This window comes from Trachurus japonicus, chromosome 6, assembly GCF_045865225.1.
Source record: "Trachurus japonicus isolate A0001 chromosome 6, Traja_1.0".
Classification (NCBI taxonomy): Eukaryota; Metazoa; Chordata; class Actinopteri; order Carangiformes; family Carangidae; genus Trachurus; species Trachurus japonicus.
The window spans coordinates 21,313,769-21,520,515 of NC_140912.1; the positions used below are offsets into that span (position 1 = coordinate 21,313,769).

The 206,747-nt window shown below is 40.6% G+C and overlaps 11 protein-coding genes across 24 annotated transcripts; 8 read left to right on the plus strand and 3 right to left on the minus strand.

The window, feature by feature from the left end:
• Positions 1-1,059: 1,059 nt before the first annotated feature.
• On the plus strand, positions 1,060-7,762 carry LOC146986121 (troponin I, fast skeletal muscle-like). The gene is made up of 7 exons (XM_085779744.1): positions 1,060-1,121; positions 2,313-2,348; positions 2,939-2,975; positions 3,891-4,019; positions 5,087-5,176; positions 7,137-7,310; positions 7,406-7,762. Exons 2-7 carry the CDS (start codon positions 2,338-2,340, stop codon positions 7,481-7,483), a joined length of 519 nt encoding a protein of 172 aa, XP_085635870.1. The 5' UTR covers positions 1,060-1,121; positions 2,313-2,337; the 3' UTR covers positions 7,484-7,762.
• A 2,502-nt stretch (positions 7,763-10,264) lies between these two features.
• LOC146986122 (troponin I, fast skeletal muscle-like) lies at positions 10,265-14,952 on the plus strand. The gene is made up of 7 exons (XM_085779756.1): positions 10,265-10,555; positions 11,923-11,955; positions 12,395-12,434; positions 12,668-12,796; positions 13,116-13,205; positions 14,486-14,659; positions 14,742-14,952. Exons 2-7 carry the CDS (start codon positions 11,948-11,950, stop codon positions 14,817-14,819), a joined length of 519 nt encoding a protein of 172 aa, XP_085635882.1. The 5' UTR covers positions 10,265-10,555; positions 11,923-11,947; the 3' UTR covers positions 14,820-14,952.
• A 2,453-nt stretch (positions 14,953-17,405) lies between these two features.
• Positions 17,406-21,776, plus strand: LOC146986123 (troponin I, fast skeletal muscle-like). Of its 4 annotated transcripts, none has more exons than XM_085779750.1 (7): positions 17,406-17,586; positions 18,435-18,474; positions 20,022-20,051; positions 20,157-20,285; positions 20,899-20,988; positions 21,134-21,307; positions 21,569-21,776. In XM_085779750.1, exons 3-7 carry the CDS (start codon positions 20,022-20,024, stop codon positions 21,641-21,643), a joined length of 498 nt encoding a protein of 165 aa, XP_085635876.1. In that variant the 5' UTR covers positions 17,406-17,586; positions 18,435-18,474; the 3' UTR covers positions 21,644-21,776. The 4 variants fall into 4 exon arrangements, with proteins under 4 accessions (XP_085635876.1, XP_085635874.1, XP_085635875.1 ...); XM_085779748.1 differs by having other exon boundaries at positions 17,409-17,586; positions 18,435-18,470; positions 20,015-20,051; XM_085779749.1 differs by having other exon boundaries at positions 17,459-17,631; positions 18,435-18,470; positions 20,015-20,051.
• A 1,531-nt stretch (positions 21,777-23,307) lies between these two features.
• On the plus strand, positions 23,308-31,711 carry LOC146986124 (troponin I, fast skeletal muscle-like). Of its 2 annotated transcripts, none has more exons than XM_085779745.1 (8): positions 23,308-23,498; positions 24,407-24,439; positions 25,930-25,966; positions 26,070-26,198; positions 27,336-27,425; positions 27,572-27,745; positions 27,828-29,690; positions 31,679-31,711. In XM_085779745.1, exons 2-7 carry the CDS (start codon positions 24,432-24,434, stop codon positions 27,903-27,905), a joined length of 516 nt encoding a protein of 171 aa, XP_085635871.1. In that variant the 5' UTR covers positions 23,308-23,498; positions 24,407-24,431; the 3' UTR covers positions 27,906-29,690; positions 31,679-31,711. The 2 variants fall into 2 exon arrangements, with proteins under 2 accessions (XP_085635871.1, XP_085635872.1); XM_085779746.1 differs by having other exon boundaries at positions 23,420-23,543.
• On the plus strand, positions 29,676-37,352 carry LOC146986125 (troponin I, fast skeletal muscle-like). 3 transcript variants are annotated; one of them, XM_085779755.1, is made up of 7 exons: positions 29,676-29,690; positions 31,679-31,711; positions 33,707-33,743; positions 33,839-33,967; positions 34,530-34,619; positions 35,398-35,571; positions 36,991-37,352. In XM_085779755.1, the coding sequence occupies exons 2-7, from the start codon at positions 31,704-31,706 to the stop codon at positions 37,063-37,065; spliced, it is 513 nt and encodes a 170-aa protein (XP_085635881.1). In that variant the 5' UTR covers positions 29,676-29,690; positions 31,679-31,703; the 3' UTR covers positions 37,066-37,352. The 3 variants fall into 3 exon arrangements, with proteins under 3 accessions (XP_085635881.1, XP_085635879.1, XP_085635880.1); XM_085779753.1 differs by lacking the exon at positions 29,676-29,690 and adding an exon at positions 30,071-30,215; XM_085779754.1 differs by lacking the exon at positions 29,676-29,690 and adding an exon at positions 30,156-30,258.
• A 1,316-nt stretch (positions 37,353-38,668) lies between these two features.
• On the plus strand, positions 38,669-43,308 carry LOC146986126 (troponin I, fast skeletal muscle-like). Its single transcript, XM_085779752.1, has 7 exons — positions 38,669-38,739; positions 39,987-40,019; positions 40,272-40,308; positions 40,423-40,551; positions 41,804-41,893; positions 41,976-42,149; positions 42,846-43,308. The coding sequence occupies exons 2-7, from the start codon at positions 40,012-40,014 to the stop codon at positions 42,921-42,923; spliced, it is 516 nt and encodes a 171-aa protein (XP_085635878.1). The 5' UTR covers positions 38,669-38,739; positions 39,987-40,011; the 3' UTR covers positions 42,924-43,308.
• An 18,155-nt stretch (positions 43,309-61,463) lies between these two features.
• On the plus strand, positions 61,464-104,292 carry lsp1a (lymphocyte specific protein 1 a). 2 transcript variants are annotated; one of them, XM_085779776.1, is made up of 13 exons: positions 61,464-61,540; positions 78,598-78,744; positions 82,898-83,291; positions 84,407-84,537; positions 84,877-85,117; positions 86,066-86,203; positions 87,818-87,861; positions 91,912-91,993; positions 93,296-93,436; positions 96,140-96,235; positions 96,780-96,866; positions 97,096-97,204; positions 103,580-104,292. In XM_085779776.1, exons 1-13 carry the CDS (start codon positions 61,482-61,484, stop codon positions 103,600-103,602), a joined length of 1,692 nt encoding a protein of 563 aa, XP_085635902.1. In that variant the 5' UTR covers positions 61,464-61,481; the 3' UTR covers positions 103,603-104,292. The 2 variants fall into 2 exon arrangements, with proteins under 2 accessions (XP_085635902.1, XP_085635903.1); XM_085779777.1 differs by having other exon boundaries at positions 84,880-85,117.
• Positions 98,769-106,939, minus strand: prr33 (proline rich 33). 5 transcript variants are annotated; one of them, XM_085779775.1, is made up of 4 exons: positions 106,875-106,939; positions 106,386-106,433; positions 101,999-103,168; positions 98,769-101,782 (listed from the first exon to the last, which is right to left on the minus strand). In XM_085779775.1, exons 3-4 carry the CDS (start codon positions 103,151-103,153, stop codon positions 99,821-99,823), a joined length of 3,117 nt encoding a protein of 1,038 aa, XP_085635901.1. In that variant the 5' UTR covers positions 103,154-103,168; positions 106,386-106,433; positions 106,875-106,939; the 3' UTR covers positions 98,769-99,820. The 5 variants fall into 5 exon arrangements, with proteins under 5 accessions (XP_085635901.1, XP_085635899.1, XP_085635900.1 ...); XM_085779773.1 differs by having other exon boundaries at positions 99,540-101,922; positions 102,031-103,168; XM_085779774.1 differs by having other exon boundaries at positions 99,540-101,787; positions 101,977-103,168.
• A 3,250-nt stretch (positions 106,940-110,189) lies between these two features.
• On the plus strand, positions 110,190-122,022 carry LOC146986129 (troponin T, fast skeletal muscle isoforms-like). 3 transcript variants are annotated; one of them, XM_085779787.1, is made up of 12 exons: positions 110,190-110,237; positions 112,145-112,185; positions 112,288-112,298; positions 116,235-116,253; positions 116,386-116,431; positions 116,534-116,650; positions 117,195-117,272; positions 117,411-117,524; positions 117,618-117,730; positions 118,318-118,408; positions 119,172-119,212; positions 121,652-122,022. In XM_085779787.1, the coding sequence occupies exons 2-12, from the start codon at positions 112,166-112,168 to the stop codon at positions 121,686-121,688; spliced, it is 687 nt and encodes a 228-aa protein (XP_085635913.1). In that variant the 5' UTR covers positions 110,190-110,237; positions 112,145-112,165; the 3' UTR covers positions 121,689-122,022. The 3 variants fall into 3 exon arrangements, with proteins under 3 accessions (XP_085635913.1, XP_085635911.1, XP_085635912.1); XM_085779785.1 differs by lacking the exons at positions 110,190-110,237; positions 112,145-112,185; positions 112,288-112,298 and adding an exon at positions 112,921-113,008; XM_085779786.1 differs by lacking the exons at positions 110,190-110,237; positions 112,145-112,185; positions 112,288-112,298; positions 119,172-119,212 and adding exons at positions 112,921-113,008; positions 120,039-120,079.
• A 3,537-nt stretch (positions 122,023-125,559) lies between these two features.
• Positions 125,560-128,647, minus strand: myod1 (myogenic differentiation 1). Its single transcript, XM_085779782.1, has 3 exons — positions 127,825-128,647; positions 126,915-126,993; positions 125,560-126,087 (listed from the first exon to the last, which is right to left on the minus strand). Exons 1-3 carry the CDS (start codon positions 128,446-128,448, stop codon positions 125,843-125,845), a joined length of 948 nt encoding a protein of 315 aa, XP_085635908.1. The 5' UTR covers positions 128,449-128,647; the 3' UTR covers positions 125,560-125,842.
• A 3,569-nt stretch (positions 128,648-132,216) lies between these two features.
• On the minus strand, positions 132,217-137,440 carry LOC146986131 (ferritin light chain). The gene is made up of 3 exons (XM_085779783.1): positions 137,082-137,440; positions 135,847-135,993; positions 132,217-132,739 (listed from the first exon to the last, which is right to left on the minus strand). The coding sequence occupies exons 1-3, from the start codon at positions 137,250-137,252 to the stop codon at positions 132,449-132,451; spliced, it is 609 nt and encodes a 202-aa protein (XP_085635909.1). The 5' UTR covers positions 137,253-137,440; the 3' UTR covers positions 132,217-132,448.
• Positions 137,441-206,747: the final 69,307 nt, after the last annotated feature.

The following is a 206,747-nucleotide window of genomic DNA, read 5'->3' on the forward strand; positions in this document are numbered from 1 at the left end:
ACACTAAGACCTGATGCACAAACAAGGCTGTAAAGAAGGTTCAAGAGTTTCTTCTCATATATGTGTTGGGCAGTTTGAACTCTCTCCTGGTGGTTATCAGTCTGAAAACCTCACCACAGTTCAGCAGTGTCAAGCAGCTGTGGAGAATGAGACTCTGCTGTTTATTTCCTCCAGGAAAACAACCTGAGCTTAAACTCCACAGCTGAGCTATGCAAGTGCAGGTGGTGGCGATGGCGAGGAGACGCTGAGACCTGAGTTCCTGCCAGCTTTGAAGGACGCGTCCTTTGTGAGAAATCTGCCCCTATAATTACCTGTGAGATGTTCGTGTTTCTGACCTAAGCTGCGATTCGGCTCATTATAGGTCACACGGAGGTTTACTGTCCCATACATTCTTGAAAGGGACGCCAAAAAAAAAAAAGCTTGCAGATCATGAAATTTGATGCTAATGAGTGCCAAGAATGATGCAAAGCCTTAGCTGGTGTCTGGTTTGTGGACTTAAATTAGATCTGTTGGAAACAAAGATGATGAGCAAATCTGAGACTTTTTGACCAAATCAAGACCTAAATCTCTGTTTTTTATTACATAAAAAACAGAGATTTAGGTCTTGATTTATCTCTTGAAATCTTGTTTGTCTGTGCAAACTAAAATTTAGTGCAGACAAGATGTTGTTGTTGTTGATGTTGTTTACAAACAAGATTTCAAGAGATAAAAACAACAAATAATCCACCATTATTTCCTTCAAGATGCCTTCAACTCCTGCAGTGTAGACTTATATCCATCACTTTCAGCACTAGAACAAACCAGAAACAATGTGAAGCATCATCAAACTTTCCTCCCTTTTATAGCTGCCTGCATGGTGGCACCGATCAGAGACTGAAAACGATCTCAGGCTCCTCCTCGGCGATGCCAGATTTACAGAGTGAAGCTGGCAGCACTCGATGATATTTCAGGATCTTGCCGGCCGATTGGTCTGAGGATCCTGTATTTCCATAAACAGGAGCTCCATATCCATATCTGAGGCCCCTCGTATATATACACCCACAGGGCTGATTTCCTCCCAGTGCCCCTGGCCACCGTCGCTGCCACCCTCCTCCTCCTCTGGACTTTTCATCTCATCGTAGGTGAGACCAGTTACCTTTCCCTCCTCCCCCCTTCTGCACCTCATCCTCCTTTCTGCATCTCTGGACGGAGCTGGTAAAGAGACAGGAAGCGGCCGCGTGGAGTCTGGTATAGAGTCTTTTTGAGGAGAGGAGACCTGTTGGTTAAGTGCTAAGGTGATGAAAGTCCTGACCTCTGGGGTTTGTTAATAAGTGAAGAGAAACATGATCCAGGACGAAGGAGATGGCTGAACACCGATGTTTACAATTCGTAGTTGACCATTCATAATTGTTAGATTTTGGTTTTGAAGCATCTGGAGTCTGGAAAAGTTTGGAAATTTGACTCTTTCCCTAAAACCTTTTGAAATGTTGCGTTGTGCTGAGTTTAGACAAATGATTTCACCGCTTTGGGACTATTTTCTCTTGGATGCTTCTTTGGATTTGACAGAGGATGGACTGATTGCATTGCTTTTTGAAAATGCACTGTAAAAAATCTTTTGATGCTAGAATCAAATTATTTTTACAAAGCAAGACCAAAATCTGGCCTGGATGTTGACGTATTTCCTATCTTGTTAGATTGTGTTTAACTCTGCTGTGAGTTTTAAAGTTTTTAAAGTTTTTGTTAAAATTTTAGAGATGTGACTACTGTACTGGCAGGTTTGGTCGTGTCTCTCATTTTCATTGATTTTCTAAAGGTTTGACCATGATCCCTTCTCTTCTCTCTCTATTCTCTGTTGTATTTCAAGCTCCTTACGTTCCTTACCTCGTTAGACTCATTAGAAAGGATGGAAGCAAGTATTTCTAGTAAAAATAACTCCTGAAATTGGATTCTACAGCTTAGCGACTTGTTTGGACGGGTTTGTTTTTGCAGCATGTGATGGTTTGCATGTGTGTTAGCGTTGGCAGCTAACGTGCTGTCGCTGCACATTCTGCCGCAGGGATTCTTCTCCGCGAAAGGAATTGAAGTGTTAACTCCCGGGGGATATTTGGTGTTGAACACCTGTAACGGAGCTTATCGCAGGCGTCAGTGGCGACACTTGACCCAAAGTCCAAACTTAGCTCTGTCACTATTCAGCCACTCATCAACTGTTTGAATCGCAGATCGCGTTTCATACCAAGGAGAGCCGCTGTCTGAGATTTAAGCAGAGAGCAGATGATAACTTCTTTTATTCTCAATGAGTTTCTCATCTTCTCTGTTTGTTTCTCCTCCAACAGGCTGTGAAGAAAAGAAGCTGCCATCATGTCGCACGAGTAAGTTCTCTCTCCATTATCATTTAGAAAAACTCAGAAACTTAAGTGGAGGGAAATTTGTTTTCATTGTGTTTATAGATAATAAATAGATACAATAAAAGGGTCAAGATTAGATAGAGAGAGAGAAAGAAAGACAAGTGCATTAAGGGAGGATGGATGGAAGGATGACGACAAGGAGAGTAAAATGAGAGACAGAAGAAATGAGGAAAGGATGAAGACATGAAAAGAGAAAAGAAAGTCAGAAAGAGAGAACAGCAGCTCTTTAGCTTTGCAATATGAAAAGATGGAAAGAAAGGTAGGAGAAAAAAGGAAATAATGATTTAAATGAAAGAAAGACAAGAATACAGAACTGGAAAACAGGAGATGAAGAAAAAAGAGAAAGAAAGAGAAAGGTTAAAGAAAGAGAGTCCTGCCTTCCTCATAGCTTCACAAAGACAAAAAAAACAGAAAAAACCCAAAGAAGGCTGGAAAGAAATGAAAATGACAGAAAGATGAGATGGAAGAAAAGAAATAAGGATGAAGAAAGATCTGAAATAAAAGAGAGAGAACAACAGACAACAGACTGAGGATGTGTTTTTAACTCTTCACAGTAAGAAGATGACATCGAGCCGCAAGCATCACCTGAAGGTACGACAGCGTCTCAGCTGCAGTTGGTCACTTTTTCAACCAGACGAATTTCATATTTGTTAATTATTCATGATGTAGAGTACAACAACAGTAGACAGCTGCATTTGTATTTTTTCTTTCGTCTAAGAGTATATGGGCATGAGTTTGGATGATGTGTGTGTTTGCAAAACAGTTTGAAAACAGTGGTTGATACAAAATGTTTGAGTGTTGGTTGGATAAATACAGTAGCCTATTTACTGTAGTTGAAGTGTTTGTTCTTGTTGTTTCTTTGAGTAATGATGTAGACTGACTGACGGCTGGTCTCAGTATAGTTTCCCTATTTGTCTGAGCAGACACAAACTGTGGGTCAGTTGAAGGCTCTGAGGCGCCACCTGCTGGTTACATCTGTCGAACACACACAAAGTGTTGCTGCTTTGGATTACATTTAAATCTGTTGAATAAAATAGAAACTGTAACAAAAGACAACAAACAACAAACGGAACAGATATTAAAATATGATTTAACCTTCACTTAAACAAGAATGTGTCATGTTAATTCAATAAAAAAGATAAATAATCCATAATTATGATATGAAGAAATCAAAATTTTAAACAGAGCAGAAATAGCAAGAGAGTTTATGTGATGCAGGCTTGTCTGATGTGCATCATCTGTGTAACTATGGTAACTGATGTGGGCACAGATTATGTGTTTGCTGCTAATTCAAGTTTGTTTCCAAATGTTTTATTAATGGTCCGTGTTTAAAGCTCAAATGCAGCATAACAATCATGATGAGGAGATGAACATGAACCCTGTTTGTTTGGACTTTTTTTTAAGTTAATCAAATTAAACCCACACATTTGATTCAATTGTGAGTTAAATCACATGAAAGCAACAACGCTGCTGGTAGTGACTGGTGACTTTGTTTCCCTCCTGCAGAGTGTGATGCTGGCGATCGCGGCCGGCTGGCTCGCGCAGGAGAAGAAGGACATCGCAGCAGCCAAGCAGGCCTACATGGCCGAGAGCTGTCCCGCACCCAGCCTGGGCGGAGACCAAGCTACACTCATGGTGAGAAACTTTTCATCTTAGACGCTTCACGCTTGAGGTTTTTCACATTTTTGTAAGGTCAGGGCTCCAGACTAACTTTTTTTTACTACTTTACTTTATTTGTTTATTTGAATGGGACAGTGCACATTAATGGACAAAAAAACATGTAAATGTGCTGGATTATAGCAAGGTGCTAATTTCCATCCGGAGTCCCATAAACATAAAAACAGTTCAATAACAGTGCACATAATAATGTAGACAATACAAAAAGACAAAAAGGCAACTATAACAATGAAGAACATATTATATTGATGAACACATTCCACAGGTAGGGGGACCATAAGAGTTTTGTGCATAAGTGCTGGGTTAAAGTGATACGTAAGTGCTAAAGTGCAGGAACGCATAGGTACCAGGTTGTATTGCACGATGCCCTAGTATAAGTGCTAGACAGTCTTGCACAAGGCCCTATAGTGCACATCAGTTTAAAGTGCCAGGTTGTATTGCACAGTGGCCTAAAAATGTTAGGAGTACACACCCTAAATCGACTTGCAAAGCAAATATTCACCTTTTCATTCTTGATACTCGCACACATTGGCCTGCCACCTGTAATCACAGATTCCAGATTTTTTTAAGTCACCCTTTCCACGTATAACCAGTTAAAACCAGTGAAATTAAAAACAAACAAACATACGGTACCAGTTGCACATGTGCCAGTAGATGTATTTATTGTTTTTCTGATCAAATGCAGTGTAATTTGTGTTTTTCAGTGTTTAACTTGTTTTTTTTTTACTGTCACTGCACTACATTGTCAACAATATTGTAATTATATATTAAAAAACATCTGAAACCCGATACTAATACAACATTATAATCAATATGTTAACAAGGGGAGGTAAAGTAGCTGGATCAGGGTTCTGATTTTGTTTCTGTATCAAACTTTATGCTGATGATGTTATGCTTTGCATCATTATCAGAAACTTGAATATTAGCCGCCTGTTGTTATATTGTTGTCAGATCTTTAAAGTGTGTGGTTGTTGTGATGGTTGTGGACATTACAAAGACATGTTGTCTGTCTTGCCTTTCCCCAGGAAACCTGCAAAAAGCTGCACGCCCTCATCGACAAAGTGGATGAGTCGAGGTACGATCTGCAGATCAAGATTGGAAAAGGGGACAAAGAGGTACGGGTCCTGAGCTGTGTCCACATGACTGTGACTGAGGAAATGAGAGGTTGTGTAAACAGAAACAGGAAGCTTTATAACTCATTTTTATAATTATTACTTTCCAAATTATGATGTTAAAGCATAAATTACTTGGCTGTTACCATAAAAGTCCTGTGCGGTTTGCAGTTTGCTGGTACATCATTTTAACACTGTCAATTTGATGATTATGAACATGTCTGTATTTACACCAAACTGTACACAATGAAACACTGTGGATTGAAAGAAAGTAAAAACTCAATGATGAAAATGAGAGATCAAATGTTGAATCCAGTGATTAACAGATTAATAATGTAAGTGAGCGACAAGTTTTCATTTTAAGTTGTTGGTATCTCCTGATTTCATGTCTTCTGAAGTCGTACCTGTCCAGCTGTTAAGCTATTTAAGCAGACTTGAGCCTGTTTTATGCATCTGCGTCAAGTCGACGGTTTGTTGAGGAAACGCAGACTGCAAGGCCTGTGATTGGTCCGCTCAGTCAGAATGTAATTTCTAGCATTTAACTTTCCCGGTTTCTCCTTCATGCTATCCCGGCATTTTGTGTTCATAGCGTTTGTTGTTCCATATCTCCAACGCCAAAAACAGCTCTTTCCACTTCGGTTGCCATTGAAAGAACGAAGCAGGAAGATAAACATAATTTGAAAGAACACAGGAAGTGTTGAGTTTGTAGTGACGCTGGTGCAGTGAATTTAAAAAGACAAACAAGAGTGAATCAAAACATCAAAATGTGGCTTCTTATTCAAATAGCCTATTACCAATTTTCCATTGAAACATATGGGATTGGGGAAAACATGCCAATTAGCTTAGCTTTGGCAGTTTAAGTCAATAATGATGATGATGGCTCCAATCACTATTTTAGTAAAATGATAAATGTCTGTAAAGGTCACGCGATTAAATGTAATTTTATCCGTTTTATTACCCCTTGCAATTACACAAAGTGCCACTAAGGGTCCGAGTGCCCCGGGTTGAGAAACACTGTTATGAACTATTGCTAGTTAACTTATTTATTCTGCACAAGGAAAGAAAGTAAGTATCAGTTTCTACAGTCATTACGAACCTGCACTTGTTATGTAAAGTTTTGGTAACACTTTACTTGAATACGTGTTCATAAGACTGACATTACACTGTCATAAGGCAAGGCAAGGCAATTTTATTTGTATAGCCCGTTTTTACAAACAGTTTGTCTCAAAGGGCTTTACATGGCATCACAACAACATCCTCTGCCCTTAGACCCTCACATCGACTGAGGAAAAACTCCATGGAAAACCCTTTTAACAGAGAAAAATTGGAGAAACCTCAGGGTGAGCAACAGAGGAGAGATCCCTCACCCAGGACGGGCAGATGTGCAATAGATTTTGTTACAGACAAGAAAACAGTTTATAGTTTATGACACAGAATGTGGGAAAGGGGGCGATGCAGGCGGCTGCTGGTAACCATGGCATGACACCTGTAATAAACATCAATGAATACTTATTACAGCTGTCGTTAAGTGTCATTCAGTAAGTTATGTCACTTTTAATGCAAAGTTGACATTGTTTAAAATGTCTTTGTTATGACAACTTGACATAATTTTTGATGTTTGGCAATTAGGTCTGCTATGACAGGTTATGTTGTCTTTATATCAAGCTGTCATAACAAGGACATCTCAAACAATGTCAACTTTGCATCAAAAGTGACACTTAACTTGTCATAAGTATTCATTGATGTTTATGATAGGTGTCATGTCATGGTTATGACATTGTTATGTCAGTCTTATGTACACGTATTCAAGTAAAGTGTTACCAAAGTTTTTAACGCACTTTGATTGATCAGTGTCTTTGTAGTAAGTGTTTGGGTGATAATGGAGCTCTCAGTTCACTTACATGGACAGTACTTTAGGGTTTTTCATGTAATTTATCAAAGCAACAATCTCGTTCTCTCTCAGATCGAGGACCTGAGGATCAAAGTGGTCGACCTGGCTGGAGTGAAGAAACCCGCCCTGAAGAAGGTGCGTATGTCGGCCGACGCCATGCTGAAGGCTCTGCTGGGCTCCAAACACACGGTCAACATGGACCTGAGGTCCAACCTGAAGCAGGTGAAGAAGGAGGTGAAGGAGGAGGTGAGTGTTGATGAGACGCCCGTCACACAGGTAATGAGAGTGAGGTCACACCTGTGGTGGACAGCTGCTGACTGGGAACTGTTTGTGTCCTGCAGCCCGCCGAGGCCGTTGGCGACTGGCGTAAGAACATTGAGGACAAGGCCGACAGGAAGAAGATGTTCGAGACCTCCTAAAGAAGTTCAACTCCGCTCTCTTAGTTGCTCCGAGGCTGTTTAGCACTTTTCATGGAATTTTATGGAAGTTTTTCATTCAAGTGAAATTTGTTTCATTAAATCTGTAAGTTTCAGCTTTGGTCTGTTGTTTTAAGTGAGTCAAGAAGGGAAACGGCTCTTTTTTTACAAGTATCGGGCTTTTAAGTTGTAGTATGACTTCCTGTTTGGCTCTGTACTAATGTTCACTCTTGACAACCTCCTGCTCTTAGTGTTTTTGTAATAAATGTGTTGTGTTTCCTACGTCTGCTCTCATGAGGTATTCTGTCTTTGACTCTGTGATGCACAACACTGCAGAGGAAGCACACCACACAAACAAAAGGTCAAAACAAGGACGCTGCTGTTGAGCTCAGTCATTTGTGTCATTTCTGTGTTTTTTTTTTTTGTTTGTTTTTTTATGTCAAACGTTAAAGCGAAATCTTCCTTTAAACAGAATTCATGCTCAGAGTTCATGATTAAAAATAGTCTCAGATGAATCTGTCTTTGGCAGATCATTGAGACTGAACTTTGTGCTGAGATCAGTTCTGTTTGAGGGCGGGTTGGAGCTTTAACGAGGTCGTGTTGTGCTCTTTCTTTGTAGTGCTGTGCATGTCAGTGACGGACAAGACACAATATCCATGTTTGCTGCTTTTGTCAAACCCCAGAAATTATGTTTATATATGTGTTTATTTATAAGATGCATTCACTGTACATGTGCTTTGTAGAAACTGTAACGCTGACTGGATTCTGTTCTCTACTAACATTAAGAGAAAATGTTAATTTATTCTTAATTAATACATCCGAAACGTTACAAAAAATGTAGATAATTTACATTTCATTTGTTTTCTGACTGAATAATCTGATCCTGCAGGACAAAATCCACTTGTTTGAATCCAACTTTATCAAACTGAACATGAAACAAAACATCAATATTAACGTTCAACTAAAAACACATCATGTCTCTCTAACCTGAACCTGTTGAAGCCTAAACCACTAGACCACTAACATGATGTCAGTTTGTCCTTAATTGACTAAAAGTTGCATGTGAACATAATCCAGCCAGCTATTACGTTGCCACGACAACACAATTTAAAAAAACGTTATCTATATTTATATACTGTATATAAACATAATTTGTAGGAGACCGTTTTCTATGTTCAGACAGCTGTGAAAAGTGAATGTTTGCAGAAATACTGAATTCCAAAAAAACATGTTGACATCTGGACAAGGTTAAAAGTTTGAAAGCGCTGAAACAATAGTAAGTGAACATTGAGTTCAGATTATTGGATTTGCCATGTTTGCCATTTTCTTTTTAAGAGCCTGTTTTATCAGTTCACATGGACAGAACCTCTGTCGGAGGTTTCCGCTCCGTCAGAACAACCGGGTCACGTGATGGTGTCCAGAACGTCAGGGACACGGTGCAGCAGACTCACAGCGACCACACGGGGTCAGCAGAGGTCTTCATGTCCTTGTCCTGTTCTCAGTCTCCAGGAGACACCTTCCAGGAGACTACGTTTAATCTTTGTTTCCAAACAAAGTGTTTGTTTGTTTTTAATTTGGTAAAAAAAAACAAAAAAAAAACTTCCAACTTTAATCAATTTTTAATTAACGGTTTAATAGAAATATTTGATTATTGCTAATGGGCGAGAGGACAAGCATGTTGGAGATCTCTGCTGACTGTGGTCACTGAAGAGTCTCTGCTGTATGTTCTCTTTCTTTTTCTTTTTTTTTACCTGTGATCATTTTCAAATGGACCAGTCAGACATGGAAACTGTCGGTCACACACAAGGTGAGTGTGATGTTTCAGTTTGTTTGTGTTCTTACAAGGCTGAAATGAAAGGTCCTTTATTGTGTTGGTGTTGTTTTTCTGAATTTGTCTTTCTTGTCTTTCAGTTGCTGCGTCTAAATCCAGGATGAACGGCAGCAGCAACATATAAGGTTTGTCTTTAAAGCTCCTTTAAAGCCCTCAGAGTAGTGCTGCTAATGATTTATAACCATTACTGAGAAAACTGGGGCAGTTTAGAAATATGTTCTTAAACCTTTTAATTTACAATGATATTAAATGTGTCTTATTTTTACTAGGTATTTGGTTTCCTGATTATTTTTGGTTAATTTTTGTGATCTCAGCCTCGTTAAAATAAAGAGCTGCCCTTCATTGTTTTTACAAGAAATGTGTAAACGTTGATGATGACGCCACATCAGCTACACTGCAAAAACTCAAACTCTTACCAATAATATTTGTCTTATTTCTAGTCAAAACAATCTCATTATTCTTAAAATAAGACTCTTCACATAAATAGTAGCTTATTTTTAGACACTTCTTACTTCTTTCAAGCATATTTGAAAAAAGAAGAAACATCTGATAGTGGAGCAAGTTTTTCTTTCTTATTACAAGCTCAAAAAACTTGCTTTCACTGGCAGATTTTTCTACTTATTTCAAGTGAAAATTTGTTTGAAACAAGTGAAAATGATCTAAAAACAAGATCATTTTTAGGTGATGAGTATTATTTAAAGTGGAAAGAGATTAGTTTTGAGTAGAAATTAGACATTTTGACAAGAAATATTCTTGGGAAGATTTTGAGTTTTTGCAGTGTGCAGTCCATGGTTTAAATGAATTAAATGCTTATATTCATTAACAAGACATAACTGTTAACATCTAATGGAGGGAGGACTTTGACCAAAAGATGTTGCTCTTCCTTTTGCTTATCAATCCATTGAAAGTTTGTGTATGAAACAAATCTTTGTTACTTGTCATTTGCAGATCTGCTCATCCCCCGTTCGATCCTGTCTCCACTGAGGACTGCTGACCACCTCGGACCGGCCAGACATCAATCCTGAAGGATTTATGGCCTGAGCAGGTCAGAGGATGAAGGTATTTCGGGAGCTCATTGGCCTGGTTAGGCTCAGAGTTCCTCATGGCCATAAAGAGGAAGCACCAAACCCCCGTCCAAGCCCATATATACCCCCCAAAAAGAAGCCATGTTTTAGTCTGTGACTCCCTCACTGTGTCCCAGTGCTTCAGTCCGTCTCTGCTGCCTCCTCATCGTCACTTTGTAGGTGAGAAACCTTGTTTTGTTTTGTGGGTTTAGAGGATAAAAGAGAAAAGTGATGCTCAGTAGCAAACATAGTGATGGATCTGGACCAATCAGTATTTTCTGTTTAGATAAATGTATTTACAAGTGTATGAACAGGGGCTCAGTTGTTGGATATTTTTCCATTTTTTTTAAACATACCACAAAAAAGTTAAATTATTTGATATTAATCAAAACATTTCAGGTCCTTTTTTTTGATCGTTTCAGCACAATGATCTTCTCAGTAGTTTACAGAAACAGAAGAAAAAAGTTCATAGGAAGATTTCCAAACTATTCCCATGTGAATTTGCATTGGAAATGAAAACGTTGAAAATTGCTTTAGTTCTTATTCTTGGTCTTTATAACACAGAGTTTTTTTAACCAAATACTTCCCTCGAAGTCTTGGAAGACAACTTGTAGAAAAACAAAAACTTTTGGGTTTGTACAAAGTGTCTCCACTGTGTCATTTAACTCTTCATGTATCCAATTACGTTTGAGTGGAAAATAACCCAAATATCAGATTACTGCTGACTGACCTGACCTGTGAAGTCAGAGGGAAAACAGTGATGTCATTGCAGATAAAGATTTGGAGATGAAGCAAGAGTTAAAAAAAAATAAAAATGAAAATTAGTCAAAATATTAAGGAAATTTGTTTTTAAAATTATGAAATTTACTTTATTTCTTTTCCCATGTTGCATCTCATCATTGACCTTTGACCCCGATCTTGGGCAATAACCTAATTTGATGGGTTAGGGTTACATATTGAATAAAAGTTTTAACATGCTGTTCTTGATTTCACTTTAACATTTTTACAGTTTGTTGAATGCAATAATTAGTTTTTTAAATCACTATCTTTACTTTAAGGAGAACATTTACTAATTTATCTTCGTTGATACAACAAACCAAAAAATCATTTGGCTAGCAGATATTAGTAAAACAAAGTTTAGAAATAACAAAAAGTAAATTTCAATATTGTCTAACCCCAACACTATTGAATAATATGAGTATTGATAATTAAAAAAATAGAGACTGAATATTTCTCCATACCTTTACAGTGTGTGTGTTGTATTTCAGTCAATTCAGTTAATTTATCAGCCAAACATTTAAGGCTGTTTAAAACATGAAAGTGCTGAGTCGGTGAATGGCGCTAAAAAAAAAAAAAAAACAGGTGCACTTTTCCTCCCGTCAATCAAAGAGTCAGGTTTGTGACTGAGGGGTGAAAGGTTAAATGTCTGGTTGAGTGTCACAAAGTGTAAAACTTGTTGTTCAGTGTCAAACTGACTTAATCACTTGAGATCAGCTCAGTTTTTTCTGTTCATTTCCTAATTGTCTTTTAATTGTGTTTTTTTATAGAGTCTGAAACCAACAAAAAGCCAAGATGTCTGAGTAAGTCTGAGTTATCAGTTCTTTAAATCACAGTGAAAACATCAAATTCGAAGTTAATTTGCTACAAGACAAACTTAAACTGTTTAACAATTGAATTAAGGTTGAAAACTGATAAATTAATCAACAGACCAATAATAAATTGGTCGTCTTTAAAGCATAGTGTGTTTTATAGTCTGTATTCAAAGTCATATTAAATAATGTTATTACTGTGCATAATCCATTCAGTATTTTGTATGTATTTTTATATCATATTTTATTACTTTGGAATTATCCGTGGATTTTTTTTACTCTGTATTCAAATTTCTAAATTCTTCTGTTGTAGCTTCTCATGAGGCAAAATTCACGACCAAATAATTTCTCAGATAATAACTGACTTTATATTTATTGATACTGAAAATACTGTTTGTTGTTGTTTATATCATGTTTTCATTAATTGCAGAGGAAAGAAGATGACATCGAGCCGCAGGCATCACCTCAAGGTAAGACTTAATATCAATAAAACTTTTTTATTATCCACAGCAAAACAAATTAGATTTAGTTTGATTAAGAGCTATGCTAACCAGTTAGCTTAAATAGGTTAATTAGCTAGATAATAGGCTACATCAGAAAAATGAGATACCGCAACTTAAAAGACATTAAAACTCAAATATAAGGACAACAACAAAAAATACCAACGTCAGAATGTCTGTGTCTGTTTGTCGTCATCCTGCAGAGTCTGATGCTGCAGATCGCCGCCAACTGGCTCGAGCAGGAAGCTAAAGATATCACTGCTGCCAAAGAAGCTTATATGGAGGAGAATTGCCCCGCCCCCGACCTGAGCGGAGACCAGGCCGCTATGCAGGCATGTGCACACTTTTATTTTGCACTTGCACACACATGATTTTTTTCTGCAAGCCATGTTAATGTGCACCCAATACCATATTAGCCTTAGCCTACCAGTTCAGAAGTCATTTCAGGAAGTTGGGAAATTGGTCCAGCATGTTGACTGCAGTCCTGATTGTACATACTGTCCTTTTCTGATGTTGAGCCCCTGCCCTCATGTGCATGTCCCTGCCACTGTGATGGTAACAACCCCGTTAAACCAGAGGAGGAACTGAACCTGAAGCTCATTTGGTGAGAAAGAAAGAAAAAACAAACACTTCCTCTTTTTTTACTGACAGGAAATCTGCAAGAAGCTGCAACAAGCCATCGACAAGATCGATGAGGACAGATACGATGCCGAGGCCAAAGTGACAAAGATCGACAAAGAGGTAGAGACGTTGTTCTTTTCATTTCCTTTGGGGTCCAACTTTCTTCAGTGTCTTCAGCTGTTGTTCAGCTTGAGCTGAAGTGCACCAGAAGCTGGAATAGTCTCCAGCCTTTAACGATAAGCAGCATGGAGAATCAATGGTTCTATGTAATTAGATGGACATTATCCATGAAGATGGAGCACTGTAGACCTCAACATCTTAAATACCTACATTTGGTTCTGTCTAGGTCCTAGACAGAACCAAAGCCATGTTAGGCATTTTTCGTAGAAACAGTCCATCAGCTGCTGGTCTGGTTAGTCTCCTCATCTTCAGGTTCACTCTTACCCGTCTTCCAACGAGTTGGTCTCGAGCCAAGAACCGATCACGTCTCGCCTCACAAATAGGCCGTAAGACCATCTATAGAATTACTGAATACATAGATGTTATCAAATATCTTCTTACGTATGTTTGCTTAATCGATGCAAGCATCCATGTTTTTTTCTAACTGTTCTTTTTCTACTGCCCATCCTGGATGAGGGATCCCTCCTCTGTTGCTCACCTTGAGGTTTCTCCAACTTTTTCCCTGTTAAAAGGGTTTTCTTGGGAGTTTTTCCTCAGTCGATGTGAGGGTGTAAGGGCAGAGGATGTTGCTTTTCCTAAGTAGCCGAGCTACAGGCTGTGGTTAACAACAACGGCTAATGTTCATCAAAGAATCAAAACGTCTTTGATAATGACGTCTCTCCTCAAACGCAGTTGAGATTTGCTGTGATTCCGACCAAGTAATAGGCTACTTGGTTTTTCCAGCTCTGGATCGGGATGTAGGCCTCAAAGAGCCCATCCACACGGATACGGGTTTCAGTTTCAGTTTTTTATCGTTTCAGCGTTCGGCAGGCAGATGGAAACAGTGTTTTGTGGGGGTCAAAATTGTATTTTTTAGAAACGGGTCCCTGGATCTTTTGTGAAACGATGATGTCATACCCGCCACCACTCTAACCTGTAACTGAGCCACACCGTTAGACGTTACAGTCTATGGTGTAAGGTAACAACAACAGTTGGGTCCCTCGGACACTGCGGATGAATCACGCCCGTTAAATCATCACTGATCGTCATATTTCAAAAGGGATAAGAAGGGATGAAGCTTTGTTTCCGTGTGGACAAGGGCAAAGACAGGAGCAGCACCTTCATGGGGCATCGGCTCCTTCCCAGTGGAAGAGCAGACCGGTTGTTTGGAGGCAGGCCAGTGGAACCAGCCTAAGACTTTGCACCAGCATCAGGTTCTTTTTGATCTTCTGTGTTTCCAGATCGAGGACCTGAAGCTGAGGGTGGTGGAGCTGGCCGGAGTGAAGAAGCCCGCCCTGAAGAAGGTGCGCATGTCTGCCGACGCCATGTTGCAGGCCCTGCTGGGAGGCAAGCACAAGGTGACCATGGACCTGAGGTCCAACCTGAAGCAGGTCAAGAAGGAAGTCAAGGAGGAGGTGAGGAGTTGCTTTCTTATTCATTTCAATCTTTCTCCTTCATCGTCACGTCGGTTCTTTAACGCCTCCATTCGTCCTTCAGGCTACAGAGGGCGTTGGCGACTGGCGTAAGAACATTGAGGACAAAGCCGACAGGAAGAAGATGTTCGAGACCTCCTAAAGACTTTCAAACTCAACTCTGCCCCTTTCACTTCCTGTGGGCTGCCACATCTCACCCCTCTGTCACATCTGGCCTTTTTCATGGAATTGGAAAAACTCGTGCAATTAAATTTCTTTTTTTTGGAATAAGGCAATGCTGTCGCACTCCATTTTTATTTAATCCCTACACACATTTTAAAGACTTACTTCATTTTAATCTTCATATTGTTTTATTTACTTTAAACCAGATCTGTATCTAAGATAAAGACAGAAATAGAAACTTCCCAATCTGGAGCCGTTTACATTAAGAATAACTCTTTAAATGTGCAGTATAATGATCTCCAGGTGAACTGAGTGCTGTGTTGGTCCTGAGCCACCAGAGGTCAGCAGAGAGCCTTCTGCCCTCTCTGCTTTCTGCTGGTTTTTCCTCCTGCACATCGTCTCTCTGTAGTTTCAGACACAAATCAAAATAACAAATATTTTGATAAAATCACATTGGTAATCCTTGGGTTCATGTTGTCATCACATTTAATGAATCATGTCGCCAACAAAAGCTGCAGCGACATGAAGTTCAACAAACGGGTGAGTAACAACTTTCTCGCCTTTTTTGTGTTTGTTTCGTTTTCAGTTTCCTCAACGTCATTAAATCTTAACTGTATATTGAGTTTTTCTTCTAAAAGTAACTTGTGAATGATTTTCATGACGTTAAATCATTTTAGAAGCCTTCCTCCTTAAAATTGAAATTGCACTCATTATCTACTCACCCTCATGTCAACTAAGGGCTGGGAGAAGTTTCAGAGTCCTCCGTGGCTTCTCTGAGTTACAGGGGGTCTCAGCGTAGCAGTGCATGTATGGATACCAACTGTCTTCGTAACAAAAAGACACACCAAAAAACATCCAAATACCTCCATGCTGCTCGTATGTAATGTCCGTCTTGTATTGAAGCCCCGAAATGCGAAATTGTTCCGAAAAAAATTAAAGAAGTCTATTTTTCAAGCTTGTTTGTAGCGGAAGCTTCTTGAAGCTCCTCTTCCCGGTTCGTCAAATTTGGACGAACTAGGGTCTGTCCTCTTCCCGAGTTTGTCCAAATTTGACGAACTGGGAAGAGGAGCTTCCGCTACAAAACAAGCTTGAAATATAGACTTATTTAATTTTTAAATGGAGGTATTTGGATGTCTTTTGGTGTGTCTTTTTGGGGGGGCGACCCCCATTCCGAAGGACCGCCATTCCGACGGTCTGCCAGTCCGAAAGTTCCTTTTGAGGGGCCGCTGTTCCGAATGTGTTTTATTTTGAAAATTGACCGGATTCTCTCGTGATTTGACGATCGCGCCGCGGGGGACAGCCCCCCACCCCCCTCCAAAGTTTCACCCAGGTGCGAGTCTGATGCAGCCGCAGCGCTCCTGCTGAAAAATAAATGTCCTTGCTCTGTGCTTTGGTTGGGTTTAGGCAATGTAGAAAGGAGTTGGTTAAGTTTAGTAAAAAGATCAGGTAGAGGCCAAGAAAGTCTCTGCTAATATGCAGCTCCTTCGGGAGTCAAACCCTGATCTCCTGCGTCGGAGGCGGATGCTCTAACCACTGTGCTACGAAAGCACTCGCTGCAATGTGTGTACCCAGTGCCTTAAACATTTTAATGGCTGACTTTTTTCAGGTTCGGAAAGGCACCCCTTTTCCATAAATAATTAAGGGCCGGCACTCCGACACATTAAAGTAAACGTTCGGAATGGCAGCCCTTGGCACCCATGGCACCTCAGGTGGTAGAGTGGATTGTCCAATGATCACAGGGTTGGCGGTTCGAATCCCGCTCTGTCCCGGTTGCTGCCGTAGTGTCCTTGGGCAAGACACCTTACCCACCTTGCTCCTGATGGGTCGTGGTTCGCGCCTTGCATGGCAGCTTCTGCCATCAGTGTGTGAATGTGTGTGTGAATGGGTGAATGTGGTATCGTTTCAGGTAGAAAAGCGCTATATAAATACAGACCAGTTACCATTGATTTGAAGGTGCGCACCGTTAATCAATTAAACACATGACTGAATAGAGAGAAGATCAGAAAAGATAAATATTTCCCTCCAGGTTTAATGTCCGTCTTCATCTCCACAAAACCATGAAGTCAGTTTACCAAACCCAAGACCTAAAGGCTCTATACAGTATAAAGGTAGATCAGAGCATCTTTTCTTCTCATTGGCTCATTGACCTGACAAAAATAGATGGTTTTTGCCTCTTAATATCACAAATATATGGTCTTACAGATCAGCACATGAAATAAAACACAGAAGAGTAAGATATTGAACCTTAAAACAGCTTGTTGAAACGAAATGTACTCGTCAGCTCTAATCTTTCCTCCTGTCTCACTTTTTTCCCTCAGCCTCTAGAAGTGATGGAGGATGAAATCCACTCCTGGGTTTGAAAGTTCGGGGTCAACTGAGGCTGAGCCAGGTAAGTGAGTCTGCAGTGAGGAAATGTTAACGTGCAAATGTCCAGTTTGATTTGTTTGACTGTGGCTGCTGCAGCGTCATCTTTCTGAAACCAGAGCTGCACTTAATTTTAAATAAAACCTTGTTTGTGGGCGTGACCGACGGCTTCAGCTTCATCACCACACACTTTGGCCCATTGGTCTGAAGTGGCTCTGCTACCATAAAAAGGGCGGGCTTTTCTGCTGAGCAAGCACTTCACACTCTATATACCCTGTTTAATCTTTTCTGTTAGGGACTTTGCTGTGTCTCCCCCCCTTCCTCGCTCGTCAGGTTCAGTGTGCGAGTCTCTTTCTTCCTACAGCTCGGCTTCTTTCACTCTGGTAGGAAAAACAATGCACTGAGCCACACTCAGGTCTGGTTAGCAGGTGGGAATTTGGTTTACAGTATATCCACCCACATACACTCACAGAGGTGATTTTTCAGTGTTTGGGACAGAGGCTTGCTGCAGGTGTGAATAAGCTGATATAGTGATTGGTGAATTGTTGTTTAAATTTGGAGGTTTGATATTCAAAAAGATTCAAAAAAATACATTTGGCAAATATTTGGGGATATTTTACCTCAAAATCTCAAATGCAATTTCTGAACACATTAAAAAAAAAAAAATTATAATATTAACATTTTATATTAGGTCCACAACATAGTTCAGCTAATTATCACAACAATGGAAAGAAAATCCTCATGAAAACATTCAGATATTTGTTATTCCAAATGTATTTGTTCATATATTTTTGAAATAATCAGGCGAATTTCATGTTTTGCATGTTAAGGCTCATCAATTATCTGTTTGGAAACTATTAATTAACACTTGGTTTTTCCTTTGATTGATCCCCAACTTCAATTCTTTAGGAGTGAGAATTGATTTTTCTCTCATTATCTTGTTCTGTTTGTGGTTTTAGTTGGATATTTTTGTGGACACTAGTGTTAATTAGCCGTCTTGGGGCAACTGTTTGAGCTTGACCATCCAACCCGACCCGTCCCAAATTAGCTGATTTGTGATCGCTGGCGTCCTTTTCCATGATAATAAAAAGTGTCGTGTTTCAGGTCAAAGGGGCGCAGGTTGATAATGTCGGGGGGAGGGACAGTCAAGCTGCTGGACAGAGTCGGTGTGTTTTATATAAAACCTGTCCTGTCTCAGGTTTGACTCAAAAGTGTTTTCTGTCTCGAACAGGGTGTGAAGATCCAAAACAGCCAACATGTCTCACGAGTGAGTACCTTCTTCTTTTTCTTCTTCTTCATCCTAGAAGCATCCAAAATTTTACCTGACTATTTGTTTCATCGCGCTGCTTTAAAATAACTTCATTCTTAAAAAGATATTTTAGTTAAATCTGGTGTCTCTACTTCCAAGATGAGTGATTGATTGATCAGGAAAGAGTTCAGCATCATTGACCTTGTGGGTCTGAATTAAAATCCAATAACAACCATCTTATAGATTTAGTAAGTTTAAGAAACTAACAATTGTTTTGGAGGATTAGACAACATCAGTTTGTCAGAAACATCAATTTAATTTGATTTACTTGCAGTGGGAAGTGTGAGATTTCTTGCTTTTATGTAAACTTGTTGGTTTCCAGAGTAACTTCCTGCTTATGTCTCTCAAATTAATCTTCACTTAATATTTGAAACCTTTTGTTGCCAGATCTGCTTAAAAAAAATATGTGTTTAGTGGTAGCCTAATTGGCTTAAATTTATGACCATGAGCATCAACGCCTTTGATCCTTTAAATACTGTCGTTGCAACTTGAAGCCATGAGGAAACTATGAGTCTCTTAAAATAAACTGTTAGAAAACTTGGAACACAGGTTTAATCATTTTAATGTTGTAAATCCATCCTTATCAACTTCAACCAACACAACGCCAACATGCATTCAAGTGTAAGACGTAAAAAACTATTCAAACAATAAAGCGCTCTCTCTATATATTCATTTATTAGAGGCACCAAGTATCACATGAAAAGACATAAAAAGTGTTAAAAGCATAGAAAATGATGGAATAAAAATGAAATAAAAGCAACTGAAGAGTAAACAATTCATCAGCTGATTAACTAGCATGTTAGCATTAATGTTTGAGTTTGACAGAAGTCCATCTCTATTTTCTGACTGTATAAATGTAAGACTAAAGAGTGGGACACTCAATGATTCATCCTGGAGGAAACGTTGTTGTTGTTGTTATTGTCTGTTCAAGACAAAGAGTTGAGGAGGTGATGAGATGTTTCTCTCTGGGTCTTTGAGCTGAATTTAAACTGATGTGAACACATGCGAGCTCAGAGGATGACCGACAGTTTAAAGGTCGACCTTTAGCCTCAGATGTCGACTTGGCCGAAGTTAATGAAATAATAACGTATCAGTGATTTCAGTCTCCTGGAGTCAGATCTTTTACCGGCAGCTTGTGAGTTTAGCTTAGCTTATCTTAACTTAGCTTAGCTTAGTTTAGCATAAAGAATGAAAACAGAGGGAAACACAGCAAAACACATCATATATTGTTTATTTAATCTGCACAAAATCAAAGCGTGAAAAACATTTGTTTTTCACTTTTGGGAAATGTCTCCGGACGGAGCTCGGCTCCTCCTGTTTCCAGTCCTTATGCTAAGATAAGCTAACAAACTGCTGCTTTAGTAGCTATATTCGACATAAAAATCTGTAGATTCAATACAAAAAAAAGTATTTTCAAAACTGTTCCTTTAAGAAAACAATGATTTTCTCTGATGAATCGTCTTCATCCGCCCTGATATGAACTTTAAATATTTGTGTCACAGTAAGAAGATGACATCCAGCCGCAAGCATCATCTGAAGGTGAGTGCTTCTCGTCAGAGCCTTCGTTGGCAAAGTCAACGTGAAAGTGTTGGAGAAATGTTTATTTTACATGGAATTTTTTTTTCCTTCTTCGCCTCGCTGCAGAGTTTGATGCTGCAGATCGCGGCCGGCTGGATTGAGCAGGAGAAGAAGGACATCGCAGCCGCCAAGGTGGCCTACCTGGCCGAGACCTGCCCCAAGCCCACAATCAGCGGAGACCAGGCCGCCCTCATGGTGAGAGAAGGGACATTAGCTGTTAGCCATTAGCTGTTAGCTTCTATTTTGTGCTAAATCTCAGCTAAAAATTGACAATTTTTAATCCAAGAAAGTGAAATATATTTTATCTCACTGTGGTGTAGAAGGTGTTTTACATCTGAGGGTCAGGGCTTCATTAAAATCAGGGAAATCAGCTTCTCATGGTGGAATGAGAATTGGTCTGCAATAAAAGTGGGAATAGATTAAGTTAAAATGAAGAAGTGGATCTGTCAACTCTGACTCATAAAATAGGTGTCAATAAAACAGACAAACCAGGCATAAGTTAGCCTATTGAAATCTGTTCGTAAAAGAACTCATAATGACGAAAAGTTCAAAAATGAAAAGTAGCTACTGGCAGCTAAATGTATTTTAAGTATAGCTAACAACTAAAAATATCTAATGTTATATGCAAACAACAATTTTCAAGTGTAAATAAAATCATCTCAAAAGTGCAATAGAAAATACAAACTCCTCCGAAACGAAGTGGAATTGCAGAGTTTACATGAGTCACATGTGAAATGTAGCAGCTGAGGGAGTGTGTTAAACATGTTTACACCCTTGTTTGTTTGTTTGTCTGTTTGTTTGTCAACAGGACATCTGCAAGAAGATCCATGCTTCCCTCGACAAGATTGATGAGGCGAGGTACGACGCCGAGGTCAAGGTTAAGAAGGCCGACAAAGAGGTGAGACACAGGAGGGGAGGTGTTTGTTACAGCTTTGTAGTTCATCATGACGCATGCTGGGAAAATGAATTAAAAGTATCCAGACTTGTTGTGTATAAATACATAACACAACAAATTTGTTTTGGACTGATTCTCCTCCTTCCAGATCGATGACCTGAAGATGAAGGTGGTGGAGCTGGCCGGAGTGAAGAAGCCCGCCCTGAAGAGGGTGCGCATGTCGGCCGACGCCATGTTGCACGCCCTGCTGGGAGGCAAGCACAAGGTGACCATGGACCTGAGGTCCAACCTGAAGCAGGTCAAGAAGGAGGTCAAGGAGGAGGTGAGGAGTTGCTTTCTTATTCATTTCAATCTTTCTCCTTCATCGTCACGTCGGTTCTTTAATGCCTTCATTCGTCCTTCAGCCTACAGAGGCCAACAATAGTGAAATAAAAGACTGTGGTTTAAATGTACATGACTTTATACTGAAGTGAAATGAATGGCAACAGAAAGAAAACAATAGAAAAGAGTCGATACAAAGACATATTGTTGCAGCACTGTTTGTGTGTTGTGTTAATGTGTGTTTGTGTCCTTGTGTCTTCAGGCTACAGAGGCCGGTGACTGGCGTAAGAACATTGAGGACAAAGCCGACAGGAAGAAGATGTTCGAGACCTCCTAAAGACTTTCAAACTCAACTCTGCCCCTTTCACTTCCTGTGGGCTGCCACATCTCACCCCTCTGTCACATCTGGCCTTTTTCATGGAATTGGAAAAACTTGTGCAATTAAATTTATTTTTTTTGGAATAAGGCAATGCTGTCACACTCCATTTTTATTTAATCCGTACACACATTTTAAAGACTTACTTCATTTTAATATTTTAGTTTTATTTACTTTAAACCAGATCTGTATCTAAAAGATAAAAATCTTTGACAGAAATAGACATAACTTCCGAATCAGGAGCCGTTTACATTAAGAATAACTCTTTAAACGTGCAGTATAATGATCTCCAGGTGAACTGAGTGCTGTGTTGGCCCTGAGCCACCAGAGGTCAGCAGAGAGCCTTCTACCCTCTCTGCTTTCTGCTGGTTTTTCCTCCTGCACATCGTCTCTCTGTAGTTTCAGACACAAATCAAAATAACAAACATTTTGATAAAATCAATCAATCGGTAATCCTTGGGTTCATGTTGTCATCACATTTAATGATTGTCCCCAACAAAAGCTGCAGCAACATGAAGTTCAACAAACAGGTGAGTAACGACTTCCTCTTTTTGTCTTTTTTGTGTCTTTTTTCAGTTTCCTCAACGTCATGAAATCTTTACTGTATATTTTAGTTTTTCATCATTCAAGTTGTGAATGATTTTCATGAAGTTAAATCATTTTAGACGCCTTCCTCCTTAAACCCAAGGTGACATATTTGGTATCTTTTGAAAACTGAAAATCGCATTTATGAAGATTTGCAAGTGAGAGATTCAGAATTTACTTTTTTCTGTGATATGCACCATTAATCAATTAAATAATGACTGAATAGAAAGAGAAAAAGAGATAAATATTTCCCTCCAGGTTTAATGTCCGTCTTCATCTTCACAAAACCATGAAGTCAGTTTACCAAACCCAAAACCTAAAAGCTCCATACAGAATAAAGGTAGATGTTTGTATTGAAGTAGAGTAGAGTAGAGTAGAGTAGAGAACTTTATTCATCCCTAGGAGGGAAATTCAAATTAGTCCAGTAGCTCACACGACAATGACACAAAAAATAAAGAAAAATGGAGCAGGGCCGCCGGATGGAGCAAGGCCACCGGATGGAGCAGGGCCGCCGGATGGAGCAAGGCCACTGGATGGAGCAGGGCTGCTGGATGGAGCAGGGCCGCCGGGTGGAGCAGGACCTCTGGATGGAGCAGGGCCACCGGATGGAGCAGGGCCACCGGACTACTTTTTTGCCTCTTAATATCACAAATATATGGTCTTACAGATCAGCACATGGAATAAAACACAGAAGAAGAGTAAGATATTGAACCTTAAAACAGCTTGTTGAAACTAAATGTTCTCGTCAGCTCTAATCTTTCCTCCTGTCTCACTTTTTTCCCCCAGCCTCTAGAAGTGATGGAGGATGAAATCCACTCCTGGCTTTGAAAGTTCGGGGTCAACTGAGGCTGCAGCCGCCTGAGCCAGGTAAGTGAGTCTGCAGTGAGGAAATGTTAACGTGCAATGTCCAGTTTGATTTGTTTGACTGTGGCTGCTGCAGCGTCATCTTTCTGAAACCAGAGCTGCATTTAATTTTAAATGACACCTTGTTTGTGGGTGTGACCAACGGCTTCAGCTTCATCACCACACACTTTGGCCCATTGGTCTGAAGTGGCTCTGCTACCATAAAAAGGGCGGGCTTTTCTGCTGAGCAAGCACTTCACACTCTATATACCCTGTTTAATCTTTTCTGTTAGGGACTTTGCTGTGTCTCCCCCCCCTTCCTCGCTCATCTCCGTCAGGTTCAGTGTGCGAGTCTCTTTCTTCCTGCAGCTCGGCTTCTTTCACTCTGGTAGGAAAAACGATGCACTGAGCCACACTCAGGGCTGGTTAGCAGGTGGGAATTTGGTTTGGCAGGTGTGACCTCTGACCCCTTAAGTTTAGAGGTAGGACCAGGGGAGCAGCTGAACCGTGAAATCAATGCTGGACGTTCGTGTTTGTTCATGATTTGGAAGTAAATTTGTCGTTTTGGTCTTTTATTTTGATGGGGTTCTCAGGAAGTGTCATTAAGCTGATATAGGGATTGGTGAATTGTTGTTGGAATTTGGAGGTTTGATATTCAAAAAGATAAAAAAAAAAATTTGGGGATATTTTACCTCTAAATCTCACATTCAAAAAAATATTATAATATTAAAAAGCTAACACTTTATATAAGACCCACAACATAATTCAGCTAATTATCACAACAATGGAAAGAAAATCCTCCTGAAAACATTCAGATATTTGTTATTCCAAATGTATTTGTTCATACTGTATATTTTTGAAATAATCAGGCGAATTTCATGTTTTGCATGTTCAGACTCATCAATTATCTGTTTGGAAACTATTAATTAACACTTGGTTTTTCCTTTGAAATTTGATTCTCTAGTGAGAATTGATTTTTCTGTCATTATTTTGTTCTGTTTGTGGCTTTAGTTGGATATTTTTGTGGACACTAGTGTTAATTAGCTGTCTTGGGGCAACTGTTTGAGCTTGACCATCCAACCCCACTCGTCCCAAATTAGCTGGTTTGTGATCGCTGGCGTCCTTTTCCATGATAATAAAAAGTGTCGTGTTTCGGGTCAAAGGGGCGCAGGTTGATAACGTTGGTGGGGGGGGGGGGGGGGGGAGGCAGTCGAGCTGCTGGACAGAGTCGGTGTGTTTTATATAAAACCTGTCCTGTCTCAGGTTTGACTCACAAGTGTTTTCTGTCTCGAACAGGGTGTGAAGATCCAAAACAGCCAACATGTCTGAGTGAGTACCTTCTTCTTTTTCCTCTTCTTCATCCTAGAAGCATCCAAGATTTAATCTTATCATAACCTGACTATTTGTTTCATCGCGCTGCTTTAAAATAACTTCATTCTTAACAAGATATTTTAGTTAAATCTGGTGTCTCTACTTCCAGGATGAGTGATTGATTGATCAGGAAAGAGTTCAGCATCATTGACCTTGTGGGTCTGAATTAAAATCCAATCACAACCATTTTATAGATTTAGTAAGTTTAAGAAGCTAACAATTGTTTTGGAGGATTAGAAACCATCGGTTTGTCAGAAACATCAATTTAATTTGATTTAATTACAGTGGCAAGTGTGAGATTTCTTGCTTTTATGCACACTTGTTGGTTTCCAGAGTAACTTCCTGCTTATATCTCTCAAATTAATCTTCACTTAATATTTGAAACCTACGTTTGTTGCCAGATCTCCTATCCTATAAATACTGTCGTTGCAACTCGAAGCCATGAGGAAACTATGAGTCTCTTAAAATAAACTGTTAGAAAACTTGGATCAAAGGTTTAATCATTTTAATGTTGTAAATCCATCCTTATCAACTTCAACCAACACAACGCCAACATGCATTCAGGTGTAGTGTTTTAAGGCGTAAAAAAACTATTCAAACAATAAAGCGCTCTCTCTCTCTATTCATTTATTAGAGGCACCAAGTATCACATGAAAAGACATAAAAAGTGTTAAAAGCATAGAAAATGATGGAATAAAAATGAAATAAAAGCAACTGAAGAGTAAACAATTCATCAGCTGATTAACAATTAGCATGTTAGCATTAATGTTTGAGTTTGACAGAAGTCCATCTCTATTTTCTGACTGTATAAATGTAAAACTAAAGAGTGGGACACTCAATGATTCATCCTGGAGGAAACATTGTTGTTGTTGTTATTGTCTGTTCAAGACAAAGAGTTGAGGAGATGATGAGATGTTTCTCTCTGGGTCTTTGAGCTGAAGTTAAACTGATGTGAACACATGCGAGCTCAGAGGATGACCGACAGTTTAAAGGTCGACCTTTAGCCTCAGATGTCGACTTGGCCGAAGTTAATGAAATAATAACGTATCAGTGATTTCAGTCTCCTGGAGTCAGATCTTTTACTGGCAGCTTGTGAGTTAAGCTTAGCTTAGCTTATTTTAGCTTAGCATAAAGAATGAAAACAGAGGGAAACACAGCAAAACACATCATATATTGTTTATTTAATCTGCACAAAATCAAAGCGTGAAAAACATTTGTTTTTCACTTTTGGGAAATGTCTCCGGACGGAGCTCGGCTCCCCCTGTTTCCAGTCCTTATGCTAAGCTAAGCTAACAAACTGCTGCTTTAGTATATTCGACATAAAAATCTGTAGATGTTTTAAAAACAAAAAAAGTATTTTCAAAACTTTTCCTTTAAGAAAACAAAGATTTTCTCTGATGAATCATCTTCATCCGTCCTGATATGAACTTTAAATATTTGTGTCACAGTAAGAAGATGACATCCAGCCGCAAGCATCATCTGAAGGTGAGTGCTTCTCGTCAGAGCCTTTGTTGGCAAAGTCACCGTCAAAGAGTTGGAGAAATGTTTATTTTACATGGAAATGTTTGTTTTCTTCTTCTCGCTGCAGAGTTTGATGCTGCAGATCGCGGCCGGCTGGATCGAGCAGGAGAAGAAGGACATCGCAGCCGCCAAGGTGGCCTACCTGGCCGAGACCTGCCCCAAGCCCACAATCAGCGGAGACCAGGCCGCCCTCATGGTGAGACAGGGACATTAGCTGTTAGCCATTAGCTGTTAGCTTCTATTTTGTGCTAAATCTCAGCTAAAAATTTGCAATTTTTAATCCCAGAAAGTGAAATCTATTTTATCTCACTGGGGTGTAGAAGGTGTTTTACATCTGAGGGTCAGGGCTTCATTAAAAAAAGGGAAATCAGCTTCTCATGGTGGAATGAGAATTGGTCTGCAATAAAAGTGGGAATAGATTAAGTTAAAATGAAGAAGTGGATCTGTCAACTCTGACTCATAAAATAGGTGTCAATAAAACAGACAAACCAGACAGAAGTATTGAAATCTGTTCGTAAAAACACTCATAACGAGGAAAAGTTCAAAAATGACAAGTACTGGCAGCAAAATGTATTTTAAGTATAGCTAACAACTAAAAGTATAGCTGCTGCGCAGCGATGGGTCGGGTCCGGGCTATCTGTTGGCAAATTTAGGCAAATTCTGAGCAACAAACAGGAGAATAGGAAGACAGGACAGTTGACCTTATAATGTTCAATTTGCATCAGTTCAGGATTGAACCCGCAACTTCTAGAACCAAAGACCATTGTCTATCGCACTGAACTAATTGGCAAGTAGCAGTTCAACAGTGGCTTCACAAATTGTGTAAGCCATTCACTGTCGTGCAGGCAGATTTGAAGCCACTGTAAAAAGAAAATTCAGTTTTTGAGGTAAGATTCTATTCTATATATTTTGTACATTTGTTTCACAAAGACCATCTGGTATTTTAATGTGTTATCATCAACTCCTTGGGTTTTGAACCCACATCCTCTGACACCAAGAACCAGCTCCTAACTCACTGAGCTAATTGTCTGGAAGTGCATTGAGGTGTGTGTCTTCTCAAATAGACTCAGGGTCTCAGAGACGAGGCAGCAGTTGTCAAGGCAGATTTCAAAAATTGTCAGAATGTCAGAAACAGCAGCCAGGACCCTAAATATCTAATGCTGATATATGCAAACAACAATTTTCAATTGTAAATAAAATCATCTCAAAAGTGCAATAGAAAATACAAACTCCTCCGAAACAAATGAAACGATGACTCCCATGTGAAATATAACAGCTGAGGGAGTGTGTTAAACATGTTTACACCCTTGTTTGTTTGTTTGTTTGGCAACAGGAAATCTGCAAGAAGATCCATGCTTCCCTCGACAAGATCGATGAGGCGAGGTACGACGCCGAGTCCAAGGTGACGAAGGCCGACAAAGAGGTGAGACACAGGAGGGGAGGTGTTTGTTACAGCTTTGTAGTTCATCATGACGCATGCTGGGAAAATTAATTAAAAGTATCCAGACTTGTTGTGTATAAATACATTAACACAACAAATTTGTTTTGGACTGATTCTCCTCCTTCCAGATCGATGACCTGAAGATGAAGGTGGTGGAGCTGGCCGGAGTGAAGAAGCCCGCCCTGAAGAAGGTGCGCATGTCTGCCGACGCCATGTTGCAGGCCCTGCTGGGAGGCAAGCACAAGGTGACCATGGACCTGAGGTCCAACCTGAAGCAGGTCAAGAAGGAGGTCAAGGAGGAGGTGAGGAGTTGCTTTCTTATTCATTTCAATCTTTCTCCTTCATCGTCACGTCGGTGCTTTGACGCCTTCATTCGTCCTTCAGCCTACAGAGGCCGTTGGCGACTGGCGTAAGAACATTGAGGACAAAGCCGACAGGAAGAAGATGTTCGAGACCTCCTAAAGACTTTCAAACTCAACCCGCCCCTTTCACTTCCTGTGGGCTGCCACATCTCACCCCTCTGTCACATCTGGCCCTTTTTCATGGAATTGGAAAAACTTGTGCAATTAAATTTCTTTTTTTTGGAATAAGGCAATGCTGTCACACTCCATTTTTATTTAATCCGTACACACATTTTAAAGACTTCATTTTAAAGCAGAAGTAAGCGATCCGGTCGTTTTGGCTAATGCTGCGTTCCAGGTAGGCTTCTGAAACCGTAAATTATAGCTTCAAGTCACAACTTACGACTTTGTAGCGTTTCAGGCAACCCACTCGTGTTTTTCCGACCTGTTTTACCTGTGAAAGTGCACTATAACGGCCACTCGTATCTTCCGACCCATGAACTCGTACCAGATCGAACTGGTACGACTTCACAGGTCGGAAAAACACGAGTTACGAGTTTCCTTGAACGCACCATAACAGTCCTCGTCCCTACGTCGCCACATTCACGGCGTCCCTTGGCTGCACACACAGCCCTGCATGCCGTTCTCTCTCCTCATTGGATAAAAACTGTAGGATACGATAAATGTTTTCTCCTCGGCTCAGAGCAGAGCAGAGTGACTGACAGACCCGTGTTTCGGTCCAAACACTCTATGTAAGTGATTGCTGTCGGAAGATATAACTATTTAAGTCTTATATTAACACAAATATATCACTTACTTCTGCTTTAATCTTTTAGTTTTATTTACTTTAAACCAGATCTTTATCTAAGATAAAATCTTTGACAGAAATAGAAACTTCCCAATCTGGAGCTGTTTACATTAAGAATAACTCTTTAAACGTGCAGTATATTGATCTCCAGGTGAACTGAGTGCTGTGTTGGCCCTGAGCCACCAGAGGTCAGCAGAGAGCCTTCTGCCCTCTCTACTTTCTGCTGGTTTTTCCTCCTGCACATCGTCTCTCTGTAGTTTCAGACACAAATCAAAATAACAAATATTTTGATAAAATCACATTGGTAATCCTTGGGTTCATGTTGTCATCACATTTAATGATTGTCGCAGCAACATGAAGTTCAACAAACGGGTGAGTAACGACTTCCTCTTTTTGTCTTTGTCTTCTGTTTTGTTTTGTTTTCAGTTTCAGTTTTCAGTTTTAAAATCTTTACTGTATACTGAGTTTTTCATCATTCAAGTTGTGAAGTTTCATGACGTTAAATCATTTTAGACGCCTTCCTCTCTAAACCCAAGGTGACATATTTGGTATCTTTTGAAAACTGAAAATTAAATTTATGAAGATTTACAAGTGAGAGATTCAGAATTTTCTTTTTTCCAGTGAGTTCTGCTGATTGACTAAAGGTGTGCACCGTTAATCAATTAAATATGACTGAATAGAAAGAGAAAAAGAGATAATATTTCCCTCCAGGTTTAGTGTCAGTTTGGGCGTCTTCATCTCCACAAAACCAGGTTTGTGTTAAAGCTCCTTCAAAATAAAGGTAGATGTTTGTGTTGAAGCTCCATACTGTATAAAGGTAGATCAGAGCATCGTCTCTTCTGATTGGCTCATTGACCTGATGAAAACAGACAGTTTTTGCCTCTTAATATCACAAATATATGGTCTTACAGATCAGCACATGAAGCAAAACACAGAAGAGTAAGATATTGAACCTTAAAACAGCTTGTTGAAACGAAATGTTCTCGTCAGCTCTAATCTTTCCTCCTGTCTCACTTTTTCCCCCCAGCCTCTAGAAGTGATGGAGGATGAAATCCACTCCTGGGTTTGAAAGTTCGGGGTCAACTGAGGCTGAGCCAGGTAAGTGAGTCTGCAGTGAGGAAATGTTAACGTGCAAATGTCCAGTTTGATTTGTTTGACTGTGGCTTCTGCAGCGTCATCTTTCTGAAACCAGAGCTGCACTTAATTTTAAATGACACCTTGTTTGTGGGCGTGACCGACGGTTTCAGCTTCATCACCACACACTCTGCTTGCTGGGCCCTGATAAGCCACTTGTGTAAAGAGACACTTGTGAGTGTGTGTGAGCGTTAATCATGTCGCACAATCGCTTCAACCGTGAGGGAGGGAACGCGGTTACGTACCCGTCCAAGGAGGCGACTTCGACTTTGACTTCCTGTGGCAGAAATTTACGATGTTCCTCGGAGAGCCGTGGTATTTCTGGAGCCTGCCGGCCCATTGGTCTGAAGTGGCTCTGCTACCATAAAGAGGGCGGGCTTTTCTGCTGAGTGAGCACTTCACACTCTATATACCCTGTTTAATCTTTTCTGTTAGGGACTTGGCAGTGTCTCCCCCCCCTTCCTCGCTCGTCTCCGTCAGGTTCAGTAGGTGCGAGTCTCTTTCTTCCTGCAGCTCGGCTTCTTTCTCTCTGGTAGGAAAAACAATGCACTGAGCCACACTCAGGTCTGGTTAGCAGGTGGGAATTTGGTTTATATCCACCCACATACACTCACAGAGGTGATTTTTTTTTCAGTGTTTGTTACAGAGGCTTGCTGCAGGTGTGACCTCTGACCCCTTAAGTTTAGAGGTAGGACCAGGGGAGCAGCTGAACCGTGAAATCAATGCTGGACGTTCATGTTTGTTCACGATTTGGAGGCTAATTTGTCGTTTTGGTCTTTTATTTTGACGGGGTTCTCAGGAAGTGTCATTAAGCTGATATAGTGATTGGTGAATTGTTGTTGGAATTTGGAGGTTTGATATTCAAAAAAGATTCAAAAAAATACATTTGGCAAATATTTGGGGATATTTTACCTCTAAATCTCACGTGTAATTTCTGAACACATTCAAGAAATATTATAATATTAAAAAGCTACCACTTTATATTAGACCCGCAACATAATTCAGCTAATTATCACAACAATGGAAAGAAAATCCTCGAGAAAACATCCAGATATTTGTTATTCCAAATGTATTTGTTCATATATTTTTAAACTAATAAGGCGAATTTCATGTTTTGCATGTTCATACTCATCAATTATCTTTTTGGAAACTATTAATTAACATTTTACATGAAAATGACCTGTAAAATCAAAGACTGTGTCAGAGCTTTGGTTCTTTCGGAGTGAGAATTGATTTCTCTGTCATTATCTTGTTCTGTTTGTGGCTTTAGCTGGACATTTTGTGGACAGGACACTAGTGTTAATTAGCCATCTTGTTATCCAGGGATGAATTTATAGTTATGTTAATAATCCCACACGAGGAGCTTGTAGTTTTCCACTTGTCATTCTTCTTTTAAACGTTTTTATTTGCCTCTGTTTTTAAAGTGTGAGGATGTTTTTTTAGAGTGTGAGATTCTGTATATTGTGTTATGGTGCTGGGGGGGGGGGGTTGTGGACACCCCCGCCGTCCGTTTGCATGCCTGCAGGATGTCAGATTTGCTGTTAACGCCTCTCGCTGCGTGCTTTGAGCCACATTTGGTTCCTCAGCTGGAGACGTGTTCGTGCTCAGATCTTTGCTTTGCTCCAGGACATTAAATACTAGGCACAATGTCTTGGGGGGGGGGGGGTCAGAGGAGGAGGAGGAGGGGTGGGGGGGTGAGTTGGGGCAACTGTTTGAGCTTGAGCATCCGACCCCACCCGTCCCAAATTAGCTGGTTTGTGATCGCTGGCGTCCTTTTCCATGATAGTAAAAAGTGTCGTGTTTCGGGTCAATGGGGCGCAGGTTGATAACGTTGGTGGAGGGGGGGGGGGGGGGGGGGGGGGGCAGTCGAGCTGCTGGACAGAGTCGGTGTGTTTTATGTAAAACCTGTCCAGTCTCAGGTTTGACTCACAAGTGTTTTCTGTCTCGAACAGGGTGTGAAGATCCAAAGCAGCCAACATGTCTGAGTGAGTACCTTCTTCTTTTTCCTTATCCTAGAAGCATCCAAGATTTAATCTGGTCATAACCTGACTATTTGTTTTATTGTGCTGCTTTAAAACAGCTTTAGGCTATTCTTAACAAGATATTTTATTTAGACACAATCTGGTGTCTCTACTTCCAGGATGAGTGATTGACAGATCAGGAAAGAGTTCAGCATCATTGACCTTGTGGGTCTGAATTAAAATCAAATCACAACCATCCTATAGATTTAGTAAGTGTAAGAAGCTTGTTTTGGAGGATTAGACACCATCAGTTTTTTAATTTTAATTTGATTTAATTAGCCTACAGTAGGAAGTGTGAGATTTCTTGCTTTTGTGTAAACTTGTTGGTTTCCAGAGTAACTTCCTGCTTTAATCTCTCAAATTAATCTTCACTTGATATTTGAAACCTACTTTTGTTGCCAGATCTGCTTTAAAAAAAAAAAAAGTGTTTACTGTGGTAATTATCTTAAATTTATGACCATGAGCATCAACGCCTTTGATCCTATAAATACTGTCGTTGCAACTCGAAGCCATGAGGAAACTATGAGTCTCTTAAAATAAACTGTTAGAAAACTTGGATCAAAGGTTTAATCATTTTAATGTTGTAAATCCATCCTTGTCAACTTCAACCAACACAACGCCAACATGCATTCAGGTGTAGTGTTTTAAGATGTAAAAAACTATACAAACGTAGCGCTCTCTCTCTATATTCATTTATTAGAGGCACCAAGTATCACATGATAAAAAGTGTTAAAAGCATAGAAAATGATGGAATAAAAGCAACCGAAGAGTAAACATTCATCAGCTGATTAACAATTAGCATGTTAGCATTAATGTTTGAGTCTGACAGAAGTCCATCTCTATTTTCTGACTGAATAAATGTAAAACTAAAGAGTGGGACACTCAATGATTTACCTAGAGGAAACGTTGTTGTTATTGTCTGTTCAAGACAAAGAGTTGAGGGGGTGATGAGATATTTCTCTCGGGATCATCCCTATGTATTTTTTAGAAAAAGGGTCCTATGTTCCCCACTTTTTTCCAAAAGGACCCGGGGAACATGCAATTTTTGGTCCCATACCTGGAAGTGCAGTTGTGACTTTGCAGATTTTTGCCTATTTCTGAATGAGAGTTGAGTTGTGACTTTGAGCGAGAAGTGGAATTGTCCCATTGGTTGGGTTTAGGCAATGAAGAAAGGAGTTGGTTAAGTTTAGTATAGAGGCTAAACAGGCCAGATAGATAGAGAGAGTCCAGATAAGTAGGGAGAGCCCATCGACCAGCAACAGCAGGGAACATAGGACCCCTTCTCTGGGTCTTTGAGCTGAAGTTAAACTGATGTGAACACATGCGAGCTCAGAGGATGACCGACAGTTTAAAGGTCGACCTTTAGCCTCAGATGACAGCGGCGTGGGAGGTGTCGCTGGCAGGTGTGGGGGGGGGGGGGCACGTTAACGCAGACAGACGGGAAGCATGTAGCATATAGCATACCTCCATCAATCTGCCTCGACTTGGCCGAAGTTAATGACATAATAAGGTATCAGTGATTTCAGTCTCCTGGAGTCAGATTAGTCTCTTAAGTGTTGATAGATCTTTTACCAGCAGCTTGTGAGTTTAGCTTAGCTTAGCTTATCTTAGCTTAGCTTAGCATAAAGAATGAAAACAGAGGGAAACACAGCAAAACACATCATACATTGTTGATTTAATCTGCACAAAATCAAAGCGTGAAAAACATTTGTTTTTCACTTTTAGGAAATGTCTCCGGACGGAGCTGGGCTAACTGTTTCCCCCTGTTTCCAGTACTTATGCTAAGCTAAGCTAACAAACTGCTGCTTTAGTATATAAGACATGAAAAATCTGTAGATTCAGTGTTTTAAATACAAAAAAAGTATTTTCAAAACTATTCCTTTAAGAAAACAATGATCTTCTCTGATGAATCGTCTTCATCCGTCCTGATATGAAATTTAAATATTTGTTTTTACACAGAAAGAAGATGACATCCAGCCGCAGGCATCATCTGAAGGTGAGTGCTTCTCCTTCGTTGGCAGCACCAAAGTGTCGGAGACATGTTTATTTTACATGGAAATGTTTATTTTCTCCTTCTTCTCCTCGCTGCAGAGTTTGATGCTGCAGATCGCGGCCGGCTGGATCGAGCAGGAGAAGAAGGACATCATAGCAGCCAAGGAGGCCTACATGGCCGAAACCTGCCCCAAGCCCGACGCCAGCGGAGACCAGGCCGCCCTCATGGTGAGAGAAGGGTCATTTGCCGTTAGCTTCTATTTTGTGCTAAATCTCAGCTAAAAATTGACAATTTTTAATCCCAGAAAGTGAAATATATTTTATCTCACTGTGGTGTAGAAGGTGTTTTACATCTGAGGGTCAGGGCTTCAGCTTCTCATGGTGGAATGAGAATTGGTCTGCAATAAAAGTGGGAATAGATTAAGTTAAAATGAAGAAGTGGATCTGTCAACTCTGACTCATAAAATAGGTGTTAATAAAACAGACAAACCAGACAGAAGTATTGAAATCTGTTCATAAAAACACTCATAACGAGGAAAAGTAAAAAAAAAAAAGAAAAGTACTGGCAGCAAAATGTATTTTAAGTATAACAACTAAAAATATATAATGTTGATATATGCAAACAACAATTTTCAGTTGTGAATAAAATCATCTCAAAAGTGCAATAGAAAATACAAACTCCTCCGAAACGAGGTGGAATTGCAGAGTTTACATGAGTCAGATGTGAAATGTAGCAGCTGAGGGAGTGTGTTAAACATGTTTACACCTTTGTTTGTTTGTTTGTCAACAGGAATTCTGCAAGAAGCTCCATGCTGCCATCGACAAGCTCGATGAGGCGAGGTACGACGCCGAGTCCAAGGTGACGAAGGCCGACAAAGAGGTGAGACACAGGAGGGGAGGAGGTGTTTGTTACAGCTTTGTGATTCATCATGACGTCAGAGATTGAGACTTAAAGCGATAGTAGCATTTTTTTAAAGTGGGGTTCTACTAATAGCCCCTAAGTACTTTAATTGCAGTGGAAGACTCTCTGCACTCCCGTTAGCAACGCCAGACCATAGCCCTGCCCAGAGATTTACAACATACAGTGTTGTGAACAGACCCAAAGAAACGGCCTATTTTCGCGGCCTAAAAGAGGTTTTACCTGAAAAAAAAATACACAGTTCCATTGTTCGCTATAATATAATTTTTTCCAGCCCCTCAAAGTGCAGGAAAAACGCAGTTTTTATTTGGACCAAACCAACTGCTGATTGGCTGGTTAGGTCCAAATAAAAACTGCGTTTTTCCTGCACTTTGAAGGGCTGGAAAAAATTATATATATTATTTCAAGTAAAACCTCTTTTAGGCAGTGAAAATAGGCCGTTTCTTTGGGTCTGTTCACAACACTGTATGTTGTAAATCTCTGGGCAGGGCTATGGGCTGGCGTTGCTAACGGGAGGAGTGTAGAGAGTCTTCTACTGCAATTAAAGTACTTAGGGGCTATTTGTAGATCATACAACCCCACTTAAAAAAAATGCTACTACCCTTTAAATTATCTCAATGCATGCTGGGAAAATAAATTAAAAGTATCCAGACTTGTTTTCCTGCATGTTTTTCTCTTGTGTATTAACACAACAACATTAACACAACAAATTTGTTTTGGACTGATTCTCGTCCTGCAGATCGAGGACCTGAAGATGAAGGTGGTGGAGCTGGCCGGAGTGAAGAAGCCCGCCCTGAAGAAGGTGCGCATGTCGGCCGACGCCATGCTGCAGGCCCTGCTGGGAGGCAAGCACAAGGTGACCATGGACCTGAGGTCCAACCTGAAGCAGGTCAAGAAGGAGGTCAAGGAGGAGGTGAGTGTCCGGCTTTGTTTCTTTTTTGTATTGTATTATTTGAACTAAGATGAAGTGTGATGATGATGATTTAAATTGACATGCCCGAAATAAACAAATTGATTGATTGATTGATTGATTGATTGATTGATTGATTGATTGATTGATTGATTGATTGATTGATTGATTGATTGATTGATTGATTGATCGGTTTAATATTGTTGTTTTCCTGATCAAACAGAAACATCTGTGAAGTGTCCTGATGTTAAACTCTAATCAACACATTTGTTTTCAGATCTGTGGAAGATTATAATCTGTGAGGAATAGAAAAATAGATCTAATATAAAGTACATTAGTGTTTTATAATAATGATAATGATGATATTCATCGCTCAGGATAACAAGTGCTTCACACAAGGAAGCAAAGTATAAAATCACATATAATCTCAACAAATGGAGAACTGATCAGTCAGAGTCAAGTCATTTTTAAAACAACTAAGCTAATATTAAAAAGGAAATAAAGAAACAATTCATAAAATGTCCCAAAAAAGTAAACGGACCAGAATACAATGGAAAGATAATGATGAGAAAAAATAGAAAAAGAGGAAAATGAAATGGATAAACACGTTATTTTCTTGATTTGATTCTGATAATTCACACTAATTAATCTCTAGATCAGTCAGAATTTCACATGAGCACACGAACGCACCAGACACACATGAAATTAAAAAAGGCCATAAAGTCATAATGATTTTTTTTTCCTAATCTCTGCTGCTGCATAAACAAAACTTGAATCTGTGGAATTTGATAAAGATTTTTTTTTTTTTTTTTTAAGTTTGAATCCAGAAATCATTCAGAGGAAGTTGAAATAAATTCACTTCACTGGTGATTTTCAAACTTGTCTTTGTATTTACACTATTAACTCTCATTTAGAGCAGCTTTATGGGCTCTTTGCACAGCTCCACTACTTCCTGAACTTAATGCTGCTCCTTTGTTTCCTGTCTTACATTATTGGACAAACTGATAAATCCAGGTGTGTCTGAGTGGTCACAATGGTCAGACACACCTGGATTCATCAGTTTGTCCAATAATGTAAGACGGGAAACAAAGGAGCAGCATTAAGTTCAGGAAGTAGTGGAGTTGTGCAAAGAGCCCATTTGCCCTCAGACGCAAAGACAAAACATAGAAAGACGTAGTGTGGACCAAAATCTGCAATATCCTGTAAAATAATGATGGGAGTAGCATTAATAGAGCAAAAAAAAGAACTGTAGGTCAACAATAGTGAAATAAAAGACTGTGGTTTAAATGTACATGACTTTATACTGAAGTGAAATGAATGGAAACAGAAAGAAAACAATAGAAAAGAGTCGATACAAAGACATATTGTTGCAGCACTGTTTGTGTGTTGTGTTAATGTGTGTTTGTGTCCTTGTGTCTTCAGGCTACAGAGGCCGGTGACTGGCGTAAGAACATTGAGGACAAAGCTGACAGGAAGAAGATGTTCGAGACTTCCTAAACCTCCTGGACCGACGAGGAAGACCGTGGGGAGACGTCTCCGTCCGAGGTCTGAGTGACTGAATGTGTCTCTGAGTCCCAGCGGGACCAACAGGGACGAGGGTTTAGACACTTTTCCTTTTCTTTTCCTTTCTTTTGTTATTTTTTTTTCTTCTTTTTTTTTTTTTTGATCCCGTCGGCCTGAGACTGAACTGAAACAAACAGTAGAAACCATCTGACAGAGAAACACAAGCTCGACATGTGCAGAGTTTCATGGAGTCATTAGAAATAAATGTTTTGAAATAAGGATTAATTTGTTTGCCACTTTTATCTGTGTTTTTAATCATTCTTGATTTTTTGCTTTTCCCAGATCACACGACATCAAACTGACACTAAAAAAAAACAACAACAACATGACACACACTGAGATGATCAGTCTTTACACGTTAAACCAGTTACTGTATTTAAGACAAACTCTGATCTGTTTAATTTGAATTAACTAGAAAATAGAACAGAGAAGTCATCAGAAAACCTTTAGATGGAGTTGAAAGCTTCACAAGAACCTGATAAGAAAAGCTTGAGTTTAGTCAAACTGACTTTAAATAATCATAAGTTTTATCTTTAAAGTGAAATTATGAAAAATAATGTTAATAGAGAAAGACAATTCAATATGAAAGATCCAAATATCAGTGTCACTGAGCCTCAAACTTCCTGTTTTCTTAAAAGAAATGAAAAAATATAATTATATTTTAAATGGTTTTGTTGTTGGCACCAATATCCTGAAAGGAGATGTTAATTTGACGGAAAATATTCAGTGATAAAACAACAAAATGGAAATAAAAACTGTAAAATATCAATAAATAATATTTCAAAGGGGGAGATAAATGATAAATAATAATATGACATGTACAATTAGATGCTTAAATGTGACAAAAGTAGCAGAAATGTTAATTTTAGTAGTTAGCTTAGCTTAGCTTAGTTTATTTTAGCTTAGCTTAGCATAAAGACTGGAAGCAGGGGGCCACAACATGATGTCACCATTTATCTACCGGTATGTGTCCGTAAACACTGAACTGTCTTTAACTTCAGAAAGTTCATGGTGAAACAGCTGCTTTGTGTTTTTATCTCTTAAAAACTGGAAAAGAAAATAAGAAAAGGTTGTTTGAACAAGTGTAACTGAGACGACATGTAGGTCAAACTCACAACTTTATTTTTGTCTAGTAATGTATAAAATGGATCAAACTGAGACGGTGCAGAGCGTAAATTCACTGTATTTGGTTTTTATTGATGATATTTCTTTTAAAAACCTAAATCAAAGCTGCTTTACTGTACTTGGACAATCAGAGAGTGTGTGTGTGTGTGTGTCTTTCAGCTTCTGAGCTTCCTTTACATCCTGTTAAACTCCCCCCATATACAGTGAATCTGCATTTTTAAGCCTTCAGATGATCAGCGTGAGGTGGTCTCACCAGGGAGGGCGGTTAGCAGAGCGGGGCTGGGCCGGGTGTATTTCAGGAGCTCGCCGGCCCATTGGTCTGTCCGAGAATCCACTTCCATAAAGAGGATCTGGGCATTTTGCTGAGGCATCACTGCCCACCATATATACCCTATTTCATTTTTCACTGTCTGTGGCTTTGGCAGTGTCTCCTTTTCTTCCACCCAGTGTGTCTTGTCCTCTTCTTCATCCTCCTCTCAATAGGTGAGACCTTTTCCTTATTTTATTTATTGTTTTTTTTTTTTTTCCATCTCCTCTCTGAGAGCAGCATCTTCTTTTTATTTACTGACCACATCAATCAATCCTACCAACAAGAATCTACATTTAAAAACAGCAACAACAGATCACAGTCGTTTCGGTTCCTTCACATTTGACCCGTCCTGACATCTTGATCTCAGTTCGTCCACGTTTTGTCGCTCACATTTGACCTTTTCCTTGTCAGACTGAATTTACGACGTTGAAGTTCAGCTCCTGCTCCGTTGTGTTTTATGGTCCTAAGATGTTCGGTGGTTAGGATCTGTTTGTAAAACCTGGCAAGTGGAGGAAAAGTCTTAAACCTGTCTCAGCTCTCAGCTGCTGAATTATTGATCTGAAATGTCGTAATGTTTTTTTTTTCTCTGAGCAGCTGTTTTAATAAGAGTGAGACACAGTGGTTAGTGGGTTTGATTTAACATCTTTTTGTTGTATTGGAATCTGAAATCCTTTAGAATTTGTGCATTTTTGAGGATGTTTTTTTTTAGCTTATTGGCTGGAATATTTTACTTTTCAACACATAATGGACAAACTCTATGACTCTGCAGTGCTTAATTAACCTTTTGATTAACATGAATTTCAGTTTTATGGTGTTATTTATGGATTAATAAGTCTTTAAGTTAATTTAGCTGCATCTATTTGCACATTTGAAATATTTTCTTGGCTATTGTTCATTATAATACAGTGTCCCTGGGTTTAAAATGTGAATACAGGTCAAGTCAGAATGAAAAATTGAAAAATTGAAATTGAAAAATGTTCTTCTAAAATCCAGAATAACTCAAGTTTAAACATTTTACTCTTGACTTTATTAAAAAAAGAAGAAGAACTTTGATTCGGTTTTGCCATTTAAAGTCATTTCCAGACGTCCAGGATGGACTTGACTTGATGATGATATTTCACCGAGGAATTTTTTCTTCCAAATTAACCCTTCACGCTCGAAACTGTGGAGGTGCGACAGCGACACTCGATCCCCGAGCCTCCCAGTTTAGTTCAGTCGACGTCGCTGCTCTTCAGCTGTGGCCTCAGATCACGTTACGGCACAAATAAATTTCTCCCCCGTCCATCCATCCATCAGAGCGGCAGAACATGCTGATCTCAGAGAATCCACACCGATACCGAGTGACTGCAGCATTCAGCAGAGGTCACAAATCACTCAGTCTGCTCTCGTCTGTTTCTTCTGCTTCTTCTTCTTCTCGCAGGTGGTGAACCACAAAAGCCGCGAAGATGTCTGAGTAAGTCTGAGCAGCGGCAGCATGATCCCATCCACTGCACATGGAGAATTTCTCTGTTTACAAGCACAAAGTCATTATTTACTCTTAAGATATTTTTCTGCACACAACAAGTTTGCGTTTTCTTATAATCCTAAAACTAGAGCATAGAAATCTGCTTTATTCCATCACACTGATTCAACACTGCTTTTTTCTTGGAGACAAATGTTTAATTTCACAATGAATGATTTGTATAAAAAACTTCCTCCCAAACAGGAAAAAGATGACCTCCAGCCGCAGGCATCACCTCAAGGTAAACAGCCTTGTCATCAAATCCCACAAAGATTTGCTGAGCTCCATATAAAAGCTTTGTATGTTGAAGTAAACAACACTGACCTGGTGTTTGTTGTTGCTGCTGCTGCTGCAGAGTGTGATCCTGCAGATCGCTCTGAGCTGGCTGGAGCAGGAGAAGAAGGATCTGGTCGTAGCCAAGCAGAACTACATGGCCGAGCACTGTCCCTCCCCAGACGCCTCTGGAGACCAGGCTGCTCTCATGGTGAGAGGAGAAAAGGAGCATCAGTGTTTGTTTCCCTGGAGAACAGAGAGAGAGAGAGCAGCAGCCATTTTTGGAGGAACTTTGATTTTCTTTTTGATTTGTAGGTTTATGAAGTGAAACACAGGCTGAGACTGATTCAATGAGACTTACAAAACAACTTGACCCAGTTCCACAACGCTGATCTGACCCATATATAATAAATAATATATAGTTGTAAGATGTGACCTCCTCATCTGGATAGTATGTCCAGATGTGGAAGGCTCAGGTCGAGGATGCAGACAGACATTAGGCCAGAAGTTTCATTTTGCTACCGTCACAGCTCAACCTGCAAAATCCAGGCTAATTATATTTTCAGTGGTGATATTCAGTATTCAATATAATCATCAATATGTAAATTCAATTCAACAAAAAAGTCATTTATACTTTATTAAACTAATATTTAAAACTTAGCAGCACTATTGGAAACTGATTCAGTTCAAAAAGACTTATGAAAGGTACATTTTTATCATTCTGCATTGATTAAAAATTTATATTTAAATGGATGGTCATATATTGATTTTAGCTAGAATCAACACAGAAGTAGGTCCAATATGTGTTTGGCCAAGCTTAGTGAAAAATGTGGAAGCACCTGAAAACTGGAAGCTACCGTGGTTTCAATTAAAAACAAAAAACAGATCCAGACCATTAAATAAGGCAAAGTAAGGCAGCTTTATTTATATAGCGCATTTCATACCAAGGGGCAACTCAATGTGCTTTAGATAAAAAGAAAAAAATGTAACTGTGAGAATTGGAAAAAAAAACAAACATGAAAACATACAATTTAAAAAAAATTTAAATAAAACCGAAAATAGTAAAAACTGGATACATTAAACATACATTTAAAAGCAAGAAAAAAAATAATAAAAGAAAGTACAGGTAAAAGAGAGAAAAATATATAATAAAATAAAACTAGACTAAAATAGAGCATAAAATATGAGTTGAAAGTAACCATCTTTGATAAATTAGACTTGAAGCTAGTTAGCTAACTAGTTAGCCTGAACTTGAGGCTGCTGCTTGCGTATCTTAGCTAACCACAGACAGGATATGTGGAGCATTGAAGTAGCATTTAAACTAGCTCACGAGGTTAGCATTGTTAGCACAGAGGTTTGGCAACATTAACGTCATGCATTTCTTCACATATCAGTAGAACATTTTGTGTATTTGTATCTTTATACATCACAGCAACATGACATCTGTGTTTGTTTGTCAACAGGAACTCTGCAAGAAGATCCACGGTATCATCGACAAGATCGATGAGGAGAGGTACGACGCTGAGTCCAAGGTGCAGAAGGCCGACAAAGAGGTAACTGATGTCGTCTAAAATAAACTTCTCATCACCGACTGAGGGACGGAGAGCTGAGACTAAAACCCTGTCCCCGTCCCAGATTGAAGACCTGAAGATCAAGGTGGTGGACCTGATTGGAGTGAAGAAACCAGCCCTGAAGAAGGTCCGTATGTCGGCCGACACCATGCTGCAGGCCCTGCTCGGCTCCAAACACAAGGTGACCATGGACCTGAGGTCCAACCTGAAGCAGGTGAAGAAGGAGGTCAAGGAGGAGGTGAGTGTCCGGCTTTGTTTCTTCTTTTTTTTACCTACATATTTTTAGCTGGAGGCTTCTTCCTTATAAGAAAAGTAGGTTGAAGGTCAAGTCACGATCTCTGGATCTCCGGTTTGAATTTCATCTGTAGATACAGTTGACTGGATTTTGATCAGTCCAGTAGTAGTTTGAAGATGTCATTGTTTTCTTTCCTAATAATAATTTCAAAATCATCCACATAAAAAGAAACTTCTTATCAGATGGACATCTGTGGTCTAATGTCATCTTGTCACATTGATTCTGCTGAATGCTATTAATATATTAAATTTTATATAGTCCAATCAATCACATGTTAACGATGACAAAACAAAAAAACAATGATAATAATATATATTTTTAAATGCATTATTAATATAATATATAATAATATTAATATAATATTAATATTCTAAAACAATTAATATTATGATGCATGACAAATGTAATGTTTACCATGCATCAAACTATGTAATACTAATACACAGTCTAAATGCTAATAATAATGATTATTTTATCTGTTTATTTATATTTTGTTTGTTCAACATTGATTTGTGTAAATACTATTTGAATTCCAAAAATGCTGGAACCAGCTCATAAGATATGTGTATTTTCTTTTTATCTGGTTAAAAAATGAAATGAGGCTTTAACAACAACTGACCGATGTTGTCTCCTCTGCAGCCGACAGAAGCCGTTGGCGACTGGCGTAAGAACATTGAGGATAAGGCTGACAGGAAGAAGATGTTCGAGACCTCCTAAACGTTGCCGCTGCTGTTTGTTTCTTTTCTGTTTCTATGAACTCCACGTGTCTTATATATTCTGTATGTTGGTGGAACCAGGCGGTCGGTTTATGGTTGAACAGCAGGTTAGCAACAGTGTCTGTCTGAGAGGAGTCGCGCTGCAGGAGAGTCGAGGTATCTGAAGGTTGTTTTGGTTTTTTTTCTTCTCCTTCGTCTTCTTCTTCTTCTTCTCTCTTTTGCACTTTGTTCTGTACGGAGGGAAGAGGAGGAGTGTGGAGAGGTTCTGCAGGTTCACACACCAACACACAACAGCTTCAAGTCTTAAACTCCACACATCCAGGAAAACATCCACACAAACTGAACCATGTCAAATAAAACCAATAAAGTCAACTGTGGAAGAAAAAGTGTTTGTTTGTTTTTTTGTCTATTTTCCTCTATATGAGCTTATACAGAAATATTATTATAAAGGTAGATGTTTATATTAAAGCTCCATACAGTATAAAGGTAGATGTTTGTGTTAAAGCGCCATACAGTATAAAGGTAGATGTTTGTGTTAAAGCTCCATACTGTATAAAAGTAGATGTTTGTGTTAAAGCTCCATACTGTATAAAAGTAGATGTTTGTGTTAAAGCTCCATACAGTATAAAGGTAGATGTCCATGTGTAGTGTGATTATAAAGCAGCTCTAAGTTCTATATTAATACTGTGAAAGTATCAAAGCCTCAGTCCACAGAGAAATGCACACAGCCTGTATTCAGAAACTGAGCCTTAAAACCAGCCGTCAGGACTTCCTGTCACTTTGTGATGTCACAACGAAGCCCCACCCCATCACCGCCTGGACCCATCATCCGACACAATGTAGGAATTGGTTTCTCTAGGTGTTCTATTCTGAAATCTGCTCTATTTTTATTGGATCAACTAAAAAAAAAAAGTCAGTAAAGAGTCTAAAAAATATTGACATATACCTGTGTAATGTGTCCTCAATGTTAAACATCCTTGTATATTTATAGTAGCTACTAAGAGCTGTAAACTGAAATTAGTGTAATCAATTAAGAGCACTTTACTTAGACTTAAGGAAATTAGTTTCAAAACCCATTTTATTATTTGTATTTTATTATTAGGGTTTTGTACATTATGTCAGGAAACCCACCAACCCTAACCCTATTACAATATCCCACCTCAGTGTCTTAATTATTTTTATATTGATGCAAGTACATGAAAAACATAGTTTGTGGGTATGATGCTAACATCAATAGCATCAATATTTTGTATATTTAATGGGAAATTTAAACTTAAAACTTTATAATTTCTACATGCTGCTGTCTGATTGATCTAATTATTGATCATAGGGACGTTATTAGTTTCTCTCTGTTAAAACAGTGTGTCCTCACTTTATATAGAGGTTTCAGCTGTCAGTGGTTTGGTTGACTCATGCACCAGGAGTTACATGTATTAATGTTACATCAATGTACAATGTTTCTCTTAAAAATAAATAAATACCTTATGATGTAAATAATAAATTAAACACGTCACCACTGTCAAAAAAAAAAAACGGTTTTAATCTTTGGTCTTGATTTAAAGACTTGAGTGAAAAATGTGATGACTTTTTCATCCCTTTTCTTGTCTGTGCTCTGTGTTTGTCCACGGCAGCTGATTCAGAATAACTCTGACATAGTTGTTGTAGCTCGAGCTAACAGGTGCTAACTGCTAAATCTGGGAGCAGTTGTTAAGTTCCCCTATCTTCAGATGCAGGAGACGTGTGATTGGCTGAAAGCTGAGACCACGGCCATGAAAATGATGTCATGACATAAAAAATGGGATTTTGAAATAAAATTGTTTATAATTTAAGAATATAATAGAATTGTTAGTATGAAAACGACATTGAATAACTTACATACCAGGCAACATAATATATTTAATATTGAAAAGTTTGGTTCTCTACAATATCCTGAAATGGTTCAGGAGTCAAACTTTAAAGTTTTTATTTAAATTGTAAAATTAAATATTAGAAATTGGCATTTTGTGTGTGAACACAACACACAAACAAAAGAGAGAATTGTTTATTATATCATTATTGTTTCTGTTTCATAATCTGTACCGTAATGAATGTAAGTACTCTTATTTTGGCCGTTAAACATGCGGGAATTGACATTGAGGAGGACGACTGATTCCAAAAAGCTCAATGTTGGTAATAAGTTGACTGGTATTTGTATGTAGTTGGTGATGAAATATGTAATATCGTAATAAGGTTAGATAAGATTTATTAGTCACATACACAATTATACATTGCACAATGCACAGTGAAATGTGTGTTTGTGTCTTCTTGCAGAAATAATAAAGTAAAAAGACACAGCATAAGACATAAGAATATAATATATTTACATATATAGATTATTTAAAAAATAGCAGCTATAGTCTTGTACTACGTATAATATATACTGTATGTGCATAAAGTAAGAGTGCTTAAGTTTAAAAACATATTAATATATGATAGAAATGTATATATGTAAGAATAATTTAAAATTCATGGTCCCATTTTTTGCAAAATAAAAACACAGACACAAAAAAATACTCATGAAATACTTGAAATTGTAATCTTTTCTTAATATTGACAAACACTTTATATCTCACTAATATATGTATGAATATTGATGTATGTAGTGTTATATTTTTCACATATTATATAAATATATACTCTCCCCTAAATCAATATATGTTGATATTCGTAGGATACAAATGTAAAACATTTAACATCTAATTAAAACCAATATTGCTTTAATGAACTTACCTATGTAAGTTATGTAATTATGTAACATATTTGTATGGACACCAGCTTTACTTTATATATTTTATATTATTGATCCTGCAGTATGTTAAATTATGCGTCATGTGACCTGTCGCTGTGTTTTTCAACCTTAGATTCTTGTGCATAATTCATCTTTTTGTCTTGATGTCAGTGTTGAAGCAAAGGTGAAAGGTCACCTCATTGTTTTGTGAAACTATAAATTAAAACTGTGTTTTCTCTGTGAATTTCAGAGGCACTTAGCGAAGGACGGTGATTAATGATCCAGAGTCCCATTAAGATGCTGAGGCTCTTTAATGATTTAACTCACGACTGGTTTCAAATTAGCCTCGCCCTCCTCACACACACACGCACACACACACACACACACACACACACACACACACACATGTACGCACACACACACACACACACACACACAAACACACACACAAACACACACACGCACAGGTGCCCTCACACTCCTTGTATGGTGCTCTGAGCCTCCCTCCGGGGCCCCGAGCCTCAGGGGCCTCTAGAGTTTCCTCAGGAGCTAACTTTATCCCGTCAGCCTCGGGGGGAATGTGAGGAGACGCCTCAGAGTTATATTTGTATCATGTGACTTCACAAGACGACTCCCTTTAAAAAACGCTGCGTTTTCTCTCTGCTCCAGTTCAGTTGCCTCGCTCTGCTACAGACTCTCTGTGAGCTAACGAAAAGATTTATTGATTTTATATATTTTTTATGTGTTTTTAGAGTGAAGAAAAAAAGATATATTGTTTCATTCCATTTTATGTTAAAAAACAAAAACAAAATATTATTAATACTTGTTATATTAGCTGAAACATATATGTGCATTTATACAAAGCACAATAATGGTAGTAGAATAATAATAATGATGTATAAAGATAATAACTAAACTATAATATATAATAATAAAAAAGAGGCAGAAAAGGAAGCAGTGGAAATCAATTTTGCCCCTAAATGAAGAATATAATCAAAGTTATCTGACTGATTTGATTATTAATCAATATAAAGTACTGTAGGATACATAGCAGGTAAACAACACACAGGTGTAACCCAGCAGGATGACGGCACGAGAACGAGACAGGAAGTAAAGCAGCAGTGGACACACAAAAAGAGCCACTTCAAAATAAAACAGGAAATCAACCAAACAATTTCTATTCAAAGTCCCAAGAAAGAGCTCATGACAGAAGATTGATTAATTGATTGATATTAATGTTATTATAATACAAATGCATCACCTAACTTATCTTAATTTGTTGTTCATTATTATTATTTGTGTTCATTGTATTTTTTCCCTGTTTCATTTCATTATTCTGTTGTATACTTCGTCTTTATCTTCAGTTTTTAACTGCTTTTAATTTCTGGTTTTACCCACTTGCAATCATCTCTTCTGTTTTAGTTTTTTTTTTTTTAAATTTTTATCACCACTAATCTTTGTCCTTTGTTCCTGTGCTTGTTATTTCCTACATGTAAATGTATTATTGTTTCATGAGTTCCTGTCATGTTTAATTTGCTGACAAAGACTGAAACAAAGAAACATTTACTCTGATGTGTTAATTCACCATGATTTACAACTCCCACCAGGTCCACATTTACACCAACGTTGGCTCTTTGAGGGGTCAAAGATTAAAGATCAGAGGGGGGTGTCCTCTCCGACCAATATGGTTCTCTAAAAATTGACCCTGGTAATTTTGGACTGATGCTGCTGAGAGGTATTTTCTGCTGGTCACTTAGAAGTAAGTTTATTTTACACTGAGTTTTTATTCTGTTCAAGGCTGCAACATCAAAGATGCATCGAGCAGGTCAATGGTCAGAGGTCAAACACATGAGAGACTAACGGTAAGGGGGGGGGGGTGCTCCTAAAAACACAAAGAGCAGAAATTAAAGTATGAGTCTTTTATCTCCTGGAGGGCGAGGAACAAAATTTTCTCCTGCTCAGTGATGAAGTCGATCAGGTTCAGTCTGTCCCGTCTGTGTTGATGTGAGTGAAGGCAGCGACCAGTAGGGAGCGCTTTTGTTCTGTTTTTCTGCTCTGAGCGGCAGCACAGAGGACTGAGAAACACGAACCTTACAAGACTCAGGTGTGAACAGGATCCAAAGCTGTTCATAAAAAAATTAGGCTTTTATATAGATTTATATTAATCTGAAATATGCAAATGTTAAAATCAACTCAAACCTCCATACAGTACTGTATAAAGGTAGATGTTTGTGTTAAAGCTCTATACAGTATAAAGGTAGATGTTTGTATTAAAGCTCCATACGGTATAAAGGTAGATGTTTGTGTTAAAGCTCCATACAGTATAAAGGTAGATGTTTGTATTAAAGCTCCATACAGTATAAAGGTAGATGTTTGTGTTAAAGCTCCATACAGTATAAAGGTAGATGTCCATGTGTAGTGTGATTATAAAGCAGCTCTAGGTTCTATATTAATACTGTGAAAGTATCAAAGCCTCAGTCCACAGAGAAATGAACACAGCCTGTATTCAGAAACTGAGCCTTAAAACCAGCCGTCAGGACTTCCTGTCACTTTGTGATGTCACAACCAAGCCCCGCCCCCTCACCACCTGGACCCACCATCCAACCAACAACTTGCAGGATTTGGTTTCTCTGAGTGTTTTATTCTGAAATGTGCTTTATTTTTTATTGGATCAACTCAGAAAACAGTCAGCCAATCAGAAGAGAGGCTCAGAGCCTCCTCTCTTTATGTAATATTTCTCTCCTCTGATTGGCTGACACCGACCTGTTGTTACTAGAGCTCCAGAGAGAAGCTGAGAGAGGAGATGGAAAACTAGACTGAGATGGTTTTTGGGTTCATATAAAGCCACAAATATTAAATGTTCACATAAAACACATGAGAATGAAACATGGGGCCTTTTAACGGCGTCTGTGTTTCCTGCATGATGAAAATCACTCAGGTCGTTTTCCACCTCCTCACTCCTCCGCTGCTGCTGCTGCCGAATCAGATCTCCATCGCTCGGCACAGCTTCGTCTCCGTCCCCTGGAGACCTCATGACTGTAACCCAAGCGCAGCCTAATAACTGACCCAGGCTGTAAAGTCATTTAGGGTTATTATGTGCAGCCTGTTGGAGGTCATCGTAAAAGTTCAAGGAGCGCCGTTATATTTAGTGCCTGCTCAAAATCTCATTAACTTTCCCCCGTTTGCCCCGAGTCCCATATGGTTTCACTCTGAGAGCTGCAGCAGACGACGGAGGCCCAGGTTCTGTTTCTCTTTCTGTTTCTGTTTCCTCTGCTGAACCTCGACAGTCACACTTCGCGCTCTGGATGGACGGTGATTTATTTATCTTTGAATTCAGCCTTCTGCACTCAAGAGCAGGTTGTTGTTGTTACAGCGAATCTTGAACGCGGCCCAGCTGAGACACCCGAGTCGGACGGCCGACGGGACCGCGTCGATCTGATTTCAAACAGAGAGCTGCAGCTGCAGATACAAGACAAGACATTTGTAAAACACACGACACAGAGCGGGATCAAACCCGCGACAAGGCCTTGGAGCCAAACCGAGCCTCGGTTCAGTTCGTTTGGATCTGTTGCACAAAAATGAATAAATAAATAAAGCTTTAAAAAGTAGACGGAGCCCTGCAGTCGGGACATAAAGCAGGAATCGACCATAAGAACCTTTATCATCATATCATAACACACACAATCTCTTAGATTTATTTTAATAACAGAAAATTATCTGCATAAAAACAAAACAAAACAAAAACAGAATCAGCAAAGATGCCAGTAATGAAGCTTTGGTGCTTAACGATGTCTGATACTGTTTCCTGCAAAAAAGTGATGAGATGTGACAGAGCTTCATCTGTAAAGTAAAGATGCAACTCTCTGACCCCGAGCAGGAAGAAAAAAAAGGTTCAATCAGAAGGAGTTTCCTGCTGCCAAGACAAATGTTTGAATCTATAAATAAATGGAAGTGGATGTGAAGAGGAGAACAAATATTTGGAGGAATTTTTTCGAATCAGAATGTGAAATCTGTGAGGGGAGGGGGAGCCGGTGAGTGTGTGTGTGTGTGTGTGTGTGTGTGTTGTATCATATTTGAACCCTTTGCACAATCCCTTCTTATCATCTTCTGCTTTATTGACTTTCATTTGACCCAGTTTTGTTTTATTTTTTCACAGTAGTCATGAGGTCACATGTGTGGATGGATGCTGCAGAAGTTCATGCTGCTCAGACAATTGACTTTCGATGACTTTTCCTCTGGGGCATCACCAGTAGGCCTTCCACTTCCCCATGAGCTGTCCTCCTGACAGCTTTGTTGTGGTTCAGCTTCTCCAGCTATGCTTTCAGATTACCTTCTTCTCTGTCACTGCTATCTATCAACCAGATTTGAATCAAATTAAATAAATATAATTATTAAAGGGACAACGAGGAGTTTTGAAAGTGTTTTCACACTACATTTACCATGAGCCTCTGCGCGCATGGTGAAATTCTTGGACCGGCGCAAGACGGACGTCTTGCCAAGAATGTTTTCATTCATCAAGAATGAAAGTCAGAGGTTCGAAGACGATCAGATACCGTCGTAGTTCCGACCATAAACGGCGATTTGCGGACGCTGCCCGGCGGGTCATGAGAATAACGCCGCCGGGCAGCGTCCGCGAAACCGAAAGTAGGGAAACACTGGTCGGCTCGCCCAGCGTTTCCACCACCACTAATAATAACAAAATAACGATCGAGACAAAACGATATATTTATCGAAAATGGAGCTATTAACAAGTGTGGGTAACGTAGATTCATCCACATTAACATGAGACTTTTTTATAAGTATTTATGATGTTTTATGCTGGAGGAGAGACTGAAGCAGAATAATTAATTTAATTTAATTTGTTTTTTCTATTTGGTTAAATAGAAACTCCTCGTTGTCCCTTTAATGCATGCTATATCAGTGTCCTGAAGAACAAACTGAATGAGCTCCCTGACTCCTCTGCAGCCTCTCCTTCCTCTGTGGTTGTCTGAGTCCTGACCCAGGCTGTTTAACCTCCGTGACTAATGCAGACATTTCATTGGGAGATGTGCGGTTGGCTCTGTATAAATGATCCCTCACGTTTTCCTGCCATTTGTGTTTCTTTTCCCGTTCTTTTCTACACTTCCGCAATCATTGTTTTTTTTTTTTGCCACTGCACTTGTCTGGGGTAGCGTAGTGCATCAGCCACATCTCTGAAAGCGGCTTCGCAGGCGTATCCTGGCAACACTTCAGCGACCCAGCAACATACCGGTGTCTCATTGGTCACTGAGAGGCTCATTCCAGACAGACAGAGTCAGCAGCCGCAGTCACAACTGCACTGGGTCATGAGGTAATAAAAATCGCGCGACATGGATTTTCAAAAATACGGGACAAAGTGCGTCTTTTAGTCTCCAAACACGGGACGATTCCGTATTTCAAGGGACGGTTGGCAACCCTATATCAAACTCCCAGATCTTTTGCTTCTGACATCACTTCAGTTATCATCATTGTTGCCAGGTTCTCACTGTGTAGGACTTTAACATTTTTTGAGCGTTAATCATAGCCTATACATGCTATATTTTTCCCCAGGTGTGTTGGTCTCCTCCACAGTGTGTTTTATTCGGAGTTACCTCACTCAGCAGAAATGCATCGCTCCTGCTTTAATGAGGCTGCATTCCTCCACCTGGATGTGGAACCGCTGCCGTGTTACTCCGTCACTGCCCTCCACACGTCTCCTGCACACTGTAAAGCTCCTGCTGGGGGCTGTAGAGTTACTACGCCGCCATAAAAACCATCCTGACTGGAGCTCATAAAGAGCTGGAGGAGGCTCAGAGCACAGGGACAAACCACCGAGCGGAGAACGATACAGCACAAACACAAGGCTCTTACTGGAGTGAGTCACTTCTTCATGGAAGGTGGATGGATGCTCCTCTGAATCTGTCAAGAGGATTAAATATGAAAAAAAAAAACAAAGTTCAGAACAACAGAACCAGACATGACTGAGGAACAACATCAAAGAATAAACTTTACAGTTTCACATTAACACCTAATTAGATTAGAAAATATTTTACATTTGAGTATCTGAAGTTAAAGAATAATGTATGATGTTTGTATCAAAGCTCCATACAGTATAAAGGTAGATGTTTGTGTTAAAGCTCCATACAGTATAAAGGCAGATGTTTGTGTTAAAGCTCCATACAGTATAAAGGTAGATGTTTGTGTTAAAGCTCCATACAGTATAAAGGCAGATGTTTGTGTTAAAGCTCCATACAGTATAAAGGTAGATGTTTGTGTTAAAGCTCCATACAGTATGTCCATGTGTAGTGTGATTATAAAGCAGCTCTAGGTTCTATATTAATACTGTGAAAGTATCAAAGCCTCAGTCCACAGAGAAATGCACACAGCCTGTATTCAGAAACTGAGCCTTAAAACCAGCCGTCAGGACTTCCTGTCACTTGACCCACCATCCAATACTTTGTTTCTCTCTTTTTAGTGTTTTATTCTGAAATCTGCTCTATTTTTATTGGGTCACTTAGAAAACAGTTTCATTTTGATGCACTTTATGATACACAAATATATCAACAGATTCCAGCTGTTATTTGGTGAAAGTAGCATCTAGCATCATCATGTAGGCTATATGGGCCGGATGTGGACCGTGAGCTCAGGTGCATACTGTGGGTGCACCATGGCAGCATGTGAACTCATCATTAGTGGTTTCTAGAGGGCACAGGGCATCTTGAATCCATTGTGTCGCTGCATATTGAGCAGCACAAACTGACTTTTACTGTAAGAGAAATAAAAGGGTTTCATTATGAGCCGGTGTCAGCAGATCTGTGCTGGCATGGAAACGTCTTTATTTACCCCCACAAGCTGGAAAAACAAGGCGATCATGTTCTCAACTAAAAGCCTTCCAGGGCAACAGAGGCATAAAATACAAGTTTACGCCACACACACACACACACACACACACACACACACACACAAACACACATACACACACACTGTTTACTGTAGACGGCGGGCGTCATCCAGCAGCAGATATTCACTCTGTCATCTGCAGCCACAGGTCTTTGTCTCTGGATCAACTTTCCCCGTCATCAGCTTCTCTCAGATTTGTTTTGAACATCTGAAGAGTCTGAAACTGAATCTCACGGCGACACAATGAGGCTCTGTGGCTGTTTCACGTGTCACTCAGTCGACCTCGGGTTTGATTACCACTGCACAGTTGTAACAGAAAACATCAATTACATAACTTAACGTCAAACATTCAGTCACAGTGATGAACTTGAATGTAACTGGAGACAATGCGTTTTTTTCTTTTCTTTTCTTTTTTTTAGTCCTTTAAATTTGAGGTGAAAGATAAAAATATGCTCCAATAGTTCACTTTTTCTCTTTCAAAAACTTGACACAACAGTTTCACCTTCTCCGTCAAACCAGTTTTTGTTATTAAATGGGCTACAATGACTCCAATTCCAAAATTTCGAAATTGGCAAGCTCTGTGAACTTTGACCTTTGAACCAAATGTCTCAAAAGCTTAGCCTAACTTGTATAGGTGTATATGTAGTACATATATGTAGGTCTACATTTACTTTAATATTATGGTAATGTAAGTGATATAAAATTGTGACAGGAGTTGGGAAAAGCATTTTGAGGTCTGAAAATGATTTCAAATGGACGACTAATAGGCTATAATGAAGCGTAAATATAACAAATTCATACATGTAAATGTTTTGATTTCAGTGTTGACAATTTTTAATGTTTTCATAAAGCCATAGCCTACCAACTTAGAACAAAAAAATGTAACGTGCACCAAAACAAAAGTGCTGTTAGCCATTAGCCACTGCTAGCCATCGTTAGCAATACTGTTTTAACAACAACACACAAGAAAGTCAACAGTGATGGAAAATGTCTTTACTGATTTAGTGTGAAATAAAATAAACAGTAAGATTGCGATGTCCACTGTTATTAACGCAAGTAGTGGCCATCTTGAATTCTGATGTTTGGACTTGTGGGATTCCTTGTGGGATTAATTCAAGATTAAAATTAACACCTGGACCTTGGAAATTCTGACTTCTAAGTACAATTTGAACGCACCATGTGAGCTTGAATTGAGTATGATTCGGGCTAACAGTGTCATGACAAACCAGCGAGGATCCCGTACATTTTGCTGTTTAACTTGCACCGATTGTTCAAAAGTGTTTGAGACAAAAACCTTTTGGAAACCTTCAAACTCGACTAAATCAACACGTTCTTCAAAAGTTCAACAAGTTCAAAGTTTCACTCTTTAAAGACATGACAAACGTGATATCTCTCTAGTTTCTGTGGCAGAGCTCCTGCTGACTGGTTACTTCCTATTTCCAGTGAACTTGTGACTGAGCGTAAATTCATCCGTCACGGAGCTCGGTGCTGCTGAGCCCCCGGTGTCAGGAGAGGAGATCTCTGGGCTGGGAGGAGGAGGCGCTCTGAGTGGGAGGTGATGAGAGCAGCTCTGGCATCAGACAGAGGAGAGGCAGGAACACATTCTGGGTCGCAGGTCAGCAGCACTCCCCGAGCTGGCAGGGGAGGATCAACAGTGTGTGTCTGTGTGTGTGTGTGTGTGTGTGTGTGTGTGTGTGTGTGTGTGTGTGTGCTGGTATGACCTCCTCCTTCGCCCTGAGAGAGCGAGCAGGGAGGAGACATGCAGGAATGGAGCTGTAGTTTTAATCCTGCTTCAGCCAAAAAAACAAAACAGACCTGGCGCAGCTTAAATTTAGAGCATTCACACCACTGGATTACACAAGAAGGAGAAGAGAGACTTTAACCCTCACTCCTGGCAGATCATAGTTTTTATTATTTGCTGAGACACAAAATAAACGTTTCAGTTTAAATGTGCAATAAGTGCTTGTCGGCTTCTGGACAATTTCTGTCCAACTTCAGATCCACCATTGTCTTCTCGTCTGAGGGTTACAACTAATATATATATTTAAATATATATATTAGTTATATATTAATAGTTATATATTAGTTAAATTATATATATCATTTAAATATATAAGGCTAAGGCCAGGGTTAGGGTAAGGGGGCTATTTGCAATCTACTTCCTGATATTTAATCTGCATAGCTCTGCCTAAAAAGTGGGCATCCACATGGGACCTGGTTTGGGTGGTCGCTTATGGTATTGTGGTTTGAGTTTGAAAACTTTTTAAAAAATTGGAAGCTGCAGGACCTTCTCCTTGGTTTGGCTGCCTATTTAGACCCCAACCCCATTCATTAGCATTGGTTAATTGACTTTTAACCACACACTTCCTGAATTTGAATTGGCATCACTTCCCCTACAAGGTGGCCGTCCATAAGGGCCCTGGTGTGTGTGCTAGCATAGGGTTTGGTTCCCCTGGTGGTCTCCCATGGTATCATAGTTTAGGTGTGTAAACTCTGAAAACCTTTGGTAGCAATAGCTCCTTCTCCTTGGTTCGGTTGCCTCAGACCCCCATTCAGTTGCATACCGTTAAAAGGCTATTTACCACCCACTTTCTGCCCATTGGAGGGTTTGATGGCCTCAACCCCTCGGACAGGACTCCCATGTTTGGAGCCTCCCAAATTTGGAGGGGATACATAGTATGTGTTGGTCCTTCATATATGTGCCAAGTCTGGTGGCTCTATCACCTTCCCATAGTGTAGATGCCATAGAGTCTCATTCAAGTTGGACCTGACAGATATTTGGGATGTGTAGGACAAGGTAGCTTCTAAAAAAGGGGTAAGGTCAAGTGGTTATTGCTTAGTTAGACTTTAGGACCCAATCCTAGTAGCCCCCAACCCTGACTGAGCAAAACAGTCTGAGCTGCTGTGTTTGGTTTCCTGCAGGTGATGTCAAGCATCAGTGGAAAACCACCATCAGTCTGTGGATAAGGTGTAAGATTTAAGAGGTCAAGTGTCTTTTTTTAATCTACTTTGGTATCAGAGCCACTTTCCACAGCTGTGTTTACACAACTAACAAAGGCCTCAATCACCTGGAGCCATAGATCTACATATACTCCAGAGTTTAGGACCTTAGACATCAACCCTGACTGAACCAAGGCCCCAGACCCCTTTAGGGCACTGGATATGGAAATTTGGAGTATGAAATCTGGGGGGAATGCTTATATGTTATATGTAAAACAGTCAAATGTATCAATTTGATTGATCTTTGATTTCCCTTTCACACCAACTCAGGTGGAACAGTATCTGAGCTTTTAGAATCTGTCCCACTTGTTATGAAGTTGAATTTTGGATTAATGGGATGACGTTCACAGGGCTTACTTGTTATATCCATACATGTCAAAGGCTTGCATTTGTCTGATCTATGACTTTACTTGTGTACTTTTCATATTATTTCCATTGGGAACCACTGTGTAATCTTTAAAGTAATTCCAGCTCTAATATAAATGATTCAGAGTTACACTGGACCAAGATGTATGGGCTCCAGGTGAGTGAGGCCCTTGTTAGCAGTGTAAACACAGCTGTGGAAAGTGGCTCTGATACAAAGTAAATTAAAAAGAGACACTTGACCTCTTAAATCTGAAACCTTCTGCACAGACTGACGGTGGTTTTGCATCGATGCCTGACACCAGCAGATAACCTGCAGCTCAGGCTGTTTGTTCTGACTGAACCAACACATGGAGGCAGTGTGTTGTTGGGTGGTGTTGGTGTTGTGTCTCTGTGATGGATGGAGGTGTTTGTTCTCAGCAGGGAAGGTGGAGATAAAACTCTTTGTCTCTGAAAACAGCTTCACACTGTTGCCTCTGATGTGTGAGGGTGGTCGCTTCATCTTGTGGTACCGAAAACAAAATGTAAAATGAAGCATTTACACAGAAAATATTGTTGAAAATTAACTTTGAAAGGAAAAATACCACTGAAAAAACACAGAGAAGGAAAATATGATAAAATATAATAAAGCATCAATATACTTTGATATTCATACAGACTATTTTTTGTATTAAAAGTAAAATATTGAAGGAAATATTTATAGTGAAAAATAGAAAAAAATAAAGAATTAATAATGAACATTTTTATTTGTTCATTACTTTATGTTTTTATTATTGACATATTTTCGTAATTGAAATATAAACATTTCATTTGCTGATTTAAAAAGTATATTGTAAACCTAATATACACAATATATAATAATATAATATACACTAATGACATTTGTGTATTTTATTTTAAAGGGGGAAAAAAACAGTGAATCGTTCAGACGTGCAGCTTTTACAAGCCTCAGCAGTGAGACGAGTCACGTTCGGCCTCTTTTCTCAGCCAAGAAGTTTGGAAGATTAAAAAATGATCCGACATGTTTCTCCACCACAGACAGAGTTAATCTGTGACCACAGCTCTCCAACACCAACACACCAGAGCACGAGAGGACTGAACCGAAGGTGGAAATCCACTGTGTCGTGGTGGGAAACACTTGGATGGGGCAGTGAACGCATCACTGCAGTCAGCGAGTGCTTCATGTTCTCCTGCTAATCTCTGCTGTAATCCAGCACTGCCGAGCAAAGAGCTGGACTCTCAACAGCAGGAGTTGGACAAACAGTGGCAGATTTGTGATAATAATATATGAATGTTTTCTAGAGACATATTTGATTTTTTTTTTTTTTTTTAATTTTGCAAGTGAGAAGGGTTAAGGAAAAAATTTAAATTGAAGATTTGTATTTGGACAATTTACAATCTCTTCACTGTATTGAAAGAACATCACTCATGCTGCACTTAAGTTAAATATAATGTAGTATGTACAGTAGTATGTAATGTCAGACATTAATATTACTGTCCAATGTTATTTTATTTTTATTTATTTTATAAAAACAGGGATTGTTTTCTTTGAATCTAAAATTCATTTTGCATTTTCTTTAAATAAGTGTTTTGTTTTCTCTTTGTTGGGTTTTTTAATCAAATGAATTCAACATTTTTCAATGTAGGAGTTCAGTCTTGTTCTTGCTGCTTCTTTAGATCTCTACACACATGCAACATATTCGAAGTAAATGAGTTTAGAGTCTTAATGAGTGATTTTATTGTTTTTAAAGTGTTTACTGAACAATCATATAAATGCAAAACATCTTGTTCCAATTTTGCAATTTAAATTTTGCAAGTGAGAAGGGTTAATATAAAATTTAAAATTGAATATTTGTATTTGGACAATTTACAATCTCTATTGTAAGATATAACATCACTCATGCTGCACTTAAGTTAAATCTAATATAATGTCAGACATTAATATTATTGTCCAATGTTATTTTATTTTGTTATAATAAGAACTGAAAAACGGGGATTGTTTTCTTTGCATCTAAAATTCATTTCGCATTTTCTTTAAATAAATGTTTTGTTTTATCTTTGTTGGGTTTTTTAATCAAATGAATTCAACATTTTTCAATGTGGGAGTTCAGTCTTGATTGAAATATTGTTCTTGCTGCTTCTTTAGATCTCACCACACATGCAACACATTCAAAGTAAACGAGTTTAGAGTTTTAATGAGTGATTTTATTGTTTTTAAGTGTTTACTTAACAATCATATAAATGCAAAACATCTTGTTCCAATTTTGCTAAGATCTAAAGCCTCTTTCTCTGAAATCTGGTTCATGAACATGTTTAAATCTGTGTTAGTGACAATTCACCATCCACCTGATTACACAGCAGGCGAGTCCTGAAAAAGACTTTGAAATGCGCTGGTTTATTTTGAAAGGAGACTTTTATTTGTTACATTGTTTTGACTGCATTTGTTAATTTGTTTAGTTGTTCATTTTATGTTTTGTAGCTCTTGGCCTAAAGTGTTTCAGTTGTGTTTATTTAAGAGCATCTGAGTGTCCGTGTTGTGTTCAGGTCAGCCTGTGTGCGTTGGAAACGGCAGCTCTGTTTTATGAGCTCTGAGGAAAATAAGGAGAATGAGGAGGAGGGAGGAGGAGGAGGAGAGCAAGGGTGGGGGGACTTACATCCACGCTACGAATTCACTTCCCAGAATGCCCTTTTGTCTGACATGCCACCGGGCGAGACTTACTGGAGTGTGTTACCGTAGCAACGGCTGTGTGTTGAATATGCCAGCGCGAGGGCTTCAGGAGGGGCGTGCGAAGACAAAGACGCACAGTTTGTTTGTCGACGAGGTTTCATGACCTGCAGCCGCTCAGCAAACAGTCGACAGAGAGCGAGGACGACGACGTCACGGGAGGTGACCAAGAGGATCCAAAAAACAAAAGCAAACCCTCAAATTAAAAAAAAAAACTTCACCTCTTTTTTGCAAGTTTTTTTCTTACCACTTGTTTTCGATCTTTTACACTTGAAATGGCATCAAAACCAAAATCTGATAAAGACAGATCGAATAAAAGATGATGTGTGATAAACAAGCAGAAATAGTTTTCCATTATTTCTTGCTGTTCTTTTGGTTCAATCATGTTTTACTGGACCCGGACCCGGAATCTACGAGACCTCTGAATGTCTCATGTGGCATCTCACACCAGGACGTTAAAGTCCATCAGTTGTCAGCTGAGGACTGGACTCGTTCCAAGCACAATCTTCAACACCCTGTCACCACGTCATGGTTTGACCTTGACCTTCCTCAGACCGTCCATGTCCCTCATGTCCAACACCTTGACTACAAGAGCTGATCGATCTTTATGTCCCTGTGATGTTTTGTATAGTATTTGTATTGTATTGTATTTGTATATCTGCTTGTAACAACTTAACTTTCTAACTGTCCAGTCATGGTTACAATGACAACCACATGGAGGTTACGGAGCAGTCATGGTTGAAAAGAGACTGATGCCAATTGTTATTAGGAAACAGGAAACACTTACACTCTGTTGACCTTATTTTCCATCTGCTCCAGGTCTTTGTCTTTGAGCTGGAGAAACTTCCTGAAACTGAACTTCCTGACGTCCAGTTTTAGTTTTTAAAATTCCTTGTTGGTGCTACGTTTACTGAGGCCTATGCAAAATCTACTAGACCTGTTTCATTTGAAAATTTGAGGTGTTTATTGATGGACAGAACACTAACCCTAGACCCATTTGCTTCCTGATTGGCAGCCCAGCAACAAATGTGGATGATTGTTTGTTTTTTTCATAATTTGTTTATTGATTTTCCATTTTAGTGAACCAATGTGGAAAATTGTTACAGGGGTTGTTGTCTTTGTTACCAGCTGGTGTTAATGTTATCATGGTATTTTAGAGACTGTGACATCTAGTGGCCGTAGTGATTAGGAGCAGATGAAGAAGTTACAAATGAATAAAGTCCATGTTAGGAGGTGATCAGAGTATGGATCAATCAATCAAATGTAACGGCTGTCTGTGTTGTGTTGTTGCCCCAGGTGAGTTTCGAACCACGGTATCCCATACCGCGGGTGACGATGCAAAACGTTTCGCCAAGAGGTCAATGACCACTTGGCGATTGGGTTTGCACGTCTTTTAAGGGTGGGTGACCTCACCTCACTTCACTGGTCCCTCGTGACTGTTAGTGGCTATACCCGCGGACCTCTTTTACACAAACACAAGACTTTCATGCAGAGGTTATCCTATATGAAACTAGCAATGTAATCATGTCAATAGTAGGCTAATGTAACCATGACAACAAAGTTGGTCAAATGGGTAGAAGGAAGTAGCCTACTACCCAAATAATGATCTTTTTCCAATTAGGGTAAGTAACATAGTTAAGATAAGCGTGTATGTCGCCTGAATTATTGGCTATATTTGCTGTTCCCCCCTTTCTTCTAGTAGCCTATTTATGCTAAGCTAAGTGTGGCTGTAGCCTGTGTACCCCTGTCTTCATGCTAAGCTAAACTAAGCCAAATAACCTTTATTTATGTCTTGGCTGTTTCATTGCTTCCAGTCTTTATGCTAAGCTAAACTAAACTAAGTGTGGGTGTAGCCAGTATTTTTGCACTTGCTGTTTCCGCCTGCTTTCAGAAAGCTAAGCTAACTAGATGCTAATTCCAGATTGGTTCTTATCATCACTAGACCCTCTAGTTTAGATATGTAAACATCTGCTACTGTTACCTTCAGTAAACTTTTACTCGTATCAGATCATTTTTTGTTTACTTTACTGAGGAGCTTCTGTTCTTCTTTATCAGTCAGAGATAAACAAACAAACCAACACGCTCCATCTCTTTGTTTCTCCTCCCTCGTGTTATTCTCTGCTAATCTGCTGCTGCTTTGGCAAATCACAGGGAGATTGAATTGTTGGGGAGGGGATTGAGATGGTTCGGTAGTAGTGGATTTTTCAGTGTGTGTATGGGGGGGGTCGGGTAGGCTATCGTCTTTCATTCCCCCTCGAGGAAGACCACATGACCCGGTATAACAGAGAGAGGCAGCAAAGAAAGACGGGATAAAAAAAAGAGAAAGAGAGAGAAAGATGTTGGGCCCCGCTGTTCTGAGCTCTTCAATGAAAACCACATGTAGGACAGAGGGAGGAGGGAGAGGTGTGTGTGTGTCAGTGTGTGAGGAGGGGCCGGGTGATGGGAGGGAGGTGTGTGTGTGTGTGTATCAGTGTGTGTGTGTGTGGTGGGGGGGTGTAATGACTAAAAACCCAACCTCCCAGAGACAGAGGAGGGAGTCACTCCGAGCTCCGCTGACATTCCCAACGAGCATTGCAGGAGAGAAAACTGTGTGTGTGATACAGTGAAAAGAAAGTGTGTGTGTGTGTGTGTGAAACCATTAGAAGAGGCTTTAACAGCGCAACACACACACTGACTCCGCTCTCCGGGCTTCGGTGCAGCTGCAGGACAGAAAGGCTGCCTTCAAGTGACGCGGTGGAAACTTCACAACTACAGGAGAAAAAGAAGTTGTGATCAATTTTTTTTCTGTCAGAAGAGAAGAGGTCAACATGTCCAACGCTCTGCTGAGGAGAAACTCCAGCAAACAGGGTTTACAGAACCTGCTGAAGTGAGTGATCGATGTGTTTCTGTCTCTGCTGCAGGTTTATGTTTGTTTCTGCTGCACACACACACACACACACACAACTGAGGTTAATGTTTAAACACAATACACGCTTTAAAACACACACATTCACTGACAAAATTGTGTTTTCTCGAAACCTTATCCCTGAAATTTGGGGGAAACCTGGGGATAAGGAGGATTGTTTTTTATGTGTGTGTGGTAAACACGTCTGTGTTAATGGGAACAGTGGGATTATACTGGTGTTTTGGGTCACGCAGGGTTTTGGGAGGATTTGGGGGTTTTGGAAAGGAACTCACCTCCTCTCACGTTAATTAACCAGAACAAAGAAACAAAATATCAGAAAAATCAGGTTTTCATTAATTATCTCTATCGTTTTCCCTAAAAAAAACAAAAAAAAAACAACAACACACAATTGTTGTGGGTATAAAAAAGAAAAGAAAATCTATGCAGGAAGCTGTGGAAGTCGGACGCCCGAGGCTTCTCCGTTTTACTGAGAGGGGAAGCGGTGTCGTCGACCTGTGCCAGAGGTTAAAGGTCGTCTGAGTCACTCTTTTGTTTTGCGGGTGCTCGCGGGCGGCGGCGCGTCCTGTCCTCCGGGAAGATGTGGTGATGGTGGCGGTTCACAGTCGGACTCAGTGTGAAGAATATCAATGAGCTTCAGCTGTGACAGTCTGTTGTTGGATCCGTCCACTCTGGCCGCTCTTATTTTGAAAATCAGTTCGCATTCCTTAGGGTTTTTTTTTTTTTTTTAACACATTGTTTTCAGATTCAGGTCCAAAAAAGTTCTGGACTCATGATGGAGACTCTTCATCATCTTCACCTGCTGCATAGTTTTACACTCACCTCTCCAACATCTGTTCCGTCTCACACCAGACCACTCTGATGGAGCTTCAACTGTTTTATTGATAACTGAGAGTTTCTTCACCTCCAATAAGACGGCCTCTTCTGGCTCAGATCTAACATCAACACCTCCAGAGGCCACGTTTCCATTTACCTGCTCGATGCAAAGTCTTAAAAACGAGCAGTTGAAACAGGCAAATTTAGAAATTATGGACAATTTGACTAAAAAGTATTTAGCAAAAGTGAAATTGAAATATTTCCTCACATTTACGTTTACATTTACTGTGACTTACAGGTGAGGAAGCACAAGTAGCTTCAGTGTTGTAGGAATCTTAGTGCAAATATTAGAGCTATTTAATAAGTAAATAAGGAGATTATATGAGGAAAGTGCAGAATAAATGCTGTTAAACACTTATTCATTATCCCCCCTCAAAAAAGGCCAGACGTGTTTGTCACCTTCAGCAGCTACTGTGATGGATGCAATAATATTCAGGATCTGGAAATCTGCTGCCATATTGTGCAATGAGAGAAAACTGCTTTGATATCACAATATCACTCAATGTGTTTCACAACTTTCACAAGCTGGGTCAAGGGAAATACACCAGATGAGTCAAAAATGACTTCATCTGTCATAATGTCGACTTTGATTCACTTGTATTGTCGTTATACTTGTGCACAGCAAAACACAAACAATCCAACCTGCTAAAAGTGACTCAACTGTGCGAGATTTCACAATTCAGTCATACAACGTTTGCTATTTCATTCACTTGACGGACCCTTGTGAGTCAAAGTAGGCGACATAAATCTTTCCCTCTTCTTGTAAGCGGTGAGTCAGGAGGCTGAGACATGTGTTGTTGTTGTTATGTTGGAGTCTCTACAGGTGTTACGGTGTGTGAGCTCGGTGTAAAAAAACTCTTGAGTCACCGTGAGCAATGAGCATAATGTTTATGAAGCAGAGAAACAGCTGGAGGAGGCGACGTCGTCCCCGCTCTGATTCAGTCCACTCAGCAGATGGCGTTAGTCTGGGAGGAGCTGACAGGACAAAAACACTGGCACCGTGGCGACAGACAGACAGAACTGTGATGCATTCAAGTGCTCAGACTTTTCCAGTTTTTTTTCCTTATAGTCTGAAATCTGCTTTATAATCAGTCTGCTGGTTTACATGTTAGCCTTGGTTTAAAAACAATGAAACTTCAAGGGCTTCGGCTCCTCAGATGTGAGGATGTGATGCTCCTCCAGTCCAGATGTTTTGGGGGCAGAGGGGAGTCGGTTCCGCCTCACGAGCACAGCTGGTACCGGGTCTGCATGCAGGACCGGGCTCCGGCGTCCTCGCCCAGATGGCAGGAAACTGAAAATCCACCTGCTCTGTTGGTTAGTGGATGTTGTAAAGGAGGAAAAAAGAGGCAGCAGTCAGAGAAGGGTCAGTTGTGTTAGCTCTTATGTTAGGACGTGCTTTTATTTTGAAAATATTTGTACATGTGCTGATCATTCCAGGCGTGAACGCACTGCAAAAACCCCAAAACTTTCCAAGAATATTTGTCTTATTTCTTGTCGAAATGTCTCATTTCTAGTCTCTTTCCACTTAAAATAAGACTCATCACCTAAAAATGAACTTGTTTTTAGATCATTTTCTCTTGAAATAAGTACAAAAATCTGCCAGTAAAAGAAGTTTTTTGTGCTCGTAATAAGGAAGAAAAACTTGCTCCACTATCAGATTTTTTTTTACTTATTCAAGTGAACATTTGTTTGAAACAAGTGAAAATGATCTAAAAACAAGTTAATTTTTGGGTGATGAGTCTTATTTTAAGTATAATGAGTTTGTTTTGGCTAGAAATGACATTTTCACTAGAAATAAGACAAATATTCTTGGTAAGATATTTGAGTTTTTGCAGTGCGTGCCTGTTTTTAATCAGCTCTCTCCATGAGTCCAATACGACCCCCCCCCCCCCAGACGCCTCCTTGCCGTGGCAGTGGTGATGTCATCCAGGAGGCATACCTGCTTCAAAACAAACTGACCTCTGACCCCTGAGCCCCACACACGGGGGTGGGGGTTCCCTCTGTGTTTACGATACGGGGAGATAAGACACTGAGGAATGTTTTTTGAGGGGAGAGTGGAGTAAGCTGATGAGTGACGGGGTCAGTAAACCCACCACCACCCTAAATCCTCCCTCCCTCCCTCCCTCCACCAGGTTTTCTGCATTAAGAGAACAGAGGGAGAGTAAACAGAGAGTGGGTTTCCTGTTTCCAGGGGGTCGTATCTGTGTGAACAGACGACAAGTTTTTATCTGTTTTCGACCTCTGTCAACATCGACTGCAGCGTGATGACGTGATGGTAAAACTGACGAGGACCAGAACCAGACTGGGTCCAATAACCAGGTCTAATGTGGAGGCTGTGTTATTCAGTTATTTCTGAGCCTCTCTCTTCTGATTGGCTGTCTGTTTTCTGAGTTGATCCAATAAAAAATAGAGCAGATTTCAGATTAAAACACTCAGAGAGACCATATCAAGCCAAGTTGTTGGATGTTGGGTCCAGGTGGTGGGGGGGCGGGGCTTTGGGTGACTGCTTTGTTGTGACATCACAAAGTGACAGGAAGTCCTGACGGCTGGTTTTAAGGCTCAGTTTCTGAATACAGGCTGTGTGCATTTCTCTGTGGACTGAGGCTTTGATACTTTCACAGTATTAATATAGAACCTAGAGCTGCTTTATAATCACACTACACATGAACATCTACCTTTATACTGTATGGAGCTTTAACACAAACATCTACCTTTATACTGTATGGAGCTTTAATACAAACATCTACCTTTATACTGTATGGAGCTTTAACACAAACATCTACCTTTATACTGTATGGAGCTTTAATACAAACATCTACCTTTATACTGTATGGAGCTTTAATACAAACATCTACCTTTATACTGTGTGGAGCTTTAATACAAACATCTACCTTTATACTGTATGGAGCTTTAACGCAAACATCTACCTTTATACTGTGTGGAGCTTTAATACAAACATCTACCTTTATACTGTATGGAGCTTTAACACAAACATCTGCCTTGCTTTAATTAGAAGAAATTGTGAATAATTACTTTAGAAATAATAAAAATACAGCATATTTCCTTCCAGTTTGGAGCTTGCACTGATTTTCTATGCAGCTGTTCAGTGGATATAAATGTGATTTTGCAAGAAGCCCCCAGGAAAACTGACTGCAGTTATAATTGAAGTCAAGTAAACTCTTAGTCTGTTGAGATTCCCATGATCCCATGAAAAAGACTCAGTGTCTGTGTCTCAATGTCTCAATGAAGTGTGTGTGTGTGTGTGTGTGTGTGTGTGTGTGTGTGTGTGTGTGTGTCAGAGCCTGATGTATGGGTTCCCTCTGAGCTATAGACTTGTTATTAAAAACACATCAGTGAGTCACGCTGTTGCACTGATTGCTCCTATGGACAATAGAGGGAAATGATTGTTCTTTAATTAACCCAGAGATTAATTACAATGAGGTTTAAAGTCTAAACACTGGTGGTGGTGGTGGTGGTGGTGGTGGTGTGAAGCAGCTGGGCCGGGGGATGGAAACCTTCAGCTGATTCCCTCTGATCATCCCGGAGGTGACAGTTGGTTGTGCAACAGCTGAATGACAGTTGACAATGTCATCATGGTCGTGACTGTCGAGACTCAGTCACATGAAATCATCTCAGAGGGAAAATATGTGATGGAGAACTGAACTTTGAGACCGAGTCGGATTCTTCTGTTTTGTTTGTTTGTTTTCTTATTTGCCGTTCTCATGGATGGATCTTTGAGCTGGTCCACGGGGCTCTGGCACCCTGACCCGAGAGGTCCAACAGGCCCTAAAGAAACGTAAAAACACTGGGGTGGGGAGGGTGGGGAGGGACACGTGGGCAGGAATGCTCAGAGCGGATTGTTATTCATGTCATTCCCATGGTCTCTATCCACACATTTCCTGTCTCTCTGCGCTGTCCTGTCTTGTAGAAATGTAGCATAACTTAACTTAATGGTTTCTAGACACGTTTTACACTGTGTAAAATGTATTTGCTTTGATTAATACTTTCTTTAATTTGGTTTTTCTATATAAACAAAAAGTGTTGGGAAGATGATCTACTCTTAACTTCCTGATTGGGTCATTTGGATCAGACCTAGAACGGTTAGAGCAGTTTGCATCTTTTCACAAGTTTCTCAGAATTGTTAGCACACAGTTATCAATTCGTAGTTAGCATCTTTTCTAAACAATTTGCATAGTTAACATCTTACCATAATGGTTTGTGAAGTTTTTCAAACTAGTTAGTTGGCATGTTTTATTTGTTGTCTTTGTTAGCTTGTAAGTGGTAGGGTCTAACAGTCTTAACGGTTGAGCTAAAGCTAAAGGCTCTCACAGAGTCGGCCATACTGTGAGCGGCGCAGACTCCGTGCGCACTGTTCGTGTCCGCGGACGTTTGAGGTTTCATCGTCGAGCGCACGGTGTCTCATTTAAAACAGGTCGATGTGAAGATTTCCCGCCGAGAAGTCTATTGTGTGACACGTACATACGCGGAGTCCGCACGGTCCTGAAAATTGAGCACTTTTTCCTTGTTGTGATGATTTCTTTACAAAAATAAACGGTCGAGCAGTGCAGTAGTAATGTATCTCCGACCGTTTATTTTTGTAAAGAAATCATCACAACAAGGAAAAAGTGTTTGTTTCTGTGGCGGGGAGAACAGGCACTCTGTGATCGGATAGTAATGTCTTTCCAGGATGTTTCAGAGTTCGGCTGTCTGAGGTGAATGATTACATACAAAAACACAGAGTTTATACTGTTTATACTGTACACTATATGAGTTCAGTGGTGTCTCGTAAGGATTCGAGTCATATAGGTACCATAGATATTCGATTGTTTTTTGAGTGTTTGTTGTGGTTGAAAGAATTGCCCCCATGCGAGCGCCGGGTAGCCATGGTGTAACTCCGGTTTTAGTCACGTTTTTTGCTCCCCCCAACACTGGATGACCATCAGGAAAACGATTTAGGGGTCAGAAATGACCAGAATTCTCCTTTAACAGGATTGATTCCTTTCTTAGGTTTTTGACATATAAAACTCTGGCTGTGTGGATGTGCTCTTACGTCTTGTAATAGCCTAATACTATGCTACTTATGCAGTGTTGGGTATAGTTACTTTTGAAAGTAGTTAATTAAGTTACAACGTTACCATCAGTTAAAAGTAATCAGTTACGTTACTGCGTTACCTATGAATGAAAGTAACGCGTTAGAGTACTCATGCGTTACCAAAAATTAAAAGCCTTTTGCAGCGCCTCGCACATGCTGCAACTTAACAGACAGACACACAGCCTCTTTTAAATGCACTGAGTCCTGACGAATAGTCATCCAACCAAATTAACTCTACAGGATAACAATAACAGGAAAGACAGTCAGAAATATGCAACATAGCGTGTTTTTTTGTTTGTTTTTTTTTTATCGCAGAACTGATCAAAATTCAGGAGTTGCCGTGAATCCCTCTCAGCGGCTTCACTGCTCGATCTGTCTGTCAGTTTGAATGGAGGACTCACGTGTGGAGAGGAGGGAGGCTGGCGAGACGTGAACGTCCTGCCTTGTGTGTAATAAAAGTTTTTTTAAAATGCGGTTAAATGTACTGGTATCACACTGCTGCTACGGCAGCTATGGAGTAGAGATCCGGGGGAGAACTGAGCTGCCGCTCGCCAAGAGGGAGCTGCTGAAAGCAGCAAGCACTGAGAGCCGGCCCGGGCTGCTTGTTGCTGCTGGAGAAGCAGCTCCGTACGTGGAGCTGATTCATGTAAATGGGCCCTTAAATTGGATGTGGATTTTTTTTGCGGTCGATAGAAGCTTATCACCAACGCAGAGTGTTTTTACCGTTATGTTCTTGTCCTTTTCGCCGGCGAATTGAAACGCACACACACAGGCAACGTAGGTCGGCAGGACACAGACGCATCACAGCGCTGCGCCTCGGCTGACACATCCGCAGGTTGCACAGTAGTCTGTCTGACAAAAAGCAGGCTGCAGTCGGGATTTTCCTTTCCTTATCCGGCGAAAAGTAACGGATTACTTTTTTTTTAAAAATAACTAAGTTACTGATTGCTCAACTCACGAAACTAACGCGTTACGTTACACGTTACTCGAAAAAAGTAATTAAAGTACTCTAACGCGTTACTTTGTAACGCGTTACTTTGTAACGCGTTACTTTGTAACGCGTTACCCACAACACTGTACTTATGTGGGCTAACTGCTAACTGATGCCTCCCACGAGTGCAGCGTAGATGATGCATGATTTCATAGTGATGTAATTGTGAATTAGTGAGATTAAATGAAGTCATCTGAGGACATGATTTGTTGATGTGGGAACGACATCAGACTGAATACTTTCCCAGCTCAGAGAAACTTTCTGGGGTTCCGACCTCTTCACCTTTCGCTCTCTCGTTTTCTGCTGTTTGTCATTTTTGGCCTTTTTAAAGTCAGAGTAGAGCTTCAGATGCAGTTGCACAGTGAGTTTATTTTCTTTGATATCAGAAGAAGATGCCCTTGCTGAATGTTTTTGGACGTCAGGTTTGTTTGGGTTCACACTGGACAAATACAAGAGTCTGATCCTGTGTTCATTTGGGCTTCGTCGTGGTCTTTTAAACTCCTATCGGACGTGTTTGTCGTCCTGTGGGAGGAGGTTCTTTTTACTGCAGATTCTGGCTGTGGGTTTCTTTCTCCGGTCCGTCCAGTAAAATCCTCACAGCAAACAAGCCACTCAAACCTCAGGGATCAGGGGTCCATTTGTGCTCTTTGGGGGGACACAGACACCCAGACATGCAGCCATAACATGGTGATCGCCGTCTGCTGCAGGTCTCAGGGGGGGTTTGTTGTTGGACTTCTGGCCCTGACAACTGGTGTCTGACATCATGCTGGTCCCTGACGTGTCCCGGACTCAGCACTTCCTGCTTCCTCTGAGTTCCTTCTTCTGTCTCTGATTAATTTGCATGGTCCAGCTCCAGGCCTGAGCGCCTCCAAAACACCCAGTCTCAGAGGTGCCGTATTACACAAATATCATTATTGTGGACATTTACATTTGGATTCAGATGTTTGATAATAAAACAAGCTGTCAGGTACGTGGCCTTGTGCCGGCTCTGCTCTGGCCTCAGACAATGAAATGGGAGCCAGATCTGGTCCACATATGGCTGCCAGACTTGGCCCGGTAGTCCGGCTGCAAACTGAGTCTGAGGCCGCGGAGGCTTTTGACAAATGGCGCCATGAATTAGCTCATCGTGCGTAAAAAGGAATCCACAAAGCTGAATCATTCAGAAAGTCCCAGATATCATTGTTATATTAATAAACATGTATAATGTAATTTGACACATTCATTTGACCTTACTGTTTTTTATTTAGCTACTAAACACATCGTTCCTCTGACGGTGGCTATGAAGCATCTCGTGAGCCCATTTAACTGAGTTCCTTTGACAGCTGCCCACAACACCTTGAACTTTCTACTGAATCATGACGCTTTAGGTTGATTTTCTCCTTCGCTGAGACAGTTCCTTGCAGACGCGACTCTATGCAACACCCTCAAGAGTTCAGGCATTCGAGGCAGCTGAAGAGATTTTACAGATGTGAGATCCTGCTGTTTCTAAGATAAGATAAGACTTTACTCATCCCTCAGTGGGGAAATTTCCACAGACATCATGGATTTGCTGATGATAGCGATGTACCTGACTGGAAAGAACATGTGGCATTTAAACCCGTAGAGCTTCAGAGAACCATAAAGAGCGGAAAGTCGAGGGATCCAACTCGAGACAAGTCATAAACTGACTCTAATGTCAAATCAATTCCTCGTCATTGAGGATGCATTCGTTTAATTCATCTATTACTTCACCATGTTGTGGTCAAGACAGAGTCAGAGGTACCTTTAGTTTTTTTCCTTATTTTACTTACTAAGGCCTTTTGAGCAGTGATTTAAGTATACGCCTTTTTAAAGGGATGTTTTGACTTTAATTCAGATTATCTTAACGTGATGCACCACTGTTTAAAACTAATGCATGAAAGTTCATGTTCATGTTCAGGCTTCTGTGAATCAGTCGTATTAAAACGAGATAAGCAGCAGTGAGTTGGTGCAGGTTAAAGCCCCCGGCTTCTTCTTGACAACTCGTTTGGTGACTTCAGTGAGTTTAGCCCTTTTTATCTCTTCTTTTTTCCTGGGAAGTTGCGTCTTTGAGTCGTCATGTCAGTGATTCAGTGCCCTCCGCCGCCTCGACTTGTCTCAACACAACAGTGACTTCATCTCACAAACGTCTTCCCACCGTCCTCGTCTGTCCCGCGGAGCCTGGCTGGCTTTCAGGCTGAAAGGAAACCGTGTTATTATTGTGTCATTCAGCCGACTCATCCAGCCGCTGACAGCATGTGTGCTTACAAAAGAGCAGATGAGGGTTTAATGCTTTCAGCCGTTTCTTCCCTCTCTCGCCCTCGTTCCGGTGAAATGTTTGCCGGACAATAAAGTTAAAGCCGGGACAAGTGCAGGCAGATAGAGACCAACACTCTGTGGCTTAGCGGCTGCGCTGGCAGGTGCTGCAGCTTTCAACTGGTTTGTGGGTTTGTTTGCTGTGTTTCCTCTGTTGCTTCTAATTTTGGTGATCACAGAACTCAAGGCTTCTATTTTTTTCATTAAATCTTCTGCCACTAATCTGTTAGCAACCAGCTGTGTCTCCAAAACACTGGAGAACCGTGCGTTGCTTAAAGTGACAGTCTGACCTTGTGGGATATCATTTTCGACGTGCTCATCCAGAGTCAGATGAGAAGATGGATATTAGTTTCTTCTCTGTATGGAGACGACGTGGCCAAAAGCTTCACAAAAACTCAAAGTGGCGTCTTCCAACGACCAGAAGATACTGAGTTTATTCTCAGAAAGCAGCAAATCATTTCATTTGAGAAGATGAAATTAACAGTTGTTAAGAAACAGTTCCTCCATTACAAGAGAGAAAATTCACCAAATAAATACTAGAAAACAAAATAAAAGATTTTGCACATTGTTCAGTCCAAACTTGGAGGATAACTTTACTCTTTTTTAAGGACATTTTTTTTTACTTATTCAGGGTTGTGACATTTTTCTTTTTTCCGTTTGATCAACTTTTTTTTCCCTTTTCAAGTAAATCTTTCCCTTTGACAGTATCGTCACATGGATTTTGTTGCCATTGTCTACTTCATAAACTTTTGTTTTTCTTTTTCTGTTTTCCATTGGATCAACTTTTTCCCTTTTCCATTAAATTTTCTCATTACATTCTTTCACGTCTTCTACCAATTTACTTTTTACAGTTTTGTCTTATGGATTTTGTTGCCGTTGTCTACTCCATTAATCTTTCTTTTTCTTTTTCTGTTTTCCGTTGATCACTTTTCCCCTTCTTGTTTCTATTGAGCTTCACTAATAATGCAAAGCCTCCTTACAAAAAATATCCAGTGAAATCACTTTTGGGAGGGTTCATTTAAGAAAACAAAGACATTTAACATTTTTTCTGTTTCCGTTTTCTATGTACTGTAATAACCTCCCTGACTTTTACTTGTACTCAGTGTTGATTCATGGGCTGAGGGATCAGGTGTTAGACCTCCGGGGCTGACGGACTGTGTGTCAGCAGCTTATCTGGGGAAGTGTTCGGGGCAGCAGCGTGCTCAGTCTTGTCTCTGGTGTCAGTTTACAGAGAAACAACAAAACTCAGGACAATAGAAAACCTGCTCGACACCCGACCGCTGAGGAAGAGAAAGTGGTTCTTTGCACGTTGTAGTAATTGTCTGGAGAGGTAACGTTACCCCGACACAGTCCAGACTATAGGATCTGTGTGGTGGAGGTGGGGGGGGGGGGGGGTGGATTTCTGATTTCTGTCCTGCTGTGATGATTAGATGACACAAGGATGAGAAAAAAAGTCTTAGTTTTGATAAAACACAGGATGAGAAGGAGGAAGTCGAGCTGCTGGTAATCCCAGCACTTTAGAATCACTCAGAGAGAGGATTAATCATTCGGTCCGAATCAGATGTTTGAGCCGGTGCCAGGTATGACTGAATCCCAGAGTGCTGATTACAGAAAGGAGGCGTAATGAGAGGGCAGGGGAGGAGGTCTGAGTTTAGATCGAGCACATTTCAACACCCAGACTCCCAACAACTCAGAATAAACTGAGAAAACGAGAAGAAGAGGGAAAAAAAGCCAGTTCTCATACACCATGCACCTACGCTGCACTGTCAAGACCTGCACATGCTCACTGCTGCTCTTTAGGTCACAAATCATCATCAGTTTGAATCAATAACAATAGATATGAATGGTCATTTATTTATAACTTATGTCTGAATATTTCCAGATGTTCCCTCAGTTATTCAAATGTCTTTGAAACAGTAAGTGGATGCAAAATGTGGAGTCTGAAGCTCTTTAAAGACGCAGAATGAAAGATTCTGCTGCTCTGTCTCTTGAAGAATAAGGCTAAGGATCATGGGAATAGTCAATTTAGCAGTTTTACACTCAGAGGGGCTGTGGGATTGCTCAGAGGTTCTCTCTGATAACTCAAGATCCAGATGTGTGATGACCAAAATCATTAATCTGGTTAAAATATACAGTTGAAAACGACCTGGGAATGAAAAGTCCATCATAAAAACGTGGCCTAAATCTAAGCGAGGTTCATGTGTGGTGAATTGCACAACCTCTGGATTGGCTGATCTGACTGTAGTTTTACTCAGACCTGAGGGAAAACTTTTATTTTGAAATCCAATTGTTTGTGTATCTATCCACACACCAACACTCCAACACACACACTTCTGTCTCCTCTCGGCCACTATCGGAGTTTTCTGGGTCACCTTGGTGAAACGCCCAGCCGACCCACATCCAGATGTGCTCCGGCCTCTCCACCTCTGCAACCTCCACTCGTTTCCTCCCCACTCGTCCTTGTCTGCCAACAGGAAGGAGGAAAAGGGAAGTGAATCTGATGCTGACGAGTGTAGAGCTTATCACCTCTGTAGTTAAAGGCCTGAAGCTACGGAGGACCAGAGATGTCTCTGTAAAAGTAATCAAGTATTTCCTAGATTTCAAACCTGAATAGAGACTGAAATTGGAATTAATATTAAAAAAAAACTAATTGTATGAACAATTACAGATGTATTACTCTCCTATTGTTGTATTTGCTCTCACTGACATTGTAAATATATGCACCTCTATGTATGTGTGTGCGTGGGAGTTTGTACAGCTCTTGGTGGACTGCTGAACAAGAATTGCCCATTGGTATTAATAAAATTGATCAAATCAAATCAAATCAAATTAATCCATAAATAAATAAATACTCTATCATTAATAATACTAAAATGTATAGATAAAAAGCTGATTAAATCATTACATAATGAATTTAGAAATACATGTATTCGTTCATAAATAAACAGTATATATAGTAAGTGTAACATTTACATTGGTTAACTCTTCAACCAATCAGAGAGCTTGTTACATCCCATGGCTGATTGATTTGTTTGTTGGCTTATTGGTCCTGTTACATTATGAAATGCAGGAAATGCTTTATTATTAGGGTCCGGGCAGCTAAGCTGCCGGGACACTATTGTATTCCTAGGAATTCTTCTTCTTCTTCTTTCTTCTTCTTCTTCCAAGGAAGTCGTACTTCCCATGGGTGAAAACTCACCAAACTTCACAGAAACATCCGACCCCATGCCAGATTCACTCAACTCCAAGGACATGTGCCCCCCCCTCCTAGGGGGGGCACAATAAGCGTTTAAATTTAAAAACTTTAAAAATTCCTACCAAACCAACGGTAGATGCTACAGTGTTGAATCTTCACCACAATGTAGCCTCAATACTGCTGAAACTTTTGTCCACTTAAACTCATTACAAATTATGAAGTCCATCACTCAGTTTTTTTCAATAACTGTAAAACTTTTAAAATGTATCTCCTCCCACAATTTTTGCTCAATTGACACCAAACTTGCTACAGAGCATCTCCAGACCGTCCTCCACAAAACTTGTTTCTCGGATTTTTGATTAAGCAAAAATTGAGCCTACAGTGCATGAAAACGTTTGACTGTAAACACTACTGTAAACATATACCATCAAATTCTTGATAAATACATTTTCAATCTTCCTGAAAAAAAATGACAATATTCTGGAGTCATGGTTGATGAAATTTGGCAAATATCAGAATTTTATCTCAAAAACTGAATTTTCTAGAACATTTTGAATTCTGGTCTCATGGGAACAACTGCAGTCAATGTGAGAGTGGAATTTATAAACATCATATTTTCTCTTATGAAGCAAAACACTTATCATTAAAAACAAATCACCAACATTTCCATGCTATCAAGATGCAATTTATGTATTATCAGATTTTTGTTTAGATGACTGAATTTCTGAAATTTTGACCATTTCATCACAACAGCTGCCCGGGCACTGGCTCACCTGAGTGGATAAATGAAGCTACACAGCAGGTCTCGCTACAAGCTAATTAGCTCAGCGAGTTAAGAGCTGGTTCTTGGTGTCAGAGATTGTGAGTTCGAGACCCAGCGAGGGTGATGATGGTGATTACGGATCAAAATGTCACATGTCCACAAGCTGTTTTGCTGTCTAGATGCAATTTATGTGTTAACTGATTTTTGTTTAATAGAATTTCTGACTTTCTTAAATCTGCCTTGACAACAGCTGCCCGGGCACTGACTCACCTGAGTGGATAAATGAAGCTACACAGCAGGTCTCACTACCAGCCAATTAGCTCAGCGAGTTAGGAGCTGGTTCTTGGTGTCAGAGGTTGTGAGTTCGAGACCCAGCAAGGGTGATGATGATGATGATGACAGATCAAAATGTCAGTTGTCCTCAACACGAAATACAAGACAATTGTCCTAATGGTGCCATCACAGGAAGCCTCTAAGTTTAAAAATCCAAATAGCTTGGACTGGACCATGTGCGAAGGCTCCTAACATCTTAGAGTCACAGTAGATGTTTAACAAATACATATCATTATTTTACCTCAAAACGTATTTTTCTTTTTACTGTGGTTTCAAATCTGCCTGCGCGACAGTGAATGGCTTACTCAATTTGTGAAGCCACTGTTAAATGCCACTTGGCAATTAGCTCAGTGTGATAAACAACGGTCTTTGGTTCTTGAGGTTGTGGGTTCAATCCTCAAATGATGCAAATTGGACATTATAAGGTCAACTGTCTTGTCTTCCTATTCTCCTGTTTGTTGCTCAGAATTGCCTAAATTTGCCCAAAAGTAGCCCGGACCCGACCCATTGCTGCGCAGCAGCTATAATTTTTACTTTGACATCCTTGGTCTTCCATATCACCATCCACGTGTCAGATTCTGTCAGTGAATCTAGTATGTTTGTTAAATGGCTGCGCTCCATCTGACTGTTTGGCTATATGGCGGAAAATGTTGGTTTTATGTGGTTTTAACCAGCTGGTGTTCAAACAGGAGCTGGTGATGTAGACACTGTGGTGAACTCTGAGATATGTGAATCTGAGGAGATGATGTCAGTGATGGAGGAGGGTGAGAAGATTCAGGAGAGGATGACGACTTTCATTTCATTCCTGAACAGTTCTTTTGTTTCCTGAATCTCCCAGAGAGTAAAAACCAAACCAGAGCTGCATGGGAACAAAGACGAGCCTGAGTTTGTTTCTTGTTGTAGTTGCTGACGTGAATCTCTGATGGAAACACAGGAAGGACGGGGCGGAGTCAGAGAGGAGGTGAGGCTGCCTGAAAACTTCATCTGTGATGATGCTGAGGACGGGCCAGAGGTCACAGCCGTCTGTCAGTCTGTTAGAGAGGGAGCAGATGTAGGCCGGGAGCCATTAGGAGTCTATTAGTGACCCAGGAGCCAAATGTGAGTTTAGTAACTCGATACCTGAGCGACCACATGGACTTTATTGACCTGATGACACAAACGATCACATGACCCGAGAGAGAAGCTGCAGAAACACTTTCCAACAACTTTCCAGGCTGAGCACATAAATAAGTCACTATAATCAGTGAATTATAGGCAATTATAAACATGTGACGCACATAAAGAAGTTAAATTAATGACTGTGTGCAGAGATGAAGGAGAAAAACAGCACATTTCTGATGATATCTGTGACTGAAATAATCATTTATAATCATGGGAAAATATTTAACAGTGCGTGGATGATGTTCCTAATAAAAAGGCATCAGTTCCCTCTTTGTGCAGCAATAATTACGTATTTATTTACTGTGGTCAACTCTCCCTCTGTTTGTTGGTGTGGAGAATCTGAACTCCACAGATGTTTTAACAAATATCTGGTCTTTGTTGTTTATTGTAAACGAAGCGATCCGATTGGTCGGTGGCTCCGTGTTTTCAGTCTTCTTCACTCTTGTTGACGATTAATCATGCGAGCAAAATACGGAAACATTTCTCCGGATGAGACTGGAAACAGTTTTGTGGAATTAGCTGAATTCAAACCAGAGTTAGGAAACATAAATAAATAAAAGTCTTTTAGATAAAGTTACAAAACATTTTCACCAGTGAACAGATGTTGTTACAGGTCTTTGATCTGAGAGCTCTGACTGGACAACATAAGATGTTGTTCCTCCCATATACTATGTACATATATAAATATTAAATTCCTGTATATAAAATATCTGTTCATGCGAAAATTATCTATGAAATCTACAAAATGTGTTGGAATTGGAGCAATTTCACATAGAGAGATGTTATGTATGTCTAGCTACTTAATATGTTTATGGATGTATGCATGTAGACATGACATAAATACATATTCATTCCAAAGTCCTAGTCAAGAAAAACTACACATAATTTGAAGATCCATTGGAAAATTACACAAGGGGGAAAAAAAGTAATATTTGAAATTCTTATATGTATGTTCCTTGAAGCAACTTACATATCCAATTAAATATATATATATATATATATATATACTATGAACACATATAGTTGCAATATGTTATATCTTATAGACTTTTGTCATATGATGTTTATACAGATTAAACTATGAGTCAACAAAGCTGTTGACCATATAGCCTACAGTACACCATATGTGTTTAATTTATATAACTATATAAAATGAATACATAAAAAAATGTTTCTTTCAATAAATTTAAGTACAATAAATTATTCCAATTAGTCGAATTTCTAATCCCATTTGATTATTGCAGCCCACCATCAGGGTGGAAACCGTCCAAACCGTTAATAGCCTTCTGAAAAATGTTTAAACCAACCTAAGAATATAGATTATATTACAGATTATAGATCCAGATGTGGTCTTCATATTTCCATGTGTCCTTTATTCAGAGGACTATCTGTCCAGAATATTATGTGCAATACGAAACACAGTGTTGTAGGTCTCCATGTCATGAAAAGCTTCCAGTGTTAGTGTAAAGCAGGGCGTTTCCGTGTTTGGCTCGGCATCTGTGGATAAAGAAAAGCTTAACGCTGTTTGTAATAAATACAGTGATGTAATGGCGACACGAGGTGAAGCGCTTGTGTGTTTATCCTGCAGATAAACAACCTTCTGTCACTTCTCTTCCGAGGCTCAGCAGATGTTTCAGTCTGGCCAGAGATCTGCCTCCTCACAACTTCACCGAGGCCTGAGAGCCGGCAGTGAGTCAGGGATCAGCGTTGTCTGTTACAGGACAAATGTTTCTCATTTAAAGCTTTTATTGTTTCCGAACCACCAGTGACGAAGGAAGTCGTCTGTGCCGGAGCAGATTCACAGTGGAAAAGTCAGAGTTGAAGTGATTAGTGTCGTCAGTTTTCAGCAGTGTGGGGGATTTTCTTTTGATTTTGCATTAACAGCTCTGAAGACTCTTCACTGAGAATCACCGATATGATAGTTTTATATTTTATTGGATGGCTGCAACAAAAGTCGATCCATAGAAGTGAATTCAAGACAGACTGTGTAGATGGATGAATAGCTGGTTTCTGAAGAGCAGTTTTTAAGCTCAGAGTGAGCTGCTGCACCGTCATCAACTTGGCAAAGCCTGACTCCGCCCCCTAATTCCCATGAATGACCAAAAAGAGGCGGGGCTTCTTGAACTGAGACTTCATTCAATAGGATTTGCGAGAAGCATACACTTACCTCCCTTTCCCTGTTGTTTCTGATTGGTTGTTTTGTTTCCAGTCTGATCAGTAGCAAAGACCTGAAATAAACAGTTTTCGTCACTTGCTCATTTCATTAACCTTTTATCATCCGTCTTCTCGTGTCCAGGCTGACGGCTCAGAGGAGCATCGAAGACGCTGAGGAGGTGGAGAGGGAGCGTCGTCGAAGAGCTCGAGAGGCGTCACGCCGGAGAAACAGCGGCTCGACCCCCGGGGAGTTGTCACTGGAGAACGAGACGCCGACCGAGGAGAATGTGTAAGTTCAGACCTTCTCTTTCAACCTGTTCAGTGTGGTTTGTTGGTTTGGTTCAGGAACCAGACCACCTGAAAAGGCCAATCTTGGTCCAGTACCAGCTGACCCACATTAAATGATTAGATCATGAAAAGATTTTTGCTGTTAGAGTTTTAAAACCCATGACCAAGATAGTCTTTGGACCTCCTTCAAGGGCTATTGGTGTCCACGGATCTAGATGACCTCATGTGTCCTGATATCTTTAAACTCTAACAAAGTAAAATCAATGAAAAACAACAACCTTGACATGATTTCACTGGGCATTATTAATTAAAGTTAAGTGGCTTGAAGAATCTTGGTCCTGGTCCTGGTCCTGGTTTCATGCTAAAAGATTAAAAGATGCAAATACAACATCAGTGTGGTTGAATTCCTCATCCATGTGATCATGGGAACTGAGGAAGTTATTAAGTGCTGAACATTATTCACTCACTCACCTCGTGTCCAACGACTTCCTGTACGAGCTGCTAACTGTGCGGCTGGATTTTGGTCCTGTTGATAATTTTTAACGTTTGTCATCACGCCCCCCCCACTCCCTCACCCCCAAGCTGTGAAACCAGAGGCTCGATGTGCTGCTGCTGTGCCCTCGCTGGTTTTACAGCTCTTCACGGACGTCTGGTTACTTAAAGCAAATGTTTCCATTGGGAAAAGCTGCAAACAACCTCTTGGCTCCCCCGTCGTGTTGACGTGAAGACGAACACACAGCTGCCTTTTCATTACACAACCTCAGAGGAATGTTTACTACAAAGCGTCTCGAGGGAAAACCACCGCCGTGTCAAAGCTTGTGGCGTTTCGGCCGACTTATAATCTCACAAACTTAATTACAGGTTGCGCCTCTGACACCTTCACCTCGCCATCACATCACAGCCTCAGCTGGTCGGAGGCGCGAAGCCGCTGAGCTCTGTAATTGACAAAAGGTTTTCTCTGTTTGAGACGCAGCGGTGATGTAATGCTGTTTTGAAATCCTCTTCTGGTAAACTTGTTGCATAGTTTCCTGCCTCGAGGATGGTCAGAGGTCAAGTCTGGATATACAGATGTTGGTTGACACGACATCAGTCCTTGCTAGAGGCCCGAGGGGTTTTGAAAAGGGTTTAATTAAAACCAAACACGGATGTTTCTAGGTTTTGTCATCGATGGACCAACAGTTTGTCAGTAATACCATTTTTCTGTCTGTTCAACTCCAAACTCATTCACTACCTACAAGATATGTGAAGCTTCAGAAACAGCTCGCAAATGTGTTTAAATTTCTTTTAGAAATAATGAAGATCCATGGCATAGAGGAACAAGACATATAAGTGATTTTAATGCTGACTGTATCACTGTTGGTGTTTTGGTCTTTTAATGGCTTTGAAGCTCAGAGTGAGCTGCTTCACTGTTGTCACCTTGGCAGTGCTTGACTCCGCCCCCTAGCTCATGGCTAATCCATAAATGATCCAACAGTCTGGGGTCGAAACTTGGTCCATGATGGTTTCCAATAAACAGTTGACCAGTTTGGGAAATATCCTTTTACTCAAACTGGCCACAAATAATGTACAAGTTTAAGAGGTGGGCTACGTAAACAGTTGTTATTAAAGGGACAATGAGGAGTTTCTATTTGGTTATAAAAAAAGTATCACGTTAATGTGGATGAATCTACGCTACCCACACTTGTTAATGGCTCCATTTTCAATAAATATATCGTTTTGTCTCGTTATTTTGTTATTTTAATTAATGGTGGAAATGCTGGGCGAGCCGACCAGCGTCTGACTTTAATTCTTGATGAATGAAAACATGAGTCTGTCTTGCGCCGGTCAAAGAATTCTACGGTGCGTGCGGAGGCTCATAAATGTAGTGTGAAAACGCTTCGCTTTTCCAAAACTCCTCGTTGTCCCTTCAAGCAGGAAATAAGCCATAGAGAAAAAAACAGTTGTGCAAGGTTGCAAATGTGTTTCTTTCTACTGTGAAGTTGGACATTTTAACATGGGAGTCTATGGAGAGTGACTCACTGCTCGAGACTCACTCTAAAGAACTGCAGTTTTTTGGTACTCGATAGTTCAGCCTTGGAGGTTGCCATGCGATGCTGAATCAGTTATTTTCTAACTGTTGCACATGAAACTGAAGCATGTTATTGTTTGATCTGGAAAAAAGTTCATTTCTTCCCAAAACTCATCATCAAACACATCAGAGCTTCGACTGAACAGGTGTCGACTTTACTGGTCAAACACAAGAAGCAGAAACACGACGGCTCGTTAGGGTTGATTAGCTGCTGAGAGACCAGGCACAGAGACTCCCATCATGCAGCAGGGCGGGGGAACTCTGCCCACCGGCCAGGCGTCTTAATCATGTGGGGAATGCTGAGTGAATTCCTTTCTGCCAGCTCCTGGAAACACAAAACACACTTTGATTACTTAAATCGGCAGGGGGGGAACAGAGGCAGACACTGTGCTAATGGCAGGAAAGCTGTCTAATGATAAATTAAATTAATCAACAGCTTAACTCAGTTAAATTTATATTTATCACTGGAATGGAAGCTGAAGGATTTAGATGAGGCGGCGTGCTATTTCCTCTCAGCTGTTTGGTGACGACTGCAGACGGAGGCAGCTGGAAAACGGAATCACTCAACACGTCGTCTGTTCAGACCACAACAACGTCAACACACTGACCCGACCCGAGCTTCACTGTAAACTTCTGATGTGTCACACTGGAACAAATGAACACAATGAGGAGCAGGTTTCAGGTTCAATCTCAGGTCATTTCATCATCATGTGGTGAAACTTTGACTTCTGGTCCGGCTCAGGTTTGGGGAAGACTTTGTCATCCAATTTAATTAATGAGGACATTTTGCCCTTTTCCACCAGTCCAATGTAAAGAAAAAATTAAAGACTTGAGGTATTTGTGCCTTTATTTGTGTTGCAGACACAAGCAGTAGGATGCAGTAGTGTGGTAAACTAATGGAATTCCAGGAAATGCCCAAAGCTTCCACTGTGGCAGATTAATTACAACTGTTGGGAGTAATGGAGGAAATGGGAACGTTAATGTACCGTTACAAAATCCAGGATCTGGATGGATGGACAAGTCAACACAACATGACACATACAACAACATTTTCCTTTGTACAGCACTTTGGTGGACTGTGGTACGTTAAAGTGCTTTATAAATAAAGTTTGAGTGGTATGGTATGGTATGGTATGATAACATGAGACTCAATGGACAACAATCCATTTCCAACCAACATTGGTTTTAGGAAGAGGTGACATTAACTGATCCATGATCTTTTCCCAAACTATTTTCTTCCTCCAAGACTAGATTGCAAAGATCCAGCCCCTAAAACAAACCCTTCACTGTGTCGATGGAAGACTTAGGCAATGTTATCTAACTCAAATGTCTCATTGATAATCAAGCATAAAGGTTACCTCTCAAATTTGGCAGGACGAGTGATGCACTCAGGTCCAATAGGGTTGGGTTTTACAGATCCATGTCCATACCAGGTTTGAAATCAGGGTATTGTTACCAGCAGGGTGCTAAAGGTGCTGTATGTCGTCATCTGAGTGGAAAAGTTCTGTACAAGACCAGTTTTATTATGGTTTTCTCAGCCAACATTCTGTAATCTTGTATTTGACTTCATACAAAAACAAAACTGTGATTATTACTCCTGTTATAAATAAATCTGCAAACCAAACATGCAGAAGAATCCCAGACACATTACCGCATGTGTTTCTGGACAGTTTTCCACTTCCTGTTAGCACTGTCTGGTTGTTATTTCAGCTGAACCAGACTCCAATCGTCCATCAGCACGGCACTCGACTCTAAATAGAGTGCATGCACAAACCTTCAGCTCGATAATGGACTATTTTAGAGTATCCTTCGACTGTGATGCTTGGCCACGAGTCGAGATTATTTTAATAAAGTCTGTCCCCGACACTGACTCCCCCAACTTCTGTTGCCAGTCTAAGCCTCTGTTTATTGAGGCGCTGAAGGCCTTGTTATAAAAATCTCTTAATGCCTTTTGACGGACAGAAGCTGAAACAATCACTTCTGGTTATTATGTGAAAGCTGCTGCTGCTGAGTCACATCACTGAAACTCTGTCAATGAGTCGTCCTGATTGTCCTGACTGTCGTGTCCCGTCTGGTCTTTCCTCAGGTACAACAGCGACCTGAAGCCGAGCAGCTACCCGTCTCTGGAGGAGGACGAAGGCTTCAGCGACTGGACTCAACGCAGAGAGAGACGGAGGCAGCAGCGTCTGCAGGAGCTCAGCCAGGGAGGCGAGGAGGACGAAGACGAAGAGGAGGACGCCATAAATAAAGCTGCGCCCACCGCCAAGACCGTCCAGGCCGTCCAGGCCTCCGTCACATCCTCCAGCCGACTCCAGAGACTGGAGACGGAGGAGAGGGACCGGGCCAGGGTGGAGGTGGAGAGGAGGAAGGAGCGGGAGGAGGCGGCGAGGAAGGAGAGAGAGCGGGAGGAAGAGGAGAAGAGGAAGAGGGAGGAGGTGATGACCCGGAGGAGGGAGGAGACTCAAAGGCCAAAAACAGAGGTGAGGCTCCTTCACCAAACAGCTGAGATAAGTCTCAACTTATTTAAGGCAAATAATGTTTATTTATCATCATTGGAGACAAATCTGAGTCAAGTTCAGAGGAATTTGAAACCATGGCAACAATTTACAATCAAATAAACTCTTGTGTCATTTCAAACTGTTTAATGTTACTCAAGAGAAGTCTAAAGGGTAAACAATGAAAGACAAATCTGAGGCAAGTCCCAAATCTTTCTGATGAGTCATTGTCTTGAGTTAAGTACAGTAATGATGAGTCAGACAGTCTCAAGTCATCAAGGACAAGATCTAAGCAACTGGGAAATGTCTGTGTCCAGTCCCAAGTTATTAGAGACAAGACACAGTTTAGTTTCCACAGAGAAGCCCTGAGTCGTTCAAGACAAATTTAAGTTGGGTGTATAAGTTAAGGCTAAAGGATGAGGACGAAGACACGGACAAGTCATGGGTCAGGTGATATGACAAATCTAGGTCAAGACTCAAGTTATCGAAAATAACCAGACTTCTTTTTGGTTCTTGAACATCTTCTGAAAGGCTTCTCCAGAGGCCTTTTGGAGACGTTTTCACCTCCCTTTCAAAAAGGCCCGTTCAAGTACCAAAAAGAAGCTGAAAGTTGACCAAAGGCTTCTTCCTTTGGACACTGTACATGTAGAGCGAGACCACGATGACCTAGATGACTGAGATCCTTCACAGAGTCACTTACTGAATCGTTTGAGTCAAAAAGAGTCAAGTCTTGAATAATCCAAGACCAAGATCAGCCCAGGCCGAGTCTTAAAGCTTTTGAAATGAGTCTCAGTTTATTCAAAACAAGTCTCAAGCCAGGTCCATCAGGGAGGGATCAAGAAACCAGATGGTCTTGGTTCAGGGTCATCCAACAATCTGAAGGTTGTTGGTTCAATCTCAACCCCTGAAGTTTCCTTGGGCAAGATACTGAACCCCAAACTTCCCCTGATGGCTTTTCCTTTGTAAAGTACCAATAAGTACCAATAAGAATGAACCAATCAGACCAAAATCAGGCTTCAAGTAGAACAGGAGACCAGCAGCTCAACACCCTTCAAACACTCATGATGATCTTTATGTCTCTTTAATTTTTCTTTGTCCAGGTGGAGAAGGTCAAAGTCTCCTACACATCAAAGGTTTTTCTTCACCAGGAGCCGAAACACAACAACACCAACGGAGACACAACAAATGAAGAGGTGACATCATACATCAGCAAGACAAAGAGATCCACCAGGTGTGCAGAGTCTTTTATTCAATTGGTATCTTTGTTAAAATTGTTTAAATCAATCAATCAATCAATCAGACTTTATTTATAGAGCACTTTTCATACAAAAGTGTGAAATATGATTGTTTACTCACCCAGATAACTTTGGTGTCATTACGAGTGTATGATAAATGATCGTATTTTATGCTAGAAATAAGGTCCAGATTGTAAAAAATGGCAATTCCCCTTTAACTGTATTAGTTGGTACAGGAGCAGATAATACTTTTAGAAGGACCTTGATCACAGCTCCTTTAGTCCAGATCCTGGTCATGAATCAAACTTTACCTTCACCTCCTGTGGTGTACGCAGCAGATCCACGGAGCCCGAGGAGGCGGAGGCCATCCTGGAGACGGAGCAGCGTCTGGAGAAGATCCGACGGAGCCTCCAGGTGAAGGAAAACCAGGAGATGGAGCAGCTGAGGCACCGACAGGCCGAGGCCGAGCAGGAGCTGGAGGAGCTGAAGAGGAGGAGGGAGGAGAGACGCCGAGTCCGGGAGGAAGAGGAGCGCCGGAGGGAGGAGGAGGATCAGCAGAGGCTGGCTAAAGAGGAGGTGTGGGAAAAACAAGATGAGGAGTCGCTTAGATATTTACAGACGGGATGATTTTAACTGAAATACAACAGATTGTTACTTAAAGGGATAGTTCACCCAAAATTCAAATTTCACTCATTATCTACTCACCCTCATGTCAACTAAGAGCTGTGAGAATTTTCAGAGTCCTCCGTTCCTTCTCTGAGTTACGGGGGGGTCCGCGCAGCAGTATTTGTCCATATAATGGTTGTCAATGGATACCAACATTCTTCGTCCAAAAAGACACACCAAAAAACATCCAAATACCTCCATACTGCTTGTCTGTAATGTCCCTCTTGTATTGAAGCCCCGACATGAGAAATTCTTCTGAAAAAAATTTAATAAGTATATATTTTAAGCTTGTCTGTAGCGGAAGCTCCCAGTGTCTCGGTTCACTGCTCTTCCTGTGTCAGTGCAAATCTCGCGTGATTTGCACTGACCGACGGAACAATTTCTCATGTCGGGGCTTCAATACAAGAGGGGCATTACAGACGAGCAGCATGGAGGTATTTGGATGTTTTTTGGTGTGTCTTTTTGGACGAAGAAAGTTGGTATCCATTGACAACCATTATATGGACAAATACTGCTGCGCGGACCGGAGGACTCATTCTCACAGCTCTTAGTCGACATGAGGGTGAGAAGATAATGAGTGAAATTTTAATTTTGTGTGAACTATCCCTTTAAAGTAGTTTCATGAACCACTGTTGTCTGTTCCAAACAACCTCAATGACTTTGTTAAAGCTCAATAAAATTATCAAATGATGCATAAAAAACATTCAAGGTGTTTTCAAAAGATCTTAGGTTAGTCAGGATTGACACTTATTAAACATCTGGCATCTTCTGCCTTGTGGATTCAGTTTTATGATGCATGGGACAATGAAACATTAGGAGTTTGTCTGGATCTGAACAGTGTTTGTGATGCGACTGCAGGAGGAGAGGAGGCGGATGAAGGAGGACATCGAGAGGAGGAGGATGGAGGCAGCAGAGAGGATGAAGAGCCTGAGCACGTCCAGCGTGGACGGAGACGAGATGTTCAGTCCCATCAGCCCCAAAACTCCCACACACAAGGTGAGACACACCTGCAGAGACCGAGACGTCAACAAGTTATACACATGTTAAAACTGTGAGCATCACACAGCTGCTTCATCATCATCATCATTTGAATCTTTGGACCTGGTGCTGCTCGGACCGTTTACACAGTGAGATCATTGGTTGAGCAGCAGTGGACCAATAAATCTCCAAACTCCATTTTAATTATTATTATGATTCCAGATTAAAGGACTTTTTTCTTTCTTTCTTTCTTTCTCTGGACATGAGACATGAATTAAGTTTTTGAACCAGAGAGAAAAGCAAAACCACAGAGACCATGAAGTATTATTTTGCTCACGTAGTGTGGAGAATTATAACCGTCAGCAGCAGCTACAGCGACGACGTCATATGCTCCCTGTCGGTCACATTTTCTGCTGTTTCTCAACTTTATTTTACAATTTAGAAACAAAGAAAACAAAATTACATATTCACATTTTGACGTCTTTAGATGTCCATATTTTTCAAAAGACTGAAAGAAAACAGACTCTTTTGTCCGGCTGAGCTGTCGAGCATGTGGACGTACTGAGCTCTGAGCAGCAGGTCACAGGTTTGACTCCAGGTTCTTGTCTATGGAGGACTAGGGATGTCCAAAGTAATAGGGAAGTATTTTCTTATTTTCGTAATTTAACATTCAGTACAAACAGGAATTGTGAAAATTGTATTCTTTAGTTGAAAGATTAATCCATCAATAAATGTTTTAACAGTGAAAATTGGTTTACACTAGGAATACATGCATTCATTCACTCGCTGCCTGGGCCTTTAATGCTGGTGAAACCCGACTGGTTAGTTCTCCAACCAATTAGAGAGTTTGTTACATCCCATGGTTGATTGTGATTGTGCTCTGAAAACAAAAAAACAATATGGGGGTGATGAGGTTTGTGATGTATTTTCTCTGTAACTTCCTCTGATTTGAAATTTCAGAAGGTCAACAGTTCAACTTTAGCTCAAGGGCTTTCCTCAGTGTGTGTGTGTGTGTGTGTGTGTGTGTGTGTGTGTGTGTGTGTGTGTGTGTGTGTGTGATGTTTGACCTTTGAGGTCAGAGAAAACACTGATCCTGAGCCTCAGGCTGCTAACAGAGAAGATTAAATTAAAGTTTGACTAACATGTGACAGTGTCTGTTATGGCAAAGAGCTGCTGAGGGTAAACAACAACAATACTGTATGCATATACATTTATACTGTATACATCAAGACTGGAGTGTCCAGGTGTTCCCTGAACACAACACTAAACACAATGAAAAGGAACCCGAGACGCAAAAATCAGTTTCAAAGACTTACTAAGTAGAAGAAATGGGGCTAAATTGACATTAAACAAGCCGGTCTGTTGTTATTCAGGGAATTATGGTTTTAAAAAGCACATTCCCATCATGCTCCGCTCGTGCCTTCAGAGCTGAGCTGAGGGTACGGCTTGATGAAGGCCAGCAGACCCGGCTCTGTTTGTCTTGGATCGGGTCGTGGTGGTCTGTGGCCCGACGCAGAGCCGAGCTGCAATTAGAGCTTTTCTGAAGCGAAGCAGCGACACGGAGGAAAACTTCCTGTGTTCATCAGAGAAATGACCTCACACTTCTTCTTTTTATTTTTATTCTTCTTTCAGATCACAGAGAGGACGGAGTCCCTGAACCGCTCGCTGAAGAAAAGGTGAATATTCTGATCAATATATAGCAGATCATTCAGTCATTTTAGTGACATTTCCCTGAAACATTCATTGAATCAAGAAACAAGTCCAACTTTTGAACAAACATTAAATCTTTTACAGCTAAGGACACTGAGGATAAATTTGAGAAAGGGACAAAAACGTGTAGAAAGCAGTGTTAAATCAAATGTAAACAGGAAGTTACAGGATGTTTCCAGTTTATTTTCTACATGACATTTATTGTGCACTGATGTTGCACCAATGCAGACTTCAATTAAAATAAAAACAACTTTATCGGGTTAGCAACATAAAAACTGATTCATACCTGAAGTAAACATATAGAAATGGCTGACCGCATGTGGATCTACACCTCAAATAAAAGAAGTCAAGATAAAAGTCAAGATCCAGTTTCCATTAATTAATTAATTATCCAAAATAACTTTAATTTCCTGAACTCCAAAGTGTTGCTGTCCACATAAAAAGGTTAAAGGAGGCGCAGCTACTGTCATGTTCAAACAGTTCACTTTCTGTAGATTGCTATTGTGGTTGGACTGTCCTTGCAGGCCACCGTACTCTCCAAACCACAATGTAAAGATTGAGAATGCGGAAAAAAGACCAATTATTGTTTGTAAATGAAGCGTTTAAATGACATCAGTCAGATTTCCTTTTGCAGTTATGAGGCAAATTATTGAGGAAATTACAAATGGTTTGTGTTTCCATTGAGTGGTGTTATCTAAGAGCCAGAACTTTGTTTGAGCAACAGTCCAAAACCTGCAAGACTCAGTTTACAATGATTTCAAAATTGACTTATTCCACAAGAGTTTCTCTGGTCAGATCTTCAGCCTTCGTCAGTCTGAGGGTAAAGAAGGTCAGAGGTCACCACCTCTTCACCTCTCCCACTGCTTCGCCCTCCTCTGAGATTTACAGCTCTTCTTAACCGTGTCCAGATGCAGCAGCGTTTCTGTGCTGTCTCTGGTGGTTGCTGAGGTCCGGCGGCTCCAGGCAGTCTGCTGCAGGTAGTTATCAGCTCCACGGCGCTCCCAGCTGGAGCCCAGCCTCTGTTTGCTGTGCTGCTGTTATTGTAGCGGGAACAGAGGCCGTGTTCAGAAGAGGCGTGAGGCCAGCAGACAAAACCTTTGACTCCAGCAGCGTTAATGCCTCCGAGCAGCAGTCAGCAGCTTTTTTTTATCTTAAACCTGCAGTAACTCATTGCATGTTGTTATTATAGATATTTTTTAGTCAATACATCTCAAGTTTGTTCAGAGCAACATGATCGCTCTCAGTCCGGCTTCCTTTTGGTCTTTTAGCTCAGTGTTTGGTCTCCACCACCTCCTGAGGGAAACTCCTGGTTCTTAAGCTGCTTAATGTTCCCCAGCTGTTCTCTGACTGAGTCTACGATTGGACCTGCAGAAGATTTATCGGGAACTACAGTCACAGCCTTTTTGTTGTCGGCCTTCTGCCACTCAAACTAGTTTCAGGTGACACCTTGTTTATCCAGAGCGATGTAAGATATTCCCCATTTGTGTGAAATTTTGGCTCAGGCTGACCTTAATCTTTGATGTTGGACCAACAAAATCTAATGAGATCATCTTCAAAACCAAATTAATGGTTTTGCCAATTTTGAAGAAGCTCCATGAAGGTGTTTCTGAGATATCAGGTCCACTTCAATCAGACAGATGGATAGATGGGAAAAAAATATGGCTCCAGCTCTGGTTGTCAGGGATGAAATGTTATTTATCTTTTCATCAAAGTTTCTGTTTTCAGTATAGACTGTAAATTGAGATGGATGGAGTCCAGGAGGTTCAGTGAAGAGTGAGCTGCTGTACTGTCGCCATCTTGGCAATGTTTTAACTCCGCCTCCTAACCCCCAGCTCATTAAACAATGGTCAAAAAGGAGCTCCATATCTGGAGCTGAGACTTCAGTTAATGATGGTCTGTGAGAAGAATGAAAGAATTTAGCCAAATAGAGATCAAAGCTGTTTCTGTATCAGGCTGTAAACACATGTTTATTTAACATGGGAGTCTATGGAGACTGACTCACTCTAGTGGTCAGGAGAGGAACTGCAGCTTTTATCACTCCTGTCTTAGAGGCTGGCGTTTGGTTTTACCTTTGTTTCTCAGCAGACTATGCAAAAAGACTATGCAATTGCTTTTTTTCCGATGGAGTCAACCTTCCCAGATTTCTTGCTAATGGACTGATGGAAGGTTTCCCCCTTTAACTTTAATTGTATTGCTGCAGGTAAAACTCAGAGCAGACTGAGTCACACCTTCCTAACAGTGAGAGGAAACAGCTCATAAACTCTGTAGATCCAAACGTGTCATTCCTCCATCAGTCATCATGACACCATTAGTTATCAACCTCCTCTAAAAAGAGCGATGGAGAGAGATATCAGACATGTTGAAACGAGTGATTTTAAGATGATGGATGATGTTTCCTACACCCGGTGTGAGGTGGATGACCTCATCCGGTGGCACGGCTCCTATCTGGAGCTGTAAAAATCAAAACAATAAAAATGTGCGGGAGGAGAGTTTTGGTGTTCAGAGAACGATGATGATGGTGGAGAGGTTTTAGTTTGGACAGCTGGGTGGAAGAATGAAAACTCTCATGGATCTGCAGAGACCCAAGACAGAAACACTTCAGACTTCAAAACCTCCATTTATTTAGACTCAAACCCCTGGGTCTGAGTCAGAGTCTGGACTCCTCCTGGAGCCCACATGCGCCGGTCTGACCCGAAAGCTTCCTGGTTCTGAACGAGGCGTGAACAAGTGAAACCGAGGAAACAAAGAGAAACACATGAAAACACTTATTCACTGTAGCATTATATCACTTCACTTAGAGGATGTTGGTCGACTCGGTCTAATTTACTGCAGCAGTTAAGGGTGATTAAATTAAATCTAATTATAATGGAATTTGATTGATTTTCTGTAAATGAATCAAAACTGTAGACACAATATCTCAGCAACAACTTGACTAAACTTCTCCACATTTGGCTCAAACATTCCCACGGACTTAATGATAAACTCATTTGAATTTTGTGGTCAAAGGTCACGCCCACTGTGACATCATACTGCAGAAAAAACACCTATTTGCAGCCATACTGAATGAATTAAAACACAGATAATGACACAACTAAACTCAAACGCACATTTAAGTGATAGACATTTTATATTCAACTGGTTAAAGATCAAATTCACTAATATCACATTTATCTCAATGCTGTAACACGTACAGTAAGAGGAGATTGTGACGGTACAGTCATGTAAAATAGTAAGTCGTCACCTCAAAGCCCCTACAAAGAACTTTTTACTGGATTTGCAAAAGTCTCTCGTTTCTGCTGATGTGTCTGTGTGACCTACAACAGTAAATGAGGCCATCGATGGGAAGATGAGCTATTTCTTAATAGTGTAACTTTATAACTTCGGGAGGCAGTGGTCGGGTCGGTCCACCGTACGGAACGATGTACGGCACTCAGACCGGAGACGGGACGCATTAGCCATATAAGCGTCTTTACAGCAATACATGCTAGAGCTCATGGGAAATTCAGTCTTCGTTCCAGGAAAACACTACCACTTTTGTCCACAGGGGTCGCCAAAATCAACACAAAATGAAAGTTCTTTGTAGGGCCTGTATATATTCAGTTTTTACATTATCTGTCATCTAAAGATAAATTGATTGATCAGATTTTCAAAAACAACAACAAATTTAAAAAATGTATTTAACAACAGAATCAAACAAAATGCCAAATGCCATCCCAAACACTTAAAATGCCTACATCTGGATTCACCTGCAAATAATTAGAAACATTTAGTTTGGGTTCTCCTTGAGTGGTATCATAGTGACATCCAAAGAGCGGCAGAGAGAAGACTCTAGATGCATATGCAGATATATTTAATGACTCCTGCAGTGTGGCATGTTTTTGGTTGTTGGAGGTTGAACTGAAGGTGTTTTATCTCTTCAGGAGGAATTTAAGGGAGAAATCAGGGTTTGTGAGGGTGACAAAATTCAATATCACACTGAACTGACTCCAGATCTGTTGTTGCTTTGTGTGAAACAGTAACAGCTTCAAGAAGATGCAGCCACTCGTCCTGACGTCCAAGATCGACGACAAGCTGGAGCAGTACACCCACGCCGTGGAGGTCAGCCCACACACACACACACACACACACACACACACACATATATATACATGCTGTTAGCTTTCCTGCTAATCCCTGGTAGCCTTTTGAAGAGTGATGTGCTAACTCCAGTTCGCAGGTGGAGAAGACGATTAGCTGCTATTTTAGCAACATGCTAATGTAGCTGTAAATATTACAGGGTCCACAGTATTAATATAGAACCTAATATATTTGAAATGTACTTTTATACACTATGGGACCTTAAAATCACTGACTTCAATGTGATATATTTCCCAAAATGTGGCTTGTGTCCTTACCGTGTTTCCTGCTCGGTCAGTAGCTGCTGATGTTCACTTGACTTTTTGACCCTACATTGTTTTTGAGCCGGTTGCAGATGGTTTGACCTTTTTTTGTGTGTGTGCTGGAATCACAAATCTCTGCAGCACCTGGGCGGTGACTTCACAGCTCTGGTGTTTTTATCTCTGTAATGTTTGTGCGGTGGTGCAGATCCACGATGGGAAAACCCGTCGTTCAGAGTCTTTTATTCTCGTATTTCCGTTCCCTGTTGTCACTTGTCGCCTCAGGCTGATTAACAGCAACAGTGAACATGACCTCAGGTTAACTCCAGGCGCTTTTATGAGTGAAGCCGTTTAAAAAAACAAAAAACAGGTTTGACATCAAGTGCAATAAAGACACTGAATTACATTCATGAAGAAGAAAGAACAGTCCCACCATAAATCTTAGGGGTGAGATGATATATTGATGTACAGTATGTCTTTATACAAAGCACTGCAAACTTTGTATGGAAGTCCAGGTTGCCAATATTGAATCAAACTTGTGCACATCTGTGTGCTCAGGGTGTGGTATGTTCAAATGTTATCTTCATAATTAAGCTACACACCATTAATATAAAAAAGAATTCAGATCTTTATATTTTGCAAATGCAATGATTGATGGCAATGTGCAATATAAACCTAAAAATTAAATAAATAGAAATAATACTTTTTTTGTTTTTATTACAGCTTAATGATTTATGTTAACAAAATACAACTGTGTTTAGAGTGAGAGTTAAAAACAATTCATGGAGAAAAAGATGAAAAATTATCAACAAGAATAAATGGAATAAAAATCAAATATCACAGTTAGTCCAAAAAAATAAAATAAAAAAATAAACTGAGGTTCATGAATTTAAATGAAGCAAAGATTTATTTGGAGAAAATCCAAACTAAAGAAACCAGCATCTTCTTAAACAACATTTTGTAACGTTACATTACCTGAACATAAGACGAATCCAGTCTCATTGTTGTTGTTGTTGTTGTGCAGAACGCTCAGGAGGCCAGGGCAGCGAAGGCATCGCTGACCGACCTGCCCAGCTCACCTGAGGTCGTCGCCCACAAGAAGAACCTGTTTGAGGCCGGAGAGGCCTGGAGTCAGAGTCCAGGCAAAGGAGGAGCAACCTGCAAGGTGAGAGAACCTGTCAGGGACCAGACTACTTCCTGCACCAACACAACATACAACAGACCCACACGGAAAGAACCTATAGGTTTTAATATAGGTTTAAATATATGTGGCATACATAAAATTGGCCGTTTTCATATGCTAATATATATGGTGCATATATGCAGCATTATGCACAGATAAACTGCATATAGGTTTCATATACAGTATGCGCATATATCCTCATGAGGATATATATATGCGCACATTAGAGATGCGCGGATAGGCAATTATTTCATCCGCAACCGCATCACAAAAGTCGTCATCCACCCGCCAGTGGCGTCCCTAGGCTAAAACATTCGGGGCTAAAGCCCCGGATGTTTTTTAATTAGCCCCGAATATAAATTTTCAAAAAAAAAAAAAAAAAAAAAAATTTTTTTATTTTTTTTAATTTTTTTTTTAAGATCACATCCTCAAACTACGGTTATCTTATGTTGATGCTTCGATAAAACAGTGTTTTTGGACAGGTTTGAGTAACAATTACTTATATTTTTAAAAAGCCACTACTTTGGCTTTGGCACACAAGTGGTTAACACCTCCAGGTCGCACTTGACGTCATTCACCCAAAACAGCGGCGCATTTAACTTGACAACAAATACCTGACAGCAGGCAGGTTTGACAACAGCAAGCTGCAGCTGTCTTTTGGTAGCTAGTAGCAGCTAAGGTGTATCAAGATGCCACAAAAAAGATTTCCATGTTTTCCCCCAAAGGTGGTCAGCAATCAAAAAGGTAATGGGAATAGAAATTATGTAAAAATGTATAATTTCGAAAAGAGTGTTGCATACCCAGGGGGCAAAATCCCAGTTTTTTGAAAAACGGACACGGAGCGTTGTAAAAGGTTTGACACCAGAAATGATATCTAGGAACTTCAAAGATTAAAACCTGGGTGGACAACCCGGTCAACTAGCTGCTGGAAAGCTACAGGGGGCCAAAACCCCTTTCTGGGGTAATTTTGCTGGCGAAATGATGTAAATGCAAATATTCAGGTACTACAATGGCATAAATAGTCATACAACTATAAAATTTGGCAGAGAGTATCTTGACACATAGGGGGAGGCATGAAAAAAAGATTCTGGGGTTTGTTGCAACTCGATTTTAAGATATCACCCTCAACATCCCAAAAAAGACCAAAAAAAGTACTGTTCGCCTGACAAATTCTCATGAAAATTATTATTTTTCAGCACTTTATGGAGAATATCTATGCTTAGCATGTATATAGAAAATTTCCTTAATTCATAAGCTTCCATTTGAGTCCAAGATAGCCTTTCTACTAGCTACTGGAAAGCTACAGGCTACCTCCAAACAATGCAACACCTATTGTGAAAAACTCCATGTTAACTGGCATGATCAGAAACCATTCTATTTCTGGTCTCCCCAAAATGAACAGATAGATAGAGAAGACCGTTGGCCACAGCAAGTGGGGCTTTTGAGATAGAAAGGCTATCATGGACTCAAATGGAAGCTTACGAATTAAGGAAATTTTCTATATACATGTTAAGCATAGATATTCTCCATAAAGTGCTGAAAAATAATAATTTTCATGAGAATTTGTCAGGCGAACAGTACTTTTTTTGGTCTTTTTTGGGATGTTGAGGGTTATATCTTAAAATTGAGTTGCAACAAACCCCAGAATCTTTTTTTCATGCCTCCCCCTATGTGTCAAGATACTCTCTGCCAAATTTTATAGTTGTATGACTATTTGTGCCATTGTAGTACCTAAATATTTGCATTTACATCATTTCGCCAGCAAAATGACCCCAGAAAGGGGTTTTGGCCCCCTGTAGCTTTCCAGCAGCTAGTTGACCGGGTTGTCCACCCAGGTTTTAATCCTTCAAGTTCCTAGATATCATTTCTGGTGTCAAACCTTTTACAACGCTCCGTGTCCGTTTTTTTGCTTTGCCCCCTGGGTAGCAGCTGGAACTACAAGAGGGTAGTAGCTAATGTTAGCTAGCTAGCAGCTAGTTGATATTGCTCTGGTTGATATTACATGAGAAAAAAAGCAATCTGTAATTATTGGCATCTGTAAATGCAATTGTAGGGTGTGAGAATTGTGTACCTAGAAATAACTAAGTTTGGGCTTCTTCTAGAGGGGAAAGTTGCTGAAGTTAATGTGCTATAACATCGAACCATCTTGTTTATTTTCTTTTTCATGCATGATAGCAGCTAGTTAGCAGACAGGGATCCCGCACAGCCTGCCTCTTTTACTGTAGCTGCTAATGTGTTAAATGGAAACACAATGTGTTGTTACGTAGCTAGCTAATGTCAGTACATAGAACTAAATTCAAAATGGGTCATTCATTTGATGATCTGTGGATTGCATCGTTTTCACCTTTTTCACCAATGATGGAGAATGTCTCTATGCCTAAAAAGTTCGGCGCGCGCTCTGCGCGCGCATATATTGCATGTGTCACTCTTCCGGGCTAAGCCCCGGATGTGTCAAAATCCTAGAGACGCCCCTGCCACCCGCCATCCACCCGAACCAACGTTTTTTCAAAACCACACCCGCCCGCCATCCGCCCGTTGTTGTAGGCCAATATCTAATATGGATGAGGGGGGTCGGGCCGTATGAGTTTAACTTCTTCCGCACGCACCCACTGGTCCAGGTGGGTGGGCGGGGCTTAGTGACATCACAAAGTGACAGGAAGTCCTGACGTTTTATTTCTGTCTCAGGACACTGATGGTCTGAAGGTGGGCGTGGCCAGTCTGATCACCCAGTGGGTCAAAGGCCCCAATGATGGCAGCAGACAGTCGCCCTGCAAACCAGCAGTAAGTTATTAACCTTTCCACCTTTCAGTTATTTTTCTTTTATCACATGGAAACAACATTTGTGCACTTTTGTGAAAGGTTTAAATCTGAACCATAGACAACGTTTTTCAGGTGAACAAGGTTTCTAAAATCCTGAGCGAGCTGTGGTGTGATGTGTTCAGGTGCAGCTTTCTTTGTAAGTTTGTGATGTGAGGTTTCCTCCTTGTGGAGAAACAAGGTACAACAGCTGATAAATCAGCTTCTTCTATTGCTGTACTTGGTGGTTTAACCTGCTTAACTGCACTCAGTGAAAATATAAACACAAAACATTTTAGGTTTTACTTCAATTTTTCACTTCAGTTTAAATAAAATATTTACGATATTTAAGTTTTTTTTCTTTTGAGTTTCTGACCATGTTAGTGACACCACTGTCACAATGAAACAACAGTGTTATATTCATAATACTTTTGTTCAGTGTGTTTCAAATTAATCACAGGGATGTTTAGAGGCAGTGTGGGAAATTTTTGTGCTGCTTGTTTGGATTGATTATTGATCTATTTATCAGGATGTGAAGCCTGGAGATGTGATGCAGAAGAAGAACATGTGGGAGATCATCGGAGACTCGTCAGGGAGGCCGGGACAGAAAGCAAAGGTGAAGGGAAACACATCAAACTTCTTATTTCAGTCATTCTTAGCATCACCTTCATCCTGACATGTTATTTAAATATGATGACTCCTCTTACATTCTGCAGGACTAAAGTGAGAGTATATAAAATGGCAGTGGGACAGTTTATTGATCTTATAAGATGATCCTTTATAACAGATGGTTTTAGGTCTCAGATCATCAAACTGAACATTTTCTCTGTGTTTTCTCTGCTCAGAACTCAGCAGCTGGTAAAAAGTACAAGTTTGTCGTCACTGGTCACGGCAAATACGAGAAAATCCCTGTGGACGACGAAGACGGAGCGGAATTCACCAATGGGAAGTCCGGTAAGACGACAGTCACACGATGGTCGATTTATAGTATACAATTACAATAGTTTTGTTTTTATTCCAAAGGGATGAAGATGAATCTTTAGTGTTTGGTACATTTGATTTCCCAATTCTCGGTTAAAATATCAAGTGTAAAGAGTTTTTTATTTTACTTTAATCTTCAAACCAAACTCTGGCTCAACTTTATATCCAGCGATAAATATGACAAATAAATAATAAAAAAAATTTACCTACTTTGTCAACAGCAGACAATATTGTTTGATAAAAAAGGGGCCGTTGACTATTTCATTACATTTTGCTTTATTCCTTAAATAAAGGACAGATAATTAATTTAGATTAAAAAAACAGGTCAGAGCTGAGGTGAATCAGCAGTGTGTGAGTTTCCACCTGACAACAAACGACTCAGACGTTCTCTGCACTTATTCAATGAAAATGGTAGAAATGTTTAAATGAAATTGAGTCAAACTTTATTTGTAGCTCCTTTTCGTGCAGAACACAGTGCTTCACATGAGGAAAAAACACAGTTCAAAGTGCTTCACTTAAAATACAAGGTGAGTGGTGATAATAAAACACAGTAGAGGTGACGAGGCTGAAACACAAGTCACAGTTGGTTTGACCATGTAAAAGCTAAACTGTAAAATAAAAACAGAATATACAGAAATATTGGGAAGATTTTTCTGTATTTACCTATCATTCTGGTGTTTGTAGTCCGTATCGTTATTATTTTACATTTAAATAAAAACATTTTAAAGGGTTTGTAATCCTTATTAGTTTCATTATAAAACAAAAAAAAGAAAAAGATTTAAATAATTGGATTTATGATCCTTTACTGTATTATATTGCATCTTTAAAATAAATAGTCAAAGTTTAGGTCTAGTTTATAGCCATTTGTTTATCAGTTTTTATGATTCTCTAAAAGCCAAAATACAGAAGAAAAAAACTGACATATCAAAAACTGTAATTTTACATTAATGACAATATTTTTCAACAATTTATATTTTTTTAACATTGAAATAATAAACTGATAATTGTTAAATAGACAATGAGTGATTGAAAAAAAAACATTGATGCAAACAATCAAATTCCAATTCTTGTTTTTGCATCTTAGTTTTTAACATTTCAGATTCACGAATAAATAAAATCTAGGGGAAACTGAAAGTGTCACCAGGGTTTGATTCTCTCAGAGAAAATCTACCCACTAAAGTTTTACAGTACATTTCCCCAAACTGCAGCTACAATCCCAACACACACATTCAAAATCATTAGAAACAACATTAGAATAAAAAAACAAAACAAACAGCATGTGTGAAAACAAAACTAGAAAAATAAATTGCATCACTGTCATCTAAAACCCTTCTATGTATCTCAACCTTTGACCTTACAGTTCAGTGTCCCACTGACCTCCATCATGGCGGAGGATTCTCTTCTTCGTTCATCTTCTTCTAACTACTTTCACAAGCTCTTAGCTCAGCAGCTTCTACAAGTCACAATAAATTAAGTTAAAATAGTTAATTATGTTACTATAGTATTTAAAAATTGTAAATATTTGCAATTACACACCTAATTCTAATGTTTGAATTAATTGAAACTGAACTTAATATCATTGGTTTAAATTGTTGTTGTTTTTATTATTGTTATTATTATTGTAGGTTTATGAGATCATATTACATTTTTGTTTTCATGTTAACTTCACCAGTAATAATAACTGACATTCAAATTTCACAGTTGTTACAGATTTAGTTTTCTGGATCTGAATATGATTTTAATGAAATTGAAAATACTGAATGATTGAGTTAGCAATAACAATAATCTGTCACTGCATTATGTGAAAGGCCAAATTTAGTCTAAAATTCTTTTGTTATTGTGACTTCAAGAAAGCTCATTCATAAAACACAACCACCCAAAAAAGTCAAATAAATATTAATAATATTAAATATCACTCTACATACACATTCACTGACTAGTGAGAGGTCTTACCCTGAGGCAAGTAGCACCATTTTGAATTAAATTGGATATTTGAATGAAAAGATACGTTTTTTTCTCTGTTAGAAATGATTTGTCTTAAAATCATTAAGTCTAGTTTTTTTTAATAATAAATTATATAAAAATATAGATGTTTAAATTGTTAATTTTTCGCTATAAGTTGATTTTTTTTTACTAAAAAGCAACTATACAACATTATAAATATTATACTGTGTGAGCTACTGCATATATAATCACAGTCTCTCTATTGTCTTCACAATAGCCGAATGTTTTCAGATCCATTCAGTCCATACATGACAACAGTTTATATTTATTGTGAATGTGATGAACAGAACAAAATGAGGAGCTCTGAAATGACAAAGGCTTTAATCTGATGTGGCGTCTGAATGACTTTAAGACAAATGAAGCTCTCTCCTCTTCAAGCTAATAAACAAACACAAAACATTTAACATCCTGACAACCAGTCACACAAACGAACCACAAAGCATTTGTCAAGTATAAAGTTAAGGTTGAATTTTCTACAACTCTGCCACAGAGACTAAGACTCCAGACCTGTACATTATTTCTGTCGCTATGATTTCTGCACCTGTACATTAAACATTTTCTTGTCGCTTTCACATTAGATGTAGCTTAAGTAGCGGCGAACCCTCTCGCTTTTCTGTTAAAGTCTTTTGGTTCCTCTTCTTTACCCTTTCGCCCGATCAGACCCATTTCAAACACAGTTGATATTTTCGTCACCGGCCTTGACGCTGCCTCTCTAAGCTTCTTAGCGTCAAACTTTGGACTGAAAAGCAACACGGGCAGCCGGAACGCAAATGAAGGTATCTCTGTCTGCTCGTCCTTTTTCTCCTCTGCCGCCTTCTCCTCCTCACTTTTGTTCAGCTCGATCTGATGCATGATGTTCTCCTTGGAGGAAAACATCTGGAAGAGGACAGCATCCCACATCTTTGTTGCCTTGGGAGCGTTAGGGTCCTGAGTGTCGGGCTTGTCCTCGGCCTTCTCATCAGCCTTTTCCACCTTGCTCTGGTCCTGAGCGGTGGCCTCCTTCTGAGCACCAATCTCTGGAAACTTGGGCTCCTCCTGCTCCACCACCATGTGTTTCTTGAGTCGGGACCAACCACTAGGTTTCAATTTGACTCCCTTTGGCTTTTGCATGACCTTAAGGAGGGACTCGGCTGCTGGGAGAGACTTGTCACCCTCCTTTTTCTCAATTGCAGATTTGCCTGCTGGTTCTGCTTTCTTATCTTTTCCTTTGTCCTCACTTTCTGCTTTCGCAGGTGCTGAAGAACTTGGCTTTGAGCCTTCAGCTTTTGTCTTAATGGCAGGTACAGGTTTTACTGGCTCTTTTGTTTTGGATGCATCAGCTTTCGTCTCAGTTACAACCTTCTCTTCAGGAGTTGGGACTTTGTCTTTGCCTAAAAGTTTCCTTACTGCCATCAATGGATCTTTGTCACCAGCTTTGGGCAGAGGCTGTTTGGCTTCAGGAGTTTTTGGTTTTGGTTTGATGACTTCTTGAACTGGTGCTTCCACCTTCTTTTTCTCTGGAGCCTTCACCTCAGCTATAGGAGGTTTGACTTTTGGTGTTACTTGAACCATTGTTTCATCATGTTTTATTGCAACCTGACTGGTTACAGTAGTTGTCTCTTGCGTTAATGTCATTCCTGAGGTGTCAGATGGTTGTGTAACAACAATTATAGGGATTGTGGGGGTGGCAGGAACCTTCTCCTCTCTCATTTGGGGTTTACTTACATCTTTGTGGGTTTGTTTGGCTGACACCTCAGCTGTTGAAGGTGCTTTCACAGAGGGCTCTTGGCTTGGTGTTTTACTTTCTGCTGATCCCTCTTTTGTTACTTGAACCTCCTCTTGAGTTGGTGTCTTAGACCTCGAGATACCAAAAGCTGGAGAGTACGTTTTGATACCACCATAAGCAGCATATTCAGCTGGTGTCAATCCACGATAACCAGATTTTGACTTTTGAGCCTCTTGGGTTGGAGTTTTAGGTCTCTGAAATGCTACAGGTGATACACCAGTAGGTGTTTTTGGTCTTTTATACCCAGGTGATGTGGTCATTAGTCGAGATGCCTCAAAGGTTGGAGTCCTCGGCCTCTGATAGCCATAAGATGTCACTGCTGTTGTTGCTGGCTCAGATGTAGGAGTTTTAGGTCTTTGAGGGGCAGCAGGAGCAGCTGGGATCTTTTCTTTTGTCAGAGAAGGCTCTGATTTTGACCTTGTTATACTTTGCTGGATGGGTTTAGCTGCTGGTGCTACATCCAAATGAATGTCTCCATTCAGCACTGTTTCAACAGGCTTAGGTTGTGTAGTCATCACACTTTGGGAAGCAGATAAACTACTTGCAGTATAAGTAATTTTGGGTGTTCTTGGCCTCTCAGACTGTACTGTGATTGGTGACACTGCAAACAGGAGAGGATTGGGTCTTGAGATTTCAAAGACGGGTGTTGGGGCACGGGTCACATGGTATGCCGGAGTTTTTGGCCGTCCTGCTGAAGTTCTTGATATCTGGAACTCATAAGTTGGTGTTTTAACTCTGATTTCAGATGATGGAGCAACTATTTTTATTTCAACTCTTTTGATCTCAGGTGTTGGTGTAACTCTTTTGATTTCAGGGGTTGGGGTGACTCTTTTGATTTCAGATGTTGGGGTGACTCTTTTGATTTCAGATGTTGGGGTGACTCTTTTAATTTCAGATGTTGGGGGCACTCTTTTGATTTCAGGTGTCAGAGTTGCTCTTTTCACTTCAGACGTCGGAATAGCTCTTTTAATTTCAGATGTTGGAGTAGCTATTTTGACTTCAGATGTTGGAGTAGCTCTTTTAATTTCAGATGTTGGAGTGGCTCTTTTGACTTCAGATGTTGGAGTGGCTCTTTTGACTTCAGGGGTGGGTGTTAAGATCGTACTGATTTCTGTTGTTGGTGTAGCGCCTCTTTTAATTTCTGAGGTTGGTGTTTTTCTCATTGGGTCTGTGGCCAATGAAGTATGCTGAGTCACCTGTGTCACTCCCCCTCTAACCTCAAACACGGGAGTCAAGTCCTCTTTTGTTTCTGTTGGTACTACTTGAGGTACTGTGCTACCAATGGCAGTTAATTCAGAGGTGTCGTACACCGGTGGGGTCCTGGATGTCTCGTAGTATGATGTGCTTGCCGTGTACATACGGATCTGAGGGACATCAAACATTGGTTTAGGTGACCTTGAGGGTTCGGTTGCTTTGAATGTTGGACGAGGACTTTTGGACTTGACGAATGGGGTCAACACAGTGAGAGGTCGAATCAGAGCTTGACCTCCTGCAGCTGCATATGGAGTCGGACCCAGACTCTTTGGCTGTGGAGTCACTGCACCTGCAGAAGGTCTTAGACCAGCATGCGTTTCAGCTGTTGTGCTGAAACTTGTCATTTTCACCTCAGCAGCTGGTATTGTCTCAGGCACAGACGATGCTGACACTGATATTCTGGGCACCGCTGGCTGGGCGAATGGACCCGAAGCTGGGGAGGGCCCAGGAGGGTAGGCTGGTGCAGAATAAGAGGAAACCGTGGTGACATGCTGCGAGTAAGAGTACGACGGCATTGCCACAGTCTGAGGTGAGAAACTTGTTGCCCGGCCATAAGCTGCACGCTGCGGGTAAGGCGATGCCACATGTTGATACAGTGGCCTGACGGAGAAGCGTTGAGGCTGCCTGATGCTATAGAGGTTGAACGGTGTCTCCGGAGTCCGGGGAGGGGTGGAGTGGTCACTGTGCTCGAGGTCGGGGCTTGCTTCATTTACAGGGGAAAGGCTGGAGCGGAAATGCACTGCTGACTGCGACGCCTGAGCGGATGCCTTTTTCTTAGCGGTTCTCTTGAGGAGCTTCTGAAGCCTGACATTGTCCTTTCCAGGCTTGGGCAGCAGGGGCGGAGGGTACTGCTGGGAAAGCAGGCCCGGCTGGGTTGCAGCACCGTAAGCGACAGCCATGAGCGCTTCAGCACCCTGTGGAGAGAAAAGCAAAAATAAATGATGGATAAAATGAATTGATAGTGTTAGTTTCACATAGTTAATAAGCAGTATATCCAATGCATGCTCTATTAAAATCAGTCGGGTCTGTCATCTGCAATCTTCAGTCGTCCATACATCCTGAACAAGTACCTATGTCTTCTATCAAATTAAATTCCCTTCACTGAAAGTCTGTTTTCAGTAAAGAAAACATGTTTGGCCCAACATCATTTGTCAATCATGTCATTGGCCCCACCCAAAGACCTCAAGTGAAACCGTGATGAACTGTCTTACACAGTCTAGCAGGGTTTTAATCCTAAAACTGTCCAAAAGGTAGCACAATAACCATCTGGAATAATTTGCAACATCTGCATGTCTAACTTTTGTTTCTTTTTGTCTTTTTTGCAGATTTGTGTCATCGTGATTACTGAGCTGGTGACATCTCCACAAGTGGTTCAACTTTTCATAACAAATCATCTTCTGGCTATAGAGACATCGAATAGAACCAGATCCTCAACAGTTACAGTCTCAACATTTCACTTATATCCAATAAATCAACTTTTCTGATTCTCAGTTTGTACAAATTCCACAGCTCAAGTCCAAGAGACCTGATCATCAATTATTATTATTTTTTATTTTTTTTGTAATTTCTGACATTCCTTTTCTATTATGATGTATATATTATCTTACTGGCGGCTTTACTGTTCCTGTTTTTTTCTTCCCCAGAAATGTGGTTAGATGAATCATTCCTATTGACTGCCCCTTGTGTACGATGGTGTAGAGGCAAATTTAAAAGTCATAGAAAACGTTTACAATTTTCAATCAGGTAGATACATGTGACCTATTCTGCACTTTCACTTTTGGCTAAGGAACAATCTGGAAGAGTTTGGACGGGACCTTGTGCATCCTGACAGTAGTTAAATTCAATTCGCTCTTTGCAGCCATGTTTATCACATAGACGCCTCATCTGTACAATCAATGTTTATGTTCTAGTTTAACCCACTGGTCTTTAGCTTCCTCTGTGCTGCTGAAGACATTTACAATTACTGAGATTCCTGCCTGTATGTGTTTGTAACCTCTTTTCTTAAATAAATTAAAATAATTTTCTACTTATAGCTGCATCATCTGTCTGATTTCATTTTGCTTTATACGTTTGGTTTAGTGACACAACACACCTGAACAACAACATGAAAACATCTAGTGGAGATTCAAGGTCCCCAGAGGATTGTAACTAATGGTTTACTAGTGATGCCTTCATTGTTCATGTGGCACCAACATTGGGACAAAACTTTCTGTTATTAAAAAAAAATCCTGGTCACCAGATGATGAACCCTTTCAATTTTAATTCCCTTATGACATCCTCAGGAAAATCCTTATTTTTAGCTCCAGTGGTTGGAGAGCTTTAGATTAATAATCAGTTTCTGAAGGTGTTTTATTAAACACTAAAATGTTAAACAACATTGTATCAGAGTTGAGTAGAACAATATAAAGACTGAATTATATATAAATAAAAAAACAAGTATAAAATATATTCCTTCTGCAAAGGAACGTGCAGTTGATTCAATTTAATAGATTTCCCCACAGTTACGTAACATGTACCCTGAACTCCTCACACATGTGCTAAACATGACTCATCCTATTTGTGTGAGGCCTGTTTATAAAAGCCACAGTCGGGTGCTGCAGCCTGAGAAACCGACAGCAGCATCGAGCTGAACTCCTCCTGGATGATGTTACCACCTCACAGCTGATCTTGAAGCTTTCACTCCTAATTTTAGTCTGATGGAGCAGAGAGGACGCCGGCCAATCACCTGCCTCCCCTTTTTTAAGACTCCTGGCTTTTTACAGGCCAGATGAAGCCTCTGCAGCCTCATCAAAAACAAACTCCAGGTGTCTTTAAGGCTGAGGTAAAGACGGTTTTATCAGATTTTCCTCAACAGGTAGCAGCAAATCCTGATTCTGCTCAAATTAAGACAGTAAAATAAGACTTTAGGGCAAGGTGATTTGAAATTCTCATAATACCAACACAGACACAAGCTGAGAGGTTAAATAGAGCAGATTAACAATCAACAACAACATTAGGCTGTAAAACTGAATTATGCAGGTGTTTGGCAAAGCATGTCCAGTAGAACAAGTCTTGCAGGATTAGATATGAATCATATACAATACACATAATAATATATTTTATAAAACTAATCTGAAACCTTAGTATTAGGTACTGGAGCTAATAAATGTAAAGTTTGTCCTGAGGGTGGTGCTACAGGGGAGGTCTTCGGGCCATTTAACTAGGAGTCTGGAATATGATTATTCCACCAGATTTTGATGTTGCAAGTGGAAGATCTTTAAAGCAAAAAAACAAAAAAAATTTGGTTCGTCCACAGCACATGTGATGAAAACAAAGACTGTGGTTAACTCTGCATTATGAGTGAGATTAGAATTTATGAGCCGAGTTATTTGCACCTTTGTCACGTCAGGTTCTTCTCACGTCTCTGCCCACATGAATACACACATATAGCTTGAGTATATATATCCTCTGAAGGGTGAAAGTGAATGCAGAGCATCCAACCTCATGACATCACGGCCCGCTGACACCGGATAGGGCCTCAGAAATACATTGTCACTGAGTCAGATGAGAGAACAGGAAGTTCATACAAATATAAGATAGAGACATTTAAATTTAATTGTTTTGTTTTTCAGTTTTTTCTGAACGTTCTGTCTTTAAAAATAACACTGCACACGCATCACATAACATTTGTGTTACCAGTTTGGTGTTAAAATATCTTTACGATGCGGTTTGTGTTGCTAATAAATGATTTCTGGCATCGCAGGCCGTAACACAACAACTGCTTAATGTCCATAGTTTACTATGTGTGTCACCTCAGTGAAATGTAGGCCAGAGCTGGTTGTGTTTTAAAGCCCTCCCCTCTCCCCCCTGCTCCCCCGCCCCTGAACCTGCTGCCTGGTCCGACATATGAGAGTTCACTCCTCCTTTTAAGGCTCTGGTAGGTTTGGTATTTGGAGCGCCTTCAGGATGCAAGTTCAAAAGAGGAAAGGGTAATAATAGCTGTGTAATAAAAACCAAAGCTGCTCCACAATGGCCTCCTTAAGTAAATGAATCCACCCCAAAAAAGCCATTTACCTCCAGAAGAAGATTTGAGGCTTTACACCCACAAACACAGCAAACATGTGAGTTCACATGGAAAACAGACGAACTTACCAGGTAAAGACTTGTTGCTGATGTTCAAACTGCTCCAGGCAGGTTCCCCTTGAGACAACAGGAGAAAGCATCGATTCAAGTTCAATGTAAAGTACCAAACCCAACAAGGATGACTTTATTCTCCATAATTACACAGGATGAAGAGTATGCATCTCAAAGTTTAAAAAAAGCAGAAAGTGATCATCAGTCACTCATGCCTGCAGCCTGAGTGGATAAATGACAGGGCAGAGCTGTGATTTGAAGCTGCAGGGAGTAGCGACGGTGAGAGGCTAACACTTAGCTCAGTCCTGTTGGTGCTTTAATGTTGAACTGAGCACGAGAAAAGAAACACACACCCCGAGCTCTCCAAACACCCATCAGACCTCTGGCTGCCGAGGTTGAGGGGGGGGTGGTTCTGACTGCCTTCGACAGCAGCTGCCTCCCCAACACCGCAAACAACTTCACCGTGCTCTGTCTAGAGAATAAAAGGTGTAATTATGGCGTGTTTACCTGTGCGACTTCTGCTTGGGGGGCGGCCGGCCGGCTGCTGCCTGCTTGTCCCAGCCCGGAGTGTCAGAGCGGCAGGTTCATGTTGAGCCCAACTCGACCCCCCTTCCTACAAATGGAAGGAACAGACGCCATGGCAGTCCAAAAATAAATCCTGAGCCCTGTGAGCTGCTCAGAGTGACAGCAGCGTCGCCCTGACAGCACAGCGAGGCGAGTCACAGCACTGACGGGCCACAGGACCTTAGGTTTCACCACCTCAGGGCTCTAAAAGTGGGGTCCGAGGGCCACCCAGGGGTCCCTTAAGGGTGTACCAGGGATCCGATAGGGGGCTCCACAGTATGCTGAGGAGGGCGACGACTAAAATTTTGTAGAAGCAATCCTTGTTTAGAGATTTAGGTTGTACCAGGTAAGTTATAGAGATATTTGAAGTTTTTGAAGGTTCTTCGTGGAAGACCTTGAAGAGGATCTAAGCATTCCTTGGTGCTCTGCAGGTTGGGTCATGCCTATTAGAGTTAGAGAGACATCTACACTGAAAGCTAAGACAATCGTCATAGAAAAGGCCTGATAGTTGTAGCATTGCACTAGGTTGTTTACATCTTTTTCATGTACAAAGTGATACAAATTGTTGAATAAACAAAGAGACAATGGAGCTAAAGAGAGAAGATCCATTCTCACCCCCCAACCCCAACCATAAACCTAGCCAATCACTAGAGTTAAGTAGGTGTGAATATCAGATTATCGCTCATCATTGTGCCCTCCCCAGTTCCTCAGTCGATGTGAGGGTCTAAGGGCAGAGGATGTTGTTATGATGCCATGTAAAGCCCTTTGAGACAAACTGTTTGTAAAAACGGGCTATACAAATAAAAACTGCCTTGCCCAACCCAATGCTGAAAAAGGCAATCCAACAAGTACATCTATCAGATCTTATTTCATCAAAGACCAGTTTTTTGATTCAACTATAATCACACAACCATCTTGATGACATCTCCACTACATCCATTGAAAAGAGATAGTTCTCAATGGATCTCTTCCTGGATAAATAAAAAATAAAATGATGTGAAAGGGTCACAAGTCTTTAAAAAACAAATCTTTCCTATTTCTATCATTCATTCCATACCACAGCAATGCTGCGTTTGGTTCCTTGGGTTTTTCTTGAAAGTTTTGAAGGCGTTCTGTTGGTTCCCCAGGAAGTTCTCGAGTTCAGGGTTCCCCAAAACTTGTTAAAGCAGAAGTAAGTGATATATTTGTGTTAATATAAGTCTTAAATAGTTATATCTTCCGACAGCAATCACTTACATAGAGTGTTTGGTCTGAAACACGGGTCTGTCAGTCACTCTGCTCTGCTCTGAGCCGAGGAGAAAACATTTATCGTATCCTACAGTTTTTATCCAATGAGGAGAGAGAACGGCATGCAGGGCTGCGTGTGCAGCCAAGGGACGCTGTGAATGTGGTGACGTAGGGACGAGGACTGTTATGGTGCGTTCAAGGAAACTCGTATTTTTCCGACCGTGAAATCATACCAGTTCGATCTGGTACGAGTTCACTGGTCGGAAGTTACGAGTGGCCGTTATAGTGACTTTCACCGGTAAAACAGGTCGGAAAAACACCAGTGGGTTGCCTGGAACGCTACAAAGTCGTAAGTTGTGACTTGAAGCTGTAATTTACGATTTCAAAAGCCTGCCTGGAACGCAGCATTAGCGAAAACGACCGGACCACTTACTTCTGCTTTAAGGAGGAATCTTTTGGGAGTTGTTGGGTGATTTAAAAGGTACTTGAAGGTGCCGATGTTTGGTTTATAAGTTGAGATTCCAGGACTCATTGATAAGTTCCACAAGATCCTTATGGGGTCTTATATTACCCTTCAAAGAGGGTGTTGAAGAGTTATTTGGGTTTTGGGGCCTACATATTTCTAGGTCCTTGTGTGACCTTTGAGCCCTATAGAGGATTTGTGGGGTCATTCATAGGATTCAAATGGTGTCACAGTAGGTTTTAATGGCTGGATTTAATCGTTATAGAGGGCTTGTAAGTCCCTTGGGGTGTCAGGGATTCTTAATGGCATCATAGTGATGGTGTAGGGTTTTAAGTATCCCGCAGGGGCTTAAATGGGTCCTTATAGTGTCCTTAACAGAAAATTCCTTGTGGAGTTTGTCCAAAGCATTGTACAGATGTTTGAAGTGTTTCTTGAAGCGCAGACAGGATGGTCAAACCGTCAATCCACAACAGAGAATCAAACAGGAGGTCCTCGGCCTGACGTTGGTCTATTTGTGTTTCAGTGGCATGAAAACATTCGACACTCCCACATGTTGGTGTCTGAGGAGTCGCTGCTCTTAATTCTGTCATTGTAGCACCCTCTGCAGGAAATGAGAAGACTGTTCAGGTTTCAGGATTAAGGATCAAGATCCAACCCTGTCTAAGTGATGCTTGGTGAATGATTCATGCTGCAGCTTGTTTTGACTTAAAGCTGAACCCTTGATTTCAGAGAGAACATTGCACCTGAAAAACAGAATACAGATAGATAAATAAATAAATCAGAGCTCAATCCAATTAAAACTGATTTAGTAATAAGACCAGATATTCAAGGGAGTTTCACAAAACACAAACATTAATTGGCATTGAAGATATGAAACAAAAGTGAACAAAAAACAAAACAAACAAAATTGAACTGTCAATTCACATAGTACACAAAAAGTTCAGCTTTATGCCCAATAATTCTAATTTGAAAGCTTCTTCTGATTCAGTCCCATAATGATTGGAGGAGGATGTGTTTGTGTACTATCTCAGTTTTAGTTCGTATTAGGATCTATTTATGGTGTATCGTTGATGTTTGTGGATACAACTTTTACACTTTCACCCCACACCAGGAAGACAAAGAGAACAGGTTCAATCCTTTTGAGCAAACAATGGTTGAACATGTTTTATTAAGTGAGGTTGTTTCCCTCCCCTGCCCCATGCTGTACATTATGTCTAGAGGTTCAGGAACAGCACCTGCCTCTCCTCCCTGACGTCCAGCTCTGCTCTCGGTCTCAGATGAAATTTGCTTGCCTAATGCAGCGGCCCCAGAATAGCAACCTGGGTAGGGGACGTCTTGGCTGCCCCCTTCTCCAAACTTGTGCCTCCCTCCTTAGCATTCGACCCTTCCATCTCCTTATTGAGTGCCAGTGGTGGGAGGTGGCGACCGGAGCCGTGGTCCCTGCCCCGCCGGTACGCCCTCCTCGGGCCTCGCCTCCGGACCGGGTCCTCGGCCAATGGGAAGGCCGAGCGGATCGAGTGTCACTATAACAGAAGGACATAATCAGCGCGGTAAGTTTGCAGAACCTTACAGCCTGTCTTGGCCAGCCGGAGCTCGCTTCTTTCAGCTTTTCTGAGGTAAGGAAGAGTGGGGGGGGTGAATGGGAGTGTGAGTGTTAGTGAGGGTAGGAAGCTCAAGTGCAATGTCCCCTAAACTCAAATCACCCAAACTGAGGACAGCTGAGGCCACATGTTTTAAAATCACTGTCATGACTAGCAGAGGCTGTTGCCGAGGTCAGGGGCAACAGGCCTCTCTCTATAAAGCCCAAAGAGTTTGATTTTCTATTGTGTTGTGAATTAAATCTAGTTTGTGCTGGTGTTTGATTGCAGACGAGCGCCTCAGGAGCTGCTTTTGATCTTTTATCTGCGAAACTGGATTATTTTTGTATTTTGAGTTTGCAAACTGATCAAAACCTTTACCTGAGATTTAAAGTTTTAAAAGTTTACAGAGTTTTGTAGGAGCAGCAGATGCTTGTTGTTGTTTTCATGCCAGTTTGGTCTGAGTCCAGACAGCCAGCAGAGGCTCATACCTGAGGGATTTACAGATGGCTTAAAGCCTCTGAAGCAGCTTTCCACATCAGGAGACAGAAGATGATACTAATAAGTTATGTAACATCATGACAACAGCAGCTATCAATCCTGATTGTTGTGATTTTTGAAGTTGCTGTGATGTTTTGTTGGACGCAGGTGCTCTTGGCTCATAGGTTTGATGTTCTTTTTGTGTTGTTGTTGATGTCCATTAGCAGAGCTGTAAATGGCTGTGGCATGTGTCTACATTGATGGTCACATAGCTGGAGGATAAACACTTTAACATCTTGAACAGGAGCCAAGAACCTCCAGACTGGATGTAAAGGAATCATCTAAACTTGGAGTGTTTTATCCTTGGGTGTTTGCACCATTACATAACGGTGCAAACACTTTGAAAAATACAGTTTCAATTTGCGGAGATTGAAAGAACAAATCCCAGGGAAGCCGGCATTAGACCTCTAACCCCTCACGGCTCCCTTTACACTGGGTTTATTTTAATTCTTGAGCAAAGTGGTCTCAGTCAGCAGGGAGCCTCGGGCAAGATGATTGAAGGAACCATGTGAGGAACCCAAAGAGCCAGATAAGGAGATGGAGGTGGAATTATGGGTAGTGGTCCAGGGGAAAGAAACCAATCTTCAACATCGGATCCACTGAAACCAGATCTGGGAGCCTGTGCAGCTGTCTGCTGGAAATAGTTGTGATGTCGGGACGCCTTCATGGTAGCCTCACACTAATGAGGCTAATGGCCGACTAATCCCAAAACTAATCACTGGTGGATTAAATAATGAATAAATTCAGGTCACATATGTTGACGGTTTTAGGGGTTTCAATCAGATCAGTTGGGAATTTAAAATCATAAAACTCAACGATTTTCTAAAGATTAAATGTCTTTAGCACCTTTGATCCCAACTGGATGCAGAGGGCAGGAGGTTTGACCTTTTTACCATGACCCCTGAAGCTTTCTTTTTTTTTTTGTCTTCCAACTGCAACATTAATCTTCACTCAGCAGTTGAAAACAGACCATTGGCATAAATCTATGTTGGGCTCCCCTTCTCACTTATCATCAGAGAAGCAGATTCAGGACGGAGGCTCGAATTTCAGGCCAAAGTCATCACGCTAATTATAAACCACAGATGGTTTATAATTGTTTGTACAGGACAAATTATACATAAGGATGTCTTTCCAGATAAAACACTTGAAATTATTAGAAACTCCATGAATGTTTTTGAACTACAAAATCTACAAAAAGAATCTGTGATTTATGTTTTAAATGTTCATGGTGGCTGGTCAAATATGTGCAGGCCAGCAGGTGGAGGTGGGGGGGTCAGTCAGGGTGGGGCAGGCTGCAGATATTTAAGACATCTGCAACTTAATCCTGAGCTATTAATACAGCAGCAGGACGCTCAGTTGCTCCTTGCAGACAGACTCAAAGTTCCTCTCCTCTCTCTCGTCTCCAGGTTGCAAAGTCCACTGACACCATGTCTGACACAGAGGAAGTGTAAGTCCATTCACAACTAGTGTCTCCACAGCCATGCAAATATTTGAAAGCTTTATTATATTTGAGTCTAAATCAAATTGTCCTTTGTCTTCTGTCTTGCAGCGATGCCGGGGGTAAGTACCACCATCCATCCCCACCCCTTTTAAAAAAAAAGACATCAAATTCCCAAACATTAGATGTAGCCTACCTGTAGAGTCTGGAGCTCCATGCTACATCCCAGTGTTATTCCTGAATTCTGCCTAACCAAACTTTCCATCCCCCTTGTAGACAGATTTTTATTTATTTATTTTAGCCGTGGATAAATTCAAAGTATGTTTGTATGCAGGTTTGGCTTGACTCCTCCAGATTCAAGTTGTGCAACAATGCTCTCTTTCTTAAAGCAAATCTGCACACACATATTTACCTCTCGCTGTGGTATGGTTGCAGGCACCAACGCTGGCAACAGGACAGTGTCGTGTTAACGCTGTGCGGAGTCTCAATCTTGAAAAATAAATAAACAACGAAATTGCACAAGCTCACGCTGACCTGTTGGCAACGTTGTCCTGCAGCTCTGCATGTCCATCTTGCAACTGGCGCGGCCCTCCTGAGCCGAACGTGCACTCCCAGGTGAAACTTGTTCATCTTCTTTGAGCTCTTGAAAGTATTCCCGTCTGCGAGTGCCGATCGGCCCCTAGGAGGGCCCCAGGGCCCGTGTTATGCTTAGCATGGATCCCCAATGTACCCATATTTTGAATTTGTATTATATCAAAAATGGGTACAAACAGGATCTTTCATAATGTCCTTCTGCTCCTTTCTTTCTCGGACGGACGTGAAGAATTCGATGGTAAGACGAAGCCTGCAGACTCCGGATGATAAGTCTCATGTCACTGATACTAATTTGTCAGTCACTGTTGAAGATGTGTGCTCTTTCATCCACATGTTACTTTAATTTTCTATTTCATTCGCATGCCGGGTTACACTAACTGTAATTTTAGAGATAAAATACATGAACAGACACGGGTCGAGAACCGTAGACCGATCGGTCGTTCACGTCAGGATAGAATCTTTGTTGTTTTTGTGTTGGAGCACAGAGTTGCAGTGCAGGTATTCTCCGGGAGCTAATCTCATTTCATCCATCGACTGACCATCAATGACTGACCTTTTTCACTTCTATAACTGCTTGCTGTCTCACGTGCTTTAGCGCCATCCGGTGGCATTTCCCCCCCTCCATGAACCTCCTCATGTCTTACTTCTCCGCCTTCCATCCATTCACTCACCGCCACCACCTCTCTCTCCCTTCTCTCCTGCTTCCATTAACCCTCTCGCCGCCCCTTCCTCTCCCCTGGTGACTCGCTGCATGTTGTGTAGCTGTAGAAGAGGTGGTAGTAGAGGAAGTAGAGGTGGCCCCTGAGGCGGCCCCTGAGCCTGAGGCAGAGCCAGAGCCAGAGCCAGAACCAGAGCCAGAGCCAGAACCAGAAGTAGAACCAGAACCAGAACCAGAACCAGAACCTGAACCTGAGGCTGAGCCTGAGCCTGAGGCCGAAGGTATGTGACATGGAGGGGGGAGGAGGGTATTCTATCATCCTTTCCCAGGCAACATGTGCGCTCCACCAGCTATGACAGACCCCCCCTGCCCCCAACTAATCCTGATCTGCACACACATTCACCACGTCTGCTAGTAATGCTAATGCTACCTTCCTTTCACCTCTGGACAAAGTCAGAAACAGCCTGGTTATGCAGCACTTGATGGCCGCAATAAGAGATTATTTGTATTCAAGGTGTTTTACAACTAAAATGTGACTAATAGGAGAGGACCAATATTTTTATTTCATGTGACCAAACATAAAGATCCAAAATCCTGCCCCGCATCTGTGTCATGTGTTTGGCTAGCATTCTGTTCTTTTAGCGTCTGTTGAATTAGCTTTTTCTTCAGTTACCTTCTTTTCAAGTAGTTTTCTCTTCAGCGAGCTTCTGTTAAATTAGTTTTCTCTTCAGTTAGCTTCTGTTCAAGTAGTTTTCTCTTCAGTTAGCTTCTGTTAAATTAGCTTTCTGTAAATGTATCTTTAATTCAGTTAGCTCCTGTTGAATTATATTTATGTTCGGTTAGCTTTTTATTAAATTAGCTTTCTTTTCAGTTTAGCTTTTTGTCCCTTTAGCTTTTGTTCAATTAACTTCAGTTCAATTAGCCCAGTGTACTCATGTAGCTTTTGTTCACTTCCTTTTCTGAAAAGTTGACTCATGTTTTGGAGGTGAATTTTAACATTTAATGTACAACAGCAGTGGACAAAGATCTGAACATCAACATAACCTTATTATTTTTCTAATTCTTGCTAATTCCCGTTACCATCCACAGAGTAAATAAAGTAATGATACGTGGGCATAGCCTACATTTAGAGTAAAACAATATTGGCCTCTTTTATCAGTGTAACTACTGCACCACATGTACTCTTAAGTACTTGTACTTGGAGTACATAGTTGCTTTTTTTCCTATGATGAAGGTGAACATCAGATTAAACACATTAAACATAAGCTATGTAAAGCTGCTTTTTATGCTTATTTTTTCATATTAGAATAACATTTACTGCTTAGCATGAAAATGTTATTTGTTTTGTTTTTTTAATTTAGTTTATATAGAGAAAAAGATGGTGCTGCAGTTTTCATCTTTTTCAATATTTCCCTAATAGATATGACTTTTCAAGTCAGTGTTGTATTCATGTGCGATTTTGTCAAAAGGGAAAAAACTAGTTTCTAGTTTGTTTCAGCAAATGCAAAACAATGTAAAACTTAACATTTAATGCTAAATAACTAATCTTCTGCCATGTTGTTTGAGTAAATTGTAATTGCATTTTATAGTGGCACATGAATGCAAGGTCACCTGTTACAGTGTTGTATTTTGTTGGGCTGTTTTTAGGTGAAACCGTGGCTTCAACAAGCAAAGGCTTTTGTAAATTGTAAATTCTCAAATATGGATGAAGTCTTTGAGGTTTTCACAGTCTCTCTTAAGTTATTTTGTGGGTTCAGATAACTTATGTATTTTATCCATGCATTATTGGAGACTGATTTGAGAATTTACAGTAATTATATAAAAAAAAAACCTCTTCACTCTCTGAGTGAGTCTCTAGAGATGCTGTAGCTGCATAAGATTGACTGAATTTTATAATTATGCTCTTATTACGCCTGCTAATACTGTTGTCTATTCTGCTTCTTTTTTTTTCTTTTTTTTTTCGCTGCTTGCTGCATGCAGAGGCTGTTGAAGAGGAAGGTATGTTGATCCAAAAACAAAACTTTCAACAAAAAAAAAAATCTGTCATTCTGGTTGTGGAAGTTCCCACAAGTGTCCAGGTCTGAAAAATGGCGCTGAGAGCTTGAAATCTGAATTTAAAAACAAACACAAACACACAGACAATTGGAAATAGTTATTAAATCAGATGTGAGATAAATTGCTTAGTGGGGAAGAAGGGTGAAAGAATATGAAATGCTAACATCGTGCTTCATTGCGCAGCGACCCCTACCGTCACTGCACTCGTGCATCTGCATGGCATGGAGCCGCCAGAATCTGGGTTAAAACAAAACAAGGAACTGGGGAAAATGATTTTGTCTTGCTTGTGTAAAACAGTTTCGGGGTCAAGCCAAAAAAACAAAAAAAAACAAAACAACAACAAAAGGAAATCAAACAAGAGAATATAAATCACTTTGTAGTTGCTTTTTAGACCAGCGCACTATAAGGTTTGTGACAAATCTGATGACAACATTGTTTCATTATTGTGTTGACACATGTTCACAAAACTTCATAATAATCCCCCTCATTTATTCTGTCTTTTCTTTTTATATGTGACATTTTCACTAGTTTGCTTCTATTTATTTTTATTTTATTCATCTGTTGTTTTCTAACCCCAAATTAAAAACTGAAAAACAAGGCAATCATTTTTTTTTTAATTTCTTAATCTTCATAATCTCTAATCTGTCACGTAGAGACAAATCGATGCATTTTGATCCATGTGATGCCTGAGACTTTATGCAATCTAACCCAATGACGTGTACTTGTCCCTTCTTCATTTTCTAACCCGCAGAAGAGAAGCCAAAGTTCAAGTAAGTGTCCTTCTCACTAATGATTTGTCCAAAAAGACAAAAATGAATTTAATCATATTTATTGTGATTGTAGTTATATACTGTATATAATGATGTAATCAGTGCAGTTAAGACTCAAACCCTCTCCCACAGGCCCAGTGCTCCTAAGATCCCCGATGGTGAGAAGGTGGACTTTGATGTAAGTTTACCCACAGAGACGCCGTGAAGGATTTCTACCGATTTGTGTTGACTTGGTTTAGAGTGTGAGCGTTGTTGTCGTCTCTGTCCCTCCGGCCTGCAGGACATCCAGAAGAAACGTCAGAACAAGGATCTCATCGAGCTGCAGGCCCTGATCGATGCTCACTTTGAGTGCAGGAAGAAGGAGGAGGAGGAGCTGATCGCTCTCAAGGATAGAATCGTGAGTCCATCGAACTTAATAACCCCACCCCCAAAAAAAATAAATCAATTATACTTACTATTGTGTAGCAACACTGCAAAAACTCAAAATCTTACCAAGAATATTTGTCTCATTTCAATTCAAAAATGTCATTTCTAGTCAAAACAAATCTCATTCTACTTAAAATAAGACTCATCACATAAAAAACAGCTTGTTTTTAGACACTTTTTTACTTCTTTCAAGCAGATTTTCATTTGAAATAAGTAGAAAAATCTGATAGTGGAGCAAGTTTTTCTTTCTTATTACAAGCACAAAAAACTTGCTTTCACTGGCAGATTTTTCTACTTATTTCAAGTGAAAATTTGTTTGAAACAAGTGAAAATTATCTAAAAACAAGTTCATTTTTAGGTGATGAGTCTTAGTTTAAGTGAAAAGAGATTAGTTTTGACTAGAAATGAGACTTTTTGACAAGAAATAAGACAAATATTCTTGGAAAGATTTTGAGTTTTTGCAGTGAAGTTGTGGATTTTAAATGCTTGACACCACGTTTGTTAACGTCCGGCAGGAGAAGCGTCGCGCTGAAAGGGCTGAGCAGCAGAGGGTCCGAGCTGAGAAGGACAAGGAGCGCCAGGCCAGACGTGAGGTTCGTGGTTCACACCATCACATCATTTTTACTCAGAAGAATCAGTTTTAAGTCGGTCGTTGGCGATCTCTTTCCTGTTGGTTTGGGGTGTTGAGTGTCATCTCACTCTGACGTGTTTTTCCCATTCAAAAAAACCAGGAGGAGAGGCGGGTCAGGGAGGAGGCTGATGCCACGAAGAAGGCTGCTGAGGAGGCCAAGAAGAAGTCGGCTCTGTCCAGCATGGGCTCCAGCTACAGCAGTCACCTGCAGAAGGTCAGTACACAACTCCCTGTAGCTGTAGTTGTAGTAGTTATAGTAGTAGTAGTAGTAGTTGTTAACTTGCATCTGTGTGTTTGCACTCAACAGGCCGACTCGAAGAGAGGTGGAAAGAAAGAAACTGAGAGGGAGAAGAAGAAGAAGATCCTGGCCGCCAGGCGCAAGCAACTCAACATCGACCATCTGAACGAAGACAAGCTGAAGTACGAGCAACAACACAACAACACTAAACCACTCACTGTTCATGTTTGATTGACATTTTATACATGTAGGCTATATGTACTCAGGTACTAAAGTATTGGTTACAGTGACACTTTAATTGAGTACTTCCATTTAGTTTATTATGCCACTTGATAATTATTTCACTTTTTATCCAAAAATGTCACACGTTTGATTCCAGATCCTCAGATGTGACGATTTCCTGCTTCTACCTTTAATTTTTTTTTTTTTAAAGATTTGTGACATTGATTCTGGGTAACCGTGACAATGATTTTCTGACATTTTATATATCAAACAATGAATTAATCAAGACATATTGTTATATATAACGATCATAGTCATTTTATTCATTTAGAACTTTTAATTTAAAAACTTTAAAGTGGATTTTTGTACTTTGTTTTTACACTTTTACTCCCTCATTAAGGATTAAGGAGTATTTTTATAGTTGATGTTAAGGATCTGAATAGTTCCTCCATCTTAGAAAGGAGTAGAAAGAGGCAAACACAGTGTGATGCATCATTGGAATCAGACTGATATAAAATTAAATATTTGATGTTTTTTTTTCCTTCAGGGACAAGATCAACGAGCTGCATGACTGGATGTGCCAGCTGGAGTCTGAGAAGTTCGACCACATGGAGAGACTGAAGAGGCAGAAGTACGAGGTGAGACTTTGTCCCTGGCGTCGTCATGGCAATAATATCATCATCATCATCAATAACCTCTGCTGCGTCCACCGGGTTTGAAACATAATGAAATTCACGTGACAATAAGAGCAATTCAGTATTACCCTAAAAATAAGTTAGTTTTTTAAAATTTAATTATTATTTCTCAAAACATTTTCTGGATTTATTCACATATTTAAAGTTATATAGATTGTTTTTGTACATTTCCTTTAGTTAGTTGGTCATAAATAGGATGATTTCTTTTTTAAAGTGTTTTATTTATTCAGTATTTTTTCATTCGCTGTTGTTTTATTTTGAAATTCCCTATAATATATCTATAGTTCATTATTACAACAACAATTTAAAGGTTGAATCTGATGTCTAAATTTAAAGGTAGAATATACCATCTTGGTTTTTTTATTGGTAATCAGCTTTTTTTTTCTTTTTTTTCTTTTTTGAAAAAAAAAATTGACTATAGATTTATACTTAAATAGATTTGAAATTTTATGGTGACATTTGTGAGAATTCAGATCAGATCCAGATTTGATTAATAATCATCAAATCCTTTTAATGCATCACAATTGAGATGTTGATCCACAGCTGTGTGCATGGGTACGTACCCCTCCCTCTCCATTACACTAAATCTGACTTCACACCACAGTTTAACCCTAATAACTGAGACTTTGAAGGCACCACGGGTTCCTGTCGTTCCCGCCGTCACCTCTGGATTTGAACGGTTGATTTGCTCTTTGATTCCCTCCAGGTTACAACCCTGCGTAAGAGAGTGGAGGAGCTCAGTAAATTGTGAGTAGAGCTGAGCAGGGCTTCTGCGTCTGCCTGCCCTCCTCAGGCTCGCTGCATGTTAGCATGAAGGAAAGAAGGAAGGAAGGAAGGTCAAGAGAACCAGAGCGCCACCTCTGGTCCGGAGAGGACACTACACACCACCGGGGGGGTAAAAAACAAACAAACCAAAGAGCGAAGCCTTTGTTTCCAAAAGTGACGTCTGTTTATCTCTTAAAGAAAGTCTGTTGACGATCAGACTCAACAATGTTAAAGCCAAAGATGAGTCTGTCAGCTCATTATCAAAAACCCTTGACAAAGTCGATCACTTGAATGCAACATTTAAGAAATGCACAACAAAAATTAATCGATTTGTCGACTAAAAGTGAGTCCAATTGATCAACAATGGCGGCTCTGAGCTTCCATACACGACTGAGTTAATGTCAAGACACTCACATGTTTGTTTCTTTAAGCCTACGATGTCATTTTGAAAAACAAACTCTTATGTAAAGTGGGTGTAAAGGTGGTGTTGGCCGACTGGCGAGCGGTTCGACAGGTAAGTTTCAGAGCTGAATGCCTCTGAGTCGGCGTCAATGTTTCGGAGTTTTATTTTTTTTGGGAAACCACGATGGGCAAAATTTGTGATTTAAGAAAAAGAAATTCCAACTTAAATCCAATAACAGTTGGGGAATTGGTGTTCAGTTGCTCCGCCCATTCTCGTCTTGGTTTCCCACGATGCCTCAGTCTGCAGCTTCCAGCCCGACGGATCCTGTTCAGAAGAAGAAGAAGAAGGGGGTCGGTTCTCCTCCTCAGAGGTAAACTAGTAAAGCTGCTGCTGTGTCGTTTTCAGGTGCTCACGTACAGGAATCGCATTGACCAGTTGCAGAAGCAGTAAGTAGCCTACAGTCGCTGCTGCGTTCACTGACACCCAGTAATCTCAAGAAGTTAACTTCACTTTTAACTTCAGCTCATTGTCTGGGTGAATTTCACAACCCCCCCCCCCCCCCCCCCCCCCCCTCAGAAAGACATAACTGTTTTAACATCCACAACAGTTTATGTCAGTTTATGGCAGGACACATCACTGCACCAGGCCAATACATAACCAATTTAAATTGATCATATATTGGCTGGTGTTTTTTCATAACAGAGGTGACAATCATTTTTAGTTTTACAGTTTTAAGGGTGTCAGTTGTTGATTCTCTGTAAATTTAGTTTTAGCAGCAGCTTAAATCTGACATTTTAAGTCTAAAGATGAGCAAAGGTCACTTCTTTTTTTTTTTTTTACGTTCAATTAAAACGAGCCATAAACACAACACTAACACCACCACCACCGAGTGTTCAGATCCACATCATCAAACCGTCTGGAGGTCACCGTCACCAGCAGCTGAGGACTCACAGGTCATACGTGTTGTGTTCATGTTCACGCATGCTGGAGTTTTAGGCTTCAAAACCTTGTCACATGCGAACAAGCAATAGCCCACCAGAAACAGGCCAGCTAATAGAGCAACAAGCTAACATACTGCAGCTACATTGACAACAGGAAATTAGTAAAGCTATAAAACCTTTCATTTCTAAACTAAATTTACATTTTTATTTTTTTTTTACAGCTAATAGTAGCATGCTAGCTGCCATGACGTTAATTTTCCATCATTTTCCTTTAAAATTATTTTAAAATGTTCCTAAAACTCCAATGTGCCATAAAATGTGTCTTTTTGTTTGTGTTTATGTTTTGTGTGTTGTATGTTCCTAAACCTTTGACATACAGCAACATCTTATTCACCATCAAACTGTCTGATGGTAGCAACACGCACACATAAAACATAATTAGGCCTCTATTTTGGCGTGGTGTTCTGGGTCCTTCTCTTCACTGTATGTAAGAGCGATGAGTTGGTGGTTGTTGAACTCAGTAATGTTTCAGTGTGTGCAGGTAAGTGCTGCATGAGTTTGTGACCGATTCCAGTGTGAAACCAGTCAATGGACGTAGAGTAGAAGGCCGGATATCAAGCAATTAGCATGTTTAGCATGTTGACCAAAGAAATTAAAAACATCTAACAATGTTAGAAATAAAACTGAACAGATTTGGACTAGAACAATCATTAGCAAAGTTAGCTTCCATACTATTTTCACAATTAGATAAACAATTCTAACATTTACATGCAAAAAGATGAAATGCTTACATGCCTACAGTACATCCTAAAGGATAAATAGTGCAAGTTGTTTTTCATGTTATATCGTTATTTATTAGCAAAAATGACATGCTAACAGACATGCTAATGCAAAATATCCACCTCCGTTTTTACGTATAGTTTGAATGTTGACAAACATGTAGCCTACCAACGCCTGTTAGCATTGAAGCTCTAGCCGCCTCCCCCCTTATTGGATAAATTCAAATTTCTACAAACCGTAGAACAAACGAACCAGCTCTCTGACATGTCTTGTTTTTCCGTTTGTTTCGTATTACAGCAGCAAGAAGGGAGCCGCCGCCCGCCGTAGAAAGTAGACAGGCGCGTCCCGCCTCGTCTCAGAAACCAAACTACGAACGCCTCGGACACACGCCTGATGAAGCAACGCACACTGTGGCGGAGGTCGTGGCTCAGAAGAAACGAGCGATGCTGAAGTTTACGTTGCGTTTACCAACCCACGTCCTGATACATGCAACCAGGAGCCTTTATAGCTGCTGTTCAGTAGGAATAAAAGTACTAAAACTGATTCGCCTCACGCTTCCTCACCCTCAACTGTTTGGTTCTCAGTATTTTTGTAAATAAAGTGTGACTCTTCAAGCCATGTCTGTAGATCTGTTGTCATTCAGAAATCAATAAAGTTCAGTATTTTTAGTCGTGTAATTTTAAAGTCATTTGTTCAGCACCGGTTTCTTAACTGCAGGTTTTGGTGTCTAATGATACAGTAGTAGTCCACAGGAAATGAGGTCATTATGACCTACAGTTAGGTGTATTTAAATTTTGTTGCCGGGCGACACCTAGTGGCCAAATTAATTAGACAGGAGCAAAATGGAAAGGAAAAGTGAAGGGAGGTAGTTTAAGAAGATTAAAAAGTTTATGTTATGAGGAGGAGGTTGTAGTGGAGGGATGAATAATGTGAAACCAGCAGTTTACGTTGTTTCTATACCGCTTTGTTATTATTGTAACCATGACAACATGACAAGTACATGCTTGAATAAAAATCACCATCTTTCCCTAAAACCTGACTAAAACACGACCCTTATTATTGGTAACCATGGCCATTTATTTCACCGTTGGATGACTCATCAACTCAAATCTATTTAAAATGTGTTGAGAGTGTGTTATGTTTTTATGATGAGCAAGTCTATCGTTCAATGGATAAATGTCTGATCAATTGAATCATTTAGAGGACAAAGGAAAGAAGAATAAGAAAATCAATCTGGGTTACAGTTGTTTTTAGTTGTGAAATAATTTCAGTCTAAATATATAATAGGCTAATTATAAATAAGAGTCATAATGTTAAAAAGTAAAATTTGAGGAACGCTAACAGACATGACATTTTTATGTATAGTTTGAATGTTGACTATACGAACATGTACCAACACCTGTTAGCCTTAGTGGTTTTTGATTATTATATTTTTCTATCAATACAGTAGCCTATTGAAAACATATGTATTGGATTTATATTCTTACAGAAAGTATATTATATTAATTTCATTCATAGAAAAAAAACATTGTGCTTCATACTGTTTTGATTGCACTGCACCAGATTTGGTTTTCAGTTTGTGTGACATGTCTCAACGTGTTTTATTTAATTTGAAGGGAAAGTTTACTTCATTATTATACCATAATTTCAGTTGTGAAATTATTTAATAAATACACAATAATAAATAAGAGCCACAATATTCAAAAGTAAATCTAAGGAAACAAGAAGCTGTCTCAGAAGCAGAAGCTTCTTGTATTATGGGCTGTTTAAAGAGTTAGAAGCATCTTCATTATTAAAAAGGTTTGTAAAGGCTCGAGTCATACGATCTTCATCAATATTGTCACTTGGAAGATTCGGCTCCGATCGATCTGACAGGAAACAGGTGGTTGTTGAGGGTTGGGGCCACAGGTTTGAAGTTTTGGGGCCTTTTGCCTTTATGCAATAGGCTACAACACATTTCTCACACAACATCTCATTTATGTTGCTTGCTCCACCTCGATTCTTCATAATAACAGCCTCAGTGGCTCCTATTGGGCCTCGTTCCCCAAAAGCAAACCTGGATTACCAGTGTCCCAACAAAATTGGTTGTTACCAATCACAGATCACAAGAAAACAACAACAGTTTTAAATCGTTTTTTTTTTTTTTAACAATATTCATATTTTCATTGAAGATTTAAGTGTATATGTAGGCTATACATCAATGTACAAATTATGTCCTCTCATTCATAAATACACCAACACAGTGAGGTCAACAGAAAACCAATTTGCGATCAATGGAAAACTTTTTCAACAGGAGTCTTAAAATATTGATGAATGAATGAATGAATGAATGAATGAATTTCTTTATTTGGAACAAGGAAAGAAAACAAGAAAAGCAAATAGCTGCACTTTGCAGATGTCCGAAAAGGAGTTGGCTGTAAGGGTAAGTAAGAAACACAAACACACACACACCTGGGAAGTTGGAAAATATTGATCTATGAAATAAAGAGGCTGAGTCTAGTTTTAAATTAATTGGCCTGATATTCCTTCACAGTCAAACCTCAAATATCAGCAACAAAAAAAGATAGTGTGTTTATATTTCCTCTGTAAAAGTTGCGTGATGTGGCTCATAAACCTGCAGCTCCTCTAAACGACCACACGATGGCGCTGTTGATCTTTGAGTTCAAGCGTCAGCGAAGAGGTGAAAGGTCAAATGTTCTGCGACAGTGTTTTGAACTGAATAAAACTAAAATGTAAGTGACAGATATTAAACTTTTAATGGACTTAATTTATGGAGCTATAATAATAATCTAATACTAAACAGTCACAATAAACTCCTAATATTGTTCTGCAAAGACTAACGTGAAAATTAGTATTAAAATCAGTACTTTAAAAAGCCACTAATGATCATTTAAAGTTAGAAAAGATCACATGTACAGATTGTTTTATAAAGCATATAAAATAAAACTTTTTCTATAAATCTTGCTAAATATAAGATATTTCTTTTTAGCTTTTCCTCCCAAAAATCGTAAAATTACCATGTGTATGTGTGTTGTATATCGGCACATAAATGAAATATTTCCACACTGAAAATAAAGAAATTCAAAGATCAGCCATGTTTGTTTGTTTTTTTGTATAAATAAGCAGTTTCATTTATTTGTCATTAGACTGTCACTCAGTTTTCAGATGTATAAATATAAAGTTTAACATTTTTTTCCACAACAAACAAAAGCACATACAGACAGAAACATTAAATACATAATTAATACTTTTCAGTTGGAACAAATCAGCTCTTATTTACATTATATGTACAGAAACAGAAAAATGGTCCTCCGCTGCAGTGAATGAAAACAACAAATGAAATAAGCTTTGTTTGTTTTTTAAATTTGACTTGGACAGGAAGGAGGTCGGAACCTACTTCAAAATAAAATAAAATAAAATAAAATAAAAACACTACAATGCTCCTGTAAAACTCTCAGAGATGTTATCTGAGGAATTTATGTGTCTGTAGTTGTGTGTTCGTAAAGTTTTATACAGAAATCTACAGTGTTGTATCTTTTTTTTTCTCTTTTCAGCATTATTGTAGTTTTTGTTTCCTCCCCGAGGGAGTTGAACAGCTGGGGGCTTTAGGACTTCAGATGGACGAGTGTGGAGGAATGTAAGTGGATGGTTTCTTTTTGGCCTCCGTCCTTCAGAATAAAACACAGAAAGGAAGAAAAAAAAAAAAAAATCCATCTGAACGACTCGGCTGAAGCCTGAAACTAGTTTTTTTTTAATATATAACTTAAAAACTAAATAAACGTATAGAACTGAAGTGATTTCTACTCGTCAGTAAACCTGTTATACAAGAAGAAAGAAAGAAAGAAAGAAAGAAAAAAAACAAAAACTACATTTTCCAGCATTCGAGTGGTTCGATCCATTTAAATATTAACGACAGGAAAAGGGAGTTTGAGCTATGGAAGATCATTCCTGCCAGGAAAAGTACGGTAAGCAATCTATTGGAAAAAACCTGTTTTGATCTCATCTTATTTTGAAAATTCCACTTACACTATATGAATAACTGTGGATTTCTCTCTTTATACATGGAGCACATTGAATTAAGACTGAAGTAAGATTAAAAGGAATAAGGTTTTTTTTTGTTTTTCTCCGAGCTCTCAACCACATTTCATGATCCTCACCAGCACATTAACTATAAAATCTATAAAATGTCATTATAAAATATCAATCTCTATTTGTTGATGATGATTGAAATGTGGCGTAAAGCTCGATAAATCACTATTAAGGCTGGTTTTGTCTTTTAAACTCATATCTTTAAATTTTTTTTTTGTTTTGTTTTCTGGCAGTAATGAGCTTCCATACCGAGGGAATAGAAGCCGGTGTGGAAGGATGTTGATGCTTTAAAAACAACAAACGGGTTGTAAAGACTCAGTTCATCCTAAATAAGTTGTGTTTGTGTGTGTGTGTACAGTATAATATGTGACTGTCCCAAGTGTGTGTGTGTGTGTGAGTCTATAGGACTTGGTAGATGAGGTTGGGGTCCTGGCTGGCGGTCGGGGAGGGGGTCTGCTGGGCGGGTCCGGGGGCCGCTGCCGGCTCCACGGCGGCCGGGTCTGAGGGGGGGGAGGCGGGGCCGTCGGCGGCCGGCAACAGGCTGCTGGTGGTGGTGGCGGTGGCGTCGGTGGAGATTCGCTCCACGATGCTGGAGAGGCAGTCCAGACTGGAGACCACGGAGCTGCGATCGCTCTTCAGACCACCTTGAGGATGGAAAACACCGCTGTTAGAAACTTCACTTTTATGTCATTCTATGTTTTAACCCTTTTTATTACATTTTCTAAGTGTTAAAGTTTTATTTTGAATTTTATTGTTGCTGAAAATAGCAAACTTCTTTTTTTCTGATTCATTTTTAATTCAATTTTTCTTCAACTACTTATGTTTTTTGTTTGTTTTCATTTATTTTAAAAATGCAAAACATAAAAGTGAGCTTGGAGGCAAAGAATATTAAACTTTATGTAATAAAATGGTGGACGAAAACAACAAAACTTAATATCCCAATTTATGTTGTTGCATTTTGTATCACTGCTATTTTTAAAAAGAGAGTTACAAATTGAAATGTTTTTATTTATTTATTTTATTAGGATAAATGTAGGATTTTATGTAGCAAATACAAGCATCATGCCTCGAATCACTGTCATCATATATTAATTAACTTTTATGCCATCTAGAATGGTTATATTTATTAATATTGTAAAAAGAAAAATGTGTATGTTACTGTGTGATGACTGAATAAAACAAATATGACTATTCTTATTACTCCACAATAACATATGGTGTCATTATTATTAACTATAGGCTACAGTTTATCTTTCTCTCTTAATGTCCAGTAAAAGGCTAAAACAATAATAATAATATTGTACGTCTACTACATCCTTTAACACGTCTTAGGTTTTATTGGTTTATTGGGCTCATTTATAACCTGTTGATGCTTTTACAGCTCGGCCTGTTTGTTTTTCTCTGTTTCACTGTCACAGCTGATGGATGAATTAAAGTGGTCTGATGTGTCATTTACTGCAGTTTTTCTTACCGTTTGGTGTCTGAGAGAAATAAGAGCTGTCGTAACTTCCTCTTCTGTTGGACTGACAGCTCGGCCCGTTGAAATCCGTCTGAGGAGGAAACAGAAAGTAGGAATTAGATTTTACAACATCACAGAAACACAGATATCAGTTATTATTGATCATTATCAAATTATCTTATGAAACAAAAATTAATTAAAAAGATCAAGTGCTGAAAAAAATGTAGGAAATGAATCTTTCAAATAAAACAGCCAACATGCATTATTGACCTCACCTTATAATATAAATAAGGCCATTCACTTATTTTTCAAAATAAAACGTTTCTGTTTAGACATTCATCTTTTTACATAATTATAAACTACAGATTAATTAACTCCACATTTGTCTTGACATTCCTTTTGTAGTTTATCACCGTTCAATTGATAGAGACAGATTTTTGTTTTTAATGGAGTGACTAAAACAGACTTTTTTTCGTTTCTATTTACTGGAACATCTTTATATAATGAAAAACATTTTTTATGTTCTTATTAAATTAAGATGCAGCAACAAAACTAATGTGATTCAATAGAAAACAAAAAGTAGCCTATAATAAGTTTATTACTGAGTAAAAGAAAAAGCTGTTGATCAGAAGTGGCCTCGAGCCCTTTAGAGTAAAGCTGCTGTTACTGATGATTTCAACTATAAAACACCTCAATTACACAGAATTTACAGCGGGAAAAAACGAAAAACTTAAATTTGAACGAAAAATAATGAAGTTTCCCGGTTTTTTGGATCAAAAATAAGTGGAGAAAAGGAGGGAAACTCTGATAGGCCAATGATCGAATGAGCATTAAATCAAACAAACCAAAGTTAAAAGTAGCCTAGCTGAAACAACCTCAACTTCTCCCCCCTCCTCTGACACCTGTCGGTCCCTGAACTCACCATGCCGTCGGAGCAGTTGGAGCGCGGGCTGGAGGCGTCCGAGTCCCCGCTGTAGTGCTCCAGCACCGGGTAGAAGCCGTCGTCCTGGCCGCCGCCGCCCCGCAGCAGCGCCTGCAGCGACTCGATGTAGCTGATGGCGTTGCGCAGGATCTCCACCTTGGGCAGCCGCTGGTTGGGGTTGGCCGTGGTGCAGCGCTTCAGCGTCTCGAAGGCGTCGTTGACCTTGCCGAGCCGCCGGCGCTCCCGCAGCGTGGCCGCCTTGCGCCGGTCCGCGTTGGTGGTCTTCCGCTTGCAGGCCTTACAGGCCCAGAGCAGGCAGCGGCCGGCCTGGTGGTGCCCGCTGGGGGCGCGGACGTGCTCGTCGTCCTCCGCCTCGGCGTGGTGGTGGTTGTGGTGGTGGTGGTGGTGGTGGAGGTGCAGCAGGGAGGACGGGGAGGAGGAGGAGGAGGAGGAGGAAGGGGAGGATGAAGTGGAGGAGGAGGAGTCCTCCGGCTTCAGCAGGCCCACATGGACCAGCCGCGGGTCCAGGTCCTCGAAGAAGTGCATGTCGCTGGTGTTGAAGCACGGGTCATCATAGAAATCATCAGCCGCGGGGATGGGGAAAGAGATATCCGACAACTCCATGGTTCAGTCCCCAACACACCAATGAAGGAGAAGAAGAGGATGAGGAGGAAGAAGAAGAGGAAGGAAAATCCAGAGGAGCCGTGAGCCAAAAAACACAGAGGAAGAAGATGGAGGGTAGAGATGAAGAGGAGGAAGAGGTGGAGGAGACACTGAGTGTTTTCTGGGGGAATGTAGAGTCCTGTCACAAACTGTTCTGTCCCTCAGCTGTCGACCTGGAGGCTCTTATACCTGGGACAGCGCGGGGGGGCGGGGCCAGGGCGCCGAGGGCCCGGGAGGCCTGACCAATCACAGAGCAGCGGGAGGGGTTTACAACTTCACGGTAATTAGTGTACAATTACCCCTGAGAGGGCAGTAAGAGCGGGGTAATATACTGCAGCACACACACACACACACAGTGACACACACATGGTACATTAACACTGGAAACACACACTTAGTCATCACTCAACTACAACACACGGGGGTTTCTTTTCTTTTCTGGCTGAAATATGATGAAGAAAATGATAAAACTCTTAATAATTCAAACTTTTTCTGACATCTTTCTTTTTTAATGTTTTTAATGCAGTTTGTTCAAACTATAGACCCACTGAACCTATAAAAACAGATAGATATGTTGGTATAAAACTGCAGAAAGAATGAAAGAAAATTATAAAGTAATTGGAGGTATATTAATGAAAACAGACTAAAACTAGTTTATTTTGTATTTATAAGGATATAAACATTCGTTTTCACACACATCACAACACATTTTAAGTGTTAATGTGCATAAAACACATACACATGTGTAATAAAAGTGCATACACATTGTATATGCAACATGTACTGCTGTTTCACTAAAATATTATTGTAGATGAGATGTGTTATATGATGAACATGTTTTATAGACTGCTAATTAAATGTTTATCTATTGCCAATCAATTCCAAATTATAGGTTTTTAAAGTTTTGCACAATGTTGCATAAAACTAAGAATAATACATGTTAAAGGGATTTCATTTAAAATTCAAACACCTTTAAAATGTAAATATTGCACGACGAAGAGCAATTGATCATATTTGGGAGGTTTTTCTGTCCAAGTTGATGCAGACGAGCCGTTTTTCTTATTGTTGATGACGCAGAGCTGCAGAGACTCAGTGTCACATCCAAACTTAGCAGAAGGTCTGCTCACATTTCACATCTTTACGGAGCCAAACACCATTTTTAAAGAGCGTTAATACTGCATGAAAGTGTGAACGCAGTAATCAAGTTAAATGTCATTGAGTTTATTTATAGATGTGAGTGTTTCTCAGGAGGAGAGACTCACCTCCTCCTCCTCCTCCTCCTCCTCTTCCTCCTCCTCTCTCAGCTGTCATCATCACCACACAAACATCCACAAATATTTTAATTAAGTGATTTTCACTGAAACCTGCAGCAAAACTCCCAAATGTGTTGTTGTTGTGCAGCTGCAGTGGTAGAGAGCAGCAGCTGGAGGGCGCTGCAGAGCAGAGCCTGAAAACAAACTGCTTGCCTGCCCACTGTCTTGTATATGTGTGCCCTGAGCGCTGTCTCACAGGCCGTGGACTAAACACTCATCATCCTCTGCCAGTCCTGAGTGACAGATGGTTAGAAGCTACACTGTGTGGGTGCTTCAAGTGTCTCAGGAAATATTCAAACCCTGTACCCAAGGGATTATCACTATCAGTCTGACGTGATTGACAGGACGAACAACTAAATAGGCCTACATGTGTTTTATCAAAATACTGGAGCTAAACAGACTTTACTTTTATTCTTAGTTGAGAAACATTCAATAAAACTTCATCTTCTGTGGCTTAATATAAATTATCTTGAAGTTAAAAAATGCCAATTTTTACTTATTTTATAATACTTTTTTAACGTGAGACTCACAATCTGGACTCATCAATATGACACAATTGTACATTAGTAATATAGCCCACAAAAGTCATCACATCAAGTATTATATAGGCTATGACAGATTAAATCCATTCAAATACGTGAAAGACTTTCAATAACTCTGTAACTGCTTTGGCAACATGGCTTAGTTTTTGCCAACAAAGCTGTTTGAATTCAAGAGAGAGAAAATACAGATTGTTTGTTTTTCCAACTTTATTGTATAGTGCACAAGCCCAAACAAATAAACACTTTCATATAACAACCAAGTCATTCTCAAGTCCCAAAACAAGGCTGTGTCATTTACATGCTTAAGAATATTTGTATTTGTAGGAAGAGGCTACACAAGTTCACAAACAGAAGACGTAGAGTAGCAGTGTAGGCTTTGAAAACACACTCAGCTACAAATATAAAGTGCCCTTTACAACTAGCTTCATTTAGGAAACAGTCACATTATTTTCAAAAGAAATAATTTAGTCTGATAAAAAAAAAAAAAAAAGCAACCTCTGTACAGGGCTGAATCTCAACAGGTCTTTGGTATCGACAGCTACTAAAACACCAGTGCAGGTTGCAGGTCCTCTTGTCAGGGTTAAAACGTTTGGTAGAAAAATATGTTTAAACTCTTCACAGGAAAATTGGAAAAATACAATATTTCAATACAAAAAGACATTTGGAAAAAAAAAGTTTTGGTTTTGTTTGTGTTGGGTTGCCAGATTTGTGCTAAATAGCTGAAAACCACATGGACTAACCAGCTTGTTAGCAAGATACAACATGTAAATCAGAGCTTTGGAGTTGTTTAAGGGTGATTTTTTTTGATGAGAGAGTGATGAGAGAAAAACACACAAAGAAGTCACAACTTCACATTAGTGAACAGATTTCACATAATATCATAAGTGAGATTAATGTGACAAACTTTCAATAGTGTAAAATATAAATCAAACTCATCAAGTATACACATTTTCTCTTTTGATGCTAGGCTAGCCGTTCACCTTTGCTGCTTTTGCTAAGCTAAGCTAATACGTTGAGTGCTAACTTCTAATTTGTCCCTCATCAAACTCATCAAATAGACAGTCCAACAACTCTGAAATGCTCGTGCTCTTATGTTCCGGCTGCATTTGCCTCAAAAACAAACTCTGTTTCGTAATGTGACGTGGTGAATGTGCAGGTCACAACTTGTCCACGAGAGCATTTAGGAGTTGCTGAATTGTGTATTTGATGAGTTTGATGAGGGACAGGGATCAGTAGGCTACCATTCACCTCCATTGTGTCTCCCGCGCATCTCAAAACATTTAGCCTACGTACCCCTATGACTGTAGGGATTATGGCAATAGGCGACTTTCCCAAAATATTGAACTATCTCTAAGGTGCATTTGCCTCCTCTTAAGCTGAGCTAACACTTTGGCTAACCCCCCCTGGGCCTCATTTCATCTTTGTGCTAAGCTAGGTTAATATAGGCTCTTCTTTGGTTTCATTAACTTTCACAGTGACTCGTGTAGCCTCGGCTAATAACGAGAACAAACACACAGGATAGGCTAAAACATGAGTGACATCAACAGTTACGGCTGTGTTTTGAAAGTGAAACTAAACGATCTAATGGAGAAATTTATTAAACAAGCTAGGCTAACAGTTTCTAACAGCTAACAGTCTTTTTAAATCTGTTTTGCAGCTGTAGGCTATAGGTTAAGCCAGCCGTCCCATCCTGAAGAATGTTCACGTTTGTGTAAGTTTAATTTACTTTCCCTTTTGCTAACAGCTCAGGTAAGTTTTTACAAAGTGGTAGCTTGTTTAAAATGTAAATCAAATTTTGATGTAAGCTAGTTTTCATTTTATATTATATATTAACTATTTTGAGCTAGCTAAGATAGCTATAGGCTCTGTGCTAGGCTAAGCTAGGCTAAACATGACCTGCACATCTGTTCTGGACACAGGTGGAGATAAAACTACATCTCGACTTTGGGGAAGATGTCCGCCAAGCAAATTTCCCAAAATGTTTTTTTTATATAGACTATTTTTTTCTATTTTAAGAAAATTAACACTTTACTTCCTGCAGAGAAACACCAGAAGCAGAGTAATAGCTATACCAGTAAAGACTTCCTGTTCAGAGGAGCAGATCCATCATCTGCTGAGCTCCTCCTGCAGCTCATTCAGGAGATACTCCCCAAACCTCCCCGTCTGGTCGCCGGTGCAGCCCGCCCGCCGGCCGCTGGTCAGCAGGTCTCCCAGCAGCTTGATGCGCTCCACCCGCGGCGCCAGGAAATGGCTCTTCATGACGCTGGCGGTGTGCGGGTCCCCCTGCTCTCGGGCCAGTTGGTTCAGCTCCACCAGGACGGCGGCCTCCTCCTTCAGCTGGAGCAGCAGCAGCTCCAGAGCCGGCAACACGGCGCCCACGGCCTCGCAGCCCGGCTTCTGGAAAACCAAAAGATTTCACTTGTGCTCAGTTTGTTTTGACTTGAACTTTAGAAGAGGGGAAATAAATCTGCACAGAGCTGCTGAGTTCAGTTATTGTGAACACTGACGGACTGTGAAGCCACAATTAGCTAACCTGTTACCAGACACCCGCCATTTTTGTTCACAAGCCCAAAAATAATGCACCAAAAATAAAAAGGTTACTGTTCTTTAACCCTTTTGATTGCAGTCATAACCCTGGTCTCCTTTGAAAGCCAACTCCTTAAATTTTACAGCCAACAAGTTCAGCTGAGTAGAAGAGAAACTACAGAGGCAGAAGCACAGCAGAAACATACTTTTTCAGTCATTTTAGTATTTAAAAGAAAAAGAAAGAATATAAAGCCTGTGGTGGGAGCTCATGTGTGGGAAAACAACAACAGCTGTTGCAGTGATATGGTGATAAAATGCTTTACAATGAGATTTCAGATACTGAGTTGGAGTTTCCAAACGATGTAAAGACTGAGTCAGATAAAAATATAAACAGTCAAGAAGATGCATTTTATAAAGACTGCCCCAACCGCTGTCAATCAATGGTACAAACTTTCATCTTCAACAAACTGCCTTCATTTATTTAAACTTATCTAAATTGGACTGGATCAATTTGGCCGACACTGGGACGTCCCATCAAGGTGAAGTGCACGTCATGGGGGACGGATAAGGATAACGAGGTGTCCCAAAACGCTGCTGACTGGGCCCCGGGGCCTCGGCCCTGAAGCGATTTTGCACGACTCATAAACGTCGGGGTCGGCGGTCGGAGGCCACGCTGCGACACCCTACCTACCGCCACCACCGCCGCAAAACGCCACCGTTGTTGTTGTGGGCCATCTGGAAACGCCATCAGCCCTACTGTCCCCCTGCCGCAGCATTAATCTTGCCAATTTTCCGGAACCTGAGGTGGTGGGGGGTTATACACCCTGACGGGCTTATGGCCAGAGCCCGAGGGGGGAGGAGGAGGTGGGAGGTCTCCAGGGGTTTAACCTCCCTTCTCCTCTGGCCTCTTGGTGTCTTAACTCAAGTGCTCTCCAGAATGAGACCTCAGCCGTTTGGAAAGAAAGGAAAAGAAAAAGAAAACCCCGCAAGATAGAGAGAGAGAGAGATCCTTCATCCATCATATCAGGGGAAAACAGGTGATGATCTGTTAAAAGTATTTCTGGGAGAAGATCCACAATTTACTAAATTAGCTGCACAATATATAACACAATGCCACGGTACGAGAAAAGTGCACGAATGCTGATCAGAACCATTATTGATTGTCGTTTTTTATTAGCATATGTTTTATATGTAACAACTTGCAACAGTCAAATGATGCCCAATCTTACCACACACACACACACACACACACACACACATTATACTATATATATTTTAAGTTTCATGTCATTTAGACTATGTATAAGAGAGAGAGAGAACTTGATCAGCACACACGTGCATGCTCACACACACGCATAGGGTAAATTATTTTATGTATACTTTTTATTTATTTGTATATTGTTGTATATATTTGGTTCCATGAGTTGTATTGTGTCATTGATTCCTAATGCTTTGGCAACATAGTTCTTTTAACTGTCATGCCAATAAAGCGAATTTGAATTTGTGAGAGAGAGAGAGAGAGACACCTGCTCTGACAAAGTGACGGATGGCGCAGGAGGAAAAATAAATCCTGGGGTCCTGGAGGAACGTGAGCGTCGCTGCCGCGGTAAAACGAGAACGCTGTTACACACTGAGGCTCCTCTGTCTCACAGATAAAGTTCAAATCGTAAATTTTGTTTCAAAATGGATCCACAAATCAGATCTTCACACCGGATCATCTCTATGCCCCCCCACCCCCAGCCCCTCCCCCACCTCCACCCTCCAAGGACCCAGGAGGATCCATCCAACAAGCCCCCCCTCACCACCAACAATTAACCCAACAATTAACCCTTCTGCTGAAGTGAAGTGTCTCTGGGCAACAGATGCTCTTGACCCTGACCTCTGGCTGACCTCTGTGGACACAAACTAACCCCACTGACTCCAACACTTCACTACAACAATGTCCCACTTATATCTCAACTACTCAAGGTAATATTTTAGTTTTAACGCCTCTACATAAACCTGACTGACTTTTTCCGCAAAAAATCACACATTTATCATTGAAATAAATCATATATCATTGTAAAGTTGAACGCAACAAGACGGTAGTTACAGGTAGGGGTGAGTGATATAGGCAAAAAAAATATTTCTTTAAATTTTCCGATAATGATAATCTGACGATATCCTTAGAAATGTGTTTTTTTTCCTGATGGATACAGTGTTTTGGAACAACAGCTCTTGTTTATTTTCTATGAACTTAAAGGTCCAGTGTGTAATATGGGGGTGTTATCTAACGTTTAGATTCACTCTCTCGCTCGCACTCACCCCTCCCGTCAGTAAAGTGGCGGTGGTCTCTGAGGACAAAAAACCTGTTTATGACATGTCCGTTCGGGATGCCGTACAAACATGGCGGCGCAAGAAGGCGACACTCTCTAAGCAAGACCCTTGTTATATAAAAGAAGAATTATAAGGCTACGAAAACCAAACAGATTTTATTTTATAGCGATTATACACTTATAAATAAAATATATATATTCGTGGGTAGTATATTCAGATTTTGCCAATAAACCTTGACAATTATTACACACTGGACCTTTAAGCCTTCAACAGACTCCCAATTAAACTCTAGTGTGGAGCCAATAAATAAGTAAACACTCAGTTCCCTGCTCTGAGCCTCAGAGACGATGTTGTATTATGGTTGCGGCCGAGACTGTGACTGAACCCTGCCTGCTGATTGGCTGCGAATGGGGACTTTCATGCACCTCTCCTTTACCGTCTATGCACCTTCCGTTTGTTTTCTTTTCAAGGTAGAATCAATACTCAATGATATATCGTGCACCTCTAGTTGCAGGTTTGTATAAAACTAGATTTCCATGGTCTAACAAACACACTGCAGACATATTGACATGTTTCACGTTTGTTTGGCTCCACCAGAAACAAATAAACCAGCGTCATCTCGATCTCTGATCCGGTCTAACCATCTAACGTTTTTTTTCTACCTGGATGTCTCTGCCGCAGTAGTTGCCCCCCCTCTCTGCCACGTAGCCCAGCATGGCCTCCGTCTCCTCCTGCTGCTTCTGCGCCTCCTGGTGGAAGAAAGAAGCCACGCGAGGCAAAGAGACGTCGTCCCGCTCAAACACACTGGCCTGAAGGAGGAGAAAGAGACGGCAAACACATTTATGAATCAAACACAAAGTATCTCAGGTTCTGCTGCGTGAATTTTAAACCTTTTTTAAAAAACTTTTATTAATGAGTCCAACAACGTAACAGACATTCTGGGTTGAGGCGTTAACAGGTCAAAGGTCACGGCGTCTTATTTAAAACTCAGTGCAAACAAATTAAAGATTGTTGTTTTATATTTTTTTTAATTCACAGGACTGAACACCTGAGTCACATCAGGTTCCCACACATCCGCCCTGCACAGGTCAGTTCACCTGGCTGCTACATCCAATTACACACATGACTGAAAGAAGTGACAACGTTGATGTGATTCTGAACAGGTGTCACGTGTTCAAGTCAAATTAATCTGTCGTCTTTGTTGAAATGGTTTCGGCTTTTCAGAAAAAAACATACAATCTATTCTTTATTAGACATGAGTGTGAATTCTATGCAATATCGTCATTAACATAACACCTATCACTGTTAAATTCACACTATACTTTAAAAACGTCTTAAATCAATCACTTCTGAAGCTCATTTGTGTGGATGAAGGTCTGAATGTTGGTTTAAAGTTTTCCGCAACACTTTTTCCCTGGTGCAGAAATATTGATTTATCTATTCATCAGTCTAATTCATCCATTTTCTGTATGTTTGATGTCAAAAGATTGGAATAAGGCAGTAAGAAGGTAAGAAAAAGGTCACGGAGGTCATTTGTTTTTATATGTTTAGGCTACAATTTCATTCTTTCTTTGTTGGATTCATTACAACTCGCATGTGATGGAAATAAACATATTGAAAATCAAATTGGTTGATGGTTAAAACAAGTGAAACCTTTATGTTTTATAAAGTCATATTATAGATTTTAGAGTCTGATCCAAGTTTGTCTTCATTTGCTAAAACATGAAAACACTGAAAAATGTGTTAAACCCAATAACTGGTGTTTTCCACCTGCTGTGGTCGTTGATGTCCTTGTTATATCCTCTCAGTCTGATCTCTCACCCACACACACACAGTAAACTACAGGCTACATGTCTGTGGACTGGTGCTGCTGTAGTTGTAGTTGTGTGTGTCCTACCAGAGCCTGCAGTCTGTACGCGCCGTCCAGCAGCAGGCTGCTCACCCCGCACAGCGCCTCCTCCACGGCGGCCGGCAGGTTGTGTCTGGCCCGGCTGGTGGCCGCGGAGCTCCGGTGCGTCTTACACAGAGGCAGGCTGCTCTTTAACCTCTTTCCTGCGGGCTCAGCCATGATGTTACCACCGCCGCTGATCCCTCAACACAGAACACACTCAACACATACACAGTACACACACTCCTCAACGCACACGCACTGCGCAACAGAAAGCAGCACCACGCGGAGGTTCGATCACTAGTAAACAAGAGCCTCGCCAAACAAGCTGTGATGAAGAAAAGGCGTTTTGTGCAGCAGCTGATCTGAACCTTCACAGGAGGATAAATATAGACCGCGTGCATCGACTGTTTCCCGGTCAGCTGCTCAAGTTCATCCGGGGCGGCGGAGCTCAGAGCTGCAGCATGAAAACAGTAAAAGTTAGTGGAGGCAGGGGGATGATGAGACTGGATGAGAGCATGGCTGGCTACTGCAGAGAGACTGAGTCTGGTTTAATCTGTCAGATTAATACACGTCATGTTTCCTGGTAGAAAAGGTCAGATTTAGCTGCAGATGTTCAGAAAAATAGAAATAAAAACAGATCAACGGACATTTTTATTTGCCACATTAAAGTTAAAAAAGCTCATGAAGAAAAGGTGCACTACAAAAAATTGTCTTTAAACTCATCTCTTATTTTGAGAATTTGTGAAAACAACTGCAAATTTCTGCAGAAATCTTTCAAGACCTGTCAGAGAATCCAAAAGAAATTCAAAAACATGCCATAAATTTACAGGATTTATTATTTTATTTTATTGTTGCAATAAATTCACCTACAATTTCCACAAAATTAAAAAGCTAGAAGTCAAATCGCCCCTTTTAACACAAGTCAAGTTTAGTGCACTGTAAAAAAAAAAAATCTATGTTTATCAACGTTTTTCAAATTAAAAGTCCTCCTCAGCAGTCACATATAGAAACAGGGCAAAATCAACATTGGCATGAAAATATCTTAATTATTCAACATATTATTCAATTCACATCATGAATTGTGAATTTGACTCATCAAAAATGGTCAAAAACTCAGGATTTAACAGCAAGGTGTAGCCTGTGTGAAACTCTGGGCCTGTCCCAATATGCACACTCGATCACACTTACACACTTGGGCACTTGGCGTGCGCGTTCATGTTCTTAGTGTCAGTGCGCAAGTGTGTCCCGTTTCTCCAACGACTGAAAGTGCAGCGTGCTTGATTTGCACTTTACCCACACTTAAGGTAAGACCGCATCCGAGTGGTATTTGGCCAAGTATAAATCCCACAATGCACTACGGTGAAGTCCGCTGTCACCGGGAGCCACAAGCCCGTTTAGGAAATGCGATTGAATTAATCCCAATAAAATGAAATTAACTTTCTATCTCATAATTATGACTTTTAATGTCATATTTTATATTCATCATGCTCTGTTCATGTTTTTATTTTTTCGTTTTTCTTGTTTGTTCACGGAGTTGGGCTTACACATTTATGATTTGAATCTTGCGCATAGAGACACTTTTGGAGTAGATGAGACAGTGATCCAGCAGCACTGTTTATTAAAACAGTTGTTGCTGTGCTGTGTGTGAGTGTAGTAGTGCTAGTGTGCGCAATGGCACAGGCTGCACTTGTCAAGTGTGTCCCGATTGCTTTTAAATATCCCCCCACACGCTTGGCCACTTAATCCATGCTTGCACACTATATGCAAATATACGTTCCGCCGGCAAAACGTCACCAAAGTGTGTGCGTAACCAAGCGCACTGAGCCAAGTGTGGAGGAATGGGACAGGCCCTCTGTGTTTCCGATGTCGGCCATCTTGAGAAATAGAGTCTGTTTTTTCCTCCCCAAATGATCCTGTTTTCAATCCCAGTGTTTACATTTGAAATACAGTTTCCTGCTGCACTAAAACATCTGGACCAAGTAGATAATGTTCCACATGTTTATGCAACATCTGGAGACACAATGTTTGGTTTTTGGTTTGTAATACTGAATATTGTCTAATAATATCTGAATCTTCTCCTGTTCTCACCTCTTTGTCACTATTTATTTCTGCCTGTCCAGGTCCATTAGTTTTGATCCAACCTGCCTGAACCTGTAGAACCTGTTTCTCCTTTTTTTGTTTTTGTTTTTTAACATTCAGCTTCCTGTTACCTGTTTGGGACTTTTGAGAGGTCAACATGCTGCCAGGCCAGAACAACCTCCTCATCAGTTGGACCGTCTGTGTCTCTGTGTCTCTGGTTGAGCGTCGGCCTCCTCCTGGTTCTCCCTCCTCTCCTGTTTCAGCTCGGCTCCTTGAGGCAGTGATGATGAGTGACAGGAGGGGCTGGTCGCTCCCCAGGGGGTCAGCCGGGGTCCAGGAGGGAAGAAAGACCGGCTCCGTGGCCTCTGACCCCGACCCCCCACCACCTCACCTGGGCCGGACCTCACTGTAACAGATTGCAGGAAGTGGTGGAGCTTCCACCAGGTGATGTGAAGCCGCGCCGCAGGAGGCCCGGACGCCGCTGCGCATCTATCTGTGTCGTCACCTGATCCACATGGGAGACGCTCCATCATCCAAGACCTGTTTTACTTATGTTTTATTTCCTATTTTGACCATTTTACTCCTCATTACTGTCCTCTACCTCTTCATGACCTTCAAAATAAAAGACTCTGACTGAATCTGACTCATCTCAAGACGATGCTGCAGTGAATTTAGAGAGAGAAGATGAGCTGGAAACAGTTTTGTTCAGGTTACTGTAGTGGATGTTTGCTATCGTGGTTCCAACAACCAACAATTAAAAAGGGAAGACAAGGCCAATCATTGGTTGGAAACAAGTAAGGTGGCTTTATTTGTACAGCAGTAAGTGTTTACAGAGAATGCCATTGAATGTAAAAACAGATACAGATTTATATATCTAATACAAAAAAGAAACGGGTAAGAAAAGATTAAGATTAAAGTTGATGTTTTTGCAATTTAAAATTCAGCATAAAATAGCGAAAGAGCAGATTAGAGGTGCAAAACTTTAAAAGATGTTTCTAAATCAAGGTTAAAAATAAAAGGCAGGAGCAGGAACTTTATTTTGACCTTGAATTCATTTAAACAGGAAACAGTCGACTTCCTCCTGTGATGTGGTGGTGTAGATGAAAGTATCATCTGATTGTGTCTGTGCATCAATATTACGTAAAGAGATTTTCACAGATACAAGCAGAACATCCACTGTGTGTTTAAAGAGTCAGTTATTCATGTTATTGTTTCTCTCTCTCATTATAATATTAAAATGTCTTTGCACTGGTTCTGTTTAATAATGTTGTTTTGTCTAAGTGAAGCAGTTTGTCTTGCACTGGTCGTACTGTATGATCTTTGTTGTATATTTATGTGTGTTGTTTTTGAATCACCCCCAGAGGATAAATAATAAAGTTTATCAATTTGAAAATCAGAATCAGAATCATTTATTCAATAAATGTGAATGTGAATGTGAATGTAGACCAAGATAGAGACAAGATAAACACACAATTAAAACAACATCAAAGATTCAGATTAATTATGAGGCTAAAAGTTACGAGAGAGAACGAAGGGAGGACAGCAGTGGGTTTAGTGGAGATCAATACTTTCACCTTATTGGTCAGAAATTGAGAACATCTGAAAGTTACATCTGATTGGTCGATTGGACACTGATGATGATGTAACATGAGACAGGTTTAGGTAGTTATTCATTATTTAAGGAGAGGGGGTGAGAGTTTATACATTTTACTTCTTCTCACTCCTTTTCGAATATCTATATCTCATGTTTAAATGTTTTGTCTCTTTTTTTAATTTCCTTTTTCATAGGCCTATTCGAAATAAACATTTCAATCAATCATGATGATGATGATGATGAAGCTCAAGTGTTTTCAGTCGATCATCTTCTCTCTGCTCTGAGTTCCAGCTCCAGGTTCTGATTCTTCTTCTCCTGCAGTTTCAGATACAACAACCCCCACCTCTGCCCTGCAATACACACACACACACACACACACACACACACACACACACACACACACACACACACACACACTTACACTCGTGTGTGTGCGTGTGTGTCTGTGTGTGTCTTGGACGCTGCAGCTGTCAACGGTCACTCTGAGCTCTCTCTCCCTCTCACACACTGTTGTTGTTTGTCTGGACGAAACAAACTCACAGAGTCACAACTGATCAATAATCTATAGTTACCGATGTCATTTAAAAACAGCATTAACAGGAACATCTGATGACGTCATCGTTACCGTCTACTGCTCCTGATCAGTTCGTCATCATCAGCGATCAATAAGACAGTTTCTGTTTTTCTGTTAGAGTTCAGCTTCCACTTTTCTTTAATATCATTATTGTTAATGATAATAATAAAAATATCAAGTCTTGTCTTATCTTAGAGATTAAACACAAGATGATAACAAGACATGACCAACACACACACACAATCTCTCTCTCTCTCTCTCTCTCTCTCACACACACACACACACAATCTCTCTCTCTCTCTCTCTCTCTCACACACACACACACACACACACACACACACGTAAAGCACTTAATAAACCCAAAATGTTCAGACTGACAGCAGAGGTGTCGGCCTTCACACCTGCTGCCTGCTGTAAACCACCAACACCACAACGACTACATTGTGCTGCACTGGTGGCAGATTACTTTACACACACACACACACACACACACACACACTGGAGGTGGATTATCTGGGTGGAGCAGATTTACTGCCGTGCAGCCGGTCGTGTGGTTTGTTGTGTTTGAGTTCAGACTCTGAACAAACTCTGATTCTACTTTTAGTGAATTAAGATTTCATGTTGATGTGATTTGTGGAAGTTTGACCTTAGAAAAAAACACAATAGAAAACAAAGATATTGATTACTGTAATAAAGGTTTCTTTACCTCCAGTCTCTTCATTTCTATGTTTACAAATAAACTCCTGAGCCTCAAGCTTCAACTTCACCTGTGCAACTTCACCTTTACAGTTTTTCTCGATTGCTAAGACACATTTCTCGAAAGCTTCTCTCATTTTCTCTAAACTGTGAACACAAACCCCAATTTTCAAGCTACATTCACAAAACCTCAGACTCTTCTTGCAAAACCAAACTTTCACCTCAAAACAGTTCAATCTGTGCCCAAAACTGAACTGTGTTGTCAAATCGTGCCCCGAGTCAATCAAAATTAAAAACACTACTGAGCAGCCACTAAACACTACATAGAAAAATAGAAAACACAACGCTCAGCACATGAAGCTGTAGAAATAAATGTTTATCGTTCACTGTAGGCTAAATGCATGTTGCAAAACAAAAAACCTGTGCATTTACACTGTAGCACTTCTCTCCTTCCCTTTCTTTCACCCTCCTCCTTCCCTCTCCACATCCATTTCCCATCCATCCATTTCATCCCTTTTCCTTCCTTCTTATTTTTTCTTCCCAGTTCATCCCTCCCTCCCTCCCTCCCTCATCCTTTCTTCCTTCACCCTGTCGTCTCTCATATTCTCCTCTTGCAAAACAAAAAACCTGTGCATTTAGCACTTGTACATAGTACTGTAAAAAAGAAAAAAGAAAAAAAGAAGTACAAAAACCAGAAATCTTGTGCATTTACACGTAGCACTTGTATAGTACAAAGACAAACAGAAATCTTGTGCATTTAGCACTTGTATGCAGTAAGCCTACGTAAAAATAAAGTACAAAAAAATAGAAATGAGAAGTGCATAACTCAGCCACAGCGTAATTTCTCTGTACTGGATCAGGCCACAGGACTTCATCCTGAACTGGCTTACAGTATACTGTATGTGCCCTCACATCATTGGACATAAGTGTTATCAATTTTGAGTTGTTGTGTTCAACCGGTGAAACTTGTGCTTTACTTGTGTTTGACTTTTGCCACCTGTGCTCAGCATTTTGCAACACAGGTGCATCACAATGAAAATGTGTTGGTAAGATGTGTCTAAACAGGTGAAAAGTGCTGATGGTTTTGCCAAAAGAGTGACTGTTTCAATCAGTGGGTTCAGGCAACTGAGAATTTGGTTCAGACAACAGGGTTTAGTGTTTTAGCAACTGAGAAAAACTGTAATACAAACACAAACATCTACCTTTACTTTGAAGGAGCTTTAACACAAACATCTACCTTTATACTGTATGGAGCTTTACAGTTTTTCTCGATTGTTTACACACATTTTCTGAAAGCATGCCTCATACTCTCAGAACTCTACACACAAATCCAAAAACACACACACAATGGGCAAAACCCCTAACTTCTCCTGCAAAATGAAACTTTATATTCAAAACAATGTTATTTATTCTCAAAATGCTATTTTAGTTTCAAATGACACACACAAACCATCATATGACTAGACATTTATAAGAACGAGGTGGTCGTGTGACGATGCAGCCATGCTGATCTGACCACAAAAGAAAAAAAAAAAAGAGTCAGTCGGGGTCAGCTGGTTTACGGCCGAACAATTTTGAAAGACTGAACACATAATTTTGACAAGATGAGACTACTGTAACATGTAGCTCACCTAGTAGAGCAGTACTCTTTATAGTCAAAGACTATGTTCTAGTCTAGGTTCGAATCCTTCCATCGACATGCAATTTTGGTGATCAATGCATTTTCTTTTCTCATCATCATTATGATCACTGCTATGTGTGTGTGTGTTTGTGTGGCCTCTCTCTGTTTGGTTTCTCTCTTTTTGGTGTCAGTCCATCACTGCCTGTTATGCTGCCCTTTTTTGCTAAAGCTCTGATTGCTAATTGTAAAACTGTGTGACAGGTGTTTACCCATGTGATGAGTCAGTGTGCATAGTAGGGGAACTAATTTTAGAATTTTGAATAACAGTGTGTTACTCGTGAAAACAAGATGCCAAATGAGTTAGATGTTGAGGCCATTGTGCCTCAAGAACCAGAAATTGTGTGTAAACAATCGAGAAAAACTACAAACATTTACCTTTATTATGAAGGAGATTTAATACAAACATCTACCTTTATTTTGAAGGAGCTTTAACGCAAACATTTACCTTTATTTTGAAGGAGCTTTAATACAAACATCTAGCTTTATTTTGAAGGAGCTTTAATACAAACATCTACCTTTATTTTGAAGGAGCTTTAACACAAACATCTACCTTTATACCGTATGGAGCTTTAACAGAGACTCATGTTGTGGTCCTTCACTTTTAGCTCTGTGTTTGGTCTCCTCCACCTCCTGAGGGAAACATCTGGCTCCTTAGCTAACTTTTCTGAAAACATCTGGATTAGACTGAACCAACCAGATAACCAGAGATCTGAGTGTCACTATAAAACACCAAACCTACAACCAAAGATCTCTGAGTGTCATTAATCCAGTGAGATCTCCACAGGCTGAACCGGGCCCCCCGTCGGGCCCCTCAGCTTCAGACACAGCGCTTGTTCAGGGGAGTCCCTGTGGACTGGAGGCTCTGCGAGCTCCTCGGGAACGTCAGCTCTCACTTTGAATTCCTGTCTCTCATCACATGACCCGGCTTTATAAATATGTGGCTGCTCTGGGCTCATGTCAGGCCTCATGTCTTCATGCTTCGGACAGAACAGCTGGTCCACTAAACACAACGAAAACAGAGCGACCCACTCCTGCAGGAGAACAAAGACTCACAGTCTGATGTGTAGCTACTGTGTTTTATGAATGAGTTCATCTCGTCCTGGAGGCGCAAGAACAATCAGCGCAGGATTTGAACGGTTTGACCTTAAAATATCTTCAGTGACAAGTTCATGTACAGGATTGTTGAACCTGAACAACTGGAGATATGTTGTTTTGACAAAAACACTGAAATGTTCTAGTGTTCAGACGATCAAAATAAATGGTGATACAATTATGATGGATTATTTCATATTTCTATTACTGATTTAAGACTTTTATTATAGAAATTCCCCATTGCATGTTGAAAATGTTGTAACATTTGGGAGAAAGAGCTTTAGGTTTTGATTCACCACTGTCATCTGTGCATGAATCTTCCAGCTACTTGATTTAACCAGATTTAGCATCATATCAATGACCTTTATGGGGTGGTGTTTAGCTCAGTTGGCGGAGCACCCACCCCATGTGTTGAGGCTAGTCCTCTGCAGGCGGCCCCGGTTCGGGTCCCACACCGAGCGGCCCTTTCCTGCGTGTCATACCCCCCCCTCTGCCTCCCATTTTCTGTCTCTCTCAACTATCCTGTACATTAAAGGCAAAAAAGCACCTAAAAAATATAATTAAAAAAAAAAACATGACCTTTATGACCACAACTACCTGCTGGGAAATAAAACAGAGGTTAATTGATACAGTTTGTTGTAACATCATTGCTGTTGTGTTTTCAGGACGAGCAGGAATTTAAACCATTTTGGGAACTCCGAAATTCAGAGTTTCCAGTTGGAAATTTCAGCAGAAGGACCTCCCCAAATGGGAAATGGCAAATCCAAGATGGCCGCCCAGTGTTCTGCTGAAACAGAAGCTATTTATTTTAAATCTAATCGGCTGTGCGTTTGTTTGTACAAAACACCACCAACCATAACAAACTTCAGTGGTCGACTTCGGGTGTGACGGGACTCCCAAACGCAGCACACCGCGTTTGTTCAACTTTTCTTCAATCACAATCATATCCTTTATTGATGACTCACCCCACTGAACTGAAATCAGCTTTTTAGCATGATCAGTGAGCAGCTCTGGCCCTCTCTCTGGCCCTGGCCCTAGTTCTGTGCCCTGGGCCCCCGGCTCTGGCCCAGGCTCGGGCCTGCAGCGGGTCACAGCTGTCAAACAGATCAGCAGGACCTCTCTTTACGCCGAGCCAGCAGCTGTCTATTAAGAATCCTCCGGATCGTCATCAGCGGTAAACTCCTCAGCTCACAACTCGCCTCATTACCGCCCTTAATGGAGGGAAGACAGAGACAAGGTAAATACAATTACTGATCAGAGCGCGGGACACCCGAGCCGACGGCGGCGGCGTCCCGTTTCACTGCCGGTACCCGACACCAGAGTCTGCCTCGTTACGGGACCATAACCTCCATCACAGCGCTGCTCCTGCTTTTTCACGAGTCGCTGTTTTTGTTGTGAAAACCTTCAGCGCGTGGACGAGCTGAGGACTCAGGCCGCCGCTCAGTGACAGTGGAGGAAAGTAAATCCGAGGTTTGGCGCTGAGGCCCGGTGAGACCCCCCCCCCCCCCAGCCAGACGCTGTGATTACCCAGAAAGCCTCTGGAATGCCCCCTTCCTCATTAAGGAGACAAATATAGCCCGGTGTGGTCCGGGGGGTAAATGGACGCCGCAGTGTTATGTGGCAGAAATTAAACAATGATGAATGATGATGCTCAGAGGAGGTGGGTGGGAAGGGGGGGTTAAAAACAGGACTATTTCCAGTGATGGCAGAAACACATTCTTTACACATGCGAGGCGTTTGGGGCCTGTGGGAAATCAGCGCATGAGGCTTCAAGGCTTTTCAGGTCTATTAGTGCCTTGTGATGCTCACACAGGATGTGATCATCACAGTTATATAAAGACACATCATTAACTGTCAGCAATATTACACCTGAGACTCCTGAAACTTCTGCTGCTACAGGTGCCTGATAATAGCTACTGATGTATTTTTTGATAACATTTGATGATCAACAAGAAACTTTAAGTCTATTAAAGTGATTGATCAGCTCCAGAAAAAACAATGATGTTACTCAAACTCGAGGATAGGCTACTTCGTTTACACCTACCTACTGCTTGTCCATAAGCAGGAACATTTCAGAAATTAAATAAATCCAATGAAATTTAAAGGTAACTGTAGCGGTCCCCGGTCAATCATTATGGTTTTTTGCTTTACAAGTATGAGACGTCTGTAGATTTTGTTGGTTTAATAGCGTTCCATCGTTAACATCCATCCATACCGTAAGAGCTGTTATGAACACAAAATATACACAAATAAATATCTATAGAATCACACAAATAGCCTACAACACAATCACAATCACTACAAAGTCAGAAGAGTAAATAAAAGATACCTTGTTGCCATTTTGACGGGGCGCTCAAAAATATTTACAATAATATGCAAAGTACACTCCTTTTTCCTTTTTGTGTCTCTGCTCCGTTTACCGTTAGCCTGTACCTCCGTAGCTATAACAACAATCTGAACATTCGAAATTACAAAATAGAATTATGGTGATCAGCCTACTTACTAATGATAATAATATTAAACAATTATGAATTATAAATAAAACCATATATGTTTACATGTCTTTTTAACACTCCCACCAAATTATAAGTGTTTTATACAATATGCAAAACATAAAACACTATTAATTTTTACGAGGAATTACTTAAGAATAAATAGTAAATACATTAACACAACAGATTTGTTTGTTTTGTTTTTGCTCACGAGACCTCTAATAGTAGAACTAACTTATGAGCTGGACGTTCTACCATGGATACTTTGTTTAAGCTTTCGCCTCTTCTGTTTAGATGTCTATCTCCTAGACATATCTTGACTTTTCTTACAAGTCCATCATCATCTCTCACTGTCTCTGAGACTCGTCCAAGTCTCCAATCTGATCTTGGAAGCTGTTCCTCTGTATCCATTACAATGTCTCCCACTTGAAGATTCCTCCTGGGTGCATGCCATCTTTGCCTGAGCATGATGTTGTGTAGATATTCCTTTTTCCACCGGCTCCAAAACTGTTCTGCTAAATATTGTACTTGTCTCCATCTTTTTCGTCCGTACAAGTCTTCTCTGATGAACTTGCCTGGTGGAGGGGGTGTAGAGACAGCTTTCATGTTGATTAGATGGTTTGGAGTGAGTGGTTCTAAACTGTTTGGATCGTTCAGGTTATCTGTTGTAAGAGGACGGCTGTTTACAATTGCAGAAGCTTCATATAATAGAGTTCTTAAGGAGGCATCATTGAGTCTTCCAGGTGAGAGAGAGAGTGTGGAGTTTAGCACATTTTTTACAGTTCTGATCTGTCGTTCCCACACTCCACCTGCGTGACTTGCATGAGGCGTATTGAACAGAAAGTCACACTGTTTTTCTGCAAGAAAGGTTGCCAGTCTCTCAACATCCAGTTCTTGTAGAGCTGCTCTCAGTTCATTTTTGGCTCCTACAAAATTAGTGCCTTGATCACATTTAATTTGTCTCACTGAGCCTCGCAGTGCCACAAAACAACGCAGTCCGTTAATAAAAGTATCAGTTGACAAATCATCTAACATTTCAACATGGATAGCACGTGAGCTGAAGCATGTGAAGAGCAAGCCATATCTTTTTTGTTCTTTTCGACCTTGTTTAGTCAGGAGAGGGCCAAAACAGTCCATTCCGCAGTATGTGAAAGGGGGAGAGGATTCCATCCGTTCTGTTGGGAGATCACTCATTTTTTGCCCTACTGCATGTCCTCTTAGTCTCCGACATGTTACACACTGACGAATGTAGGAAGTAACTGCTTGACTTAAACCTGGGATCCAATAGCCACTGGCCCGGATTTCATTGATGGTGAAGCCTTTGCCCTGGTGTTTAACCTTTTCATGACAGTGTGCAATTATCAGTTGTGTGACATGATGCTGCCTGGGGATGACTGTTGGGTGCTTTTCTGAGCTTGGGAGGGATGAGCAGCGCAGTCTTCCTCCCACCTTGAGCACAGCATCTCTGTCCAAGAAGAGATCAAGGGGATGTAACTTGTTATTCCTTGGTAACAGATTTTCCATTTCTTAATGTCTTTATTTCTTCCGTGTATGCTTGTTTTTGTAAGTCTTTGATGATCACAAGTTCTGCATTCTCTCGTTCACTGACTGTAGAGTGAGTGTTTGATTTGTCTTTCAGGAGTCTGCGTTTGAGACGAGCCACAGCACTGACAGCTTTAGACCAGGATGAGAATTTCACGAGGCGGTCAGACAGACTCACTTCTGCAGTAGTCTTTGTTAAGAATGTTTGAACCTTTTTAACTTCTGGGTCTCCTATTGGAAGATCCAGAATTACCTTTGCTGGAGGATGTATTTCCTTTTCCCACAGGAACCTTGGACCTGTGAACCACTCAGATGACAGCAATTCCTCCACTGTTGTTCCTCTGGACGCATGGTCTGCAGGGTTTTCTTGTGGAAATGTACAACCACTGCTGGGGTGCTGTGCTGTTGCGGATCTTTTGCACTCTATTTGCGACAAAGGTGTGGAACCGTCTTGCTTCATTATGTATGTATCCAAGGGTAACTTTTGAGTCTGTCCAAAAGAATTCATCTGTAGTGTCATGAGCTAGCTCTTCTTTAAGCATATTACTCACTGTGACTGAGACTGTTGCTGCTGTGAGCTCTAACCTTGGAATAGTGGAGACCTTTGTGGGGGAGACGCGGGCTTTTCCCATGATGAAGGCACAGTGAACATCTCCATCCTTATTTATAAGTCTCAGATAGGAACATTGTCCATACCCAGTGGTGCTTGCATCTGAGAAATGATGCAGTTCTCTTTTCTCCACCTTTCCAAAGTTAGTAGGCACATAACATCTGGCTATCTGTACTTTCTCCAGATTGATGAGATCTCTTTTCCAGTGCTCCCACCGTGGTTTCAGACCTTCAGGCAGAGGATCGTCCCAGCTGGTACCCTGACGGCACATTTCTTGCAGGATCTTTTTGCCACTGAGGAGATAAGGAGCAACAAATCCAAGAGGATCATATACAGATGCAATGGTGGATAATATTCCACGACGTGTGGGTGGTTGATCTTTTAGTGTGATGTTGAAAGTGAAGCAGTCTCTTTCTATATTCCAGTGAATGCCTAGTGCTCTCTCTATTTGCATCTCACTGAAAGCAAGGTCTTTTGTTTTAATGTCAGTTGCATGCTCTGAACTTGGTATACTGTTTAGAACAGGTGTCACTGTTTGATACAAACTTGTGCAGCCTTAGTCCACCATTTGCGCATATTTCTCGTGCCTCTTGTGCCAGCTGAATTCCTTCTTTCACTGTCTCTACACTTGTGACTCCATCATCCACATAAAAGTCTCTGGCAATGAACTGGGCAGCTAGAGGAAATGTAAGGTTGTGCTCTTTGGCTAGATTTTTTAATCCATAGTTTGCACATCCTGGTGAAGACACTGCACCAAAGAGATGTACAGTCATTCTATACTCTTGTGGTTGTGTGCTTAAGTCTCCATTTTTCCACCATAAGAAGCGGAAGTAGTTGCGATCAGTCTCTTGAACTTTGAACTGATGGAACATTTTTTCTATGTCACACATTAAAGCTATCTGATGTTGTCGAAAGCGTATGAGGATGCCTGTTAGATTGTTTATCATGTCTGGGCCGGATAATAGGTGCTCATTCAGACAGGTTCCCTTGTGTTTGGCTGAGCAGTCAAATACAACTCGCAGCTTCTCTGGTTTCTTTGGATGATAAATACCATGGTGTGGTATATACCATTTGTTGCCATTAAGTCCATCATCTTTCGCTTCCTCAGCATCACCTCTTTTGATTATGTCATTCATGTACTTAATATAATCTTCCTTGTATCTCTCATCCTTAGACAATCTCCTCTTGAGGTGGTTAAGACGAATCTCTGCAATCTGTCTGTTGTTGGGCATATTATGGCCTTTCCTTAAAAGGCAATGGCATTTCATAATGTCCTTGTTCATCCTTTCTTATGCCTTCCTTAAGTTTGTCCAAGAACATGAGATCCTCTTGAGACACTGTTTTGTCGTTTTCCTTGCCTTCTCTGAAGTCTCTCTCTAATGCTCGAATTGCATCCATAGGAGTTACTGGGGGAATCTCTTTTACAGCCACACGGTGACAGAGACTGTTTATCATGTCTGTTTCATGGTGAGGTGTTTCACTGCCAACTATGCTCCACCCTAACTCTGTTTGCACTGCATAAGGCTCATCATCTTTGCCTAGTATCACTTGTTTAGGTGCTAGTGCCTTTGGACAGTTATAACCTATCAAGAGTCCAATTTCACATTTGAAGAGTGGTGGAACTTCATCTATGATAGGTGATAGGTGACTCCAGCGTTTGGCAGTTTCACAGGTTGGTATGTGCTCCCGGTTCACAGGAATATGGTCCTTTGTGTATGCAGGAGGGAGGAGAATGTGTGTTGCAGAATTGTAACCTCTAACACGGAGACCAGATATTTTCTCACTGTTTATAACTGCATTTTCTCCCATCATGGTGGTGAGTTTTAGTTTTACTGGACATCTATTTACTTGTAATTCACAGCTCACTTCCTGATCAATGAATGCAGTGTCACTTTGAGTGTCTAGCAAGGCATAGACAAGCTTTTCTCTGTATGGGTTAACAGTAGTTGACACCCATACTGGAACAATCATTGAGGTACTAGCTGGTTGTCCCTCTCTGGCGACATTGAGTGATATAGCAGTTGTTGTCTCTGACATGCTATTGTGTGCTGTTTCTGCTGTATTTACTTGCCTTTCTCTTTTTATGAAATTGTCATCATGAAGACAGGTTGGATGTTTTTTCGAGCATGTGTCACATTTTAGGCGACGACGACACTCTTTTGCACTGTGGCCTTGTTTTAAACAGCCGTAACAAAGTCTGTTCTCCTTAACATATGCTCTTTTTTCTTCCAGTGACTTTTCCATGAGGACAGGGCATTTGTGGAGCTGATGTGTGCCTTTGCATAATATGCATTGAGGCCCCATGTTTTCTCTCGATGATGTTTTGTCACTGTGCACAGCTGTTTCAGTACTGAATACACTTGCCTTATTTCTCCTAGTATCTTTCAAGTTATCTTTGTTACTGGATAACTCTGAGGAGCGAAGAGCATGGATGGAGGTGACTGGGTTGCAGGCAATTTCTGCTTCTAGCAACAGAAAAATCAGCAAAATCCTTGAAACTCGGGAAGTCTTTGCCATCTAACTGGGCCTTTGTAACTTGACGGTTCCATCTGGAAGATGCCCAGTCAGGCAATTTTTGGGTCAGTTTTTGATTTTGCTCACAGTCATTTAATATTTCTAGGCCCTTTACATGGGGAATGGCTAGCTGACATGCATTAATGAAGTCTGCAAAACTCCTTAGTCCTTCAGCATCCTTAGTCTGTATCTTTGGCCAATTTGATAATTTCTCTCTAAATGCTCTTTGGACAACAAAAGCCTGGCCATATCGCTGATTTAGTTTTTTCCATGCATCTTGATAAGCTTGCTCATCATTTCTAAAGAAGGTTCCTTCTAAGCATTTACGAGCTGGACCACTGACATACTTTTTTAAATAATACAGTTTATCACAGGCAGAAACGCCTCTTTGGTCTATTAGTGATGTGAAAGAGGCTTTCCACTCAATAAAATGTATTGGTTCACCACTAAACACTGTAGGCTCAGGTATGGGAAGTCTGTTAAGTGTTATACTGTTCTGAACAGCTTGTGCCAGTTGAGCAACATCAGAGGGCGCTGACAGCACAGTAGGTGAGTATGGTGCAGGGGGCTGGGGGGCTGTAAGTGGGCTCATCTGCTCACCTTTAAATGACTGTGCATCACTTAACTGTACCATTTCTCTGTTGTAGGATTCCAGTCTGGCCCGTGCTGCCTCCACATCCCTTTCAGCTTTCAGACGTTCCAGCTCAGACCTTTGAATTTCAAGTTCTTTCTGGTGTTGCTCTTCCAAAGCCTTGATCCTTTCCTTTTGTTTGCCTTCCTCTTGTACGATCCTATACTCAGCCTCCTTTGCTGCAAGGTCTGCAGCTGCCTCAGCTCGTCTCAAAGCGATCGAAGATGAAGAATGAGTGATTCCTGATGGTGCAGCAGTGGAACCATAGATGGAGATGGCATAATCACGATCCAGCAGCTCACGCAGACGATTTCTTTCATCTTCAGCATTAAAATCTCCATTAATGCCTGTTAGTCTTTCATATATGACTTTGGTGATGTCATGAGTTACTGCTTCACATGCATCAATTTTCCTCAAATCAGCTGATGGTGCGATGTGAGTTCTTATTTCAGTGTAAAGTCTCAAAATGTCATCTCTTCCTTTTTCTAAATTGTCCACAAGTGATGACATGAGTGTGTCACTTATATCTAATTTAAGTTTCTCTCTTGCTTCACGTGCTTGCATTTTCCACTGTTCATATAAGCCTATGAGTCTCTTTTCTTTTTACTTAATTCTTCTTTTTGATAAGCAAGCATTTTTTCTGTGGGGACTTTTGGACGCACAGAGCGGCGAGGATCCTCTGTGGCACTCTGGACGTTACACTGTAGCGCAGCCAACGTCTTCTCTTTACACTGTATCGTTTGCCGGATATCCTGCCTTGTAATCTCACTCGCATTTTGAAGCAGTCCTTTATAGTCCTGAATATCTTTTTGAAGGGTAACAATCTGTCCGTTAATGTCCGTAAGGCTCTCGGATGAAGCTTGAGTGTCTTCCATACTTTTTGTGAGATCAACTTCTGCCACTTGCTGTGTCCGTTCTCCGTTGCCGTTGTGAACCTTGAGCCGTTGCTAAGGCGCCGTGCAGCATGGCAACGGTGGCCAAGCTTGGATATCCTCGGCGGCGATATCCTCCCGTAACAGCGGCCGGCAGCGGCGATTTCCTTCCTCTGCGGTGGCAAGCAGCAGCGTCAAGCTCTTGCTCAAGCTCTTACTGTAGCGGTCCCCGGTCAATCATTATGGTTTTTTGCTTTACAAGTATGAGACGTCTGTAGATTTTGTTGGTTTAATAGCGTTCCATCGTTAACATCCATCCATACCGTAAGAGCTGTTATGAACACAAAATATACACAAATAAATATCTATAGAATCACACAAATAGCCTACAACACAATCACAATCACTACAAAGTCAGAAGAGTAAATAAAAGATACCTTGTTGCCATTTTGACGGGGCGCTCAAAAATATTTACAATAATATGCAAAGTACACTCCTTTTTCCTTTTTGTGTCTCTGCTCCGTTTACCGTTAGCCTGTACCTCCGTAGCTATAACAACAATCTGAACATTCGAAATTACAAAATAGAATTATGGTGATCAGCCTACTTACTAATGATAATAATATTAAACAATTATGAATTATAAATAAAACCATATATGTTTACATGTCTTTTACAGTAACGAAACAAAAAGATAAGTAACATTGCAGGTATTTCTCAGCCTTGTTAGCTGTTTCCCAGTGTTGCCAGCTCCTCAGTAAGTAAAGGCGCTTATTGGCTGCCCTAAAAGTCGCTAAATGACATCATTGCAATGTCAGGGGAGGGGTGTTGCAGGTCTTTGTCGTTTCTCACAACACCGGAAAAAATCACAAGATTTGACGCTTTTGACAAAAAAAAAGTCGGCAAGAGGGTTTGGAAAGTTGCCAGATTTAGCGAAAGTCGCCAAGTTAGCAAGCTAACTAGCTAGCCCTGGCCTGTCTCATCACTTTCAGATCGCAACTTGGTGTAACTTCCAATTTGCGCTGAAGATGTTGTGACACAGATAAGATATCATAACATCTTTTCTTTCAACAATAACAATTGCTCTATTTCTCTATCACATCTTTTCTTCTATTTCAAGTTAGCAAGCTAACTTGCTGTAACAATCGATAGCGACTCCTAGTAGCGCTGCACAATCTTGTTTTTTTGTTGTTGTTTTTTTCAAATCTTTTGATAAAAGAATAAAACAGCAACTCAATGTGTTACTGTAATATAAAGTTGTTTTCATCAGTGTACAGTAATTTCTTGGTAATGTAGCCTTGGCGTATAGAATTGGCGTCTTGCTTATTTTCCATGGATTGCATCCAACATCTGATCATTAGCGTAGCGATTCGCTGTTGGTGTAATTTCAATGCATTAATTGCATCAAATCCATCAGAAGCTTGCAAATATAAACTCACACACCTTTTTCACTCTAGTTGAGATTTTTTTACAGTAACACCTACAACTTCAGATAGAGGTCTTGTTTGTTTTGAATTTTAGCAAAATGGTGTCGCAGGAAACTCCCAGAAACACAGGTGATGGGCACAGAGCTGATAGTGAGCAGGTTGTTTCTGACAGCTCGTCTTTAACAGCTGTGTTGATCTTCAGCTCTGCACAGATTAATGTCTCCTGTTTCTCCACGTTGTGGGAATAGTGACGATGACCCAGATATCGTGTGTGTGTATGTGTGTGATCACTGTCATCATCCTGACTGAACATAATTTCTCCGACCTGCTGCTGTTACACTCACTCGTCTCTGTGCCCAGGACAGATAATGTATCAGCAGCTCTGTTGTATCTGTTTCATGAATGTGGGTTAAACACATGATGAAAATGTGTTTATTTGACCTGAGAGGAATATGAGTCACTGATTAAATGTCACACATCATGTTATTTTCCATAATCAAATGTTAAAGAAGCAGCTATAATTAATTGTACTACATTATATAATTATGTCATAGACAGCGTTGGCAGTAACATTAAACCAAGACATTTTGCAGCAACAAGTTGTGTAACTAATTAGTTTTACAAATGAAATGGCACAATTTAATTTTTTTCCAGTTATTTTAATTTCAATGTTTCTTGTTGCTTCAGGTGTGAAAATAGCTAATAACTTATGAGAATTATTGATTGAGGATCACTGATCACCAGATTTGGTGGGCGTGGTCACAACAAGACGCCCACACAGTGGTGGTGTGTATCTGTGTGTGTCAGCAGTGCAGAGTGTGTGTTTACTGTAAAGCCAGTGTGTGTGTGTGGCTTTGCGAGATCACAGAGTGAAACCAAAGCTGTTTTAAAAAGACAACAGTGTGCCAGTGTGTGTGTAGTCTTTTGTCTTGACCTTTGCTCTTTGTGTAGGCTATTTACTGTATGAATATTTCTTCATGAGACAATTACAATTGTGTTGTTTCTTTTTTTCCTTGTTTATTTTTATGTTTCTGAATATCAAATTGTGTGCATGTATGTGTGTGTGTGTGTGTGTGTGTGTGTGTGTGTGTTTGTAAACCTCCTTTGAAGTCGAGCTCTGTAAAAACACACTGAGTCATCACAATTAGCTATTCAACCGCAAACACATCAATGTGAGTGTTTATTTTAACTTTATTTACTTTTACATTGCCATGATTAAGTGTCTTGTTAAATAGTTTAGTTCAGTTTAAACAAAAACATCTTAATAGACAAATATCATTATGTAAATCTGCGTCAGTAACAGATCAACTCAGTTGAACACAAACACTTCAGCTAACTTGAGCCTGAGGATACTACAGTAATGTGCTAATTCCTGCCTAAAATAGATAAATTAGCTAGTATGCTGATTTAGATGTGTTGACTAAAGTATACGATGCCAAGGTCAAAGGTCACTGCAAAGATTTACTGTAAAAAAAAAAAAAAAAAAAAGTTAAAATAAGAGACAGAAACAGATTTGTTACACTTTTTTCTCTCTGACTCTGGGCTTTAATTTGAAGATCAAATTCAAAAGTCAAAACCGAACAGATCTTCAAAATAGAAGCGTATTGATTAAGTAATGAACTAATAGTAAAGACTCTTTAAAAGGGACGTTAAACTGTTTAATTGATCCTCATGTATTTGGCCATCACATGTTACTACAATACCTTCATTATTGTTTACAAACACAATACTGTACGGTGGCCTGGAGGAGACACACAGAGTCACATGATGCTTAGGTTCACAAAGGATTACAGTAGAAATAAGTTTGTGTCTTTGTTGATGGTAAACAGTGAGTTGTGTGTGTGTGTGTGTGTGTGTGTGAGTTGTGTGTGTGTGTGTGTGTGTGTGTGTGTGTGTGTGTGTGTAGACATGTCGAAACACACGCAGCAGTAAACACACTCGCTGCCTGTTGTGCGTTACACAGCAGTTAACGTTGTGATGAGCAGATCACAGTGATCTTCCCTCAGACTAATGAGACTCAGATTACACTGGATGTTTGTGAGCTTTGTCACATCACAGTGTGTGTGTGTGTGTGTGTGTGTGTGTGTGTGTGTGTGTGTGTGTGGCCTCTCTGTGTGGTCTGTCAGTCACCCTTTAACCTGCAGCTCTGAGGAGGCGCCACGCTCTGAGTCAACGGCCTCAGAGCTTCACACTTTACGTAAATTCATCGTCACACTTAAAGGGACAATGAGGAGTTTTGGAAAAGCGAAGCGTTTTCACACTACATTTATGAGCCTCCACGCGCACCGTAAAATTCTTTGACCGGCGCAAGACAGACTCATGTTTTCATTCATCAATAATTAAAGTCAGAGGTTCAAAGAGGTTCACATACCGTCATAGTTCCGACCATAAACGGCGATTCAGCTGCGTTATTCTCATGACTCGCCACGAAGGAAACGCTGGTCGGCTCGACCAGCATTTCCGCCACCACTAATAATAACAAAATAACGATAGAGACAGAACGATATATTTATCGAAAATGGGCCCATTACTGTAACAAGTGTGGGTAGCGGAGATTCATCCACATTACAGTAACGAGACTTTTTTATAACCGAATAGAAACTCCTCGTTGTCCCTTTACAGTAAAGTGGAAATTTACTGTAAGGTGTTCAGAGGAAACGTCTCGGGCCGTTAGCCATTAGCCACCGCTAGCTAGTGTTAGCAATACAGAGCTGACAACAAACACCCAGGGATAAGAACTGTTCACGTCTGTAGGCAGCCATCTTGAATTCTACTGGTCTGAAGATGGAGAGAATGATTGAAAGGAATGATAAAACGATAGAACGATAGATAGAACGATAAATAGAACGATAGATAGAACGATAGATAGAACGATAGATAGATAGATAGATAGATAGATAGATAGATAGATAGATAGATAGATAGATAGATCGATCGATCGAACGATAGACAGATAGAACGATAGATAGAACGATAGATAGAACGATAGATAGAACGATAGATAGATAGATAGATAGATAGATAGATAGATAGATAGATAGATAGATAGATAGATAGATAGATAGATAGATAGATAGATAGATAGATAGATAGATAGATAGATAGACAGAACAATAGACAGAACAATAGATAGAACGAACGATAGAACAAATGATAGATAGATAGATAGATAGATAGATAGATAGATAGATAGATAGATAGATAGATAGATAGATAGATAGATAGATAGATAGATATAACAATAGAAAAATAGATAGATAGATAGATCGAACGATAGACAGATCGATAGATAGAACGAACAATAGAACAAATGATAGATAGATAGATAGATAGATAGATAGATAGATAGATAGATAGATAGATAGATAGATAGATAGATAGATAGATAGATAGATAGATAGATAGAATGATAGAACGATAGATAGATAGAACGATAGATAGATAGAACGATAGATAGATAGATAGATAGTAGGGGTGTCAACAATAATCGATTCGGCGATGCATTGCAATGCGGGACATGCACGATTCAGCATCGATGCGGCAACGTGCCATAATCGATTATGTCACTGTTTATTTTCTGGCCTCAAATAAAGTTGTGAAGTTTCAATTAGCCTACCTCCGGGGGCGTTTCCGGAGCAACGACATGCGCAGCCTGTAGCTACAGGCTAAGCAGCAGCACCAGCAGTAGTAGTGTTACCGCTGGCTTTCTTTTTCCTTTTTTTTTTTTTCACCCGCGGTCGGGTCGAGAATTAATTAATTAACGCTCGTGAGTCCGGCCGTGACGGGTCCGAGATTCAACAAGCCGGTCGGGTTTTACCGTTACTACAGGTAGTAGTTTTACCGTTACTACAGGCAGTATGCCCGTTCATCACCAATAAACACAGTAGAGGAGGGTGAGTGACTGAGCTCAGGCTGGGTGGTCTCTGATGCAGAGAAGGAGAGGCCGTGCCGTCTAAAAACAACCACAACAGAAAGTGTCACGACTTCCTGTATCTGGCCCTTCAAAATAAAAGCGTAGTCTTTCATATAGTTAAGTCATTGATTTTGAGTTAATATTGACAAGACACGGCTCCAAAGGTTTGTTTGTTTTTTCCTGCGACCAATCGACCAATGAAATTTTGGTCGGCTAATTTTTGGGGGGCAGCCCTAGAAGTGATCCTATGTTTTTTTTTCAGGTTTGAAAATCCCATATCCAATACCTGTACCATTCAATTTTATTTTATTTTATGACATTTATGTCAAAGATACAGGAGAGTGATAATACATAGCAGCCGATAAAATCTGTTGTTCAATATTTCATGACTGATGAAAAATTTTCCATGTTGTGTGCAGTAGAATTTTGATGCATTGCAATGCATCGCAATGCATCGGAGAATCGAATCGAATCGAATCGTTACCTGCTGAATCGTAATCGAATCGAATCATGAGGGCAGTGCCAATGCACACCCCTAATAGATAGATAGATAGATAGATAGATAGATAGATAGATAGATAGATAGATAGATAGATAGATAGATAGATAGATAGATAGATAGATAGATAGATAGATAGATCGAACGATAGATCGAACGAACGATAGAACAAATGATAGATAGATAGATAGATAGATAGATAGATAGATAGATAGATAGATAGATAGATAGATAGATAGATAGATAGATAGATAGATAGATATAACAATAGAAAAATAGATAGATAGATCGAACGATAGACGGTTCGATAGATAGAATGAACGATAGAACAAATGATAGATAGATAGATAGATAGATAGATAGATAGATAGATAGATAGATAGATAGATAGATAGATAGATAGATAGATAGATATAACAATAGAAAAATAGATAGATAGATCGAACGATAGACGGTTCGATAGATAGAATGAACGATAGAACAAATGATAGATAGATAGATAGATAGATAGATAGATAGATAGATAGATAGATAGATAGATAGATAGATAGATAGATAGATAGATAGAACGATAGATAGATAGAACGATAGATAGATAGAACGATAGATAGAACGATAGATAGAACGATAGATAGAACGATAGATAGATAGATAGATAGATAGATAGATAGATAGATAGATAGATAGATAGATAGATAGATAGATAGATAGATAGATAGAACGATAGATAGATAGAACGATAGATAGAACGATAGAACGATAGATAGAACGATAGATAGATAGATAGATAGATAGATAGATAGATAGATAGATAGATAGATAGATAGATAGATAGATAGATAGATAGATAGATAGATAGATAGATAGATAGATAGATAGATAGATAGATAGATAGACTCGGCTCAGCTGGACTCCTCCAGACCTCAGCTAAGATCACAGCAGCTCTGTGTTTACCTTCAGCGCCGCCCGTTTGATTCCCTGCGTCCCCTCAGACTTCCAGCTGAGCTCCTGGGTGGGGGCTACAGGGGGGGCAACAGGGGGGGGGGGGGCAACAAGGGGGGTGACAGAGGGGCAACCAGCAGCTCTGACAGGACCAGCAGCTGAAAACAACCCAGACACAGACGCTGGTCAACAGGAGGACGAACCTCAGAGCAGCCTCTGGAGGTTAGGTCCTAACGCCGGCTCTGAGGGGTTCTCCTCCTCTTCCTCCTCCTCCTCTTCATCTTCATCTTCGTCCTCCTCCTCTTCCTCCTCTTCCTCTTCATCCTGGTGGTCCAAAACACTTTGTTACATTCTTCTTCTGTACAAATGGTGAAGTATCTGTCGGACATCGACGCCTCTGCAGGACCTTTTGACGAGCTCAGTGTCGACAGTCGGACACAAACATTCCTGAAGTGGTTGGAAAAAGTGTTTGTCCACAGAGACCAGAGGTAAAAAATAAAACTTTAAAACTGATGGTCAGACCTACTCACGTTTTTTCCTCCTCCAAATATCGTCAAATCGACTGTTTTTTGTTTGTTTGTTTTTACAGTGCAGTGTCAGCCATCCAGGAAACACCAGAACAAGGAAAACTTGAATCTAAAGCTGTGAGCAGGAGATGTTTGATAGATAAAATGCCGTTTTAATCATTTATTAAATTTGGTACATTGATTGATTATTGATAAATCAGTTTAGAAAGGGTGCATTTATGGATCAAACACATGAGCTACTGTAACAGGCCTGTTTCAACTTTATGAATGAAGCTGATGTAAAACACGTTTTTTCAAACATTACAGTATATTTACAACAATACACATTAAGCCCAAAATATTAAAAAAAAACAATAGACATTTAACATATTTACACTCAGTAGCCTACAGACAGTGGAATATCCTATTCAATGATACTGACACATACAACACTTTAAATTGATCAATCTTTTACAACTTTCTTTTGTTTTTTAAAATATTTTATTCATCATAATGCCTTTATGTCATCTGTGTTTATAATTTCTTCCTCTTTAAATCACTTTGAGCTGTAAATTATGTAGGAAACGTGCAATACAGATAATCATTGTTATTGTTTTTTATGATAAAAACTTGATTCAATTATTGATCAAAAGAAATATGATAAGGAGGATAAGGATAAGGAGATGGTGGCCATTCATTGTGTTTAATGACATCAGCTTTGGATGGAGAGATGAGCAGGATGGTGTTGGGGTCAAAGGTCAAAGCGTCACTGTCTCATCAGGCCTCAGTGTTTGACTCTGTCAGAGTGAATTGCTGTAATTAGGACTCGTCCTGACGCCTCTGTCTGAACCTCCCAGGCTGCCGTTCCTGTTTCACACCTCGCACACACTCCGAGTGTCGAGACGGCGTCACGTCGGTCGTTTCCACCCACAGAGGTGTTGCCCAAGGCCACCACGGGTCGGTGGACCTCCATGTTCTTGTGAAGATCATCTTCAAATTCCTCATCTTTTTAAACATAAAATCTATCTTTTTATCTGTTCCCAAAAAAATTCTTTTTTCAAAAGGACACAAAGCAAAGAGACAAGTTTTAAAGTTATTTTTTATGCTTTTATTGTGAAAGGACAGACAAGACTACGGCGGCCCTGAAGGCTCAACTCACTGCAGCTTGGAAAAACACATGCAAAGACAGAAACTACCAACACAACAGAAAGTGTTTCTGGTGACACGATAAAGTGAGGGACCAATCTGGGGCCTTAAAGGGATATTTCGACATTTTGGCAAATTTGCCCATTGCCATAATCCCTATAGTCATAGCAGTAGGTTTGTTACCTTTAATTGTCGGTGCAAGCTGTTTTTAGAACGGCAGAGCAGAGCCGCACGCTGCTCAGAGCTACACTACGGAGGCTCATGGGATTTCTTGGTTTCCCTCATCAAATACACAATCCAACAATTCCAAAACGCTCTGGTGGACAAGTTGTGACCTGCACATTCACCACGCTATGAGATAATAACAGAACGTTACCAGACAGAGTTGTTTTAGAGGTAAATTCATGCAAAACCGCTGATTTCTGTTGTGTTGTGAGTTTTGCAGCAAACTTATTTTCTGAAGTTGCAGCACCTTTTCTTTTTCTAAAGCTGCAGTGGTTTGACCCTTCAGGGCCACCGCACAGAGTTTTAACCTGTGACTTTCTGCCCACGGAGGAAACTTCCTCCAGGATGAGCTCATCACAGGATATTTTCCACCTGACACTCTAACTCTCTAACTGACTCACTTCTTTCTTTCATGCCACCATTAGCCTCTTGGCACACGCTGCGGCGCTCGGCGTTATGGAGTTCGTCCCCGTCAGCACCTGCCGCCGCTGCCAAGATCTGCCCCGGGGCCAAAACAAAAAGGCCTGTGAGTGGCTGCAGGGTCGCCGCAGGACGGACACATGAAAGTCCAGAGAGCGCTGGTGGCTTTCAGACCGACGAAACACGAGCCGCTGTTATTCCAAAACAAAATTATGGACGAGGAGAAGAAGAAGAAAAAAGAGAAAAAAAGAAAAAAAATGGAAGTGGACGAGATTTGATGCGTGTGTGTTTGGTGTGTGTGTGTGTGTGTTCTTGTACATGCTACGTTGTGAGGACTGGAACGAGTTTTTAACCAACAGAGTGAGGACATTTTTGGGAAGTGAGGACATTTTGGCCGGTCCTCACTTTTTCCAAGGGCTGTTTGAGGGTTAGAACTTGGGTTAAGACTTTAGGTTATAATTAGGTTTAGGTTTAGAGTAATGGTTAAGAAGTTTAGGCATTTGTTTGGGATGGTTAAGGTTAGGGGCTAGGGAATACATTATGTCAATGACATGTCCTCACAAAGATAGATTTACAAGGATGTGTGTGTGTGTGTGTGTGTGTGTGTGTGTGTGTGTGTGTGTGTGTGTGTGTGTGTGTGTGTGTGTGTGTGTGTGTGTGTGTGTGTGTGTGTGCGTGTGTGTGTGTGTGTGTTGGAGGAAGTGGGACCAGTTGGCTGTCAGCTCCATTTGGCTCCTGTCACACTCTCTCCATTTCTCATAGAGAGCCATAAGGAAGGCCTCAGCATGACCACTTCCCAGAATGCCCCTGTGCCGTTCCCAACATTCGCCATTCACCCCCAACCCCCTCCCCCTCCTCCCTCCTCCCCACTCCCCAGAGCCCTCATTTAAACCCATTTAAACCCTCCGATATGACTCGGATCAAGTGTCCTGTGCAGCAGCTCTCGGCGTGCGGAGCGAGCAAGGCTTTCTGCCCTGTGAGGTCGCAGGTTTGATTCCCAACAGGGGGTCCTTGAAAAAAAAAAAAAGAAACCCAAAACATACGTATCATCAGCACTTAAAGCAACTGCAAGGTGCTTCACACAGGAAATGTCAGATCAACGTGTTGAGTTTCTCCTGTGGTGAAGCAACAAGTAAAGTCTCTGAACTCATGAGGTGGAAAATTATCAATGAAAACAGGAAAACAATTCAACAATTAGTTTCCCCGGCAACAGGATAAATCTTATGTTTAATAAATCTAAAGGGACCAAGATCAAGTTCTTGCTGCTTTAATTTAATTTCCTTCTATATGATTTAATGTCACCAACCAATAGGAAATGTGTTTGTTTTTTTGACAAACATTATGATGTCACAGTGGTGTTGACCTTTGACCTTTTGGATCCAAGGTCCTAAATGATAATAATGATAATACACTTAATGTCCTTTCTTAACAATGTTACAAAGTGACTGTGAGTGAAATGAAGACAAAAAGAGAAACAACAACAAAACCAAAGTTACAGTAAAATCCTGTGATTCACTGTATTTGACATAAATGAGCTCAACAGAGAAAAACATCAAGTGTAAAAGAATAAAACTTGTTGTCTTAAGGCCATTAAAAAAAAAATACTTATTTAGGTTCAGTTACTGTAACCCAGTACTTCATTGGCAATAGTTACTGTACTAGTTTTTTTTTGTCTAGCTAACACAATACAATTGTGTATAAAACTGGGGGGAAAAAAAGGATTTTACAATAAGAGGAGCTTCCAAGGTTTGACATCACACAGAGTAAAAAGAAAATGTATATAGCATAATATACTGTAATATAAATATATGTGGCCTAAGTCAAATTAAATCAATCAAATGTTCCAAGAGATTTATATATGGTATTCATGGCTTGACTAATTTTGACAACTGAAGAGACTATTGTGCATATGATGACTTAAACAGTGAAACGATGCTGACATGTTTTGGAGAGAACAACCGTTAGACTGAGAATCAATCAATCAGTTTAGATCAATAAGATCTATTCACTTGGACATTGTGCTAACTGTAGGCTGCCTGCACTTCATCACTGTAAATGTACATCTGCAGTTTGATGAAATTAATGAGAAATTCAATTCTGTTGTGAACAGTAAGTTGCCAAGTGGTTTGGAGGTTTGTCCATGTTGTTTTGAGAATGTAATTTCTGTTTCAAGAAATGAGCAAAACCAACGAAGAAAAACTGTAACTGTCGGCCATTTTGTCTTTTTAGAAAGGCGCCATATTGCTGGCGTGCAATGCATCCTGCTGAAAGTTTGACCATAAGGGGCTGAAATGAAGGATGCCTTCAAAGTGGGCTTGGAAATGTGACAACCTCCTCATGCTCATGTTTAAAGGACCATTTCTGTGTGGGAGGGGCTTATTTAGCCTGAATGAGCCAATAATAGTGACTGAAATGGCTGGGGTTGTGCTAACATGCTAGGATGCTAACCAAGCACGCAATGTTGAGTTGTTTTATGAAATTAACTTCCCTAATTAAACCCTTTAACAACGAGCCTCGGCGTGTTTTGTCCCTGACGTCTTGATCCAAACGAGCTCAGTTTTCACTTTCATTCATACGTTGGACTGTTTATATCATTAAAATGTTTGAGTTTCAGCCTCATAAAGCTCCACCTGCTGCAGTCAGTGCCAGGCGCGGCGCTCGGCTGAATACCTCACATGTTCTGTCATGGCGCTTTCAGGCTCTTAATCAGACGTCGGCCTTTAGAGAGCTTTTCCTTTTTCCCCGGGTCGCTGGATTTAGGCAAAAACCGCAGGATGTAATCCCACGTTTTCGCTGGCAGACAGAGGGAGCCGCGGACTCAGAACCATCTCGGCCCATCGAGGCGCCGTCCTGCTGCTGCCGCCGCGGCAACCAGCCAGGGGCAGGGTGGGGGGTCGTAGAGCAAACCGGGAAACAGCAGGAACAGGCCAACCAGGCCATCTGAGAGTGTGTGTGTGTGTGTGTGTGTGAGGGGGGGAGAGAGAGAGAGAGAGAGAGAGCTTAGTGTGGGGTCCAAATGTTGAAAGAGAAGAAGAAGCAGTGAGAACTGGCTGCAGGAGGAGCTATGAGTTTCTGCAGCTTTTTTTCTTTTCTTTTAAATATCCCTGCTGCACAGTGGAAAAAAAACTCCCTTGCACCTCTGTGTTTAACATACAGCCATATGATTATTGATTATTAATTGGATATTGATCCGCTGCTGGCAAACTGATGAACTTGGATTTTTTTTCAATCGATACGATCCAACACTGATGTTTGTCCCATTTCAGAGGCCACTCCTATGAAGGTTTGGCCCGTTGCAACCACCGTTTTTTTTTTTTTTAATTATTAATGTGAAGCCAGTGGATAAAATAAACAAGCATCAAACTCAAACGACCACACCCACTTAGAAAAACAGGAAGTGTAACCACCTTATAAACATCTGCACTTCTTGTGCTGCAACATCTTCTCTATAGAGGATTTGGCTTGGCTCCTATCACCTAGCAACCTTGACACGTAACTCATAACAGTGTTTTGAAATCTTTAGTTGTTGAACTGATGTCATTTATTTGGACATTTATGTTGATGTATAAGCAAAGACATTTTGTGAGTTTAAAGGGATAGTTCAACATTTTGGCAAATTGGCCCATTGCCATAATTCCGATAGTCATAGCAGTAGGTTTGTTACCTTTAATTGTCAGTGCAAGCTATTTTTAGAAAGATGGAGCAGAGCCGCAAGCTTCTGAGAGCTCCAGAGGCGATTTCTTGGTTTCCCTCATCAAACTCATCAAATACACAATCCAACAACTCCAAAACGCTCTGGTGGACAAGTTGTGACCTGCACATTCACCACGCTATGAGATAATAACAGAACGTTACCAGACAGAGTTGTTTTAGAGGTAAATTCATGCAAAACCACTGATGCGCATTCCCGTCGGGGGCAGTTTTTCATCAAGCAGTCTCTGCATTTACCTCTAAAACAACTCTGTCTGGTAACGTTCTGTTATTATCTCATAGCGTGGTGAATGTACAGGTCACAACTTGTCCACTAGAGCGTTGTGGAGTTGTTGGATTGTGTATTTGATGAGTTTGATGAGGGAAACCAAGAAATCCCATGAGCCTCCGTAGCGTAGCTCTGAGCAGCTCGTGGCTCTGCTCTGCCGTTCTAAAAATAGCTTGCACTGACAATTAAAAGTATCGAACCTACTGCTATGACTATAGGGATTATGGCAATGGGCCAATTGCCAAAATGTTGAACTATCCCTTTAATATTTTAATAATTTGTTTAATTGTGATTGTGACAGTTTGAGAAACATAAAAAATAATCTTTGATCTTTAAGCTGACTGAGGTTTTTATGTTGTTTATATTCTCCTCCTCTTGAACAGTTTGCTCTGAATTTGTTCATCTAACATAATTAAGCAGCAATTTTAGGCACGACCCAGAAGAAAAACAGAAAATAAAGACTTAAATGACGAAACCTGTAGTGACCTTTGACCTCTAAGCAGCTCTACTGACGTGAACCCACTCAGAACAACGACCATTGTGTCCCTGAACGCCTCAGCCTCAGTCAGAAACAGGTGCAGTCGTCTGAGTTGTTTCACAGCTTCGGTGGTTTTATATAAACACTGGATGTTTATGACCACAGATCAGGTTTAATATTAAACCTGCAGAGAGTGGGCGGGGCCTCAGGGTGTGTGTGTGTGTAACCTGAGTGGGCGTGGAGAATCAGACTGTACATCCACTCGTCCAGGTGTGTTTAGAGTCAAAGAAGGTTTCTACAGATTCCTCTTCTTCAGTCAGAAACAGACAAATGTCTTTTTTTTCTTCTTTAGTTGTTGTTTTTTTTTTTTGAGTCAAACAGGTCGTGATCAGTTATGAAGCTCTTATTGATCTTTTAACCTCTTACTTCTCGTCAATGATTTTATTTTAATGTATGATGTAAGATGGCACCGTCCCAGGTGGCAGCCTGTAGCCGCAGCTCCCCGTCGTGTTTTTTAAACTTTTGTTTATTTGTCGGTTTGTTCCTTTCGTTTGTTTTTCTGATCAATCACAACCTGTTCGTAAAAGTTGTGACAATGGCTGAAGTATTGTTCTTTATTTTCTTATTCTTTATATTCTTATATGTTGTTATCGTCACTATATCGTCACTGTGTGTCTGTGTAGCCTAATGCTGCTGCTGCACTGTAATTTACTGTATCTATCTATCTATCTATCTATCTATCTATCTATCTATCTATCTATCTATCTATCTATCTATCTATCTATCTATCTATCTATCTATCTATCTATCTATCTATCTATCTATCTATCTATCATGTGCAGCTGCAACATGGATCAAAGTTGCAGAATAGTCTGAAAACTTTCTCCTCTTTAAATCTTCAGTTACATCACTTTACTTCCAGATGTTCCTGCTGTTATCTGATCCGACCATTATAATTTGAATGTTTCATTCATTCATTTCAGTATTGTTATGGTTTATATTTATTCATCTATCAATATTTTCATGGCTTTTATTGTTCTCACATTTCTTTGGACCCTTTTATTTTATTGTGTTTTTAGTTTCCTAACACTTTGATATAATTTCAACATCACTTTTTACAGTAATTTGTCTTTTGACCTTTAAAATTGGCTTATATTTCAGTGTATTCCTGAGTTTTCCCAGTAAAACAAAAAATATATATATTACAAGACAGGAACAAATTTGCTTATCTGGGAAAGTGGTGCAATAATATCAATAGAATCTCAGTATTTTGAACTTTGCAGCGGGTTTAATTTCTGTTTTCAACTCCATTCTTCTTTTATTTTGAAATTACAGTAAAAACAGTGTCTTTTCATTGTCACATTGAAAACCATCATAATTGACTTTATTGACCCTCTGACTCCACTTCCTGGTTGTGTGTCCCCTGCTCCGTCCCCTCGTACTTCACCGGTGTTTTGGGTTCCCAGGGCGTCCGTGGAGAGATGGGTCTACCACATTGAGTCTGATGTAGAAAACCAGACTTCCAGGTCGTGGCGGTTCCCTCTTCGCTCTAACATGGCAGGCTCGTTTGTCCTCCCGTCCCGTGGGAGTTTCCAGTGAGGACACTTCCCTGCTCCCTGGTCCTGCAGCCTACAGCCTGCGGGGGGTTCAGGGACAGTGGGAGAGCGGATGGAGTTTCCAGATGCTCCACCAGTGTTTGCTCTGCTGACTCTGCAGCTCCGGCCTCTTCGCGTGCACTTAAGGCCAAGATTTACGCTTTATTGTGGCAGTTTAGGACGTCACCACTCAACCTCTTTGTGTCTGTCACTGCACTCACCTGTTCTTTAAATCCATTGGTTTGGATTTGGCTCCCACTGAACAATCTCTGAGTTTCTTAACTAAAGTTTGACCGTTTGTGATGGGTAAACCAAAGAAAAAATCGTTCCAAATTTCTTTTTTTTCTTTTTTCTTTTTTTTTTAACTTAGTAATCAAGTGTGTGTTTATGTTAATGAGCTTTATTGATCTCAAAATTACAAAATAAAATGTAAAAATGAGGACATGAACATGACACAAAAAATAAATTCAGTGGAATATAAATTAATCTATTGATTATTTCTTTATATATCAGTTGTTGGGACGTCCCAGCGTGTTAGACACAATGTTAATACATACATACATACATAATATATATTAGTGCATACAGGTGTGTTCATTGCTTATCTTATTATGATTTTCTGACTAATTGATGAATTTACTTTATTTAACGTCAGAAAACACAAGCCTAATCAGATGTTCACTAAACGATTTGCTAGAGTAAAGACTGTGAATGTATTTAGATACAGATATATGTCCTGTGTTTTATCTTAAGTGAACTTTAACTGATATTTATTGTTTTTTAATTACTCAGATTACTCATTGATTAGCAGAATCATTGCTGATAAATCTCAGTCTGCTCCTTCAAGTAAAGTGTGTGTGAGGTGGATTTTGTCTGTTGAGTTACACATTATATCAACAAGGAGGAAATGAACCAAATCAAACTTTAGTTTAACAGTAATTTAGTGTATTTGTGTTTCTACATCTATACATGAATATATTATGATGGATGCAGATCTGTCCGATCCACCTACAGAAATAGGCCGGTGTGTTTGTGCAGCTCCGTGACCTTTGACCTCCTGACTGGGGGTCACTGTCTTAGTGCGACAGGTGTCTGTCCATCTGTGAGACTCGTTACACGTTCAGGCTACTGTTCACATGGTCAGCTCAGAGCAACGCTCAGACACAACCTCACAAACAAACAAACAAACAAACAAAATAAATAAATATATAAACAACAACATATTTTGTTTTGTAATAAACGGAAATTTATTGGAAAAGTTTCACACTGAGGAGACTTTTCTTTGTTGTACAATACAGATTAAGACCATTCAACTATAACTGTTATCTCATTACGGTTCCCATGTTTATTATTTACATTCTTTAATTTCTTGATTTGAGTGGACTGTGTAACACAATTACACAACACAAAAGACAAAACACACACATGAGGGAATATCCTCATGATTCAACAATTTAAAGGTGTTCAGAAATGTCCGTTTGTCCTGTTTGTCGCGCCGAGTTTACTCGAGTAAGGAAAACAAATTTGATTGGTCGTTATCGAGCGGGCGGGATATTCAAAGCTTGGGGCGAGACCGAGCTCGGTGTGTGTGTGTGTGTCTCAGACGTTTGATTGACAGTTAATGGATCCACTATCAGTGGCTGATGAATCGTGAGCTGGCTGACGTATAATCCGCGTGCCTGCATTATCCAATGCGAAAAAAAACTACCCCACTTTCATCCCGGCTTTAAAGGTGTACAGAAATGGCCGTTTGTCCTGTTTGTCGCGCCGAGTTTACTCGAGTAAGGAAAACAAATTTGATTGGTCGTTATCGAGCGGGCGGGATATTCAAAGCTTGGGGCGAGACCGAGCTCGGTGTGTGTGTGTGTGTCTCAGACGTTTGATTGACAGTTAATGGATCCACTATCAGTGGCTGATGAATCGTGAGCTGGCTGACGTATAATCCGCGTGCCTGCATTATCCAATGCGAAAAAAAACTACCCCACTTTCATCCCGGCTTTAAAGGTGTACAGAAATGGCCGTTTGTCCTGTTTGTCGCGCCGAGTTGTCACGAGCTGCAACACGAGTTTACCCGAGTAAGGAAAACGAATTTGATTGGTCGTTATCGAGCGGGCGGGATATTCAAAGCTTGGGGCGAGCCCGAGCTCCGTGTGTGTGTGTGTGTCTCAGACGTTTGAATGACGGATTACGGATCCAATATCAGTGGCTAGTGAATCGTGTACAGGCTGACATATAATCCATGCGCCTGCATTATCCAATGCGAAAAAAAAACAACACACTTTCATCCTGGATTTACTCAAAAATAGAATTTTGCACAAAGTTTGGCCTACATCGTCTGATAGATGAGTTATTACACTAATTTTATGACCCAGAGTGGGCTTAAATTCAATTTTCTTTTCTGTACACCTTTAAAATAGAAAATAGAATTTTGCTCAAAGTTTGGCCTACATCGTCTGATAGATGAATTATTACACTAATGTTAAGACCCACAGTGGGATCAAAATCAATTTTCTTTTCTGTACACCTTTAACTTTAAAAATTGATTAAGTTACAGCAGAATGAAAGAAAAACAAAATAACGGTATCAAAGAGATAAATTTAGACTTTATAAATATAACAACAACAAGAACAACAAAATCAGCTTATAGGCTACTCAATATATAAATAGAAAAAATATTCCTCCAAAACATTTCAGCTTCCACATAATGCATCAATATCTTTTTAATAGGCTGTAGCTTGATGTATTGATCCTCGTCACTCATCACCACATAGTCCTCAGTGTCTTTAACTGAACTCAACAGCGCCCCTCTGGCCTCCAACGGCGGCTCCATTATAACCAGTGACAGTGGTGAAAGGCGGAAGTGCACCCTGACTCCGACCGAGCCGCGCGGGAGCTATGCGCGGGAGCCGCAGGTGAGGCAGGTGGACTGGACTTCCGCTGATTAAAGAAACACTTCCTGTGGTCGCCGTCGGTTTGGCCGTTTACCGCATGGTTTACCGGTGCTGCTGCATGACGACGACGACGACGATGATGAAGCAGACCAGAAAGCCTTGTGACATCAGGAGGTAGGTAAGTCTACCAGTTGTTTTGTGTGTTTTCCTGTTGGCTAAATGTGTTGTGCATAGACTTCTACAAGTGTTGTGTTGCTGCTGCTGCTGCTGCTGCTGCTGTTGTGCTCAGCTTCGGACTGAATTTGAATTTTCCTCCATGTTGTTATTATTTGTTTCCAGTAAGATTTGAGTGTGTTTGTTGTTTGAAGTTGTTGTTGATTAAGTTGATTTCAGTGTGTAGCTGAGTCACTGTAGCCATGGAGCACAGTGAAATCAGAGCCAGTCTATTGACGAGCCTTGCCACTCTCCATTAGCCCCATTGTATCGAACTTGGTTGCAGTTCCACCAGAATTCCACTAGGAGTGCTCGCGGGCGAGTGCAGAATGAATGGGGCCCTATGGAGCTAGAAGGCTAAATTTGTCCCTTTCACCTGGTAATAGTCAAAAAAATTGCAAATATTGTTGTATTTTCTGCAAGATCAATATGGATTAGGTTAAAAGTGAAATTGTTGAGAAGTTTTGTCCTTTCGATTTCCTACAGGTTGGGCTGTTGTTGCCCATAAAACGCTAGCATTTTGCTAATGAATGCTGATTGGTCGGTGACGGACTTGCGACTATTTACGACCAGAGATCCCACCTGATGACACAATAGCTGTAAAACGGGCGAAAAGCTGTTTTGTTTCCTTCTGTAACGCTGTTATTATGCACTTTATTAACTTTTTTTTTTTTTTTTTAAAGTATATTTTTTTTGGCTTTTCATGCCTTTATTTGATAGGACAGTTGAGAGTGTGACAGGAAATGGGAAGCAGAGATGGGGGGAATGACATGCAGGATAGGGCCGTCCGACGTGGGACTCGAACCGGGGCCGCCTGCAGCGAGGACTATAGCCTCAACACATGGGGCGGGTGCTCTACCAACTGAGCTAAACACCGCCCCACTTTATTAACTTTTAATATTTTTTCAAGCGAGAAACTGTTTAGTCCCCCAATATGCGGTCAGTTTATCCAAATGACGGCTGTTTAGAAGTCTGCTCCGATGTTTTCGGAGAAGTGAAGCTCCACCTGTGGAGCAATGACCGGGACATCACAGCGGCAGCAGCCGGTCTGCTGACGTGCTCGGTCGGCCCACCTCTGTCGTCGATCCTGGCGGAGAAAACGGTCGCTAATTAACTTACCCGCAGGTTTTTAGAGGTTTACCACCGGCTGGTTAAATTACTTTTAGGAGATAAATGTTGGTCTCATTGATGAAATCTAACAATTGTAGCAGTAGCATTAGTTTATTGTTTGAATACAAAGTGAAGCTTCATGTGTGTATTGGACAGAGAGCAGTGCTGCCTGGGGGCTCTGTAGCCTACATTCACCACATTTACATAAATAAATAAATGTTTTACAATGAACCGATCATCTGCATTAAATGTTTTTTTTTAAATTTTTTATTATGTTATATTATATAACATGGTTACGGTCCGCGGTTCCGTAGACGGGCTGGACGGGCTGTCATCATCGTGCTCTGAGGTGACTCAGAAATTACCGTAAAGCAGCACCTCTTGTCTATGACGTCATTATGTTTTTTTTAACAGCTTTTTAGAACAGAAAAGTGAACTTAAAAAATCCAATATTCAGCCAAGTGCATTTTATTGCTTCCCCCTTTTGATAATAATATTCAAATTACTTGACAAAAAATTATTTCCAGAGAAAAGTGGATTTTTAGGGGTGTATCTCCCCATTGACTCCCATTCATTCTGCACTCGCCTGCGAGCACCCCCACATGGACAGAGACGTGTTCCGAAAACCCGGAAGTTGGACGAGAGTGGCACTTCTCCTCAATATTAGAAATTCTCTGGTGAAATATTGATATTTAGAGGCCTTTTATTCTGAAATGCTACATCCGGTTGATTTCTGTGACACTCAGACTGTAAAAGGTGACACTCTGAGGTGGAGCACTGCAGTCTGAAGTGGAGTTGTTCTGCAATAATGGGTACTTTCCTTTTTATATCAATCTGAATTTACATGGCCTGGGGCACCATGAAATCTGAATATGTAGAGGGCTTTTATTCTGATATGCTACGTCAGATTGACCTGAGATTTCTGTGTGACACTCTGAGGTGGAGCACTATGTCTGAAATGGGAATTGCTCCATAATAAGAGGCAGTTTCCTTTTAATGTTAATCTGAATTTAGAGGGAACACAGAGTATGAGAGAATTCATGTGGCTTTTATTCTGAAATGCTTCATCAGAGTGACACTCTGAGGTGGAGTAGCCTACTGTCAGTCTGTAATGGAGTTTTTCTGCAATACTGGGTTATTTTCCTATTTCTATTAATCTCAAGTAGTTGGCTTTTACTTTTACATCAATTTGCAAATGATGCAAATTTAAGTGTAAAAAATGTGAACATTTACTTGACATGAATTCGATTTGGAAGTTCGCTTTTATTTTGAAATCAGTCCTTACATGCTTTTATTGTAGGCCTGCATGTACTGTAAAACAATATGGAGGCTTGTATTGGAGGTTTTCCTCAGTCGATGTGAGGGTCTAAGGGCAGAGGATGTTTTTGTGATGCCATGTAAAGCCCTTTGAGACAAACTGTTTGTAAAAACTGGCTATACAAATAAAATTGCCTTAACTTGCCTATTGGCTGAAGTTAGTTGCACTCTGCTGATAATCATGGTGTCTAGTTGTGTAATTGTGTTGTGAAACATGAGTTGAAGATGTCCTTTGAATTTGTTTGGAAGTTATAGTGGAGGTTTGTGTTGAGCTGTCACAGCCATAGATGCATATATGATAAATACTATGTTGAAACATGCTTTAATAAATTGTTGATTTTTAAAAAAAAAGAAAAAGAAAGTGAAGTGGAGCTGCTCTAATGATCCCTCCTCTGTCAACGTGACGTTTCCCACCACAACTCGTTCATCTTCATCACTGAGACACGTTGTCTCTCATTTATAAATCAAACGCTGACTATGTTTTGTCTCTGCTCTCTCAGTTTGACCAATTTTGGGGCCACGGGCCTTAAGTTACAGGTTACTTCCTGTGAGAGGAGGCTCTCTGTGACTAACAGCTGTAAACCCCCCAATTATCACCGGCCTCAGGTTCACCATTCAGACGGGTTTATGTGTTTTGCAGGCAGTGTTTTGCCTAAAAATAAAATCCCAATTTTCTACTCTCAAAATCTGATTTCCGATTACGTTTTTTTTAAATGACAAAAGACAAAATAATTATTTCAAATATGTTATTTTTTATTGAACATTTTACAAATAATAATTGGGATTTAAGTGCAAACTTGGCTCTTTATTAAACAAAACATCCCTCAAGGGATATAAAGAAAGATGAATGGGCTTTTGCCATTTGGCTTTGCTCCGTATCTTCTTGTAGACCTCTTGTAAACAAAAAAAGAACAATCCCTCTGGAATTAAGGGAAAAACCTCACTTTCACATTCAACTTAAGGTTTCTCCATCCTCTTGATTGAACAAAAATAAATAAATGGAGTGCAAAACTTTAACTTTTCATAAAATAAATAAAGCTTGACAAAATATCATTTGTATCTCTGAAACAAAAAACAACACTTGCAAACATATAAATTATTTGCATGAAGAAACAAAACACCTTTTCTAATTAAACAAAACAGGTTCTTTGTATGCTAAATAATAAAATTACCTATAAAGGAGGTAGAGGTACGTAATGTCAGTCAGTCAGACGGACACACAGGCAGATAGTCAGTCAGTCATCATTTGTCACATTTGCAAGTTTTTTTTCAAGGAACGTGAGCCTGTCTACAGCGTCTGGCTTGAGGGATGCCCTAGCATGTTACACGCCCCCTCCTACAGTAAAGAGGGGCACTTGTTGCAGGGACTGAGAGGTATTTCCTGGCTAGCTTGCTGAGCCTGGAGAAATTTTCTTTGTGTTTTTGGCAGCAGCTCTGTGACAGCTCTCTCCTTAATGTTGTTCCACCTTGGCAGGGTCAATGTACGTTGTGGGAACCTAGGTTCCATCAGTGAGGCCATGTCCAAGAGTTCGTCCTTGTCTGGGTCACTGTATTTTTCAGTCATGTAATGCAGGATGTTTCCTTAGTTTTTTTTTGTGAGCTCAGTGTCTTTTGTCTTCTGGCTTGAGAAGCTGCTTCTGAACATGCTGAGTGTTGGTTTGATAATAGAGACAGTGCCATAACTCTCCCCAGACAATGCCTCAGTGAAATCTTGCAGTGGTTGAACAGCTTTATTCACCGACTCCAAAATCTCTGCAACACTGCTGCTATTCCAGTGCATGGTTTTTCTGGAGGCGTTGAAATAAGTTAGTTGTGCTGCTTTTAACTGCCACGGACGGAGTATTTTGCTCTTCATCCGAAGCGTCAAAGCCGAATCACTTCCACACAACGGACCTGCTCTTCTTTTTGGCAACTTAATCCAGCGCCGACATTTGTTTACAATGTGTGGGAAGAGCGCGATCGGAGGATGGAGGCGGAAGTCACTACGGCAACCCAGCGCAGCCCAGACACATGAACCATAATCACTCTATAGTGAAAAATCGATTTTACGATTTTCAAGTTTTTAACATCCTAATGAAATAATTGCGATTACGATTTAAAATTGTTTACAGTAATTGAACAGGTCATTTTAATGACCTATTTATGACCTAATAAATGAGGTGAGATGAATAGATGAGGTTTCTGATCAGCTGGTTGTTTATAATTCGGTTGTGACTGACGACATGTTGTGAGATCCAAAGCGACTAAGGTAAAAAGAGATTTTACATGGATGTAGCCTACCTTCTGTTTGAAGTTCAGCCTGAGCTGCTGCACGAATGCCATCTTGGCACTACCTGACTCCACCCCCTAACTCCCATTTCTGGATCCGAGACTTTGCAGACTCACCCACCTGTCACTCAAAAAGGCCATGCCCCTCAATTAATATTATTAAGTCTTAATTAAAGGTAAACATGTGAGTTATAGAAACAGGAAATTAGCCGTAGAGACAAAAACTGACTTTAAACATGTTTGATCCCAATCATGTGCAACTGATGACGAATCCTTGGTACAATTCTTCTGCAGAAAATCTCATAAAGAAAAAGTTAATTACCAAATTTAAACACAGTGATGGTCAAACTCCCTCAGGTCATAAGAAACAGCCTCCAACTGCCTCCATCCCCTCGAGGGAGCTGACAGTAAAGCAGGTCAAAGGTCAGGGCAGTCCTAGTCCTGCCTTTAAAACAGACATGTCAGATATTTCCCAGGTCTCCGTGCCGGTCCACCAGCGCTATGAAGAAACCGCCAATTAAGTGAAGTGTAAATTCCTGCAGAAAGAAGCTGTGCAGCCTCAGAACGTCTCTCTCTCTTCACCCACGGCGCTATTTTAAGGAGGAATCCGGTCCCGGGGCTTAGAGGGCGTCCATAGCTCACATTCCCAAACCAGAGGCTCTCAAGGTTTTATTTTGGGAAACACACGGTTATCCCGACTGCAGAGCATCCCGACTCCCGTTTCTCAGGGAAGCAACGCTCTCCCACACCCCCCACACCCCGTTACGTCACGCACTGAATATCCTATAATGAATGAGTGACTGAATGACGACTTTAAGTTTTTCATTTCAGAGTTCATCCAACATTTCAATCACCATTCGTAATGTGTGTTGGCAAGAAGGTGGCGATACAATACATGAATAAAGGGGGTGACAATATTTTATATTGGCATGGGATACTGTAAGCATGGTGATATAAGTGATTAAGTCAATTGTTTTTAAACTCTCAACATGATGTTGTTTATTTCTATGCATTAGTTGCACCTTTGTATTTGTACTCGTATTTGTAGCTCGCGTTCTTTCATGGACTCACTTTCTATGGACCACCACTCAGGGGTTAATTTGAGCCGGATCCTGCCGGAACAAGATCCGGCACCTCTTAATTTTGGCCTCCCTGTGTTCCGGTACTTATTTGGGCAGATCCGGTACCTCTCGTAAAAAAAAAAGTTTTAAAAATGTTTAAAAAAATATATAATATGTATATATTAATTTACAGAACAAATCCCCATAAATCCATGTTGTTTATTAAGATTTAAAGTCATTTGAAAGAGTCGGAGATCTGTTGAAGTTGACGCACTGACCGGGCCGTATAGTTTAGCTTTTACCGCGCTGTGCACTGCTGCACTCGTCCTTTCCTCTCTCCCCCCTCTCTGTCTGTTTCTGTGTGTGTGCGTGTACTTGCGCGTGTGTGTGTGCGTGTGTGCGTGCCAATAACGGCGAAAGAGCGTTATGCGGAGATGAATGAACGGAACGATATTGCCGAAAAATGTATTCGTGGCGGACGTAATTTATTTGAAACTGTGGGCAACACTGGCCGGAGCAACAGGCGGGGACCCTGGCATCAGCCCCTTACAGCAGGGAGATTCAGAAGAAGAGGAGAGGCAGTGAGCGGAGAGTAGCCTAGTGTGGGACGTCCAGCGACAGGTCAGGGATGAGATGCACAACTGTTTGGACAGCAGCTCAGTTCAAGGTGAAGCAGACTTATTACCCCTGGTTTCTTACGGAAAATTGAGGTTTTGCTGCACAACTGAACTGAGCATACTGTCTATTAATAGGTCGCCGTGCCAGTCTTTGAATAATAGAAAGATTTGTGTGATTTTTTACAAGCTCCTTTTTTTTTTTTTTTTTTTTTAACAAGTTAGACCTGTTGAGAAAATTCCTGACTGTAAAGCACCGCCTGTGGTGATGTGGGCATTTGCCTGTGCATAAAATAATTCAAGTAAACGTCATAACATGGATAGCCTATTATTTGAAATTGAGGCTTGTGCCCCACAGCATGGCATGTCCGCAGCCCCCCCCCCCCCCGACGTGCGCCATACGTTCCGGGACCTCTGCCCGTCTCGTCATCCCCGAGCTGTCATGTGTACTTTGCGTTCCGGCACCTTATGATTTACAAATTAAGCACTGCCACCACTCCATCCCGACTCGCACTCTCCGCAGTGGAAGTTGCGGAAAGCAAGTTCAGTATTTTCCAATTTGTGGAAAAGTTGCGGTGTTTGGACAAAATTGCAAGATCGCACAAAATTCACGGGGATTGGTTGAATTTGCGTTACTTGTTGCAATCGCGACATCAGGATTCCTGGAGGGACTGTGTGATCTGAACAGAGGAAGTAGGCTAACATCTTAAACACAACAGAAAAAACATCTAGCTAACAAAAGTGTCTAAGAACAGTAGCAATCACGGTCAAAGGACGGCAGCTAGCTGGGATGTGATTAAATTTATGCTTATTAGTGTAGTTAAAACATATAGACTGGGTCATATTCCTGTGCTGATACAAATGCAGTTGAAGAAATGTTTGCTGAGTCAGTGATTGTTGGTATTTTGACTGATGCTGCGTTTAATTCAAGTCAGGCATCAACATCTGAGTTGGTTACAGGCAGGGAAAATTGTTGTTGTTGTTAGCATTGTTAGCTAATAGCAGCGGATAACAGCACACTAGGTGATAGTTTACGTACAAAAACAACATAACAGTATCTACAGGTAGACATTGCACAATACTGTGACTACCACTAATGTAATGACACAAAAGTAAGTGTCTGATAAATTGTTTTTATTCACTGTTGATGCACGGAGCGGCCATCTTGGATTTAAGGCTCAGGGTGGAAAATTTGATTTCATGGAGCGTTTCTGATGATGAAACTCAGAGAATCCAACTTCCGACCCTTCACTCACCTTTATCAGTCTCGTCAGTTCATCCAATAACAGCTCAGCTCCACGTGTGGGTGTGTAACGCCCTGCAAACAGTCTGACAGGTTCACAGGGCCCACAGCAACAAGTGCTACTGCTACTGTGTGTTTATACTGCCAGACTGTGGAGCCAGATCACTGACATTAACTCATTGAGTGCCATGCTCCTTTCCAAAGTTTTAGTCAAGTGTACCGGCAATTTAGACCATTTTTGATGATTTTTGTAGAGTCACAGTGTATTGTATATTATTGCCACCAACACATAACTGTGGCCACTAAACAACAATTTACACAGACGCACCGTGCCGTGTCACAGCCTCTCGCCGCGGAACGTGATGGTGTCTCGGCCACAGCAGGTCGGGAACACCGGTCCCACCGGTGGTCATGGTCCTTCTGTGGTACGGGTCGGTGCCGGCGGCCTGCTTTGACCGAGGGATCATCACATTTTACCGCGGGAGGATCTTGGGGAGGACACGGTGTTGCTCCAGATGAAGACCGGGCGGGACTGTCGGCTGAGAGCTTCCTGTTTCGGCTCCGAGCTGCTGGAGCCTCGCAGGTGAGAGCGGAGCAGCTGCTGCATCCACATGCAGAACTCCGTTTGCAAAAGCCGAGTTATGATAAAAACTTCCAGATCTTGAGCTGTCATGAGTTTTTGATCGTCATCAGTTCTGCTTGTCGTAGAGTCCCCAAATTTACACATAAGGTGTGTTAAAGTGTCTATTTTCATAATTAAAAAAAAAAAGCAAAAAACGAGAAATCTTGTTTTTGCCACTCAACGCATGGGAACGAAAAACGAGAAATTACGTGGTTGGCACTCAATGAGTTAAGATCTGGCATTGAAAACAGAATTTGGCATTGTAATAAAAATTATAAATAAAAAATGTATTTTAAATGTCAAAAGTTTTTATTACAATGCCAAAATCGGTTTTCAATGCCAAATTTTAATGTCAGTGATCTGGTGCCATACCCGACCTGTCTGCGGGTGAACTGTACAGTATGTGTTTGAGAATGTATTGTGTGTGTGTGTGTGTTGCTCAAGAGAGAAATGCAGCTGACTGTCCTCACCTTCACCAAACATCTTCCTCAGTCGTGACCATGTGACCAGTTTCGTGACTTCATCAGCAGAGTTTAGTCTCCGTACGCCATTTTTTAAAATTTATCTCAACACCAGGTTTCTGTGTTTTCACCTGAACGACGCAAACTGCAGAACTCATGGTGATTTCTGATTGGTTGATGACTCTTGTTTTTTCTCAGTCTTTAAGTTGTTTCTTGCAGTTTTCCAGAACTTTTCTGATTCAAGATCATTTTCTCTTGTTTGTTGTCTTGTTGTTTGTCTCGGTCGTAGGACACAGACACGTTTCCATCAAACTGTTTAATGTGCAATATCAAACAGCAAAAGATAAAAAGTAAATCTGAACTTTGAAATACCTCTCAAACCATTAGCAAAATCAGTATTTTGCAGAAGTGTAATGGAAACTGTGCACACTATAGAAAAACTTAAAAAAAAAATAATGTAAATGTAGGCTACCTTCAGTTTTACCGTAATAATACATTAAGCACCACACATCCATCACAACAATCTAAAAAATACTTGTTCTGTACACACTCATATACATAAAACACCAACAACTCACATCACACACCTTTGCTATCACGCCGACCTGCTACTGACATAAAGTCCTGACTCTATCTGACGTCTTTCTCCCATTTCTAGTCACATGACTTAAGGGGGCGGAGCCTGTATCACATTATGATGCCACAGTTTTTGTCCTGTGTGACGGATTTATCGATAGATCGATTCTCTTGTCCGAGTGTACAGTAATACGATGAGGAAACTGGAACAATGTTTCCCCGACTTCCTCCAGAACGCCTCGCTCCATCAGCTCAGATCCTCCAGGACCAGGACTGTCGCGGTGGCGGTGGTTGTGGTTGTGGTGGTTGTGGTCGGGGGGTTGGGGGGTTGGGGGTGTTCTGTCAGCAGGCGGTCGGCCTTGACTCTGAGTGCTTTCGGCTGTAAGAGGAGAAAACTTGACCCCCACCTCGATGAAAAGCTCATTTAAAGCTCTGAGGCCGTCGCTCCGTTTTCTAGAATCTCTCTTTTAACACTCGGCAGAGAAGCTCATGCAGAAGGACGAGCACGGCCCCCACCCACTAGCTCAGGGTCGGCTTATAAATGGCTCCCGGGGGCCATTTATCCCACTGACAGGGTCCAAACTCCAGGTTGGGGGGGGGGGGGGCATGGTGTCGGCCGCAGGATTCAGGCCGCTGAGCATCTGAAACCCGAGCATCATTGAATGTTTCATCGAGACTCACCGCTGTTTTGGAAATGTGATAGTTTAGTGTCAAACAGCGAAGTAAGCACGATGAGTTCAATGTCACGTGATGTTTACAGCCTCAGGTCCTGACACCAAGTTAAACAAGTTAATTTTAAGACTTTTCAAGGGGATAAAATCCCAACAAAGATATTGTTTATTACTTTATTTTGCTTTATTTATGTCATTTTAAGTCGTGAATTTTTTGCATCTCAACTTTCTTCTTCGTATGTCTTCTACAAGCGTCTTCTTCTTCTTCTTCTCCTTCCTTTTGATCGCTCCTCGTTGTCCGTGACCTTTTGATTGGACATGAACTGGACGTCTGAAGAGGTTGTGACCTCTCTGACCACTTGGTCTGTGTTCGGGGCCTTTGGGAGCGGATACTTCAAAGCCAGCTGGGAATTCAGATACACAAACAAAACAAATCTTCTGTGTTCACACAGTGTCGCTGGTCTGGGTTCAGGTTATTCAGACACAGGGGAGTTTAAAAGTCTTTCGCCAAAGTTAATTTTGTTTGTCTTACTTTTATTATTAAAAATATAAAATATACAGAGTTCAGATCACAAAAGTCAGAATTTATTTGAACCAACACGAAGTTAATCTGTATTAATTTAAATTCTCATTGACTCTGATGCTGCACAATTATTGACAATGCAATCGTAACTGCAACACATCATACTCGTAACGGGACAAAAACAATGGACTCAACAACAAACATGACACCATCTTTTATTTTATATTTTACTTTTATTATTTTATGTTTTTTAATCTAAAATGAAATATGTATGTGTGTTTTTGTGTGTGTTAGAGACACTGTGTGTGTGTGTGTGTGTGTTTGTGTGTGTGTGTGTGTTGGGTGGCGACGGCCCAGGTCCGACAGGTCACCGTCTGCCCTGCAGTGAAAGCCTCGTCTCAGACAGGACACTAGATCGCACGATTACCAGAGAGGAAACATAAACACGCCGTCATCTTCTGTCTGCCCCCCCTTACCCACCACTCCTCTTTTTCTTCAGCAAACATGGAGGGTCAGTTTGATTTTGATACCTGAGCAGCAGAAGTCGAGGTGAAGGCCGGCAGCCGGACTGAAAGCGATACCCCGACGTGTGTTTACTCAACTGCTGCGTCCTGTAACCTCGGTACCGCCGGTGGCTCCCGACATGATCCACCTTAATACTGACAAATGACTTTCTGACCAGGAAGTCCCCGAGGCAGAGGGGGCTCGTGGGTAATCACAGAGAGAAGGACTTTGGTAATCATCAGTCTGGAGAGGAGGCTAAAGATTTTAGAGAGTTTGAGCAAGCTCATCTGTAAAAATGTAAATATTATACAATATTGTCTCCTCGAATTGATACGCCACCGTAAACAAGTCCCTGATAAATTAACTACTTTGCACTATTTTCGCATTGTTTGAGTAAATAAACTGCAAATGTTTATATTTTTCAGATTCACATGTTCAAAAGGAACTGATGTGTTTGGGCCTGGGGCCAATAGATGATGTCAACAGGTTGAAAAACCAATGAACACCTTTTAAATTGTTCAATTTTGAATCAATCGATCTGATTAAACCCGATCTGGTCGAAGTTGTCTTAGGTCTGTCTGTCTGTAGAAATGATGTCCTGTCATTGGTTTGATCCACCAGAGAAAAATAATTGTTGTTCATTCAGTTTCAGTTGTTTGATCCACACAATAGTGGGAAAATTATTCATTAGAGGATTTTCACCTGTTTCTACTTGTTACTTATTGTTAAATAGTAAAATGTTGAATCTCCAATATAGGTTTATCAAGTGTTTAAGGATCATTGTAAAATTATGTGTGTTTATGTAAACATTGAGAACATTAGCTGAGTGATCATTGGTTATCAGAATTTTTACTTTGTAATATTAATTGTGCCGTAATTATGTTAATCATTGGTGTGGTTTAATGTTCAGGTTTCCACATCCTCTTATACTGTATCCAGCACAAGGTCGTCTGGTTTTTGTGAGATGGCAACAATTGGTCACTAAGATAAGATAAGATAAGATAAGATAAGATACAGTAAGATAAGATAAGATGAGCTAAGCTTAACTAAGATAAAGATAAGATTTTTGTTTATTTGGCCCACGGTGGCAAATTTACTATTGCAACAACAGACATCAGTCAAATAACAAATAATAAATGCAAAGCAATAAAAAAGCAATATTTGTGAATAGAATATGTACAGAAACATTTCAGCTTACAGTCTAATTTGACTGCACAGGAACATCTGCAGTCTAGTTTGACTGTGGGCTAATAGGGAACATCCGTCTCTTGAACTTGCAGTATTTGTGCATTAATGATCGTTTCGACTTTGCATCAGAATTTTTTTCCTGCATCTCGTTAAAAGAGCAGAAACCTCTCCGTCCTCTTGGTCTGTTTTGACAGCTGCCGTCCTCACACGTTGTTCTCTAGCTGCTTTTTTTCTGCACAATCAGCGAACTAAGCCTCTGAACTAAAAGCTTCGGTCTGAGGCGTTTGGTGGCGTCACTCAGTGGCTCCCACTTAGCGAGCAGGAGTTCAGACTGTTGATGTGCACGAGCCGAGAAAAAACTGAGGGGAAACTGAGTAAGAATTGGGAGTTTTTTGCAGAGAAAATAGTTTCCAGCCTCTTAAAATGTTTAATAATGTGGAAAAAAAAAGATTTGTAATTTGAAGCTTTAAGCTAAATTGTTGAGTAAAAAGTGTTACAGCATTTCAGTAAAAACCCCAAATATCCCTTTAAGAGTCACATAAAAAATGAAAAAAACAGAGGAAACATTGAGTTATTTTTAATTATTTTAAAGCTTTTTAACTAAAATATAGTTTATCTCAGAGGTTTTAACTCTAACCTTCTGTAGTTCTGATTTGTTCTGGTTGGACTCGTGGTTGAACCTGAGGTCCGTCCGTCGTCACGGTCCCTCGGTCCGTCCTCTTGTGTCCCACTGCTCTCAGACCAGTGTTTTCCTTCCACTGGGACTTTTTCTGGGGTCAAACTCGTCCCCTGCGACACCTTGAGCTCGTTGATCAGCGGCTGCTCCTGGTTTCTGGATGATGGCCTTGACCTCGGCCCGACCCGCCTCGACCTGACCCCTCCTTCACCACTCAGACTAGTCAGTGTCCGGTTTCTTCTCTTGTCCAGCTACTGGTAGAGAAGCAGAGGATTCTGGGAACAGATGGAGTCGCTCACACAGCCGAAAGAAGAAAAAAAAGTCCCAATTATGTTTCCATGGTAATGGAGTTCATATATTTGTCTCATTTTATGATTGTGTGTCTTTTACTAACATTTAACCAAAGACTAATAATTTAACGAGGAGAGGAAAGCAGTTAATGCAGATACACTTTGATTTGATGTCGATATAAAGCATCGATTTTATTTAAGCTGTTGCCTGAGGGAGGAAGGAAGTATGGATGTATGTAAGGAAGTAAGGGAATAAGTATGTACGGAAGTAAAGGCATATGTAAGTAACTGAAGAAATATGTATGTAAGGGAGTGGGTAAGTAAGAAAGGTAGTTTATAAATAAGGACGCAAGGAGGTGAGGAAGTACTGTATGTAAGTGGGAGGTAAGGAAGGAAGTACATAAGTAACGAAGGAAGTGTGTAGGGAAGGAAGACAGAAAGTGTGTAAGTGAGGAGGTAAAGAAGTATGTAAGTAAGAAATAAAAACAAAGAAGGTAGGAGGTAAGGAAGTACATAAGGAACAAAGTATGTATAAGGAGGAATCTAAGTAAGTATATTAAGGATAAAAGGAGGTAGGGAATTGAGGAAGTATGTGAGTTAGGAAGTAAGGGAGGAAGTATGTAGGTAAGATGATAAAGAAGTACGTAAGGAAAAAAGGAAAGACGTATGAAAGAAAGTACGGAAAAATGTAAGTAAGTAAAGGAAGTAAGGACATATGCAAGGGAGTAGGGATAAATGTTGGTTAGGAGGGAAGGAAGTAAGGTAGTATGTGAGCAGAAATCTGGCATGTTTATATTTGATAAACTGAGTGATAACAGCTGAAAGTGACTTTAAAGACCAAAGGAAGATGAGGCGAACCAAACCTACTCTCCCTACACACACACACACACACACACACACACACACACACACACACACCTGTCCTGAACACACTCCGCCTCCTTCAGACCACGTCAGCACTTTTTTCCCTGCAGGAGGTCAGAGGTTCAGACTGGACGTCGTGTTCGTGGGTGTGAGGTCACTTCCTGAGGAGCAGAGGTCACGACCTGTCGCTGCCTCATCTGGCCAATCACTTTGTTCAGATCGTTCTTCAACTCGTTCACCTGGTTCAAACCCCACTGTGTTCCTCTTCTTCTATTCTTTTAATCTCTGAACTCCACCTGTCGACGGAGGAGTCGTCATCACGGACACCAGCTGTTTCCTTTGTTTTCTTCTTCTGATTACAGCTCCATACAGTATAAAGGTAGATGTTTGTGTTAAAGGTCCATACAGTATAAAGGTAGATGTTTGTATTAAAGCTCCATACAGTATAAAGGTAGATGTTTGTGTTAAAGCTCCATACAGTATAAAGGTAGATGTTTGTGTTAAAGCTCCATACAGTATAAAGGTAGATGTTTGTGTTAAAGCTCTATACAGTATAAAGGTAGATGTTTGTGTTAAAGCTCCATACAGTATAAAGGTAGATGTTTGTATTAAAGCTCCATACAGTATAAAGGTAGATGTTTGTATTAAAGCTCCATACAGTATAAAGGTAGATGTCCATGTGTAGTGTGATTATAAAGCAGCTCTAGGTTCTATATTAATACTGTGAAAGTATCAAAGCCTCAGTCCACAGAGAAATGCACACAGCCTGTATTCAGAAACTGAGCCTTAAAACCAGCCGTCAGGACTTCCTGTCACTTTGTGATGTCACAACAGAGCAGTCACCCAAAGCCCCACCCACCATCTGGACCCACCATCCATCCAACAACTTGTGAGTGTTTTATTCTGAAATCTGCTCTATTTTTTATTGGATCACTTTAGAAAACATTCAGCCAATCAGAAGAGAGGCTCTCTTTATGTAATATTTCTCTCCTCTGATTGGCTGACACCGACCTGTTGTTACTAGAGCTCCAGAGAGAAGCTGAGAGGGAGAGGAGATGGAAAACTACACTGAGGTGGTTTTGTATCTTAAAACCATGAACGTATCTTCTAACAACTTTTAGCACTAAACATTAGCGTCAGTCGTTAGCGTGTTAGCGGTTCTAATCTTGAATCTTTGTTTACATGCTCGTGTGTAGGCCTATGTAGCCTACATATATATTTGCACAGTTCAGCTGTGTTGGATGTAAGCTAACACTTTTTTTTTTAGTGAGACCTTAGCTGGGTCTGGTTCCCGGTGGACTCGTCCTGGTGGACTCTGGCGTCCAGCTGCTAACTGCAGGATCAGACCCAGAATTACGTTTCCTTGTTGTTGAATCTATATAGAGTCTTTTCTTCAGGCCACGGTGGGACTGAAGGAATGGTGTTTACTGCACGGAGCCAACTGGACTCTGGTCTCTGCTGACACACACACACACACACACACACACACACACACACACACTCACACACACACACACACACACACACACACACACACACACACACACACACACACACTTAAACGCACACACACACACACATTTAAACACAACCGTTCAAACACAAGCTGTACGTCAGAGTCTCAAACTCTTAATTTCCCGGGTTTCATTATTTTCTGTCTGTATTTATTTACAAGTAAATCTGACTTTACTTGATCCGTGCCACTTGATATGACCACTTACACACACACATGCACACACACACACACATGCACAGGCCAGCCCACAACCCTCCCTCCCTCCCTCCCCCTCCCCTCCTCCCCTCCTCCCCACCCACTCCTTCATTGGCCAATCGTGTCGTCACGGAGACAACAGCTGTCTCCAGGATGAAGAAGCTACTTTGAGGGTGCCAGCCAGTCTGCAGGCCTGCAACTGGAGAGTCCCATGGGTCCCTCATGGCCTTCAAAACACACACACACACACACACATATACACACACACGCTGGCAGTACAGCAGGATTAGCGCCCTCTAGAGACAACATGCTTTTTCAACATATTTCACTCCCTCCCTCCCTCCCTCCCTCCCTTTGCACAGAACACAGTGTTCGTCCTTTATGTTTGTCCTGGCTGATCTGAAACCATGTTATCGACCGAAAACAATCACATTAATGATCAGTATTGATACTTTTATTGATCCAACTCCCCAATAGAAAGATCATGTTGTATTTACATCCCTGGATTAGTCCATTTTTACTGGTATCAACTGATTTTATGATGCTCAGCTCATTAGAAAGAGTTCCTGATCAATAAAGAGTGATGATCTGAAAAGCTGAATTATAAAATAGTCTTATCTGTAACTTGAAACAGATAATGAATGATACAAAAAGTCGAGTGTGTGAAGTTGTGTGTTTGAAGTCGACTGTGTAACGACAGAAGAAAACAATCTGTTCAGTTAACGGAGGCAAGTTTCATGAAAACACACCGTGAAATTACACTGAACACACACACACACACACACACACTCTGCTGGACCCACCAGTGAGTCCAGCGCTGCACAGCTGAGTGTTGGTGAAACTTTTACATGAAGCTAGAGCTGAAACTGTTGATCAATGCGGTAACTAATTAGTTATCATTCAGTTTATTGACAGAAAACAAACCAACAACGATACCGATGATCAGTTAAAGCTGCCGAAATGATCTCAGCTCTGCTGCGTTTGTCTTTCAGTTTCGTTTGCTGTCATCAACTTTACAGGAAACAGTGAATCAGTGGGTGATAAAACAGCTGCAGGTCAATTAGATAAGGAAGATTTATCAAATTATAATCAATAGAATTGATCGTAAATGAAGTAAAAGATACAGAAAAGTTTCTAAGAGTGAAGTTCAAAGCTTGGACACATTTTCCTTTTTATTAAGTCCAGCAACACTGAACACTTTTTTAATATGTGGATTAAAACATTATTATTGTGTTTATATCATGTTATCAATGTATAATCACACAGTATGTAAACAAATATAAACAATACACACAAATTATATATACACACACTCATGATGTTTTCTGATCAAAATAAATAGTTGAACTTTAACTTTAATGATCCAAATGACTAAATAAAGAAAATAAAGTTCAAACAAGCTCAAAGGAAAGTGTTTTGTTGAAAGTGTAGTTTACACACACACACACACACACGTTGCTGACTCACTGAAGCGGTTTAGTGTGTGTTGCGTGTGTGTGTGTTGCATGTGTTGTTTTGGGTCGGCTGCAACTGTCGGGACAACGACCCGTCTAATCTGCACCTGCCACTGACACAGCAAATGTACGTCTACACACACACACACACACACACACACACACACACACAGAGTCACACACACAACATAACAGCCAGACGGAGCCGAGCCTCCGACTGACCAACTGCAGTGCATGCTGGGAAACTGATCGACAGATAAACATAATGTTCCTCAGATAGAGTGATGATCATCTGAAGTGGAGTCATGTTTACACTACAGTATACTTCTATACTACTAATATACTATACTATATTATACATACTATAATATACAGTACATCATACTTAAATATACTATACTATACTATACTATATTATACTATACATCATACTAATACTATACTATACTATTCTATACTATACTATATTATACTATACATCATACTAATACTATACTAGGCTCCAGCTCACCCGTGACCCTAGTGCTGGGTAAGTGGTATAGAAAATGAATGAATACTATACTATATTATACAGTATTATACTATACTATATTATATTATATTACATTATACTATACTATGTAATATTACTGTATACTATACTATACTATGCTACAGTACCATTTCATTTACTGTTCACTCTCCTCAGTCTGTTTGTTTGTTTCTCTTCCTGTTATGCACAGATATTTTTTTGGCCCTTAAAAATCCATCAGAGTGAGACGTCTCTTCTCCAGCGCATCATCTCAAATTAAACTTGTTTTATTCATATCCGTATCAGTAATGTAATCTTTTAAAGCCAGAGTTTCAGTTTTTTTAAGATGAAGTAAAAACACTCAAAGAAATCAAATCCTGTAAGTGTTGGTGGGGGGTGGAGCTTTGGGTGACTGTTTTGTTGTGACATCACAAAGTCATAGTCATAAACATCTACCTTCATACTGTATGGAGCTCTAATACAAACATCTGTAACACTTTATAATAAGTGCACACTATTAAGCATTGGTTAAGCATGACTAAATACTGAATTCTTCATTTATAACGCATGAATACTCATTAGTATGTAGTTTATAAATACAGTAAGTGCTTATCAATGATGAGTAAAACATTTTTAACTGTGTTTATAAACCACATACTAATGAGTAATCATGTGTTATAAATGATGAATTCAGTATTTAATGCTTAACTAATGCTTAATAGCGTGTACTTATTATAAAGTGTTACTGAAAAGTCTACCTTTATACCGTATGGAGCTTTAACACAAACATCTACCTTTATACCGTATGGAGCTTTAACACAAACATCTACCTTTATACCGTATGGAGCTTTAACACAAACATCTACCTTTATACCGTATGGAACTGATTGGGACGTCCTTAAACAATACATCAAAAATAGCAGGAGGGATGAAATCAATAAATATTAGCTTTACTTGTTTAGTTAGTTTAACCTCATTATTATTGTTTTAGACATTATAGGAAACCAACAAAGTCTGTATATCCATGTAACTCTAGTCATCACACACACACACACACACACACACACACACACACACACACACACACACACAGTGTGTATTAAACAGTTATCTGTTCCGTCTGTTCGTCTTTCTCTGTATTCCTGTCATCTCATTCACAAAACACACACACACACACACACTCTCACTGTAACCACACACTCGTGCCTGGACGGTGATTGACAGGCGGGGCAGGTGTGGCTGGTCGGCGGCGGCGTCCCACCTGTCGATCCGACCCCAGCCCCCCCCCCCTCTTACCCACAAACCCAAACCTTTACCCCACCCCCTCCACCTCTGACCCTGTGACCAACTTCCTATCCCCATGGGCACGGTAACGACCCCCCCTGTTGCCACTGGCAACCGTGACCTGGGCTGCGGCTGAGGCTTCATAAATAAAACTGTGGCGGTGGCTGTACCTGCCCCGCTGTGACCACCACTGCTGTTTACAGCCTCCACAGTCACCCACGACCTCTGACCTCTGAGCCCCCTCCTGTTACACACCACAGACACCCTGACCGACCGTACAGTACGGCCTCACTCAGTCCCGTAACGATGTGTGGGATGTTTCTAAGGTTTTATAATATCAATGCTGTTAAAGATTAAAAATAAACATTAGTGTTTTCAACTTTTGATATTCAAACTTGTCAGCAGTGTTGTGCCTGAACGCGTTTAATTAAAAAATTGTCATGAACTTGTTCAAATTTTGGGCGAACGTGAACTGAACGTACTGTATTTCCACATGATGAACGTTATTGTGAAATGCGTTCATTCTGGCGTTTGTGAACGGCGCTCTCTCACAGTATAGCTTCGTTCACAAGTGTACAACAACAACAACAACAATTTTATTTATATAGCACATTTCATGTGACAAGAGCAAACTCAATGGGCTCCACAAAAACAAAACAAAGCACAACATTACATAAGGAATACACGCAAAATATATATAAAAGAAAATAAATGAAGGAAATGTTGCAAATTAAAAACAATTAAAAACTAAAAGCTTGAACCACATTTCCATAGAGCCTTCCAGCTAAAACACACCGTTAACAGGCATAAACATGTAGCGGAAAACCAGCCAATCTGCTCAATCAACAGCCGCCACAGTGTCGCACCGCTAATGTAAACCCTGGTTGGATGAGGATTCAAAATTGAATATGAAGATGAAATCTGACGCATAGTTTGATAAAATAATTGCTGTCTGTGGTTCTATATGGGTTATGACAGTCATTTAAAAGAAATAATAGCTTGGAGCAACGGATTGAAAAAAGTTGGTTTTTGGAAACGTGAACTTAGTTCAAAATTTTGAACTTTCCCAACACTGCTTGTTATAGGATCAGCCATGTCTGTCATGAAATCCAAAATTCAGAAATCGCTCCCCCAAAAATGGAAATAGCCTATATGATATTATGGCAGCGTACCATAATATTGTTTTATTTTAGCTTTCAGTTGTTTGTTTTGTACATAATATATTATTATTTATTTTATTTTGCAGGTACAAGAGATGGTGCAACTTAACAATGTGTCAAAGGTTCATTTGCCACGTGACAAAGTTCAATAAACAGTAAACAAATTTGAGAAACTGATGCAAACACTGGAGCTGAATAAACTGCAGTACCTCTAATGGCCACTAGAGTCCGACTCCAACACTGAGTCAATCCTTAGACTCTTATGTTAAAATCCAGTAAGAACTATTATACAAGTCTGTTTACATTTTATCGCGCATAATTAAGGAGGTTGTTTATGTTAACGGGTTTTGAGCAGAAAGGGGGCGGAGTCAGGAACCAATATGGCATTGGTGCAACAGGTCGCTGTGAACTTCTTTGTCCAAAATCATATTATGACTAATCACATCTGGCAGAAAATATTGTGATGTTCAATTATTACTACAGACATTTTAAACTTCACTCTTGTTTAACTCTGAAACCCAAACAGACCAAGATGTGAAACTCTGAGACGGAGCAGTGCAGCTGGAAACCAGCACTCAGAGCCACAGACACAGTTACAGTCTGTTATTGTCTGTTAACAACAACATAATTAGCTGAGAGCTCAGAAAACGCCTCCTCTCCTCTGGTCTCCTCTCTGTGGCTCGGCGCTCCGTTACTCGTCTTTTTTCGCGGCTGTAAACTGGAAGGAATGTGTGTGAAGGCCGCGGCAGAGCCCGGCCTCTGCACTGTGCACAATCGCTGAGGTAATCCCCCCGTTTTTAACGAGCTGACTCCACTCCCAAAGCACGAGGGGCGCTTCACAGCGATGAGTCGTAAGTGCAGAGAAAAGACAAACTGCTGGAGCAGATTAACTGAGTACTGAGTTACTCCACCAGGGGGACGACAGGAAGATCTTCTGACCCTTAAAAAGTCTGAGGAGGTTTTAATTACCTGGATTCAAGGTCTTAAAACCAGACTGTAACGTCTTCTTCTTCTCCTTCTGATGTCTCTTTGTAAAGTTCTCCTGCTTCAGTTCAGACAATAGATTTCAACATTTTGTCAAATTGGCCCATTGCCATAATCCCTATAGTCTTAGCAGTAGGTTTGTTACCTTTATTTCAAACAACTCTGTCTCAAAAAAATCCAGAAAATCAATAACATATTTACAAAAAAACCCCCAACTCTGTCTGGTAACGTTCTGTTATTATCTCATAGCGTGGTGAATGTGCAGGTCACAACTTGTCCACCAGAGCGTTGTGGAGTTGTTGGATTGTGTATTTGATGAGTTTGATGAGGGAAACCAAGAAATCCCATGAGCCTCCGTAGCGTAGCGCTGAGCAGCTCACGGCTCTGCTCCGCCGTTCTAAAAATAGCTTGCACCGACAATTAAAGGTAACGAACCTACTGCTATGACTATAGGGATTATGGCAATGGCCCAATTTGTCAAAATGTTGAACTATCCCTTTAAAGCTTTTATCAGAAACCTGCTGTTTTTTTAATTCAAATTTATATACACTAGTACTACTCACAAAAAGTTTGGGATGTTCGGCTTTCGGATTAAGTTGATGTAAAATGTTCATGCTACAGTGATTACTGTAGAAGCCCGGGCTGGTTTATATCAGAGACAGGCGTCTATATGGGACAGGCTTTTATTTTATTTTGAGCAAATCTTATGCTCAGCAAATATGGACAATCCTCTCAAATGTTTCTGTTGTTACTGTTTAACAGAGTTGGATCCAGAGCAGCATTCATTCACAAGTTTAATCATCAGCACAATAAATAAATGTTTGTTCTGGCCACAGACTGTATACAGCAGGCTCCGGCTCTTTCCTTGGGTCACTCTGAGTTTTCCAACGGGCCGGGCCGAACAACACAACCAGACACGCCGAGTTCAGATTGAAAACATTTACAAATAACTCAGATGGGGTCAGGCCACGTTCAGTGCCGGGCTTCAACACCTGCGGACCGGACCGGACCGGACCACGTTTTAAAGATGAACTCTACAAGTGCCGTCTCTCCTCCTCTGTGTCTCTATTCCTCCTCACCTCCATGTGCATTTGTTTTCAACGAAGCCGGTGAGAAATCAATCCATGGAGCGGTGGATAACGTTATTCATCATCTACCATGTTACCATGTGTATATTTGTGTAGTCTTATCTATCAAAAGGTAAAACTCTGTCAAAGAGTTTCTCAACCTTTGGGTCGGGGTCCTTTATGGGGTCGTTTGATACGTAAACAGGATCAGTAAGAGATTTTATATTTTCCATATTCCTCATAACAAACAACATTTTTTTAATTGAAAACAGAAAAGACAGCACAAGGAAACCAGTTCCTTCTCAAACTTGTGTTGTTTTTTTATTTTATTAATGTTAAACTGTCGTCAGCTGAACTTTAACAGTGAAATTAAATTGTAAATCATCTATAAATGTGACACCACTCTCTCTCTCTCTCTCTCTCTCTCGTTGTCGTGTCGACTCGTCTTCAGCTCAGTTTTTAACCGAGTCACTCGATCTGCTCTGAAAAAAGCTCCTGGAAATGTCGGATGAAGTTTCATCGCCGAACTGACAAAAAAAAAAAAAAGACAGAAAGCACCCAGAATGCCTTATGTTTGCGGTCGTGACGGTCTCAGCTCGGCACGCCGCTGGCCCCCGCTGGCCCGCAGGCGTTCGCCCCGCGAGGGATTATCCAACCACGCCCGGAAAAGACGTGTGAAATTGTGACGGGCACGAAAATAAAATGACAAAGTTTGCAGGGCTGTGCATGGAGGAGCGTGTTAGCTGTTGGCACGCACGCCGCTGTGTAAGCCGATATGTATGCATACGTGTGTGTGTGTGTTGTGTGTTATATGTGTGTGTGTGTGTGTGTTGATGCCCTGTCAGTGGACGGGCCAACTGTGAGGCCGGTGTGAGTCAGTGGGTTCTGGGCTGTGATCACGGCCGATAGCAGGTGCTCTGAATGGGAAACACGATCGGCTCCACACACTGCAGCTCAACGCTTTAATTGATTAGAGCGAGTTTTACGACAGTCAGGCCTCAGGCATGCAGCCGTCGCCGCAGACCGGCCATCAGACGGTAGCACTCAGCACCGAGGCTTCACTTCACCTCGCTGCCCCGAGTCCATCAGGACGGGTCCAGTCTGAGACAGGATGAGACTCTGGTTCAAACTCTTATTTTGAAATCTTTAAGAGACTGTGTTTGAGTCTGAGAGTCGTTTCATGGAGGCGTTAGAGGTGGCGTCTTTAATATCTGGTGTTGTCTCAGATTCCTGTAAACGGATCCTGGCTCCCTCTCTGAGATTCTCAGTTTGGTGAATCTTGTGTCAAAAAAAAAAGCAAAAGAAAGAATGAAAGAAAGAAAGAATGAGGAGGAGAAGGAGCCAAACAGATGTTCTCTGTCCGACAGCTGTTGTTCTTCACATGACACAGAGAAACATGTTCCAGATTTAAAAGGTTCAGTAGGTAACTTTATAGAAAATAACTTTTTATACCTTTAAGAAACCAAGAGACAACTAAAACATGAAGCTGACAGTGAGGAGCTAAAAGCTGCAGTTCCTCCAATCACCACTAGTCAGTCGAGTGAGTGAGTCAGTCTTATGTTAGACAGCTAAAATAAACATCTTTACAATCTGGTAAAAAACAAAATAGTTTTGGTCTCAACAACTAATTTCCTGTTTATATGTAGTGGAGAAAATAAATATTTGATCCCCTGTTGATTTAGTAAGTTTGCTCCGCCACAAAGAAGTGGATGGTCTATAGTTTTTATGGTTTTTTTAATTATGAAAATAGACACTTTAACACACCTTGTGTGTAAATTTGGGGACTCTACGACGAGCAGAACTGAAATAGATGACGATCAAAAACTCATGACAGCTCATGATCTGGAAGTTTTTATCATAACTGGGCTTTTGCAAACGGAGTTCTGCATGTGGATGCAGCGAAGCTGCTCCGCTCTCACCCGCGAGGCTCCAGCAGCTCGGAGCCGAAACAGGAAGCTCTCAGCCGACAGTCCCGCCCGGTCTTCATCTGAAGCAACACCGTGTCCTCCCCAAGGTCCTCCCGCGGTAAAATGTGATGGTCTCTGGGCCAAAGCAGACCGGCATCACCGACCCGTACCACAGACGGACCGCGACCACCGGTGGGACCGGTGTTCCCAACCTGCTGTGGCCGAGAGGCTATCACGTTGCGCGGCGAGAGGCTGTGACACGGCGCGGTGCGTCTGTGTTATTGTTGTTTAGTGGCGCCCCCCCCCCCCCCCGATGGTGGATTTGTGAATAGAACAACAATTGTTGTATATATTTATCTTACACGAGCCCTTTGATCCAGAAATGCACCTCTCAAACAACTAAGAACAACGTTCTGTTATTATCTCATAGCGTGGTGAATGTGCAGGTCACAACTTGTCCACCAGAGCGTTTTGGAGTTGTTGTATTGTGTATTTGATGAGTTTGATGAGGGAAACCAAGAAATCCCATGAGCCTCCGTAGCGTAGCTCTAAGCAGCTCGCGGCTCTGCTCCACCGTTCTAAAAATAGCTTGCACCGACAATTAAAGGTAACGAACCTACTGCTGTGACTATAGGGATTATGGCAATGGGCCAATTTGCCAAAATGTTGAACTATCCCTTTAAAACCTGGACATGACAACACATGATACGATGTCGTCGGACTGCAAAGACTTCAAGCTGTGAAACAATTTTAATGGTGTTAAAGGTTTTATAACTTTATTTTTAGCAGAGTGAGAGTTTCCTGGAAGAAGAAGTGGAGGACAAACATTACACAAATAATTGCCGTGAATATCATTTCCTGCTTTCATCCCAGACTGAAACTCAATATGACCTATATTATGTAGGCGCTCTTATTGTGAAGGGCCACACACATCATCATACACAATATTTTAGTTTTTACTTGTATGGAAATTATGAAAATATGTTCATATTTCCTGTTTGCTTTATCCTCATGAGGTTTTGTTGGCTGTGAGGCTTCAGTCGTGCCGTCATCCTCCTCATCATTGTCATCATCGTCATGGTTACTCAGAGCGAAACGAGTCCCTCTCATAGTTTTGATATTAACATGATGAGTCACAGCATGCCGGGGGATCACAGTCACAGCTCGGGCATCGACCGAGTCATCATCGCTTCTCTATCCGTCATCGTTTCATTCTCAGATCTGGTTTCAGGTCGGTGAGATGCTTCATGTCTCCAGCCGGCGTTTGTTTTTCCACACAGAGGTCAAAGGTCACCAGCACCACCACCACCACCACCACATGAATGTTTGGCAGACAAGTGATGGAGGATGTTACTGTAAGAAGCTGCTGCAGCTCCTCTAGTGGCCACTCGGTGTATTACAGCAACAGTTTGCAGGTGTTTTCTTCTCCACGCATCATCCTTGACCTTTGACCTTTCACCTTTCACCTTTCATCTCCTCCTAATGAAGACGTTCTTGTCTCATTGGACGACGACAGCAGATATTTTTTTAGCAGGATTCCTCTTTTTTTTCCCCCCTTCGTCTTTGCACCGACATCTTTTTCTTCTCAAAGAGCCAATTAGAGGCGGCGTTGTTGGCGGCGAGGAGGACGAGCGGCGTCCCGGGACTCGGCTGGACGTGTCAACAGGTCTGTTTTGATCAGGGGATGAGAGCGTCTTGGTCGCCGAGCTTAAAGGATTGGTGCAAGAATGTAAATTCAGGCTCTGTTGTTCGGTGAGAGGGGGTCAGCGAGGACAAAGGGGGAGGGGTCGTCGTCCGGGGCGATGGGGGGTGGGGGGGTCAGGTTACAGGAGGAAAGTCAAGGGTAACGTCTGAAGTGTGGACACAACACACAGATGTTGAGATGAAGCGTCAGGAAACACGGACGAGTGGACGTTTCTTACTTCCTGTTGATTTTATAGACGCAATAAAATAATCAATCGGTGAATCGCTTGACTCACCGAGGAGAAAAACAACCACAAGGTTTAGGAAATGAAAAGAAATTGGCTTGGTTGTTTGTTTCCTGTAACATAATGTTACCATCCCTCCACCAAGTTTCATCCAAACTTTATTTAAAACAGGAAGACGTTGACATTGATAGAGACTCGTTTCCACTGTAGCTGAGCAAAAGATTAAATTAAAAGATGAAGATACATTAATTCAAGATAAATTTAAAAGTCCAAGACACAAGAAACAATAATGTTGAGCTCAGACATGAAAGATTGTTTGGTGTCTAAATACAGATGATAATGTGTCTTGTAAGCCCTTATAGGCTGGGCGCCTTAATTGGTGCACGACACGTAAATAAATATAAATTCATTCATTCATTCATTCATTCAGGAAACAAAGACACAATACAATCAAAGAAGCATCAAGAAAAACACAAAAAAAACCCCATTAAGAATAAAATAAAAAGTAAAATCTTTGTCTGACTCCTTTAAAAACACATCAGAGTCCCCAAATACATGAAACATAACAGGCACCTGCGAAAACTTTCATATCTTTATTTATATGAAAATAATATATTAGAAAAAGTCAAAGTTGTAAAAACATAATCTTTTATTTTTTCTGTTTGTACAAACTAATTAATCAGAAATATGTAGGAAATTCAACTGTAATCCAGTTTATTTGCATTTAAATTGATTTTATATTTGTTTCTTTTCACTAAAATAAAAAAATCAAGGAAAATATCAACAACAAATGTTTCACTGTTGACATATCTCTGATGATCCAAGTTTTATTGTGTTTTAAAAAGTAAAATGAACAAACAAACCCTTCATTAAAAAACTCAGTTAAGTCTGTTTCAGCCTTTCATTGAATAAACTTTATTGAGAGTCTCTGTCGTTGACGTTGTGTCAGCTCAGAGACTCAGCAGCTTCTTCTCGTCCTGCAGAACATCTGCACTTTATCCAACGAGCTCGTTCTTCTGTCTTCATCCTCTCTCTCTCTCTCGCTCGCCCCACAGCTGGTGCTGAGGACTTGACTTTGAAACATGAGACAGATGTGGAGCTGAGGAGCTGTTGTGTTCTTTGGCCCGTTCCGTGAGCCCGACTCGGCCCGGGTGGCGTTTGAGGACCCCAGAGAACTGACATGGCTGTTGTTCATGTTTCAACTCATCAATACTGTAGAAGCTGTGCCTTGTTGAACACAACACATCTGTCAATGAGTTCTTACAGATGTGGACTCTGCAACTAACTGATCAGACAGGAACAGTTTTAAGACACAACTGAAAACTTCACAAAAACAATCACGACAAAATGTCACACAAAAACAGTTCAGACGAGCACGAGGAGGTGATTTTAGTTTTGTTTACAATGTTTCACTCATTTATGTTTACTCTATGGTACATGATGGACAGGAAGTGACATCATCATCATCATCATGTTGGTGTGTGTGTGTGACTCCATCTGAAAAGCACAACCAACAAAGAGGAAGAGCGGTGGTAAAGAAAGAAAAGAAAATGGCTGCTCATGAAGTTACATAAACTTCCTGCAGTGGGAAAGGGAACAATAAAGTAATTTATCACATTTATTATTATTTATTAGGTTCCTATCGGCTCTTCTAGTCACGTGGTCAGCAGGGCAAAACTACAAAAACTACAAATACAATAGATGGATGGTCATTGTGTTAAAACAACAAAACTTCAGGTCTCCAACAGTTGCCTCAAACATAAAGAACACAACCACACACAAATGCAAACTAACAAACAAACAAAAAATGTATGCAGGGTTAAAAACACAGAATACAAAATGTGCAAGTTGGTATTTGATAAAGAAAAGAGAAAGATAAAGTGAAGGTTTAAGGTGCATTCAGGGTCTGAATGGCAGAGAAGAAGCTAAGGAAATGTTATAAGGGCAAATACTGTAATATGTAATATATATAAGTCAGTGTTTTTCAACCTTGGGGTCAGGACCCCACGTGGGGTCGCCTGGAATCCAAATGGGTCGCCTGAAATGTCTAGTCATTGAAAAAAGAATTACTGATAAAAATATTTTTTTAACTAATTATTATTCATTTTAAAATTATGATTAAAAACACCACACAATCCTAAACAACTGTATTCTATAATTTCCCTTTCTCGAATATATTTTCCAGTTCAAATAAAATGCAACATATAAATATCTGAGCCGGCGGATCTAGATTGACGGCCGCGTTCATGTGACACATGATCGCAGGGTCGCCAGAAATTTGTGATGTCAAAATGGGGTCAGGAGCCAAAAGAACACTGTTCTAAGCTGTTTGTATATTTGGTGCTGTTGCTCTGTATCATACTGTAGCCTATGGGATGGCAGCAGCAGATTGATTTGATTGATTATAATAAATCAAGTGCACAGAGAAATTGTGGATATTTCAAAAAATATTTAGGGACGAAATCCTGCAGGAAATAAAATGAGTGGGACAGAACAGGTGACCTCACACCAGGTAAACATGGCGTCCACTGTGTTTTCTCTCTCGTGTGTGTGTGTGTGTGTGTGTGTTTGCTGTGGTGGCGGCTGCTGCATCGGCCTCTCTCTTTCTCTCTCTCTCTCTCTCAGCGTCTTGTTAGCGTCCAGCTGGGACTCGTCCTACCAGCTGAATGAACGTCAACAGACGACACACGGCTGCACGTCGGGCTGGCTGCTGCGTCTGCCTCTGAGCAAGGCAGCTCGGTCGGTCGGTTGCTCGGTCGGTTGCTCTCTTTTGTTTTGTTTAGTTTAGTTTTGTTTTGTTTTCCAGACACAGTTGAACTGATGATCTGATTGTGTTGTTGTTGGTTTCATGTGCACGGCTCCTGTTGTCGACGTGTTTCCTGATGTTTCGTGTGTGTGTGTGTGCCAAGGTACCACAGCAGACCACCCTCCTCCTCCTCTTCCTCCTCCTCCTCCTCCTCTCATTATCCCGTGCAGATGTTCAGCGCCGGGCCCTTCGGCGTATCAGGTGACCTCAAATCTAATTGATATCAAAACTGTGGCGGGGGAGGCCTAAGCCCCTCGGCGCTCTCGGGTTACGGCCTGTTATAAACCCGGCCCGACTTCTGACAGCCAGTTTCGGCGTGAAACATGCACTGTCCTCACTTCAAAGGAGGCGGGTGTCGAGGAGGGGGAAAAACCACCTAGGAAGAAGAACCCCCCCCCCACTCCACCTCCTCTTCCAGCCATGTTCTGCCCGTTTCTGACCGAATTGAAACTAAATCGGATTAATCACGCTCTGGACTTTTATGAGAGGGGGGCATTTGTTTTGGCACGCCGAAACAAAAGCATTAATAAGCTCATCGGCAAACAGTGAGTTTAATATGGGAAAGTGATCCGCGGCCGGGTATTACAATGCAGCTGAGAGGGGGAATTGGAAGCTTAAGGAGAGGATGTGATGGTAATGACTTTAAGGCGGCATAATCCCCCCCATCTGTGCCCGGCGATTGTTTGATATTTATGGTTGATGATCGGCACTAATAGGTTTGTTATTTTCTTTGCGGGATGAATATGAATGGCAGGAGAAGAGGGAGAGGGGAGCATGGGAAGAAGAGGGTTTGTGATTTGTTTTGTTTTCATTTTGTTTTGGGTTCAAACCGCAGATCGGTTTCAGACAGACAGACAGACGGAGGGAAGGAGGGAGGGAGGGAGGTTTGTCCTGCACCTTCTCTTTCTGTCTGTTTGTGTGAAGTCAGATTAAAAGATGGAGGAGTGGAGGGAGCTGAGTGGAAGCAGATGGAGCTGTGTGTTGTTCACATTAATCCCATTTGTCGCCGGGAGTTGATCTGATTTGTGTCCGTCAGAGGAGATCGTTATACCAACACATCATCACTGGTTTTAGCCTTTATTAAAGGGATAGTTTGGATTTTTTTACATGAAGTTGTCATGACTGCAATGTAGATCTTTTCATTTGAAGGGTGTGTTTAGTCTCCCTCAAAAAACACTACAATGATACAGTAAGACAAGGAAATTACCTTTATTTATAACAACAGGAGTTAAATTTCAGCAGTGCAGTTCTGGGGCCTGTTGTTCAAAAGTAGAATAAAGATATCCAGGATAAGTGGAAAAGCCAGGTTGGACAAAGTCTCATAAGTCCATCCTGGTTTAGTTGGTTGTTGGAACGCCGAGCCAGGCTGAGGAGGGGCGGCTTTGTCAAGCCAGGTGTAACTAATTCTCTGGTCAGTAGACCACAGAGATTGATCACAGATTCACCGATGAGAGGACAGGTGTGGCTACTTTCCTCCAATCAACAGCGGATCTTAATGCTGACGTCATGTGACACACCTCTCTTTAAAAAAAAAAAAAAAAGCACGCTGCTGTCATAAAGCTCAGAGAGAGCACGGTGGACAACTGCGGACTAATTTAATAATCCAAAATTATAATCACAACTCAAATTCCTTTCACAAATTAGCAGTTGTGCACTTTGCCTTAATGATGAGCAGTGGAAGATGATTAATTGCACAAATCTGAAATAAAGTTTACAGCACATGGCCATATATGCAACAGGTGAAAATTAATTAAATATTAGAACATTATTCAATAAATTGCCGATAACAATGATGACATGGTCTATAAATTATTTGGAAGGTGCTCACACTCACTCAATTTTATTCTTACTTTCTTACCTCAACCAATATTTAGGCCAATATTATCGTAACATATTTTATGAAAATAATTTTGAATGCCCAATTATGAAAAAAAACCCTAATAAATATTATAAATGTTTCATGTTTTTTGATTATTGTTAATGCATTTTATTTGTTTATAAATCAGGCCAATATGTACATAAGAACATGTATGAAACACATTGATTTCTGATCAGAGTGACTGCTGACTTGACAGATAAAGACAACAGAAACAACTAAGCCTGGCTGTTAGCCTGGTCTGGAGCAGGCTAGCTGCAGAGAATAAATCACCATAGTAACTTGACCAGGATAAAGGTATCCAGCTTTCGAACAACCGACTTGAGGCTAAATTAGGCCAGGATAACCAACATATCCTGGCTTAATCCCTTATCTAGGTTTCCAACAACAGGCCCCAGATCAAAACAAACACAGATTTCTGCAAAACAAAGACTGTGAAGAAAAAAAAACAATCCAAATGGATTTGAACAACAACATTTGATCTGACAAACACATCAATGTAAATGTGATTAGAGTTTACGTTTCCAGAACAAACCTCAGTGATAAAGGAAGGTCTGGTGATTTCTCTGTTGAGGCCCAAACAACAACAACACACAAACGCATCAACACAAATATCCAACAAACATTTAGAGCTCAGAGAAGTTTCTTTCATGTGGGGAAATGTGAGTTTAGGTAAAGAAACATCATCATGAGCAGTGATCTCCTCTACGGCTCCAGCTCCACCTCAACAAACTCAAACATCAACACAACAAGAAATGACAGAGGCCAAAGTCCCGCCCATAATGTTTAATGATTGACAGGTGACCTCTGTACAGTGCAGAGACACAACAGAAATGAGGGCTTTCACACCTACCTCGTTTGGTCCGGACTTTCGGACTTTCCAGATAGTTCGGATCAAATTGACAGGTGTGAAAGCTCCCCTGGACCACGGTGGCCTCGGTCCGGACTATCCTGGACCAAGGTCCGCTGCTGCGTAGTGTGAAAGCATTTTTTTGTAAGGTTCGAACTATCAGACCAAATATAGGAAATAACGTCAGATTCGCTCGTGCTGAAAAAAGTAAATAAACAGAAAAAAAGGAAAGATGAGCCACGGCAACACTTGGGGAGAGGAGGAGATCATATTATATCCAGATTTGGTCAGAGGGATGGGTGTGTCAGTGTAGGCTACACATGTAAACGTTTACACGGAATTAAACAGTAGAGTGTTTAATATAAATCCCCAAACGATACATGCATTTTTTTTATATAGCCTATTTTTTTTTATACATTGACCCGAATATAGCCTATTTTTTTTCCCGCCGAAAAAGTCTGAAAAAGACGGATATTTATCAGCGGGTGACACCAAACAACGTCTGCCCCAGCAAGTCAGAGCTTTTATTTCTCTCACACTCGCACACACAAGTGACAGATGCAGTCACATCTGACAGGAGGATTGCGCGTGTGTGCGCATAGCGTGTGTGTGTTCCTACACAAAACAGCTGATCGCTGCTACTCTCATCAATGAGAGCATTTTCGCCGCGACACAATCCTCTTTTTTTCTCTCCTTTCATCAGCTCTAAACTCAGTCTTCTGCACCGCGATTACAAACCACAGCGTGCTTTCCAGCAGTAGGCTATATTTTTCTTTTTTTACACATATTTTTATTTTATTTTTTTCAGAGCACTTTCTATGCGCTAACGTCAGACGCACGCTCATCCGTCATGACGTAGGTAGATCATTTAGTCCGCTGTCATAATAGCAGTGTGAAAGCGGACTTTACTGGACTATATGGAGACAATGTAACAAAAAAAAAAGGTGTTATTAGGTGTGAAAGTGATGAACTAAAATACAGATTTTAACCAACTGCACCTTCAATGATCTTTGACTATTTGAGTTTACACAACTCTGCTGTGGATTCATGGCCAATGATCCTTATTCCAGCATGTAGAGGCTGAGTGAATGTGGTCTGGACTCTGTGGAGGAGAGTCATGGTTTCAGAGACGCTGTAGAAGGACAGAATACCTGCACTGTGATCCAGGTAGACTCCTACTCTGGAGGACTGAGGACCTAAGACTGGAGTCATGATGTTGTTGAACAAAAATGTTTTGGACCAAAATAGCGCCCAAGATTTGTCACAACCTCCAAACACACTTTCTTCCTTACCTCTGTTGATATTCTTGTATGCGACTGCTACACGAATTTCTCCTGCTCTCCACTCCACCTCCCAGTAACAACGTCCAGTCATACTCTCTCTACTCATGACCTGATACCATTTAGTGAATCTGTCTGGGTGACTAGGATAACACTGAGCTTCACCTCGTGTCACTTTTCTGTTTCCCTCAGATAATATCAGTTCTCTGAATGCTGTGTTTGGATCCAGTGTGATTTCCTGTGAATATTGTAAGAAGTCAGCTCTGGTCCTGGGCTCTGGTGGTGGTGACAGTAAAACATCCACTTCAGTCACTGTCAGTGAGATGTTTGTCCATCTGTCTCTCAGAAGGTCCTGCAGTTTATCTCTGAGCTCTGACACAGCTGCTGTCACATCCTCAAAGTGTCTGAGAGGACGGGTATCGATGCTGGATGAGTGTGTAGACGGACTGAGTGCTGACAGTGAGGGGTAGTTGTGTAGAAACTGGGTGTGATCCTCTGTGTGCGACAGCAGCTTCAGCTCAGCGTCTTTCCTCTTCATCTCAGTGATCTCCTGCTCCAGTTTCTTCTGAAGCTCTTTGACTCCACTCACTTGAGTTTCCTGCTGGGATCTGATCTGCTGCTTCAGCTCAGAGCTTCTTTTCTCCATGAGACGGATCAGCTGAGTGAAGATCTTCTCACTGTCCTCCACTGCTTTATCAGCAGAGCCATTGATGGCCTCCACCTCCTGTTGAAGCACCTTCACGTCTTTCTCTCTGTCCTGAAGTTGACTGTTGACTGAACGTGTTCCAGTTGAGTAATAAAGTAGCAATAATGTTTTATTTGTACAGCACCTCTCATGGAGGAGATATGGCACAGTGATTAATCCCATCACCCTGAGTTTAAAATGTGACCCACTCTGGCGAAATGCTTCGGAAGTCGCAACGTTCTATTTTTTAGATAATCAGCTGATAACATGGAAAACCAATAAAAAAATCCCAATTTTTTCTTTTGCTAATTTCAGAGAAATGACATTCAAAAACAATCTCCCAAAGTTTCATAGTCCAGATAATTGAGAAAAGGCACGTACCTGTATATGACGATTAAAGTTGACTTGCAACTTTTAACCCTCTAAAGACGAGCACAACATTAAATCATTTCTGAATCGTTTATGACGAGCTGTAAACTGCATCTGAATCCTGAGATTCTCCGCTTTCTGAGTGTCCTTGAATGGTGCATTTATGACAACAAGGATGGGGTCCACATGTAATCACGTAGTACGGGAACAGACTCTAAACAGAGTGTAGCGTTGATGCTTAACCAAGCGTAGCATCGATGCAACGCTAGCGTTTTACAAAACATTAAACAACTTCTGAACCGTTTATGATAGAGACGAGCTGTAAACAGCATCTGAATCGTGAGATTCTCCGCTTTCCGAGGGTCCTTGCTGATGCTTTTGTGATAACAAGGAATGGGGTCTGTGTAATCACGTACTACGGGAACAGATGCTAAACCAAGTGTAACATCGACACTAAACCAAAGGTAGCATCGACGCAACGCTTTCACATGTTTCACAAAACATCAACAAAACATTACAACCATTTATGATAGAGACGAGTGGTAAATAGCATGTGAATTGTTAGATTATCTGCTTTTTGAGGGTCATTGAATGATGCCTCAGCAAGGGACCATACAGGGTTCTAATGTTTTTATGGCTCAAATGAACAATGCTGGGAAACAGAGTGACTTCCTGGGTCTCATTAAAGATGAAGCATTACTCAGAGTTTTATGGTTATGATCGTCACATGGTTTGGCTTCTGCTCAGAGGTTTTAAGGCATTTGATAATTAACACATGTCCGGTGATGGATGATGTTGGATGTAGTTTGTGACCCATTGTTTTGGCTTCACTCCAGTGCAGTTGATAATGTTAGCAGAGCTGGATAATGATTATGAGGACCATGCAGGGGGCTTAGCAAACAGGTGAGACATGTTAGAGATCACATTAGGGCAATAATTTTATGTTAGTTGAGAGCAGATAATGAGATAATGTTTCTGTCAGAAGTTGTACCAAACGTCCTGGTACCTGATGAGGTTTGACTCAGCCCTGTTTGTTTGCTTACTGAGGAGTTGGCAACACTGGCTGCAAAACATTTTTTCTTTCTCTCCTTTGGTGAGGGGAGGGAGGGGCGAGACAACCGCATAAGTGATGATGATTGGTTAAGGCAGAGTAAGGTTTCATGCTAAGCCAATCAGAGGCAGTGTTCAGTTTGTACACAAA

Coding starts and splice junctions, on each gene's coding strand:
- LOC146986125 (XM_085779755.1), top strand. Junction 33,968..34,529: donor GAGACCAGGCCGCCCTCATG/GTGAGAGAAGGG, acceptor GTTTGTCAACAG/GAATTCTGCAAGAAGCTCCA. Junction 34,620..35,397: donor TGACGAAGGCCGACAAAGAG/GTGAGACACAGG, acceptor CTCGTCCTGCAG/ATCGAGGACCTGAAGATGAA.
- lsp1a (XM_085779776.1), top strand. CDS start 61,482: ATGTCCAACGCTCTGCTGAGGAGAAACTCCAGCAAACAGGGTTTACAG. Junction 87,862..91,911: donor AACCGCTCGCTGAAGAAAAG/GTGAATATTCTG, acceptor TGTGTGAAACAG/TAACAGCTTCAAGAAGATGC. Junction 97,205..103,579: donor ATTCACCAATGGGAAGTCCG/GTAAGACGACAG, acceptor TCTTTTTTGCAG/ATTTGTGTCATCGTGATTAC.
- LOC146986126 (XM_085779752.1), top strand. Junction 40,552..41,803: donor GAGACCAGGCTGCTCTCATG/GTGAGAGGAGAA, acceptor GTTTGTCAACAG/GAACTCTGCAAGAAGATCCA. Junction 41,894..41,975: donor TGCAGAAGGCCGACAAAGAG/GTAACTGATGTC, acceptor TCCCCGTCCCAG/ATTGAAGACCTGAAGATCAA.
- myod1 (XM_085779782.1), bottom strand. CDS start 128,448: ATGGAGTTGTCGGATATCTCTTTCCCCATCCCCGCGGCTGATGATTTC. Junction 126,994..127,824: donor CCAACTGCTCCGACGGCATG/GTGAGTTCAGGG, acceptor TTTCCTCCTCAG/ACGGATTTCAACGGGCCGAG. Junction 126,088..126,914: donor TTTCTCTCAGACACCAAACG/GTAAGAAAAACT, acceptor TCCATCCTCAAG/GTGGTCTGAAGAGCGATCGC.
- LOC146986122 (XM_085779756.1), top strand. Junction 12,797..13,115: donor GAGACCAGGCCGCTATGCAG/GCATGTGCACAC, acceptor TTTTACTGACAG/GAAATCTGCAAGAAGCTGCA. Junction 13,206..14,485: donor TGACAAAGATCGACAAAGAG/GTAGAGACGTTG, acceptor CTGTGTTTCCAG/ATCGAGGACCTGAAGCTGAG.
- LOC146986123 (XM_085779748.1), top strand. Junction 20,286..20,898: donor GAGACCAGGCCGCCCTCATG/GTGAGAGAAGGG, acceptor GTTTGTCAACAG/GACATCTGCAAGAAGATCCA. Junction 20,989..21,133: donor TTAAGAAGGCCGACAAAGAG/GTGAGACACAGG, acceptor TCCTCCTTCCAG/ATCGATGACCTGAAGATGAA.
- LOC146986121 (XM_085779744.1), top strand. Junction 2,976..3,890: donor GCCGCAAGCATCACCTGAAG/GTACGACAGCGT, acceptor TCCCTCCTGCAG/AGTGTGATGCTGGCGATCGC. Junction 5,177..7,136: donor TTGGAAAAGGGGACAAAGAG/GTACGGGTCCTG, acceptor GTTCTCTCTCAG/ATCGAGGACCTGAGGATCAA.
- prr33 (XM_085779771.1), bottom strand. CDS start 103,153: ATGGCTGTCGCTTACGGTGCTGCAACCCAGCCGGGCCTGCTTTCCCAG.
- LOC146986129 (XM_085779785.1), top strand. CDS start 112,936: ATGGGTACAAACAGGATCTTTCATAATGTCCTTCTGCTCCTTTCTTTC. Junction 117,273..117,410: donor AGCGCCAGGCCAGACGTGAG/GTTCGTGGTTCA, acceptor CAAAAAAACCAG/GAGGAGAGGCGGGTCAGGGA. Junction 117,731..118,317: donor CTGAACGAAGACAAGCTGAA/GTACGAGCAACA, acceptor TTTTTCCTTCAG/GGACAAGATCAACGAGCTGC.
- LOC146986131 (XM_085779783.1), bottom strand. CDS start 137,252: ATGGCTGAGCCCGCAGGAAAGAGGTTAAAGAGCAGCCTGCCTCTGTGT. Junction 135,994..137,081: donor CGTACAGACTGCAGGCTCTG/GTAGGACACACA, acceptor CTCCTCCTTCAG/GCCAGTGTGTTTGAGCGGGA. Junction 132,740..135,846: donor ACTGCGGCAGAGACATCCAG/GTAGAAAAAAAA, acceptor TTGGTTTTCCAG/AAGCCGGGCTGCGAGGCCGT.
- LOC146986124 (XM_085779745.1), top strand. Junction 26,199..27,335: donor GAGACCAGGCCGCCCTCATG/GTGAGACAGGGA, acceptor GTTTGGCAACAG/GAAATCTGCAAGAAGATCCA. Junction 27,426..27,571: donor TGACGAAGGCCGACAAAGAG/GTGAGACACAGG, acceptor TCCTCCTTCCAG/ATCGATGACCTGAAGATGAA.